Here is a 288,358-nt window from a genome sequence, read left to right as displayed (position 1 = left end):
TATTTGCCTCTGAAAACACTGTCAAAAAAGAAACTCGAACTTGAAAGACCCTATTTGCATCTACAAACAATGTTAAAAAAGAAACTCGAACTTGGAAGACCCTATTTGCATCTACAAAAACTGTCCAAAAAGAAACTCGAACTTGAAAGATCCTATTTGCATATACAAACACTTCCAAAATAGGAACTCGAACTTGAAAGACCCTATTTGCATCTACAAACACTGTCAAAAAAGAAACTCGAACTTGAAAGACCCTATTTGCATCTACAAACAATCTTAAAAAAGAAACTCGAACTTGGAAGACCCTATTTGCATCTATAAACAATGTCAAAATGGAAACTCGAACTTGAAAGACCCTATTTGCATATACAAACACTGTCAAAAAAGAAAATCGAACTTGAAAGACCCTATTTGCATCTACAAACACTGTCAAAAAAGAAAATCGAACTTGAAAGACCCTATTTGCATCTACAAACAATGTTAAAAAAGAAACTCGAACATCAAAGCCCCATTTTACATCTAAAAAAACTGTCCATAAAGAAACTCGAACTTGAAAGACACTATTTGCATCTACAAACACTTCCAACATAGGAACTCGTACTTGAAAGACCCTATTTGCATCTAAAAACACTGTCAAAAAAGAAACTCGAACTTGAAAGACCCTATTTGCATCTACAAACAATGTTAAAAAAGAAACTCGAACTTGAAAGACCCTATTTGCATCTACAAACAATGTTAAAAAAGAAACTCGAACTTGGAAGACCCTATTTGCATCTATAAACAATGTCAAAAAAGAAACTCAAACATGAAAGCCCCATTTTGCATCTACAAAAACTGTCCAAAAAGAAACTCGAACTTGAAAGACCCTATTTGCATCTACACACACTGTCAAAAAAGAAACTCGAACTTGAAAGACCCTATTTGCATCTACAAACAATGTTAAAAAAGAAACTCGAACTTGGAAGACCCTATTTGCATCTATAAACAATGTCAAAATGGAAACTCGAACTTGAAAGACCCTATTTGCATATACAAACACTGTCAAAAAAGAAAATCGAACTTGAAAGACCCTATTTGCATCTACAAACACTGTCAAAAAAGCAAATCGAACTTGAAAGACCCTATTTGTATCCACAAACACTGTCAAAAAAGAAACTCGAACTTGAAAGACCCTATTTGCATCTACAAACAATGTTAAAAAAGAAACTCGAACATGAAAGCCCCATTTTACATCTACAAAAACTGTCCAAAAAGAAACTCGAACTTGAAAGACCCTATTTGCATCTACAAACACTTCCAAAATAGGAACTCGTACTTGAAAGACCCTATTTGCATCTACAAACAATGTTAAAAAAGAAACTCGAACTTGGAAGACCCTATTTGCATCTACAAACATTTGCTTAAAATATTTAAATGCTATTGGCTGTACGATAATTTTGCAATTAAATTAAAAAATAACAATCTTCCAACGTTTTGTGTCGCTTAATCGCCAGCGTTTACGCCTACTTTGTCTGCTTTATTGCATACAAACAAGCGCTCCTTCGCATCCGTCGTTGGCATCGGGTAACAATAAAAGATTAAATGCGGCTTAACTGGGATTATACCTGCCTGAGCAGACAGCAAGCGAAGTGAAGCAAACAGTTGAAATCTTAAAACGGCAACTATGGTTGATGAAAATTTCATTTCTTGAGCATTAAAACGGCGGAATAAAAAATGGTTTAGTGCTTAATGTGATTTTTAGAGCGATTTTTCTGAACCCAAATGCGTATCCCGTATACAGTTAAAACATGGAGTCATTGAATATGGGTTGACTTCAGAATTCTTGGCTCAAGTTAAGGCGTATGAAGACTCAGCTCATCGGAATTCATTTGAAGATATGGCAAATTTGGCAATTCGATTCTTGTTACTGGCGTACCCAAATGCAGAAGTTGAGCGCGTTTCATTAAACATGAAGCACAATTTCATTATCTCAGACCAACTTCTCAGTACGTGTGTTTCGGCACTTAATTTAATCGATTCCATGCCTCAATTTTCAAATCGTCTCTGGCTGGTTGGGGTGAATTTTACATATCTTTAACGGCATTCCATAAAAAATATTCTATAGTCGGATTTACGCTTCTTGGCCGGACAACCTTTTTTACATACAGCAATTTTTTTAAGGCAATTTTTCACAACTCTAGAATTCTATACAAAACGCTTTTGTGCTCGGATTTATGTAGCCTCAAAAACGAAAATGGATCTACCCGTTGAAAACAAAATCCATAGCTAAAATCATGGCTAAGCATGCAAGTAGGTATTTCAGGATTTAGTTCTTTGCGCACAGAGTTGAAGAATTTAAATTTTTGCAAAGGTGTTGTAGATCCAGATAAACCCATTTCCAAAGCCACTCTGCTGCAATTAGTGAATGGTATTGCAGAAAATGCGGTTAGTGTACCCAACCGAGCGGCTCATCCAAATAGCAATCAATTTAAATTAATAGCAGCAAAACGCCCAGAAACAACTGGGGAAGAAGCAGAACAAACTATGTAGTATGAATCGCATATTCATGAGACAAGAGACAACAACTCAGAAAACTACATAATTCAGCTACAGAGATTAGGAGTCGGCACAGCAAAAGGGCTCATTGCATAGGCAGCACGTGCAACATCCCAGCAAAAATAAAAAAAAAAAAACTAAAAAACAAGTAGTACATCGGCCCACGCGCCAAGTGAAAAGGAAAGGAATTAATCTTTCACGCATAGACCCGCCCGTCCGTCCGTCCGTCCATTGACTTAGTAGGGACGTTGAAGATTTTAATTTTTGTGTCAATTGATTTCGAAGAAGGTGTGGTTTAGATCTGCAATCATTAACAGCTAAGGGCGCATTGCAACAGGCCAACAGAAACCCACAGCGTGGATGGGAGAAGAAAATGCAAAGTATTCTTACAGTTGAGTGAACCACAGAAAAACCTAAATGAATGAATGACGACTGACAGGGCGAGTAATTGTGTGCATGCGAGAAGGGCAGGGAAGTAGAGAATGGGTGAAATTAATCGCTGAATAGAAATGAAATAGAAATAGATAAAAAAGAAGAAAAAAAGATATACAAAGTTACTACAAAAATAGGTCACAAAGGGTAAGATGCCTGTAAACTCCACACGCCGCCAACACGCTTGCCACACACAACAACAGCCAGCAACAACGAGCAACAGCATGCAAATGATGCAAGTGATTGGTGTGCAACAACACGAAAAACAGAAAAAACAGAGTGTCCAGGTCATTCAAAAAACATAAATGCATAAAACATAAGCCGCATAAAGTGTTGGTATTAGGATAACAACGCCAGCGCAGGGCAGAGTGCAACGCAATTCGATGCACAACGAAGGAATAATTAAAAGCAAATATGCAATGATAGCAACAACAACAGCCAGAGCGGTGGGATTAAAGAAAAAACAAAGGCAAATGCAACAAACAACGAACGCATTTAAATTCAAATCTCAAATGCAAATTCCAGAAGAATGCAGGACTGGAGGCAAAGGGGCGAAGTATTACTTTGCACGATGCAGTGCTTTGTACGCCAGTATGTATGTATGTGCACTTCCTTAGCTACGTATGTACATATGCACCCTGCTGGAAATGAAATGGGACAATCTGGAGATGTCGGGGATAAAAACGGAGTATAGAAGAGAATGCCAAGGAAAATATAAAAAAGAAGGATTTTAGATTTGCAAATTAAAAACGGAATATAGTGAAGAGAAGGAAAAAATATAAAAACAAACAAAAAATATGAAAAAAACAAAAATTTTATTTTTTCAAAATAAAAACGGAATAGATATGGTAAAGAGTCCCAAGGAAAATATGAAAAATCAAGAACTTTAGTTTTTCAAAATAAAAACGGAATATGGTAAAGGATTCCAAGGAGAGTATAAAAACAATAATTTATAATAATTTTTTTAATAAAAACGCAGTATAGTAAAGGGGCCCAAAGTAAAAACAGAAATATTTTCATATAAATATTTTTAAGAATAAAATGAAAAAAGAATAAAAATATTTTTATTTCTTTTAAAATAAAAAGCGTTCCTATACTCGGATTCCAAGGAAAATATAAAAAAAAACAGAATTTTAGATTTTCAATGGAACATAGTAAAGGAGCCCAAGAAAAATATAAACACCAAAACATTTTCACAAAATAAAAAGGAAGTACAGTAAAGGGTCCCAGAAATTTAAGAAAAAAAAGAATTTAAATTTTTTTTTTTTCAAAATAAGAACGGAATAGGTAAAGGTGCCCAAGAAAAATATAAAGAAGAAAATTTTCGTTTTCAAAATAATAACGGAGTAGGTAAAGAGGCCTAAGAAAAATGTTCAAAAAAAAGAAGGATTTTTGCAAAGTAAAAAACGGAATATGATAAAGGGCCTCAAGAAACAAAAAAACAAAAAAGAATTTTAGTTTTTCAAAAAACTAAAAACAAATGGAGTACAGTAAAAGACAAAAAAAAAATATAAAAAAACAGAATTTTAGTTTTTCAAAATAAGAACGGAATATCATAGAAGGGGAAGAAAATATAAAAACAATTGTATTTGTTCAAAATTGAAACGGAGTACAGCAAAGGGACCTAAGAAAAATAAAAAAAGAATTTAATTTTTTCCTAAATAAAAACGGAATAGGGTAAAGATGCCTAAGGAAAATACAAAAACAAAAAATATTTTTTCAAACTAAAAACCGAATACTGTAAAGGGGGTCCAAAGTAAATGTTAACAAAAAATATGTTTATTGTTTCAAAATTAAAAGAGAGTATAGGAAAGAGTTCCAAGGAAAATATAGAAAACAAGAATTTTAGATTTTCAAAATAAGAACGGAATATGGTAAAGGGGTCCACGGAAAATATAAAAACCAAAATATTTTTTCAAAATAACAGCGGAGTACAATAAAGGATCCCCAAAAAAATATAAACAAAAAAATTTAATTTTTTTCAAAATAAAAAAAGCGGAATATGGAGAAGGGGGAAAGAAAATATAAAAAAACAATAATAATTTTTTCGAAATTGAAACGGAGTAGATACAGCAAGAAGACTAAAGCAAAAAAGAAATTTTATTTTTTTTTTAATACCAACTGAGTAGGTAAAGAGGCCTAAGACAATTATTAAAACAAAAATATTACAAATATTAAAAAACAAAATTTTCAAAATAAAAACGGAACATGGTGAAGGGAGGGAGAAAATATAAAAAGAAAAATGTATTTTTGCAAAATTGGGGAGAAAAAAAAAATATGAAAAGAACAAAAATTTAATTTTTTCAAAATAAAAATAGGATATGTATGGTAAAGGGGCCCAAGGAAAATATAAGAGAAATCAAGAAGTTTAGTTTAAAAAAAAAATTATTTCACAATAAAAACACGGAATATGGTTAAGGGCCCAGAAAAAACAGAACTTAATTTTTTCAAAATAAGAACACAGTAGTAAAGGGTCTCAAAACAAGCAAATATAAAAAACAAGATTTTTTTTTTCGAAATAAAAACGGAGGGTTACTGCCCAAAGAAAATGTTAACAAAAAAAAAGATTTTTATTTTTGCAAAATAAAAAGGGAATACAGTAAAGGGTTCCCAGAAAAATATCAAAAAAAACTTAATTTTTTCAACATTTTTTTTCCTTGTTCACTTCTCTCGGGAAAATAGGGCCTCGACAAGACTTTTCGATCGCACACGCTTCCGAGCTGTTATTTTTGCACCGTCCCATGAGATGTCGGTATCTGCTAGTTCGCGCCACATCAACCTTCTCCAAGTGTTTTTTGGTCGACCGCGACTTCTGCTCCCTTGCGGGTTCCAGTACAGTGCCATTCTTGTGATGCTATCTGGTGGTTTTCTCAAAGTGTGACCTATCCATCGCCACTTTCTGCGTTTGATTTGCCTAAGGGTGGGCTCCTCATTCGTTAATTGAATTGTTAAACGGACGAGTGCGGTTTAATTTTTAATGTCGCTTCCACAGGCAATATTCGTTTTTATTCGCGCTTCCCACTAAGTAAAGTTTTTTTTTTTAATTTATCTTTAGAAATCCCTGAAGATTTTTCAAGTGCGTCGTTACTGATGGTGTTTGGCCAGAATATTCTGCAGATGATGCAGAGGCATTGTTGATGAAGGATTGTAGCCACTGTATGATGGTGTAAGAGACCAGCCATGTTTCGCCTCCATACAGCAATACTGACTTCACCCATTAGCTGAATATTCGCAGTTTAGAACACCTGGAGATGTGCGAACTCCCCCATACTGTATGCATTCACCGGAACGTCGCTCTTTCTTTGTTTAGCCTGCAGTTAACACCCTCATCTGCTCCGTCGTCTGCAGTGATAGTTCAGGCGAGGCAGCAGAAGCTTTCGACAAATTCCATCGGGTATACGTCAACCAATACTCGTATCTACCTTGCGTTATTATGGTTAACTCTCATGGCCTTGCCGATGTTGACCTCCAGTCCGGCAACGTCTGCCAACGCGACTAGTTTGTCCGCCTTCGCTTGCTAGTGAGAGAGTTTGTGAAAGAGGAGGCAGATGTAATCGGCGAGATCCAGGTCCTCAAGATGCCTGGTGAAACTTCATACGATGCCTGGTTTGTGCAAGCTCAGTTGGCTCATGACGTCTCATGGACGATGGCGAAGAGAAAGGGCGACAGGGTACAACCTTGCCTTATGCCTGCATTGGTAGTGAATGGATCGCTGATGTCGCCTTTCAGAAGCCCCGCCAGTTCGGAATTTTCGTAGAGGGCGGATTATCTTGGCGGGAACTCCCCTTCTACACAGTAATTTTTTTCAAAATAAAAACGTAAAAAACAATAAAGGGGCCAAATTAAATATAAAAAAAAGTTTTTTTTTTAAATACAAGGGGAGTTCCAAGGAAAATATAAAAAAGTGAAATTATTGCACCACTGCGTTCATACTCTTGCCTATTCGCAATAGTTCTAATAGGAGGAGGAGCTCGGCCAAACACGTGACAGAAGTACATGCGCCAATTATTTATTTATTTAATCTGAATAGTTTGAAAAAAAAATTAAAAAAGAAAAATTTGGAAAAATATCCGTACTTGGTAATTCTGATATGAACTTGAAAATTTTCAAAAAAATTTGGTGAATTTTTTTGTTTTTTTTTTTTTTCTTTAGTTTATTCGTTTTTTCATTTATAAATCATTTTCTCAATTCTAAAGAAAACTCATAACTTCCTGATTTTTTCCTACAGGGTATTTGTGTGCCCATGCATACTCGTATTTGTATGTTGTATACGAGTGTAGGTGTTGGCTCTACGCGATTTGTTGTTTTTTTATATCGATGCAAAAGGGATTGCACTAAGCAATCTTATTATCCTTTATGCTTAACATTCACAAGAGCTTAAATGGAGTTGATGCATTGCCCGCTGAATGAGAAGGTAAATTGAAAACCAACAAAAAACGATAAACAAACACTGTGCGAGGATTCGCCCTTCCCCTCCACGGTAAGCTGGTGCTCACTATAATTGTTGTCTTACTCGTAGCAGTAAAGCTAAAGCGATTTGAATTTAGTTGCAACTTGGGACCTGCAACACGATGTGGCACTCGGTTAGTAATCAAAAGCGTGTTTGCATAAAATACCCATTTGCTGCTAAGTTGAATCTGCATATTTTATTTGCTGTTGTTTTTGTCTGTTATCATTTTTTGTTATCGTAAATGCTTATTTCTTATAGTTTACTTTCCTTTATGAAACCGACATACATTCATACAAACATTTTTTCTGTGAAGAAAAATACTCTTAAGCTTCTTTTATGTTTCTCTAACCAAGCGCTGGTTTAAAGACATGGCCAACGGCGTAGTTCATCTAACATCGATATCATACAAAGTGCGCAATCCAAGATACTTGGATCAATTTGCGCAACGCCGTTATACGTCAAAAAACGTCAGTATACAAACTTGTTTTTCAAATGTCGATGGTTGATGACGAAATTGAAAATAGCAGAATGATCACCTTTTGCCTTGACTATGGCCTTGAGAGGGTCCAGCAATGAATCGCAAGCTGCCCGAATGTGACTTGCAGGTATTTTTTCAGCGCCTCGAGACTGGTGAATCTTTTAGTTGGATTCGCGTCTGGTGAATTTGAGAGCCATTGTGTGGATGTTGTGAAGTTCGAAACGTTGCTTTTTAGCCATTCTTGCTTCACTCGAGCTTTGTGAGACGGTGCCGAGTCCTGTCTGTCCACGACTTCAAAGCAACCTCCAAAATATATAGGTATATATATAATTGGCGCGTACACCCTTTTTGGGTGTTTGGCCGAGCTCCTCCTCCTATTTGGGGAGTGCGTCTTGATGTTGTTCCACAAATGGAGGGACCTACAGTTTTAAGCCGACTCCGAACGGCAGATATTTTTATGAGAAGCTTTTTCATGGCAGAAATACACTCGGAGGCTTGCCATTGCCTGCCAAGGGGCGACCGCTATTAGAAAAATCTTTTCTAAGAATTTTTGGGTATACTGTTGTATGGCCCATGAAATTTTAGTAAAAGAAGCGTCAGCCACTAAGAAATCGCGTTGATGTTTAATACGTTTTTTTTTTGCTGACGGCGCACAATGGGGACTTTTCGACCAATTTTATACAACATTCTAGAAAAGGCAATTTTAAACCGATTTTACCAATTTGTTATAATGCTCATAAATGATATTATAAACAATTTTCTAGGCCCGAATTTAAATGAATTTTTTTAATATAGGGGTATTTTTATAAAAGTTCAGAAAAACTTTAGAAACAAAAAATTCAAAAAAACTTTAAAAATAAAAAATTTAGAAAAACTTTAAAAACAAAAAATCAGGAAAATTTTAAAAACAAAAACTTCAGAGAAACTTAAAAAACAAAAAATTTAGAAAAAATTTAAGAACAAAAAATTCACAAAAACTTCAGAGAAACTTAAAAAACAAAAAATTTAGAAAAACTTTAAAAACAAAAAATTTAGAAAAACTTTAAAAACAAAGACTTCAGAGAAACTTTAAAAACAAAGAATTCCGAAAAACTTTAAAAACAAGAAACTCAGAAAAACTTTAAAAACAAAAAATTCAGAAAAGATTTAAAAACAAAAAATTCAGAAAAACTTAAAAACAAAAACTTCAGAGAAATTTTAAAAACAAAAAATTCAGAAAAACTTTAAAAACAAAAATTCAGAAAAACTTTAAAAACAAAAAAATCAGAAAAACTTTAAAAACAAAAACTTCAGAGACACTTAAAAAACAAAAAATTTAGAAAAACTTTAAAAACAAAAAAATCAGAAAAACTTTAAAAACTAAAACTTCAGAGACACTTAAAAAACAAAAAATTTAGAAAAACTTTAAAAACAAAACATTCGGAAAAACTTTAAAAACAAAGACTTCAGAGAAACTTTAAAAACAAAAAAATCAGAAAAACTTTAAAAACAAAAAATTTAATTTTGTTTATTCAAATTCGGTTTGGTATTATTTTATTGTAGTTCTAATCAACGGTTATACGAGCACTTCAGAGTAAGTACGCTAATTTCCTACACCACTTAAGTGGTGACTATATAGAAATTTAAAAACTCATTTTTTAAAGGGACAAATATTGGATATTCAGAGAAAAAATTTAAAAAAATTTAAATATACGTTTTTCGGGTTGCTGAATCCGAATTCATCTCCCGTTTGCTCATGCGAGGCCAAATGGAAGATCAATTCACGGTCAAGCATAGAATATTCACCGGAACAATTTTCGAAAATTGATATTTGCCAACGCAAGACTGAGTCTTGTCGAGGCCCTATGCTATCGAGTGGAGTAAACAAGGAAAAAAAAATCTCTTCCAAAATCATTTACGAGCATTTCAAAATAAATATTTTAAAAAGAAATGTTTTAAAAAAATATAAAAAAAAATAAATATTAAAATAAAATAAATATTTTTAAAATCGGTCTACAATCGGGTCTCGTAGTCATTTTTGAACAAAATTGGTCGAAAAATCTGCACTTTGCGGCGTTTTGCATTCTATCCCATATAAAAACGATTTTTGTTAGTGGAAAAAGGCGCAAAATCGTTTGCAAAAACAAAAAAATGTATTTAAAATTTGCTAAAGAACAGTTTTTACACCTTTTTTTTATTTCTTTTGTGATTATTATTTTTTTATTTTTTTGTTTTGTGTTTTTTTTTGCTTTGTTAAAGATTTCACTTTCTTAAGATTAAGCGGCATACTAAATCCGAAAATCCTTACATCAGAAGTTCCTTCACTACATACACCAAACCATTTCCGAAAGAAAACCTTTTGAGTTCAATGTATTTTCCCCTTTCTAGTTTTATCCAATACTCTACAGGTTTAAAGGTATTGTTCCGCATTTGTGTGATACTCACCATTCCAATGCTTTAAACCTGAACGCAGATTGAATGTTGTCACACTTGCGCTTTGTTTGCGGCACTGCCTATGCGTAATCCTACGGGACCAAGCAGCTTACACTTGCAAGATTCTATGGAAAATCAGATAGAGCAATGAAGTCAAGGAAATAGGCAAAAATCTAATTTAAAATAATATGTGCGTAATGCTAAGTGCTCTCACAAACATATAAATACTTATCTGCATACTAGGGTGGCACAAAAAAAAATCTTAATGCTACTCCCAAAATTTTTACTGTGGCTAAAACAAAGAGATCCTTATTTTTGATTTTTTTTCTGTTCAATTAATCTTAGCAATACATTTTTAGGATATTTAAAAAACATTTGGAAAAGATGTTAAATTTAGATTTAGATTTAAAAAATATATTTAATAATTTTAAAAAATATATTTAAGAAAAAAAAGAAATTTGAGACTTATCGAATTTCTAAGGAGGCTGTGATGAGGTTCAATTTTGTGATGGCGGCCAAAAGTCGCCGACCTTTCGAAGTAGAGAGACGCGATGCCAACTGAGTGTGTTTCGCGTTATAGTCGCCTCCAGCTAGTAATCTATTTGTGATAGTCATGATGATCACCGACTTTGAAAACACCATTTTGAGAAAAACGCGCTGCCGCTCCGTCCTTGTACTTTCAAGCACTCTGAAACGCCTTTTCAAATTTGCGTGTAACTTCGAAAATATTCACTGGAACGATATTAAATTTTCTGTGTGTACTGGGTTGCCCATATTCGACGGACGCATGTGTTTTTTTTAAATCAAAGAAAAATACAATTTTTTTCATGTTGACGATAATAATCATTTTATTTGGTTCAAGTAGATTTGTTGACATCACTTTTTGAATATGATATCTCTCAAATGGCCGCCTTGAACCTGTACGGCATATGGTGCCCGTTTTGCAGCATTTTCCATAGTTTTAGCTAACATTTCGGCTGGAATAGCGGCTATTTCCTCACGGATGTTGTTCTTGAGCTCCTCTATGGCCTTTGGCTTATTAATATAAACCTTTGATTTTAAATATCCTCACAAGAAGAAGTCAGGTGGCGTTAAATCGGGCGAACGCGGTGGCCAGTCAAAATCGCCATTTTTCGAGATGAAACGACGAGGAAACAATTTCTTCAAAAAATCGATTGTGGTGCGAGCTGTGTGTGGTGGAGCGCTGTCTTGTTGAAACCATAACTGCCTCATACGCTTTCGACGAATAATTGGCATCACAAAAGTTGTTATCACATCGCCTGATTGACTATCTTCATTTTCGAAGAAAAACGGCACAATAATCATTTTCGCACTCACGCCGCACCAAACAGTGACTTTTTCGTCGTAAAGAGGTACCTCTTGAATTTCGTGAGGATTTTCGGTGGCGGCAATACGGCAATTTTGCTTGTTTACCGTCCCATTCAATAAGAAATGAGCCTCATCGGACATGATGATTTTGTTCCAAAATTGCTCGACATCTTCAGCCATTTCGATGACTCTTTGGGCCCATTCCAATCGACAAGGCTTGTCCGCAGGCAACAATCTTTGCGTCAATTGAATGTTATACGGAAATAAATGCAAATCAATGCGGATAATTCGTTGTAAAGTGTCCGAGCAATGCCCAACTGCTGAGAACGGCGATTTTGGGATGTGCTTGACGACGTCTCAACACTGGCCCATACAAGAGCAATATTCTCATCCGATCGCCTTGGTCGGTTTTGATTTGGCCACTTTGGATTAGAAAGAGCATCACCAGTCGAAAACCTTTCGTACAATCGTTTAATGGTGCTCTTAGAAGGCGCACTTTTCACATTATCTAATTTTTTGTACGCACGTGCAGTTTTCACAGTTGACTTCTTTTGTTGAATGTAAATTTCAACAATTTGAGAGCGCTCGCGTGGCATGTACTGTTCCATGGTAAAAATCTGCTTGGAGTGACGCTTCCAACGCGGTATGTCATTAAGCGATCTGATGTCTCTGTCAAAAGATACAGGGTTGCCAGATGGGTCCGTCGAATATGAGCAACCCTGTATTCTTAAATATATGGACATAAAGAAAATAAAATAAAAAAACTCGATTTTTTGAAAATTCTAACTGTATATCCTCCTCGTTCCTCACGTGCAGCCTACTGGACAAATTTTAAATGCTCGTAGAAACGTTTTTAACACAGTTATTGAACTAGTGACCATTTGTACAATATAGCCAGCTGCACATATTGTTTGTTCTAAAATGTAAACAGTTTCTCTCAAAGCTGGTAATACTGTAAAATAAAGCACATTGAGTCTCATCACCTGAACGAAAAACAGTTTTAGTAAAGTAGTAAGCCAAAATATTTCAAATTTTCAAAATTGTGAAGCAGAAAAAATCGAAATAATATTTAATATTATTAATATTATTGTTTAAACTACAGTTAACAAGGTAATGTATAAATTCTTTTAATTACTTTCTTCTAATACCGTTATTTTTGGCAATTTTTCTCATGACCAGCCAGCTGCACATTTGTAACGTATTAGTATAAATATAGCAAGTAAACTTTCAGAGCAGCAAATTTTCGATATACTCTTGGAAAGTGATGTTGAGGGAATGCCAGATGATGAAGACGATATGGAGGAGCAAATTGGGCTAGATTTGGAGGAGGAAACAACCTCGGAATTATTCGATGAAGAAGAACCTTCCATACCCGAAGTTCTGCAGCAAACACAAAACAGAAAATTTAAATGGTTTTCAAAAAACTTTATCAATTCTTCTGATTGTCCTGACGAACTTGAATGGGATGTTGAAAATAGACAGATGTGGATATTGTTGGGCATTGTGAATATTTCAACGACGATTTCTGGGGTTTGATTTCAGAAAAAAGTAATATGTACGCTCATCAAAACCACAACCGTTTAAACGCAACTCCTTCTGAGTACAAAAAGCTTGTAGGCGCTCATATTTTTTTTTTCCTTGGGCTCTACGCGCTTACTGCGTTTCGAGTAATTTATTATTTCAATTAGTTTGTTTTCTAGAGCAAATATTTTCATACATATGTGCAGTATAAATAAATACATAAATATTTTATAGTTTAACAAAACTAGCTGAAATAAAATGCCTGCGATTGGATACAAGCAGTTAGATGGTTATTCTACTATATTACTATTATGATTAAGACATTAGGTAGGAATGTTTGAAGCATTGAAGTTTTTTAAATTATCAATTATTTTTTTGACAAATTCATTAAATGATGTTATCAAACTAGGATATTTTGAAATTTGTTTTATGTTGAATGCTGGAATATCATATTGTGCACAGAATGTTTCGTGTCTCTGTCGTGCACTGTGAAAGCATGGGCAGTCGTGCAAAAGATGATGCATACTCTGCACAGTGAGTTGGTCACACGGGCACCAGTCTTCGTCAATGATTTTGAATCGCTTTAAGTATGCCTTGTTGAAACCATGGCCAGTAAAGAGCTGTGTCAATTCAAATGATATCCCAAAGAGTTGTCGGTATAGTTGCGCATCTTCAAGAATTGGAAAGAAAATCTTTGTAATGGAGCCAGTGGTATCGTCGGCATACTCCTGCTGCCATGACTCGAATATTTGAGAACGTATTTGCCGTATAGCATAGCTTAAGGGAAATGCAGTATATACTGGATCGACTCCTTGATTTGCTGCTTCTTTTGCCTGTTCATCTGCACGCTCGTTTCCTTCAATACCGATGTGCGATTTGACCCAGTAAAAGTCAATTCTGTGTCGCTGGCGAAGAAGGTACAGGTGCTGATGAATTGATGCAATTAAAGGATTGGGGTTGCTCCGATTTTGGATAGCTTCCAACGAGCGAAGAAGACGGCGAATATAATTAAACTGTATAGCTTTGCCCCATATACTTGCAGCGTATGTTATAGTTGGCTCCACAACATGCTTATAGATTGTGATAACGTTGTCTGCGTGTACACCCCATGTGGGTCTAACATATCGGCATAAGTTTTTATATACTCGCTGAGCTTTATCGACAACGTACTTAGCGTGGTTGGTGAATCTCAGTTGATCATCTATTACTACACCCAGGTACTTAATTTCTCATATTATAGCGGGGTGCATGAAACTTCCAAGGATACGTCTGTATTATCGACCTCAAATAAAAGTTCCAGATATCATCCAAATCCCTAGAGATCGATTTTTCAAGTTGAGAAATGCCATGCATTTTGTTGACAATATGTTAGTTACCGAAGAGGATAAAAAAGATAAACTTTGGAGAATTCGACCAGTACTAGACGTTTTGTTGGGGAAGTGTAGATCGATACCTAAGCCCAATAAATGTAGCATCGATGAGCAAATGATTCCATTTTCAGGAAAAAGGAGTCTTAAATAATACGTAAAAGGTAAAACAAATCCAGTGGGATTGAAAAACTTTGTTTTAGCATCGACTGATGGTTTGATACTGGACTTTTTTATATACCAAGGGGCAAATACATGTCCCGACGGAAAGCCTGATAAATATTTGGGAATTGGTGGTACGGTGGTAAAAAAGCTTTCTACGCGCCTCAATAAAGCTTGTGAGATATACATTGATCGCTATTTTACCTCTATAGATATTCTCGAGTATTTGTAGTATTTGTTGGATAAAGGTATATTTGCAACAGGTACTATTCAACTTAACAGAGTGCCTAAGGAACTTCGGGCAAAGTTATCGAACGACAAAGCGTTGTTAAAAAAGGGTAGAGAGGTAGCTTCGAAGAATTCATAAGAGAAGATGATAAAATGTGCATTGTTAAGTGGATGGATATTCGCTCTGTATTAATAGCTTCAACATCGAGTGGATCACATCCTCTTCAATCCGCTCGACGATGGGATAAAGTAGGCAGAAAATACATCAACATCGATTGTCCAAATGCGATTTTACGTTATAACCAATGCATGGGAGGAGTAGATTTAGCGGATAGGTACGTCTCCAATTACAGGATTCCTATTCGCACCAAAAAGTGGCCTTTAAAGGTATTTTGGCACTTTGTCGATATCGCTGCATGCAACTCTTGGATTTTGTATAAAAGGGATAAATATGCATGTGGTGAAAACAAAAAAAATATCATGGATCTGCTTAACTTCAAGTTCTATATCGCAGAATGTTTAATTGCTGATGCTACCATAGATAAGGAGGGAGAGTGAGTCTTCATCAGATATAGAGTATGAACCTCCGACAAAAAAAGTTAAAAGAAAAAGTAAAACCGTTGTCGCCGAAAGATGTACGCACAACGCAGAATAAACATTTACCAATTTGTGCCGTCTCTGACAAAAACAAGTTTAATTAAATAAAATGAATGCTTTACGTTTTTGATATTATAACGTTTTTTCTCAACTTAGTTACAAATGTCCAGCGAGCTGCACCTGCAATATGTCATAATCCTTTCGTCCTTCATATACTTGAAACAAATTTTTCTCTTAATTTTGACGCTGTAGTTATATTAAAAAACACATTTTTAAAGAAAGTGAATGTTTTTTTTTCTCGGGACCGAGGAGGATATAACCCCTTAAGAGAAAATTTTTTTTTGTGCTACCCTAATGCATGCATACATACCATACATATGTATGTATACCTTTGTAGAGTTTTTTTCACAGCACACGCACAATAAAACTAAGTCTTATATAGTGCACAGATATATAATTTTTTATTATATAGATACATACATTTGTAAAAGTATTTTTACTAGCTCAAATACACACACACAGGCACCTCGACTCAGCTCCATTCAACCGAAGTGAAACCCGAAAAAACTTTTCAAATATGGATTTGCATTTTTCGCCCATTTATACACAATTTGCATATGTCACACACATACACGCGCATGAATATGCAATTTTCTGAGCGGCACACATACACACTTACTGATTGTAAATTGCCAAACGAGTAAAATGATCTAGTTTTCATGCATCTCATATGAATTTGTTGTTATTTGTCTTTTCCTTTGCTTTCACTTTATTCCTTTCATTGCTCACCTTCTGCAATCTCATGCAACACACACTTTATGCCTCATAAAACGCTCGCTGCATGCCACACTTGTGCGCCAGGATGTCTTTATTCAGCGCACTTGTATTCTAATGCTGCAGCTTAGGATGTACGTTGTATGTATGTAAGTAAGTATGTATACATGTTTGCATATGTGTGTGTGTGTATGAATATGTCTATCTACTTGTTCATACACACCAAATGTTTGCCTATGCAAGGCACGCGTGTGCTGCCGTTTTTAATCCTTTTGCATATAAACAAACCAAGCAGCTCCTTTCCGCAGCTGCAGTTCAACTCCAACGTAGGCGTGTAAGTAAATTAAAACGAAGCTGAACCATCTGGGAAATTTGCAATTTCTCATTTTCTTACTCCTCCCTACCACACTCAATTGTTGTGTTGTTGCTATTGATTCATTGTTTTAGGTGTTGCTGCTGCCATATTTTGCTTAACTATCGCATTGTTCACCAATGCACCCTGCATGCAAATGCACACACACACATACTTATACATGCACACACATACATATATGTATACTTTGGAAAATCCGCAAACTACATACACACCTCATTCCCTCATTCTCTCATTCATATGCAAAAATGCCGAGATCCCTTTAAGCACTCTTGTGTCGCATACTTCCTGCTCAGCCACCGGCTGGCTGCATGAATGAATAGCAAATCAATGGCATTTTTATAGTTTACTCATGCGGTTATGTTGTGTGCGTGTTGTTGTCTTTGTAAACGGCTTAGCCACAGCTTTAGTAGTAGTTTTTAGTGTTGGTGAGATTTTCATTGCATCAGCATCAGTATCAAAGGAATGAAAGTGAAACCTCGGCGGCTTGGAGTTGTGTGTTGAGCTGAGTTGATTTCGAGTCGAGCTCCATTGAGCTGTTGGATATGCAAAATTGTTTATGTTAACTACAGCAAGCATCCATCGACATATACATACGTTTAGGTAAATGTGGGTGGGCTGTGGCTTAGATGAAAACTGTTTTGCTATTTTGAAAGAATAACTGCAGCGGCATAATTTCTTTAAGGACATTTCGCTATAAAAATTCAGCGGAAGTTGTATAATTTTTTTCTGCAGTGCATACACAAAAAGCCACATTGTGAGTTTTTAAAACCTATAAACATAAGACTGTGCGACACCATTTAAGTTCTCTGGCCACTAGAGTAACCTCTTTGATTTACAACCAAGCATCAGTTTTAGCATCAACTAAAACATCCTGGAATGCGCTGTTGTGATAGGCTTTTGAATTTCGCAGTTTGAAACGAAATAAAATTAGCCATACTGTCGAAGAAATAAATGAAACAATAACAGATTTGACAAGGCTCTTAGTATGGCCGTCCTAACGTTTGGCGCAGAAGCTTGGACGATGACAACATCCGATGAAGCGACTCTTGGAGTGTTTGAGAAAAAGATTCTGCGTAAGATTTTTGGACCTTTGCACGTTGGCAACGGCGAATATCACTGGCGATGGAACGAGGAGCTGTATGAGCTTTACGACGACATAGACATAGCGTAGCGAATAAAGATCCAGCGGCTACGTTGGCTGGGTCATGTCGTCCGAATGTATACAAACGCTCCGGCTCTGAAAGTATTCGATGCGGTACCAGCTGGTGGTAGTAGAGGAAGAGGAAGGCCTCCTCTGCGTTGGAAAGATCAGGTGGAGAAGTACTTGGCTTCACTTGGTGTGTCCAATTGGCGTCAGATAGCAAGAGAAAGAAACGACTGGCGCTCTTTGTTAAACTCGGCCCAAATCGCGTAAGCGGTTATCGCGCCAATTAAGAAGAAGAAGAACAGATTTGACACAGAAAAGGAAACTTGCTCAATGTATAGGTGCGCAACTAAGTTCTCGCTGTTTTTTTGATGAAAATACAACTTTATTCTGAAAAAATGGTTACAAGTGAATCATTGAAAGTATTGCCCATCGCTGGCTACTACTTTTTCCCATCTTTCTGGTAGATCTCGTAACCGGCGCGGTAAAACTGTTCATCTTTTGAGGCTATCCACGGATCAAGCCATTTTTTGATGTCTTCATATGAATGGAACTGGTCAGCTAGATCATGCGATGGGAACAGGTGATAATCCGGCGGTGCAATATCTAGAGAATATGGCGGGTGGGGTAGAATTTCCCATTTCAATGTTTGCAGGTAGGTTCTAACAGGTTTGGCAACGTGAGGCCGAGCGTTGTCATGCTGCAGAATCACTTTTTCATGCCTCTCCTCGTATTGCGGTCGCCTATCGCGCAGTTCTCGGCTCAATTGCATCAATTGAAGTCGATACCGATCCCCAGTGATGGTCTTGCTTGGTTTTAATAATAAATAACACCAACTTGGTCCCAACAAACACATAGCATAACATTCGCAGTGTGAATATTCGACCGAGGCGACGACGTAGAAGCATGACCGGGCAGTCCCCATGCCTTTCTTTTCTTCGACGTTAAATATCCCTTGGTTTTAACTCATAAGGAACCCAAATCCCCTGATTCTGAATCATTCCCATTGGCGGGTAACTCCTAATACTCCTTATTGAGTAGTGCCTCCAATTCAGCGTCTTCGAAGGGTTTTGGCCTTCCCTCATACGGTCGGTCGTCAACATAAAAGTCACCGTCTTTGAAGCGACGGAACGAATCTCGGCACGTTGTTTCACTTAAAGTAGCATCTCCATAAACTTTTTGTAGCTGTCGATGCACTTCAGCCGCGTTTTTTTTCGAATGAAAGAGGAAAATCAACACCAACCATCTGGACGGTAGATAAAGACATTCATTCGCATGGCGATCATCTGGCTATTATGATACAAACGTCCAGCATAGAACGTAGATATAAAACGGATGTCCGCAAATGGAAATAACACTGTCACTTTTCAAAATGATTGGGAAAGCGTGCATATTGACGGAGCGAATGCAGAAACCCTAGCGGAACAAGTTGCCTCTCAAATGGAAGCTTGCAGTGGCGCAACCACGCCCAGATGCGAGGTCGGTAGGCACAAACAACCAGTTTACTGGTGTACCGATGGAATTGCATCAATCCGGAGGAAATGTCTAATGGCAAGGAGAAAGGCTCAAAGAGCACGCCGCCGTTCGTCGTATGAAGAACTTTATGCATCCTATAAGGTTCGTAAACGCGATCTGAAGCTAGCAATCCAGCAAAGCGAAATTTGAAGCTTTAGAAAATTGGTAGACGGGGCAAATGTAGATGCATAAGGCCTAGCGTATAAAACTGTCATGCGGAAATTGAAGGGACCGCAATCACCTCAACCCACGTGACCATTATTAACGCTCTTCCCGTCCCAGAAAGACAATGATTACTCAGCGGACAAATACGACTTAGAGCCGAGTATACCTTCGGTAACAGCAGATCAAGTGCTAGGTGCACTGAATTATTAAAGACAGAAAGGCCCCAGGGCCAGATGGTATATCTAACGCTACCTTTAATACAGCTGTCCATACAAAACCACAACTTTTTGTGAATCTGTACGAAACTTGACTTAGAGAGGTAACTTTCCCAAATAGATGGAAGATACAACGACTCGTGCTGCTCCTCAAACCAGGAAAGCAACCTGATGAACTATCAGCATACAGACCGCTTTGTATGATCGATACGGTGGGAAAGGTATTCGAACGTATCATATGCGACCGGCTACAAGTCTATGCCCATCTGCTCTATCGGACAATCAGTATGGTTTTCGAAAGGCGAGGTCAACAGTAGATGCAATCAGGACTGTGACAGACATTGCGCACGAAGCAATCAGTGGACACTTGCATATGAAGTACTGCGCAATCATTACACCGGACATCAAAAATGCATTCAACTATGCAAAGTGGGGCAACATTTTAATATCTCTCAAGGAACAAAGTGTACGGGGTTACCTGCGCATAATTCGTAGTCTTCTCACCAACAGAGTTCTGCAATACGATACAGACTGTGGCCAAAAAACATGCTAAATCACTGGCGCGGTTCCCCAAGGATCTGTCCTTGGTCCAATACTTTGGAATGCCATGTACGATGAGGTCCTCAAACTAAAACTACCAGACGGTGCTACTATTGTAGGCTATGCAGATGATATTGTGCTTGTAGTTACGGATAGACACATAGACCAGCTGGGAGCAAAAAGCAATGACGCAGCAGCAAGGGTGAGGTCATGGTTGGCAAAATCCGGATTGAAATTGGCGGTACTCATCAGTGGGCGGAGGAAAAAGGAGGAAATAAAACTACGTATAGGCACCCATGAAATACTCTCTAAGGAGTCGGTTAAGTATCTTGGCGTGATAATAGACAGGAGACTTAGCTACAAGCAGCACCTATCTGCAGCAAGCGCAAAAGCTGATGTTATCAATGGAGCGCTAACACGAATGTTGCCTAATATTGGCGGCCCGCAAGGCAGCAGAAGACGTGTCTTATCGACGCTTGTAGACTCCGTACTCTTTTACGCTGCCCGGGCCTGAGCTAAAACGCCCAGCATACAATACACAGCACAGGTACTTCGCCGAAGTGCAATAAGGGCTTGTGGCTACAGAACGGTCTCGAGAGACGCAACAGGCGTTATTGCGGGCAAACTACCAGCCGACATCCAGGCAAAGGAATTAAGCCGTCTCTATGGCAGGCGACGGGCTAAGCCGTCATTAGAAGAAAAAGCTGAAGAGAGACTGCATTCGATAGAAGAATGACAAAGCAGATTGGATTCTTCAACTAATCGACGTTGGACTCATAGGCTTATTTCAAATATTAGCCAATGGGTGAGCAGGAAACACGGAGACGTTGACTACTATCACACTCAAATACTGTGTGGCCGCGGTTGTTTTTTGGAGTACCTCCATCGATTTAGTCTGGAGGACACCCCGTTCTGCCCAAACTGCAACAACACGATAGAAAGTGCGGAACACGTATTCTTCCACTACGATCGTTTCCAAGAGGAGCGCCTAACGCTTAAAGCACTTCTGGGTGATCAGCTGTGCACGGAAAATCTAATCGCCAAGATGATCGCATCAAATACTTGCTGGAATGCAGCAACACATTTTGCAGACTACGACATGTCGGTAATACTTACGAGACCTTTTCCGAGACCGAAGCAATGTATACTGTCGATAGCGTATAACCTCTATACGCCCAGTTAAGAGAAACTAGGTACCTGTTGTGTCAATAGACATAAACGCGACTCCACCTTGACGAAATGTTACCACGGTCCCAGGGTGGAACTTAGCCGATAAGGAGCGACGGAACCTTTGATGATGTTTCGACATTTTGATTTTAACCAAAAAAAAAAACACTGCTGGCGGCATCTATTGACAAACAGCGGCAACTTAGTTGCGCACCCCATACATACTTGTGTCGGGTGTTTTCTTAGCTGCATTCCTGTTCAGTAAGGTTAGTCAAGTCCTCATGAATCGTTTAACGCCAGAACAAAGCTTCCAAATCGTGGAAATTTATTTGAAAAAGAGTCATGGAGCAGCATTTGCGGCTCTAGCGATCTTACTTTCTTTCGAAGTAGGAAAGTCGCTGCGGTTAGGCGGAATGGCGAGTAATATTTAGCCATGCTGACTAAATTTTTGCTTCCAAACATTAATCAGCTGAACATCGTAGACATTTGGTTCCAACAAAACGGTGTAACTTGCCAGAGAGCGCGCATAACAATCGATGTATTGCTATATTCAGTCACCAAAAATTGACGGCATAAATATAGTATCAGCAGCGACACCTCTTTTCCGAGGGCGGAAACTTATTTCCATACCCAATAGTTTGACAGTAGTCACGCTTGATCTGTCAAAAAACTCCTATTGGAAAATGTACATCCGATCTGATCACACTTTAGGTATCCCATTTTGTATCCATCATCAATAGAAAATTTGATTTCAGATTTATTGCGAAAAGAGGTAAAAAATTGGATAGGCCAAATGGACCATGCAACTCGCAGTTATCTAATGTAGTTGCCACGTAATAATCTAAATTAACTAAATTCATTATAAGAAGATGGAATCGGGAGTCGGAGCAGGGGCTTTTTCTAAATCAGCCAATTTATCTATTTCCTTTAGACTGCCAAATACTGCTAGTGTTTTTCAGGCGGACGACTTTGCGATACTGCTGGCAAGCAAAATGCTTAGGGAACGTTTGTGTTATCAAGCTCTTAAGGGGTTATATGCAGTTAGAAGGCTGAACAAAACGCGAATTTTCCAGATTTTTTTCTGAGAAAACTTTTAAATTTATTTATCTAAAAATTTTTGCGTATATTATGTTATCTTTTAACCGTATTTCAAGACTTAGTATTAGTAAAAAATATATTTAAGAAAAAAAAGAAATTTGAGACTAATCGGTTTACTAAGGAAGCTGTGATGAGATTCAATTTTGTGATGGCGGCCAAGAGTTGCCGACCTTTTAGGGTACAGGGACGGGATCCCCACTGAGTGTGTTTCGCGTTATAGTCGCCTCCAGCTAGAAATCTATTTGTGATAGTAATGTTGGTCGCCGACTTTGAAAACACCATTTTGAGAAAAACGCGCTGCCGCTCCGGCCTTGTACTTTCAAGCACTCTGAAACGCCTTTTTAAATTTGCGTGTAACTTCGAAAATATTCCCCGGAACGATATAAAATTTTCTGTGTGTATTCTTAAATAATGTAGAAATATAAAAATTCTAACTATAAGACACCCTTTACATCTTGTACTTTTAGTCGTTTGAATGCTTGGTCTACATCAGCCAGCATATTTTCCCTTGTATCGAAAAATAGTCTCCTAATTTTCTGCTCTGCACTCTTAAAAACGATCTTAAAACTTTTCACTTCGTGCTCTTCTAAATTTCAAAAACATATCGCGCTTGGGAGGCAACTTAATTTCACTACAATCCATATTTTAACCCACAATTCACGCTCCCAATCGCTTCCCTTATCTTCCTCGAAAAGGGCTAAAAGCACACTTTGAAATATGTAAGTGAATTAAACGCGGTGTTGCCACGTGTTTTGCGGTAAAAACGAGCCAAAATGCCTTGGCATATGCAACAAGCATTGCATTCTATGCAAAACAACAAAACAAAGGTGTTGCTGCATATTGCGAAGCGGGGCTATCTAATGGCTAGCGGCAATACGTGTAATGGGAAAGAAAGAGGAAAGTCAAAAGCAAAAATACAAAAAAAACGCACACAATAAACAATAAACAAGCAACGAGAAATAACAAAAAGTCAGCTAAATCAACAAACACAAAGCTCAGGGCACTAGCAAAAAAATATCTATGTAGGTGCGGCTCAACAACACTGACAACGCTCGAGGCTAACAGCTGTGTCCGAGTATCAAGTAAAGCCCAGTGCAACAGTATCACCCGACAAATCAAGCAACAAAAAAAAAATAAAATAAAAATAACAAAAACACAGAATGTAGCGCGTAGCGCGTAGCTCGTATCCGGCGCGCTCTACATAGATTCTACAACAACACAATCTGCTATGAAAGCGTCTATTGCAAGGCTGGTTAGTGCCGTTGGATGTAAACGAATGAATGGGATTTTAAGTGAACCGAAAATGGAAATGTTCGTTTTTTGGTTTTTTTGGGAGTCAAAGCAATAAGCGGCCAGCTATAGATGAGTGGCCGAGGCAGCTGGCCCTCCAACTTCCATTGAGTGGGTGACAAATGCAACGCGAAACGGTTAAGGTTTGGTGAGAATTTAGTGCAGCCAACAATAATAAAAATGATAGAGCTTTGCAACGTTCAATTCAATGGAATATGTTGTTCTACAAAAGCGCAGTACGCGCAACAAAAAGAAAACCAAAAATAAAACGACAAAAAAACAAAAACAGATACTAAAATAGTCAGTCTAACGCAACGCCCTGACATGTTGGGCCGCTTAGTGAGCCACAACTGTACAATTGGCACAGTCGAGTTGAGCCTAAAACCGGCGTAAAACATTGAAAACTTTCTACATATGTAGGCAACACCAACAAAGCACAATTTCGATAATGTGCGTGAAATGTCATGCAAACGCACACACACACGCACAGGTGCGCGCCCATATATGTACACAGCAGGCGATTATCTAGCGCGAATGTGCACATTGCTTTGGGGCCTAACTGCAAGCGTGCGCGCGTGAGCCAACTGCAGTGGCCGCATCATCGTCATCACGTTATTGCTACACCGCTAGTCTGTAGGAAAAACTCGAATTACTGAGACTAGTGCACAACTAGTGCTGTTTCGGCAGTCATGGAACAGTTTGGTAGTGAATAAATTCTGACTTTACATAGTTTACTTAATACAGGGAGGCGCACGAATCGTGCTACAAAAACAAAACGTAATAACTTTTTTTCTGTGTGAGTAATCGGCTTTTTTTTTATTTTGCAGATTAGTATTTAGATTTACAAAACATGGAGGCTTGGGATACCGAAAAGAGGATTTGGATAGTGCAGCGGTACCATGCTTTGCAGTCCATCATTTCCGTCCAAAGGGAATTTAGGCGGGAGTTTGGCGGCACTCCCCCGAGCAGATGGACCATTATGAGACTGGTGAACATGTTTGCTGAATCTGGAAGCATCGCACGCAGACCGTACCATCGAGATCCCCATGTTCGGGTCGAAGCCACAATCGTGGCTGTAGCATCGTCAATTCAGGCAAATCCAAGAGTTTCGACTCGTAACTCGTCGGCGCAAATTGGAGTTAGCAGACGGTCATTGCAGCGGATAGTTCATGATGACTTAAACTTGTTTCCGTACAAAGTTCAAATCACAAGCAAATTAAACCCTCTGGATTTGCCTATTCGCCTGGAATTTTGCCAAAAAATTATTGAAATGGCCGAAGAAGACAACAACTTCATAAATTGCTTGTTTATGTCTGATGAGGCCCATTTTGATCTAAACGGCAATGTAAGCAAGCAAAATTGCGTATATGGAGTCAATCAAATCCGCAAATACTCCATGAGATGGAACTGCACCCAGAACGAGTCACAGTGGGGTGCGCAGTTTCATCAAGGTGCATTGTCGGGCCATACTTCTTCGAAGAAAACGGTGTAACAGCGACTATAAATGGGGACCGTTATTTAAACATGTTGAAGGAGTTTTTTTATCCAGAACTGCGGCGAAGACGTATCCCTTTTAACAGCATTTGGTTCCAGCAAGATGGAGCAACTGCACATATAGCCAGACCGGTTATGGAGGAGCTCCAACGAAAATTTAGAAATAAATTGATATCCAGAAATTCCACTTTCCGCTGGCCCCCAAGGTCACCTGACCTCACTGCACCAGATTTTTTTTTATGGGGTTATCTCAAACAAGAGGTGTATAAAGCAAAACCAAGTAATTTGACTGAATTGAAGCAGTTCATCACAACAATAATTGAGGCGATCCCGACTTCAACCCTTCAGTGCGCAATGAACAATTTTTTCATCAGGTGTCGCATATGCGTGAATGAGCATGGAGGTCATTTACGTTCTATTATTTTCAAAACTAATTAGTTACATAAAATAAAATTGAATTATCTATACAATAAAAAAACAAAAAGTTAAATACATTGATTAGAAAAAAAGTTATTACGTTTTGTTTTTGTAGCACGATTCGTGCGCCACCCTGTATTTGAAGTTGAGTTTAAAGCGCATATTTTAGATTCGGATTTAGAAAATGGCAACTGGTTATATACTGTCTAGAATTTTTTTTATCATAGAAAATCACGATTTCAGTTCAGATGTCTCACCACATCCTGATTATATATATTATATTTATATTATTGGCCCTTACACCTTTTTTATTGGAAATTTGCCGAGCTCCTCCTCTTATTTGTAGTGTGTGTCTTGTTGTTGTTCCACAAATGCAGAGGCTTTTTTCTTTCATGTTTTTCATGTCTTAAATACACTTGGAGATTTGCCATTACTTGCCGAGGGCCGACCGCTATCAGAAAAACTTCTTCTATCATTTGGTATTTGATGGCCGTGGCTTCAAACCCGGATACTAGCGCATAATGCTCACGCACCAGCCCACTAAAGAGTATATTAACATTTCTTTCGTGCAAAAATGTCAAGTTTTGTGCAAAATATAAGTCTTCTGTGAGAACTGTTGGTTTACTTCTTTAATAAGCACTTTCTTGTCTATCGCAAATAATTGGTGAGGCTAAACCGAGCAGTGCAAAACGGACACGCTCACTACTACTCCAAACACAGAACAATTATTCTTTACATGACTACGCTCGCCTACAAATGCGGCACCCACATACTGAATTGAGAAGTTCCATCTAAACCGTCGTATTCACCAGATATTACCACTTCCAATTATCGCCTGTTCCGGTCATTAGCGTATAACCTGTCGGAGCAGCACTTTGCATCAATCGCTCTTTATTCTGCAACATAACATATATACATAACAGATATAATGAATAACTGTACTAAATTAAAATAATGTTGAGCTTGAAGTCCAACATTCTCGTCATCTCTTTGGAGGTCGACCAGGATGCCTTGAAGTGGTTGGCTTTTCGATCATTGATATTATATTTTTGCCAGTTTTTGGTCAGCCATTCCCTGTACATCCTTATACCATTCCTTCCATCTTGTAAGTCACATATTTATCGTATTTCTTCATTGCGCAACAAGTCCTGGCGATTGATGCGTGCTATAGAGCGGACTGTGTGCATTTCGGTTCTTGATGCTGTCTGCTTGTTTTGCTGTCTGCTGGGCATGCCGTTAGATAAGCTAGACGAAGACGACCGGAGATCCACATAACACTGACAAGTATACTGCTACAGCAACAACAACCTTGCAAATCGTCTTCATTGCCGGATATTAGTACTGCATGAGCCACTTAGAAGATTATTTGTTTTAAATTTGTATCCCCTAGCTGCATTTTTGACCTTTGCTATTATCTAACTCATAACCAAGTAAAAGAAAAATATATTTTCACCCAATACGTGTGTGGTATACGAATGTTACCACAAGGACGGACAAAGTAATAGCTAATAATGGATAATAATTTGAATAAAAGTCATCACATGATTTATACACCTAATATTTTTTATACCCAATTCTGAAACACTTTATTTTTACAGGCCCTTTTTGGTATCCATATAAGACACATATTTTGAACGGGAGTTCATTACCTATTTATTGACTTATGTAGTGAAGCGGTTACAATTTATAAGTGATAAATTATGGTTTTTTTCTATCAACCAGCATTTCAAGCTCTTCGGTCTCCATCACACTTCCTTTCATAACCTATTTCAGATCGATCACATACGTCATCTTTGCATTCTGCGATAACATGGCTCTCATCCTCGTACCCGTTACTTTTGTCGTAGTTTTGTGTGGGCTCTCTGAAGGCTAATTTTTTTGTCGGCGCTAAATGCAGGGACCGATTAATGTGATCCCATTTATCATGCGGATCGGTTTGGTGCTTAGTACTATCTCAAAGCGGCTTCGGTTACCATTGCATCAGTGCCGCCAGCAAGAGAAAGCGGGCGATCGCGGTAGTAGCGCAGACACACGGAATTTAGCGAAGTCCTCAAGCATCTGCACGATCTTTCTGCCAGAAAAATGTGAAACACAGACGGCGCTCCAAGCAGTAAAGAAGGCGTTGTTCCTAAGCAACAATAGGTGAGAATTTCCATCACTTAGGACTGGTAGCGGAAGGCTAATCACCTACCCTGTCAGAAATCAAAATAGATTAACGAAACCAGTGCAAGACTGAGTCTTGTCGACGCCCTATGCTCCCCAAAGGAGTGAACAATGAAAAAAAAAAAACAAAAACCAAAAAACAATACCTCAAAGCAGAAGCAGGAGTTGAGAGGTGAAGAATCGAATAGACAAAAATAGATCCTAATAGATCTTTCATTTCATAAAACACTATAACCCTGCCAGCCGTTCATTCTAATCACGAGACAGCCACGTAACTTAATGACTCTTTTTGTGTAGGAATCTGCTTCCACAGACCACTCACGCTACGACTAGCGTGCACGTGAACTCGAGCAAGCTGAATTTTCCAACTGAGAGCCGAAATATCTCTTCCTTACATAGAAACCATCGCATGGAAGTAGCACAGGTGTATTCTAAGCGCTAAAAAAAAACGATTTACAACTAAAGGGTTTTCTAATACCAGGTGTTAGGTGTTAAACAGGAGAGATGATTAACGAGTTTTTATAGCCGGATTTGGATGGTATTGATTTGGTAAACGTTCATTTTCAATAAGACGGCGCTATGTGCCACAAGCAACGAATCCATTGATTTTTTACGGGAAAAGTTTCCGGATCGTGTTATCTCTCGAAGAGGTGATCACAATTGGCCACCGAGATCTTGTGATTTAACACCTTGTGACTCATTTCTTTGGGGCCACGTGAAAGCGAAAGTCTACGCCAACAACCCAAGGTCGATTCAAGACCTCATTCCATTGATCTTTTACGGGAAAAGTTTCCGGATCGTGTTATCTCTCGAAGAGGTGATAACAATTGGGCACCGAGATCTTGTAATTTAACACCTTGTGACTCATTTCTTTGAGGCCACGTGAAAGAGAAAGTCTACGCCAACAGCCCAAGGTCGATTCAAGACCTCAAAGATGGAATTTGTGAGACTATCGGGGATTCAAGGTCGATTCAAGACTTCGAAGATGGAATTCGTGAGGCTATCGAGGACATTGGGCAGCCACTTTGCTATTCGGTTATGGAAAATTTCATGAAAAGGATATTGTCCTGTAAGCGCGGTCGTGGTGGTCATTTGCCTGATGTTATTTTCCACTATTAACGGCATAACTTCCACTTTATAATGAAATAAACATCCGATCATTGACATTAAAAAATAGCATTTTTCTTTGAATATACAAAATAACACCTCTTATTGGAAATTCCTTTATTTTGATAATTATTGAAAATTTACTAGAAGGACATCATCTCGGATACCAAAGCATTTTCCATTTGGGCAGCTCTGCACGACCGCGGCCGTTACGCCAACAACACATAGCGCGCGCACTGACTAACTGTGCAGCGTCTGATGGTCTCGCTGTTACTCCACATACGAGTACATATTTCTATTATGTTTGCAGTATTTGTCGCGTGGCAATGTTAGTTTGGTGGTTGTGTCACTGCTGACTCTGAGGCAAGCCATGCTGTGTGCCACCTGCGCCCAAAGTCGTGGTCGCGTCAGTGCACACCATTCGCGTTTTACCATTTCTCAGAGTCAAGTTGTGTCATGGTCCGCTGCAAATTGTTTTTGTTATTAGTGTTAGTGCACCTAATGTGTGGCACGTTTCGTACGCGTGGCCATGCGGGCTCACTTGATGGCGCGGTGACACAGTGGCTTGGTGAAAATTCCAAACACGTTAGGAAAATGTGCGGGAAACGGAAGAACGAAAAACGAAAAACGTTTTGTAAATGCACTTTTTAATTAATTTGTTGAGAATATTTTTATGCAGGCTGTGCATTTTAGTGGTAACTCATAAAACTAACGGTGCACAAGCGAATGAAGTTGTCAAGCAATGAAATTTTATTTTCTACAAGCATGAAATATTTAAATAGTTTTTAGTAAATATTTGTGAAACTTTAACAAAATTCAGTTGCAATTCGTTCACCTGAATTCCATATCAATTTTCTTATTAAATTTCCTTAACTCAAATTGTGTGTATACCCTTGTAATTGTATCATTGTTGCAACTTATGAATAAAGGGGAGCACATACAATCGTACAAATAAATATTCTCCTGACACCAACAAACACAACTTCACTCGTAATCAATAAAATATGCAGTGCTATGGGGAGAATGCCAAAGGATGACAATTTTATATTTTTTTGTTGCCTTTTGTTCATTTTTTTTCTGCTTACCTTTGGTCTATTCTATCAGTTTCGCTTTTTTGATATTATTTATATATGTGTAAGTAAATTTCAAACCAAATATTTGTGCAGCCTTTTGACTTCAAATATCATTTGTCACCCCCGCATTTGCTCAGTGACAACTGAAAAGAGGAAGATTTATTTCAGATTTCGCTTTAACTTCTCTCAGTGGGAAAAATTGATTTGATATTCAAATACTAAATAAGCTTCCATGCACATCGGAAATTCGTATGAGCAAATAGTCTATTACATAATCCGAAGGCAATAGTTGCGTTGTATATGAAAATCAAAATGGTTCTGGAAATTTAAACATAAAAGAAACCGGTTAAATTATTTATTGACATTTCTTTTATTCCCTTCAGTGTAAACTTTATTGCAGGATTCAATAGAGAAAAGGTTTGCTCAATAAGCAGTTTTCTCATTCCCTCTTCCTTAGCAAGACACTGGATTAGGTTAGGTCAGGTTAACCAGGTTGCTTGTTAAAGACACGACACTCGGTGGTGGTACCTGCATTTGATTTTCATCCTCTAATAAAGTTGCTTAAACCACTTAGATCGTTTTAAGAAGCTCCAGGGGCAAACAACAAGACATCCCGCAGATAAAGCACAACTGAACAAGATGACAAAGGGCAAGAAAGAAATGCTTACGGGCTTCGAGGACAAAAAAATGCAGAACTTTTTGTCGAACCTAGATCCAACAAAAAGCAGCAACTACAACATCTAAAATCAAGAAAACAACACCTCACCAATATGTAATTTTAAACGAAAACAACACATGGGCCAAAACGCCACTAGAAAAGGCTGAAATTTGAAATTGAAATTTGAAAAGGTCGAGCCAAGGAGCACCAGCAGATTTAGTGGCACCTAAAACACTCAGGCTGAAAAGCCCATTGTATTTAAAGCTCTGGAAGGAGGGTAGATAGTCAAGGAGGGAAGGAGAAAAGTAATAGAGAAAGAGATAGGAAAGAATAGAGACAGAGATAGAGATAGTTAGTCCAATTTTCCAGATTCTTTGGCAAAACTGTAAATATCCTCCAGTTTTAGAGAACGAATATTATTCATACTCACACCATCGGAACCCAAAATTCATAATCTTGCTCTAGCAAAGGCAGAACACTCACAGAGAAAGTGCTCAGAGCTATCCGCCTCCTCCAAGCAAGACAGGCAGATTGGGTCCTCGATGATTCCAATGGAGTCATTTGCTGACCCCATGGGTTGTGTCCTGTAATGATACCGATCATCAACCGAACGTCTTTCCTTCTTAGTTTTAGTAGAAAGACCTGGTGGTAATAGGCAGATGCAGCTTGTGACATTTTGCATCAGAACAGTAGCTGACGTTGAGTGCAATGCTCAAACCGTCTCCCGACGAAATACCTGACGGTTGCACCGGGGGGATCGGTAGTTTGACGGTAGGAGGTTTAGTTCGGGTTAAAGTCCCTTACTGACGGGGTAAGGCTTTCGATGCTTCCTCCTCATAAAAAAAAAAATATACATGTAACTTTAATTAAAATGACGGCTGAAGGCCTCATAGCCAGTGCTGCGTTTTGATATTTATGTATATTAATAAAATAGTTTTGTTACATAAATTTAATTAAAAAATAAATAAAAAAATAAAAATAAAGAAAATTGAGTATTCGCAGAACTGTATTTTTTCCGCCGAAATCCCACTGTGAGGCATTAGAGTTGTGCTCCAACTTCAAATCCCGTTCGTAATAAAATGAGCCCCAAAATGTAACCTTGCAGCAAATTTATTATTTTATTTAAATTATAAAGTTTCCAAATACTTACAAATGCGAGATCACTATTTAACCAAAGCTATTTTCACAGTTTAGAAAACTTTGCTGCATTCCTTGCATTTCTAATGAACTTAACTGCAAGTCGATTGTCATATTTTCATTTTTATAAATGGCTGCTACTGATTTTGGCAACCAAATTTCAGACTCATAAAACTGCAGCTTTATGAGTTTGTTTGTGTACTTTTGGCAGTAGAAGCAGCAAATAAGTTAGTGGGTGATGCCTTACAGAAAATTAAAAAAAAAAAATAAAAATAAAAGATTACAACGAGAATTTCGCAAGAATGGCAAACAGAATAAAATAATAAAAAAAAAAAATTAAAAAAAAAAATTTTTTAAAGCATTTTTGTACAACCAACTCAAACAGTGATTCAAAATATCTGATATCTGAAACGAAACATCCCTGTAAATATGTACAGCAGCTTTCGAGTCAAAAATTAATGCATTGGAAAAATATGCTTGGCCCCCAATTTGATAAATTGTAGCAAAGTAATTAATTTTATTATACAAAAATATATGTACATATGTAAATACACACACATACCCGTAACTATTCATGTGAATCCATGCACTTCTGCATCGATGAAGTCAATTTATTGTCCAATAAATGTCTATAAAGCATCCTTCAAAAATTTTTCTGCTGTGAAATTGAATTTTCATATTTATTTACATGATTTTCTCTTCCACTTGCATAAACTAAATTGAACGCATAACAAATATGCACACATTCAAACAAGCACACACACACGCATACGTCACTAAGGTAGGCATGTGGAGGTATGTAAAAATGCTGAACTGTAATGTTTCTAGTGAATTTGCAACCAGGACTAGTTACATTTCTTTTTCTTTGCATGCAAGCAGCTGGTAAATTTTACAAGACATTTCTCAAGGAAGTGGCAATTGTCATCCGCAGTTTTCTTTTTTAATACTTTAGAACTAATGTGAAATGGGATAAATGCAATCTAGTAACTTCGGCACACCTTCTGCGTTCGTTCCTAATTTTCCCTCTCAAATTAAACATTTTGCTTTTCGATTAAATTTCAAGGGCCGCTATTAAATGTAAACCACCCCATTAGGAGTCACGTTTTTTCTGCATTTTATTTGACACTTTTCAATTTCAGACTAACTCAGTTTTAACCATGGAAAGATACACAATCGAGCAATGCGATAAAGTTATTCAGGCTTATTTGAAAGAAAAGGTGCACTTCGATAAGCCAGCAACAATTCAAGAGCTAAAGGATGAGATAATTCGGCACTTTAACAGCATAGAAGCTCAATTATGCCTCAGCGCCATCGAAAATTTTGACCATCGGATGGAGGTGTGCCGTCGAGGCCGTGGCGGCCATTTGGCCAATACTTTATTCCATGCGTAATTGAGCTATACCAGTATTATCATAATAAAGAGAAGTGATAATAATTTCCTAAAAAAATTGTATTTTATTCAAAATCAACACCAGCCCTTGAAACTTAATCACCCTTTAATACCTCTTATTACTTTTATTGGGGCAAACATTGGCACACAGAGTTGCCTCAGTCTACCGCAGTGTCTCAAGCGGAGCAATTTTCGCGATCAGCGGGCAGATACCCGTCGACCTTATGCTCCGGGAACGAATGGATGCGTGGGACTCCAGGAAGAAACACATCATCACTAGCATCTCAGAACGGAGAACACTGAACCGAGTGGCAGATGGACGGCGAAAAACATTCCATTAATAGGCAAACGGGTCCAAATGAACTTCGGATAAGTTAACTACTTCTTAACTCAGTTCCTCTCGAGCCACGGATACTTCCAGAGATAGCTATACCGCAAGGGCAAGGTCAAATACTCTAAGTGCATATACTGCGAAGCGCTGAGCAATGACGCTGAATTCAAGTTTTTTAGTTGTAACAGATTGCTCGCGGAATGAGATGCTCTGAGGGAGCAGATTGGCGACATCGCACCGAGCAACATAATCAGCAAAATGCTTGAAGGCGAGGACAGCTGGAACGCAGTAAAGAAATACATCGAGAACGTACTACGAAAAAAAATATTGACCTCGACACAGCGCAACAAAGCGAAGCCGCACAGATAGAGACACAAAAAGACGAGCATATAGCATGAAAGCTTGCTACAAATATGGTGGACGCAGACGTGGGTGAATAGAATTTGTCCTTTATGGATGCCGTTCTGGGCCCTCCTGAAGTTATATAGAAAGCAGTTCCGGGGACGGTGTCTCCCCAGAAGGAGAGGAGGGATCGTTTTAGTGGCCACACCACACGACGTAGTAGACGACGGTCGCTGTAAGTGCGAAGGCATTTTGAACCCTAGCTCATCCACCAAAAAAAAATTCTGGTTAGACATTTGAAGTAGACACTCACGAGTATTTTCGGGGGAATGGGAAAAAATTAATTCCTTCTAGATTGGAACTATTTACACACATACCAGAAGTGTGAACGATGATCTAATTAAGGTATCTTCTCTTTACTAGAAATGGCCCATAAAATCCACGAAATGATATTGAACGAAGCGCGAGTGAAGTAGCATGAACTTGAAGAGGCAAGTCGCTTATCACGTAGATCTATTCTTTCAGTAAATTTAGATTTACATAAACGTTTGGTTATAAGAAAGTTAACTGCGTCTCGCTTGCCTGGTTCCCTAACGATGAATAACAAATGTAATCCTTCGTCATTCAGTAATGCGCAATCGCTGACCGAAGGAGTTTTTGTCGCATTTCCTAACCGTAGACGAAACTTGGAGCTTTTATAACACATCAGACACCAAGAAACGTGAGAAGGCGAAATATCCCAACATAGCTGGTTGTGCGTGGGTTTGGGACCCGCCACGTAAAAATCCCCCCCAATGGAAACAGCAACAAAGCCTCGAAAGCGAACTACCTGTACTGATGACGACCGCTGCAAACGAACTAAGAATAACGATTTGAGGGCATGCGCCGGGAATTTCCGGTCCATTAATCGAGAATGTATCTCTGCCCGGCTGGTTGATGTTCTAGTAAGAGTAAAGGCTGACATGCGATGTACGCGGCAAGGCAAGAAAACCATAGGACCTTGCGACTTCTACTACAGCTGCGATGTTATGGAGCGCAAATTCGGTGTTGGATTTGTTCTTGGAGAGAGACTTCGTCGTCAAGTACTATCGTTAACATCTCGCTAATTTGCGCCCACGCCCCGATGGAAGAGAAGGACGATACGACCAAAGATTTTTTTCGATGAGCACCTGGACCGTTTCTATAAGCGCTTCCTCCGCCACGACATAAAAATCGTGATTGGGGACTTCCACGCCAGGGTGGGCAAGGAAGGAACTTTTGGTCCCACAGTCCGGGTAATGGACAGAGGCTGATCTCCTTCACGAGATTCCAGCATAAGAAAATACACCAAGCTACCTGGCTGTCTCCTAATCGAAAAACGCGAAGCCAGAGCGCTCATGTTGTGATAGATGGAAGACACGCTTCTAGTGTTTTGGGTGTGAGTACGATCCGAGAACCCAACATCGACTCGGATCATTACCTTTTTGCAGCCACACTGGGCACACTCCTCTGTGCAGCAAAAAACGTGCATCTGCCTAAGCAAAGAATGTTCGACATCGAAAAGCTGCAATCACAACAGACAGCCAGAAGATTCGCCACTCGACTCTCACTCCTGCTCTCAGAGAGCACTGCCCAACAAACCGGCATGCACGTGCAATGAATCAACATTTCTCACTCTCTCTCTGTTTCTTTGGATGTCTGTCAGACTTAAAAACTGCTGCAAGCAATCGCAATATTTCATCTTTTTTTAGAGAGATGAAGTGGCTCCACTACATAGAAAGTTAGTGGGGAAACTTAAGTACAAACAAGTAGTGTCACAATGCGACTCTAGGCCTAAGTGCGCGCCTCTAAATCCTCATCGAGAGCAGTCGCACAACAATCACCTAATCTAACCAAATGCAGTCACACTCCGAAGGTGAATTAACGAAGTGGTGACGATGTGTAACTAGTTTTGGATCGCTTACTTATTTCACTAGCTGAAGTTCTCTTTACGGGGTTGAGTAGTTTGCTAGTGAGTTATTGAATATATGAGATATACAACAACAAAAAATTTGAATTTTCTGCATATCATCTTCAGTTGTATGATGTAATAACTTATTGGGCTCAATACAAAACAACCTCTCACCCGTGCGTCCTACTGCGCTGCACAACTTAGTACGAGTAATAAGAAAATGTTGCAGCAACTCATATCAACGCACTTCGCTTTGTATCCACTCGCAACTATTAGAAAACTGATGACGGAAATTGAATTCGGAACCTACGATGGACCTACTCAACCACTACTCACTTGCATCGTAAATACATGCACGCACACACACAAACATATGCACCAGCAAACTTATTCACTTTCGCAAGTGGTTGAGCCGTTGGCATCTCCGCTGTTAGTCTCCTCTTCAGTTGCGGCTGCGAAACTGACTTCTGCACTGGACCAAGCGTAGCGTAGCGAAGTGTAAAAAGCCGTAAAAGAAACTTTCTTTTCCGTCGCAATTCCACTTCCTTAGCTGCATATGTGCCGCCTCTGCCGAGCCGGTAGTGCGGCGTTTTTTGTTGTTTTTTTTTTTACCACCCATATGCTAAGGATTAAAATTACTTTTTCCACTTTCCAACTTTCCTCTACCCCTTGATTGCTTCTATTTGACTTTATGCTCTCTTCATTTCCAACAGCTTTTGCCATACTCGGTAACTGAGAAATAAACTTTTGCTTGGCACGAGCGGCAAAAAAAAACAACAAATTTACGGCAAAAAAACTCAACTCAAGGAACAAATTTCTGACAGCAGTGACAGAGTTGCGAATACATTCGATGAAAATTGTGTCGGCCGATTGCATTAAAAACTAAATAGTGACATGTGTGTATGTATGTATTGTATATATGTATATACCTATATATATATGAGGTTTTCTTCAGGTATACCAGCCATATATGGGCACACATACACATCTGTAACACTGGCAACCTAAAACATTCTTGAGAAGGGAAAATTTGTAAAGAAGAACGCCAAATCTGACTATTTTTCTCGATCGCCTGCTTCAATGTGGTTAGTTGTTGGCAGTAGAGGTTCGAATTGAGTGTTTGTACCGAAAGTAAGTTTTTTAATTTAAAAGTGCAAGTAAGCGAAATTTTTCGTCCTTTTTTTTAAAGCTAACCAAATGGCCCCTTCTAAAATCATAAAACTAAATTTTAAGAGAAAACCGTATTCAACTTAATTTATTTTTTAAAACAAAACCAGGTTTTCAGCAACAATAAAAATCAATTACTAGTTTAAAATGCATAAATTTCTCTCAACCTCATAAAGGATAGTTAAGTTTCAAGGGCCGGTGTTGATTTTGAATAAAATACAATTTTTTTAGAAAATTATTGTCATTTCTCTTTATTATGATAATATTGGTATAGTTCAATGGTCCAAATTTTCAATGACGCTGAGGCATAATTGAGGTTGTATGCCGTTAATGTGCCGAATTATCTCATCCTTTAGCTCTTGAATTGTTGCTGACCTATCGACGTACACCTTTTTTTTTTCAAATAACCCGAAAGAAAAAAGTCCAACGGTGTCAAATCACATGATCTTGGCGGCCAATTGACATCGCCGCGACGTGAGATTATTCGGGCATCAAATTTTTCGCGCAAAAGAGCCATTGTTTCGTTAGCTGTGTGACAAGTGGCACCGTCCTGTTAAAACCACATATCGTCCACATCCATATCTTCCAATCTCGTAGCTATGTTTACCTGTCACTGGACAAAAAGCTAGGGTTAACATTTAACCCCCATTGCAGAAGCTGGGGGGGTGGACCTTTCAGAGAAGGAGACTGTTGAGCACTTTCTCTGTAAATGTCCGGGTTTGGCAGCTAGACGATTAAGGTCACTGGAAGCTGCTTTCTTCGAGGGCCTGGGGCAGTGCGTCAACCTAAATCCCATTAATCTTCCCCATTATATCAACTGCTCTGGCTGGCTGTAGATATCTTGGAGCTCTCATAATGGTATCAAAACAGCGCTTTAGCTACTTAAGGATGGCGAAACTGGCACTCCAACCATTTCACTTACATACCTACCTAAGATTTTTACTTTATTCTGACTTTGAAAGTAGTGTAAGTCCTTTAAAAGTATACTCGTACATTCTTGTTAATTGAAATTAAAAAAATTACAATCTTTATATATAAAAATGAATGTTTGTCTGTATGTCATCAATGAACTCAAAAACTACTAGATCGATTATTATAAAAATTGGTATATATATGTATTTTTCCATGGAGAAGGTTCTTAGAATATGCTCATTTTTGCTACTCGCCTCCAAGTGGCGCTGCAGAGTAGCAACTTCTGCCCCGTTTAACCGATTGTCATAAAAATTAGTTTGTTTTTACACAGAGGAAACGAATTTACCATGTTCATAGATCCAACTGAATTCTTGATCTCGCTTGATTTGCCAGGCATCCCGCACGTTCTTCTTCGAAACATAAATCCACCACGACTTTGCAACGGAACTAGACTCTCAGTCAAGAAAATGATGAACAGTGTTATCGAGGCAACAATTTTGACTGGAAAATTCAAAGGTGAAGATGTACTGTTGCCACGTATCCCAATGACCCCGGCAGATATGCCATTCGAATTTACGTACGTTTACAGTTCCCGGTGCGACTCGCTTTCGCAATGACTATTAACAAAGCACAAGGACAATCGTTACAAGTGCGTGGATTAAATTTGGAGAATCCATGTTTCTCATGCTTGCTCACGTGTCGGAAAACCTTCTGATTTATTCGTCCACGCACCAGATGGAAAAACAAGAAATATTGTGGATCCCACAGCACTTCAATAAACATCGAATTGAAACTAAACTTTGTAATGTCACAACTTTTTCGAAATAAACAAAATCACTAAAATGGCTTAGAATGAATTGAATATTTGTTTACTGATTTTTCTTTAAGGGAGGAGCCTGCTTTAGAGTCTTCAAAAATCGATTTTTTCATGAATTTTTTTGAGAAGGAAGGAAATATGCGATTGAAACGAAACTTTCAGATTTTATTGCTATATATTTCAGCAGTCTTCTCAAATTTTTTCATCTAAATATGTGACATATTATGCCTGGTACAAGCATTTTGCCGAGGCGCCTCGAGTGTGCAAGTGTTGTGCAGCGGGAAAGATGCAGGTTGCAATTTTCATCTCAAACCAAAAACCCAAAAGGTTTTTATTTTGGTATAGTATAGCTTCTAGTTAAATCAAGAAAATTAAACAAAAAGAGAGAAATTCAATAATTTTCGTTAATTAAAAAAAAAATTAATCTTTTTGGAAAAACGAATTCACTTTAGATTGTTTAAAAAGTGAGCTAATCATAGCTTTCTTAAGGTTTTTCGGGTTCAACAATTTTATTCCGAATACAATCAATGTTATCTCATTTCGATAGGACATTTAACTTTTTCCCTATCTTTCCCGCCAATTAGGAAAAATCGCAAAAATAAAAAACCGAGAAATCACACTTCGAGCGATCCGGCCGCTCGTATATCTGCTCGACGCTTGCTCACAATTTCTTCTGTAACTCCGAAAATATTTTGAATTTGCTTCTGAAATTTTGAGGACATATTCTTTGAATAGTTTAGGAAGACATTTAAGTAAAAAAAAAAAACAAATCGATTTGTTGAAGCCTCTCAAGCTGGCTCCCTCCTTAAAGTTATTTTTCTTAAATTTATTATAGTTGTTGACGTAGCAACGCGCGCCGGGTACAGCTTGTACATTATAAATTTAAATCAATTTAATATTTAAAAAATACAAAACTAATGTAAAAACATATATCCATAGTTCTCAAATTAAACAAATGCAAAATTTTAAATATAATATTTCATCCATATAAAATAAAATACACTTACACCTCTTTCACAGAAAATGGCTCATATATTGGAAATAATTAATTCGAGATCTTTAATTTTCTTGCCTACAGACACTCCACAGTGCACAAAGAGCATTTCCACACTTAACCATATAATTATTTTTTATTTAAATACATTTTCTGAATTCACATTTTCTCTTGCCAGGAAACTGGAGATGCTCATATGTACGTAAATATAATATATTTCATGCGTTGCTTTCATATATTTTTTCCATTTCCGTCGGTGAAAATTTTTAATTTTCTTTATTTATCAACCAATCAATCGAGTCATTCAATCTCAGTGCCATTCAACGTCAGCAAATTCAACCTTTCATAGCCATATTTTACACGCTCATACTCTCTCTCTCTTACATAACTATGCAAATATCTATGTAGTATTGATGTGTGAGGGTGTCCAGTGTTTTTTGAGCGAATCTCCATACATCCTTACTCGCATGTTAACACGCACTTGTACATGTGCGTATGTAATTTGCATGGCACACACATTCACACATACATAAGTGCCATGTCCTTCAGTGTCAACATATTACCCTCTCCAATTTCAACAGGGCCAATTTTGCTCCTTCATTGTTGACTTTTACTAAAAAATAACTAAAAAAATATCAAATGCGACAAATTGAAAGGGACAGACTAAGTTTGTCTCATTGAAAATCTCAGATCTTTTGGAGAAATTCAACTATTAAAAGTACAAAGAGGCAATTTCTCGAAATTCTACTTTCACCTTCAGATGCTCTAAACTAAATTTAATTTTTTTTTGAACCAATAGCTGACAGCTTGCGACTGACGATGTACTAAATGCCTGTGCATATATTTGTGCATGTAAGTGCATACCCTGCAGGGAGATCTACTAGTTGTGATCTAGAATACTACCAGTTCACTCTTCAGCTCTACCAGTGTCCTATCCTTTTTCCATGTTAGCGAGTGGAAGCAAGCAATATGAGACAACTGTAACGCTTACTTGGCCGGTTAATCAACCAGCAGAGTAATAGTAGTCTCCTTTCCTCCTTGACTATCTACCCTCTTTCCAAAGCTCTAAATTCAATGGGCTTTTTTAGCCTGAGTGTTTTAGGAGCCTCCAGCCTTTTGGGCTCCTTGGCTTGCCCTATTTAAATTTCAATTTCAATACAGGGTTGCCCATATTCGACGGACCCATCTGGCAACCCTGTATCTTTTGACAGAGACGTCAGTTCGCTTTATGACATACCGCGTTGGAAGCGCCAGTCCAAGCAGATTTTTACCATGGAACAGCACATACTACGCGAGCGCTTCCAAATTGTTGAAATTTACATTCAACAAAAGAAGTCAACTGTGAAAACTCAACGTGCGTATAAAAAATTAAATAATGTGAAAAGTGCGCCTTCTAAGAACACCATTAAACATTTGTACGAAAGGTTTGCGACTGGTTTCTAATTCAAAGAGGCCAAATCAAAATCGACCAAGGCGATCGGGTGAGAATATTGCTCTTGTGCGGGCCAGTGTTGAGACGTCGCCAAGGACATCCCAAAATCGGCGTTCTCAGCAGTTGGGCATTGCTCGGACCACTTTACAACGAATTATCCGCATTGATTTGCATTTATTCCCGTATAAGATTCAATTGACGCAAAGATTGCTGCCTGCGGACAAGCCTCATCGATTGAAATAGGCCCAAAGAGTCATCGAAATCCGTCGGGTCCGTCGAATATGGACAACCCAGTAGTAACCAGCCGATCAAAGATCTGAATGGTGCCTTGCTGACTTCCAATGATGATCAGATCCGTAAATGGAAAGAACACTTTGAACCAATTAGCTTTGAAACGGGAGGCACAACAACCAGCAGCAAAATAACAAAATTTTTTCCTTGTCTAGCGGATGTCAAGGATGCTATGAAGAAGCTGAAGCTCAAAGAAGCAGCTGGCGAAAATGGCATACAGCCAGAACTATTGATCGCCAACCTGAAAATTTTAGCGAAAAAGATAATGGAAAGATACCTACGTCCTGGACAAAAGGCTTCATAGCGAAGCAGCTCAAGAAAGGCGATTTGGGTCAACAAAATTCTAGCTACGATCATATAAAGCAAACTCCTATGCTTCAAACGCTTCTTAAGAGACAAGCAAGCTGGATCACGTCCTCACCGCAGCTGCGTTGACAAAGCCAACACTCTTCGCATCGTAGTAGAACAATCAGTTGAGTGGCGCCTCCCAGTTTACATGCTGTGCGTTGACTGTAACAAAGCATTCGACACAATCAGACAAGACTCAATATGACTGGCGTTGAGTAGAAAGGGAGTTCTCGATTAGATAATCCGCTTCATCAGAGCCCTTTACGAGAACACGGAACTGGCAGTGCTTCACCTCGGCAACATTAGCGGCCTTTTCACTACCAACGCAGGCGTAAGGCAAGGTTGCCGCTATTGCCCCTTCTCTTCGCCATCGTTCGAGATGATGTCATGAGCTAATTGACCTTGCACAAAAGAAGCACTGTATGAAGTTTCACCAGACATCTTGAGGACCTGGACTTCGCCGATGACATCTGCCTCCTCTCTCAAACTCACTGATATGCAAGCGAAGGTGGACAGACTATTTACGCTGGCACGCACTGTCGAACTGGGAGTCAACATAGTCAAAGTGAAGAGCAAAACATATAATGGTTTATAATGGGTGCTCTGTGGAATTTGTCGAAAGCTTCTGCTACCTCGCCTGCATTATCACGAAGCAGATGAAGATATCAACTGCAGGCTAAACAAAGCCAGTGCGGCGTTCGGGTGAGTGCATACAGTATGGGTGAGTTCGCAAATCTCCAGGCGTTCTAAACTGCGAATATTCAGCTCATGTGTGAAGTCAGTATTGTTATACGGAAGTGAAACATAGCTGGTCTCTAACATCATCACACAGAGGTTATAATCTTTAGTCAGCAAATGCCTCCGCATCATCTGTAGAATATTCTGGCTGAACACCATCAGCAACGACGATCTGTGGAGATCAACGAATGAGAAACCTACACAAATCAAACGCAGAAAGTGGCGATGGATAGGTCACACGCTTATAAAACCACCCAATAGCATCACAAGAATGGCCCTGGACTGGAGCCCGTAAGAGAGCGGGGGTCGCAGTTGGCTAAAGAATACTTGGTCAAGGTCGATGTTGCGCGAACTAACAGTTGCCGACATCTCATGGGACGGTGCAAAAGCAACAGCACAGAACCATGTAGGATGGAAGAGTCTTGTCGAGGTCATATGCTCCTTAGCGGAGTGAATAAGAAAAAAATATATAAAAATACGATTTTAAGATGTTTGCTGATAGAATGCTGAATCAGCCTCAAATTGCTCAAATTTATCAGATCATACTTTACACTACGCATTTTTTTTGCGATCGAAGGTAGAACACAACATCATCGTGTGGTTTTTGTCACCAAGTTTTCATTTACCTCTACTAACCTGCTGTAGAGTTCAGAGGAAAACAAATATTAATCGACCCTGACGAAGTAATTGTTCTGTAATAATTTTCTTGTACTGCCAGCGCCGACATTACCGAAATGCAATAATAATTTCTTTTAACGAATAAATTCCATATAAATATAAATTAGATTAGGTTAGCCTGGTTGACCTTAAGCCACACATAGACCTTTTGGTCCTTAGCGATACCAGAGAGAGGCCGACCTCTATGAATGCTGAAAGTAGACATCATGTAGGATGTCAGCGCTTTTGGCGAATCTAAGTAAAGCTGGGAGCTCCGCTTTTGAGACCTCCTCCTTTGAGACGCTCAAACCTTGGGGCTCCAGGACATTTTAAACGCGTTTTTAATAATGCCGGACAAACGCACAGAAGGTGTTCTAAAGTCTCCTCAACATACTCTCTGCATTTCCTGCATTTGTCCGTGTTAGCAATCCCAATCTTGTACGCATGTGCAGCCAGTAGACTATGACCTGTTAGCATACCTATGATAGTTCTGCAGTCATTTCGCGAGAGCGTAAGTACAAATTGAGTTAGTTTTTTGTCGTTAGTTCTACACGTAACTTTTGCTGTTTTGCATGTGGTCAGATTAGTCCACCTAGCTTCCACTCGCCTTTTCATGTAGTCGTCCATTTCATTGCATATTGTATTTAGCGGTTTTGGTATGTCGTTCTCTTGTTCAAGAGGTAGTCTTTTTTGCTATCTCATCTACTATTTCGTTTCCCATAATGGCTTTGTGACCAGGTACCCAATCGATATGCAACCTTCTGTTTGCGGCTAGCCTTTCTATGGCCTCCCTGCTCCGTTCAACATTTTTGGACTTAATACAATATGAGTTTATTGCTTTTAATGCTGCTTGACTGTCCACGTATACATTTAATTGTTTCTTGTTCTTGTGTAGACTAGCTCCGCGGCTTTCCCCACAGCAAAAACTTCGGCTTGGAAAATACTGCTGTGGTCTGGCAGCTTAATAGGCTGCCCAATCCCTAGTTTTGAGCAGTAAAACCCCGCTCCTACTCCGTCTAAAGTTTTAGAGCCGTCTGTATAGATGTGAAAAGTTCTATGGCCAGGCTTCATGCCTTTGTGCCATCGCTCCTCTTAAATTATAGTACGAAACCTTCTCTCCCTACTAAAGTATGGAGTCATGTAGTCTGTGCAACCTGAGCTCCACTTCCCTATTGAGCTGTGTAAGAAGGTTCTACAGGTGAATACTCCAGCAGCCATTAACCACCTGCGGCTTTCGCTGCCAGATTTTCCGCCATAAGGTCAATAGGTGGCATGCTGAGTATCATTTCCAGCGCCACCGTTGGAGTGGTTTTCATCGCTGCTGTTATTCACAGCGCAGCGAATCGCTGAATCCTTTCCAGGGGCATTAAGTATGTGAGTTTTCTTGTCGCAGTCCACCATACTAAGACCCCATACAGCAATATCGGCCTAACGAATGCCGTGTAGCACCAATGCATCAGAGAGGGTGATAGACCCCAAGCTTTCTTTTACATGCGTACAGCGCATTACTGGCCTTTTTCACCCTTTCCTCAACATTGTGCTTTCACAGCAATTTACTGTCTAGTATTACTCCGAGGTACCTTGCATGATCATTGAGAAGTAGTTCGTTGTTGCCAGCTTGAAGGTTCCACGCCGGGACCTTGTATTTTCTGGTAAAAACGCGCCCATAGATGAATTTTAAACTTTCTTATAAAAAGAAACATCTTATTTCCAGGCAATTTGATCAAATTGATCATTTCCATCCTAGTAGTACTTTTTTAGTCAAAGACGCACTGGTATAGTTTCTTTTATTTTGTGTCCTCAAAATTTCAGAAGCAAATTCAAAATATTTTCGGAGTTACGAGCGGCCGGATCGCTCGATTTGTGATTTCTCGGTTTTTTATTTTTGCGATTTTTCCTAATTGGCGGAATTAAATTCTCTTCTAGTTGAACCTAAAAAACCTTAAGAAAGCTATGATTAACCTACTTTTTAAACAATCTAAAGTGAATTTGTTTTTCCAAAAAAATTAATTTTTTTTTTAATTAGCGAAAATTGTTGAATTTCTCACTTTTTGTTTAATTTTCTTGGTTTAACTAGAAGCTATACTATACCAAAATAAAAAATTTTTGGGATTTTTGGTTTCAGATGAAAATTGCGACCTGCATCTTTCCCGCCACACGACACATGCGCACTCGAGGCGCCTCGGCAAAATGCTTGTACCAGGCATAATATGTCACATATTTAAATGAAAAAATTTGAGAAGACTGTTGAAATATATAACAATAAAACCTGAAAGTTTCGTTTCAATCGAAGATTTCTTTCCTTTCCAAAAAAAATCCACGAAAAAATCGATTTTTTGAAGCCTCTAAAGCAGGCTCCCCCCTTAAATGAATGTGAATGTAGTACATAGTTTAGCTTTTCCGGCAGGGCATCTACGTATGTATGTACGTATTTGCGTTTGAATATTTTCAACTTTGCGTAATTTCATATCCGCACTGACCATTCCATACAAAATATACTGCATAGCTGCCAGGTTTGACAGTTTGCTTTGTGACATTCGACTTTTGGATTAGAATCTTGGTTCATTGCAACAACAAACTATTGTATATGCGAGTGTGTTTAAACAAGTATTTGGAATGGTGTGCGTGTATGTGAAAACACAAATATTTTGTCAGAAATCCGGTGGTGAGGTGAAGTGAAACTAAAGCAAATAAAGTGAAATTTTAAAAGTAAAATAAATTCCCTCGCTTCCCTCTGCATAATTTTCGGTTTCTTAAGTAAAGGAGGGGGTGGCCTATCTAGACTATTAAAGTAATCGAGATGGCTTGAAGGCATTGGGGAATGTGAGAAAGAAAGTCAGAGAGAGACAGAGAGAGAGAGAGAGAACGAGCGTTTGGGCAAGCTGCTGCGTGTTTTTGTGTGACTGTTTATTCTGATGAAAATGCATTCGAACGGTTTCCATCACTGCACCTCAAAGGATATTAAACTTTGACGCGTAGGTTTTGCTGCCTTTGTTGTTGTTATTTTAGTTGAAATTCTTTCACCAACTGTTTTTTTTTTTTTTGTGCCTTCTCTTTTACTTTATGGAATTGCATTAGCTTATTCGTAGTTGGTGTGGACAGCTGGTTGCGGTGGCGGTTGCGGTTGCGGTTAGAGTTACCAGCTGTATGCAAATCGATTAACTACGAAAAGTAAACAGTTTTTAAAGTGAAATTAGTATGTGGTGATAGTTTTAAACAATATCAATTTGTAATGGAAGTTTGTACGTATTTGTATATATTTTGCTATGCGATTTGGTATCAAATTCTGAGAAAGAATTTAGGAGAGATAAGAATTTTATTTAGGAGTAGTAATTCATCATATTCATGCATACATACATATATATAGTTGGCGCGTATACCGTTTGTTGAACGTTTGGTCAAGCTTCTTCTGCCATTTGTGGTATGCGTCTTGATATTTTTCATAAATGGAGGGATCTACCGAACGGCAGACGGTGTTATACGAGGAGTTTTTTCGTGGCACGAATACATGCGGAGGTTCGCCATTGTTTACCGAGTGGCGATCACCATTAAAAAAACACGTTTCCTATCAAATGGATATTTCGTATTTGGGTTTCAAATCCAGACACCACCGAATGCTAGTCACGCACTAAGCCATTCGGTTACGGCGGCCGCAGAAAGCCATTAAAGAGTAGACAATTTTTGTTGAGAGTTGCCAAAAACAACGGTCGTCTACAATAAAATACAAGGATAGTAACTTAAACCTATTTGGGGTCAGCCTAACACATACAAACAAACAAGTTAAGAGGTCAATAAGGCATAGAGGAACAGTTCACTAGACTTAAAGGAGCAAAAAAGTGTTCGGCAAAGCTGTCATGCGTTTCAGTACTCTATCTCTCTCTCTCTCTTTGTCTTGTCATATTTGGGGTCGGCCCTCCTTGCCCTCATGCGCGAGGCTCTTCTGTTCTGCATCGTCAGGTCGTACTCTAACTCGTGTTTGCTCGTGTTTGCTCAGTTATGTTCATGGGGAGATGTGTTCTCCGTCTCTACGCATTACACCTTTCCCTCAATCGTTAATGGAATTTTCTTGCCACATAAGACGCCAGACAGGCTGTGCCACTTTCGCCGCATTAACTCTGTGTGTCACATCTTCGTCTATGTTTTGTCATTGTCGCTCAAGATCGATCCTAGGCACTTGAAACTTGTTGTTACTGTTATTGAAAGCGGTCGCCCCTGGCAGGCAATGGCGCCCCTCCGAATTATATTTATTTTTTTTTATATTTTTGAAGTGAAAACTTCTTTAGAATCGTTGGGAGTGATTTGAGGAAAAGTGAAACGAAAAAAGCGACCAACTTGGCTACGAAGCGTTATATTATATGTTGATATAAAAGTAGCGACGAAATAAATAAAAATAACTTTTATTTTTTCTTGTGATTTGAACCAAGGATTTTGGATCGGAAGCTCACATTGCTAGTCGCTCGGCTACCGCGCCATGCTGTCGTCGCTGGCCTAAAAGTTATTTAGTTACGAAGCGTTATATTATATGTTGATATAAATAATTTTTGTGAGCGTGGAATTCTCAAAAGTTTTATTAGGTTTATTATTTAAAATGTATTGACTAGGTAGTGTGGTTATCAGCTTAACATCTGATAGATCCTCCATCGGAGGACAACAAATGTTAAACTGATTTTTGGAAATGGGCGGAGTGTTTTAGGGGCTTGCTCCTTCTCTGCCACGGGTTGACCCGGTATTGCAGTACCGCCGGGATTTCGGCTTTGAATAAATACAAGAAAAAATATACTAATACATTTAGCTTTGGTGGGAAGAGCCATAAATTTTTATATGAATACATGTAGACGAAAATGAAATTTTTTTTTTTTGAAATTTGCATTGTAAGACATTTCTGATTATTTATTGAAAACAGTTTTTTGGCTTTTCTATTTTTGGTTTAGATACTGAAAGTCAGTTTAAGTGAATCGGTATAAATATTTCGTACATTAATTTTTGAAGTGAAAACTTCTTTAGAATCGTTGGGAGTGATTTGGGAAAAAGTGAAACGAATTACATATAAACGTAGCGACGAACTAAATAACTTTTAGGCCAACACCGACAGTATGGCGCGATTGCCGAGCGGCTAGCAATGTGAGCTTCCGATCCAAAATTCTTGGTTCGAATCGCAAGAAATAAAATTTTTTTTTTTTTTGAAATTTGCATTGTAGGACATTTCTGATTATTTATTGAAAACAGTTTTTTGGATTTCAGCCTTGAATAAATACAAGAAAAAATATACTAATACATTTAGCTTTGGTGGGAAGAGACATAAATTTTTATATGAATACAAGTAGACGAAAATGGAAGAAATTTGTAAGTCTGTTTCTTCGGTCCGTTTGGGTATTTTTTTTGACAACATCGAAACCAAAGCATTTGTATCATATTTTATCTATCATAAGCCACTCGTATCATTTGTTGAAATTGAAAACATTGAGGATGAATAATGATAAAATGAAGAAAATAAAATATGAACTTTAGAGCAATATTATAATGAACCTATAATTATCCCGCTCCTAATGCTGCTTTCGTCTTATTCTCTCTCAGTTTGTTTTACGGAAGGTTTCACTTCTATCAAGTCTAACCGTTAGACTGGTATTTTTTTTTTTTAATTGGATTCCAGCGAGGTTAGTCAAAATAACTGAAAAGTATGGAAATCACGTTGGAAAATTAAAAGGAGACAAAAACTAAAACCGAAACAAAATAGAGGAGCCGAACTGCGGTTTAAAAATGAGATTGAGATGCTAACAGGAAAGAAAAAATCTACAGGTTTGAGAAGAATCAAGTTCCGGGGTAGGCAGGTACGTGAAATGGTTGAAGTGCCAGTCTGGCACTCCTTACGTAGCACTAAAACGTCGTTTTGATACCACTATGAGACCTCCAACAGGCTTATATCTACAGCCAGCCAGAGCTGTTGATATAATGAAGAAGACTGATGGGATGTAGGTTGACGCACTGCCCGCAGGCTGTCGAGGAAAGGAGCACTTAGTGATCTCAATCGCCTAGCTGCCAAGCCCGGACATTAACAGAGAAATTGCTCAACAGTTTTCTTCCCTGAAAGGTCCCCACAGCTTCTGCAACGGGGGTTAAATGGTAACCCTAGCTTTTCCGCGAGTGTGTCGATTGAATGTCGAGGAATCCAAAGGACTTTCTGAGTCGTTCGTATATTGTACTGGAGACAAGGGGTTTTCGAAATACCATATGAAGAAATGGAGCTCGATCTTTTTTGACCTTTCCTAAGATATAATTTGTTCCCCTATAACAACTGTCAGGGGGATGCCGATGGCCGGGTAGGTGGTCTCTGAGACCAATTCAGTCCCCTCCATAGCAAGCTCATCAGCAATTTCATTGCACCATAGCGTCGTCAGACCTTGATTGCGGCTTGACTATCGGAGAAAATGTTATTATCTCCCTCGCTCCCGCATTTCCAAGCACCGAAGTAATCTTGTGAAAAATGCATATGTGCAGAGTTCTATGGATCGCATTGCGTAAAAAGGCGGAAATGAACCGGCGATTAGAATCATTAGAATCAATCTCTTGTTGAATATTGTAACTTGGTTATTTTGGCTTGTAGGTTCACACCTCTTTCTTCTTCAAAATTATATCATTACCTTATGGCGTCAGACAAAAGAAAAAGGTGTATGTTGAGTTGGTTTTATGAGACAAGTGAGGAAATGCTTTGGGTCAAAAACACCCAAAAAAGTTGTAAGCGCGAATTAGCCATTCAGCACCTGTTGATTATAGAGAACTTTAGTTCGTAGATAGAAAGTCAACAAGGCCGGTATGAACTTGAGCGACAGCATAGGTCCAAAATAAACAACACTGAACTAAAATAGAAGCGACAGGAACTTTGTTCTGAGTTCATTTGTTCAAAATAGTCCCCTTTGGTCTCGATTCACTCTTTTGCGTGATCTAACTGCTTTTCGAAAAAGTGTTTCAGGTCATTGACCGGAATCTCCTTCAGGATGTCGGTACAAGCCTTTTGGATGGCCTCTACGGACGCAAAGCGTTTTCCTTTCATGGCCAAATCCAATTTTCCGAATAGGTAGAAGTTACAGGAAGCCATATCAGGTGAATACGGTAAGTGATTGATGATTAAAATGCGATTTCTAGTCAAAAAAACAGTCTCAAAAGTGGATCGATGAGATGGTGCATTATCATACTCTAAGCGCCAGCTTTCTACTTCGCGGTATTCAGGGCGAATTCGACGAATGCGATGTAACAACCGCTTCAAAACGCCAAGATAGAAAATTGCATTGACGGTTTGGCCCGTTAGCACGAACATCTTGTGGGCAATTCCCATGGAACCGTAAAAACAAATGAGCATTGACTTGATTTTTGACTTCTCCAAACGCGATTTTTTGGTGGTGGCTCGTCTGGGGCCTTCCATTCGGCAATTTGACGCTTAGTTTCAGATTCATGTTGAAAACTTCACGTTTCATCACCAGTTACAATGTTGTAAAGAAAGTTCTCGTCTTTTCTCGCCTCTTTAATGAGGTCTTTAAACGCATTTTTAATAATGCCGGACAGACGCACAGAAGGTGTTCTAAAGTTTCCTCAACATCCTCTCTGCATTTCCTGCATTGTCTTGGGTATAAACGCTACGCACTTATTCCCCAACCTAATAAAAAAAAGAAAATTGTTCATCTTAAGCGGCTTTCACCTTACAATGCACTCGCGAGTAACACTTAAACGTTGATTAATATTTGACCTTGAATGCAGCATACGAAATCACACTTAAATTAAAATACTTTATTTTTAAGCATTGTTTACTGTCCTTCTGGGTTGCCAGGCGCTCATCTGCAGTATGGCTTCATAAACTCGTACTCACTCGTGACCGCGCACTTAGAATGAGTTCGATAAAAGAATAAGTTTCATTTGCGTTTTAAAATTGGATTTCATACTTTTTTTATGTATTTCTGCATGCATGGGCACACACACACATACATACGTAGTCCTCTGATAAATCTGCGCTTGGAAATAATTATATTTACACGAACTCGCTCATTTTTCGCTTGTCACAAAAATTAAACGAATTTCCAGCGTTGTTACTCCCAAAATGATTCCTATAATCACTACTGCGCTCCCGCTCCCGCTCCCTCTCTCTCTCTCCCTCCGTACACTACAACTAAAATGCAATTTGCATTTTGAAACTGAAATGTTGGACGTGATTTTTGATGACAAACGAATAACAATTTCCACTTATAGTTGTAACGACTTTGCGCGCGCAACATTTATTGAAAATTTTGGAAAATTCGTAATCTCATAATTGAATTAGCAACATGCGATGGATGGGGTTTGGTAGAGAATGCGCACGAAAATGACATTTCCAAGCTGACAACAACAGAAAATCACGAGTAAGTGCGAGGGCGGGGGCGGGGGCGGTCAGCAACACGTAAGACTTGCAGTGTGCAGTGAGGCCACAATAACAAATATAATGTGTATTTATGTATGTATGTGTATGTAGTAGTTCACAACGTAGTTCCCCACCGTAAAGTGTGTGAAATCCATTCGACGCTCACGTCGTTTATGCTTCGCTGGCGGATAAGGGGCCGTCGGGCGGCTGGCCCAAAGAGGCGAATGCCGAATGGCGTCACAAAAATGACTATAAATTGCTTGTTTGTCCAGAATTATGCAAATTTATTATTTGTGCTATTACAGTTTCACTACTGTTTTTCCAACTGCGCTTGTTGTTTGTGTTAGTGGTTAGGTTGAATTGAAGTACGTACATTTGCGGCTGTGCGGCTGAGGAGGGGCAACAACTGAGTTATACCACATACAAACATGCATAGCTGTAAGTGTGTGTGTGCGTTTGTGTGCCAGTGCATTATGCTCGGTGTCCGATTGCAACATTTGGTCGTCGGTGTTGTTGTAAGCAGCAAGTAACACGCCAAGTTGCTGCACTCAAAGCTCAAAACTTTGCTTGTTTGCTCCCTGAGGGCGCTGCGAAGCTGCGAGTAAATGTTGAATTGGAAATTTATGCTTTCAGCTATTTACTTTGAGGAAATTGAAAAGAAATTATTTTTGATATTTGCATAATACCACTACTGCCACAACCCCGCCTCTCTCGTTGCTGTGCACTGACCCACTTACTCGCAACCGCCAGCTAAAGGACAAGTAAGGGAAGAAAAAAAGAAAACCAAGTTGCTGAACAGTTGTAGAAAACACCGAAAACAGTGGCACGACGGTGACATTTGTCAACGACTCAATGATGGAAAAGTTAGTTGCTTTGCTTGATAACTTGATGGTTGGGCGACTCCTTCATAGATTGCGAACTTGGCTGGTTAAATGCGAAAAAGTTTGTAATTTTGGTAAATGCATTTCGTGGATGTGTTTTAGAGCTGAATGGCTTGGAAGAAACTTAGATTAAAATTCCACAGTTTCGGTTACTTCAAGTAGCTCGGCCGTGGCAACTTTGCGCTGAACAGTGAAAGTTTTTTTCGTTTCCGTTTTGGGACTGTTTTTTTTTTATTTATTTTTGCTGCTTACGCTTGTTTATGTTGTAAAGGGGATAGGCAAGAAATTGAGAAATTGTAGAAAGTTAAATTCTTGGGGTTACCGTTAATTCAGAGTAAGATTAAAATATTTATAAAGTGAAATCAAGCCTGTGGGTAAGTCGGTGTAATAAATTGAGCAATTTTTGGAAGTCAAATAGTAAACTGGAATTACTAGAAGCTGACATGTACATATATAAAGGGTGGGCCATGCAAAATTTGCTTTTTAAATCGGCTAAAAAAAACAAAATCAATATTTTTTTAATTTTTTTTTTTTTATTTCGAAGATTGAACATTGTCATTTATGAATGAAAAATAATATCGTTCAAATGACTGCCACGACTGGCTTTGCAGTAGGTCATTCGATCAACCCAATTTTTAAGCACATTTTCGATTGTTTGGGCTCCAATTTCATGAATGGCAACTTCGATTTCGTATTTTAAAGCATCAATCGTCTCTGGATGGTTCGCATGGTATTTGTCCTTAACGGCTCCCCACAAAAAATAGTCCAACGGGCTTAAATCACAGCTCCGAGGCGGCCAATTGATATCGGAATCTCGGCTGATTATTCGGTTTTCAAAAACGGTAGCCAAAAGTTCGAGTGTAACTTTGGCAGTGTGACAAGTTGCACCGTAGTGTTGAAAACAAATATCGTCCATGTCATCCTCTTCAATTTTTGGAAACGAAAACTCGTTGAGCATATCACGGTAACGTTCGCCATTTACTGTAACCGCCCCTTCTCGCTCATTTTCGAAAAAAAAATGGCCCGATGATGCCGCCAGACCAAAAACCGCACCAAAATGTGACTCGTTGGGGATGCATTTGCTTCTCTACAGTAACGTGTAGATTTTCTGAGCCCCAAATCCGACAATTTTGCTTATTGACGTAGCCACCGATGTGAAAATGAGCTTCATCAGAAAAGATGATTTTTCGGTAAAAATACTCATCTTCGGTCAAACGATTTTCTGCCCATTGAGCGAACCGAAAACGCATAGGTTTTCAATATTTCCCAATTTTGTTCAAGCATATAGCGTCCCATTTCGTAAATGTCGAACCTTTAAGTAAATTATGAACGCATTTGACATGTCATTTGTATTACCGTTCTCAAAAAAATAGGTGGTTCAAAAAGCAAACGCTATATGGCCCACCCTATACATATCCTATGATCAGAATGTACCGGGAATGTTTAAATAAAACAAATCAAAATATGACCCATCTGAAGCAACACAAATGTGCCAGCGTTTAACCCAGTCCTCCATGCACCCCTGGTAGGCCGACGAAGGGATAGCCTTCAGCTCTTTCGTCGCATTCTCTTTGATTTCCTCTATCGACAGAAATCTCCTTCCACAAAGTGGTAACTTCAACTTGGGAAACAAAAAGAAGTCGCACGGGGCCATGTCAGGTGAATACGGTGCTTGCACGATGGTGTTTACTTGGTGTTTGCTCAAATAATCCGGAGCAATATGGGCTCGGTGCGATGGCGCGTTATCATCATACAAAATCCAAGAATTGTTTGCCCACGTTTCCGACCGTTTGCGACGTACAGCATCTCTTAAACGCTTCAAAACGGATAAATAATATTCTTTTTTCCCTGTACCTTTTGATCGTAGGGTATAGTTTGACAGGGACAGATGGTAAGGGAGATGGCGGAAAAGATGGTAATCAGTTGGTGCAAGGTCCGGAGAACACGGCCGATGCTGAAAGACTTTCCATTCGAGCTTTTGGAGTGCGTCTTTGACGACTTGTGCATGGGGTCTGGCGTTGTCGTGAAGGACTATGGTTTGATCGTGTCGATCAGGTCTTTTCAGTCGATCAGCCTCATTCACGCGGTGTAGCTGGGCAATGCAGAGCTCCTTGTTGATCGTGGCATTCTTTTCGCGCATTTCCCAGTGCACAATGACCTCCCAGTCCCACCAAACACATATCATGATCTTCTTTGGTTGAAGACGCGGCTTGACTCTCGGCTTTAGCGTATCTTCTGAAACCACCCACTCCTTCTTTTGTTCCGTATTGATGTGTAGGCACCATTTCTCATCTCCCGTGACGATACAAAAAGCGCTATTTATGACCGCGTATTGCTCGATGGCGGGCGAGATGCTGAGAAGCAATTTGAAAGCGACTTTCTTTGTTTTTTTTTCGTTGAGCTCGTGAGACACCCAGACTCCTAATATTTCGGTATACTTCATTGAATGAAGGTGATTGAGAGACATTTTATGATCGCAGTTTATTTTTTCCGTCAAATCACGACAGGTTTGCGACCGTTCTTCTTCAAAAGTGATTTGAGAGGTTCTTTATCGAACTCAGAAGATCTTCCACTGCGGAACGTGTCATCGACCTCAAAGTCGCCTTTGCAAACCAAATATGTGCTGTAGACCCGCCGACTCGCGTATGCCACCTTCTCCATATACGTCGCAAATGCCCCTTGCTACTTCGGCAGCTTTTTGAGCTCGATGAAAAGCAAAGAAGAGCTGGGTTCGGAAATGTCGTTTTGTGCTTCTTGAGTATTCCATGTTTAACCCTTAAAACTAATATAATAAAAAATTAAACAACTCAAAAATAAATTTAGTATAGTTTTGTAGGGCAGAAAGAGTTCTATCGAATGAATATTTACCCTTTGACAAACAGCAAACAAATCGTTGTAAAATAAAAGAAAATATAAAAATGCTATGAACTTTCTTTTTTCCTTGTTCACTCCTCTCGGGAGCATAGGGCCTCGATAAGAATCAGTCTTGCGTTGGTATCGTTAATCTATTTTGATTTCTGACAGTCGTGATTTGACTGCGTTAATGATCAGAAGTGTTTCTCTGCACCTGTGCAAATAAGCAACAACAGCACCGTTAACTCGTATATTTTCACTTTGCTTGCATTCACACAGTGTTTGCATGCATTTTTCTTTGTTATATTTTGTTTTTCTCTCTAAAAACAATTGCTGCCGAAGTAACCAACAACAAAGGCACCGTTGGTGCTAAAACAAAAAAAAGAAAAATAAGAATGCTTGACGATAATAACGATTATCCAGACATACAATGGCAAAGCGTACCGATGGTAAAAAAACGACCGCATGGAGGTTCACCTCTAATGAGGAAAAGGCCAGCTCTGGCCGATACAACTGGACCATCCAGTAGTGCTAACCGGTTTGACCTGCTAAGAGATGACAACAATATTGACAATGAAAATCATAAAAATGCACCTGCAATGGAAATTAATGATGGTGAAAACAACAATACTGAAGGGGAAATCTCTGTTAAGCCGCCGCCAATATTTTTGTCAGATGTCAATGATATAAGTGGCATGATGTCACATATTTGTAAGTGTATTCAGAAAGACAGTTTCAGCTATAAAACTCAAAGAGATGGACACGTAAGGGTTATTGTTAAGTCCGTGAATACCTATAGACAATTAGTAGACTACTTAAGAAAAGATAAAATTAAGTTTCACACTTACCAATTAAAGCAAGACAGGGCCTTTAGGGTAGTTATTAAAAACTTGCATTACTCTACACCAACTGACTTCATTAAGAATGAAATTGAAGAGCTAGGTCACCAAGTAAGAAACGTTAGTGCAATTAAGAGTCGTATAACCAAGGAGCCCCTAAATATGTTCTTTATTGATCTGGAGCCAAACAACAAAAATTCTGATATATATCAAATTAAGTATATTGGTAATGCTGTTGTCAAAGTGGAACAGCCAAGAAAAGTGAATGATATAGTTCAATGCTTTCGATGCCAGGAATTCGGGCACACCAAGTCCTATTGTACAAAAAGCTACAAATGCGTGAAATGCTCTCTAGATCATCCTACTAATGACTGCCCCAAAAGCAAAGAGTTACCCGCGAAATGTGCTAATTGTTTTGAAGCTCATGCTGCTAGTTACAAAGGCTGCAGAGTGTATCAAGAACTGGTAGCACGTAATGATAGACCGATATGTAATAATGCACAGCATGTAAGTACAAACTTTATTCAACCAACTAAGCCTAGCAACATAAACCAACATGAGAGCCAGCCCACATACGCTCAAGCGCTTCAAGGCAACCATGGGACAAGGCACGACAATCCACTTGAAAGAATTGAGGCCTTGCTTGCCAAACAATTCGAATTAACCAACAATCTTCTAAATATGATAACTCTTTTAATTAACCAACTATGCAAATAGATTTACGTATTGCAATATGGAATGCCAATGGTCTTTCCAACCATAAAGATGAAATACAAGTATTTTTGAAATCAAACAATATTGATATTATATTAATATCGGAAACACATTTCACTAACAGATCTTTTTTTAAAATTCACGGTTATGATCTGATTAGCGCAAATCACCCAGATAACAAAGCTCATGGAGGATCAGCAATAATAATAAAAAGCAGTATTAGGTACAGGGTTATGGACAGTGTTGACAGCAACGCTATACAAGCCGCTTGCATCCAGGTGAAGTGTTTGCACTTTGATTTAAGTTTATCAGCCGTGTATTTTCCACCAAGATTTTCTATAAATCCCAGGGAATACTGGGACTTTTTCCAGAAACTTGGGACAAGATTTATTGCTGGTGGTGATTACAATGCCAAACATCCCTGGTGGGGGTCAAGACTAATTAACCCAAAAGGCAGGCAACTTTATAAGTGCATAACTGATAATAATCTCTCCACGCTGTCTACAGGTAAACCAACTTACTGGCCTTCCGATCCTAGGAAGATTCCTGACCTACTAGACTTCATTGTATACTCAGGTATACCCCAACACCAAATAAGTATAGCTGAAAGCTTTGACCTGAGTTCGGATCACTCGCCACTCATTGTAACATACAGCTCCGTGTCAGTAAAATGTAATTTTCCTTACAAGGTTATTACGTCGAAGACAGATATTACTGCGTTCAAAAACTGGCTTGAAAATAAAATTGATATAAATATGCCCCTAAAAACTGGTACAGAGATAGACTTAGCTGTCGAAAAGTTGACCAACAACATACACGAAGCTGGATTTTTGTTTGCGCCACCTCCAAAAGAAAGGGCAAGAAGTAGCGAATTTATATCTTTAGAAATCAGACGACTAATCAAACATAAGCGAGCTCTGAGGAAAAAATGGCAAACAAGTCAAAATCCTTTGGACAAAACAATGTTCAATAAGGCAAGAAACGATCTTAAGAAACGAATGGCTGAATTAAGAAATGAATCAACAGCTGATTTTCTAAAAAATCTTGATCCCTTTACAAATGACTATGAATACACCCTATGGAGAGCTACGCGATACCTAAAGCGTCCCACTAGAAGAAATGTCGCTATTAAAGACAGCAATGGAGTTTGGTGCAGGTCAAATGAAGAAAAAGTGGAGGCATTTGCGCAACACCTTTCCACAGTGTTCCAACCTAATCCTGTTGGTGATGGAATACAAGACGAAGAAATTTTTAATTTCTTAGATGTGCCATGCCAAATGAGTTTTCCAATAAGCCATATTAGCACGACAGAAGTAGAGATAGCGATTAAAAACATCAATAACAAAAAATCACCAGGATATGACAAAATAGATGGAAAAACTCTAAAAAATCTGCCCCAGATGTGTCTTCAACTATTAACGAATATATACAACGCTATGCTGAGACTTGACCATTACCCAACGCAGTGGAAATGTGCGGAAGTTATTATGATAAATAAGCCCAATAAACCTGAAAACATTATGTCTTCATACAGACCGATAAGTTTGCTGGTAATATTCTCTAAAGTATTTGAAAGAATACTTCTAAGAAGAATGCTGCCAGTGCTGGACAAGCATAATATAATACCGGAACACCAGTTTGGGTTTAGAAGAGGTCATGGAACAGTAGAGCAATGCCACCGAGTCATCAATCACATTACAGAGGCACTGGAAAGTAAAAAATATTGTACAACAGTTTTTCTTGACATACAACAGGCATTTGACCGAGTTTGGCATCCGGGAATTTTATATAAAATTAAGAAATTACTTCCCGCTCCATACTACTTATTACTGAAATCATATTTAACTAACCGAAAGTATTATGTTGTAAATCAAGGCGTAACATCTAATATATACTCCATAAATGCTGGTGTGCCGCAAGGCAGTGTGCTAGGTCCGGTTCTGTATACAATATTCACTGCCGATTTGCCAGTGTTGGCAGATGTAAGCATTGCAACATATGCTGATGATACAGCTATAATTGCAACATCTCTGACCCCAGAAGGAGCGTCGCTGAATGTACAGAAAGAGCTTTATGAAGTAGAGAAATGGATGCACAAATGGAGGATTAGGGTCAACCCCCAAAAATCTACACAGGTAACTTTCACTCTTAGAAAAGGAGACTATCCTCCTGTTAATCTTTGTGGTACTCAAATACCACCAAATACGACTGTGAAGTATCTTGGTGTACATCTTGACAGAAGGTTGACCTGGAGATCACATATAAACTCTAAAGTGAAGCAACTTAACCAAAAAACAAAAAAGATGTATTGGCTTCTTAGTAAAAAATCGCAGCTAAGCCTGGAAAATAAAGTAAGAATCTATAAAGCAATCTTAAAACCGATTTGGACTTACGCTTTACAACTCTGGGGAACAGCAAGTCACTCCAATGTGGAAATAGTCCAACGTTACCAGTCAAAAACTCTAAGACTAATAACAGGTGCTCCTTGGTTTGTGAAAAATGAGGAGATACATAAAGACCTCAATATTCCTTATGTTAAAGAAGAGATAAAAAAATACAGCAAAAAGTATATTAATCGACTCGAAAATCATTGTAATACCCTAGCTATAAATCTGTTAGATAATAGTCAAAGTATACGACGACTAAAACGATTCCATATACTAGATTTATCAAATAAATAATATAAAATATCCTAACATAAAATGGCATATAATGGTTAGTCTCAGTGGAGACTAAACCATTTCTGTTAAGTACCTAGGTTAAGATTACACAAATTATAACATTTGCTTATTGTCGTCAAGATAGATTGCAAATAAAAGTATACATACAAAAAAAAAAAAAAATAATTAACCTACCGCTACCAGTCCTAAGTAGTGGGAATGCCCAGCTGCCCTTGCTTAGGCACAACGCCTTCTTTCTGCTTGGAGCGCCATCTGTGTTTCACATTTTTCTGCCAGAAGGATCTCACAGATGGTTGCGGACTTCGCTTAATTTGGTGTGTCTGTGCCATTACCGCGGTTCCACTTCCTGGCTCCACTGATGCAATGTGTAACTGTGTGATTTTCTTAGCTTTTGCTTGTTTTAGGAGCCACAATGCAAATAATACGCTGTCTATTGTGCGGGACGGGCTGATTATTGGCGCTATTAACTTATTCCCCCCAAAAATTATAAAAAGAGAAATTACGAAAATGTCAAAAAGCACTGAAGAAATTTTATTTTAATTTAATTTAAAAAATTCTTTACCAAAATTTTCAATCTTCACAATTTTAAGCCGACTCCGAACACTCAGAAATACACTCGGCGGTTTGCCATTGCCTGTCAGTCACACACCAACCCATTCGGCTACGGCGGCCACATGCATTTGGTATGTAAAACCTCAGCGATCAATAGCTCCTTTGAATGTAGTAACTCTCGCTGCTGTAAACAAATCAGTATAGCCGAGCTCGCATTCGCACCAGAATTGCCTTCTTATTCCGCCCAGAAAAAGTGTAGCTACGGAGCTAAGTTTAAAAATAAAGAAACGAATTGTTGTTGCATTGCACGGCAAAAACTGTCACTAAAACTGGGTGCCCGACTAATAGTCAACATTGCTGCCTTCAAGTCCTTGCTCAATTTCTTTAGTTAATAAGAGTAAATAAAATCAATCACCAACTTCAACAGACTTTATCACAGTGCCAATTCGAATTTCCTCCAACCTGCAAAATTATTTTCATACTTATTGTTTTTTGTCGCCTCGAAGTTATTTCAGTTGTTGTAATTCCTTTGTGACGTAGTGGAGAATAATTTAAATACGAAAGTTATCCTAATCCTATATTTGGAAAATATTATGGCAGGGCATAAAATTATGCGATTTAATTAAACGAATACAAAATATTAATTTTAATTTCCCTTTCGTTAAATATTTTGCTTTTGCTGAATTCATAAATATTCATGCCATATACTTGTATGATAATATACACTCGTATAAAAGCCTAAACTTGAATTCCCAAAATACTTACATACCGAAATAATTAGTTTATATTTAACCAGAGTGCCTACCCAGCGGGAATCTCGTTCAAGTGGACTACTCCGGTGGCGGCTATATACTGTATACTGTGTACTAAAATGAAAAATCTTTATTTATTCTTGTAAATCAATTTCATCCCCTTCAAAATAATCCCATCTCGATGAAATACACTTATGCCAATGATTTTTCCAATCCCCGAAACATGCCAAATAGTCCATTTCCCGTATAGCCATCAGCACCTTCTTCGATTCAGCTTTTATCTCCTCAATCGACTCGAAACGCGTTCCCCGGAGTGGTCTCTTGAGTTTTGGGAATAGCCAGAAGTCACACGGAGCCAAATCAGGCGAATACGGTGGTTGCGGAACGATATGCGTGGAATTTTTGGCGAAATGGTCACGAAGAACGAGTGCAGTGTGAGACGGTGCATTATCGTGATGCAAAAACCAAGAGTTGTTGGCCCATAATTCTGGTCTTTTTAGACGAATTCCTTCACGTAAACGACGCATAACGCTCAAATAATATTCCTTATTAACAGTTTGGCCAGGTGGAAGGAATTCATAGTGCACCACACCACGAAAATCGAAAAAAACTGTCATCATGACCTTTATTTTTGAACGACTTTGACGTGCTCTTTTCGGTCTGGCCTCGCCTTTAGCACGATATTCGCTTGATTGCTCGGTTGTTTCAGGGTCATAAGCATAAATCCAAGTCTCATTTCCCGTAATGATGCATTTGAGCTTGTCCTGATAGTCTGAAAGCATTGTTTCACACACATCAACGCGTCGACTTTTTTCCAAGAAATTAAGAGTTTTCGGTACCAAACGAGATTTGACTTTTCGTAGGCCCAAATGGTCTTTCAAAATGGTTTTCACAGATCCTTCTGATACTCCGATCATATCAGTAAGGTCTTTAACAGTCAACCGACGATTTTTGAGCACTAACTCCTTCACTTTATTGACGTGTTGGTCATCTGTTGACGTCGATGGTCGTCCGGAGCGCTCCAAGTCATCAACACGTTCTCGACCCTCTTTGAAGTCTTTGTACCGCTTATAAAAATTTTTCTGCGACATGGTCAAATCACCAAATGTCTTCTGCAACATGCTAAACGTTTCCGCAGCCGAAATTTCATTCCGCAAACAAAATTTGGTGGCACTTCTCTGCTCAATCAAATCAGACATTGTAAAAATCGAAAAATGCACTCTTGGTCGTTTGGTAAACACAAGCGTAAATATATTACTGATAACGACATTCACATGAAAGTTGGCCCAGATGTTATTAACAGTGCGCCAACTCATGAAAAAATAACTAGAGCGAAATTTTAATCCCGCGAAGTTTGACAAATAAATTCACCTTACATTTTGCCCACAGGTATAAGTTAACTTTTTGCAAGTTTTATTTACATAAAAAATAAAGTTTGCGTTTTTTCGGCTTAAGCCATTGTGTTCACTTTACTGACTAAAGAGTAACTAACCTAAAACTTTTTAAAAAACTTAAGAGGTTACATACGTCCAGCAGCGCCAAAAATGCGCTTAACGAAAAATGGTTTTTAGAAGGGATCAAAATAGAAAGGAATATATATTAAAAAAATTTATACATTGTTTATTAGTACCTAAACTTCATAAAAAAATGTATTTGAATTTCTCTTTACAAAAATTGGTATATAAAAAATCACATGTCCCAAAGTACAATGAAAAAAAGTTGCTCTACGGTCTGCATCATTTCTCCTTCAAATGTTGCTGGATCTGTAAAAAGTAAAAAAATTCTTGTAAAATGAAATTGTAGTTATAGTCTGTGGAGCTGGATTTTTGAATATCGAAAAATTTTGCAATTTACGGTATTTAAAAAAAGTATGCGTTGTAAGTCATAAATCACGCACTTTAATTATGTTTATAAAATTTTGTAATAAAAATATCAAAAATCAAATCTATAGAGAAAACCCATTCGAATATTTAAAAAAAAAACCTCATCAAAAAATGTTAAAAAACTGTATGAGTCGTCATGCAGACCGTGCCGGAAAAAGTAGTTTCGAGAAAAACGAATTTAAACTTTCAAGTGCACTTCGTAACGACCAGCTGCCTCAAACGAAGGACAGCTACGCATCAAACTCTCGTCGGTCAGTTACATTTTCTACCATAACTTTGTATCTATGGGGAATTTTTACAATCGACTTCCACAGGAATACAACCTTAATCAAAAAGTTCCCGGAATATATTCAGAGAATTCAAAATGCAAATTTATTCCTCAAAAGTTCTATTCTTGCCCTCAAAGTACTCACCCTTAACTGCATGGCACTTATGCGTTCATGCGTTTGATTCAGCTATCGACACATTTCTGGAACTCTATTTGGGGTATAGCCAACAGAGCCGTTTTCGATTTTTTCATTATTTCTTTTCGGCTGTTTAAACGCGTTTCTCATAATGGTTTTTGATTAGAGCAAACAGAAAAAAATAGCAGCGAGCCATTTCAGATGAATTCGCTGTCGGGTGGTATTCGTTTCGTTTTTGATCAAAAAATCGGGGTGGCACTGTTAGACGGTGCATTATCTTGGTGCAAAACCTACGAGTTGTTTTCCCACAAATCCTTTCTTTTTTGGCGAATTGCTTCATGTAAACTAGTCTCATAACGCCCCAGTAATGTCTCACCTTCTAGCAGCAAAAATTCGTGGTGGACAACACCGTTGCAATCTATAAAAATCACGAGCATCGTTTCCTTTTTTGACTCAAAACGACGTGGCTTCTTTGGTCTTAGTTCATCCGTAGCTCTCCACTCACTCACCTGATATCTGGACACGTCTCGTCTCCAGTAAGGATTCTTTTGATGAATTTTGGGTCGGATTTAGCCTTCGAAATCATGTCTTTGGCTATATCAAAGAGGTATGTTTTTTTTGCATGAAATTCAGTACCAACTTTGCAGCACTACAATGTCGTGGACTATATGGATCCATAAGGAATGTTCAAGTCCTCTGCCAATGAATAATTGATCAATTTTTCTTTCACTTTATTCATGTTTTTCGCTATCGACGGCCTGCCACTACGTTCGTCGTCCTTGGTGGACTCACTCGTCTAAAGCATTCATGCCACTCGTATTCGACTGTACTTTAGAGCATCATCACCGAAATAGTTTCCCAACATTTTTAAGGTTTTTGCACCATTGAATCAATTTTAACGCAAGATTTAATACAAATTCCTTGTTGCAAATTCAAATCCATTTTAAAAATTGTAATAAATCGAAATCACTTGATGAGGTAGATTGACTCAAGACGACGTCACTTTTACAAATGTCAAGCAATAGCGATAGATTTTGGTACAAAAGTTTACCACAGATGTGGCAACTTAACGAAGTAAAACAAACAAAAAAAAAACAGAAGTCAAATTAGTTGACTTAGAGTATCACCTGACGGTCATTCCGGGAACTTTTTGATCAAGATGGCACGCCTAAAGCTATAAAGAATAATCTATATATATAAAAATGAAATGATGTTCGTTCGTCCGCATTTTTTTCAGCCGATACGAGGCCAATTTTATTCGTTCTTTTTTCATATTATAGGGATCCACTAGGGGAAGGTTTTTAGCAAAAAAAATTTCTTTTAAATATTTTCTTCATATAAAAAAAAGAAAAAATCAAAATATTGTCCAAAACAAAACTTGCTCGATTGTTAGATTAAAGTAAGTTTCGAATCGACATTCATTTTATGTGTACAACTTTTTTTGAATTTTTTGTATTTGTATTGTGATACAGAAATGTATTGTATACAGAAATTTCAAATGATTCGAATGAAAATTTTTTTTTTTTTTTTTTATTTCTTCCATAAAATATTACACCTGTCGTTAGACAATAAGTAATTTGATTTACAAAAAGATGGAATGAGAGTGATATTGAAGGGCCAATGCCCCCAAGCTCATTTAGAAGAAATATATACATATTATTTAAAAACAAGTGGTTAACAAACAATGATATATACGATTAGTTGACAATTGATTACAAGGATTTTGCAAGATCTGTTGGTGTTTGACGGTTAAGCCGACTTTGGGTAGATTTTTCTTTATTTGGTAGTCTTCTCATCATAGGATTTGTATGCCTTAATAGTCTATTTATGTGTCTTCTGCTAGCGCTTTGTATTGTTTCATCAATAGTATCGATGTCAAGGTCGCGATGAATATCTGCGTTAGGTATGTACCAAGGTGCATTAGTTAAGGTCCTAAGTATTTATGAAAATAATGTTTCAATTCAATTGAGCAATGCTTTCTTTGACCAATTCTATATGGAAATGAATGCGTTTGCAAACGATGTTTTCGGCTATGAAGAAATGTTGGAATCGAATGAAAAAGGAAAGAAACGCGAAATGATAAAAAAAATTCTTGGAAAATGTAAAATGAATGGTGCTTCATTGGAAAAATTCAAAGGTAATAAGAACATACACAAGATAAAGTTAGAATTCGAATTTTTAGATTTATTTTGTTTATTTCTCATTTTTTTCAGAAGTACACCACACAACAACTCATTCCAACTCTGATTTTGAAATCCTGTTGGAATTGGTGATCGATAATTTTGTCACTATAATGGTCAATGGAAATTTGCGTGTATCAGACCCTGCATATTATTTACCATATCAACTTTTTATGGAACATATGGACCAAATGAACACAAAAAAATAATTTAGTTTTGTTTTGATTTTTTGCAACATTTTGGTTTTCAGTTAATACAATAAAAACAATACTGTTTTTTCGTGAACACAAAATTCTAAATTTATTACGTTGTTTGTTTAGAATTTTTTTAGAAAAAAAGTAAATTTTTTGGTTTTGAGGAAATTTGTTTATTGTTGCTATTTGTGAAAGCGTAGATATTTGTAAGTATTTGACTATAATCCTAAAAGTTAATGGAATACCACTATGACACATAGAAAACATTTTTTCAAAGGGGTGTTTTTCGAAAATTATAAAAAAAATTGTTTTCAAAAATTTTGAAGAAATAAAGTAAAATAAAAAAATTTCGAAAGCATGAAATTTTTTCAAAACCAAATTTTCCTCAAAAAGATAAAAGAAATTTCTTCGAAGAGGTGTTTTTCTAAAATTACAAAAAAAAAAAATTTTAAACAAATAAAATAAAATAAAACTTTTTCAAGGGTATGAAATTTTTTCAAAACAAAATTTTCTGAAAACCAAACAAAATTAAAAAAAAAATGGTGTTTTCAAAGCATTTCATATTCCACTATTAATAGAGAATACATTTTTTCGAGGGGGTGTTTTTCAAAGCGGAAAAAAATTTTTTTAACAAATCAATTTAAACTTTTACAAAAGTATGAAATTTTTTCAAGAACAAAATTTTCTCAAAAACGTTAAATTAAAAAAAAATAGTTTTTTCAAAATATTTAATTTTCAGCAATTAACTGAGAAGAAATTTGTTAGAGCGAAGTGTTTTTCAAAACTTCAAAAAACACTTTTTAACCAAAAAAAATAAACCTTTTTTCAAAAACAACAGGAATGATAACATTGCCTAACAATTTCTGCACTTTTGCACAGTCTAAAGAGGCATTGATACAGAGTGTATTTCCAAACATAGTTCAACATTACAAAAACCATGATTGACTCTGCGAAAGAGCAATTTTAGCTGGGAAAAATAAGGACGTCAATGATATAAATTCAGCTATTTTAGATCAAATACCTATTGACATAGTTGCGTATAAGTCAATAGACACTATTACTGATCAAGATGAGGTCGTAAATTATCCAACTGAATTCTTAAACTCACTCGATTTGCCAGGCTTACCACCTCATAATTTACGATTAAAAATTGGAGCACCGATTATTATGCTGCGCAATAGTAATGTGCCCCGACTTTGCAACGGTACCAGACTCGCTGTGAAGAAGCTAATGGGTAACGTTATCGAAGCAACAATTTTGAAAGGGAAGTACAAAGGAGAAGACATTTTGATACCCTGAATTCCACTGATTCCGGCGGATTTACAATTCGATTTCAAACGTTTGCAGTTCCCTATTCGCCTTGCCTTCGCTATGAGAATTAATAAGGCGCAAGGACAGTATCTACAAATGTGCGGTATTAATTTAGAATACCCAATTTTTTCTCATGGACAATTGTATGTAGCTTGCTCACGAGTTGGCAAACCATCGTCATTATTCACGCGAAAGATGAAAAAACCAAAAACGTTGTCTACCAAAAAGTGTTACAATAAAGTTCGAATGAAATTGTATCAAAGAATTTGCTTTGTTTCGTATTAATTTTATTCTCTTTCAGCAAATCATTGAATTTATCGTCTAGCGAAGCGGGCGAGGGTACGCTAGTATTCTATAAAAAAATCGATTTTTTGAAAATTTTGGACGTATGTAATCCTTAAAGCTAAAATACGCGACGTCCTCTGTCACATTGCAACTGCAGGTGAATGCGTCAAACGGCATTCCCACAGGAAGTGCAGATGCGATGTAAGCAGAACTTAGCTTGCGCGTGTTTGCTGGCCTTCAGGTGAGGGCTCAGGTTTCTTGGTGTTATATGGGATCTTGACTTGACTCAGCAGCTTTAGTCCATACAATGCATGACTCACTGATGAGAGAGAGAATCTCCTGTACTTTAAGTTAGAATAAATCAATCACGGCGGCCACCGTAGCCGAATGGGTTGGTGCGCCATTATCATTCGGTATTCAGAGAGAACGTGAAACATCAAAATGAAGAAAAAGTTTTTTCTAATAGCGGTTTTTCAAGTCGTTCTGCCATGTATGTAGAATATGCTAGGGCCGACTACTTTTTTGATAAAAATAACAGCTGAGTCTTATCTGAAAGTTTCCAAAGATTTGTTAGTTGACAAGCAATTGCTTCATGTACATCGCTCTTTTACGGAGTTAATTTCGTGATGGGTATTCATTTCATTCCCGTGTATAGATATTAGAGAGGGGCATTCAAAAAATACCACATTTAGGTGAGATTGTACTGGTTGACTTGTAGTCACGCATAAACCAGTTCGATCAATAGCGCGACCAGATGGAGTTCATGTAGTTATGTGTTTTAAGTAGCTGAGATACCTTACCAATCCTTCAACTGTGGTGCTCCCAAATACTTTAAGCCTGTTTGGAATAACGCAGGACATCTGCAAAAAAGATGCTGAATAGTTTCCTTTGAGCCCTGCGCCCAACATTGCCTGCATTTCTCGCTGTCCGGGATTTCTATCTTATAAGCATACGCAGCTACTGGGCTATGTCTCGTCAGCAAGCCTATCATACTTGTACGAGTTCTTCCTGTTACACCCTTTGGCGTTTATTCCATTTTAGGGTGTTTGGCCGATCTCCTCCTCCTATTTGTGGTGTGCGTCTTGATGTTGCCCCACAAATGGAGGGACTTACAGTTTTAATCCGACTCCGAATGGCAGATATTTCTTATGAGGAGCTTTCATTGCAGTGGTCTGGAAGCTTACGCGACTTCCTTAGACCTAACTCTGGACAGAATAACCCAGCGCCTACTCCACTAGACATTTTATAATCTTCCGTTTAAAAGTTAAGTGTATTGCGTTTAGAGCTAAAGCCCTTACATCATCCTACTTTTTCGATAATAATCTTAAGCCTTGGTTCCTCCTTTAAAAACAGGATCCATATAGTCCATGTGGACTATACTGTTCCGGTCCATTGAGCTATATCCATAAGTCCTATATGAGAGTTCGTTTAAGACTTTTAATCTTCCTGCAGATTTCGCACTTTTTTGAATGTAAGTTGAGGCTAAACTCTATTGTAAGGCGGGATGAGCTTGAACTTATGTGGGTGCCAGCACTGTGCTACTCAAGGCAAAACAATGGCTGTTAAATTGGCAAACTGCGGTTCCTTGGAGTGTCCAATTGGACCAGAGTCAATTTTAAAGCCAAGTATAGCGGGAAGAGTCGGCTGGTGCAATACTGACAGCTGCAAAACAATCAAGTCTTTCCTGAAAAGACCTGAGAGGGTAGAAAGAAAACGCCTTCTCAGACCGAGGAGAAGTGCGCTATGAGCTCTGATAGGACTAATTATCCAATTCATGGAGTTGATATATGGTCGTCATAAGAATACCATCGATGATCCACAGTGCACATCTTATTTGGAGGATGAAGATGGTACCGAGCATTTCCTTTGCCGCTGTCCGACTTTTGCCAAATTTAGATGGTGCATTTCGAGGTCGGATGTTTTGCATGTTGGCGAGGAGAATAGAATAAAAAGTCTTCTTCCTTTGACAAATTTCTATGATTCATAAAAAAATCCTGAAAGTTTGCTGAGGAGCAATGCATTCCGACTCCACCTGTCTCTCTCTGTTCTTTAAAATAATATCTCTTGGCCTTAAATACAACGGGTCACTGAGTCCGGACCAATGTAGTGTTTTCCAAGCAGAGGTAGTCGCATTTAAGAAAGCAGTGGACTGGTTGCTTGCTTCGATAATTACTGTAAAGGATGTAAATATTTAGTCCGACAGCCAAGCGGTAATTAGGGCTTTGGGCTCGTTGTTTGTACTTTCGGAATTAGTCGGGGAATGTCTGGCTTCCCTCCCGATTGCATCCGAATACTTCGATATTAGGCTCATTTGGGTTCCCGGTCACAGCGGCATAGAGGGGAACTGCTGGGCCGATGAGCTGGCTAAACAGGGAACCCTATAGATGGTTTCTTCGCAAAATGACAGGATTGCGGTTCCCTTGATAATCTGTGATCCGCTACGGGAAAGATGGGCCCTGCATCAACTCTGCGAACGCTCGATTAATATGCAAACCTGCAAAGTCGCGAGATGCTTTTGACCACGGGTAGATCGGGGACGCTCGAGGGAACTTTGAAGTCTAACAAAGCTGCAGCTCTCGAATTTGGTGGGTATCCTTACTGAACATTGCCCGTTAGGTGTCCATGCGATGAGACTTGACATTGCCTCAAGTCCGTTCTGCAGTGGAATCATCTCAATGCCTTCTTCTCAGCAGCCCTGCTCTCGTCGGGCAAAGATTTAGACATCTGGGCTCTTACTTTTTCGCTACGCTGGCGCATATTGCGGGTTTAAATATCAGAAATCTGGTGAAGTTCATCAGCAGTTTGAAGCGGATAATGACGAACCAAAATTAGCCAGCGTCGGGTCGTCCTCGTAAGTGCATGGTCATCAGCCTCTAATCCCAAGGCTCCCTTTTCCCTCCCTTTTTCTTTCCCCTGTATGGTATCACAACGGACGTATTTAGAATATTTGTACAAGTGAGCCCCTCACAAAGGCAGCCATTTATCCTAACCTACTGGGCTAATTCTCTTGCATTCCTTGTCAGTAGAGCAGAGTTAGAAGTCGAAAAACTTCTTGAGAAAAAGTATCTGCTAACAAAGATGGGTCACTCTAATGTAATGAAAATGCGTATGTAGCCGCGCTTGAGCGCTCTCAATAAAATCTGTTCATCACTAAATATTAAAAACGTTTTAACCAACTTTGCACATTCAAGTGGGCGGCTCAAATGCTGTTGACATACCAGAATAATGGCGAAAATATTGTGGAAAAGTGGTAAAGGTTTTTATGGTTTCGCACTACACATTTATGAAAAAAGAACGTAGACTAACTACACTAAAACAAAAACAAAAATAAGAGCAAAATCACATTCAAGCCACTTTTTGAATGCCACACATTGAAGGCATATACACGCACACACACACGCCCATATAAGTATTCGCACTTATACATGCATGAAGATCCGACCAAAAGCAAAATTAAACACCGGCACACCACCACCCATCGTAGAATCACCAAAGTTGTGGCCATCAAAACCAAATAAAACATCCCAAAGGCATCCGCACTTCCGAAAGCCACAAACTCTGGCTAAAGTGCCATAGCGCTTCCCGGCACCCTTTGTTGGCTGCCAGTCTTCGTTAGCTGTTAGCTGTTAGTTGCTGCTTATTAAAATAGTAATAATGCATATTTATAAATTATGAAGTGCCTCTTCCTGCTTCTATACTTCAACGCCTGTCGGCTAACTGCATATTAGTTGAATATTCATATTACTTAGATAGTGAATGCAAGTGTATGTGTGAGTGTGCGATCATATATGTTATAGTGTGCATTTGCGTGCATGTGTGTGTGTTTAATTTGTCTATGAAAATGAGAATATTAGAGATTTCTATTTATAGAACCACATGGATAGGTGTGTATGTGTGTGCGAAAAAATATTTTGGTAAGGACTAAAATGTAAACGAAATTCATATGTAATTACGAAACGAGCACAAGCTGGGGCTTTAAATTTATTAGAGACCATTAAAAGTTTTGGCAAACAGTCAACGAGTCACATCCAAGCTGCAACGCTGCTGCAAATACCACATTTTTCCTATTTTTGTCATGAGCCACAATGAGCCGGTTGTCTGCTAAAAACTAGTCTGGGCACGAAGGCTTGAGTAAGCGAGCAAGAGAGTCAATGTTTAATTAACCCATTAGAAGTCTCCGTAGTCAATTGAGTACAGGCAAATCTGAAAGTGGGAATCTTAGATTTCAAATAATAGATCGTAGTGCTCTTTTTTTATACTACAGGGTCCGGCACTCGAAGTGTAACCAATTATAACTTGAATAAATTTAGTTTGGAAACTTACTTTCGTTCAATTCAAAGTAATAGTCCAGGAGCCAGGGGTCGATTTTGGACTGCGTTTTTATACCGTAAAATTCTTGACTCTACTTGTGATTTAGCTTTCATGAATAACGAAAGTGAACGTCAGCTGGCGCACCCGCGATGGGTGTGATTGTGGGAAGGTACCAAACGTATCGGCCTTCTACGGCGCAGCTGACTATTTTTTTTTATTCTACTAAATGTCAACAATACACAAAAAAAATTTCAGCCGGTATTAAATGAGTTGTTAAACATTTTTTTTCCACACGTTTCGCCGCATCCCACGCACGTACCCACCGCTACTGGACCAGCTGACGGTTGGTTTCGTCATCCATTGGATGGCGTCTGCCTTCAGTATTAAAATCAGTCGGCATGAAATGATGAGATCAAAATGACTCCTTGGTCCCGGACTATAAAAAATGGGTGAAAATAATACAAAATTAAGAATCAATTTACTTTTGCTCAATATGACCTCTCTTTACCTTGACTATGGCCTTGAGATGGTCCAGAAATGAATCGCAAGCTGCCCAAATGAGACTTGCAGGTATTTTGGTCCACTCGCGGACAATGGCTTTTTTCAGCGCCTCGAGACTGGTGAATCTTTTAGTTCGGACTTTGTTCTCCAAAATGGCCCAAAGAGAATAATCCATCAGATTCGCGTCTGGTGAATTGGAGAGCCATTGTGTGGACATTATGAAGTTCGCAACGTTGTTTTTTAGCCATTCTTGGTTCGCCCGAGCTTTGTGAGACATTACCGAGTGTTGAAACGTCCATGGTCTGCCACCGAAATGTTTGTCTACCTACGGTTTCAAAGCAACCTCCAGAATACTTTCCCGATAATATTTCGCATTTACTTTGATGCCAGGCTCAATGAAAACCACGCCCATCTGTGGCTACAGCAACCCAAACCATTACCTGTGGTGGGTGCTGCTTACTGGTGGCCAATCGATGACTCAAATTCTCGTATGAACGGTCGGTCAAATAAACTCTATCATTTTAGCAGTTTACGTATTGCTCAATTTGAAAAACTTTCTCGTCAGAAAACACAATGTTCGGAAATTGACCGCATTCGGCCAAGCGATCTTTCGCGATCTCAAGTCTGACTTGATGCTGCTTTGGTGTGAGATGCACCTTTTGGATCTTATAAGGCTTAACTGTAAGATGGGCAAGTCAGCTATTGCAGCACGCACGATTTCCATAGATATTGACGTCGCTACTCGAACCAATGATTGATTGAGACTCTCCAAATTTCTGTGGGGTCTTCTACAGGCTGAATTCTCCAATTCTGAGCACAAACTGTAGACCTCTCAATTGAAGAGAGTACTAAGCAAATGATTCACCACGCCGTTTACGATATTTTCCTGGTACACTTTTGCCGCGGTTTTAACACCTTTTTCGCAAAAATGAAGAAAAGTAAGGCCTGTACAAGACACTCCCCAACAAAACATTACGGAGGGTAGATGGTGGCCACGCTGAACCCTTGCGTCCTTAAAAGTTTTTGCATAGATTTTGTTGTTTTGTTTATTAAAAACTTCTTGCGTAGTGAACATTTTCTCATCTGTGAAAAGAATATTTTCATGACCATTGATCGCGCGCCACCGTAGCAGCTTGCACTTTTACCACATTTATGAAATGCAATCACTGCAATGCGATTTTCCTTAGCTCCTCACTCCATGCTTAACAAGCGAAATTTACCACAAAACTAAGTATAATTAATGAGTAGACCCTGCATACTAAAAAAAGCCAAAATAAGCGAAAATTTTCTGCGACTTTGTTCTCGCCGTATGCCTTGTAAAATTTGCCACAGAATTGATAGCAAGACAATGTATGGTACAGTAGCTCAATAAAGTCTTGGAAACCCAAGTGATATGGTTTTACAACAAAAAATTTAAGGTTTTCCAATAACAGGTGTTGTTTTGAATAGCACGCTATTACGGTAGATGTCACTTTTGAAGCTGTCATTTTTTGATATTTGACAAGTAGAAACCACGCCATTAAACGTAGTACAAATGGAACGATACAGGCTTAAACAACGCATTGAAATTATTAAAATTCACTATAAAGATAAAGAAAATTTGGCAGAGACGGTTCGTAAAACTCGAACATTTTTGGGTCATCGTGAAGCACCTTGTCGGAACGCAATACAGAAATTGGTGAAAAACCTCGAGCTGTTGGGACAATCTTCTTTAGTGATGTGAAGAATAAAAGCCGTGCACGTCGCTCAAGAATAGCCGAAAATATTGCTGTTGTAACCGAAAGAAACCCCAGGCATTCCAGAAACGTCATTACACCGCATTTTGTATAAAGATTTGGGTCTTAAAGCTTATAAAGTCCAATTAACACAAAAACTCAATCCCGCCGATCATCAACAACGTCGTGTCTTTGCTGATTGGGTCGTTGAAATCCATGAAAATGATCCGGAATTCCATCGAAAAAACATCTTGAGTGATGAGGCCCATTTCCACCTCGGTGGCTTCGTCAACAAGCAAAATTGCCGGATCTGGGGCTTAGAAAATCCAAGAATTATTGTCGAAAAGTCTCTTTATCCTCAACGGGTGACTGTTTGGTGCTCATTCGTACATAGGAAATACAAAAAAGAGTCATTAAAAATTAGCTGGCAACGCCATTAAAGCTTATACATAAGATCCTCCTTAGTTACTTTCGACTTGTTTCTTAATATTTAACCAATTTTTATGATTGATTTCCATACTTCCAATAAAAATTAGATGGCAACACCATTCAAAATATTCTTGGTGCAACTATTTTAAAGAGCCTTTTGACTGATACCTTTATCTTAGTACATATTTAACTCAGTTTAATAATTGATTTCCACACTTAAATTAAAAATTAAGTGGCAACACCAATAAAACATATTTTATGTTGACTTTTTTTATATGTTTCAACTGATATCTCTTTTCTTAAAATTTAATTTGGTTTTCAAATTGATCGATATAGTTTCTTTAAAAATTAGGTCGCAACACCATTCAAAAAGAGTCGGTATCATAACACCCTGTATATATATATACATAAACATATATGCAAATGCAGAGATACATTTGTGATATATTTCTATTTTATCATTATTATCTATTATCTCGCATCTATTATTTCGCTTCCGACAAAAATTAGCTGGCAACCCATTAAAAAATATTTTTGTGTTAACTATTGATTCTAAGTGCTTTTTGACTGATACCTGTCTCCTCATATTGAACTCACTTTTATAATAGATTTCCAGTAAAAATTGGTTGACAAGGCCATTCAAAAATAGTTGCATTCTTCAACTTTTCAAAATGCCTTTCAAGCCTTCCATTAAAACTAAGGAAAACAACGTCATTAAAAAAAGCTTACATATACATAAGATCTTCCGTAGTTACTTTCGACTTGTTTCTTAATATTTAACTAAATTTTATAATTGATTTCCATACTTCCAGTAAAAAGTAGGTGGCAACGCTATTCAAAAATATTTTTGGCTATTTTTAAATGTTTTCTGACTAATACGATTGTCCTCATATTTAACTAAATTTTATGATTGATTTCTATAGTTCCAATAAAAAGTAGGTGGCAACGCCATTCAGAAATATTTATGGTGGAACTATTTTTAAGTGCATTTCAACTGATACCTTTACCTTAATATATATATACATATATATTATATACATTGATTTATATACTTCCATTAAAAATTAGGTGGCAACACCATTGGTAAATATATTATGTTGAATTTTTTTTTAATATTAAAAAAAATACATTTGTAATGTATTTCTGTTTCATCACTATTTTCTGTTAGTTTGCTTCTGACAAAAATTAGGTGGCAACACCATTAAACAATATTTATGTGTCAGCCAAGTGCCTTTAGACTGATACCTTGACTTTAATATTTAACTCAGTTTGATAATTCATTTCCACCCTTACATTAAAAATTATGTGGCAACACCAGTAAAAAAATTTTACGTTAAATTTTTTTAATATTTTTCAACTGATATCTATATCTTAACATTTGTTTTTATAATTGATCAATATAATTTCATTCAAAATTAGGTGGCAACGCCATTCCAAGAGGAATATTAAGTCTTTTAAGTTGGTATTAAAACACCCTGTATATATATGTAGATTTACATACATGCATATGCAGAGATACATTTTTAATCTGCTTCTATTTCATCATTACTTTCTATTATTTCGCTTAACCAACTAACCCAACCACTCACCCACACTTTTGATTTTTTTTACACTTGTTACACTTATCTTCACCTTTGATTTAAGTCCTATGTTCTTGCGTGTAATCACATTAACAAACACTAGTTGCATACATAGCCACCGATTGCCGGCATTGCTAATAGTAAATAATTATAACCATAATAAAGGGAAAATAAATGCTCGCGAATAAAAAAGTATTTCAAAATACTCGAAAGCAGTTATTCTTTCAAGCAACGCCAGTTTCATTTAATAATCATAATGAAACAATTGCGCCTGCTGCAAGCACATACCTCTTAATTTCCTACCGCCAGACGCCATTCATAGCGGGCAGGCTGCTTCAAACCAGTCTTTTCCCCGGATTTCCAGTATGCGAGCTGCCTTTTTCAACGAGTTTTTCTCTCTTTTTCTGGCCGGCGGTTACCCAACTAAAGGCGCCATGTAGACGTTCGCCATGATTCTCGAAGTGGTGGCGGGTGAATGTGGAGCACATATGCTTAAATACACATGTGCGTGTATGTAGAACGTGCATATGTATGTATACTTTCTTTAGCGCTACATTAAAAGTGTTTCAGGAGCATCGACTTGGCTCTTATACTTGGCTACTTATGCAACAACATTTATGTACGTAGTACTGGCATGTTTTCACTCGCGCCAAACACACGCGCCATGAAAACACCAATACAAAACAGCCGTTGTAACAACAACAACAAACACCTTTGGTAACCATAAATTTTGGTATTCACTCACTCAGCTACTACCGGCAATACGAGTAGTTGGCCATGCAACAAGGAACCCCGATGATGTTGGCGCTCGCCTAGTTGTATGAGGCAATACGAGCGCAGAATGGGAAATTAAAGGCTGTTGTATTTGTCAGTGGAGCACAGTAACAGGTGGTTGTGTTGGTATTAACCCACTGCGAACATTACCATTATAACCAGAAGCGTCCGCAGCGCCACAACCAACAACACCAATACCAGCGTGGACGTGCACCGCCACAACACAACATTAAACCAACTAGAAATTAAATTAAAACTACCCGAAAATAAAAAGGTTCAGGAAAATATGAGCTGTCAAAAGTTAATTTATAGTAACAAGCTGCCACTGTGCCGCACCGTTGCTCAAGTAGCAGGGGCGTTGAAGTGTTTGTGGGTGTGTGCGCGAAAATTTTATGTGGGTTGGATGCACCAACCCCTTTCGTTGATGACTTGTACGTTGAGCTAACCAGCAGCTCGATGCAGCAGGCAAGAGGGTGAAAGCGCAGAAGATTGTCGAAAATTAAATCGCTGAGTTGTAAATCGAATGGCAAAAGAGGCTGCTTGGTGGAGGGGGATGACTGTAAACCTTGTGGGTGACCAAATGCATGCAGACTTGTTTTGTACTGCGGACGCGAGGATCACTGTAGCATTAATGGGGCTTCTTCTTTTGAAAAGAGGTACCACAAATAGTGACTCCATGCACTTTTATCAGGTAACGCACGCTATTGTCGTCTGGGAAGATCCTGATTGAAATTTTCCGGGACGTTTTTTTGGGTAACTAAATATTTAACCCTACATCGGGCGCACAAACGAAATATTTTTGAAATTTTTTAAATAGAAATATTGAATTAAAATATTTCACAAAAGTATGCGCCATTGAGATTAATTATAGGCACTTGAATGGAATATTAATGGTAAATGAAATTTTCTAGGACATTTTCAAATTTGGAGATCAAAAAAGGAAACCTTCAATAAATCGTAAAAAAAATATTGTCGCTTAGCGACAAAAGGGCAGGTGGTCCGATGTTATAAAGCTCTTCTTCTTTTATGACTGCTATACTGCATTGCTACCATTCGCCAGTGTGTAGGTTCGAATACCCGTGCATGAACATCAAATAATAGAAGAAGTGGTTCCCAATAGTGGTTGCCCCTCGGCAGGCAGCGGCAAACCTCCGAGTGTATTTCTGCCATGAAAAAGCTCCTTATCAAAACCAAGTCGGCTTAAAACTGGACCCCCATTTGTGAAACAACAACAAGACGCACACAACAAATCGGAGGAGAGGCCTCGGAACTAATTCTGCCAGCTTTCAAAGATCTCTATAAAGGGTGGTTAAATTTCTAGGGCCGATGTTGAATGTGAACCACACCTAAACGTAAAAATTTTTTCTGCATTTCATTTGACATTTTTCAATTTCAGACTAATTCTATTTGAACCATGGAAATAAGCATAATCGAGCAACGCGTTAAAGTTATTCAGGCTTATTATAAAAACAGGCGTTCAAATCAAAATGCATATCGCGTACTTCGTGAAGAAAATCATCTTCAGTGATGAGGCATATTTTCATCTCAGTGGATTCGTCAATAAGCAGAATTGCCGCATTTGGGCGAATGATAATCCAAGAGTGATTGCCGAAACACCAATGCACCCACAAAGAGTGACGAGTGACTGTTTGGTGCGGTTTAAGGGCCGGTGGCATCATTGGGCCGTATTTTTTCAAAATGAGGCCGGTCAGGCAGTTACTGGGAATAGTGTTCGCTATCGTGAGATGATAACGAACTTTTTATGGCCAGAATTGGAAGATATGGATGTAGACGATATGTGGTTTCAACAAAACGGTGCCACTTGTCACACAGTTAACGAAACAATGGCTTTTTTGCGCGAACAATTTGATGACCGAATAATCTCACGTCGCGGCGATGTCAATTGGCCACCAAAATCATGTGATTTGACACCGTTGGACTTCTTTCTTTGGGGTTATTTGAAAGAAAAGGTGTACGTCGATAAGCCAGCAACAATTCAAAAGCTAAAGGAGGAGATAATCCGGCACATTAACGGCATAGAACCTCAATAATGCCTCAGCGTCTTCGAAAATTTGGACCATAGGATGGAGGTGTGCCGCCGAGGCCATTTGGCCAATAGTTTGTTTCATACCTAATTGAGTTATACCAGTATTATCATAATGGGGAGAAATGATAATAATTTCCTAAAAGAATTGTATATTCTTCAAAATCAACATCGGCCCTTGAAACTTAACCACCCCTTATTTTAAAGGATATGTCACAAGAAGCAACTTTTTTATGTTTTGCTTCACTTCAAGTAAGAATCTGAAGCTATAGGATTAGATCCATAAAATGTATTTGGACTTGAATTTACTGCCGATCCCATGCCAGATCCAGTAATTATTGTCAGCGGGGAAATTTATATGTAGTCACGTATTATTGTGATGGCACACAACCATCCTTTGATTAACGAGCTTTGCATATTTTTCAATGAGGAACTCGTTTCTTATCAGAAGCACAAACTACTTGGACCTTTAAAAATGCCCTTTAACATTACATTACACTGAAACAATGTTCGTCGCCACTCATTTTTCTCGTGCTAAGCTGCGCCAATTAGTCACACCATGTGAAACTAAGCCCTTCTCCACCTAACCTTTCCAACGCAGTGGAGACCATCCTCTTCCTCCGCTACTACCAACTGGTCATCACCATCATTATTAATAGTATTACAGTCTCGTGCAGACCTTTGCTTCCACAACTACTGTTCACCACTCCAAGCGATCTTCTGCTACGCCTTTCCAGTTTGCCATCAACATTTTCCGCAAGTCGGCTGTTACCCCATCAATACAGCATTTGTTTGGTCTCTCCGCCCAACCACTTGGCTATGGAACGCTATACTCACAGCTGTCCATTTGGGCATTCTGTAAATGTGCCCAGCCATCTGATTCGTTGACTTTTTATAGAGCGAATTGTGTTTCCATTTTGAAGCAATTCATCGAGTTTCTGATTGTATCTTATCCAATATGTTTCGTCATCTCGGCGGAAGGAGCCGTATATTTTTTGCAATATCTTTCTTTCAAACCTCAGTATTTGGTCGATGTCTGCTGTCTTAACTGCCCATACCTCGCTGCGCATCTTCTGAGATTTTGATAGCATTCGACACGTGAATAATTTTATGTGTACTACCAGCTGGTTCCGCATTTTTTTTTTTTTTGGGTGGGTGAGGTAGGGTTCCAAATGTCTTCGCACTTACAGCGACTGTCGTCTACTGCGTCGTGTGGTCTGACCACTAAAACGATCCCTCCTCTCCTTCTAGGGAGACACTCTCCCGGAACTGCTTTCTATATTACTTCAGGAGGGCCCAGAACGGCATCCATAAAGGACCAATTCTATTCACCCACGTCTGGGTCCACCCTATTTGTAGCCAGCTTTCATACAATAGGCTCGCCTTCTTGTGTCTCTATCTGTGCGGCTTCACTTTGTTGCACTGTGTAGAGGTCGATCTTTTTTTCCGTAGTACGTTCTCGATGTATCTCTTAACCGCGCTCCAGCTATCCTTGCGTTCGAGCATTTTGCTGATTATATTGCTCGGTGCGATGTCGTCAATCTGCTCCCTCAGAACATTTCTTTCCACGAGCCATCTGTTAGAACTAAAAAACTTGAGTTCAGAGTCATCGCTCTGCGCTTCGCAGTTTATGCACTTGGAATCAGTTACCTTGCCCTTGCGGTATAGGTATCTCTGGAAATATCCGTAGCCCGAGAGGAACTGAGTTAAGAAGTAGTTCACTTCCCCGAAGTTCCTTTGAACCCATTTGTCAATTGATGGAATAAGTTTTGCCGTCCATCTGCCACTCGGTTCAGTGTCCCATCGGCTTTGCCACTGCAGCATGGTTCGGCGTCTCCGTTCTGGTACCGCATCGAATATTTTCAGAACTTGAACGTTTGTCTTCATTCGGACGACAACGAAGTCGCAGGATCTTTATTCGCTGCGCTATGTCTGCATCGCTCATACAGCTCATTGTTCCATTGGGTACGTTACTCGCCTTCACCAACGTGCAAAGGTCCAAAAATCTTCCACAGAAGTTTTCTCTCCAACACTCCAAGGAATGCCTCATCGGATATTTTATTTTATTTTATTAAAACAAACGCCAATCGGCAATACTCGTATACAAAGAAATAAAAAAGAGAGTACAGAATCAGAATTTATAGAGGGCTGGTAAGAAATACAATGATAAAGATTATGGGACAGAAGGTTTTTGAGAAAAATCAGAGTATTACTATAGGATGATATTTTTGGCATTTCGCAGAAAAGTATCGTAGGTTCTACCATAGAAATCGAGAACACCATGAAGTGAGTTGACACTGATGGCTATTCTATTGCACGGGCCGTGATAGACGTAGCTTTTGTAGGTAGCGACTGTTTTCAGTAGAAGACTATTCCTAAGATTGAAACCAGCCGGGGCAAGCTCGAAGGAGCTGTGTACTTCCGGGGCATCAATAATACCATTTACCACTTTATAGAAGAGCGCCAGATCAGTTATGTGACGGCGAGCCCGCAGACTGTTGATGTTGTACCGAATGTAGATATCTTCTGTAGCTGAAACGGTTGATGATGAATGCCGGAAGGCAGAGCTTACGCTACACTCTTTCAATTCTAGTAATGCCTACTTCAGTGCATGGAGACCAGATTATGGATATAGTCATCATCTAAGCTTCTGCGCTATACGCTAGGACAGGCATGATGAGAGCCTTGTATGGTAGAGTGAAGTTTTGTGGAGGATGGTTCCATATGTTGAAGTCCACACAAGTGGGGAAAGTACCTGAGCGCCATTCACTTGGGAGTGGCCAGAACGATTATTCACAGCAGCTCACAACTACCGGGCTTCGCTCAAGCATTCTCTGGGTAGCTTCCGAGCATCCGTTCGAGTTTAATATTAGTTTTTTGGTTGTGCGCTGGGTTTGGAACCCGCCACCCAAAAATTTCCCCAATGAAAACGAAACTAAGATTTGCTCTTTCCAGATGTATATGAGGGGTGCCTTTTATATTTCGGGCTTTGTGTTGCAATCTGGCAACTGACAGCTGTATCGCAAAGTTTGACATTTTTTGGCTTTTACGTACTCAGAACGTTTTGAAATACCAGCGCTATTTGTGTTGTTTACAGTAACTTAAAAGATTCATCTCGGTCGAAAAATGGAATTAAATCGTGAACATTTTCGTGCGATTATTTTTTACAACTTTCGACGTGGATTAACTCAGCAACATTGCATGGATGAACTTAATTCATTTTTTGGCGATGAAGCTCCATCAAGGACCAGTGTTTCTCGATGGTATGGTAAATTCAATCGTGGTCGTAGTTCAATCCAAGACGAATTTCGTGAAGGTCGTCCAAAATCAGTTGTTATTCCAAAAACCATTGATGCTGTGCGCGAACTGATATTGCAAGATCGTCATGTGACCTCTCGTGAGATTGAGACAATCTTGGGCATTAGTGGGACCAGCATACATTCAATATTGCATAAACATTTGACTGTCAAAAAAATTTGTTCGCGTTGGATCCCACACACATTGTCAATCGCTCAAAAAAAGGCGCTTCGATTGGTCGAAGGAAATGCTCAAAAAATACGATCGAGGGGCTTCGAAACACGTCTATGATATCGTGACAGGTGATGAATCATGGATTTACGCGTATGAGCCCGAAAGTAAACAGCAGTCGACTGTATGGGTGTTTCAAGATGAGCCAAATCCAACAAAAGTTGTTCGCGCACGAAGCACTTCCAAGCAAATGGTGGCCTGTTTTTTCGGAAAAACTGGACATTTCGCAACCGTACCACCAGAACAACGCAGAATAGTAAATTCTGAGTGGTATACAACAATTTGTTTGCCAGTTGTCTTCCAAGAAATTAGGAAAACCAATCGCCAAAGACGGATCACTCTTCGCCAGGACAATGCGAGCTCTCACACATCGGCTCAAACAACTGCATTTTTGAGCACCGAAAACATCGAATTAATGGGTCATCCGCCGTATAGTCCTGACTTGGCACCGAATGACTTCTTTTTATTCCCGTACGTAAAAAACAAAGTGAGAGGTCAACGTTTTTCGACACCTGAAGAAGCGGTTGCGGCATTCAGAATGCATGTTTTGGAGGTACCTCATTCAGAGTGGCAAAAGTGCTTCGACAATTGGTTCAAACGCATGCAAAAGTGTATAGATCTTCATGGAGAATATTTTGAAAACCAATAAAGTAATTTTCGATGATTAAAATTTGTTTTTGTTCTCTAATCCCGAACTATAAAAGGCACCCTTCGTATTCACGAACGACGAAATATTATAATTTAATTCCCGAAACTTAATTGCCACATCTCTTAAGTAGTACTGCACCTTGTCTGTAGAGGTTGATATGGCCCTTATTACAAATTTAGATTTAGATTAACCTGAATTGCAATCATAGCTAATAGCGTTAGACACCTTTTCAATAGAATCTACTAAATTTATTATTAAAATATCCCGTTTACTAATGCAAGTATGTATGTGTATGATTGCTGGCGTCTAAGCGAACAAAGGCACACTGAGCGCCATCTTTACACTTAACGCACACAATTAAGCAATTAACAAATTAACACCAAACACCTTTGTAAATTATTCATTACAGTTACCTGGTTGCATTTAAACACACACTTACACACACCCACAGATTCACAGGCCTCTAAAGATATTGACCGTCCGGCTTTACGTGTCGGGTCGGAGCAGTAACTTGACGCTTGTGTCGCACTTTGTAATTCCCCATGGTAGAACACAAAGTCAGCATATACACATACATACACACATACATGGCACGTACACACACACACACTCACACACACACACACATAAAACAGTGCCTGCATAAATGCCCAGTGAACGGCTGTTAGAAAATGCAACTGCTTGCAACGGAAATGGGATATTGAGAATTTCATCACGTATTCAGTGTTGACTAACACACCCCCGCACACACAGTGACATTACTTGGACGAATAAGTAGAAAAGTAGAAATAAGTAGAGTGTGTGAGTAAAAGGAAAGTGCACACAGCCTTACCAAGTGCAACAACTAAATTATGTGCCGCTCGTGTTGCACATTAGAAAGTCATTAAAGTGTTAGGATTGCCACTTTGTAGTGACACATGCCAAACACACCCACACCCACACTCGCACATCGCAAAGCAAGCGAAAGGCAACTGTTAAGGCATGTAAAAGGACGCCACTGGGCTAGGCTGGGCTGAGCTAGTCTATGGACAGCCTGTTTGCCTCAACTTGACTTGTCTTTCACTCAATCAATCGCCTTCCTGTTGTCGACCGCACAGAAATATTTTCCCTTGATTGTGTTGCTTTGTGGACATTGACGGCATTGACGTTAAAAATCTGCTGTTTGTTGTTTTTCCTGTCCTTCAAATGCTGATGTTTCTGAAGATTGTAATGTTGATATTTCCTTGACGGTAAAATATTTACAGTGCAAAATTGCTGGGTTGGATTTTTGATTACTCTTTCAAGTGGCATTCCATTTATGGTGCCGATGTTTGAATGTGAAGTGGTAGCGGCATTTTAACCTTGAACTGGCGTTGCAAAAAGTTAAAGAGGAATTCTGCGCTGCCGTTTTATTGATAAATAAATTTTCCATGCTTATGCTCAAAAAACTATGAGCCATGCCAAAATAAATGTGACGCGGAGCACAAGTGAAGAAATCGTTGAATAAAATCTTGCCTCTACTGCGCTTGCTTTATGGCATGATGGAAAGAATAATGAGATGGCGCCTATCGTGGTCCCGGTCACGAGTTACGTGATATTAGCTCCAGTATAGCCAGATTACCATTTTCTTACTTGATTTAGCATTCTTTTTTTTGTTATTTAGTCTCGGAGTTTTAGTTCTTTCTTCATGACATTTTTTTAGCCTGGTCTTATTAAAATGTAATATTTATAATTTTGTAAAATATACATTTTTCAATAATTAGTTAAATAATTCACGCAGTTTTATTTAGCTTTACTTTTCTTTAACATCTGGTGGCATTGTCCGCGATTGCAGGTGTTGTTGGTGTTCTTCTGCTTCGGCAGTCAAATCTCTCTCTCGCTACTGCAGTGTTGCCTAGCTTTGGATATAAAAACGCACTAAAATGCCCATTTAAAGAAAATAAAATACCGCATTTTTATTGAATCACTTCAAAAACTTTGTATGCGTGACAAATTCTCTTTAGAATGTGCGTTTTTTTTTTTAAATAAATGTGTTATGCTTATGTACAATTTAATTTATGAGTTTTTTTTTGTTAAGCGATACTCTTTTGTTAAGGGAACGACTTATTTGCTATATTTGAGGTTATGTAACTAGATAAGGAACTCTTTTTGTAAAAATGTCCGTATGATTTTTATAGTATTTTCTGGTATTTTGTGGCTATGTCCCACTATGGATTGATGGTCGGAAGAAACGATTGAACCTCTATGGTTTTAATCCGCATTCAGTAAATTCAAACGCCTTTTAAAATGTGCAAAAAGGTTTCAATCTTAAGAAAAGTTGAGAGTGGGACATTTAATATTCTTGCATAACCTTAAAAGCAGCAAAAAATTAAATTCACACTTTCAAAATATCAAATTTTATAAGAACCACCTAATTTTTATTATCACTAAAATCTTCTCAGTCTTTTTTTAACTTAAAGTTTCGGTAGCTTTAAATTAAAAGAAAAGAAACAAACACGAAACTTCAAAAATTTTCGCATTTTCGGTATAAAAAAGCATTAAATTTATTGCGAAGAGCAAATGGTTGGCAATACTGTACAACTCGGAAAAACGTGACGTCACGCACTCTTTGATGGACGCAATCTTCTTTCTATCATTCTTGGCTTTATGGTAGTAGTCTGGTCAAATAGTCATTTTTTATAGATAGTTTTTAGGAACTTTTTTTGTTTAAGAAAATAAAATGCGATCGTTTTGATTTTGTAGTATGTTATTATTGGCATCAAGTAGTACACAAAAACAATTTTTTTTTTTTAATTTTTTGGTAGTAGTGTGGCACCCAAGTAAGCGTCTTATAAAAAAGATAGGTGGCTTGTCAACAGGATTTTGGCTCTTCAGGACATCTGACACGAAAAAGGGGTACTGATTATTATTCTCTAGGCTTGTCATTCTGGCAGATGCTACTTTCGTTTCTTTTCAGCCCTAACTTCGACCCGAAAAACATACCTTTTTTCAAAAGTCCGCCATTTTGTTATTTTTAGAAAAAAATTTCCCACACATATTTCTCTAAAAAACTCCTATGGACAAAACTTTTTTTTGGTTTTTACAAGGTTCCACGCAGCGCCAAAAATGCGCTAAAAGAAAACCAGTTTTTAAATGGGATAAAAATAGAAATAAATATAAAAAATTTGTGTACATTGTTTACCACTACTTAAACTTTATAAAAAAATTTATTTTAATTTTTTTACAAAACTTAGTATATAAAAAATCACGTGACCCTAAGTATTATAAAGGGTGGTTAAATTTTAAGGGCCGATATTGAATGTGAAACACACGTAAACATCAAGTTCCTTCTGCATTTCAATTAACATTTTTTGAATTACAGACTAACTCAATTTGAACCATAGAGAGATACACAATCGAGCAACGCGTTAAAGTTACGGGCGTTCAAATCAAAATGCATATCGAAAAAAATCATCTTCAGTGATGAGGCACATTTTCACCTCAGTGGATTCGTCAATAAGCAGAATTACCCCATTTGGGTGAATGATAATCCAAGAGTGATTGTCGAAAAACCAACTGTTTGGTGCGGTTTATGGGCCGGCGGCATCATTGGGCCGTATTTTTTCCAAAATGAGGCCGGTCAGACAGTTACTGTGAATAGTGTTCGCTATCGTGCGATGATAACGAACTTTTTATGACCCGAATTGGAAGATATGGATGTGGACGATATGTAGTTTCAAGAGGGCGGTGCCACTTGTCACACAGCTAACGAAACAATGGCTCTTTTGCGCGAAAAATTTGATGGCGGAATAATCTCACGTCGCGGCGATGTCAATTGGCCGCCAAGATCATGTGATTTGACACAGTTGGATTTCTTTCTTTGGGGTTATTTGAAAGAAAAGGTGTACGTCGATAAGCCAGCAACAATCAGCATCATCGAAAATTTGGACCAACCGCCGAGGCCGCCATACCAATATTATCATAATAAAGAGAAATGAGAATAATTTCCTAAAAAACTTGTATTTTATGCAAAATCAACACCGGCCCTTGAAACTTAACCACCCTCTATTAATCTTCCTCAAACTCTGTATTGTTTGGACTTTTTTTTTATATTTTAATTGAATCCATGAATATTTTGTGAATGGGAAGTGTATCTGCAAGTATTCTATAAATAATACAATAACCCAAATCTACTCCCAAGCGGTGGTAAAGCTGGTAAGCTGGTTACGCAAAGGGAGCTCAACTTTCAATTACCGGCATAATTCAATTATCGGGCCGCTCCCAATTGCGTTGACTTCGGAAGCACAGACCTCACCAAGAGATCTTTTAACGTCATCCTACCGCTCTTTTTTAACTTATTTCCCCCCTTTTCCCAAAACAGCCTGAGACTACCTACGACAGTGAATGGATTAAAGATTGGATTAAAGATAAATCAAGAGCAGATAAATTAAATATAATATTTAATTTAGGTCTTCAAAGCGGTTGAATGAGGTTAAGACACTACCACAAAAAATATCAACCTTGATACCAACTCAGTTAGAAGAATAGAAAGATTTGTTTAAAAACAGAAAATATCAAAAAGATGTGTGAGAACACCTTTGAGGTAGAACTGTAGAACCCAAGAACCCTAAAACAAATTAGCAAATTATGAGCAAAAATAAATATCGAAGTCAAAGTAAAACAAAGTGAAATCAAGATTTTAGCCAAAATCATTTCTAATGCCAATGATGTGCGAATTGCAAGCGCAAGAAGTAGCAAAGTGGAACCCATCTGCACTTTTGCGTCACACAAAGCGAAATAAGATTGTGGCAGGAACTTCAATAAACACACGCGTACACAATAACACAAAGAAAAAAGAAACAAATAAATGCAAATAATTTCCACTCAATTAACCACACAAAAAAAAAAAACAGCAAGTGAGCAGATCCAAAGAAAAAATGAAATACTCGTAGTTCAAAGTAGATAGCAATACAACAACACTCAAGCAAAACTTGGAATGCACTTCAACTGTATCTGAAATGATGCGACTGACACACTCCACTGAAGCACTGAAGAATGCAAGGCAGCAATGGACGTAGAAAGCGAAATGCAAAGCAAAACCTTGCTACGCGAGGGGTACTCAAACTCTACCTGCATGCGAGCAAAATGTCTCAGCACAGCAAAACGTCTTTGACACCAGCAAAGACGGACTCTCGCACCCTACCCACAACGTGCGCAAAGTCTCCGCACACTACTTGATTTGTATTACTACTTAGTTACGCTGCATTCGCATGTGCATCCTGTCTGGCGAGCACCATCTCTCCCATATCTGAGTGCTGAGTGAGCCGTGAATGCTTGTGACTGTATTGTGTTTACATTTCATGCTTCGTTTCGCACCGCAAATACACAGATTTTCAAGCATACTCACAGGCGCACAGCTTATTGCTTCTTATGTGAGTGCGGCAGAGAAAAAAAATCTCTAATGGTGTGAATGTATATGTGTGTATATGTGTGTGTTTGTGTGAGTATCAGTGCACGTATTGAACACGTAGCAATTTAAATGCGACGTTAAATTTGAAATTGAAATGAAATCGCCCACATTCGTCTTGAGTGCAGCGAGTGCAATGTCACAGAAGGTTTTAGATGTTTTCTGCATTGAGTCTCAATGTTTTGTTGAATACTTCTTAGTGCGTCTGCAGCCAAGAAATCGACAGTGACAAAGAACTTTCAATTACTTCTGATTGCCTGCACTCAATATAATACTTGCATTGCTGTAGTAGTCTGAAGAACCAGGAAGAGAGGAGACAAAAAAATGGCTACCGACTTTATCAGGCAAAATATGTAGATTTGAGAAGGTGTCAGGAAGGTTGCTGAACGCAAAGACGAAGGTGAAGTGTTAAAATATATTATAACGGTAGAGCAGGTGTCGTTGAGTGGAGTGCTCGATGCCCGATTGAGAAGGTTAAGCGAAAGTTGAAGGTGAAGGATGTCGAAACACGTCGAGAGCAAATAAGATAAGATAAAGATAAAGATTTGACGCCATTTAAACTACTTTGGTGAAAGTGACACATCTTGCAACGAGTAGACAAGCCAGGGGCGCACTAGTGGGGCGTTCGTGATGAACTATGCGGCCAAGATAATAAAATCTGAGCCGTCGGTTGATTGCTTTTAAAAAATTATTGGTACAAAAATAGCGACGTAAGCCACCGCAGCCAAGTGGATTTGTGGATGACCAGTAGTGGGATTCACTAACTTTTAACGATTCGACAATTATTTTTTTATGTTCAATATTTGCCGTTTGCATTAACGATTGTGCTATTTATTAGGCTAACTAACACTGCTGTATTTTTCTTTTTATTCAAACTGGCAGAGAGCGGCGTTTTTGTCAAATTAAATATGAAAATGAGCGAATAACGCGAAGAAGAATAAAAAAGAGACAAACTACCCTACCCATGATTTTAAATTAACTTGTGAGTGTTTTTTCGATTATATTTGCACAAAGTAAGTAAAATAAAATAATTTTTAATTGAAATTAATATTTACTTCATACTTTTTATATGCAAGGACTTTTTATATGTACACTCGAAGTGTAACCAATTAAAAAGGCCATAAATTTGGTTTGGAAAATTACTTTTCATTCAATTCTAAGTAAAAAATGTCTGAAAATAATACAAAATTAAGAATCAATTTAATTTTGCTCGGTATAACCAACTTTTGCTTTTTTGCCTATGGCCTTGAGACGGCTCAGAAACGAATCGCAAGCTGCCCGAATGTGACTTGCAGGTATTTTGACACACTCGCAGACAATGGCTTTTTTCAGCGCCTCGAGACTGGTGAATCTTTAAGTTCGGACTTTGCGCTCCAAAATGGCCCAAAGAGAATAATCCATCGGATTCGCGTCTAGTAAAGTTGAGAGCCATTGTGTGGACGTTCCCTCTTGCTTGGTTCACTCGAGCTTTGTGAGACGTAGCCGAGTCCTGTTGAAACGTCCATCGTCGGCCACCGAAATGTTTGTCTGCCCACGGCTTCAAAGCAGTCTTCAGAATACTTTCCCGATAATATTTCGCATTTACCTTAACACTAGGCTCGATAAAAACGATTGGAGAGTGCCCATCTGCGGTTAGAGTGGCCCAAATCATTACCTGTGGTGGGTGCTGCCTCCTGGTGGCCAATCGATGAAGCAAATTCTCGCCAGTCGTTTCTTCCTCGTCCTAACCGGCACCAGTTGGACACACCAAGTGAAGCTAAGTCCTTCTGCACTAGATATTTCCATCACAGAGGAGGTCTTCCTTTTCATCTGCTACCACAAGCTGGTACTGCATCGAATACTTTCAGAGCCGGAACGTTTCCATTCGGACGACATGACTTTACTACTCAATTGCCCACTTAGTCCCAAGTAGCAAACTGAAAAACTTAAATCATTCTCTTTACAAAGAAACATAGACAGCCTATGTTAATCATGGGTACTAACACGTCGTGTTATACATTGGCTCTATACTTCTGTAGTTAGGCCAATCTTAATATATGGAATACTTGTACGGTGGCCATCTGCTCAAAAGGCGAGTTACGCTAAAATCATGAGTAAGGTCCAAGGAACAGCTTTTTTATACATCTCTGGTGTTTACCCAAAACAAAGCGCTGGAAGTGGTAATCGATTTGCCTGCACTAAATTTGGCCTCCACCTCGTCACTCAGACTCAAAAGTATGGTGCTATGGAAAAACCGGTGGTTTGGCCACGATTCTATTTTGCCCTCTCTGAATAGTCACAAACAAGAAATAGACTACTCTATCCCTAGAATCACCTTTGAAAGGCTCTTCAAGACGAGTATTTCCCGCGACAAGGGGGGAATTAAATTTTTATACGGAATTATAACTGGAACTATCCTAATTCCTATGAAGATACATGTGTAACAGCTAGGCTATTATGGCCGCAAATAAACAAAAAAGGAACTTTCACCCATAAATATTGTAGAAGTTGTGAGAGATAGGGAAGAGGAAGAAACAGTTGAGCACTTCCTTTGCAACCAGCCCTAACTAAAATCAGAGCAGGTTGTCTATGTAAATATGATTCTTTTCCAATTCTCTTACGCAACTGTCCGGCGTGGTGATTGGATCACTCCTGCGCTTCATAAGAGCCACAAAAATATCACGATTTCAAAATAAATGCGGTTCACGTGTCGCACATTGATATCATAACGACTCTGTAAGGTCTAAACGAGTTGGTCGTACAGACCGACTACCATCATAACCTAACCCAACCTAACCCAAGTAGCACTTGTTGGCAAGAGAGATTCTACGTTGGATCTACAGGCTGACATTCGTCAGGTGTTAATGTTGGTTCCTCGATAAACGAAGTCTCTTACAACCTTAAAATCATAACTGTCATCAGTGACGTGGACGCCATTACGCGAGTTCGCCAACTGTTTGTTCGACGACTTGAGGTAATTCGTTCTGTCCTCGTTCAATTCAATGATAACCATGATTTTATCACCATTTTCGGCAATTGACCTACAAAAGCGTATCACATTTTTTGCGTCCATATCGCTCCTATAAAATCATTGAAATCAACAATATCCCAATACATTCACTGCTGTATTGGATCTATAAATACAAGTAGAGCAAATTTATTTGGCCACCTGTTGCGACTTTAATTTGCTTGGAATTTTCCATTTTTGCTCTATTTCGGAATGCTTTAACAAAATGCTCAGACAAAAAATTTTCAAAGAATTTTTTTCAAACGAAATATCGTAAGCGTCTAAATCGGGGTAGAGCTCACTAGAGGCGTTTAACGGAAAACATTCAGAACTCTTTACTCCGCTTAAGATTACACAATGCAGCAAATTATAATTGATAAAACATGTATTTATATAAACATAAGTACCGCTTTTTTTCTGTACTCCTGCTATTTTTAACCTCAACTTCACCACCCCAACGCACTTCAAACGAAATTATTAATTATCCCTCAATAGTGTAAATGGCCTGTAACCCTATTAAGAAAATCCAAACATTAATTTACCTTCAGCAGTAAAATGAATATCTCAATTAAACGTTTGCCTTTAAAACATGAATGCGAGCGGTAATCTTAAGGCGACGTTTTTAAGGCAGGAAAATAAACAAATATGTGGAAAAACTTGTTGAAAATTGCATACCAAAAGCACGGCAACAAAAAACAAAACAAAAAAGAAAAAGAAAAACATAAATTGAAAATTGAAATTCGCGCGTAAAGCGCAAACATTTCTTACGTTGTTGGCCTTTGATTTCCCAGCTGCTTTGATAAGCACTTCAAAGGATTAAACAATAGGCTGGCTAGCTTGAGCGTGCAAAAGAAGAAGAAGCAGACGAAGTTATGGTCCACAGCCAAAGTAAAACACTTGCCCCACAGCCACAAAATAAATTCCTGTCATGGCGTCTGTACAGCTACAGCAAAGCCAAGAATAGATCCAGCTGGCTAAGTGGCCAATGTCTTACAACCAAGCAACTCGTACTCCTTGAAAGCAACATTGCCACCACTTTCAATTCAAACAGACAACAACGGAAACGGTGCAGACACATTTTGAACAGGAATTTCTGGCAAAGCTCAAAAGACTCCGACCGCCACCGCCACAGCCACATTTAGCAACCTCTCGCCACCACCTTGCCAAGGATGAGGTGGAGCGAACGAGGTTTTTCGCCGTAACTTGGCCGTATTATTTTCGGTCTGGCATTAGCTTAAAGTTTATGCGAGTACAAATTGCGAGTGCATAACCATAGCAACCAGCGCATAGCAGAGATGATACAGAGTGTAGGCTGTTATTACTTATATAAAGGGTTATACGTTTGGAGGTATCAGATTTTAAATTAAAAAAGAACAACGAAAATAAAAATTGTGAGGGTAGCCTTTATTATTTTTGTGTAGAAGCATTTATGGCATTAATTTTTTAAAGATAATCCCTTGCAGATGTTGGCGTCGTAATTCGCTCATCCGTAAGCACCAATTTTGAATGACTCAGAACTCGCTGGAGGACTTCAATCGGTATCTCGTGAATAATTTTAGTAATGTTGACTTCCAATGCCTCAATCGAAGCTGGTTTATCCACAAAGGATTTAGATTTTATATATATATAAATATATATTAGGGCAGGTCGATTTAAAAATCGTATTCTAGGGATCAAAATAAGAAATACCTCTAAAACGAATTCTGATGTCCCCCAATTCGGGTCGAGCGAAAAATCCCACTTTGACCCGTTTAGAGTGCTCCAATCGAGTCCAAATGTATAACCGACCCCCACTAACTTTGGACGGCCGTTCCACCCATGCCAGTATCACAGCCCCTGGAACTCCCCTGGGGGTTCCCCATACAATCATTTATCAAATATCACCATTTTTTGCCTTTACATGAGAAAAGAAACTAAAAAGTTCGACCCAAATTGGGAGACATCAGAATTCGTTTTTGAGGTATGGTTTCTTCGGCAAAGTTTCTTATTTTGATCCCTAGAATATGATTTTCACAGAGCAATGGGCGATTTTTTTGTCTCCCCACAAATCGACCCGCCCTAATATATATATATATATAACTGGCGCGTAAACTCTTTTTGGGTGTTTGGCCGAGCTCCTTCTCCTATTTGTGGCGTGCGTCTTGTTGTTGTTCCACAAATGGAGGGACCTACAGTTTCAAGCCGACTCCGAACGGCAGATATTTTTATGAGGAGCTTTTTCATGGCAGAAATACACTCGGAGGTTTTCCGTTGCCTGCCGAGGGGCAATCGCTATTAGAAAAATGTTTTTCCTAGTTTCGTTCTCTCTGTGAATTCCGAATGGTAGTCACGCATCAACCCATTCTGCTACGTCGGCCACTATTTTTCATACCCCACCAATAAAAGTTCAAAGGTGTGATATCATACGATCTTGGGGGACAATCCACTGGTACGAGATAACAGAAAAATGCTCACCGAAACGACGACGCAATAAATCCATTATTTGACGGGCTGTATGGAAAGAAGCGCCGTCCGCCTTCATATTGGAACCACGGAGATGTTGTGGAGATTACGGCCTTCAATTTGTGGCAACAAAAAATCGTTTATCATTTCGCGATAGCATTCGCCATTCACTGTTACATTGGTTTCAGCCTCGTTCTTGAAGAAATATGGAGCGATGATTCCTCCAGCCCATAAGCCGCACCATTCGGTTGCTTTCAATGGATGTAAAGACTGTTCTTGAATGGTTTTGGGTTGCTCTTCAGTCCAAATACGGCAATTTTGCTTATTGCCATAGCCATTAATGAGCGTAATCGCTGAACACCTAGGCTGAGCGCGCGAGGAACACTTTACAAAGCGTCAATTTTCGTCATACAATTTTAGGATTTGTGAACTTTGTTGAGGCGTAAGTCTTTCCATAATGAAATGTCAATATATACTGAAAAAAATTAGTATTAATATAAATAAATTTAGTTTGACGCATGAGCTGTCAAGAAGACCCTACTGGAAAAAGTACCTCCAATATGATCACCCTTTTTTATAAATATACCATATACCAACGTACATTCTGTCAAAAAAGTGATGGGAATTGGTCAATAAAACGCGAAATAATTCTTTAATCATCAAAATTTACGTTGTCGCCTTCAAAATAGGCTCCATTCGAGGAAATACACATATGCCAACTATTCGGCCAGGCATCAAAGAACATTTAAAACGCGTTTGAAGAGATCTTCTTCAGCTCCTTCAGCGAATTCTCCTTAATGCCTCTATCGACTCAAAGCGGCGTCCACGAAGTGTCAATTTAAGTTTTGAGAAAATGTGAAAAGGAAAAAGTCACAGGGGGCTAAATCCGGTGGTTGTTCGATGATATTTGTCGAGTTTTTGGTCAAAAATGTGTTTACAATATGAGCCTTGTGAGACGGTGCGTTATCATGGTGCAAGATCCATGAGTTTCTCTCCACAAATTGTACCGTTTCCTGCGCACATTCGCTCTCAAACGTCGCATACCTTCTAAATAATATTCTTTATTTGCCGTAGAACCTTTTGGAATGAACTCCGAGTGCACAACACCATGATAATCAAAGAAAACGAGTAGCATGACTTTCACTTTTGACCGACTTTGACGTTGCTCTTGGGTTTCGGCTCATGTGGGCTTTCACTTCATTCAGCCGCCTGTTGACTGGTTTGCATGTCAAACTCATATACCCACGTCTCATGATGCGCTGGAATTGGGTTATGGTTGGATCCGAATTCACTTGCTCAAGCATGTCTTCAGCCACCTTCTTCCGATGAATTTTTTGATAGAAATTCAACTCTCTTGGAACGAGTCGAGAGTTCGAATTGATTTGTGAGACACGGACACGCTAAGGTCACGAGCTACCTCCCTCAAACTTAGCTGATGGTTTTGCTGCCCTATTTCTTTGACTTTGTCGACGACTTGGTTTTCACCCGTTGAAGACGTTGATGGGCGACCAGATTGGGCCAAATCTTCCATGACTTCTCGACCCTCTGCAAAAGTTGTATACCACTCCTAGACCCGTGTTTTTCGTGTTTTTGATAAAGTACATTCGCCATAGGCTTTCTACAAAATTTTCAACAATTCGGCACTCGAAATCCCGTTCAAACACAAAATTTAAGACAAATTCTTTGTTCGATATTTTTATCCATAGTGAAAATCACAGAGCACACCTGCAGCGGTTGACTGATATAATTAAATGGCAAAAATAAGCTAATTGACAGGTCACGCTCAAACTCTGCGACACTACAGAAGACAGTTGTACCAACATTCCCGCAAAAAAAATTTAGACGAATGTGTAACGTGCGCTTTTTAAATGACAACTCCTGATATTTTTTTGCCAGAATGTTTTTGGGAGCAATTGAAATTGTGCGCGGTCTTCTGCATTTTACACATATAATGAGAGCTTTTTGTGGAAGAAAACAATAGACATCGACAAATTTTTTCTAATCAATGCGATTTTTTAGCCACTTGCACACTGCACACACGAAATTTAAAAAAAAAATCTGATTGGTTTTTTAAGGTTATTTAAATTAGAAACGAATAAAGTGCCGAAACTTAACAACATCTCACCTATGCTATCGTTTTTAACGCAGTATATAAAAGCTTCATATAACAATTTTAGAATTTTTATCCTCGTTCTGTCTATGATTCTGCGGCATTAACTCCAATTTGAAGCAATGCGCCCCTGTGCCGACTCGCTTGCAACTTTCTAATAACAGTTTGCCTAAAGCGGCGTATAAAAGGAGAATTCCTCCAATGCATTCCGAAGTTGAAGTTCGAGGAGTGTAAAGGAATTGAATGAGAATATAACCATTTGCTATGAAAGTGGAGTGGTATGGTGGTTAATGGGGAGGAAATATGGGGAGCCCATACACCCATAACCATTGTTTGGCGGTCAATATTGTCTGCTTGGCTGGCTGAATGGTCAAAAGAACGACTTATTCAGCGTTTGGATATGTAATGAAATAGTTTAGCTGCTGTTTTGCCAATGATAAACTTCATAGCTTGCGATTATGAAATCGAGTGGTAATTTTGTGAGGATAAGCTTTTGTTTTCAATTTACTACGCTTTAATGAATGTTGGCTAAACTTTACAAACTTTTTGTAGATAGCGCTGTAAGCAACAAAAAAAAAAACAAATTGGCAGAGTTCAACAAAGCGCCTGACGCTAGCAGTTTCTTCTCACTCATGACGCCAACTGTGACGCCAACTGCAAACTGCAAGCAGGCATACCTGAGAATTATAAGGTTTTACACATACCAAATTTTTTTGTAATTAAAGTCCAGCAAAATATGCAAAATTGTAGTCGAAATGTCACAATCTGCGAAAGTTATCCAATCACACTTAAATACTTGGCTGCGTCGTATATCCCCCTCCATCCTATTTGAAGTCTTCAGCACTTTTGTCACTTATTTTTCGGTAGTACTCCTCTCAGGGAAAATAAATTTTAAAATATCGCTAACAGCATATCTCCAAATTCGAAAGTTTCTTGTTAAGATACACAAATATATAAATAAAAAGGTTTACGCAACAAAATACCAACCCATGACCTTCACGAACTTGCCACCACTTTGTTTGTTTAGGATTACGAAAATAAAGTTAGCTATTCTAATCAACGGAATGAAGTACCTTCTTGTTATCACTTTTTCCCAGAAAAAAAGTAGTAATTAGTAGTAACAATAATAAACCGGAAATGGCTAAATAGGATTAGAAGGATTCTATTAAGAATACCGCAATTTTTTTTTGCCCTTGGTCATTCCGCCTGGACAACACTATCCCATCGTACACGGTTCTGGGCTGTTGTTTTTGCACCATCCCATGAGATGTAGGCATGTGCTATCTGCTAGCTCGTGCAGCACCGACCTTCTCCAAGTGTTTTTTGGTCGACCACGACCTCTGCTCCCTTGCGGGTTCCAGTCCAGTGCTATTTCCGTGATGCTATCGGGGGGTTTTCTCAGCGTGTGACCTATCCGACCCTAAGGATGGGTTCCTCATTCGTTGATCTCCACAGCGGTATTCATCCCGAATATTCTACAGATTATGCGAAGACATTTTATTATATTATATCAGGCAAGTCCAATTCGAATAGGGAAATGGCTGTATCATATAGCCATCGAGTAGATTAAGAACAGACTACATGATCATTCGCCCTCCTCCGAATATTTCATAATAAATCACGTTAATCAAGTTAATCCTAGTCAGCGAATTCTCCGATAGACCGAAATCATATTTTGTTTCCACAATAGAATATCGGCGGCGAAATGCTGCTTGAATATGTTCAGGCCCATAACCGAGAAGACCCTTTAACATATGAAAACATTCTTTGACAGTAGGTGTGAATATTCTAGACGATCTTCACGCTGCAAACAAGCAGTAGTTATATCATGTGAAAATGTTTATCCCAGAGGTGTTTGAAAGATTGATCACATTGAATCCAAATTATCTCCAATTCAGCACGCTAACTTGAAGGGGAAATCCAGGGAAACAGCCTTATACGAGGTGGTAGGGATAGAGAAAAAATCTCTGAAGGCCAAACAACTCGCTTTGGCGGCCTTCATAGATACACATAGAGTCAATTGTCCATCCGATAGATAGACTACAGGTGGAAAGAAAAACTGTCTCTGAATCTCGTCCCTGATTGGCTGTGGGTGCCCTTTCAAAGTTTTGACATTGTTAAATAAGGGTGGGGTTAAGGCAGTAGCATATGCCGATGACTTGGTCCTGATGGTATCGGGACCGTTTCCCTCAGTAATGGATGAGATTTTGGAAAGGTTACTGGCCTGTCAGTTGCAGCATCAGAGTCAACTCTGATATTTAAAACGTTGGTCGTGTTATTTACCAGAAAATATAAACCTAAACAAACACGTTCTCCCGTTTTCATCGAAAGTTAGGCATCTTAGGGACTTCAAACTCCATTGGAAGCTACACATTGAAAATCGGGTAAAAAATTTAGCGGTTCTGCCCATTTCAAAGTATACCTGGATTGGTGGGAAGCTCTTCGGAAGGGCTATAATATCACGGAACTGGGCTGGATACAAAGGACTGTATGCATTGGCATCACCGGATCATGTAAAACTTGCCCCAGTGCTGCCCTGAATGTCCTTTTATACTAACTTCCCATCGCCTTTTACGGTATTTTCATGATTTTTTTTTACATTAACAAAAATGAGAAACGATATTTAAGTTTTTTAGGCTTTTTATTTAATTTCTTTTACTTACAAAAATGAAAAATTTTTTTTTTACATTCAATAATTTTTCTTCAAAAAAATACGAAATAATTAAAATAATAATATGATTCTAGTACGAGCGATAGCCATTGATGTTGTGACCAACATATTAATATTAGTAATAAATTAAAAGTTTTTTTTGACAACACCAGGCCGGAAAAAGACGTTTCGAGATAATTGAGTTTAAAATTTGAGGTAGAGGATCGCACGGACCGCTCTCTACCTAGTTAATGAGATGTAGAAGCTGTAATATTGGGAATTTCCGCATGAAAATTTCACAGTATATTCTTAAGATACTAAACTTTCGAAATATCGAATAAACAAAAAATCGATTTTTTGAAATTTCTAGACCCCTTAATAAGACATCCTTTTAAGAATTATGTTTTGTTTAGAAAAAACATTTTTTTTTAATGCGTGCCAGAACTAAACTTGCGTGTGATATAATTTATTTGTGAAAGGTGTTATTTCAAAATCGTTTAAAAAAGCCCGTGTGAAATGACAGTTGGGTGTATTAAGGGGTTAGGGGTAGTCAGAATTTTCAAAAAATTGGTTTTTTTTTTGCATTTTCTTAAAGAATAATGTCTTAAAAATATTGTGTGAAAATTTGAAGTGAATCCGACAAATAGGTTTGAGATTATTCAACAATTAACAAAGGGCGCTTGGGCGCTTCGGAGAGGTCAGGAGCAAGTAGCTAGCAGCAACTGCAAGCAGCCGATAACAAAACTTTAAATGCGTTTTTCTCAAAACTATGTTTTTTGAACTGGTGATCACTGTAATTTAAAAACCGCTTGGTAGATTTCAATAAAATTTATACTGCTTTTGGAAAACACAAAAAAACTCGTGCCGGATCGAAGGATTTTTTCCAAAAAATTCAATTTTTTTAACAATTCAAAAATCTGAAAAATATTTCCTGAGGCCGCCATATTGTTGATTTTGTAAAACAAAGCTTCGATCAGGCACAAGATTGTCTATTAATAAAACTAATTTCTTTTGTCCGATTGATTTTAGATGAATCTCCAAGAAACGGGCTCCACACAAGCAGCGATAACTTTTACATACCGTTCCCCCGACAGTCGGTTATACGTAACCGGAACGACCCGGAATTATATCCGGCCAAGGACTGTCACTGCAGCAGCATTCCTCGTATATGCACGAGGAATGTTTATGCTGCTACAACAACAAAAACAACAACAACAATTATTATAATTTTGTTTTGTTTGAAATTTTGCTAAAGTCAAGTCGAAACATGATGTATGTTTTTATTTTTTTTAAATAAAGCAAGTGACTGGCAAAAAAAAAATTATTGAAAATCATTATTTTTTCGGGCCTCTGACTACCCCTAACCCCTTTTGTGCTTATTAAGTAAACTGACATTCATAGAAAATGAACTGATAAGCAAATATCTGTCAAAGGCAAGGGAAATATCATGACCTCTAACAGAAAAACATTTATCACCAATATATTAAAAAATACTAAAAAATAGTAATATGTTAATTAAAAATAGTAAAGCAATATATTATCATAGGCGATACAATACTTACAACTTCAACGATGAAAATTTAGTTTATAACATTGATCAATTTATAGCCAAATAAATAAAAGAAGTTTAATATACGTTATCTCCTTTTTAAGCCATTTTTGGGAGAATATAAATAAGTTTTAAAATTATGCCAAAGACATACAAAATAATAATCATAACCTATTGTATATACCAAAAGAAAAATAAGTTTTAAATTCCTAGATAAATATAAATGTATGTTAGGATAATGCTAAACAATCTAATTTTATCATAACTTTGAAAACTCCCATGTTAAAATGATTTTGGGCAATAAATGAAATGAAATGAATAAGCAGCAATAACTTTTAGAATTATTATTTTTTTTTTTTTGTTGATATTTTGCTAAAGTCAAGTCGAAACATGATGTATTAATGCTATGATTTTATTTTTGTAAAATAAAGCAATTGAGTAGGAAAACAAAAACTATTCAAAATCATCACCTAACCTCTACTTAGCAATTTAAAAATTTACCTTGTTATAATTGTACTTGCGCCACATAATTTTGTTATGGTCACAATCATCGTGTTTCTTTTTCATCATATATTCTACTGCAAAAATATTAAATAATAAATAATTAATAATAAATAAAAAGAAAATACGCAAATGCAATATCAACCGCTTTTAGTTCAATTAAATATTTTTGCGCAAAGCATGCAACACTGACTAAAATTCACCACTCGTTGAATTCACCACAACACAAGGCGCTCTAATGCCGGGAATCAGCTGACAAAACGTAAACAAAGGCAAGCAGCTGCACGTAAAAAATCAATTGCCGCGGAATTGTGAAATAATAATAATAATTTTATTGCTTAAAACGTTGATTACTTGCATTAAGCAACAGTTTGGTATTTCTTATCAAAAGTGCACATATTTGAATTGTTTGTGCCTATGTGGAATAAATACAAGGAACGTTGGTGCATGAGTGTGGGTGAAAGAATAATCAATATGTACAAAAACAAATCAACACTTGTTGCGGTAGCGAATAAATTTTTGCAAGAATTCTTAAATTAAACGTAACACGAAAAGTGCTACCAAAAGCGTGAATTGTTTAACTTAAATCACGAGATTATAGATTATATCTTGAACTGGAACAAGATAAAATATTTGCCATGTATTTGATGCACCAAAAATAAATTTCCTCTTACTTTTTTGTTTGTGTGTACTGCAAATTACAGCATTTCGTAATAGTTAACCATTTAACCTTCGCCCCTCCATTCGCTTGTGGACTTCTGCGTTCATTGCCCTAATAGTTGAAGTACCTACCATTTTTAAATAGTCGAGTCAACTAAAAAGTAACCACCCCGCAATTCGTAAACCACATTAACCAATACAACGGGCACACCAGGCGTCAATGCCACAGCCAATGTGGAGCAGTTGCGCCAACAAAAGCGCTTCAAAGTTTACAATTTTGCTGCAACAACAAACTCCGGCTTTCCTTTCTTCATTTGAAATAAAAACTTTGAAAATATCGCTATGAAAAATCAGCAAACGAGTGCATGGTAAGTGAAACGACAGCAGCAGCAATGCTACAACAACAATTACGAACACACGTATCGCTATAAAATGCGGGTAAAAAGTGCATTTTGCACAGCAACTAAAAACTTTTGTTTTGAATTAAACAAAGTGGAGTTCACAAACATAAGCCGTATAGTACAATCTGATAAGTAGATTCCACAAGTGAGCAGCAGTGAGTTAACCAGACGAAAATTGACAAGGCATATGCAACAGCCAGCAGCAAACTATTTACTTGCATAATTTAAACTTTTTATTTGCTGAATTAAATTACTTTTGTGAGATAGAGATGCTGTGAGTATTTCGCTGCTCGCCATTTGCAAGTATTAAAGCAAGTTAAAACCTTCAGAAGTAGTTTTGAAGCTATAAATTTTTAATGTCAACTTAATAAGCACACAAGGGGTTAGGGGTAGTCAGAGGTCTGAAAAAGTTATGATTTTCCAAACTTTACCTAAATTTCAAAAAAAAAAAAAAATTATAATAATTGTAAAAGTTATCGCTTCTTGTGTGGAGCCCGTTTCTCCAGAAGTTCCTTGCGGTGATCATCACAAGTCCTTGGAGATTCATCTAAAATCAATCGGGTAATAGAAATTAGTTTTATTAATAGATAATTTTCGAGAATAAAACAAACAATTAATTGTAAAAAAAAAAATCGAAAATTTTGAAAAAAACTCTAAATTTTTGAAAAAAAAATTCTTTGATCCGGCACGAGTTTTTATGGTTTTCAAAATCAGTATACATTTTATTGAAATTTACCAAACAGTTTTTAAGTTACGGTGATCACCAGTTCAAAAAACGAAGTTTTGAGAAAAACGTGTTTAAAGTTCTGGTATCGGTTACCGGAGGGCCCGAGCGCCCTTTGTTATTTGTGTGAAATAACTCGAAAAAGTATTTATCGGATTCACTTCAAATTTTCACACAATATTTCTAAGATAATATACTTCAAGATTTTATGCTTTGTTCCATTTGCGGAACAACATCAAGACGCCTACCGCAAATAGGAGGAGGAGCTCGGCCAAACACCCAAAAAAGGGAGTACGCGCCAATTATATACATACAAATTCAGAAAAATGCATGCTATTTTTATTTAATTAAATGTTTGAAGATTATTTCATGCAAATATTGACCGCGACTGCGCTTCAAATCCGCTTAGTTTAATTTTGGCATACTCTTTCCAATGTTTCGGCCGGTATCTCACATATAAATGCTTTAATGTTGTCTTCCAATGCGTTAATTGAAGCAGGCTTGTCTGAATAGACGTGAGCTTTAACATAGCCCCACAAAAAATAATCTAAAGGCGTTATATCGCACGATCTGGGTGGCGAATGGACATGTCGCGAACGTGAAATAAAATGTTCACCGAACTCGCCTCTCAACAAGTCCATTGTTACGCGTGCTGTGTGGCATGTGGGACCGTCTTGCTGAAACCACATGTCATGCAAGTCAAGCTCTTGCATATTGGGCAAAAAAAGTTGGATATCGTTACGATTCGCAGCAGAAGTACAGTCCAATGATACCTCCAGCCCATAAATCGCACCAAACTGCGACCTATTCTGGATACATTGGTAGCTCTTGCAATTCTTCAGGTTGATCTTCACTCCAAAATCGACAATTCTGCTTATTTACGTACCCATTGATACAAAATTGGGCTTCGTCGCTGAACACAATTTTTCGGTAAAAAAGGATAAAGGATCTTCGGCTTACTTTCCAAGAGCCCATTCACCAAAAATTCTGCGTTGCGGTAGGTCGTTCGGCTTCAATTCTTGCACCAGCTGTATTTTCAAAGGCTTCACACCTAAATCCTTTCGAAAAATTTTCCACGTTGTTGAGTAACAGAGGCCCAACTGCAGCGAACGGCTACGAATCGACAGTTGTCATCATTGACACTGGCCGATACAGTTGCGATATTTTCTTCAGTTCGCACTCTACGTAAGCGTGTTGGTGGTTTGATGTCCAATAATGTAAATTTGGTTCTAAATTTAGTCACAATAGCTCGAATAGCCGCTTCAGTGGGTCGATTAAACTGACCATAAAATGGAAGAACCGCGCGATAAACTTTCTTAACAGAACACGCATTTTTATAATAAAATTCAATGATTTGCAAGCGTTGTTCGTTTGTAAGACCATTTATGGTTAAATTATAAACCCAACTGAAGATGTTTGACCGTGAAACAAAACACGAAACGTGCGTGAGATGTTTAAACTAACTGTTTCAAAAGATAATAGCTAAAAAATCACCCGTTATATACTTTAAGAAAATGCAAAAAAAAATTCCATTTTTTTTTTAATTTTGACTACCCCTAACCCCATAAGTGTATGCCACTAACAAATCTTGCTGGCAACACCAATAAGCGAAAATAATAATTCAATACTATTCCATTACTTTTTTTATATCACTTTTTTATATCATATTTTTATGGATATTATTATATCAACTACTGCTGGACACTCACTTCCCTTGATCACTCGTGCTAGACGGGATCTCTGTGCCGACAGAAACTACTACATCTGCGAGTGCTGAGCACTTAAAACTAGCAAACAAGCTATTCCATGAAAAGCGAGTACAATGGGCGATATCAACATTCAGCCCATACAAATCTCCTGGACCTGATGGGATATTCTCCCGTCTTGTACAGCAGGGTGCAAACCACATTATCCCTAATTTGACCAGTTTATACAAAGCAAGTTTACGGCTAGGATATTTACCTACAAAATGAGCTAAGGTTAGGGTTGTATTTATTCCAAAAGTAGGGAAAAAACCCGAACAATTGCCCAAATCATACAGACCAATTGGTCTCAGCTTATGTTTCCTTCGAAAAGTTAGTAGATCAGTACATAAGGGAAAACCACTTAGCCAACTTCCCACTGCATCGACTTCAATTTGCCTATCAAAAGGGAAAATTTACTGAGACTGCAATACTCAGCCTGGTAACAGTTATTGAAAAGGCTATCGAGTCCAACAGATAGCTCTATGTGCATTTATTGACATATCAGGAGCTTTTGATAACACTTCCTATGAGGCAATCTATAATGCCCTATATCTAAAGGAGGTTCCTGAACCCATCACTAGATAGATAATATGCATGTTGAAATCTAGGACAATCATCACCGAACTAAGAAAACAATCAAATCTATCAAAGCCACAAGGAATTGCCCCCAAGGAGGCGTACTCTCTCCTCTTTTGTGGACTCTTGTTACAGATGAACTTCTCTAGAAATTGAACAACCTAGAGTTAAACTGATGACCTAGTAGTTTATATATTAGGCTGGCACGAGGCAACCATTTCTAGTCGCATGTAGTAAGCCCTTATAATAACACCGGCACACAAAAACAAAAAATGTCTGTACACCGGGCGCCACCTATCTACGGGCATGTTTTTCGACCCGCTGAATACGAATTTCAAGTCAGTTTGGGCCGTCCAGCCTTCAATTTCGAGTACAGACAACTTTTTTTTTTGTGTGCCAGTGTAATCAACAAAGGGTGCACGGAAAAAGGTTTTTCCATTGGCCCATCCAAAGAACACTTGTATCATTTACTAAAAGAAGGAGTATAAATCTCAAATGTCCGATCCTTAACGGAACAGCACTTCAACTCTCGACAGAAGCCAACTACCTTGGCCGCAGTCTTGACAAAACGCTTATTTGGAATTCCCATATTGAGAGAGTTACTTCAAAAGCCACAAGGGCATTCTTTGCCTGCACAAGGCTTTTTGGTAATACATGGGGACTGAACACTAGAATGACTTTTTGGACATTCACCACAGTTGGGCAACCCATAGTCACTTATGCATCCTTAGCATGGTGGCCCAAGGTCAAGCAAAAAAAAGCAGTAAACGAATTAAACAAACTGCACCGCCTGGTATGTGTCGGTATTACAGGGGCTATGAGAACATGTCCAACTGATGCATTGGGTGTGCTCCTGAACATTACCACCGCTTTCAATCTTGATTGAAAGGGAAGCTCGCTCGGGTGCCTTAAGATTAAAAGGTATATCTGAACTGAAAAGTGGGGATATGAAAGGACATTTAAAGATCCTAGAAGACTTCCTACATCATCACATTCTTCATATGGCTGACATACTATCACCCAAACCAATACTCTTCACGAACTTCCAAGTTATTATTAACGAACGTACTGCCTGGATAACTAATTCTATCAATTTTAAACCTGGATCTCAGATATGGTTCACTGAAGGGTCCAAATTAGAAAATGGTAGAGCAGGGGCAGGAATCAATGGCCCTGAATTCAAAAAATCGATTCCCATGGAACTCTAGCCAACTATATTCCAGTACATGCCATGGAAATGTGTGGGAGAGAATGATTTCCCACATATTTTCAGATAGGCAAGCGGCTCTAAAAGCTCCTCTATCAACAACTATCACCTCTAATCTCTACATAGTAATACTACGCTGGATTCCGGTACATGAAGGGCATGAGTGAAGTGAAATGGCTGATAGTCTTGCAAAACCAGGAGCAAATATGTAACTTACTGGTACTGTGAACTCACAAAAAGCCACATTAATGAATATGTTAGGAAATGGGAGGAAGGGAAATTTGCTGCACACTGGCTAAACTGTGCCGGTCAGCGTCAAGCCAAACTATTCCTAACTCCCAACAAAGGAATATCTGACAAGCTTCTCTCACTAAGCAGAGTAGATCTGCGTCTTTTAGCAGGATATCTTACAGGTCACTGCAGCCTGAGGTATCATCTAAATAATATTGGTCTATCTGAGACCAATGTCTGCCGCTTTTGCAAAATGGACAAAGAAAACTCAGAACATGTTATTTGTGGATGTCCTGCATTACGCTGACAAAGACCACCTTTGTGGTACCGTGGTATCTCCAAGTAATATTTGGAACAACAAACGAATTCTCCGTTTTAATTTAAATTTTGAACTTTGACTCAAATCACAAATCTTAATTTATGTTTATTTTTACTTTGCGATCAGCTGTTTTTCATTGTCATTTTGCTCTCTCAATTTCCCCTACTTTGAAAGTTTGTTTGGATATACCTATTAACACCAAAACTTGATAATTATTACAAATTATTTGCTTTATGAACATACCCAATGTAGTCAAATCTCTTTCAAACTGTGTTTCTATAAAAGATGTTTATTTAAATCCGACATTGCTATACAAAATACTAATATTCCTTTCGAGAGAGAAAACTCCCAGGTAAATCTTGCCACTCAAGTCTAACAGATTGCGCGATTTAATTTTGATGAGACCAGAAAAGGCCAGGGAGCTGATGTTGTCTATTTAGTTCAAGATTCTCATAACCATTAAGGGCTTCATTCTGAGAAAGGCAAAAGCCACAATCGACGGCCCCACAAAACAACTTACAAGTCCCTAGCTTTTCTGCTCAATACGTAACATTTGTCCAAGATTTGAAGTATACCAGCCACTCAGTCGTAACAGGAAGTGATAAAATGCAAAGGACTGACCTTCGGAAGAAGAAGAAATCGAATTTAAACCGAAACATTTTTTTTTGTATACTCAATAAGATAATCTGACACTAATTTTGCAACAAAATCCAGACTACACTTTTCCAGAAAAGTGAATTTTTAAGTCTTAGGGGATTTACAAAACTTAAAATTCGTAAGCCAACTTATTTAGTAAAATTTTAATAAAAATAATAATAAAATTTCGGATTTCCTGAATGTGTGTGAATATTTGTATTATAATCGAAGTTTTTTATGATGAGTTTATGATAAGAGAAATGAGTAGTTTTGGGCATTTGAGCTGATGAGTTTATGATAAGAGAATTGAGTAGTTTTGGATATTTGAGCTGATGAGTTTATGATAAGACAAATGAGTAGTTTTGGCCACCTGTGCTGATGGGTTTATGATAAGAGAAATAAGTAATTTTGGCCATTTGAGCTGATGAGTTTATGAAAAGAGAAATTAGTAGTTTTGGCCATTTGAGCTGATGAGTTTATGAAAAGAGAAATGAGTAGTTTTGGCCATTAGTGCTAATGAGTTTATGATAAGAGAAATTAGTAATTTTGGCCATTTGAGCTGATGAGTTTATGAAAAGAGAAGTGAGTAATTTTGGCTATTTGAGCTGATGAGTTTATGACAAGAGAAATGAGTAGTTTTGGCCATTAGTGCTGATGAGTTTATAATAAGAAAATTAGTAGTTTTGCCCATTTGTGCTGATGTGTTTATGATAAGAGAAATGAGTAGTTTTGGTCATCGGTGCTGATGAGTTTATGAAGGAGAAATAAGTAGTTTTGGACATCAGTGCTGATTATTTTTTGATAAAAAAAAATGAGAAGTATGATTATTAGTGCTGAGAAATTATTATGACAACAATAAGGACTTTAGTTGTCAGCAGTTATTACATTGTAAGAATAAGAATGATTAGTTGCCTTGCCTTTAGAGTATAATAGATATATTTCTCAGTTATAAGAAATTGCTATTGGTAAAAGAGAGATAGAATATCACACCGACAAGAGGAAACTATCAGAACCTTCCCATGGCCAGAACGAAAATGTGTTAATGAGGTTAGTGATGATGATAATATGAGTGCTTATATGATAGTCAGCTGTCTTGTAGGGTTCCTGTCGCCCTAATCGAATATATTTTATAATTTATGTCATATAATATAGTGATTAATTTCGATAAAAGCTAGAAATTTTTAAAGCCGTGGCCAGATTTTCTCTTGACGGTATTGGGGCGCACGAATACGTTTGCAGTGTAAACAAACTGATTTGAGTAGAATTTCAAAAATCTTTTAATTTGTAGCTTCGTAGTAAATGGTTGCCAGTTTATAATATATTAGTTTTTTCTTTTTTGTGCTTTTGCATTTCACACACAGAACACTGCTGCCTTTCCTGCATATGCCCTCGTACTGCACTCAACGTGCTCTTGTACCACAGAGGAATGCAGTTAGTGGGCCATTTTACATAATTTGTCGACGTATATACGACGCGCAATGCACACCATGTCCAACTAATCTGTTTATCTACAAGATAAGCTCTGGCTATGAATCTGACGCTTAACACAACAGAAAATAACAAGCCATAGGAAAACTATTGTTGTAAAAACGAAGCTAAAGAAAGAAAAACAAAATTGAAACTTTCCTATTTGCACACAGACAAGTTGTTTTTTGACAAGTGATGCAACTCTGGTCGCAAAGTCGCTAGATCCTGCACCAGCACCTCTCTACTACCATTCCTGCCATTCGTTTATCAACGGACATTCAGCCGGACACCTCAAACCGAGAGGAAAGTGAAGAGCATTCAAAAAGATGGCAGAAAACGACAACAATACCACAACGGACGTCAGCCAGGAAGAAGAGCGGCAACAACAGGACAACTCCCGCATGGCATTTGCCCGCTCGCCAGTGCCCGCACCAGCTCCAGTCAGAGCGCCACAACAAATTCACCAACAAGAACAATGTGGTGCGAAAATATTGCAAATGCTACTGGGTATTGCGGTGCAACCGAAAATGCAAATAGAAACGATGAAGCCGGAATCAGGAGTAGAACAACAACAGCAGTCGCATATGGAATTGAGCCAAATCGAGTTAATCTATCGCGCGGAGGGTAATGCAAATTTGGTGCTCGCATTGCCGCAATTTAAAAAAGTTTTGCGTCTGCCAAAAACTTCACTGCCACTTCCGCTGCCGGCTACTAGTCACAGCAACAGCAACAGCAGCAGCAGCAGTTCTAAGTACAACAAAATACAAATTGGTAATACTCAACGGCAACGAGATGTGGAAGTGGTCGACATAGAGTGGCAGCAACATCAAGAATCTCAGCAGCAGCAACAACAATCACAACAAACTCAAGAACGGCAATTGCAACGTCAACAGAAGCAGCTAAAACGGCAGGAGGTAGTCCAAAGTGCTTCCGACCCGGCTGTAAATCAAAATGCAAAAGGTTAGTTTTTGTGGTAGGATATTATGCGGTGCGCTGTTGTGTCCTAGCGGTAACAATATCGACCCGCAGCCAGCCAGCCAGCGCAACCAGCCAGCACAACGTCATTTTTCCAATGCAATATCGTGTGGGTTGAGCCGCACTCAGCATAGCAACATGCTGGCATATTGTTTATTTTTCTCGAAATGCTTGTTGGCAAAACTTGGCACGAATCTATACCGAAATGTGTTTATTTCATTTATTTGATATAAAATTCTATGCCTTCGCCGGTTGAAAACTGATTGGTGCAGCAGCTACATTCCGTGCCAGATTCTGCTGCACATCAACTTATCTACATAAATACTTTGACTACTGCGCATAGTTTCATTGCTGGTCATTTTATTGTTGGCTAATTTATTTCAAATTGTAACCACAATTGCAGACTTGACAATGGAGGATTTTGTGGCTTACATCGAGGTAATACGAAATCTGCTTGGAAGCGAATATGTCTGCGAGACGGAGATTGTGCGGATAGCCAAGGAGGAGGACATAAGGTGGATAAATGAGCAGATTCGAGCAGAACGACCAGGTATGTAAAGAGGCAGATATCACAATTGAGATCTGACATATAGAGAAGGTAATAAATTTTGCTTAAAAATCCAGCGTACGTATTTATGTAGTTAGTATGTAGCATGTAGCATATACAGTGATGAACAAAAGTATTGGCACAGCGAGGTACATCCGTGTTAACATTACTTTTTTTTTGTTGTGCCCACCGGAGAACGTAGGTTCGAATCTCCATGAAACACCAAATGAAAAAAAGTTTTTTTCTAATAGCGGTCGCCTCTCGGCAGGCAATGGCAAACCTGCGAGTGCATTTCTGTCATGAAAAATCTCCTCATAAAAAAATATCTGCCGTTCAGAGTCGGCTTGAAACTCTAGGTCCCTCCAGTTGTGGAAAAAACATTAAGACGCACGTCACAAAGAGGAGGAGGAGCTCGGCCAAACACCCAAATCCGTTTATTTTTAATTGACATTAATTATAAAAAGAAAAAAGTACTTCTTATTACGAAATAAAAGTATTGGCACAGTTAAGGGGTTGTATACAGTTAGAATTTTCAAAAAATCGATTTTTTTTTTATTTTTTAATGTACATATAATTAAAAATACACACAGAAAATTTAATATCGTACCGATGAATATTTTCGAAGTTGCACGCAAATTTGAAAAGGCGTTTCAGAGTGCTTGAAAGTACAAGGCCGGAGCGGCAGCGCGTTTTTCTCAAAATGGTGTGTTCAACATCGGTGACCAACATTATTCGAAAACGGCTAAACTGAATAGTCTCAAATTTTAACACGAGCTTCCTTCCTAAATGTATTTTTTATTTATTAGTCGTATAAAGCTTTTAAGGTAGTAGCCCGGTGTGACGGGTTCAAAAGATCGAATTTTTTTTTACATTTTTCGGAAGAAAAACATCTTAAAAATATACTATAAAAATGTCAGACAGAAATTTTAATTATTTTTAAAGTTATAGCTAAAATAAGAGAGCGCGCCGTAGTGTGTATGAAAGCGTGTGACACGCCAGCAGCAGCTGTTGTCGAAACTTTGAACGCGTTTTTCTCAAAACCATGTTTTCGAAATTTCAGGGAATCACTGACTCAAAACTATTCAACCGATTTGGTTAAAAATTTAACCCGTTACTCTAGACACACATATCTAGATCCCGGACCTTTAAAACATTTAATTTTTAAATAATAAACTATTTAATTTAAACAATTTATGAAGAACAAAATTAGATTTTGAGAACTTCTGAAAAATACCGCAACAGAGAATGTCATTAAAATATATAACTTTATTAAAGCAATCGGTCTAATTGAAAGCTTGTAAAATTGTCATTTATCCTATACTTTAAAACTGAAACATAATCTCATAATTACCAAGCACCGAAGACCCAAGCAGCTAGTGTGCTCTTTTTTTTTAAGTTAGTGTAATATTTTATATTATTCTAATAAATAATAATAATAATAATAATATTTACTAATCGAAGATTTTTTCTCGCCGAAATTTTGGTCAAAAATCGATTTTTGTTTTTTGAGAAGCCGCCATTTTGATAAAAAAAGTGCGTGTAGCCTGAAACTTTCAAGGCAGACAAAGAAAGAGGGAGAGACCCAAGAGAGAAAGAGAAAGAGAGAGAAAAAGAATATATATCTAAATAGAAGAGAATACAAATAGACAAAATTTACAGAAAACGGAGAAGGGCCGCCGGACACAAACCGTTGCAACAACGCACCCGCACAAACGCAGCGATTGCAGCACCGCAGCAACGGCACAAATTACCGCAAGGCAATACCAATAAATCCGACGCCGAAATGGATAACACTTTATAGTACGCACAACCACTAGCCAGGAAACGGAAATAAGTGTCAAAAGTTGTTGCCAAAATGCAAGAACTTGACTTGCATGACATGTGGTTTCAGCAAGACGGTGCCACATGTCACACAGCACGCGTAACAATGGACTCGTTGAGAGGCGAGTTCGGTGAAAGTTTTATTTCACGTTCGGGACCTATCAAATGGCCACCCAGATCATGCGATATAACGCCTTTAGATTATTTTTTGTGAGGCTATGTTAAAGCTCACGTCTATTCAGACAAGCCTGCTTCAATTAACGCATTGGAAGACAACATTAAAGCATTTATATGTGAGATACCGGCCGAAACATTGGAAAGAGTATGCCAAAATTGAACTAAGCGGATGGACCATTTGAAGCGCATTCGCGGTCAACATTTGCATGAAATAATCTTCAAACATTAAAGTATACGGACTGTACTAACGATTTAAATAAAAATTTCATGCATTTTTCTGAATTTTACGTGTGGTTTTTTGAAAAACTTCCCTATAGCTCTTAAAAAATCACCCTTTATATAAGATATAGCTCTCTCTTTCTCTCCTTTTCCTCTACGTTACATCTTTTTTCTCTTTCGCGGAACGAAAATGTCCAAAACGTTGCATGGCCTTGAAATTTTACTCTCCATTCTCGCTCGTCCATCGATGCCTAAGAAGTTTCACTTCAAAAATAACAAAATAAATAAATAGAAGAGAGGAGAAGATAAATAAAAAACTAGTTTGTAAACAAAAAAATATAACAAAAATCTACAAAATACGCTAGAACAGCAGCTGATGCTGTCAAACTCGGCGCCGAGGATATACTTTTTTTTGCGGAAAAAATCTGTTCACCATGGGCCCGCTGAATGCACAAGCTTCTGCATTCACGATGGATCCCATCGCAAATATCTGGCTACTAAGAGTGTCCTTCCAATCCTTTTTCACACTCCAAAGCACTCGCACCCCACCATTTCACTTAATACTTGCCATTTATTTGCTATTTGTAGAATTTTATGCAGCATCATTCCGAAGCAATACTCTTTTCAATTTCCTCAAAATTGTTATGTACCATCAAGCTGTAATAGGACCATACCGCCACCACTCAGTGGCATCAATTTTGCAGCATTTGCACTTTTTATTATGTTCCATTGCTTGCCAGACCCCGCTTGTTACCTTTCGACATTTATTCGATTTTGGGCTACTGCTGGCAAAGAAATACAATCGATCATAAAAGTCTTCTATGCACTTCGGTACACCAACGGGCGGGCGTCTGGATCATAAGCTGGCTGGCTGAAAGCATTCAAAGTCAGCGTGGCTGGCATTATTCTTGCTGCACAATGTATGTTTGTAACTACTTGTCGGCACTCCTCCTTCTCCGCCTCCTCTTTTATTCATAGGACCATCTTTACGGTGAAGTGGAGATAGAAGGTGTCGGTCGTTGGTGTAGCAACAAAATTCCCAGCTGGCTTATTAAACATTTTAGTACTCGCCAACCGAACAATGACAAGCAGCAGATGACTCAAAAGTGTTACACACTGCCGGCTTGGCTGGCACATCAGATAGATGGCTAGATGGCCATAGCAAATAAGATGGCCATGTGCCTTGTGCTTGAATGGGGCAGCGTCTATTGACACACATGGTTGTCGAGCAATATTTCATTCATGTTAACATTGTTGTGCATGTTTCTAATACTCCTACAGCTCTGGGTAAATATTCCGCCAATTTAGCTGTGACCATAAAGCACAAATGCATCCACATTGTGCAATATTTAAGTAAAATGCCCATTTCTTTAGCCTTACAGCTCTTACAGCGCTCACCTCTTGGTCACTAAAAAATTTTTGCATTTTCATCAATTGCATTTTTTAACTGTACTCTCGTTTTCTTCTTTTTTCTCATTTCAATTTTCATGCTTCTTTTATCGGCGCATTCGGCTTGTGACGACTTCCCCTACGGATTGCCGCCCCCATTGCAACGACGGCTGATGTTAAACTATACATTTTGGTTGGCTATGGATATGGCCTGCTGCTGCTGCTGCTGCTACTCCTGCTTATGCAGCTCATCGCCGGGATAAAGAATTTTGTGGGGAATTTGGTTTGCTGCTGCCAGATGCTACACGCTTGCCAATAGCATTCGATATTTTACTTTCCAATTTGCAGGTGAGTTTGGCAGCGCTACCATTAGATGAATTATGATGGTGTTCAGGTGTATTGCTACACGAAACTGATCCCAAACACACACACACGCACATACCATACTAGAACCTATGCATAGGTGTTGCTGGGTCTAGGTACTAAATCCATTCACTGTGGGTATTGGTTATAAATACTTCTTTTTGATGTATTTTTGTGTGTTGGTTTTTTTTCATTTTTGGTGCTGCTGTGCATTGAACAACACCAATTTCGGCTTCTTTATTGCGCCATTGGTGCAACGTGGTCATGCAACAACGGCAATAAATCATCCGACTTGTGTTTTTTTTGTTTTTGTTTTCAACTAAAATGCAGCGAAAATGGTGAATTGCAATAAAGAAAAAATAAAAAAAAAAACCGAGGCGTAGAAAGAAAGATTTTTTCACAAATATGATCGTTAACCTGGTTTAGAAGCATTTTTCGGTGCTAAGAGCATTTCATTAAAAAAAAACAATTTAAATCTAAGTTGGCATTTTATTATGATGCAGTTTAAAAAAACAAAAACCTTATGCAATTTCCTGTACACGAAGCTGCTTTATCGTGCGTTTATGTGTTGGCGTACGTGAAGTATTTTCAAGGAGTTTGTGGAGTTTTCCACCAATGCAACAATAAAAATTAATTAAATCAGTGAAAATCACAAGCAGTGGGAGGGGCGGGAGGTCAACAAGTACGCGCAGAAAAGCGGAATGGGTGTAAACTTAAAAGTAGTATTTTTCTGGTCTTCGAAATATTACCTTTTAAGTCTTAGACATGGACACTTATGAGGAGATTCCCATTCCCCAGCTTAAAAAAATTGATTTTGTTTTTGATCGATTCTTGTTTATTAGACTTTCAAAGAACTCTGTGCAAAATTTCATGCCGAAATTCGTTAAATTGACGAAGTTATGCTTGATCAATGAACTCGGCGCGCTCCATAATACTAAGAAAGCGCGCGAGCAATAGCCGAGCCTTAATGCAACGAAAGAAGCTCGAATTTTATGTCGGGGTCAGCAAATGGTACAAAATCAATTTTTTTAAGAGGAAGAGGGAGTACTATATGGTCCTGGAATAGCTGATTAACACGAAAATGCTGTGAGTCTTAAATATATACCTTTTTTCACATAAATATTTGAATGCTTTTTTCTCAAAACAGCATTTTTTTATACGGCCGCCATGATATCTCGAGAACTATTCGGTCGATTGCTGTCAAATTTGACACAAATCTCGAAATATCTGTCTCTATCATAAACTATGGAAAATAAGATACATGCATGACTTTTTTTTATAAGTAAAAATCCGAGGAAAAAATGTGCGAAAAAACAAACTTTGTCTTTCCACCATCGCAGTTATATTAATTTTCGAGCAAAATTTTTTCCAATAACTCATACTGAAACTTTATTCATAAGGAGTAAAATGCCATTTGAATTTCTCCTTTCAAACAACCTGGAGCTGAGTTGTCGTGCCGGCCAGCGACCAGGAATTTTCATATAATAGAAATTTCACCTCGAGCGTTGTCAAGGCCACAATTTTCCAGAAAATCGACCAAAAATTGAAGTTGATTTTATATAATGCATAATAAATATGGCTGTAAATTTTCCAAAAGATTCAACTGATAGTTTTCCCAATAAACATTCGTAAAAACCCCGTTTTTTTTGGCGTTTGTAATGGGAATCCCCCTTTATGAGATCTTTCATAAATTTTATTAGGTGCGCAACTAAGTTCCCGCTGTTTGTCATTATATGCCGCCAGCAGTGTGTGCTAGTCGATTCTAAAATAACCTAAACTTCATAAACCAAGCTTAGACATAAGGTAAACAAACTGCTTCGACACATTAGTGATTTCGTTTTGGTATCATAAACTTTTGGTTTTGTGAAAATGTCCTCATTTGCGGGAAGTGTTGATTTTCCTCTTTCATTGGAAAAAACGGCGCATCGACAGCTACAAGAAGTTTATGGAGATGCTGCTTTAAGTGAAACAAAGTGCCGAGATTGGCTCCGTCACCTCAAAGACGGTGATTTTAATGTTGACGACCGTCCGCGTGAAGGAAGGCCAAAAACCTTCGAAGACGCTGAATTGGAGACATTACTCAATGAGGATCCGTGTCAAACGCAAGAAGAGCTTGGCTCAGTATTAGAAGTTACCCACCAATCCATTTTCAAGAGATTGTATGCTTTGGGAATGATTCAGAAACAGGGGACTTGGGTTCCTTATGAGTTAAAACCAAGAGGTGTTGAACGTCGTTTTTCCGGCTATAAACAACTGCTCCAGCGGCAAAAAAGGAAGGGTTTTCTTCATCGCATCGTGACGGGTGATGAAAAATGGATTCATTACAGCAATCCAAAGAAAAGAAAGTCATGGGGACTGCTGCCCAATCATGCTTCTACGTCGTCGCCTCGGCCGGATATTTACGCTGCGAAGGTTATGCTATTTATTTGAGGGGACCAAGTAGGTGTTATTTATTATGAACTATTGAAACCAAGCGAAACCATCACTGGGGATCGGTATCGACTTCAATTGATGCGATTGAGCCGAGCACTGCGCGAGAAGCGGCCGCAATGCGCGGAGGGGCATGAAAAAGTGATTCTACAGCATGACAACGCTCGGCCTCAAGTTGCCAAACTCGTTAAAACCTACCTGGAAACACTGAAATGGGAAATTCTACCCCAACCGCCATATTCTCCAGATATTGCGCTCTCCGATGATCCGATCGATGGCACATGGTCTAACTGACCAGCAGTTCCATTCATATGAAGACATCAAAAAATGACTTGATCCGTGGATAGCCGCAAAAGATGAACAGTTTTATCGCGACGGTATACGAGATCTACCAGAAAGATGGGAAAAAGTATTAGCCAGTGATGGGCAATACATACATACTTTCAGAATAAAGTTGTATTTTCATCAAAAAACAGCGAGAACTTTGTTACGCACCTAATATTTATAACACAAAAAAAGAACTCGAAATGCTTTGCTTGGACCAAGACAAAGTTATAGAAGAAGAATTCGCTAGCGCCATAAGAAAATTTTCATGCATTTTGTTTTTGCAATTTATAAGTTAGATTGTCAAAATGTCAGTTATAATGTAAACAAACAAAGAAGTAGGCACTTTGACATTCCAATTACCAACTCGCAAGCCAAAACAAATCAGCTGCAATTTTATCGAACTCGCCTTCAGTTTTATCGAACTCGCCTCCAACTTCATTTCAGCATCTGCAATCCATTTTTCCCCTCGAAGCTCTTTTTATCATTTTTGGAAATAAATGTTTATCTGAAGTAATTAAATAAGGATTATTTATTAATCTAACTATTGAAGAAAATTAAGACCTCAAGCCTGATTCGATCGAAGACCGGCAGACGCACAGAAAGCGGTGCGCCGTCCCATCCTCCTCTCCACATGCTGGACAGAGTGCACTGTCTGAGATGCCTACCTTTTCCATGTGCTTCGCCTATAGAGAATAGCCCATCATCAGTCCAACCAGCTGCCTACAGTCCCTACTCCCTTCTGTGATAGTCGATCGGACATGGCAGGTAACATCAGTTTTACCCATCTGAAGCCTCTTTCAGCCTGCCAAGCTCGCTTGTAGGTTAAAGTAACCCGTTTGCTAACCGTGGCTTTGATTACTGCAGAAAGCAGTGGCAGAACGGGATCCGGGCCAAGAAAGCCATAGAACACAGATGGATTCCATGTACAATCCAGAGCCGGAGTCGTGTTCGATCCTGGAGCCATCCGCGAAAATGCTAAAGCAGTGTTTGCCGGGCTCATTTTCAGAATTTGACCACAATTGAGCCTCTGGCAGCACCACACTGTATCTCTTGTCAAGCACGACTCTGGATGGCATGGAGTCAAGGGGCAATAAGTTAATCAATTACATATTCGTCGTTACTGCTTGCAACCTCTTCTTAGCTCTCGACCAATTTGTTGATGCCGTTCCACTAAAAATCGCCTGGTCTGGTATCAAAGAAGTTGTTGAGCCAGTTTTTAAGGACCTCTGTGTTATCGAAGGTAATGCCCTTCATATGGTTTGACAGGGAGCGGAAAAGATGCTAATCGATCGGTGCAAGGTCCGGAGAATACGGCGGATGCTGAAGGGCCTCCCGTTCGAGCTCTTGGAGTGCGGCTTTGTCGACTTGTGCAACATGGAGCCTGGCGTTGTCGTGAAGGAGTGTGGTCTTTTCAGTCGAATAGGCTACAAAAAGGTATCGTTCAGGAATGGCGCTTTCTGATAGCGGTAAGCACTTGAACCTGATTTTGGCCCGCGAGTTCTTCAGTTGCTTGTTATTCCTGTAAGCACCTGTCAATCGATCAATCACACGAACAATTTATATGAATGGAAAACCATTTATTTTTTTATATTTTTTTCCACTCTTAATTTTTATTCAGTATCTGCAATAAAGTGAGACATCAATTTCTTCAACCTCGCCATTATGCGCCTGCAATCGAATACGATATTTATTTTCAATTTAACCTCTGGTGAACTGTATTGACGGCAAATCGCATTTTCATATTTATATGAATTATGTAAATTATGCCCTTCATAACGGGTTTCTTCATGCATTTTATTGTTCATACTTTCCAGCTGCAATTGCGCATTTCGCTGGAGACTTACAAGTACAACACCGAACATCGAACAATTAACAATATTTTGTTTCTTCTTTTCTTTTCACGAATACAATAAAACAACAATAAAATATATATCATCAACAAAAAACGGAAAACATTAAACACAACAATTACACTAACAAAAATGGCGAAATGTAAAATAATGCAATCGAAGGCGAAATTTATTGGCAACACATTCGCCATCGAAATAAAACCGAAGCAGGGTTGGCTGCTGCCGCCTGATGTCGTCAACAAATTGTACTTTGACCTGAAGAGTCCAATGCGCACCAAGGCAATGGTGGAAGCGACAACAACAGACGTCCAGCGGCCGGAAGTGGAAGGAGACAAGAGCCACGCTGCACGGTGTCGTTTCTGTGCCATGCAATACCTGAAGGTGAGTGGAAGAGTGTGAAGAGTGGAAAAACAAAAAGAAACATAAAAAGCGAAAACATAAAAGGCAGCGCGCAGAGAAATGATAATACTTCGTTAGACAACCGGCTTGCCGCAGCATTGCCGGCAAATAATTCCGTTATTCCGTTTTTATTTCGTGCAATTGCCCAACAGCATTGGCTGCCACGTGGTATAAGCAACATCGGAGCTGCTGTCAGCCATATCCATTCTTCCGTCGCCGCCGGTGCAGCACGTTGGCGTAGTGAAAATTGTCATTGAATGCGCTGTGCTGCTTTATTGTCTTGCCACGGGTATTTTGCTTTTGCTCTTCTGGTCGACTGCCGGAGAGCATTTCTTATGCAAATTCAGTCGTTGAACCGCAAACAGATTCCTTGTTTTCAGTTGCTCTGCGCCCTTCCTGCTCTTTCGTTTTATACTTTTTATGCTCAGCTTGTACGAGTATTTGCATCTTTTTATGTACGCGCATTTACGTGTTGCGCTTTTTATACTGATTTCATTTTCCCGCTGCGTCTCTTTTTTATTTCTGATTTTTTAAAATTATTATTGTTTTTTTCTTTTTGTTTTTTTTGTGATTTTTACATGCAGCTGCGCACGGGTAAAATCAACAAGCGAACTTCTTATTGCCCGATGGCGTTATTTTCCGGGTAAGTTTTGCGGCATCTGTTGGAATTTTAAAAGATTTCTGATATGCGTATTACGGAAGTTATGATGAAGTAGTATGACGGGGAGCCGCCCTCTCTAAGCCGCTTTTGATTGTTGAATTATGCCAAAAAAAGTTTTTGTTTCGAAAACTTCAAACTTTTTATGCATAATTTATTCCCCTAGTTATTTTTTACAATTTATTTTTTATTTTTGTTTTCTTATAACTGCATATTTGCCACTGATATTATTTACTTTTGATCGCTTTGCCCTTTTTTAATTTTCTCACAGTGTACCTGCCAAAATGCTTGCGGCCATCGATGCACTTCTGCAATGCCCACAAAATAATTTAAGAATATTTCGTAATGGAATTTTAATATATGACGGCGAAAAGCATTTATATGACCATTTAATTGAGCACTTCTTTCCTGGGTAAGTACGTAAGCATGAATGTGGAGACATGAAAATTAGTTGGCTTCGCGCAATGCATTGATTTGTGTGGCAACTGTGCGGTAAAGTGTTGCTGCGAATGTAAGAATTCGTTCATTAACTTGTTTTTGGAAAAGACGTCGCTCCAACTCTAGGCGAATCTATTAAAGGTGGTATCGGCAAATCAGCTGATATGCTTTTTTCTTTCGCCGTGTCCATGTGGTTGTCAGCACAGAATGAAACAGAATCTTTAGAAAATTTCGAGGTATGCAGTTTTGTAGGCCATTGAAAGTGAAATTTGAAAAAAGCGAGTCAAGGAGCACCGAGAAATTGGAAACTCCTAAAAGGATCAGGCTAAAAAGCCTATAGTTTCGAAACAGAAAGTAAATAAAAGGGTAGACAGTCAAGGGGGAAAGGAGTAAAGGGGCAGAAAGTAACAGAAAGAAAGGGAAAGTATAGAATCAAGGCGAATTTATTAGAGGTGGCGCTGGTAAATCAGCTGATATGTTGTTTTTTTCTTTCGCCGTGTTCATGTGGCTGTCAGCTCAGAATAAAACAAAGCGAATTCATTATTTGTTTTCTACTTTTCCAGTACTTCGCTCTGACAATCAAACGTACAACACATTGTTGTTGGTCTAGTGCCACCACCTTTAATGAATGCGCCTTACCCCACCTCAAGTTCCGCAACTGCCGCAGCTAACTCCAGTACTACCAGTAATAAATTACTAAAAGTGTATCTTCAAAATATATCTGGACTTCAGACTAAATGCTCGATTGCTTATATGAACAGTTCTTTGCTAGGCTTTTATATCTTTGTATGCCTTGAATCGTGGCTGAATGAAAACTTTTTCGACTGTGAAATTTTTGACCCCAATCATTAGTGATGTTTTCCGAAAAGACCGTGATACTGTCAAATTTGGATGTGCCAGAGGTGGTGGACTTCTCATTGCTGTTCGGAGAAAACTTCGGCCATCATTTGTAAAACTTTAGGCCAGTCAGTTTGGCATCGTTCTGTTTGAAAAGGCTAGAACGAGTGGTACAGAAACACATTCGAGTGAGGGTATTGCTGAGCAATCTACTTAGTAGAAATCAACATCAAGTCTTACACGAACTGGCCGTACAGCTCTTCTAGCAAAATTGAAGCCGGGCTAGAAACTGACGAGTATACAATGGGCGTGTTCGTGGACATTGAGGAGGTTTTTGGTAATGCCACTTTTGACTCAATATGTTCCTCTGTCAAATCATTGTAAAATGGATATATTCCATACTCTCTGAGAGGCTACTAACCGTTGGTGAGAACAGCGACGAACTAATTATCGTCAGGGCCAAGCACGCATGCCTCCTCCAGGGGCCAACAAACTCAGTTACTCGATACACCCAAGGACCAGTGAAGACTTACTCCAAATGTTAACAGCGTACTCTAAGTGAGAGCAGTTTATAGGTATACGGATCAGACAATTCGGATAAAACCTAGAACCGAGTACGATTTTGAAAGAATAAAATTAATGGGATCACGAAAGGAAATCGAATAAAACCCCAAGATCCTTAAACTCTGTTACACTTCGTAGTGCATTATTAGGATGGTGTAGGATGAATTGAAAATGTACTGACGCCTCGAAAATGTTAAACGAATAAACTATAAAGAAAATAAATGAATAAATGAAAACATATTTTAATATTCGAAGACAGACGCGTCCTCATGCACCATCGATGCAAATTCTTCACGCCGGGTTGAAGCTTCTGAGACTCCAATCAGTTCATAGCAGATTTTTTTTTTTTTTTTTTATTTTTTATTAACGCATCTTAAAGTATAAGCAGAATAACGTTTAGAAATTACAACTAGTACAACGAAATAAAGATACTAACGAGCAATTTTTATTGAACATATATATTAAAAAGGAAAAAACTAAGATGCCCCAATATTCATAAATTCATTATAAATGTATAAATATATAAGGTACAGCTGCTACTGTGTGCCCATCTGGTCTGAAACTGTTTTACGCTTGAGCCGCCGACGATGAGTATTTGGCTGAAGCAAAGCCAATGCTTCAGCGTTGACATGTGTACTTAAACGTTGTCTGTGAGCCATGGCGTACTTTTTCGCCACGTCAGTGATGGGTAAGATACCAAGATCGCGATGGAGGTCGAGATTTCTCACATAGTATGGAGCATTGACGATGTTGCGCAACACTTTATTTTGGAATCGTTGGATAATTGTCATGCAAGATTCGCTTGAGCATCCCCATAGCTGAATGCCATACGTCCAGACCGGTTTGAGTATTTGATTATATAGCAGTAGTTTGTTGTTCGTTGACAGAATAGAGTGTCTGCCAATAAGATAAAGAAGGTTTTTTGTTTTTAATTCCAGCTCTTCACGCTTTTTCTTGACATGCGCCTTCCAACGCAGTTTAGCATCAAGGGTTATACCAAGATATTTTGCCTCGTTGACGTACGGTATATTTACGCTGTTTATGTAGACTGGCTTGTAAATTGTTTTTTTCAGGCCGAATACAATGTGAACTGATTTGGAATTATTTAATTTGATACGCCATTTTTTTGCCCATGTTGCAATAGAACTCACCGCTGATTGCAATTTCGTCGTTGTAGTCTCTATCACTTCTCCAACTGCTAGGATAGCCGTGTCATCTGCAAAGGTTGCGGTAACGTATTGCTCGTGAACCGGTAAGTCATACGTATACAAGAGGTACAAGAGAGGGCCTAGGATGCTTCCTTGAGGTACCCCCGCGCGTGCTTTTTGCAATGATGAATAGGCGTTGTCAAGTCTGACACGAAAGTATCTGCCATCAAGGTAGGAAGAAAGGATTTCGCAATAATTCCTGGGCAAAATCAATTTTAGTTTGTGGAGTAAGCCCGTATGCCAAACTTTGTCAAACGCCTGCGAGACGTCAAGGAACACCGCTGCGCAAACTTTGTTTTCCTCTATCGCACACTCTATGGTTCTAACAACCCTGTGAACTTGGTCGATAGTGGAGTGATTTTTCCGAAAGCCAAATTGGTGCGTTGGAATAACTCTCTTGTTTTCTATAATTGGCAACATTCGAGTCAGTAACAGTCGTTCAAAAAGTTTGGACAGCATTGGTAGCAGAGAAATAGGTCGGTATGAAGACACATCATTTGGCGATTTTCCGGCTTTCAGAATCATAATTACTTCTGCTGTCTTCCAGTACATAGGAACATACATATTTTAACAAAAAACACAAATTAATCAATTGAGACAGACAAGTAACACAATTAATGGGCAATCTCTGAAGAATTTCTGCAGTTATGAGGTCGAAACCAGGCGTTTTTTTCGTTTTCATTCTGAAAATTTCGCTCATTACTTCTTCGTTACTAACTGGCTCAATGCTGACATCGCTTTCAATCCAATTTGACGAGATGTCAATATCTTCAGATCCATCATTGGCACAGAAGGTTTTACAAAGATTCTCTGCAAATAAATTTGCTTTTTGCTCATTGGATTTTGCCCATTGGGTGTCGTTTATCTTGATGGGTGCTATGTGTTTCATCGGTCGGTTAAATGACTTTGCTGCCTTCCATAAAGAGTAGTCTGTGGATTTATCAGATGTGAGGCTCTTAAGAAATCGATTGAAATTATCATTTTTAAATGACTGAATTTGAACGTGTAGTTGTTTTGTTGTTTGGTTGAGTTTCAATTTGTCCTCAGGATATCTGGTTTGCTGCCAACGACGTCTAAGTTTTCGTTTTTTATTTATTAGCAACTTGATATATGATGGGTATTTTTTCTTGTTTGATGTGACTTCTTGCTGGGGCGTACTGTTCCAAGCTGCGTTTTGAATTATTTGCGTGAACTGAAGCACGGCATCATCAAGGTCATCAACAGTCACGATACGGCCGGTGTCTACCACTACAGCTTGTAGTTGCAGTTGGAAGTAATGCCAGTCGGTGAAGTTATTAAATAGACGAGGAGATGTTTTATTTAGTACCGCATTCCCTGATACTTCTAAAAGGATCGGTGAGTGGTCAGAGTTCAGATCGAAGCCTTCGGAAATAGAAAGATGGTTTGCGGGAATATTTTTGAAGACAAAAAAGTCAATCAAATCAGGTACTTTGCTGGTGTCTGTAGGCCAATATGTTGGCTTGCCAGTTGAAATTATTTCGCAACCTCTTTGTCTTATGGCCTTAAACATTTCGCGCCCTTTCGTTGTTGTAAGCCTAGACCCCCAATGTACGTGCTTAGCGTTGAAATCGCCTCCTATAATAAAACGCCCTTTGTATCTTTCGATGAGAGATACGTAATCTTCAGATTTTAGTTGATGTCTGGGTGGGCTGTATAAAGCTGTTAGTAGTATTTGTTGCTCGAAGGCCTCGACAGAAACGGAAGTTGTTTGAAATTCCTCGGCGCTGAGTTGGTCTTCCAAGTGGTGGGAAATATTATTTTTTATGAGAACGGCGCTGCCACCTCTTGCACAATTGTTGGGGTGAATAGTATGGTATAGGGAATAATGTTTAAAATTCAAATATGAATGTCTTGTGAAGTGTGTTTCAGCTATTAGGCATACGTCAATTTCGTCGTTGTTTAGCAGAACTTCTAGCTCTGTTTGGTGTTTAGCTAGACCGTTGGCATTCCATAATATTATTTTTAGTGTTTTATTCATAGTCAAAAAATTGCATGTTTTGTTCAAGGGCACACAAACGTTTTTCAATTGATTTGAAGATTTGGCTTTGTTCATTTAATTTGCTTAATATAGCTGAAAGGGGATTTTGCACAATAGGTTCGTTCGGTAATAAATTTTTGGTAATTTGTGCATATGTAGCCGGTTTATTTATTATAGGGATTTTTGTCGGATTATTTGTAAGACTTTTAGTAGTTGTAGCACGTTTTGGGATTGTGTGCTCTTTGTTTGTACTATTTGCTGGTTTTGAATTTTGGGATCGCTTTTTCGTTCTAATCTTTTGGAGTTCTTTCGCCACTATACAGCCTCTGTAATTTGCAGGGTGGGACTCTCCGCAGTTACAACACTTTGGGCTTTCTAGCTCAGTTTTTTTGCAATCAATGGTGGCATGCTTACCTGCACATTTGACGCATCGTGAGGGTTTCCCGCAAAAGTTTTTGGTATGGCCAAAAGATTGGCATTTTTTACACTGCGGTATCAGATTTGTAGATTTGACAGGTTCAACTTTGACTATGGTGTTCAATATATTTTGAATTCCGTAAATTTTTTTCACATCTTCAGACGGATCGAAGGTGATGAGAAACATTTCAAGTGGTTCCTTTGTTTTCCACTTGAGTTTGTTTACGGCGCTTAAAGCATTTAGCCCTTGTGATTTTAAGTCATTCACTATTAAATCGCTGTCGCAGGAATGGTGAAGATTTTTAATTATTACCTTGATAGGTCTATTTTGCTTATTCTCATAGCTGTGCCAAGGAATATTTTCATTTGACAACAATTTTGTTACAGACCGATAGTCATACGAATCGAACGTTATTACTTTGTATGCATCGTTGTTTAAAAGTTTAATGAAAAATTTATTTTTTATTGTGCCAATAAGTTGACTATGAAGTTTTTTAAAATCATTATTACCATTGATAATTATTGGAGGAGGACGAGGTATTTTACTAACTTGTTCCGTTTTTGTTGGTTTTGTTGAATCATTAGCACTACTTATAGACTTTGATGGTGTTACAGCTTCAGGAGAAGATTCAGCTTTACGTTTTTTGGATGGCCTTTTTTTCTTTAGGATCCAGTCGGTTTCTCTAGCAAGTTCTTCTTCATCAGTTTCATAAACTTCAGCACATGTTTTTTTTGTGATGTTTAAATCAGTTTTATTATCATCAGCGCATTTAGCAGATTTAAGTTTGCTGTTTTCTATTTTAAGATGGGATATCTCATTTTGTAGAGCAGAGCATAATTTTTCTAAGTCAACAATTTTTTGCATTAGGTCTTTATTACGCACTTCACTGTTTGTGTTGGAATGATTGGGCCCACCACCCTGTGGTGGAGAACCCATTTCACCTCGGTATAGGCCGTATGGTAACACTCTTTTCGTAGGGTCGATAATGCAGTGAACGGTGACAGCTGGTTGTCAGCCACACGAGATTTGTTTACCTACACTCGCGATAGCGGAGTTTTGTTTAGTTGTTTTTGTTTTGTTTGTTTTGTTTTTGTTTTAGTTTGCTTTTGTTTACTTTATTAAGGTTAATTTTCCACTAAAAATAAATGTCGTGATTTTAAATGCTTGTTATGTGCTGGTATTCGTTTGCAGTATCACACTCCTACAAATGCAGTCCTTGCTATTGTAGTTTTTATTATTCTTTTAAGGGATTTCGATCCCTCTTCTCACCCTTTTTTCAATTCTCTTTAACACAAATTGTATTTGTAACACTTTCACCCCATCGTATGGCAATTGCCATGATTTATGGGTTTATCAAGTATCTTATTGTGGGTTTTTAAGGTATCTTAGAATTTTTTAGACGATTTTGCACCCGTCTGTTATTTTAACGATTTGCTTATATTATTGCGATATTTTTTCACATATTACAACATTAATTTGGCAAAATTCACGCAGTCGAAAACACAACGACTACTTCGCACGACCGTTGTTTTGTTTATCCACACGACCGTTGTTTTGTTTATGAGAAGCAGATGAGAAAATTTTTAAATTGTGCGCTAAGAGCAAGAAATTCGATATGATATGGTAGCAGTTGATGCCAAAAAACCATCGTAAACAATGTTTCTGGTATTGTCCTCTTTACCAGAAGGAGGAAGCTTGATGGACTCGTTCTGCCTAAGCTAAAAGGAGTCACAATCCAGCTATCCAAAGAAATCAAATATCTTGAAGTAATCCTCGGTAGTAAACTCCTTTGGAAGTCATACATGGAAACAAAGACGTCGAAAGCACTAACTGGTAGTGCAAAGGTTTCTTTGGGAAAACGTGGGGTCGTTCTCCTAACAAGATCCTATGGATCTAAACGGCTATGATAAGATCTATTATCACCTATGCATCAGTGGTCTGCATGAGTATACTCTCTCTCGTGGAAGTCAGGAGTACCTTGTAGAGACTACAACGCACTGTGGCCATCTGTTGTACCGGAGCTCTTCAGGCCCGGCATTAGATGCTCTGCTTAGTCTACCACCAGTTAATTTTTTTCTCCAAGGAGAGACCTCGAAGACCATCTGCAGGCTGAAACGCAATGGGAATTGGTACGGCCCCTGTCCGGCATTTTACGCCGAGAGTAGGCATTGACTTCGATCCAACCATTCTCGACATGCTCTCGTGACTCCATGCTATCCAGAATCGTACTTGGAAAGAGATACAGTGTGGTGCTGCCAGAGGCTCAATTGTGATCAAACTCTGAAAATGAGCTCAGCAAACACTGTTTTCGCATTTTCACGGACGGCTCCAGGACCGAGCACGGTTTCGCGGGACAAAACTGCACTTTGCTCTTCGAATGCTTGTATCTGTGTTTCAAGCGGAGGTTTATGCTGTTCAAGAAGCGATAAACGTTGTTGTGGAAAACAGGTGAAGAGGCAGATCTGTATGTGTCTGCAGCGACGGCAAAGCTGCGTTCATGGCCTTAGACAGCCCTCCAACCATCTCAAGGGTAGATGAGTACTGCAAATCCAGGTTGAACTATGTCGGTAGACATAATATTCTGGTGGTAACATGGGTCCCAGGGCACGTGGGTATCGCGGGTAACGAGATCTCTGACTCTTTAGCTAGGATGGGCTCTGAGGCTAACTTCTTTGGCGCGGAGCCCGTTCTGGCACTCCCTTCTGCAGCCATCAAAGCCATAGTTAGCAAACGGGTTACTTTACCTCACAAGCGAGCCTGGCATACTGAGAGAGGCTGCAGATGGGCAAAACTGATTTTACCTGTCATGTCCGATCGACTCTCGCAGAAGGCAGAAGGCACTGTAGGCAGCTAGTTGGACTGATGACGGGCTACTTTCTATGGGCGAAGCACTTGGAAAAGGTAGACACCTCAGATAGTGCACTCTGTTCAGCATGCGGAGAGGCGGATGAGACGGCGGACCACTTTCTATGCGTCTGCCCGGCATTCGATCGAATCAGGCTTGAGCTCTTTGGCACTGATGTGTTAAGAAGTGACCACTTCGGCTCCTCGTCACCACAAGATCTACTCAGAATTCTTCGGAGGTCGAGTAGATTTAAAGAAAATTAAAAAGGGAACCCGAGTGCGGTGCAATGGACTTGATTATTGTGTCTGAGCGCGGTACTTACTGTCCCGACAACAAAAAAAAACAAAAAAAGTGTTTGAATAACAAAAAGTATGACAAGCTATTGGGATTAGCGTACCGTGGAGTCACAGGAGCCCCACATATATACTTTGAGACCCGGAAGATTTCTTTGTATCACTATTTTACTTAACTAACCCCTTAAAAACGGTAACATCGATTAAAATTTAACACCCATTTATTAATTTAAATGCCTTTTTTTCTTAATTGCTTTTGAAAAACTAACTGCAGAAGTTGGTTTTATTAAATAATTTGAAAAAAAAAAACAAAATTTGAAATGCTTTTTGTTAACGTAATTTTAAAAATACTGTACCTCCTGTGCCCGCCATTTCCCGCACATTTCGTATTTAAACTGCAAATAAATGGAACAGCCACAGTTGCGCAATTACATTTGCAGTTGAGTGCGGTCACAATGGACCTACTGCTGCACATTTCGTTGCACACTTTTGGGACTTTCATTTTTCCATTTTTACTCTCCTCTGCCCCAGAAAAAAATTCAATAAATAACGCAAACTAAACAATTCATTTATTTATTCAACCATTTTTCGTTTCCACTGTAAATATATATTTTGAAAACATTTTCCGCTTTTGTAAACTTCTACTTTTGCCAACTCCCCACCATCCATTCACTTTGCCTCGTACGGCATTTCCCTCGATGGAATGCCAACACCTACCTTGGCACGGGACCGACACTCGTCGTCAACGCGCCACATCCATAACATAACATGACATTGCAATGAAAACTGCAATTCTATTTACAACAAAAACAACAACAACACCAACAAAATTGACAATAAAATGTGAAAAATGGCGAAAATTGTGCAACAGCGGCCAAATACAGCTTTTAAAGGATTTGATGGTGGCATGTCTGCTGAGGGACTACACGACTAACAATAGCAAAAAGACCAGTAATAGCAGCAAAAGCAACAGCAGAATAAACGATGACAACGCTGCTGACTGTGGTGGAACGGCCAAAACTGTCGCTGGTCAGCCACACTTAAGCGCCACTTCGGAGCGACGCAAACAAATGGAGAAGGAGGAGGGCGTGGAGGTAGCGGGGGAAGTAGAGCAGAAGGTGAAAGAAAGTAAGATAATGCCAATATATCGTGCAGAAGACACCCACACAGCCGCAGCCGCAACAGCACGTCCGGCTACGAGAGGTCTGACGACGATGACAAGGGCAGTGGCGCCGGAGACATATTCGCAAGCACAAATCACTGAAGTGGAAATGCTGTGCTTACCGAAAAATTGTGTCCTGCAAAAAATTTTGCATCTCCAATTGTTGTCCAAGGTGAGGTAATGTACAGTTTAAGTGTTGCAATGAATATGTATGTGTGTGTGTGTGTGTGTGTGTGGGTGTGCAAATGTGCGCGTGTGTGCTTCGCTTGTGTGTTTGCTCGGATTGCGCTCGAAATAAGAAGGGACAACATGGCACACCAATGTGGGATTTACACTCAACGAGTTGATGACTTTTCAGCAAACCAAGGAACAAAGCAGCGCAAAGTGTAAAATAAAAATAAGATTTATAAAAAAAATAATAATAAAACCAAATAAGATTAAAAACGACAAGAAAATGAAGAACAATAATAAAAGTGGCAAATGCTGCAGAAGAAGAGTTGAAAATGTGCATATGTAAATAACGGTAAAAATGCAACATTGTAAGCACAACAACATTTAAGAGCATTTACTTAACCACACACACAAGCGTGCATACTCACACACATAAGGGGTATGACTTTCGCACTTCTTTGTGAAAACGAACGAACAGATAAAATAATGAAAATTTCGTAGTTTTTGAGTAAATTTTAGAAATGTTTTTGGTTAAGCAGTTAGAGGTAGTCGGAGGCATGAAAAATTAGTATTATGAATTTATAAAATTAATAATACCGCTTTACTCGCACTTCTTCTTCTTCTTCTTGATTGGCGCAATAACCGCTTTTGCGATTTTGGCCGAGTTTAACAAAGCGCGCCAGTCATTTCCTTCTCGTGCTAACCGGCGCTAGTTGGACACACCAACGTTAAATTCGTCGATTGAGCTTTCAGACGTTCGCCAGCCAGTTCGAGTGCGGTTGGTTGTGATTCTGAGCCAAGTCCTTCTCCACCTGATCTTTCCAACGCAGTGGAGGCATTCCTCTTCCTCTGCCACAACCAGTTGGTAACGCATGGAATATTTTCAGAGCCGGAGCGTTTGATTTCATTCAGACCGCATGACCCAGCTAACGTAGCCGTTGGATCTTTATTAGCTGCGCTATGTCTATGTCGTCGTAAAGCTCATACAGCTCATTGGTCCATCGTCTACATACTCGGCGTCACCAACGTTCAAAAATTCAAAAATCTTCCGAAAATCTTTCTCTCAAACACTCCAAGGGACGCCTCATCGGATGTTGTCATCGTCCAAGCTTTTGCGTCTTATGATAGGATGGACACATTGAGAGCCTTTTTAAGTATTTGTTTTGTTCGTCGTGAGAGGACTTTACTGCTCTATTGCCTACTTAGTTCAAAGTAGTACTTGTTGGCAAAAGAGACTCTACGTTGGATTTCAAGCCTCACATTGTTGCGGGTGTTAATGCTGGTTCCTAGATAAACGAAGTCTCTTACAACCTCGAAATCATAACACTCAACAGTGACGTGGGTGCCGATACGCGAGTGTGCCGGCTAATTGTTTGATGACAGGAAGAACTTCGTTTTATTCTCATTCATCATCAGAAACATTCGCGATGCCTCTTTATCCTGTTTGAAGAAGGCAGTACGAACAACGTCGTTGTTAAGGCCGATGATGTCAATATCCTCGGCATGCGCCAACAATTGTACGCTCTTATAAAATATTTTGTTTGAGCGATTAAGTTCTGCGGCTCGTATGATCCTCTCTAACATCAGGTTAAAGAAGTCACACGACAGCGAGTCACTCTGTCTAAAACCTCGTTTGGTAAAAAACGGCTCGAAGAGGTTCTTCTAAATTCTGACTTAGCTGCTGGTATTGACCAACGTCATCTTGCATAGCCGTATTAGGTTTGCGGGGATACCAAATTCAGACATCGCGGCATATAGGCAACTCCTCTTCGTACTGTCGAATGCAGCTTTGAAGTCGACGAAAAGATGGTGTGTGTCGATTCTCCTTTCATGGGTTTTTTCCAAGATTTGGCGTACGAGTATTGTGAATACCTAGTCGATTGTGAACTCTCCAGGGCTAAAGCCACACTCATTAGGTCCAATCAATTGGTTAATGGTATGCTTCAGCTTTTCACACAATACGCTCGCTAGAACCTTATAGGCGACGTATGGATTGGGCAGAGCACACTTAAATACCAATCGGCAGACATCCTTTCATTCGACCATATTTTGCATAGAGGCTGATGCAGGCACCTTACCAGCTCGGCGCCATGTTTGAATAGCTCAGACGGCAGTCCGTCGGCACCCGCAGCTTTATTATTCTATAGCCGCGTTATCGCTATTCTCATCTTGTCATGATCGGGTAGCGGAACGACAGTTCCAAGGTCAACGATTGGGGTATCGCGATCTTCACATTCTCTGTGACATGAGCAGCTGTCACTATTTCACAAGTTCCTGAAGTGTTCCCTCCATAATTTAAGTATGCTCTGGATGCCAGTCACCGGATCGCCGTCTTTGTTCTTACAGGAAAACTCCCCGGTCTTAAAACCTTCTGTAAGCAGCCGAACTTTCTGGTAGAATTTGCGGGCTTTGTTCCTATTGGCCAGCATCTCAAGCTCCTCGCACTTACGTATTTCGCCCTCTCGTTTTTTCTGTCTGATATCACATCTCTCTTTTAGCTCCCGGTAGCGATCCCACATAGCTCGCGTTGCGCCCGATCGCATCGTTACTCTATGGGCGGCATATTTTCTTTCTGCGCAGCATGACATTCCTCGTCGTACCACCCGTTTTTTCGGGCTCGCCGGAATCCGATTTCTTCTTCGGTGACGGTACGTAAAGTGCGAGAAAATCTAAACCCTGGAAGCGTGTCTTCCATCTATCACAGTATGAGTGCTCTGCTTTTGTGTTTTTCGATCAGGAGACAGCCAGGTAGCTTGGTGTATCTTCTTATGCTGGAATCTGGTGCTGTAGACTTCCACGTTTCGGGCCCCGGCGAAGTCGATCAGCCTCTGTCCGTTACCGGATGTTCCGTTGTGCAGGTTGAATTTTCCGACTGTGGGGACTAAAAATTCCCTCCTTGCCCACCCTGGCGTTGAAGTCGCCAAACACTAATTTTATGTCGTGGCGGGGGCAGAGCTCATAGGAGCGTTCCAGGCGCTCATAGAAGGAATTTGTGGTCGCATCCTCCTTCTCTGCCGTCGAGGCGTGGTCGCAAATGAGCGAGATGTTGAAGAATTGCGCTTTGATGCGGATTATTGCAAGACGCTCGTCCACCGGAGTGAACGACAGTACTTGGCGACGAAGTCTCTCTCCCACAACAAATACAACACCGAATTTGCGCTCCTTTACATGGCAGCTGTGGTAGACGTCGCAAGGTCCAAGGTTTTTCCTGCCTTGCTCCGTCTATCTCATCTCCTGAATGGCAGTGATGTCAGCCTTTACCCTCACGAGGACATCACCCAGCCGGGCAGAGGCACCTTCCCCATTAAGGGACCGGACATTCCAGGTGCATGCCCTCAAATCGTGATCCTTAGTTCGTTTGCAGGGGTCTTCATCAGTGTAGGAAGTCTCATCCGAGGCTTTGTTGGTGCATTCATGAAAGCCAGGCAGCTGAAATTTTGAATGGTGTTTATGGTGCCGATATTGTAACTGTTAATTACGTGCAATTTTCGTTTCGTCGATTTCGTTCAAGCATTTTTGGGGTTAAAGAAAATGCCGATAAAAACACAGAAATAATCGGAGTTGTTTGCATCGCCAGGAGCTAAAGATCGATCATAAAACCGTTTTAAACCATTTATGCAAAGAAATAAAAAAAACCCCAACCTGATACCATTTCAAGTTTATCAATTGAGTGAACTTCTAACCAATCCAGTTTTTTGTTTTTTTTTCACCATTTCTCAGTATGAAGAAATTATAAATTTATCAAAACGCAAGTCATACCCCTAATTTTAATAAAAATGTAGATAAAATAAAATGAAAAGCTGCCACTCAAGTGGTTGGTCGAAAAGTATGTAGCAAGTAATTTCCACTTGGATGCCGGCCAAGGTAATGGGAAATGAAAAGTTGCCACGACTTCGAGGCCATCACAAACACACAATCGAATTAACAAGCGCTCTCACATACGCACACATCTGCATTTGCTGGTAAACTGTACAAGCGCATATCTGTACATGCACGCCCAGCTTATTTTGTGCTTTTGGTCGGCATTTGTTTGGACAGCTTGTCAGCTTCGGCTTTTGGTTGCCGGTTGCCGGTTGGCGGCTGGCGGCTGTCGCCTTTTGTTTAATTTACATTTCACTGTATCGTCAATACTTCTTTTTACATTCAAGTGACATTTTTATCACATTTCTCACTCAATTCGTCTTCCGTTCTCTTCATTTCTGCTGTGCTTTCGTCTCGCAGCGTAACATGCCCATCCTGCAGGCTGCCGGCCATGCACACAAATCGGAAAAATCATACAATGCCTTAAAAGGCTTACTGCAGCGATCACAACAACAACTCACTACAGATGAGTTGGAGCCATCGGAAGCGTATCTCCTGGGCGCCACAGCGCTGGACTGTTCGATTATGCTAGCGTTTCAGGAAATTTCCATGTGCAATCCAGAGCCACATTCACAGCAACAGTGAGTGGAATTATAAACGCATACAGCTGGCGCATGGCGCGTAATTAATGGCATATTTCAAATTTATCTTTCTTTTCAGACACTTAACGAAGTCGCCACTGTCCAAATATTGTGTAGTAATGCCGCGTTATGGCAAAACCTTCCTCACCAAAGCGACACTGGTCGACTTGGATCCGAAGCCTGATAGTCACTTGTGCAAATATATTAAACAGACGTGCCAGGCGCTTGACTTATTTATGGATGGTGGTGGTTCTTGATGAACAGGATGTGTGTGTGTACGGTCAAAAGATGCGCTCATCACTTGGGTGGAAATTTGTTAACGATCGAAAAACGGAAATAGCAAGGCAATTTTACTGCACGAAAATGTAAATACCAATTCATTAACGATTTATTCATTTATGCATGCACAGCGGCATATATGTATACAAGTATAAGGTGTCCCTCTTTCGAAATTAAAGAAAAAACACTGCCTTTATGTAAAAAGTTCTGAGGTCTTTTTTCTTAAAAAAAAAATATGTTTGAATATTCGTAGAACGCATAAGTAGATTTGAATCGCCGTGCATGAAACACCAAAACTGTAGAAAAAGTCTTTTCTAATAGCGGTCGTCCCTCGGCAGGCCATGGCAAACCTCCGAGTGTATTTCTGCCATGAAAAACCTGCTCATAAAACACATTTGCTGTTCGGAGCCAACATAACACTGTAGGCTCCACCATTTGTCGAACAACATCAAGACGCTCGCCACAAATTGTATAAGGAGCTCGACCAAACAGAAGTGTACGTCAATTATTGATTTATCTTTTAATTGAATAAAATAATTGATGAGCAACCAGCCTATTTGGACTTGGTGTCGATTGCAGTACCGCATCAATTTTATCAACGCCGGGTTGGGTCTCGTCTTTTTGTTAAGGAATTGTTTTTGAGTTATGGCGCATGCCTTTCCCTTAACACCTTGCCGTGATTTAACGAGTCTGACTCGTTATGAATATTTTGGCCCAAACATGAATATGACGAGCCAGGCTCGTGAATAGATCGTCGGATCAAACATAAACATCACTAGCCTGGGTCGTGATTGAATATTAGTTTCTATTTGTGCGCTACCAGAGTTAGTCACGAGTCTCATAATTGATGTTACTTCATTTCGCGCACCAGTCTGATCTGTTTACGACGCGTTGACGCGTAACACTTGGACCCGAGTTTCATCGAGCTAAATGGCACGGCAAGGGGTTTAAATCTCGAAGAAACAAATTGAAAGGCATCAATCGGTTAGTCTTTATTCGCGTTTGGCATAGCCGCTACCCGAAATAAACCATTGAATCGCCTTCGTCTCACCATTTCCGTAATGTATTTGATAACAAAAGAAAGGGTCTTAAAAAGGCAATAGAAATGGGACCAATAGAATTGCTATGTAGAAACAGGGAAATTAAAGATACGCTAACAAAAATGCGGCTCCACTCATCAGAGTTGTATTTCGACTTGAATTTTGCAACCCCTAAACCGATGTGCCTGCTGCCGTAGCAGCAGATTTTATGGATGGTATTCGAATATCTCCGAGCGGTTTGATACTAAACGACGTTTCAGACAGGGTGACTCGCTGTCGTGTGACTTCTTTAACCTGATGCTGGAAAATATCGTGCGAACCCCAGAACTTAATCGCTTATAAAGAATAGCTCGCAATGGATAAAAAAAGAAAGCGAATAGATCTGATGATGATAAGGATAAAACGAAGTACCTCCTGTCTTCAAACAAACAGTCGAAGCATTCGCGTATCTTCGCCCACGTCACTAATGACAGCTATGATTTCGAGGTTTTAAAAGACTTCGTTTATCCCGGTGGTCTAGAATTATAAAAAAATCGAGCTCTAGACCACCGGGGCCCCTTAAGAACCAGCGGACCTTAATGTCAGCCTGGAAATCCAACATAGAATCTCTCTTGCCAGTAAGTGCTACTTTGGACTAAGTAGGCAAATGAATAGTAAAGTCTCCTTTCGACGAGCAAACCTCACACTCTACAAGGCTCTCATCGTGCCCACCCTATCTTATGTCGCAGAAACATGGATTATAACAATATCCGATGAGGCGTCACTTGGAGTGCTGGAGAGAAAGATTCTACGGAAGCTATTCTGACCTTTCACGTTGGCTATGGCGAATATCGCAGGTGATGGAACGATGAGCTGTATGAGCTTTGCGATGACATAAAAATAGCGCAGTGAATAAAGATCCAACGGCTACGTTGGCTGGGTCAAGTCATCCGAATGGAAACAAACGCTCCGGCTCTGAAAGTATTCGATGCGGTACCAGCTGGTAGTAGCAGAGGAAGAGGAAGGCCTCCTCTGCTTTGGAAAGATCAGGTGGAGAAGGACTTGGCTTCACTTGGTGTGCCCAACTGGCGCCAGTTAGCACGAGAAAAAAATGACTGGCGCACTTTGTTCAGCTCGTCCAAAATCGCATAAGCGGTTTTTGTGCCAATCAAGAACAAGAAGAAGAATCGAGTACCTCCTGGAGTATTTAATACATTTACTTTTGAATCCACTTATACAGGTAAATTTTTGAAAGTATATCTCGATGATGAGCTAAAGGATTGCCCATCTCAATACGTCGCTTCTAGCGTGAAGAACAGACGCAAGTTGGAGGCGCTCCTATACATAGAAACACATTCAAATGCAACTTTCTTAGAACGTTTCCGAAAGTATAAAGTGGAGCCAGAGTTCGTGCACCAGCTGAAAAGCACTGTGCAGGACACGGCTTCCATCGCGGAGTTAAAGCCGAGCGCCACGATTGCGATTCGGGATCTCGACTCCTTGGCGGCCAACACGGAGGTAGATATAGCAGTCCGGAAACTGCTCACCAACCAAGAAGAACAGATACAGACAAGGATAACGGCGCCGAACAACACAGGAACAAGTACGTGCTCTCCTCAGAAGAGGCCGTGAAGCTCATCGAGATCGGCGATATAAAAATCGGCTGAATCCGAGCAAAGATGCGACCATGCGAACAAATTAAGAAATGTTATCGCTGCCTTGGGATAAGGCACACACAAGCAAACTGCAGTGGCCCTGATAGAAGGGATATGTGCATCAGATGCGGGAAACCAGGGCACAAAATAAAATACTACGAAACAGCCCCCAATTACATTCACTGCGTAGACGCGAAAGGCGACCGCATCTAGCTAAGAGGTGATGAGGGTACTCCAGACAAATATGTATGGGTAAAAGTCGCACAAACAAATAGCGACAAATAGTCGAACAAATAGCTATCGAGAGGGAGCTAGATGCGGTCATCATCAGCGAGCAGTAAGGACGGATTGCCAAGGGAACCTGGTTCGAGGACGAAACAGGAATGGCCGCACTTCTGCACCTTATATAATTAAATATAAATAATTAATATAATAATAAGTACAGAAATAATGGACATTGCTTAATAATTATAATTATTTTGTTAATAATTGACTTTATACAACGTACTGATAACCGTAACTCATGCTTGACTCTGCATTAGCTCATAGGTACTTATATGACTGTACGCTGCGCACTCTTCGCGCTCTACCTCAAAAACGGGTGATCGTATAAAAAAAAGTTTAGACAAAAGTTATAGAGAATTTTATACTCTACAACTTTCATGATAGGTGAAAATATCATTTAAGCAGTAGGAACCGAGATATTCGCGAAAAATCGTTTTTTGTGACCTTTGACCTTCAATTTCTTAAGACGCGGACACAATAGCATTTGTCACTTTTGAGACAATATTTAGGGCGACAAAACCAAGGCTTTTACCAATTTCCAGCTTATTATCTTTCATTCCGAGGTGAAACCGCTAATATGACTGGGCTCTGACTAAAAGCCATGAATTAAAGTTCGTATGGTTGGAGCATTCACCAGATATGGCGACTTCCATCTCTTTTCAGAGCTGCAAAACATTGTTCATCCAATTATGAGGTCATAACAGCTGCAGCAGCTTTAGTGATGGAATGCATGAATTGGAAATTCATTAGAAAAAGTGAATTGATACTCAGGGAGGCTATACTGGGTAATAAAAAGTATTTCAAACCATAAAATTGTGTTTTTCTTAAAAAACCGCAAAACTTATTGCACAACCTAGTATGTATGTCAAGCAAAATATTGCTATGTCTGGCTGAAATGGTTTTGTTTCGGTATTTTTGTATTTGTTTTGTTTTTTTTTTTTTTGTTAAAAGAAAAATATGTGTATGCTTGCCTCCGTAGATATACCAAATGTAGGGCGCATATCACAAATGCGAAGGTCTAAAAAAAGCGAATGGCTGTTGGTGGGACACTCCTTAATTAATTTCCATGCGCCTGCTGAGCACAAACAGCATAAATAAAAATAAAACAGCGGAGCCATGCAAAGTGTGAAAGTGGCTGCCGTGCCCTGGCAAGACAGCTCTTAAAATGGCAACAACAAACATTGAGCATAGTTAGGACGAGTCAGCGCATGTGGAAAAATGCTGACTCTAGAAAAATGTTTAAGAACTTTTGACATTCAGTAAGGCAGTAGAAGTCAGCGTCGAAAGTTTAGTTGCTAGACTGGAAGCAAATTGTGTGATATTTATTTGTTAAGAGCAGTTAAAGTAAAAACAACAAACAATAACACTTTGGTATGGGTAATAAGGTTGCCACATTCACAGAACAACAACTGGACGACTATCAGGTGTGGATTTGTAAAATAACGTTTTCATAATGATTTTTTATAAAGAAGTTGCATATTTCAATAATTTCCATCAATTACTACAATTTGATGCCTTTGCACTTTGAAGGATTGCACATTTTTCACGCGCAAGGAAATTTTGCGGTGAGTTGATTTGGAATTGAATAGCAAATGACTGTACTGATTAACTTAATTTTTTGGCTATTTATACATTTATTTATTTATTTAATTTTTATTTGCAGAAAACTCACTGACAATAGGTCAAGGTCATATGTAGCTCACTAAATTTTAAGTATTCGAAGAAAGTGAATTTTTAATTTCCTATATTTATGTACATATCCACTCCTTCCTTTTCTCACACGAATTTAATGTGTGTGTATCAGTGCTAAAGTAGGCGTATGCAAGAAAGTACATAGGAGCCACACTTCTACCGCCCTAGCCGAATGAGTTGGTGTGTGACTACCATTCGGAAGTGTGCAGCTTCGAATCTCCGTACATGAAACTCCTAAATGACAAAAAAAAAGTGTTTTCTGTTTGCGGTCGACAGGGCCCAACAGGCCATGGCAAACCTCCGCATGTATTTCTGCCATGAAAAACCTCCTCATAAAAACCATTTATCGTTCGGAATCCACATAAAACTGTAGGCCACACCATTTATGGCAAAACATCAAGACGCACGTCTTAAATTAGTGAAAGAAATTCGTCAATCAACTAACAAAAGGTGACGTGCCAATTATACCTCATATAGGTGTGGCCAAACCATAAGGTGAATTTTCATTTTTTTCTCAAAAAATATTTATTTATTCATTAATTTCTATTTTATATCCTTCAAAGCAGTCCGCCTCAGATATAATAGACTTGTACCAGCATTTTTTCTAATCCCCGAAACAGTTCTGATATGCTTTTTTTGGTATGTCCTTGAGCTCCTTCAGCGATTCGGTTTTTATCTCCTCAATCGTCGCAAAAGGCCGTCCTTTCATGGCTCTCTTCAAACTTGGGAACAGAACAAAGTCGCAGGGGGCCAAATCTGATGAATGCGGTGGCTGAGGCATAATAACGGTGTTGTTTTTGGCAAACTAATCTCTCACAAGCAAAGATGAGTGAGCAGGTGGATTATCCAGATGCAAAAGCCATGCATTCTTTTTTCACAATTCCAATTGTTTTTTTCGTATTGCTTGACGCAAACGGCGCATAACTTCAAGATAATACTCCTTATTTACCGCACGAATAACTGCAACTTAAGGTAAAAGCCGATGACACACCAATTCCGACTGCTAACAATCCCAAAATTTTGGATATAACCTACGACAGTTTGCTCTCCTTCTCTGCGCACACAACCGCATTTGCCACTAAAGTCCAAAATCGCACAAAGTCATCAAATCGCTTGCCGGCAGCACTTGGGGCAAGGACAAAGAATTGTTGCTATCGAAAATTAAAGCAATTGGCCGGCCGATTCTAAACTATGCTGCGTCTGTCTTGTCGTCTCGAACTAGTGACATGCAGTGGATAAAGCTTCAGGCTTGTCAAAACACTGCTATTCGGACAGCGACATGTTGCCTCCTGTTGTCTCCTCTTCAACACCTTCACAACGAGGCACAGATGCTTCCGTGTAATGGAGCACAATAAACTGCTCAGCAAACAGTTCCTGTTAGAGTGCTACTGCAGGTTTCACCCTTGCAGACCACTGCTTGAGCCAGAGCCGTCTCCCTCGCACGTAAGGAGACACCTCCTGAATTACGCCGACGAGATCCAAGACAAAACTAATAGATATTTACTGAACCAGACAGTGTTTAGACAGACAATAAACGACATTCATCTTCTTAAGCTCCCGACCACCGAATGTCGTAATCGGAGTCCAACCACCACCTACAGCAGTTGAAGAGCTCCAGCTTCACCGTGAGATCCGCGTAACACTGGCACAATTACGTTCTGGATATTGCGGTGGGCTAAGCTCCTACTTATCCAGAATTCACCCCAACATAATAATCATATGTTCTGCATATTAAGGCACCCCGCACGATACTAGCCACCTTTTGATATGCCCCTTAAAAGCAACTCATCTAGCACCCCTCTCCTTCTGGACCCAACCTGTCGAAGCAGCAAGTTTCCTGGGCCTACCGTTATATGAGCTAGACGAAGACGACCGGTGATATACACTACACTGACAGGGCTTGTATTACTGCTACAGTAACAACATTTACCGTACGACCTTGTGGTAAGAACTTCTGATACACTACGCCATGGTCATCGAAGAAAACAGTGAGTAAAACCTTGACATTTGATCGAAATTGTCGTGTTTTTTTTGGTCTTGGCTCTCCTGGACTCTTTCATTGGGCCGATTTGGGCTTTGGTTTCGACACACACGCTTCATGCCCAACATTTTCAACTTTCTCAACATTTTCATCAGTTGTTGATGTGCTGGGGGCAGAGTAGCCAAGTGCTTTGTGAAATAATCAAACAGGAAAATAGCGACCTTTCTCCTAAAGCTCCGCAGAAAGGTCCTGAGAGTACTGGTGGGTTTAATCATAGGGCACAACGCCTGTGGTCATTGACGACCCAATATGCCTCTCCTGTCTTGAGGATGACGACACTGCAGAGCAAAATCTCTGTAGCTGTCCGGCGTTTTCCAGAATCAGAATTAGGATATTGGGTTGCGATCTACTGAGTATGGACAAAGTTCATACTCTTCCTCTTCCGGTTCTCTTAAGATTCATCAATGAATCTAAGAGATTTGTGGAAGAGTGACCTTAAGCTAATTTATCCGTCTTACCATCCACATTTTATCTTTCCTATCTCTATTATTTCTACAGAAATCTATCCGGGTGTAGTACAATGGCCTCCTGACTGAGTGCTTGGACTTGTCTATAACCCGCCACAAATCTAATCTCATCTAATCTAGACTAATATTGCCCTGTTCAAACCCATTTTCAATCTCCCACTAATCCTCTACCCTTTTTTAAGTGCTTTTTCAAGCGTCGCCTTTTCCGATACACTTTTTGTTTTTAATTCAATAAACTTCAGCAATTCACAAATCACAAAATTTAAGTCACTAAACAGTAAACTATGAAATTTAATCGCATCGCAAAGTGTTCAGGCTCCGCCTCCTATTGTCCTTAGAAAATAATTTGCACTGACCTCAACATTGACAGCGAGCTGCGCTCATAATTTTCACATTCACCATTGTTCGCATTGCATTTCATTGTGTGCTTTGCAACCTTTGAGATACCTCTTTGTTGTCCACAATATCCGCCTTCGCTTTGTTCGAAATTCCTTCCTTCTTTGCGGCCACATTTTGCATGCATTTACGTTTCCGTGCCAGGAGTAGCGCTTACATTCCAGAAAACAACGTTGTTGCCATTCTAGCGGCCAACTTTCTAATCGATTGTCCGGGGGAGGCAAAGCAACAACACATTAATGTCCAAAACACTAAAACCATTCGCGTGAAGTTTAATGCTTCGGTATATCGGAAAAGTGCCAAAAATGCTTATGCTACAGGGAAGACACACACACACACACACACAGATACACTTGTACACAGTGCCGCTTCCTGCTGCTTTCAGCCACCAAACTTTATTGCTCTATTACGTACTATATATCTTTTAGCTAATCCATGCGGTTGCTTTGTTTCATTCGCTTAGCGTTCACAAACGTTTTCGTGAGTTACGTCCGGATTTGGTGCCACGCCAAATGACCGAGGGCCAGGCGTCCAGTGTCAAGGTGCCATGCGAATGCATCGAGAAGATGCCCGAATTGCGCGAAAATCCCTTTCGTCGGCGCATCTGTGAAGCCTTCTCACGCGATGGTCAAGGCAATTTATCCTTCGAAGATTTTCTGGACGCATTGTCTGTATTCAGCGAGCAGGCGCCAAGAGACATTAAAGTTTTTTATGCCTTCAAAATTTACGGTGAGTTCGTGCAATTGCGCGCGCGCCCCTTTTGTTTGTTGTCTTTTGTTGTTTTGTTGTTATGTATTATGGCTTTGCGGCTTTGTTAGTATAATTGTTTTGTTTTGTGTGCCAGGAAATTATTTATTGTCGACAACAAATTGATGTGCATGTATGTGTAGTTGTTGTATGTACATTGTTGCTATTCTGAATGCCATTTTGGCGTATTTACGTCTATTATCTTTGCGCTTGAGTGTGTTTTTGAGTCTATTGTTTAACGTTTTCACACACACACACACACAAACATGCATGCATGTATATGTGAATACCTTTATTTGGGTTTGTGTGTGTGTGTGTGTGTATTGTTGAGCATCATCGCTTGTTGCTTTTTAGCTGTTTTGTTATTTTTTTAAATTTATCTATTTTTTTGTGTTGGCCAGCACCACTTACTTTCGCCGCGCTTAATTGCCAAGTAGAGGTGACACATCAGTTTGTTGAGCACACAATTTTAAGCTTACTCACACACACAAATACGAGTACATACAAAAAGTTTTCATTTATTTCTTGGTAGAAATGTGTGTTTTTGACATTTGAATGCGCTTTGTTTAAAATTCACTGCTACTATTTTGGCTTGTTGTGTGTGTGCCTGTTAGGACATTCAGACGACAATTTCTGCACAATCACGACCATCTCTAATATTTACTCTTTTTATTTTTCCCTTTTTGTGCGCACATCTACACATCCGCTTATATAAGCAATAGAAGCACAAATATCTGATTAAAAATTGTGAAATGGTTGACGTGAACTGGATTGGATTGTTTTTTCTCTTTGTCAGAGTTCAAGGATACTCTGCCTTAGCTTGATGCGAAATAATTCAAAACAACACAAATTTGTACGTTGTGCATACTTTTAAAGCACCTGCTTATCCGTTCGAAACTGGAAAACATCGCTTCCGTAAACTTACATACTGTACATAGAACCACCACTGCGTATGATGAACATCATGAAGCTGGGGGTATTGTAAATATTTATTTTTGGTCCGATTTGGCGAATATTAAAAACGCATATAAATTATGTAATACTCAAATACTCGGCAAGCTGTGAAAAAACTCTTGTTCAATATCATTCCAACGACAATTCTCAATAGTAAATCGAAAGTAGTAAATGTTTATAATTACAAGAACTCCTATAATCCCCACTCACTCACAGTGGGTCGAAATAGCAGATCTAGCGTGATGTAGTTAAAAGTTCTATTTAAAGTTGAAAAATTATGAATTATTTCTCCTTTCCTAACCAATAATCCATTCACGGGGATATACACTGCTGGTCTTAGGTTAGACGCACGTTTAGTTGCATACAACTTTGCTTCATATTTATTTATTAAAGGACGATAGAAAAGAAGTTGATATGCAAAAACATTTCTTATTTAATGATACTTTAAATATTATATTCAAATGATTATGCATATTTAACAAAATTGTGTTTTTCAAACATTTTCTTAAAGCTACTCAAAATAAGACGAATTTTTCTTGGTCATTAGAATAGACGCACTTTGGGTTTTTAATTTTTATAAGAAAAGTATTTGGATTTTAACTTAAATTACTATTTGATTCATTTGAAATAAAAAAAATAATAATTTCAGTAATGAGTATTGCCTCCTTTGTTAGTAATAACTTCATAAATCCGGTCCTTCATAGAATGATACAAGGAATCTATGTAGTTCAAGGAAATCTCGCTCCAAGCACGTTTAATATCTGCAGTTAATGTTTCCTTATCTTCGTATTGCTTTCCTCCTTCGTATACCTTCCGTGTTAGCCAGCCCCAAACATTTTCAATTACGTTAAGATCTGGAGAATATGGTGGACAGGTCATGATATTAACGTGTTGACTCGAAATAAAAGATTTTACTACTCGAGAGTTATGAATAGGAGCAATGTCTTGTTGAAAAATCCAAGGAATTGGTCCAAAGAGATCTTTTAATTTTGGAAATACGGACTCCAACAATGTTTTGAAGCGATCGCCGTTCATCTTTTGATCGATAAAAATCAAGTCAATTGTTCCATAAAACGTAATAGCACCCCACACCATTACTCCCCCTTCTCGGCTATGGTGGCGACTTAAATATAGCTCATCTTTCCGCAAATTGTGATAATAATATTGAAATCCATCAGGGCCATCTAAATTAAAACGTTTTTCATCAGTAAATACAACTGAACGCCAATAATTTAGTCGAGTGTCAGATTGGACAGTCCATGTCATGTATTCTTTCGCGAATTCAAATGTAGCTCGAAAACACTTTATTTGTTTATTTTTGATATTTTTTCAATACAAAAGTTTACACTTGTCCACGCAATACGGAGAAATTTAAGCTGCGTCTAATTCAATGACCAACCGAAAACACGTGTGATTGCCATAGAAATTTCTATAATCTCCGAATGTACAGTTATTTTTTTGGCAAATCAACCAGCTGTCAACTGTTTTTTTCGAACAAGATTCGCACTTTGATAAGAAAAGCATTTTGGACAATTAGAACAAGCATGCTAATAAATAATTGATTTTGTTTAAAAAAACGATGATGCGTCTAACCTAAGACCAGCAGTGTATACCCTGTGAGCCCGAAAAAATGGACGATTGTCATAATTTTTTTAAAATATGTTTTAGAATTTTTATTTAGATGAGGCATATATCATACTGAAGGGTAACTCCCGAAGAATACATTTTGGTGTTTTTATTAAAAAAAATGTTATTATTTATTGCTGATATCGCCCCTTCCCCGAAACGCCGTTTTTTAGAAGAGGCTTGCGGTGATCACGGTAGCGCATGAGCAACTCAACTGAAAAAAAATATTAAATGATTATTGTCCAAAAATGTAAACGGTTTATTTACCCCAAAAAAAAATTTCTCGATATGAAAACCGCTGTGAACCAAAAAAACGATTTTTGAGGGGTTGAAAAATTAAAAAAAAATTTAATCCAGCGAACTATGCAAATATTTGTAAAAAGTGAACCGTTCAGATTCACGAGGTTGTAACTTCGAATAACTAAAAAAAGAGTTTATGCAAATCGGTCAAATAGTTTTTAATAAATAATGATCACCGCGACGGTAATTTTCAAAAACCACGACTGCGAGATAATCGCGTCTAAAGTTTTGCGTGCACTTCTCGTTGCAAGAGAGGTTGCGCGCTTCCACGGTCTGTAACTTTCGTTCTAGTGCTCCGATTTTTATGATTTTTTGAATTTATATTTTTAAGATGATGTACTTTTAGAATATACCATAAAAAAAGTTCGATTTTTTAGTGCAACACAAGGTATATAACCCCTTAAGAGATCAGTATTTTCTGTACAAGGTGAAGCCCAAAATAAACAAGACTGGCATCATGTTTGATGATGACGCCATCTTTTTAATGAGTTAGAGCTGACTTCCAGTGGGACCTAGGAGACATTCGGTTCTGCGGAAGCAAAGTTATTGTGTCTAAAGTGTCAGTGTGTTTTTGTCATCTTCCAAAAATTAGTTTCGAACACAGAACTAATATCAAATTTTGCTTTAAAATCGGTAAAATGTTTAACGAAACATTTGATTTGATGAAAAAAGTTTATTGCGATGATTATCTATCTCGTCATCTCGTACTAGAGTTCATGAGTGGTTTACACGTTTAAGAGATGGTTGTGAGGACATAAATGACAATGAACATACGGGCCATCGAAATTCTTTGTAAATTTATCAAAAATCAAGCGAAATCATAGTTCAAATTCATAAAATCAGAGTTGAATATCTCCAAAACATCGATTTTTCGCATTTTAACAAATCATTTGGGCTTACGAACGGTTTGCGCACGTTTCATTCCGCACGAGTTAAGTGAGGACCAAAAATTGCTCAAAATTCAACATTTGGAAGACCTCATTAAAGAGGCGAGAAAAGACAAGAACTTCCTTTACGTGGTGTTTCCAACGTGAACCTGAAACTAAGCGTCAAAGTGCCGAATGAAAGACCCCAGACGAGCCCCCAACCAAAAAATCGCCTTTGTAGAATTCAAAAATCAAGTCGATGCTCATTTGTTTTTACGATTTCAAGGGAATTGTCCACGAGGAGTTCATGCCAACGGGCCATAGCGACAAAGCAATTTTCTATCTTGGCGTTTTGAAGCGTTTGTTGCATTGCATTCCTCGAATCTGCCCTGAATACCGCGAGGAGGAAGTTGGCGCTTATAAAAAAATCTTTTTTCGTTTCTGTTTCAAGAAACACCCAAAAATACCATTTGAAATGAGACAAGGGCCTTAACAATCTAAAACATTTTGCAAGTTTTCATAGAGCGTATCTTTGTGCAAAACATCTCTTATACGTTTGTGAAAAGATAATAGGATGTGTTCCACACTTACTTATTTTGAAAAAGCTTCACTTGAATTGAAACAATGTTTTATCAAGTGCGGTTGTGTGCATTACATTTTTCTATTTCTATACATTTCTATTTACATACATACAAGTACACCCAGTTACGACCATTCGGCCGGACATTTCGAAGGCTATCCAAAAATAAGAATATTTCTTGTAGCAAGTAAGAAGTAACAAGAAAATTTATCTTTTATTTCTTGTGCAAGTGTAGCTGTAGTGAAGTGAATTTGAATAAAAAATATACTGGTACAATTCCAAGTTCATAAGACAATCTGTGCTGCTGGAATAAATATTTCATGACATACAAATGGAAAGTGAATTTAGAAAACAAAAGTTGTACGAACACTTGCAGACTCGCATAAATATTCTAACGTATGGATATTTACATATATATTTGTGAGTATTTATCTATGTTTTGTGTGGTGTAGGGAGAAATCCTATTTGAATACTTGATATTTTTTAAGTTGAAATGTGGATATGTTTTACGTACAGTGGCAAGCATAGCTGAGTGCATGATACTTTTTTTTCTAATATTTACAAAGTATTTCCTCTGAAATTTTTTTTTTAATTTTTTTCCATTATTTTTGCGTAATTACATATAGGTCGTACGTAACTTGACAAACTTAAGAGCAACCCACAAAATAGGAAATATGTATAAATGACTACTCCGGCCTGAAGAAACGTAGAGAGCTGTTAATTTTGTGCTCTTAAGTTACGTAAATTGAAAGCGATGAGAAAATCATATTGATTTTTTTGTAATTCCATAAGCCTTCAAAATTTTTTATTAGGTTGGGGAATAAGTTTGTAACGTTATTACCGAAGACTTTTAACAGAAAACAATAAATATGAATAAGTTAATCAGAGATCCGGGAATACGCCGAATGCTGAAGGACCTCCCATTCGAACACTTGGAGTGCGGCTTTGACGACTTGTGCAACACGCGGTCATAAACAGCGCCATTTGTACCGAATCGTCACGGGAGATGAGAAATGGTGCTTACATATCAATATGAAGCAGAGAAAAGAGTGGGGGGGCGGGCGAGATGCTGAGAAGCAATTTGAAGGCGACTTTCATGGTTATTTTCATTGAGCTCGGGATCTTCGAATTTTTCAACAGCTTTTTGATCTCGATGAAAAGCAAAGAAAATGAGGTGTCGAAAATATTATATTAATTTTTGCCGATTCCAATTTATGAATCCCATCCCTGAAGTGAGGCTGTTATGACCTCATCATTTGATGAAAAACGCTTTCCACGCATGAATTGTTTTAGGTCTGGAAGCATATGGAAGTCGCTACGGGCCAAATCTGGTGAATACGGTGGATGCTACAACATTTCGAACTTCAATTCATGGATTTTAGCCGTAGTCAAAATGCTTTTGTGACTCTTTCTTTGCAAACTGGGTCTTTTTCTACGAATTTTTTCCTTCAGCTGATCTAAAAGTTTACAATAATATTCAAAATGTATTGTTTTACAAGTTTTGAAGTCCAATCCACAAACAAAATTCCTTTAGCATCCCAATGAACTGATGCTAACACCTTCTTGGCCGATTGCCGGTTTCTGGACACGGACTCGTTTCGGAGCAGAAGAGTCAGGTTCACACCACTATTTATTCTTCTGTTTTAATTTAGAATCATTGTGATAGATCCAAGTCCCATCCATAGTTATGAATCGATGCACTAAATCCACTTTATCGGAAACGCTCTGAATTTGGCTGAGAAAGTCGCATTCGTATGTGTTTTTGTTCCATTGCTAGCGAATGCGGCACCCATCTTGCACATAGCCTTCTGAAACCCCATACTGCAGTCAAAATATTGCCTACATTTCTCAATGAGATGCCTAGGGCTTCTACTAAATCTCTTTCAGTCACTCGACGATTTCCTGTACTTTTCTACGATTTCTGGTGTTGTTGCTGTTTTTGGGCGTCCTTGACGTGGATCGTTTTCAAGGATTTGCGAACACCTTTGAATTCTTTCTACTGTACTAATTGATGGTGAAAAAACTTTTGCTTTTAAACTTTTCAAAAATAAAAATTCAACCGCTGAATGATACTTGATTTTTTTCATTGAAGAAAATACTGTGACACTTTGATTCAAAGGCTTGTAAGCAAAAAAATTAATTGACACATTGAAATGAAACTTCACATGCCTTCATATGAAGAATGTACCAACATAAAAAATAAAAAATGTAGACTACTGTCAAACGTTTCTTATCGAGCCGCCAAACAACTTCAATAACCTAGTACGTATGCTGATTTGACAGCCAAACATCTTTAAGTTCTTACGTAACTTAATTTAAGTTTACGTCTAGAGTAGTTATTGCACATTTTTAACCAAAACCATATAAATTACAGATTCAAGCTTAACAAAAATTAAAAAAAAGAAAATGCACAACTTTCTATCTAAATTTTGAACTTTCCATTCTGAATATGTGCAAATATTCAGGTTTATATAAATTTCGGTATGATAAAGTGCAAGTTTTAAGCGGCTAAAGAATCGCACTTATTTTGAAAAAAAAAATTTTTTTTGGAGACGGCTTTTACGGTTAATTCATGCAACATATAAAAACTGGTGTCGATTAGTTCTTTGTTTTGGCTTTTTTGGGTTTTTTTTTGTTTTTGTTTTGTTTTGCAAATGACAAGGCTTCCACCAGAAGTTCATTTTTTATGGAGTAAAGCGCTAAAAGCTGCCAGAAAAAAAACAGCAGAAAACCAAGCGATTTTTAGCGGCATCAAATTCCACTTGCTTTACTGAAATTTCAAAGATGGGTTACAACAAAATTATTTAAATGGATTTAAATTTGAAATTTTTTTTGAAAGTGGATTTGATAGTAGAAATTTAAAGATTAAAAATTTGATTTTAGCTCTAAAATATGGGCGATGTGTACACGGGGCTCTTACTATTAAGATAAGTCGTACTATAGTAGATGTACCAGAAGGTGCCTCTATAATTGCAATTTAAAGCTTATTAAGTAAAGGATTTCATTTATCTACATTGAAAAGATTTTTGTGCAAATCAAAAATCCAAAAATTGTCTAAAAATTCAGCTTCTTCTTCTTCTTCTTGATAATTGTTTCTACGATTTTCACCGAGTTTAACAAAGCGCACCAGACGTTTCCTTCTCGTGCTAACCGGCGCCTGTTCGGCACACAAAGTAAAGCCAATTCCTTGTCCACCTGATCTTTCCAACGCAGAGGAGGCCTTCGTCTTCCTCTGCTACCACCAGCTGGTACCGCATCATATACTTTAATACCCGGAGGGTAGGTATCTAGTCGGACGACATGACTCTGGCAACGTAGCCGCTGGATCTTTATTCGCTGCACTATGCCCATGTCGTCGTAAAGCTCATACAGCTCATTGTTCCCTCGCCTACTATACTTGCCGTCAACAACGTGCAAAGGTACAAAAAACTTTCCGCAGAATTTTTCTCTCAACCACTCCAAGTGACGCCTCATAGGAAATTGTCATCGTCCTGGGCCTTACGTAGCCAAAAAACCAAAAACCGATAAAAATTCTACAATAAATTTCAAGTCCTAAAAATCTTACTTTTCAATTACCTTTCCACTTAGCAGCAAACAAAAAAAAGATGCGCAAATAAAAATTCATTGTCTGTTGTTCCGTTGCTGCGCTAATCATCAATTGATTGGCCATTTAAATAATAAATCTTTTTACACTTACTTTACTTTAGACCCATTTAAGCATTTAATAAATAGGAAATACGAAATTATTAATGCAGTTGGTTAAACGAAATCAGTTTTCCAATAGTTTTTGTTGCGCTCTAATCTGCTTACGTAGGAATATTGGAATTTTCAATTTCCTCTTGTGATAAACAAACGAATGCCGACAAAAACCTATGAATTTTTAATATCCAACGCCTGAAACAAAACAATTTTATAGACTTATCGCACAAAGCTACAATTAAATTGAAATCAAAGTCGACCAACACATAAATAAATGTGGCAAAAACCTAAGCGGGGTGCAAATGGAATCAAACTAATAAATAAAGCTGAAAGCATATTACTTTTTGTGAGTTTTCCATCTGTATATATGGTGCATATGTATGAAGGTGCTTATGCATATTAGGGGGCGTCAAACTTTTGTCAAGTATCGGATTATGATCGAAAAGTTGTGTTGTTCAGCCTGTGGGCAAAATTTCGGCCCAAATAAAGATATCTGCTGCCGCCAGTAATGGCCTTCGTTATTGAAATTTCAATTCGAGTTAGAAAATTTTTGACATTTTTGAAGCCACCATCACAAATAAAACTTGCTCAAGAGACGGTCTGTGTTGAAAATGCAATTATATTAAAGTAGTTTAGATCACTGCACTCCACGCTGAAACTTGAATGGCTCGAGCCAAGGAGCGTCAAGACATTTGGTGTCTCCTAAAACACTCAGGCTAAAAGCCCATTGTATTTAGTACTCTGAAAAGAGGGTATATAGTCAAGGAGTGAAGGAGAAAAGTATCAGGGAAAGAGATAGGAAGGCACTCCACGCTGTTTGTTGAATGATAAATCTGTTCAGTCGTGCAATATGCTTACCGAGCTCTCAGTCGTACTTCCTGACCATCCAAGTTGCTTTCTCTTCCAGTTAGAGCGACCTCAAGTGCTTCGTTGGCTATTAGCCTACTGGATAGGGCTTTTTATTAAAAGGTATGGGGGGAAAAAAAATTAATAAAACAAATATTAAAAAAAACGTTTTAATAAAAAAACTAGTTTAATAAGTGGCTACATATCGCTTTTCTGAGGTGTGTTAAAAAAGTTAAATTTTGTAGCATTAAGTCAAATTACATTGGGGGACAACAAATATGTTTTAATAAAAAAAATATTTTAATAAAAAAATGTTTAATAAAAAAGTATTATAAGAAAAAGAACTTTTAATCAAAAACTTATTTAATAAAAAGAAAATTTTAATAAAAAACAATGCATTACTAAAAAAAAATATTTTAAGAAAAAAAAAATTTATTAAAAAAATATTTCTATAAAAAAAATATATACAAAAAAAAATATTATAATAAAAAAAATATTTTTAAGAAAAAAAACTTTTACTAAAAAAAATATTTCAATAAAATTAAAAAAAAACTAGTTAGTAAATCGTTTTCTGAGGCGTGTTAAAAAAAGTTAAATTTTGTAGCATTAAGTCATATTACACTGGGTGACAAAAAAAAATGTTTTAATAAAAAAATATTTTAATAAAAAAAAAAGTTTAATAAAAAAGTATTTTAAGAAAAAGAACTTAAAAGTATTTTAAGAAAAAGAACTTAATAAGAAAACTATTTTAATACAAAAAAAATTTATAAAAAAAATATATTAATAAAAGAAATATTTTAAGAAAAAAAAACTTTTAATAAAAAAACATTTATATTAAGAAAAAAAGGCTTTTAATAAAAAAAAATAGTTTTATAAATAAAAATAAAAATTAATAAAAACAATATTAAAAAGGAAATTTTAATGAAACAACTAGTTTAATAAATGGTTTTCTGAGGTGTGCTAAAAAAAGTTAAATTTAGCATTAAGTCAAATTACACTGGGAGACAAAAAAAAATGTTTTAATAAAAAAATATTTTAATAAAAAAAATATTTTAATAAAAAAATTTGTTTAACATTTTAAGAAAAAACACTTTTTCTCAGAACTCTTATTTTGCCTTTCCTGCGTACAACCATAATGACTAATGAGATACGAGAAATTCTGATTTACGCCATCGTCAAACTTATACAAGCTCAAATTTGTTACAAAACTATTCGAAAAAAGTTACTAATTTTCGGGACTCGAATTGAAATTTCAATGAGTGATACCATTGCTAGCGACAGAAGGCATGGCAATAAAGGCAACTTTTCTGCAATAGTAGAATCTCTTACTTGAAAAAAAAAAAAAAAAAAAATTAGAACCACCCTAATATTGGTTATATATATTCTTACATACAAAGTTATTTGCGTGTTTATGTTTGCTTCAATGTGTATTATATTTATTGCGCATATTTGCATAGATTTTCAAAGTATTTTTAATACATTTTTCACTTAAATTTTCTCAAAGTCACCGACGAAATCAATAAACACTTTGTCAATGCCAAACCAAGCTTCTTTGCAGCATTTTAGGTATGTACTCGTTTGTTAAGTGGACACGTATGTGTGTGGGTTAGTGCTTGTACGAGCTGCCGATAGGAAAATCTACAATTACATTCTAAGTTAAGAACTTGTGCCCCTTTAGGACTGAAAAATGTGAGTGTCCATATGTCTGCATTTTAGCCGTGCAACAGCAGAATAGTTGAAGCAGATGCTGAAATTACTGCGCGTAATGATCCTCCTGACAATTGCCGCGCACAGGTATTGAGGTTAGATTTAGTCTCATAACATAATTTTATCTATAAAGAATCCCATTAGGTAGCTGACCACACATTTTGCCGAAGACTTCTCATGTGCTCCTTCCGAGACTATAAAAAAAGTTGAACTTTTTTGAAAAAAAAAAACAATGATTTTTGACTTCTCCAAACGCGATTTTTCGGGTGGTGGCTCGTCTGGGGCCTTCCACTCGGCACTTTGACGCTAAGTTTCAGGTTCATGTTGGAAAAATCACGTAAAGAAAGTTCTCGTTTTTTCTCGCCTCTTTAATGAGGTCTTTCGAATGTTGAATTCTGAGCAATTTTTGGTCCTCAGTTAATTTGTGCGGAATGAAACCTGCGCAGACCTTTCGTAAGCCCAAATTATCAGTTAAAATGTGATAAATCGATGTTTTGGAGATATTCGACTCCAATTCCATGAATTTTAACGATGATTTCGGTTCATTTTTGATAACTTCACAACAATTTCGATGGAGTTTTCGGTGATTACTGATTTTGGGCGGCCCGTATGTTCATTGTCATTTATATCCCCACAACCATTTCGGAACCGTGTAAACCACTCATGAACTCTGGCACGAGATTACGAGATAGACACTCATCGCCATGAACTTTTTTCATCAATTCGAATGTTTCCGTAAACGTTTTACCGATTTAAAAAAAAAAATTGATATTAGCTCTTCGTTCGGAACTCATTTTTGTAGCATAAGTTTTCACTTTCGAGTTTTATTTGTTCTTTTTCAGTGAGTTGAGAAACTGCTCTCGCCCAGGAAGGAATTAATTCGTGAAAATTTTCAAGCAATGATTTACTACGATTTTGGACGAGGATAATGGATAGAGGAGTGCATTGATCAACTTACTTCGATTTTTGTTTGGAAGCACCACACTTAGCCGCAGTGAAACGCTGATACAACGAGTTCCAATGTATCTGTAGATTCTTAAAAGATGAATTTCGTGAAGATTGTTGTGCCACGGCCGCCGCAGCCGAGTGGACTGAACTGTTGCATGACTACGATTCGGGAGTGCGGAAATTTGAATATCCGTGCATGAAACAACAAAATAGTAGAAAGAGTTTTTCTCATAGTGTCCCTCGGCAGACAATAGCAAACCTCAGAGTGTATTTTTGCCATAAAAAGCTCCTCAAAAAAAGACATTTACCGTTCGGAGTCCGCTTAAAACTGTAGGCAGAAAACACGTTTTCAATAATTTAGTGTTTCATACACGCAGACTCTAACCTCTGCATTTCTGAATGGTAATCACGTACAATAGTAGTAAAGTCTTCTCCCGGCGAACAAAACTAGCACTTGGCTTTACTTGGTGTGCCTAACAGGTGCCGATTGGCAAGAGAGAAAAAATTACTTGTTCGCTTTGTTAAACTCGGCCAAAATGGGGTTAGCGGTTATCGAAATTTATGAAAAGTATGAATCGAAATTCCAAATTTTGTACGAAATTCTAAAAAATTCATCAAAAGTTATAAACTTTTTAATCAGAATTTTAAGAAAATCTTTCAATATACAGTTTAAGGACCCATTCAGTTTTAGTGTAAAAAAGTTAAAGTTTGAAGTGGCTCAAACATAGCGTTGATTTTGGACAATTGCTTAGGGTGTTCAATTATTCCTCCGCATAGAAAATGTGTTTCACTTCAAACCACTCTTTTTTATCCTAGAAATGAATGAGTTACTAAACTACGCAATCAAAAATTTCCTAAAATTTCTAATTAAAAGGTTGGAAACTTTTTTCAAATTTGATGAATTTTTCTGAGCTCCCTACAGAGTTTGGAATTCTGATTCATATTATTTGTAATGAATCATTGAATTTGATGGATTTGGTTTAAAGAATGAAGTATGAAAACAAATAAATAATTGGCATGTTCTTTTTTGTCTGGATAGACGAGCAAGCACAGCACTCAGACACAATAATTAAGTCCATAATTTTCTTTAAATCTACTCGATCTCCGAAGAAATCTGAGTAGATTTTGTGGTGCCAAAGAGCTAAGATGGTCGCTTCTTAAGCCAAAGACCTCAAACCTGATTCGAGCGAAGGCCGGGCAGACGCACAGAAAGTGGTCCGCCGCCTCATCTTCCTCTTCACAAGGTGCCGCAGTGTGGGTACCTTTTCCATGTTCTTCGCCCGTAGAAAGTGGCCCGTCATCAGTCCAACCAGCCTCCGACAGTCCCCTTTTCTTAGTGACAGGAGGAACTGTGACAGTCGGTCGGACGTGACAGGTAACATTAGTTTTGTCCATCTGCAGCCTCTTTAAGTCTGCCAAGCTCGTTTGTGGATTAGAGTAGCATAGCTTTGATGGCTGCAGAAGGGGGTGGCAGAACAGTCTCCGGGCCGTACTCTTCTATTAGGTGTTTGGCTGAGTTCCTCCTCCTATTTGTGCCGTGCGTCTTGATGTTGCTCCACAAATGGAGAGACCTACAGTTTTAAGCCGACTCCGAACGGCAAATGGTTTTTATGAGACGCGTTTCCATAACGGAAATATACTCGTGGGGTTGCCATTGCCTGTCGATGAGTGAATTATATTGTAATTGAAAAGTAGTTAAATTAAAATAAAATAATGAAATGCCAAATTTTATAGTCATAAGTGGTGCGTGTGCTTTTTTTCGCCGCGTACCCGAATATATTTGCTCATTACTCCTTCTCAATTACTGATTTTTGTGGACAGTTCTTTTACATGTTTCTTATTTTTGGTCTTTTACAAGCATTTTTTGCATCTTTTCGTTAAACATTATCTTATCATCTCCACACTGAAATTTTTATTTAATTAATGCGGCCTCCTTTTATACTGGCACAGTTCAAGCTCATATTGCACGGGCTTGCGCAGAAATGCCACCAAAGTTGCATTCGACATTTTTTCTAACTAATTTTTTCCTGTTTGGTACACATCTCTATTTATATGTATGTAAATATGCACAATTCTATGTTGATGTAAAATTTATTGTGAATATAATCCGATTTCCTCAATGTGTGTCTGTGTTGTTTTTCGTTTGGTTTATATGCCTCCTATTTTGTATTTGTTCATAAGATATAAGAATCTAGTAAAATATGCATAGTAAGCGGTAATGCAATTAAGTAAAATTGAATAAACCTATGGCACATACTCGAACGATTCGTGCATGCCTTGGCATGCGCCTATATGTAGACTAACATGCACGCATGCGAAAGCTTGACTGTAGCGCTGCTCGGTAAAATTGCATTGCTGCAGGTAATCACTACAAATTGTAATGCATTATATGGGTAAGAAATGGAGCAAATTTTAATGAATATGACGCTCCAGCTACATCAGGGTTCCCGCTTTGCTTCTATGTACAACAAATGGTCTTATCAGAAAAGCAAATTGCTTTGGGTACAAACTCTGTAGGTCAACGTGCCGTGCTGCTATACACGAAGACGAACGCGCACACCCACAAAATTGCCAGCACCTTTCCTTGGCAGCTTCCTCTCCGCATCCTTTACATTTCACTATCCCTGTTCTGCACAAAACCATTCCTTCGCTTAAATGCTTATATTTATGTAATATATAAAGGGTGATCAATTTAGAGGTAACGGATTTTAAATTGCAATAGAACAACGAAAATTAAAATTAATTCGACAATCTTTATTATTTTTGTGCAGAACCATTCAATGATATTTATTTTTTAAAGATAATCCCAGCGCCGTAATACGGAAATCTGTAAACACCAATTTGGAATGACTCGCTGGAGGACTTCGGGTGGTATCTCGTGCATAACTTTAGTGATGTTGGCTTCCAATGCCTATTTTGTTTTTCGGGACAGACTAGCAAGTACAGTACTCAAACACAATTAAGTCTATTGTACTGCACTCGGGTTTCTTTTTTAATTTTCTTTAAATCTACCCGACATCTGAGTAGATCTTGTGGTGCCAAGGAGCCAAGGTGGTGGCTTTTTAACACATCAGTGCCAAAGATATCAAGCCCGATTCGAGCAAAGGCCGGGCAGATGCACAGAAAGTGGTCCGCCGTCTCATCTTCCTCTTCACAAGCTGGGCAGAGTGAACTGCCTGAGCTACCTACCTTTTTCAAGTGCTTCGCCCATAGAAAGAGGCCCGTCATCAGTTGTTGTAGTAGCATAAACATTCCCCATACTTACATGCGGGGAATACTGCTGGAGTGACAATTTTTGGCCGTATAGAAATCCGGGTCGTTTCGGTAACGTAGAACCGACTGTCGTGGAAACGTCCCGTCATCAGTCCAACAAGTTGCCTACAGTCCCTTCTGCTTAATGACAGGAGGAACTGCGACAGTCAGTCGGACAGGACAGGTAACATCAGTTTTGCCCATCTGCCGCCTCTCTCAGCCTGCCAGGATCGGGTGTGATTACAGTAACCTATTTACTAACCACCGATTTGATGGCTGCAGAAGGGAGTGGCAGAACGAGCTCCGGGGCAAGGAAGTTGGCCTCAGAGTCCATCCTAGCTAAGGAGTTAGAGATCTCGTTACCCGCGATACCCACGTGTCCCGGGACCCATGCTAGCATCAGGATATTATGTCTACCAACATACATATGTAGTTCAACCTGGATTTATAGTATTCAACCACCCTTGAAGTGGTTGGAGGGCTGTCGCTTCTTGAGTAGCATACAGCTCCGCTTGAAACACAGATACGTGCATTCCAAGAGAAAAGTGTAGTTTTTTTCCGCTGGATTTCACGTAGACACCAGAGCCGGAACCGTGCTTGGTCCTGGAGGAATCCGTGAAAGTGCGAGAACAGTGTTTGCCGGGCTCATTTTCAGAGTTTGACTACAATTGAGCCTCTAGCTGCACCACACTGTGTCTCTTTTCCAGTACGACTCTTGATGGCATGGAGCCACGGGGGCATGGCGGGGATCGTTGGATCGAAGTTCATGCTAACTCTGTTGTCCAATGCCGAATCAATTCCCATTGTGTTTTAGCCTTCAGATAGCCTTCAAAGGCCTCTCCTTGGATGAAAATATCAAGTGGTGGTAGACTAACCAGAGCGTCTAGTGCCGGGCCTGAAGTAGTCGAGAAAAGCTCCGGTGTAACAGATGGCCAAAGTGCGTTGTCTCAATCGAAGCTAGTTTATCCACACAGTGGTTAAATTTTACACACCTCCACAAATAGAAGCCTAAAGATGTGATATCACACGATCTAGGTGGCCAATCCACTGGTGCGTGGCGAGAGTTAAATTGTTCAATGAAACGAAGACGATGTAGATCCATTGTTTCACGGGTTTTATGGCAAGTAAGGCTGTCCGTCGTATTGTTGGAGCCACGCAGATGTTGTGGAGATCACGGGCTTCATTTTCGGCATCAAAACGTGGTTTATCCTGGCGCGATAGCGTTCGCCATTCACTGTTACATTGGCGTCAGCCTCGTCTTTGAAGAAATATGGGGCTATGATTCCTACAGCTTACAAGCCGCAGCAAACTATTGTTTCCAATGGTTATCATGGCTGGTTTTGAATGACTTCGGGCTGCTCTTCAGCCCAAATAGGGCAATTTTGCTTATTAACTGAGCCATTAAACCAAAAATGGGCCTCATCCCTGAACACCTGGCCTGAGTGCGCGATGAACACTTTTCACTGAGCGTCGATTCTCGTAAGCCAACTGCACGATTTGCAAACGTTGTTGAGGCGTAAGTTTTTCCATGATGAAATGTCAATGAATAATGAAAAAAATTAGTATGAAATAAATTTAATTTGACGCAAGGTCTGTCAAAAAACTCTTATTGCAAAAAGTACCTCCAATCTGATCACCCTTTATATGCAAGATGTAGGTCTATATGCATATGTGCGTGTGGTATGCGTTGTCACACATCGGCATTTGCTTGCATATCCTGTACAGGATACCTGTTAAACACACTCACTGGTTAATTTCACTTCAAACACATGCACGCAGAACACCGCACCGCACAGACGACATCCCTCTTACTCATCACATTTAGCTTTGTGCACAATTTGAACCTGTTTGTGTTCGTTCAATTCCATTTTCAACTTCCTTCAACAGATTTTGATCAGGATGGCTTCATTGGCCATGGCGACCTTATGTCTTGTCTCACAACCATGACGAAAAATGAATTGAGTCCGGAGGAGCATCAACAGATTGCCGATAAGGTTATGGAAGAAGCGGATGTGGATGGTGATGGTAAATTGTCATTTCTAGAATTCGAGCATGTCATTCTGCGTGCCCCGGACTTTCTCTCCACTTTTCGCATACGCATTTAATATGCAAATATAAGACCATATGGCTATGGTGTATATGTACACCCATACAGGAGCATACCTACATATACAGTTACATTTACATTTGCATAGTTATTTATATTGTAATTTTCTACATACTGGTTACTACAGAGAAATAAAGCTCTTTGTGTCAATAATTTCAATTGAATCTTAGAAAGGAATGATTGACTTCAATACTCGTATAATGCAATTGTTTGGGTGACATTTATGAGGAATCACACATTTGTATATGTATTTAGAACGAATATTGTGACAGACAGAGCACGACAATGCAGTCATAAGATCGACTAATATGGACTAAAGCCCCGCTAATAGAGAAAAGGTATTTTATTTTAGCAATTGCCCAATATTTTCAATGGGTCGAAATTGTGCACAGTTTTGTGAGTTGTGTTCCTTTTAAACAATATTTACGTCGTGATTTTCATACCAGTTCATAGCTACGCGGCTATAATAACACGACGCTAAATGGGGCCAGAACAGAACTGAGCCTTTCTGTTGTTTTATGAATGGCAGCAAACGTTTTTGCAAACACTTCTTGAAATGAATTTCCTGATTTTTACGAGGGGTGCCTTTTATATGTCGGGATTAGAGAACAAAAACAAATTTTAATCATCGAAAATCACTTTATTGTTTTTCAAAATATTCTCCATGAAGATCTATACACTTTTGCATGCGTTTGAACCAATTGTCGAAGCAATTTTGCCACTCTGAATGAGGTACCTCCAAAACATGCATTCTGAATGCCACAACCGCTTCTTCAGGTGTCGAAAAACGTTGACCTCTCAGTTTGTTTTTTACGTACGTAGTCAGGACTATACGGCGGATGACCCATTAATTCGATGTTTTGGGTGCTCAAAAGTGCAGTTGTTTGAGCCGATGTGTGAGAGCTCGCATTGTCCTGGTGAAGAGTGATCCGTCTTTGGCGATTAGTTTTCCTAATTTCTGGAAGACAATTGGCAAACAAATGGTTGTGTACTACTCAGAATTTACTGTTCTGCGTTGTTCTAGTGGTACGGTTGCGACATGTCCAGTTTTTCCGAAAAAACAGGCGACCATTTGCTTGGAAGTGCTTCGTGCGCGAACAACTTTTGTTGGATTTGGCTCATCTTGAAACACCCATACAGTCGACTGCTGTTTACTTTCGGGCTCATACGCGTAAATCCATGATTCATCACCTGTCACGATGTCATAGACGTGTTTCGAAGCGATCGTAGGATCGTATTTTTTGAGCATTTCCTTCGACCAATCGACACGAGCCTTTTTTTGAGCGATTGACAAATTGTGTGGGATCCAACGCGAACAAATTTTTTTTGACAGTCAAATTTTTGTGCAATATTGAATGTATGCTGGTCCCACTAATGCCTAAGATTGTCTCAATCTCACGATAGGTCACATGACGACCTTGCAATATCAGTTCGCGCACAGCATCAATGGTTTTCGGAACAACAACTGATTTTGGACGACCTTCACGAAATTCGTCTTGGAGTGAACTACGACCACGATTGAATTTACCATACCATCGAGAAACACTGGTCCTTGATGGAGCTTCATCGCCAAAAAATGAATTAAGTTTATCCATGCAATGTTGCTGAATTAATCCACGTCCAAAGTTGTAAAAAATAATCGTACGAAAATGTTCACGATTTAATTCCATTTTTGGATGGTTTGCCGATCCAAATATTTTTTAGGGAACTTATACCGATACTTCTTTTGGATTCGCTCTGTTAATATACTGGTAATTTGAAGGTGTATATGTGAGGTCTCTATCGCAGTAGTTCACATTCGTTGGAAGCGAAAAGATCCTTTTTTATCTGACGTACAAAATGTCTACGTTCGTCTCGAAAAAAACAGCATTTCCGGGAAGTCATGAATCATTATTACCTTTTAAAGTTACCTAAAAAGCGCAGCTGAAACGTGTCGTACATTGACCAATATTTACGGTAATCTCGCTCCATCAAATACGACTGGTAAATAGTGGTTTCGACGCCTTCAAAGTAGCAATTTCGACGTGACTGATAAAGATCGCGAAGGGGCACCGAAAATATTCGAAGATACTCAACTACAACAATTATTGGATGAAGACGCACGTCGAACCCTTGATTATATGTCTAAAGAGTTGGATGTTGACAAATCAACCGGCGGTAAACGTTTGCACGCGATGGGAATGGTCCAGAAAGCAGGTAACTGTGTGCCATATCAATTGAAGGAGAGGGATATCGGGATATCGAAAGACGTTCGGTGACGAATGAGATGCTTCTTGAACGACAGAAAAGAAAAGGTTTCCTGCATGGCATCGTCACTGGGGAAAGGGATCTATTATGATAATCCTAAGCCTCGAAAATGTTCGAGCCTGCCAAGTAAACCAGATCCATCCACAGCGAAACAAATGTTCATGCTTCAAAGGTTATGTTGTGCATCTGGTGGGATCACTAAGGTGTCATCTATTACGAACTCATTAAACCATCTGAAACCATCCCTGGCGATCGTTACCGACTGCAGCTAATGCGTTTGAATCGAGCTCTCAAAGAAAAGCGGCTGGAATGGGACGGTAGACACGATAAACTGATTTTGCTGCATGACAATGCCAGGCCACATGTTGTTAAGAAATATTTAGAGCGACTGAATTGGGAAATCTTGCCCTACCCGCCGTCTTCCAAATGCATTGCATCTTTGGATTACCATCTGTTCCGATCAATGCAGTCGGCGCTTATTGGAGAGCGGTTCACTTCTTACGAGAGCATCACGAACTACCTCAATGAGTGAATCAAGTCAAGAGAACTTGAAGTTTTCGTCAGAAGAATACGTATGCTGCCTGAAAGATGGAGTAAAGCAGTAGCTTCCAAAGAGAAATACTGCACGTCAAATCATGCAATACAGTAGATAATGTTTTTATGCGGCTTTTTTGTATGCGGTTTTGATATAGTGCGGTTTTTTTTTAAATTAAAAAATGCATGTCGACCTATCGGGAATTGTACCTATAAACAAGATTCTAAACCAGCTAAGCAAAAACTTATCACAGATTACATCAGAAATGCTAACCCTACAAGTATGGAACCACCTGCATCACCATCCAGATCAGACGTGTACATTTCATCAAGTGACGGAAGTGATTTTACGCTAAATCCTAAACGAATGCACAACATGCGGGTATTGTCTGATTCTATTTCTGACGATGTAAATTTATTTTTCGATTCTGACATTTCTTAAATAAAGATATAATTTTCAAAAATACAATTTTTTGTTTATGCGATTTTATTTAATTATTTCAGGTTCATGCGGTCTATGGAACGTATCTATAGTTATAATATGGGACTAGTTGGGACCTTTTTTATACGATTTTATTACATTAATTCAGATTTATGTGGTTCTTAGCACTTTTGAAACGTATCTATAGTTTTACTATAGAACTAGTAGCTTTTTTTATGCTGTTTCTTGCGGAACGTATGCAACAGAATCTACTGTATTTAATAGTTTAAATAATTTGTAACTTTGGCGAAGAACTTTCGGAAACTTATTCCCATACCTGGCTGATCTGAATTGATTTCACAGAAGAAACAAGGGTCCGTAGTGTTACCAATGTTGTTGGAGTTGTGTGGAACCTAGTTCGTAATACATGGCTTGATGTGTTTGAAAAAATAGTTTAAACTTTTGCCAGCAATATCCTTGAGAGATAAAAGCACACCGATCCCAGGCATTTGTAACGAGTTCTGCTTAGCACAGGACTGTGGCAAAGGCGGTGTTCTAATGTAGCCCTTACTTCTTCACATAAATTACACGCGTCGTTCGAGACCAATGCCATTTTTGCGGCGTGATATGAAGTGAGACAATGACTCGTCAGTACTCCAACCAATATATTAATTCCTTTTTTGTTAGTGATAGAATAAAAATGGGTGTTTTCGTAGCATTATTTTGGAAATCCTGTAGGAGGTCGAGGCTTGCCATATATGTAGACTGTGCTTTCAGAGTTAGTTCCTCGCCTAATTCCGTCTTTAAAACTGTGAGTGAGGAATACATGTTTGACGTACTCATCCCAGGCAAGCGGATGCCTGCCTTAGCAAGCAGGTTATGGATGTATTGACTGTATCAATTTCGCGCACGTGTTTTTATTTCACTCTTCTTCTGTTTAACATTTCGATTGGTGCTAAAATCTTTTTATATGATCGTAAACCTTCACTTTTGCGCATTTTTGGACGTCACCTTTCGACATATGGACCTCTTTTACAGCGTCTCGGAGTGAAAGGCAAGATTTTTGCGAAGTAGTTACATCACTTCTTTGGCTTTTGACTGTCACACAAATCCTTTCTTCCACTGCTAGACCCTCGTTCCAGCGTCAAGGTATAATTAGACTTCTTTAACGCATAAATTACCACACTTTTCGGAAAATATAAAGTTTTTGCTATGCCAAACAACAACAAATGCGACAAATTACCATTTTTTTGACAGAATTTTCTCCTTCTTCTTCTTCACATTTTCAAGAATACGTAGAAGTTAAAAGTGAGTACGCCAAATTAATAATGACAACAAACACTGTGAATATCTATACTTATTTTTTATTTACAGTTAATTTTACGTAAGTGATGAGTGAACACAATCGACTAGCTTTTTTTGGGTCCATTCTTTACGTAATGCAAAAAAAGTTTGGTTATATAAAACTTGTCAATTTATTTATAACCACTAACTGAAAGTGATATATACAAGGCGGTGCAAAAATAATCACCTTATTGGAAAATTTATAATTTTTGCAAATCATATTTGACGCTTGTCAAGTAGAGAGCCGCAGTACACGAACAGACAAGGAAAGGAGAACGTAGAGTTCAAAATAAAGACAGAAAGGAAAAAACATTTAAACGGTGCGCTGTGTGCAACAGAGGTCAATGGCAAGGATACATATTTCGCATAGAAAAATGTAACTTATAATAAAATTCCTTTAATCTCGCAAATAAAACCAGAAACAAATGTTAAATCATACTTTTATAAGAGTCGAAAAAATTTAGTACAAAAAATTTACATATAAAAATAAACTCCCGAAAGCATGAAGCATGAAAAATTTAATACCATAAATAGCCAACAAACAAATGTGTTTTATTTTCTTAAGAAAATATATGTTTTTCGGGTAAGTAATGTAAGTAAAACAAAACTATAATCAAAATAAAACTCTAAGGTATCAGCACTAAGTGCATCTTCTTCTTCTTCTTGATTGGTGCGATAACCGCTTAAGCGATTGTGGCCGAGTTTAACAAAGCCCGTCAGTCGTTTCTTTCTCGTGCTAACGGGCGCCAGTTGGACACACAAAGAGAAGTCATCTGATTCTCTATCTGATCTTTTCAACGCAGCGAACTTGTCCATCATTTTTAGCTTAAAGGCAACTTCGTTTCCTGGTCTCTTTGTTGCAGTACAAAACTCAACGCTCTGAATCTGCTTAAAATGTACTTGGACATATGTTTCATCATCCATAACAACACAGCCGTATTTATGGATGTATTAGGTTAAGTATATCTGGCTGATCTGAATTGATTTCACAGAAAAAACAAGGGTCCGTAGTGTTAGCAGTGTTTTTAGAGTCGTGTTGAACCTAATTCGTGATACATGGCTTGGCGAGTTTGAATAAACAGTTTAAACTTTTGTCAGCAATATCCTTCAGAGATGAAGTGGAAGAGGTCTTCCTTTTCGTCTGCTAGCACCAGCTAGTACCGCATCAAATACTTTCAGAGCCGGAGCGTTTGTATCCATTCGGGCAAAATAACGCAGCCAACGTAGCTGCTGGATCTTTATTCGCTGAACTATGCCCATGTCAACGTAAACCTCATACAGATCATTGTTCCATCGCCTATGATACTCACCGTCGCAAAGTTATAAAATCTTCATTAGAATCTTTCTCTCAAACACTTCAAGTGACGTCTCATCGGATGTTGCCATCGTCCAACCTTCTGCGCCATACGTTAAGACGGGCATGATTAATAGCTGTTACAACAGCAACCACAACGGGCATGATGAGATCCTTTTAAACTGTTAGTTTTGTTCGTCGAGAGAGGACTTTACTACTCAATTGCAAACTTAGTCTAAAGTAGCACTTGTTGGCAAAAGAGATTATCCGTTATATTTCAAGGCTGGCATTGACATTCGTGTAAATGCTGGTTTTTAAGGAGTTCCGGTGGTCTAGAGCTCTAGTTTTTCAAAATTCTAGACCACCGGGACCCATTAAATAAACGAAGTCTTTTGCAACCTCAAAATCATAACTGTCATCCGTGACGTGGGTGCCGATACGCGAGTTTGTTTGATGACAGGAGGTACTTCGTTTTAGTCCTCGTTCACCACCAGACCCATTCGCTTTGCCTCTTTACCCAGTTTGGAAAATGCAGTACGAACAATGCGGTTGTCATCGGCATACGCCATCAGTTGGACGCTCTTATAAAATATTGTGCCTGAAGTTCAATGCTGCATTGGCCCCCCTTACAGTATTTACTAGTTTGTTTTTTATTCTATAAGTACGCATTTATTTACATTCACATATTACTGTCATAAATTTAGTTCTTACTCATCCATAAGTATTATATTTTGCTTTTGTAATTTAATTAGCAGCAATGCAATATTCAGTTATTGTATAGAGTTTACATTTAATCGTAGCTATCGTAAATTTAAAAGTATCCAAGAAGATTATTACAATTTTATCTCTTTCCGATAAATATCGTCGTAATCTCGTTTATATTCACATTAAAATTAAATCGGTTTTCTTCACTTATCTAACAACATAGCGCGACAGTCATCTCACTATCATTGAAAAATTCCACATGTCCTTTAAAGTTGTAAAGTAAATGAATATTTTTAAACTTCCTAACAACTGGTACGCTGCTGTAGTCGTCATTGCAAACGCTGAAAAGGAAAGGCTTCGGTATTAAGTACCAGCTATTTCAGGTTAATCCTGATGTTACTAATCGGGTGCCATTGAAAAAAGGCAATCTGAAATGTGCTTAAAAATATTCAACTTAATTTTTTTCTTTATTCCAGATTTTCCAGATTTATACCAGATTTATTTAATTTTCATAATATCAAATGTGGCCTAGTGGGCGTAAGAACTGAAAATATCTGACCAATCAAGCCTTACAAGATCCAAAATGCCCATGACCTCACATCAAACCAGCAACAAGTCGGACTTGAGAGAGCGAAGGAGTTGCTTCGCTTGTCAGAAAGTGGTCAATTTCCGAACATTGCGTTTTCTGACGAGAAAACATTTCAAATTGAGCAGTTCGTAAATTTCCAAAACGATAGCGTTTATTTGACCACCAGGAGGCAGCACCGGCTACAGGTAATGGCTTGGGCCACTGTATCCACAGATGGGCGCTATCCAATCGTTTTCGTCGAGCGTGGCGTGCTCTGAAGCCGGGGGCAGACAAACATTTCTAAAAACAAGTTATTCAAAACAAAATTGGATGATTAATTTTGCGCCAGGTGTTAAAGATTTCCATCACTCAAAATAATTTTTCGCTTTATTTAGTAAAAAAGTGATTCAAAACAAAATTGGATGATTAATTTTGCGCCAGCTGTTAAAGACTTCCAACTCTCAAAATAATTTTTGGTTTTATTTTGTAAAAAAAAGTTACTGAAAACAAAATTGGGTGATTAATTTTGCGCCAGCTGTTAAAGATTTCCATCACTCAAAATTTTAATTTGCTTTAATTAGTAAAAAAAAAATTATTTAAAAACAAAATTGGATGATTAATTTTGCGCCAGCTGCTAAAGATTTCCATCACTCAAAATAATTTTTTGATTTATTTAGTAAAAACAAGTTATTCAAAACAAAATTGGATGATTAATTTTGCGCCAGGTGTTAAAGATTTCCATCACTCAAAATAATTTTTCGCTTTATTTAGTAAAAAAGTGATTCAAAACAAAATTGGATGATTAATTTTGCGCCAGCTGTTAAAGACTTCCAACTCTCAAAATAATTTTTTGTTTTATTTTGTAAAAAAAAGTTACTGAAAACAAAATTGAGTGATTAATTTTGCGCCAGCTGTTAAAGATTTCCATCACTCAAAATTTTAATTTGCTTTAATTAGTAAAAACAAGTTATTCAAAACTAAATTGGATGATTAATTTTGCGCCAGCTGTTAAAGATTTCCATCACTCCAAATAATTTTTCGTTTTATTTGGTAAAAAAAGGGATTTAAAACAAAATTGGATGATTAATTTTGCGCCAGCTGTTAAAGACTTCCAACTCTCAAAATAATTTTTTGTTTTATTTTGTAAAAAAAAGTTACTGAAAACAAAATTGAGTGATTAATTTTGCGCCAGCTGTTAAAGATTTCCATCACTCAAAATTTTAATTTGCTTTAATTAGTAAAAAAAAAATTATTTAAAAACAAAATTGGATGATTAATTTTGCGCCAGCTGCTAAAGATTTCCATCACTCAAAATAATTTTTTGATTTATTTAGTAAAAACAAGTTATTCAAAACTAAATTGGATGATTAATTTTGCGCCAGCTGTTAAAGATTTCCATCACTCCAAATAATTTTTCGTTTTATTTGGTAAAAAAAGGGATTTAAAACAAAATTGGATGATTAATTTTGTGCCAGCTACTACTTGTATACATAAATATGTTAGCGTTAAGGTAAGTAAAAATGTGAATATATATTTTTTGTTACAATTTTTAGATTATTGTATGAATTTCGCAGACATGTGGAGTTTTTCCAGTGCTGATAGTAACCAGTCACTTCTGCCGCTCTATGCAGTAATTTTTTACGACTAATTAAAAGCACTTATGCTTTCAACTACACTAATTGGAAATATTCACAAGCAAAAAAAAAATTGTTTTTTCGCTATGGAAATATCGAATATCGGAATATTTTTTTACATCAATATTTTTTTTTTTGTGTATAATTTTTTTACTTTTCAAGTTTTCAGTGTACATCAAATGCGCAGTAGACAGACAATGTTCATTATTTAATAAATTTAAAATATTATTGCACAAAGACAACAAAATGATCTTAATGAAAAAACGAAGGCATTGTTTTGCATCAGAGGATAAAATAAGAGCATTTCCGGGTTGCATTTACATTGTCGAACAGCTCATTTTCGTGAATCAAGAATTAAAAAAAAATTAACTTTTCCAGTAAAGGGGCAAAGCACTTGAAATTAAATATATTAAAATCAGATTGACTTCAATTTTTTTATTGTATTGGCGGACAAGTTTTTCTACTTGCATAACCAGCCATATGTGGAAGCTCATCAGCTGCGGGGCATACCAAATGCAGGCATCGATTTAAACACTGCACAGGCATTTTTATATGGACAACATGGCCGTTTTCTTAACTGCTTACTGGTAGTGTTTAAAAAAAGTAAAATATAATAAAAATATAAATAAAAAATAATAAAAAAATACATAAAAAAATAAACAAAAACAACTACTATTAAAAAATCCCAGGCCAATGTTTTTCAAAAATAGAAAAAAAAATATTCCCATAAATGTTTACCAAAATAATAAATTTTTCTCGAGTAATTTTTTGTTTTGAGTAAACTTTATACTGTCATCGGGCAAAGGTTTAGACATCTGTGCTCTCACTTTTTCGAACCAGCTTCTTAAGGGGGAGCAATTGTAGATCTTCCTCCTCTAGTAGTTACGAGCCCAGGACTCTGTGTCTGCTGTTGCCTAATGCCTCACAGTTTGTGACAAAGTGTTCTATAGACTACTCTTCATCACAGCAGAACCTGCATGATCTTCTACTAGATAACCCTATTGCGTTAAAGTGTTTATTACAGGCAAAGTGACCTGTAAGCACCCCACAGAGTAATCTGAGGCCCTTTTTATCTTGAGTTAGAGCAGATTTTGCTCTGTTGGCATTGAAGTTCAAAAACTTGTTGGAGTGATTAAGGACGTTCCAGTGTTCCCTGATGTTTGTTTAGGTTCATTTTTTGGTTTCCTGTTTTTTAACGCAATTTTATATTCGCATGTCGCAGTGATTCAACTTCTGCAATTAGGGATCGCATCAACACCGCCCATAAACGTATCTTGTCTCAAAGTAAAAAGCTAACTATGTACAAGACCCTTATACGATCAATCCTAAAGGTAGGAATGTGAGGTATGGACTCCTAAAGTTGGTGACTGCGCGCTGATTGCGAGTATAAAAGAAAAGGAAGGGATTTTAAGAAAGATGTTTGGCCTAATAAAAATGTATGATGGTACCTATAGAATCTGGAACACCTCCGAACTAAACGATTTCACTCAGAACAAGACAGTTGTTGTACGTTTTGTTAAAGTTCACCGCATAAGACAGCTAGGTCGTGTTACCCGTATGCCTGCTGAGTGTGCCGTGAAGAAAGCCATGCCAGGAGAGCTAATAAGCGAAACCCCAGACCGAGAAACCGATGAATAGACGCAGTGGAAAATGATCTCAAAGATTTGGGAATACGTAACTACGAAACAAAAGCTCAAGATCGACCGCTTTGGAGGAGCTTTGTGAAAGAAGCTTCGACGCATCCCGCGTAGTAGCGCTGTGAGAGAAGAAGAAGAAGAAGTTAAGAATTGATGAATTCAAGTGCTTAATTTCTGTGATGGGTCTCAAATCACTCTCCGATTTCGAAATACGCACAAAAATGCTCAGATGCAACTTAAATAGAAATAACTTTCATTAATGAAAAAATAAGTGTAATAAAAAAATTTAAATATTGCAAATCAAGTAAGATTCTTATTTTATCCTCTGTTGCATATTTTCACTAAAATATGTTACAAAATGTTTGAATTCGAATTACTTCGCATTTATACAAATTTCAGATTTCCATTGTTTTTTCATACTGCGCTATTAGAGAACCACTTATTGCCATATTTTAATAATTTTTTTTTAGTTTTATCTACATAAATGTATTATAATATTTATGGCTATGTGTGTCATAATTTTTAGTGCTCGTATTTCTGTTTTTGAATTATAATTAATATTATTTTTTAACATTTTCAGTAACATTAACTTATTGCGTATAATTACATGAGTACTTACAAACACACACACATAGTTCATGTATATATGTATATATATATATATATATATATGTATGTATAATATATGCATTAAGTTTAACTTGTATTTCATAATTTATAATTATTGGTTTTACTGCACGTTTCATTTCGTATACATTTGTTCTTACATATTTTATAGTCTTTACTTGCATTTATTAATTCGTTAAGTATTTAATTACAATATTTTTTTTTGTTTTCTTTTTTGTTTCGTATTTATGTGTAGTCTCAAAATTGTTATACAGGATGGGTCGAATACAAGTTGTTTTTTGAATCGCATTTTATTTTTCCACTGACAGCTTTTTGCCGCTCGAATTATGATGGTGAGTCAGGGACCTAGCGCCGTGGAAGGAAATAAGTTGCTTTCTTCCAAAATAAATTGCCTTCCTTCGCTTGCAGAAATTTCGAGCAAATCCTTACTGTAATGCTCAAGCTGTGCGCTTTATGAAAGAAGTTTTGAAAGATTACATTTTCATCTGGGAGCCAATGTTAGCAACAATTTGCCATATTTGTGGATGAAAAATTCCGCACGTAATTATGAAGAAGTCAAAAAATCAATACATCCACAAAGAGTAAGGTTTGGGGTGAATTTTAAAGTGTGAGCTTAATAGGACCAACTTTTCGCAAATGCTTAAAAAAATGCCGTCTGAGTTACAGAACAATAAAATAAAATAAATAATTATCGGGCTTGTTTTAGCTGTTTGGCCGAGCTCCTCCTCCTATGTGTGGTGTGCGAAATTATAATTGAGCGATACAGTGAAATCTTTGTTTTTCTGTCTAGGAGGCGACTCTTTAGGTGTTCACACAACGAAAAATAGCAGCGGTTGGCCGTAAGGATTCTGTGGCCGATTTCTGCAGAAATTTTGTTGTCATGATTAATGATTATATATATATAATTGGCGCGTACACACTTTTTGGGTGTTTGGCCGAGCTCATCCTCCTATTTGTGGTGTGCGTCTTGATGTTGTTTCACAAATGGAGGGACCTGCAGTTTCAAACCGACTCCGAACGGCAGATAGTTTTATGAGGAGCTTTTTCATGGCAGAAATACACTCAGAGGTTTGCCATTGCCTGCCGAGGGGCGACCGTTTTTCTTAATATTGGTATTTCACAGAGCTTCGAACCAACGTCCTCTCTGTGAATTCCGAATGGTAATCACGCACCAACCCATTCGGCTACGGCTGTCGCCAATGATTACTCCAAGGTATTAATGATTACTCGAAACCATACCCATAGCATCACCGATTTTTAGTATTTGACGCACATTGTGTCTGACAGAGTCCGATGTAGTTGAAACTAGCGCTTTAGTTTCGGCATCGTTTATTTCTAAAACCCATACATTTTGCTTTGTGGCTCTCTCAATACTTGCGAAGGCTTCTTTCAAACTCAGCAGCGAGGATGCGATTATGTCTATGTCGTCCGCGTAAGCCAGCAATTGAACCGATTTAAACAAAATAGTTCCCTTTGTGTTTACGATAACCTTTTCAATGGCAATATTAAAGAGGAGACATGAGAGTCCATCCCCTTGCCGAAGTCCGTTCAAGGTGGCGAACTCTCGCAACGGATTATTCTGAACTCTTACTACGTTCCTTACATTCTGCATGGTCGAGCGTGCTTAACACATTAACTTTTCGGGAGTACCGAATTCTGCCACCGCACTGTGGTCGAAAATTCCAAAAAACGCACCAAAACCTCGAAATATTTTTGTCACCGATCGGGATACAATTGACTTCACCGTGTTTAAAGTGCATTACTGTCGAGATGTTTTAGAGGATAGATGTTCCCGTGCATTTGTTTTGAGCAGGCAGCCGCTCGACCTTGAACGTTCCGACGAATGGGCGTGACGCTGCAGTATTGCCTCGCGTGTGCATCCGAAAGTTTTTGTTTATAAAAAGAGTACAACTATTCTGAAAATATCCGGGACTGATGGATTTTCATCGCGATGGTAAGTGGAGTATTTATATACTCACTTGGAATGATAATTTTGATATTGGTGCCTGTCAGAGACGTTCAACGAAAGGGTTTTATTTCTCTTTTGTTTAATCAAAATTTCAATATTGAGTGAAAAATTAGTTCAGGAGTTGAACTGAATTGAGCTTAGAGTCCTAGAGTTTCGGAAGCCTTAGAGTGTCTACAATAAAATAGCGATTCAATCAACTGCGGATTCTTGCGGAATTGCCTTTATGAACGATTTTCGTGTGACCACATAGGCTGCAAAAAAGAAATTCAGAAATGGCATTCTCGTGGTGCGGACGTAAAGGAAGCTTTAAAAAAGCGTAAATCTGAAATTCAAGAAGCATTCAAGGTTGAATTCAATCTGTTAGTTGACCGTCCGAAAACTGGTATGGGGAATTCCAATGATGGGAATACCGCGAGACGTTTCTTTGAAGACTCCGAAGTATGCTATAGAATTCTTGGCTTGAAGAAAGAATTATTCGACCGACTTTACGTTATTTTACAAGTTGTATCCAGCGGTTTTAATGTAAATGTACCGTTACTTTAGAGCTATTGCACAGAAACTGGCAATTTATATGCAACTGAATATTCGTGGTATTATATGCTGACCACTGTCCATAAAGTTCTTATCCATGGCGCAAAAATTATCCAGTCCGCTATTTTACCTATCGGACAGTTATCAGAAGAGGCACAAGAAGCCCGAAATAAAGACATTAGGAATTACAGGGAGCAGAAAAAGTACAATGGAAGACATACTCCATTTGCTTCTGGTATCTTCTGATCCCCATATTTCTAGTTTGAAGAAGTTAAAGCCGAAAAAAGGAAAGGCCTTATCTTCGAAAGCGCTTGCATTGTTGAGTTATGAGAGAAGCGAGAACCAAGATACTGATAGCGATAACGAGACCCAAAGCGATAACGATGATTAGAGTGTGATGTAGCATTTTGTGAAGAAAACATGTTTATCAATAAAACAGTTCTCATTTTCTTTACGTGTAATTTCCATTATTTTAGGACTTCACCTTAAACTTATAGTATATAGGTACAAAATTAATTAGCTATTCTGTAGCTGCCATTTTGAATTTTGAAAAATCAACATCATTTTCGAATTCAGCGACCCCGAAACATTGAGGTAAGTATATTTCATTAATTTTTATACACGTTTAGTGGTTTTGGTGCGTTTTTTGGAATTATCGTCCACTGTGCACCACTAAGAAGCGCTGGTTGCTAATTATGCTGTCGTAAGCTGGTTTGAAATCTATGAAAAGATGATACGTCGTCATATCGTATTCGCGAGACTTTTCTAAAATCTGTCTTAGTACGAAAATTGTGTCATTCGTTGATCTTTTCTCTTGACAACCAGCCTGGTAGCTACCAATGATGCGTTTAGCATGCGGTTTATATATTATATATTATATTCATACATATGTATTATTTTAAATTCAAAAGTTATCATGCGGAATCCTGAGGCGGCTGTTTTAACTTGTACTATGATTTCATCCACAACAACATTGAACAGTGCTGGCCTTAAGTTAACCCCTTGTCGAATTCCTGATGTAACCGGAATCAACTCTGTTAGCTTCCCTTTAACTTTAATCGCTGTTTTATTTTTGCTGTTTAATTCGCAGAATTTTTTTCAAGTTTTTTTCTTATTCAGCAGTCGTATCACATCATTCAATCGCACTGTGTCAAATGCTTTTGTGAGATCGATGAAACTTAAGTAAGCGGCCTAAGTAAGCATTTTTCTGTAATTTGTCCCAACATGAATATGGCATCTACCGTCGGCCTGTTTTTTCTAAATCTTTGTTGTTCTTCTGCTCTATCTAATATCGAAATTTCATTTGCAATGATTTTTGTGAATTGTTTTGAGTAGGCATGCAATGAGGAGATTCCTCTATAGTTGTTTGGCTCTTTTTTATCTACTTTTTTGAATACTAGGATAATTTATTAACATTGTTTCTTTATACACCTGACTTCCAAAATGATTATTGTAAAGAAAAAACGTTTTTAAAAATTTCCTTCATACTCTCCTTGTATTTGATACCCATATGGCCATATCACACACTTTTCTTGATATATAACAATTTTTAGAACCATCAGTACGAAGTGCACCTCTGCAGTTTTTGAAAGCAAAAAAACTCGAAATCGCTGATGAAAATCCAAAAACGCAGATTTAATGAAATTAAGCGAAATCGTGCGCGCCGAAAAAAAATTTAATTTGTCGGAGGCTGCAATGTATCAAAAAATTTAGTTCACTTAATTTTTACTTTTGAGAAAAACTCCTCGATGAAGTTGTACTTGAAGGATTAAAGTGATGATATATTAATTTGCTTCTGCAAATAACTCTTGTATTCAAACCAACCTGTACTCGAAACTATTTAGTACATCAAGAATTTACCTACATTGTTCTTATTATTTTTGAACTTAAATTTGGGAAATTGCGGAATAAAATAAAATAGAAAACATATTTCATGAAATCGGTGTTGGAAAATTTATTATATTTTAGGACTTTCGCCAAAATATTTCGGAAAAATATTAAGATCTACGTGAGCTGCACCGATTGGAGGTGTGCCCGCCGTTGGGAAATCGGGTGTGGTAAGATCCTTTTGGACTTTGGACGTGACTTTAACATATTTCTATTATAGCTAATGACTTTTTTATCAATTCATGGGTACAACCTTTTAACGGAGCGAAAAAAAAACTATTTAAAAATTTACAACTTCTGTTGGGCACCTCGGGTCCGGCTGTATGCCTATACAATAGTGTGGAAATATTATGCATTTTGACTATTCCACCTGCTTTTTCTACTTTTTTCTTGTAAATCCATATTTAGACAGATCATATAGCTTACTTGCACAAATATAAACTGGTTTCTGTGGTGTTTCTTTGTCCTTTTTTTTTGTACTGGCGCTAAATATATTCTGCATTGTTTCTATTTCTCAGACAGCCAACCGAAGGTTTCCAAAAAGGTGTCCAACGGCGGCTTAAAATATTTTTTCCAAAAAATCCTCTCAGACGATAGAAAAGTTGAAGCTTAAAAATCAGCATAAAAGTTAAAAAAAAATTAATTTTTTTTTTATTAGGTGCGCAACAAAGTTTGTCATTAGATGCCGCCAGCAGTGTGTGCTAGTCGATTCTAACATAACCTAAAGGTCATAAACCAAGCTTAGACACATGATTAACAATTTGCTTCGACACATTAGGGATTTTGTTTTGGTATCCTAAACCTTTGGTTTTGTGAAAATGTCTGATTTTGTGCCGAATAATCGTCATTTGCGAGAAGTGTTGATTTTCCTCTTTCATTTGGAAAAAACGGCGGCTGAAGCGCATCGCGAGCTACAAAAAGCTTATGGAGATGCTGCTTTAAGTGAAACAACGGGCCGAGATTGGTTCCGTCGCTTCAAAGACGTTAATTTTAATGTGGACGACTGTCCGCGTGAAGGAAGGCCAAAAACCTTCGAAAACGCTGAATTGGAGGCATTGATCAATGAGGATCCGTGTCAAACGCAAGAAGAGCTTGCTTCGGTATTACGAGTTACCCGCCAATCCATTTCCAAGCGATTGCATGCTTTGGGAATGATTCAGAAACAGGGGATTTGGGTTTCTTATAAGTTAAAAACAAGGGATGTTGCACATCGTTTTTTCGCCTGTGAACAACTGCTCCAGCGGCAAAAAAGGAAGGGTTTTCTTCATCGCATCGTGACGGGTGATGAAAAATAAATTCATTGCAGCAATCCAAAGAAAAAAAGTCATGGGGACTGCCCGGTCATGCTTCTACGTCGTCGCCTCGGTCGAATATTCACGCTGCGAAGGCTATGCTATGTATTTGGTGGCACCAAGTTGGTGTTATTTATTATGAACTGTTAAAACCAAGCGAAACCATTACTGGCGATCGGTATCGACTTCAATTAATGCGATTGAGCCGACACTGCGGCCGCTATACGCGGAGAGGCATGAAAAAATGATTCTACAGCATGGCAACGCTCGGTCTCATGTTGCCAAACCCGTGAAAACCTACCAGGAAACACTGAAATGGGAAATCCTACCCCACCAGCCATATTCTCCAGATATTGCGCCGTCCGATTATCACCTGTTCGGATCGATGGCACATGGTCTAGCTGACCAGCAGTTCCATTCGTATGAAGACACCAAAAAATGGCTTGATCCGTGGATAGCCTCAAAAGATGAACAGTTTCACCGCGACGGTAAACGAGATCTACCAGAAAGGTGGAGAAAAGTAGTAGGCAGCAATGGGCAATACTTTCAGTGCTTCACTCGTAACCAGTTTTTCAGAATAAAGTGGTATTTTCATCAAAAAAACAGCGAGAACTTAGTTGCGCGCCTAAATTTTTCGAATTTCAAATAAAAATTTTTAAATAAAAAGAAAATTAAAAGTTAACCCTTTTTTTAATTTATCAACAGAATGAAAGTAGTGATACGAGCAGTAGTGAAGAAAAATCGGTACGTTAATGGGTCCATTTTCCAAAGAAAAGGGTAAAAAAATGCATATTCCATTAAGGCCTTAGAGGTCTTAATCGCTTAAGATTTGGTTGAACTGTTCAAGTTTGCCTTAAGGGGAGAGCCTGCGTTAGAGGCTTCGAAAAATCGATTTTTTTTATGTGTATTTTTAAACTATCCAAGAATATATCCTCAACATTTCAGAAGCAAATTCAAAATATTTTCGCAGTTACAGAAGAAATTGTGAGTAAGCGTCGAGCAGGTATACAAGCGGCCGGATCGCTCGAAGTTACGATTTTACCTCATTGGCAGGAATGATAGGGAAAAAGTTAAACGTCCTATCGAAACGAGATAACATTGATTGTATTCGAAATTAAATTCTCTTCTAGTTGAACCCAAAAAACCTTAAGAAAGTTATGATTAACCCACTTTTTAAACAATCTAAATTGAATTTGTTTTTCAAAAAAAATGAATTTTTTTTTTAATTAGCGAAAATTGTTGAATTTCTCTCTTTTTGTTTAATTTTCTTGGTTTAATTAGAAGCTATACTACACAAAAATAAAAATTTTTTGAAGTTTTTGGTTTCAGATGAAAGTTGTGACCTGCATCTTTCCCGCCGCAAGACACATGCACACTCGAGGCGCCTCGGCAAAGTGCTTGTATCAGGCATAATATGACATCTATTTTAATGAAAAAATTTGAGAAGACTGCTGAAATATATAACAATAAAACCTGAAAGTTTCGTTTCAATCGAATATTTCTTTCCTTCCCAAAAGAATCCACGAAAAAATCGATTTTTTGAAGCTTCTAAAGCAGGCTCCCCCCTTAAGCTTTCCTTCGAAAAAAGTCAAAAATAGCACCAAAAATCGCATAACAACATTTTGATTCCATTGATAAACTTTTTGAACACTTTCATGCAGACCTTTTGAGCTGAGTTTATTATTATTACTAGTTTTTTTTGGAAGAATTGTTTGAACGAAACTAATTTTATTTATATAATATTTGTAGCTGTAAGTCTAAATCTTTGTCCGAAATATTATGGCTGAAATCTTAAAATGTAATAAACGTTATACAGTGAAACCTCCCTTGGGCGGACACTGGGCCGACACTCACCGTCGGTCAGCTTTTGTCCACTCAAAAGAGGGAAACTTCTTCCGATGCACAAGATTTGGTATAGAAAAAAATGTGCGCTCAAGCGAGGTGGCCGGCTAATAGAGGTGTCCATTAGGAGAGGTTACACTGAAATTCCGGTGGACACCCTGCAATTTTTTTTGGAGATACACCCTAAGGTGTGTACATAAGCACGTGTATGCTTCCCACAGAAATTTGCAGGCATTTAAAAAAATTACTACGACAGTCCCAAAAAATTCGGGCATTGGTTGCAATCCTTTTTATACTTTAAAATCAAAAAAGAAAATTTGCTTATGACTTCATCTGCTGCCGCCGAAAGCCAGTATGTGTCGGATTCTAGCGTCAAGTTAAATAATTTTCAATTATTTAAAAAAAAATAATAATTTTTGTTTTGCTTTTCATAGTTACATTTATACGCCTAGCCCACTGTTCAATGCTCACTTTTTACATTTTCTATACATACATACGCGTATATGCATGATGTATGTACGTGTGTACGTATGACTCAATTACATATTTTTTAATAATTATGCAGTATTTGTATATCTTAATTTTTAGGTTTGCATTTTGTCTGCAGTTCACTTTTTACGTATACGTCGTTGGATTCATTGCTAGTCTCTTAGTAAACTTCTCAACGAAAGCTCATCAAATCCACCACAGCCCTTACCAACCATGTCGCCATGCAGTGTGCTCAAAACTGTTTTACATCCCGCACGCCATCGCGCCATGCAGTGACTGCTAAAATGTTGTGGCATTTTTCGTCCTTCCACAAACAGCCACTCACCACCTTTGCTCCACTCCACCTGCAACACCACCCCCACCACCACCACTACCACTACCACTACCTCCATCATCCATTTCCAGCTTAGGCCAATTCTAGAATTCATGATTGCCACAACTTGGAAAACCGTAATCCGAAAAGCTTTCAAAGCTTTTCAACAAATTTCAGTAGACCGAATTGTGGTGTTCGTAGTTGTTGTGTGCGGCGGCAGCGTGATGCAAGTATGATGGAATCGCCGAAGTTGCATTCAATTCGGAAGCGCGTCGTCGCAAGGCAGCTATACTGTGTCCTCGCCAAACATCCTCTTCGCCAACGCCATTGCCGCCATCTGACGGCGATTGCATGGATTGGTGACAGTGTGGCACCATGTGTGTGCCACCATTATTTGCCGCATGCTCCTGATGTTGTGGCTGTGTCTGTTGCTGTTGTTGCTGCTGCTGTTGCTGCTGCTGCTGTTGCTGTGACGGTGGCTGTTGATGATGGTGATTTTGTTGGTGGGCTTGCTGTTGTTGTTGTTGCTGCTGCTGCTGTTGCTGTTGCGGCGTTGGTGGTTGTTGCTGATGATGTGGTGGACCGTTCTGCAAAAAAAAGTAGGATTTCTCTTTTAGTAAGCACAGCAACTAGTGGCAAGTAAGAAGAGGTGGTGAATTTTATAAAGTTAGCCAATACCCAAACCGAGCGCAAATGCCCTATGGCTGTATTTGCACGCCTCGCTAAAGGACATTTTACAAGATGTGGTTGTTTCAACAAAACTCACCACTAATTCGCCCGAGTGAAAGGTATATATCCCAGATTCAAGTATTTGATATTTGGGGAATAAAAATAACGGCCCATTTCACTTATACTCACCATTTGGTCACCGTTCATCTCATTTGGGCCGGCATTCGGCTGATTCGACAGTGGCGGTGTAACCGACGAACACGAATTGATGTTCGGGGGCGTGGTCGTGGTGGGTGAGCCGCTGGCGCCGCAGCTTACGCCACCAACCGTATGCTGATACATCATCGAGTCACCTGAAAAGCGTACAAAAGAGCCAGGCGAAAATGACTTTAGTAAACATGGAAATTTTCACGCTCAACTACACTTCCCAGCACAAACAACAAAATAAAATATAAAAAATTTAAATTAAAGTGAAAACGCTTCAAGGCATAGGAAAATCATGAATTCGTCTCCCAAATTTCAATTAGCGCTGGATTGCGAAAGTAAATAGCAGCTGCACTGAACTGTCGCCAAACTAACAAATGTAGATAAATACATACAAATACATACAAAAATTACTAGATGATATATATATACATATGTGTATGTATGTTTGTGGAGCACTGCCATCTAAGGCTATCACACCCGACACAATGTCAGCAGGCCTTGCATTTTTAATGCTCTTTCTTGCTCCGGTTTCTGCTCGATTTTGTCAACAGCAAACTGCTGTTAATTATAACAACAAACAATAAAATTCCATGCGACGTTAAAATATTTATTTTATGCATGTATTGTATTTTTTTTTTTCGCATACGATTTTTGGAGCAAATCAAAAGTCGCAAAAGTCGTGTCTAATAAATTGTCAAGAAAACTCGTTTGCTTATGAAAGAGTTGTCACATTTGCTGAATTGTGAAAAAGTGGAAATGTGGAAAGGTGAAAAAAAAACGGTAAGTTGTGGAGTGGGTACATAAAAGCTGGATACTCGTTGCGCTCCAATAATAGCAACAATGTTGTATTTTTTTTTCTTTTATTGCTTTTTTTTCCTTTTTGCATTAATTGTAAGTAAACTGCATGACGAGTGGAAAACTTTTAACACTGAAAACCGTGGATGATTACACATTCGTAGGTACTAAAAAATATTTACGAGTGAACTTTATTAACTTTGTACTATTCAAAATGCGATATATGAATTAATAATTATCAATCGAAGGTTGAATTGGTGGAAACTAATTTTAAGAAAGGTCGGCAATTTTTATTTTTATATCTTCTTTAGTTGTTGATTTGTAAAATTTTGTGTTTATTATAAAAAAAATCTCTTTTGCTTTTAAACATTTTTGTTATTAATAATCAATAAAAAATGTATAATTGTTATTAAACGACTTTTTTTTTATTGAAGAAATTTTTTTTTGTTATAAAACACATTTTTTTTCTATTATAAAACAAATTTTTGTCTTTGTTAATAAACAAATTGTTTTTATTATTGGAATTTTAGTTATTAGTGAAACATTTTTTTGTTTGTTGTTAAAAAGGCTTTTTTTTAATTTTTTTTTTATTATTTTTTTGTAATTTTTTGTATATGTATATGCAAAATTTTATTAACAAAAAATATCTTTTTTATTTTTTATTGGTTTATAAAATTTTATATTTAAAATATTCATAATACAATTTGAAAATTTTTACTAATTTTTTATTTTCACTTTTATTAGTTGTAGATTAATAAAACTTGGCTTTTTGTAGTAAAATGTTTATTATTGGAATTTTAGTTGATTATGAAATATCTCTTTGTTTGCTGTTAGAAAGATTTTCTTTGTAATAATTTTATTTTTATTATTTTTTTTGTAATTTTTTGTGCATCTGCAAAATTTTATTAACAAAAAATATCTTTTTTATAAAATCTTTTTTATAAAATTTTATATTCAAAATATTTATAATACCAATTGAAAATTTTTGCGAATTTTTTTTTTGATTTTTTTTATATTAAAAATTTTTTTTGTGCTATTAATTTTATTTTTCTTTTTATTGTTTTTAGTTGAAGATTAATAAAACTTGTTTTTTGTAGCAAATATTTTTTTGTGCTACCATATTACTTATTTTTTTTATTATTCCGAAAAGCAAAAAAAAATTATTCAAAACATTTATTAAAAAATCGTTATTAAAATAACTCTTTTTTGTTGCTGTATATTCACAGTAATTATTATGTTATATTATATTATATGCATATCAGAAAGCAAACAAAAAATCGATTATTAAAAAAAATTTTTTTTTGTTTTTTTTTTATATCAAATAATTTTTTTATTACTAAAATTTTTTATTATTAAAACAAAAAAAAATGTTATATTTCTTATACTTTTTCTTGCTTGTTATTAAACATCTTTTTTTAATTGTTTTTTAATAACTTTAATTTTTATTATGTTTTGGTAATTTTTTGTATTTCTGCAAATTTTTACTAAAATTATTTTTTTTATTTTTTATTTATTTAAAAAAAAAATATAATTTTTATTCAAAATTTTTTTTTTCTATTAAACAAATTTTTTTTATTACTGAAATTGTATTTATTATTAAAAAAAAATTTAATTTCTTACCCTTGTTTGTGCTTGTTATTAAACTTTTTTTTCTTGTTTTTTAATACATTTATTTGTATTACTTTTTGGTAATTTTTTGTATTTCTGCACATTTTTACTAAAATTTTTTTTTTATTTTTTATTTATTTAAACAATTTTTTATAATTGTTATTAAAATTTTTTTTTTATTAAATTTTTTTTGTTGATAAAACTTTTTTTCTTATTAAACAAATTTTTTTTACTGAGGTTTTATTTATTATTAAAAAAAAATTTTTAATTTCTTATACTTTTCTTTGCTTGTTTTTTAATAATTCTTTTTCCATATTTTTTGGTAATTTTTTGTATTTCCTAAAATTTTGACTAAAGGTATTTTTTTTAATTTTTTATTTGTTTAAAAAACTTGCTAATGAAAATTTTTATAATAGAATAAGAAAACTTTTAATAATATTTATTTCTATATGTTATAAATTCTCTTTATTTGTATAACTATTTTTAGTTGTTAATTTATAAAATTTGTTTTTTATTAAAAATTTGTGTTTTGTTAATAATTAGTTTTTGTTTGTTATTAACATTTTTTTGTAATAATTTTATTTTTATTATTATACTATATGGCATTTTTTGAATTTCTCTTTAAATTTTATTATTTGGTTTTTGTTAATTTTGTTTCATTAGTTTTGATTGAATTGAACAATTAATTTAGTATCAATTTTAAGTGGTACTTTGTTGAAGAAAAATCGAGGCCAATATAATTTAAAAGCGATTTACTCGTAAATTCTCCTACAGTTCTTAAAATCCGAGTATTGGAAGCATGTCTTGTTCTTACTATCTCTAACCAGAAAATATTATAATTTCACAGGCTTTGCTGAGGAAGTTAATTTTCTGAAGTAGCAATGGGGAGTCAATCATCTCACTTATCAAATCGAAAAGGAAAGTGATACAGAGAATAGTTCTTCTAAAATCTAATATCTCTTTTTAAATTAATGAGCCAGCACCGACTTTTATAGGATGGAATTGGATCAGTGAAATTCAAAGTACGCAAAGCATACAATTAAACTATTACTAATAGGGTTTCGGAATAAGTTTCCGCCCTCGTAAAAAAGGTGTCGCTGCTGATACTATTTTTGTGTTCGCTCTAGACAAGACTGAACTAAAATAGAAACGACAGGAACTTTGTTCTGATAACTTCGAGTTTATTTATTCAAGAAGGGACTAGGCCTCGATACACTGTTTTGCGTGATCTAAAAGCTTTTCGAAAGGGTGTTTCGGGTCATTGACCGGAATGTCTTTCAGAATGTCGGCACAAGTCTTTTGGATGGTCGCCTCTACGGGCGCAAAACGTTTTCCTTTCATGGCCAAGTGCAATTTTCCGAATAGGCCGAAGTCACAGGGAGCCATATCAGGCGAATACGGTGAGTAATTGATAGTTTAAATGCGATTTCTAGTCAAAAATTCAGTCAAAAGAGTGGATCGATGAGATGGTGCATTATCATGCAATAAGCCCAGCTTTCTCCTTCGCGGTATTCAGGGGGAATTCGATGCCAACATAAAAAATTGACGGTTTAGCCCGTTGGCACGAACTCCTTCTGGACAATTCCTTTGGAATCGTAAAAACAAATGAGCATCGACTTGATTTTTGACTTCGCCAAATGCAATTTTTTTGGGTGGTGGCTCGTCTGCGGCCTTCCATTCGGCACTTTGACGCTTAATTTCAGGTTCATGTTGGAAACACCACGTTTCATTACCAGTTACAATGTTGATAAAGAAGTTCTCGCCTCTTCAATGAGGTCTTTGGAATGTTGAATTCTGAGCAATTTTTGGTCCTCAGTTAATTTGGGCGAAATGAAACGTCCACAGACCTTTCGTAAGCCCAAATGATCAGTTAAAATGCGATAAATCGATGTTTTGGAGATATTCAACTTCGATTCCATGAATTTTAACCATGATTTCAGTTCATGTTTAATAAATTTTTCGAACGATTTCGATGCAGTTTTCGGTGATTACTGATTTTGGGCGGTCATTTATGTCCTCACAACCATCTCTGAAATATGTAAACCACTCATGAACTCTGACACGAGATAGACAATTATCGCCATAAACTTTTTTCATCAATTGAACTTCAGCTTGTATCCATAAGTCGGTAGAAATTAAATTAATTTTGCACAATTAAAACTTAGGAAGCTACCTGGAGGATGCTCAAGTCGTTAGTTATAATAGAAATACATTAAATTCACGTCCAAAGTCGAAAAAGGTCGGTCCAGGCTTAGATGCCCAAGGGCTGATAATTTTTAGTTAAATAAAGTGCAAGTTTGAAATTGCAATTTTGTTTTTGTGTTTTGTTTTTACTTTATTTTTTTTTTTTGGTTTTGTGGACGGTGTCTTATTTTTTCTGCTACCTAAAGATATGCCGAGTATTCATTAAATGGAGAAAATGATTTTATGTTCGACAGGGAAAAAAATATTTTCAAAAATCAAGGCGATTTTTGAGCCATTCGAGACCTGCACAAAAATTGAATGAGCTATAAAACTGCACACACGTAATTTTTTGAATATTTTTTTAATTTGCAGAAGGTCTAAAACTTCTATCTATTTATATGGTTTTTGTAGGAGAATGAATAAAATAAAATAAATGATTAGGATTTAATTACAATTAATAGTGAAAACTTTTGAATAAGTCCCAGTGGTATATCTCTCAAAGAAAAAAAGGCACATTTTATCTATAGGCTAGACAGACGACGTTGTTAATCGGCATCACCGCCACAGTTAAGCCTAATAAAAATTGTAGACGATTGTTACGCGGTTCAGTGAACAGCGATTTGCTTATTGGAGAGTTTTGTCAATAAAAGATGGATCACAAACAACAAATACGGGTATGCCGTAGATGCTCTGATACCAAAAAATAATTATTATTTATCTTAAAGTTTCTATTTCTCAAACTACACCGAAATAGCAAAACAATTAATGTAATTTCGAACGTGCCTCGTAAAAAAATAGTATTGCATCCAGTCTTTCTTTTTCTTCTCTTTAAAAGTTTCACTATTTTTCATTCACAATAGATATTAGCTGCCATATTTCGGCAATGTTGCCATCGGGAATTCCCCTAATCCGCTTAAATTATGTGAATTAAATCTAGCCCGATTAACGTCACCGTCTGTCTAGGCTATAAAATAACTGAGTTTCTCATTACATGCACAATTTGAGTTATTAAATTCCACATACCTAAAGCGTTTAGTCCATAATGCTGATAGCTGCCAGCACCCATTGCGGAACCAATGTTAATACCCGAATTAAGACCACTATTTATTGTAGATGAAAGCGGCGAAGATTGATTTAATTGACCAAAACCTTTCGAGCGTTTAGTAATTGCGACATTAGTGTTAGAAAGATGAGTGTTGTTGTTAAGGTGCCAAAAAAGATTGGAAGAAAAAGAAGAAGAACAAAAAGAGAAGGCGAAAAAAGGAGGTTAGTCATCTATTGTTGTTAGGTTCATTAATAAAAAAAATGTATTTTGTACTAATAATTAACGGGTTATATCCAGTTAGAATTTTCACAAAATCGATTGTTTCATTTTTTTCTTTATGTATATATAGATAAGAATACACACACAAAATTTAATATCGTTCCAGTGAATATTTTCGAAGTTACACGCAAAATTTGAAAAGGCGTTTCAGAGTGCTTGAAAGTACAAGGCCGGAGCGGCAGCGTTTAATTGGAACGCTGCCAGTTGTATCTACCTGATGCGTTTTTTGTTTTTTTTTTATACCTAAAAGATTGATTTTTATTTTCCTCCACCCAAACTGGAAAATAAAGGGTGGTTAAATTTCAAGGACCGATGTTGAATGTGAACCACACCTAAACGTCAAGTTTTTTTCTACATTTCATTTGACATTTTTCAATTTCAGACTAATTCAATTTGAACCATGGAAAGATACACAATCGAGCAACGCGTTAAAGTAATTAAGGCTTATTATGAAAACGGGCGTTCGAATTTCGAATAAAATCATCTTCAGTGATGAGGCACATTTTCTCCTCAGTGGATTCGTCAATAAGCAGAATTGCCGCGTTTGGACGAATGATAATCCAAGAGTGATTGCCGAAAAACCAATGCACCCACAAAGAGGGACGAGTGACTATTTGGTGCGGTTTATGGGCCGGCGGCATCATTGGGCCGTATTTTTTCCAAAATGAGGCCGGTCAGGCAATTACTGTGAATAGTGTTTGCTATCGTGAGATGATAACGAACTTTTTATGGCCCGAATTGGAATATATGGATGTGGACGATATGTGGTTTGAACAGATCGCTGCCACTTGTCACACAGCTAACGAAACAATGGCTCTTTTGTGCGAAAAATTTGATGGCCGAATAATCTCACGTCGTGGCGATGTCAATTGGCCGTCAAGATCCTGTGATTTGACACCTTTGGACTTCTTTCTTTGGAGTTATTTGAAAGAAAAGGTGTATGTCGATAAGCCAACAACAGTTCAAGAGCTAAAGGATGAGATAATTCGGCATATTCACGGCATAGAACTTCAATTATGCCTCAGCGTCATCGAAAATTTGGACCATCGGATGGAGGTGTGCCGCCGAGGCCGCGGCGGCCATTTGGCCGATATTTTGTTCCATGCGTAATTGAACCATACCAATATTATCATAATAAAGAGAAATAATCATAATTTCCTAAAGAAATTGTATTTTATTCCAAATCAACACCGGCCCTTTAAACTTAACCATCCTTTATTTAAGAGTGGTAGTCAGTATAAATCAACTTGTGACTTTGTTCATATTTTTTTCTGTACTTTTTTCGTGAAATCTTCTAGGGAAGGAAAAAATCTCTTAACATACGTAAGTAGAGAACGAAAAAGCGCAAAAATCTTTTTAATACAAAAACAGCTGACACGAATGAAAGTAGTTTCAGTGCCTCGGCGGAAAAATTTAAAGAACAAGAAGAAATCTCAGTTCCGCGTGATCCGTCTGTGGAGTATCGCATTTTAAATTTTATAACAGTGTTTGCAGCAAATTCTGAATATTGGAATTGTAAAATTTGCGAGGGAAATGTTAAGCGGGAACACCGCTGTGATTTAAAAAAAATCGATTTTTTTGCATTATCTTAAAGTAGATATATTCAAAAATATGTAAAAAAAATTTTAACTTAAAATCTTGAAAATTGACGAAGTTATACTTTACATATGATTTCAATTATCGCTACTTAATACTGAGCGCTCTCACTGAGCGCTGCCAATGAAAACTTTGGACGCGTTTTTCTCAAAACGACTTTTCTGAATACGGTGGCCACGATTTCTCGAAGACTTATGAACCGATTTTAATTTTTGTACGTGATTTGGCTACAGTCGTACATAGCCGTTTTTAAAAATTCCAAAAATTAATATTTTTTCAAGCCTTTTCGAAAAAAAGGATAAAAACACAAGCTCATTTTTCAAACCTGCACCATTTTCTCAAAAAAAAAATATAAAGAAAAAACCGCCACATACGAAGATAGCCATTGATGTATGGATTAAGAATTGCTTTGGTTTTTTGCATTCAGATAATTTTTTACCGCTGTATCGTGGCCACTAGTGTGCATCAGTTTTTATAACGTCATTGCATTAATACAGGGTTGCCCATATTCGACGGACCCATGTGTTTATTGGGCCCATTCCAATCGACGAGGCTTGTCCGCAGGCAACAATCTTTGCGTCAATTGAATCTTATACGGGAATAAATGCAAATCAATGCGGATAATTCGTTGTAAAGTGGTCCGAGCAATGCCCAACTCCTGAGAACGGCGATTTTGGGATGTCCTTGGCGACGTCTCAACACTGGCCCGTACAAGTGCAATATTCTCATCCGATCGCGTTAGTCGGTTTTGATTTGGCCTCTTTGGATTAGAAAGAGCATCACCAGTCGAAAACCTTTCGTACAAATGTTTAGTGGTGTTCTTAGAAGGCGCACTTTTCACATTATTTAATTTTTTATACGCACGTTGAGTTTTCACAATTGACTTCTTTTGTTGAATGTAAATTTCAACAATTTGGGAGCGCTCGTGTGGCGTGTGCTGTTCCATGGTAAAAATCTGCTTGGACTGACGCTTGCAACACGGTATGTCTTTAAGCGATCTGACGTCTCTGTCAAAAGATACAGGGTTGCCAGATGGGTCCGTCGAATATTGGCTACCCTGTATTAATAACAATTGTAATTTTTAATATTTTTTAATAAAAATTTGTGTCAGTATACACTGCGCGTCATCAGGTTAGTGCCCCCGTTTACACTTATTTTCTTTTGGTTTTTTCTAATTGCCTATTGCACGCAACTTCTGAGTTTTTGTTTTGATTTTGTTACCATCATATGAGATCTCTCTCATAATGAAATAAAGCGCGAGAGAAGAACCGTTATATTTTTTTTTATTCTGCTTTATTTTTGGAAAGAATGCGTGCACTTATTTTTTCCGCCAAATGCAATTTTAGTTATCTTGCTTATTTTGGCAATTACAGTTACCAAATTTTTTGTGAAGCTCAACGTATTCAATATCTTTAAATAAACGTACACTATAAGTAAAGAAACAGTTTTATCTTTGGTTGAAAGGTGTCAGGTTATGGTGGGGGGAGCAATATCGTACTACGGCACTTGCGAGCTTCAATTTTTTTGCGCATGAACGCACAGGACTACAACTCCGTGTTAAAAACGGCTTTTCCGCATTTCCAAAACCTTTTTCAAATCCTGCAGTGGACTTTCCAGCATGATAATGCTCTAATTCACACCGCCCGATCCGTGAAGCCATGGATTCAGGGTCAAAAAGTTGATCTCCATACTCACCCGACCGTAACATCATTGAAAACGTCTGGGGATGGTTGGTCAGGAAAGTGTATGATTCCGAAAAGCAGTATAGTACAAAGACAGGGTTAATCGAAGGTATCAAACACGCTTGATCAACCATATCATTGAATTATATTGAACAACTTTATAATTCAATCCCTAAACGAATTTTTGTAGTAATTTCAAACAAAGGCGGGACTACGCACTACTAATATTACTTAAAAATGATAGAAATTTAATGTACAGGTGTTATAAACTACCATTATTGATCATCAGCTTGATTAAATTGAATTTAACGCAGAGGCCGGTAACCTGATGACCAAATTTTTGTTACTTTTTTTTTCTCAAAAACATTCATTAAAAAATATTTCTTATTGCTAAGTAGCCGTTGTTGTTTTATTTAAAGAGAAATGGATGTAGCACAATATAAAAAAATTTTAAAGCTGGAGCTCTGATGGTTTAGATTTTATTGATCATTGGCGGTGAGTGTAAAGGGGGGCGTTATAATTTGTCCGAGCCTGAAATAATCATCCCTACTTATAAAAACAAAATCATGAAAATCACTTATTTTTCACGCGTTCACAGTGGTGTTGCCCCTTAAGTTTCAAACTGCTTCTGAACGAGCACTTGGTTTTAAAATTGTTTTTTTCCAGTGTGATAATTGTGAAGAACGTGACATAAATTCTAGCCTAGTCTAGCGTGAGAGCACCCGAGATGGAAGAATGGCCAGCAGACAACAACAGTTCGAGTTATTAGAAGCTGCCGAAGTTGCGGTGGGTTTATTATTATATATGGTCTTGGAATAGACAACTCCTCGCAAGTTAAAAAAAAAATGTATTCAATGTAAAGTGCTTTTCAAACTTCAAACGCGTTTTTCTCAAAATGGTGTTTTCAAAGTCGGTGACCAACATTACTTGAAAACGGCTAGACCGATTAGTCTCAAATTTCAATACGTGCTTCTTAAATATGTTTTTTAGTAATTAATTGAAGATTTTTTCTCACCGATAAATATTTTTTTTATAAACAATTTATTTTTTTTGGTCCAAAATCGATGTTTTTTTTTTGAAAAATCGACATTTTGTCTAAAAAATTTATTTTTCTTATTCCTTCGATTAATTACTAGATTTCACATTACTTAAACGAAATCTGTTTGGTTTTTTTAATTTCATATGATCCAGATCAGAGATATAGTGGTCACCACAAAACGGCATTTTTGAGAGGAGCTCCCGGAGATCCGCTGTGGCTCCCTTCCAAATAATTTTCTTTTACTAATACTAAATCTTAAAATATAGTTAAAAGATAACATAATATGTATAAAAAATTGTAGATCAATAAATTTAAAAGTCTTCTCAGAAAAAAATCTGGAAAATTCGCTTTTTTCGGCCTTCTAACTGTATATAACCCCTCAGAGCAAATATGACTAGTTATAAAATTAGAGTTCTCTAAATACGGTTTCTATTTGTTAATTAATTCTTCTTCTTCATGTTGTTAATTATAAATTCTTCAAATTATTCTACTTCTAGATATTCTTCTTCTACAGCCACCAGCTGCTAGTCACTCACCTGCAGTCATCGGATTTACGCCCACGCCCCAACGATCACCACCAAACATGCCGGTCCCGCAAAGGCCCTCGCCCATGGCAATGTTGGTGATGTTGGCGCCGAATGGCGGCAGCCCATGCGAAGGCAACAAAGCGCCCGGTGTACGAAAGACATTTGTAGTCTTCTTGCGCTTCTTCCACTTGGCGCGACGGTTTTGAAACCAGACCTGGAATGATGAAATGTGAACACAAAGTATAAGACTACATAAATTTAACAAAGTTTATTTGGTGAAAGGTTGGTCTGTTGAGTTAGTCAGATGTGAAATTTGCATAAAATGAATGCCTGAATAATAATAACTTCTATATATATACATACATACATGTATATAAATGAGTGTGTGCGTGTTCGTGCGCCTACATACATACACAAGCATGTGCAGGTATGAGTCACATACGCACATGAACACCTGACGGCGCCATTGTTCAACAAGCTGAGAAAACATAACTTTAATCAAGATCAATTACCGGCCTCAACATGACCAGCAACAACAACAACAACTACCAACAACTATAGCAATATGTTTTACAATAAATAATCACCATACTTGTAGCAACATAGTTTGCGCACACACACATCTGCACCTGCAAACATACGTGCATGTATGTGTGCACTCATGCATATTCTTGTAACCTCAAACAATTCATAACCCATCCACTTGGAGTCGTCGCTCAATCAGCATACAAATAAACGCCGTTAGCCAAAAACACGCATGTACACACACATATTTACATGTACATATATGTGCATACATGTATAATATTTACATGGAGATTGGGCAGTGATTTGTAAGCCTTCGAAATGGACACACAAACTTGGCATCTAGCAATTACACGGATATGTACTCATATATAGTATGTGTGTGTTTGTGAATGAAAATGTTCAATATACGATTATGTGTGCATGCACATACACATAATTTCCTTGAAGGAGAAACTTACATTGCGAGGAAAAGAGTCAACTCAACAAGCATTCACTTTCCGGCAACGCAATTTCGATGTGCTACTCTACAACTTGCATATCTCCAGCAACGGGTGAGTGGCATTTCACTTCAAAAAGCCCTCAAATTGTTATGAATATCTGCTATCACTGACCCCTAACGCTTTGGAGTGAGGGAATATTAGGAAAATATGTATTTGTATTAGGAGTGTATACCCAACAAGGAATCCGAAACGATTCAAAAATCTAGTTTTGCATTGGAGCTTTTTCTAAGAAAAATTTTCAAACAAATAAGTGCATTCAAAGAATCTTTTACAAGTATGTATATGCGGACGACTTAAAAATTTATCCCACCATCCGAATAAACGCCAAACTGATATTTCAGGGTCCGGCACTCGAAGTGTAACCAACTTCAGATTGCTGGCGCAGCTGATATACAGGCATCAGCTGTCTGTTAGTTGACTAACTGACAGTCCAGGGTATTGTTTACAAGCACGTGCAAGCATTTTGCCGAGACAAATCGGCACGAAGAAAGAAAATCAGTAAAGGATTTCAAACGTATTAGGGTGATTACATGCGAAGTTTTAGTTTATCGCACCATTACTCGTTACAATGAGACTGGTAGCATCACGAAACGTCGTGGAGGAGGTCATCAAAAGACTGCAACGTCAGGTGAATTGGTTCAAAAAGTGAAGAAGCAATTTGAGCGAATTTCCACACAAAAAAGCACGAATTTTGCGATATGTAATCTTAAAGATCTATCATTTTCATAATAAGTTTCAGTAATTTTAACGCGCTGGTCTATTGTGTAGAATTGCACAGCTGTGGAATGTCTAAGATTACATAAAAAAATACCGTCTATGAATTATTTATTACGGACATCTATGCGTCACTTTTGAAAGACCCTTTGTATGCTAGCATCAAATGTTTGTCAACCCCTGCCCAAAATCAGTTACATTACATACAGAACTTTTGATGACAAGTTGAGAAAGTTTCTTTTTCGTCGCACCACAAACAGACCGAAAAATGCCGAGTAGTAAAATCTAAATGCAAACATTTCAGAGTGTGCGTTTTTTGCCACTCACTAAACCTTTGTTCGATTTATACTCTTTAACGACAAACCAGAATCCCTAACAGCACTGGTACAAACACAAACTATGCCAACTTATAATAACAACAACATTGGCAAAGCGTTGAAGTGAAAAAACACATAAAAATTTAAGATTTGCTAGAGCAAAGTGACTTTGCTTGTAACGTTGATGGTTGGCCTCTAGAGAATTTTCTCTCGTTACGGCGACGGCATGTCGCTCCATCTGTCTTTATATGGGAGGTTTGTCTGTGGCCAAAGCAAATAGTCTGATTGGAACTTTAGAAGTACGCATGCATACATATTTAACTGTGCTGTGATTTGAAGGTATGCATGCAGGCGTATGAAAATGTATGTACATAGACGCATACATACATACATACATATACGAGTATGTATATAAATATATGTAGTTAATGCGTGGATATAAATATTAAGTGACAATACCCAACTTAATGCGCTAAGGATCAGCTGTTGAACGATTTGTGCCTCACATAGGGAGTGCATGAGTTTTACGTGGGTTTTGGGTTGTAAGAGTTTTTGGTTGTAAGAATGTGAATTAAATTTGTTTACCCAGTTGCCTTAAGGAGATGTTTTAAACAAATGAACAGTAAACAGAAAGTGTGCTAGAAAATAATGAAAATTTTATAACCCGCAATACGAGGGGAGTTCAATAAGTACCCGTGTTAGAAATGAAGACACCATTTTTTCAAAAAAAAAAAAAAAATTCTACTCATCAACATAGTCCCCCTTTAGAAAGATAGACTTCCCCCAATGCGCCGGCCATTTTTGTAACCCTTCCAAAAAATAGTATTTGTCGAACTCTCCAAAATACGCCTCTGTCTCGGCGATAACTTCCTCGTTTGAACTACAGTGTACTCTCTCTTAACACTTTATCGACCGGTTGTGTTTGAGGCTGCCACTCAGTAAGTACCGGCTGAATTTTCACTATGCATTGTGTTGTGCTTATTCCTTTTGTTTTAAAGTAATGGAATTTTATTGATATTTATACTTTATTTTGTATTTGATTTTACAATTTATTGCAAAGTACAAAGCTGCAAATAATTAACGACGTTGGCGCTGCGTAGTTATAAAAAGAGCAACCCACTGACAAAAACCGTCGATAACCAAAAGCCGATTAATAGGCTACCGGTCGATAAAGTGTTAAGCGGACACCTAAGGCACTGAAAAATTTGTCCTCGTACGAGAGGCGCCCGCTTATGAGAAAAGCGTAAAAAAGTTCAAATAATTTGTGACTGCTCTTTAATATCACAGGCCTGCAAAATCTCGCTTTTTACAGTTTCTAAAACCGCTATGGGTGTTTCCTGAAAACGAATATGACCTTGAAAATGCTCCAGCACGTCAGGATTTTTGGCAATGAGGTTAAATAGTCAAAAAATGTAGATTTTGGCCATTTAAAAATTTTTTTTTGAGCAAGGTAAAGTTTTTTTTTTAATTTTCCACAACGGCATCGCAAAGTACTACTCTTCAGCTTTAAAATCAATTTTAAAAAATATTTTTGCGATTAATATAAAAAAAGTTATACTATTTTGAATTCGCCCTTTACAGTGGCGTTAGAGAGTTAGAAAGGTTGAATTTGCATATATAAAAGTCTCCAATTCAAATAGGATATCAGTCGATTGACTTTGACTAAATTCGAAACTAGACTGTGAAACATCATCAATATCCTCAGGTGACACAGGGACAGGAAAGCTCGGCTGATCAACTGATGTAACATTAGGATAGATAATAGCTTTTTTATTTTTGGAGTTATAACCACTAACATCTATACAGCAAAAATAACAAGCGTCTAAATGGTTTTTTTGCTCTCTCCATATCATGGGTACTGCAAATTTAAAAGCTTTCTTTGTTTTTTTAAGCCATTTCCTTAGATCCTCGACACAAACATAACATACTTTATGCGGAACCCAACACTTGTCTTGATTACTGATTTCTACACCAAAATATGCAAAGTAAACCTTTTTTACAAAGTCAGTAATTTCCCTTTGATGTTTTTTAATGACAAAATTACCACATAGGTATGTAGCAAAAAGCGTTACATCCGTTACATTTTGGTACGTAAACTTTATTTTTACTTAATTGTAAAATGTGAAAAATTGATGGGTGATATAACTTTTTAATATTTTTTTTCGTAATCAGGACACCAAATTACAAAGTAATTAGCTAAAATTATCGAAAAAGTTTTTTGGTTGTTGGCCTGTGTATTCAATCAGTTTTATTTCCAAAACCAAAACAGATATACATACAGATAAATATTTGAAAAAAAATGAACAGAATTTTCATTACGGTGAAGAAACACAAGTAATGTAAAAAACAAATTTTGTTATGCAAGATATTGAAATTCATTTAAAAAGTTCAGAAATTTTAGCTTCGCGTGCTTTCTCTGTAATTTCAATATCTTGGAGGTGTAATAGAATATCAGTAAACAATTCAAAGCCTTTGGGGTCAGTGCGAAATGTGGGATATAAAGAAATAGTGTTTAGTTGCCTCGTAGCTAAATAAGACTTTTTATAAGCAGTGAATTAATCGTCAATCTCATTTTCTAGTTCATATTTAGAAGAGTTGGCCAGCGAGAGTTGCCCCTTCAGTACTGATTTCTTTTTTGCTTCTTCATCGTTTATGAAAACTTGATAACCTAAATTAAGACAGTTTCGTTATCAACTTGCATTTGTTTCGGAGCTATATTACTAATGTTGGTGAACTGTGTACCTGCCAATAGTAAATAGAAGCTCATCCTCTGCCGTATAACCGCCCAATCGAGATTAGGGAAGATTTTTTTCTCAACATCAGCTTTGCCTAAAAAAATGTTAACTGTTTCTGGACTCACTTACATACTAGCAAAAAGTCGCAGAGAGCCAAATCGTTTGAATACGTTTAGTGAGGCAGCAATTCAAAACGCAATTCATGGAGCAGCAAATTCTTTTTCGCCAAATCCGGCCGTGTGTCCTTCAATTTTTTGAGAAAGCGGTCCAATAACTCACTGTAGTATTGTCCAGCGATCGTTCTCCCTTTTCCTAAAAAAATCCATGAGAGTGACGCCGTTCGCATCCCGTAAGATTTTCGTCATGACCTTATCGACCGATGGGGCTGTCTCCGCCTTCATTGGAGCAGATTTACCGGGAAAAATCCATTGTTTTGTTTAATGCTTATTTTCTGGTGTGTAATGACGAATCCAGGTTTCATCTGCCTATTTCTGCCTACCCGACACAAAAATTCCTTGGGGTCTCACTTAAATTGCCTCAAACCCTACTTCGAAGTTAACAGCCGCATCCGCTTGTTGTCCGCCGCGAGAAATCGCCGCACCCATCGGGCCGACAATTTTTCATCGCCAACTTATCATGTAAAATATTAATTGCCATTCCGGTCGACACACCTATTACCTCTGTTACTTCGCGCACTTTTGTTCGTCGATCAACGAAGTTTCCTCGGTAACCACGTCGGCCGACCGTCCTGGTCGCTCTTCATCGAAATTGGATGTTCGCTCACGTTTAAATTCGTTGAACTGTGATCATAGATGGCGAAGCATCCCCATAGACAGCATCCAAATTTACTTTTATCCTCCTCGCTTGTTTTCCCATCCAAAAACAAAAAGCGAATTACCGAGCGATGCTGCTCTTTTTCCATCTTAGCGAAAATCACGAAACACGTCTTACTCGAATAGCTGCCACTTCCAAACTGATCTATCAATCAGTCAGAAATTTGTTTTGCTGTCGTTTGATAGATGGCAGAACACGATGCTAGTGCCAACCTCCCTCAGGAACGCCCTCTGTCATCAAGGACGGGTACTTATGAACCGCCCTCGTACTTCTACAAAACAATTGGGAGGAGTGTAAAAGCTAGTAGAGGCATCACCTTCAAAATAGTAAATATGTTTAAAGAAAATGTCAGTGCTAGTCAGAGCCAGGGAAGTGGGAGAAAAACAGGTTTTCGTGATCATTAAAGGTAGCTAAAAAAACTCCTAAGCTACATGGGAGAAAAATTACCCTAAAAGAGAGTTATTTCGAGAGACTTGGAATAACAATTGGATATGAGAGGTACCACTATTGTCTCAGAGAAAATTCAAACCGGGTAAACATGCACGAATCAAAGCTATGAAAGCAACAAAAGAGGCCAGAACATCTCGTCGACTGGAAAAATGGCTTGCTGATCAGGAAGGCAAGCAATATGAAGCTGGAATGGGAGATTAGACGTAGGTTAACAAAATAAATTTACAAATTCATTTTAAGTTCTTGATTTAAATACGCGCGACCTCGAGCGAAATTTCAAGGAGAAATAATACAGACCGTGGAGCAAATTTTTTTCATTGTACTTTGGGTCACGTGATTTTTTATATACTAATTTTGTAAAGAAAAATTAAATAAATTTTTATACAATTTAAGTACTAATAAACAATGTATACATTTTTTTATATTTATTTCTATTGTTATCTCTTCTAAAAACAATTTTTCTTTTAGCGCATTTTTGGCGCTATTGGACGTATGTAACCCCTTAAGACAAAGATGCCCGCGCTATAGAACAAGTGAAATCACCAGCTTTTTAGAACACAAACCAAAACTCCAGTTCGGCTAAGACGTGGTTCCGAATTGCAGGAGGCTTTGATTCTTTTAAATTTTCGCTAGCTCACCTTTTGAAATTCTTGCAGAATGTAATCAGATGAACAAATTTTTAAAATGATGAATTGTTCTGCCCCGCAACACCTTAAATCTCATACCACTCAACATTCTTTACACTTTAACTTTAAGTACAATAATTTAAATTTAAATTTTATACATCCTCCAAGCTCCCATCTTGTTTCGTTCGCTTTCACCTCATTTAAAGGTGCCAGAAAAAAAAAAACAAAATACAACTTTATATTTTTCAAAATGACCCACATGGGTTAAAAATATTGGGTTAGAATGCTCCAAAAAAAACTGGCTACATTAAAAAATATTATAGACTATTAGAGAAATTATTTAAGGCAAATATAAAGTCATAGGAGCCAGCCGTGCTGGAAAATACGGAAAAAAATGAGCGCGCACTTCGCATGCCTTTACTTTCGCAGACTCTAGTGGCAGTTAACATACGTCTCTAAATCTTACAAAATGCAATCCCAAAATCTCTATCTATACGGGTGTGTGCATAAGCCAAAATGTGTCAAAAAACTATAAAATTAATTTTTCAGCTGTCCAACAGTCCAAATCAAAAAATACTCAACCGATTGGAGTGGCGCTAGTTTGCTATGCAACTTTGAAATTCGTTGATAAACTTTATCAACTATCTGCAATTACTACAAAAATTTTTAGAACAAAACGAGTATTTTTTTAAAAAATGTTTGTATGTATGTTCGCTGGCGCTGAAGGCGTTGTATCTAAGCAACGACAAGTGGGCATTCGCACTATTTAGGACTGGTAGCGGCAGGCTAATCACCTACTCTGTCAGAAATCAAAAACAGGTTAACGAAACCAACGCATGACTGAGTCTTGTGAAGGCCCTATGCTCCCGAGAGGAGTCAACAAGGGGAAAAAAATGTTCGCTGTGTGCCAAATAATGCTGAAAAATGTATGTTCTCTGATTTTTATATCTGCTGATTTGCTACTGAGTTGCTCACCACTCTTTATATATATACCACCACTCGTATATATTTTGCCTTAACGGTGATACAGGGCCCGCCATCTATCGTTACGGATTTGAACTAGGTATTATTTGAAGAATGGTAACACTTAGCTGTCATATGATTTGACAGAAAATTAGTTTTATTCTTCCGCTGAACGAAAATGGTTGTGTATACGCTCAAAGAACGCTGGGAAATATTGCAACATTACTTTGAAAATCATGGTAATGTTGCAGAATGTGTACGAAACTTACGTACGGCAATGGGAAAAAGAAAAGCACCGAATGAAGCAGTTTGGAAAAATATTGAGTCGTTTCTTTTTTATAGCATTTTTAATTCCGTAAAGTTATATGGCGGATCCTTTAAATCCGTACAAGTACATTTAGTAAAACTTGCATGCGTCAAACAAAACAATTCTGTTAAAGATAAATCTGAAATTTCACTGAATCCTCTATGTGGTATAATACATTTGACCTGATTTGCTAGAAAACAATTCGTTGCAGCCTTTCGGGTCGTTATGCCTTTTTAATGTGTTTTGCATGCTCATCATTTCATAATTTATTCATGAGGCGAAGTGATGGAAGGGCGGAATTCAGCGTCAAAACACCATTTATAATGGGCAACCTAAAGAAGAAAGTCGACAACAGCAACACAAGCAAAGCAAAATGAATCACAAAAAAAAAGAAAAACAAAAACACAAAAAGTCTAACAGTACTCTTTTGAATAAAGGAAAAATCCATATGCTTGCGCATCAAAGCTTAAGCGCACCCTAAACAAAACTCGACAGAGCTTGCCGCACAAATATTGTTCACGTGCTAGCATTGGAGGCAAGCACGAAAAAAGTAGAGGAAAAACTCACAAGGCAGCGAGCATGAAAATTTAAGTGACTGATTTTTAACGCCTCTTTAGCTTTCAACGCCTGACAGCTGGTTGGTTGCTTGGTGGTTGAGCCCACACGACGTACGCTTGGCAATTGGCAATTTTTACCTTGACTATATGCCATAAAGTAGGCAATGATTTGCGCAATCTAGCAGGCGTGCACACACACACACGCATACACATGCAAGCAGGTTATTTGTCAGATGACAGCCCGACGGAAGAGAATATAAAAAATTATAAAGTGTGGCAGGAAGTGTGAAAATAGTAGTAGCCACAACCGAGCAGAAACGTCAATACGCCTAAAGGCACACTATACGAACACTTGTACAAAGCAAAGGTATGGCAAAAGTTTATGAGTATGGGTGAATTGTTTCAGATTGTCTTTTTGATTTCGGCAACTTTTCTTTAGTGGGTTTTTACAAGGAAAAAGGCAGATTCTCTGTGTATGCCGGGGGTGTGCAAATGTGTGTCGGCTTGTTTGCTTGCAAGTGTGAGCTTAATTTATTAAATTAAAAGTAAATGAATAGACCATCAACACGCACAGCCACAATTACGTATGCAAACAAATAAAATGGCACAAAAACAAAACAATGGCGCTGGCGCTTATGGAGATTGAGAGACTGGGAGACCGGCAAGTAGACACAGACATCCATTCTATTTTTCGCCATTCGACATGCACGTCGTAAAAATGTAGGTACATAAACAAGTCAAGGTCGCAAAACAGTTATGAGCATTAATTTTTGTTTGTTTTTGTGTGGCACCGTTAAATGATGTGAAAGCGAACGAAACGAGATGGGAGGGAGTTTGGGGGTGGTATAAAATTTAAATTTAAATTATTGTACTTAAAATTAAAGTGTAAATTTTACAAAAAGCAAAATGATGTAGAGTAATATGAGATTTGCGGTGTTGCGGGGCACGACAAATCACTATTTTCAAAATTTTAGATCTGATTTAAATTCTGCAAGAACTTCAAAAGGTGAGCTAGCGAAAATTTGAAAGTATCCCTGCACACAGGGACTGCAATTTCGGAACCACGTCTTGCGTGAGCTGGAGTTTTTGTTTTTGTTTAAAAAAGCTGGTCAGTTCACTTGTTCTATAGCGCGGGTATCTTTGTCTTAAGCAGCAATCTCTTGTGCATTACGATCTTGTTAGTTTAGGTTAGGTTGAACTTGGCTGATTCAGTAGATCGCACAAAGGGCAAAGAGTAAGGTGAATTTGGTTGTAAAATGAAAAATCTTTATTTATTCTTGTAAATCAATTTCATCCCCTTCAAAATAATCCCCTCTCGATGAAATACATTTATGCCAACGATTTTTCCAATCCCCGAAACATGCCAAATAGTCCATTTCCGGTATAGCCAACAGCACCTTCTTCGCTTCAGCTTTTATCTCCTCAATCGACTCGAAACGCGTCCCCCGGAGTGGTCTCTTGAGTTTTGGGAATAGCCAGAAGTCACACGGAGCCAAATCAGGCGAATACGGTGGTTGCGGAACGATATGCGTGGAATTTTTGGCGAAATGGTCACGAAGAACGAGTGCAGTGTGAGACGGTGCATTATTGTGATGCAAAAACCAAGAGTTGTTGTCCCATAATTCTGGTCTTTTTAGACGAATTGCTTCACGTAAATGACGCATAACGCTCAAATAATATTCCTTATTAACAGTTTGGCCAGGTGGAATGAATTCATAGTGCACCACACCACGAAAATCGAAAAACACTGTCATCATGACCTTTAGTTTTGAACGACTTTGACGTGCTCTTTTCGGTCTGGCCTCGCCTTTAGCACGACATTCGCTTGATTGGTCGGTTGTTTCAGGGTCGTAAGCATAAATCCAAGTCTCATCTCCCGTAATGATGCATTTGAGTTTGTCCTGATAATCTGAAAGCATTGTTTCACACACATCAACGCAACGACTTTTTTCCAAGAAATTGAGAGTTTTCGGTACCAAACGAGATTTGATTTTTCGTAGGCCCAAATGGTCTTTCAAAATGGTTTTCACAGATCCTTCTCAGATTCCGATCATATCAGTAAGGTCTTTAACAGTCAACCGACGATTTTTGAGCACTAACTCCTTCACTTTATTGACGTGTTGGTCATCTGTTGACGTCGATGGTCGTCCGGAGCGCTCCAAGTCATCAACAAGTTCTCGACCCTCTTTGAAGTCTTTGTACCACGTTTCCGCAGCCGAAATTTCATCCCGCAAACAAAATTTGATGGCACTTCTCTGCTCAATCAAATCAGACATTGTAAAAATCGAAAAATGCACTCTTGGTCGTTTGGTAAACACAAGCGTAAATATATTACTGATAATGACATTCACATGAAAGTTGGCCCAGATGTTATTAACAGTGCTGCCAACTCATAAAAAAAATAACTAGAGCGAAATTTTAATCCCGCGAAGTTTGACAAATAAATTCACCTCACTTTTTGCCCACAGGCGACGTCCAAAATAAACAAGACTGGCGTCATAAACATGTTTTTGATGGCGCATCTTTTCCAAAAGTTAATGCGTTACATCTCTAGCTGACTTCCAGTGAAAACTTCGTGACATTCGGTTCAGCGGAAGCGAAGTTATTGCGCCTAAAGTGTCAGTATGTTTGTGTCAACGGTACAAAAATGAGTTTCGCACAAAGAGCTAATATCAAATTTTGTTTTAAAATCGGTAAAACGTTTATCGAAACATTTGAATTGATGAAAAAAGTTGATGGCGATGATTGTCCACCTCAGGTCAGAGTTCATGAGTGGCTTACACGTCTCAGAGATGGTTGTGAGGACTTAAAGGACAATGAACATACGGGCCGCCCAAAATCAGTAATCACCGAAAACTCCATCGAAATTGTTCGTAAATTTATCAAAAATGAACCGAAATCATTGTTGAAATTCATGGAATCGGAGTTGAACATCTGCAAAACATCGATTTATCGCATTTTACCTGATCATTTGGGCTTACGAAAGGTCTGTGCACGTTTCACGCCACACGAGCTAACTGAGGACGAAAAATTGCGCAGAAATCAACATTCGAAAGACCTCTTTAAAGAGGCGAGAAAAGACGAGAACTACCTCTACAATATTGTAACTAGTGAGGAAACGTGGTGTTTCGAACATGAATCTGAAACTAAACGCCAAAGTGTCGAATGGAAGACCCCAGATGAGCTGCCACCCAAAAACTCGCGTTTAGAAGTCAAAAATCAAGTCGACGCTCATTTGCAATTTTCTATTTTTCGTTTTGAATCGCATTCCGCGAATTCGCCCTGAATACCGCGAAGGAGGGAGCTGGCGCTTTTTGCATGATAATGCACCATCTCACCGATCCATTCTTGTGACCTTAAGTAATTCAATAGGAATTAGGTATTTTATTTTCTTTAAATGGCCATTTTAGTGCGTTTTTATATCCAACACTGGGCAACACTGCAGTAGCGAGAGAGAGATTTGACTCCTGAAAGGAGAAGAACATCACCAACAACAATCGCACTCGCGGGCAATGCGACCAGATGTTAAAAACAAGTAAAGCTAAATAAAACTGAGTGAATTATTGAACTAATTTTTAAAAAAATTTTATTTTACAAAATTATAAACATTACATTTTAATTAGAACGGGCTAGAAAAATATCTTGAAGAAAGAACTAAAACTCCGAGACTAAATAACACAAAAAAAAAATGCCAAATCAAGTTACGACAATGGTACTCTGGCCATACTGGTGCTAAAACCACATAACTCATTGCCCAATTCGCTGAGAGCGAAGTAACTGCACCACGATAGGCGCCTCTCATTATTCTTTCCATCATGGCTCCTTGTGACTTCTGTCTATTCGAAAAGTTGCATTTGGCCATGAAAGGAAAACGTTTTACGTCCGTAGAGGCCATCCAAAAGGCATTTACCGACATCTGGAAGGTCAATCCGGATTCTGGTCAATGACCTGGAACACTCTTTCGAAAAGATTTTAGATCGCGAAAAACAATGTACCGAGGCAAGAAAAGACTATTTTGAATAAATGAGCTCGAAGTTATCAGAACAAAGCTCATGTCGCTTCTATTGTAGCTCAGTCTTGTCTAGGTTGGACTTCACCTTGTACACCGAATTCTAGCCGTTTGTGCACAGAATTATTAGAAAAACATTTTTCTAATAGCGGTCGCCCCTCGGCAGGCAATGGCAAACCTCCATTTATTACTAGAAATATTTGTTTCACCTTTGCATTTTTTACGTTATAAAAAAAAAAAGTTATAATAAAAGGTTTCTGGCGACGGCTTGTAGAAAAGTTGTTCCAGGAAAAATATCTGCGAATGGGTACTTTCGACTCTTTTTAAAAAAACTTTTTGAAAAAAAGTTGTAAAAAGTTTCTTAAAACGAACAGTTGGAGTGTTAAAATATTCTATAAAAATTGTAAGCAGAAAATTTTACCAGGGGTCACTGAAGATGAAAAGCGTCTGCCGATGAGAGGGGAAGCGTAAATCGTGGTAATGTGTATTTGTGTATTACAACCCGAAGGATGTATGCTGGTCTCTGTACTGACAAAAGTTACCAATATTTCGCTCCTTCTTTGCTTGTGTGCCAACAAATACAATCACAATAAATAAATTATGCCCTATAATAATAACAGGTGTTTAATAACACATTTTCATAATGCACAATTAATGTTGCAACTGAAAGGAACAAAAACAAAAACAAAAAAAAAACCGAACAACACCAAGGCAAACATTTATTGCTATGCATTTTTTTTCTTTTTTTTGGGTCTATGCGCACATTTACTTTAGTTGCTGTCTGATGCAAAAGCATATTTTGCCAGCAGACATCCCTGGTGTAAAACGACGAAACAATAACCACTGCTGCTGGTGTAGCAGCGCGTCTGAATAACCTTGACGTTTCGCATTGCCTCAAATGCTTCTCGATTTATTGTTATTGTGTTGTTTTTGTTGTTGTTGTTGTTTATGGCACAATCTGCTGGCTCATTTGATGAGCAGCCCAACAGGTTCGTAATATTCCCTTAACCGCCATTAAACCGCATCATAAGCAACAACAACAACACAAACAACAGCAACTAAACAAAAAAAAAAACATCAAATCACACTACTTTTCTGTTGTTGTGCTTTTTTTTCGTTTTTGATGCGCATTTGTTCGTTTGTTTGTTTTATTATTTGCCTCCCCTTCTATTCATCTGCTCTTGGACGGATATCATTTTCACCCTCTTCTGGTTATTCGCTCGGTGATCTGCTGCAATTTCGCGCTATTCACTTCCTTTATTTACCCGCGAGTGTTGGCGTGCATATGTTCGCTATGGTACGTGTGTATGTGTGTGTGCTTGTGTGCGTTTGGGTGCGCTTAATGCTTTTGCACCCTCTCAATTTGTGTAGATGTGCGTGTTGCAACCGCAATGCGTCCTGCCACAAGGCATTAGCCGTATTATTGCCTTTTCATGAACTTCAACTTCATTTATTATTCGCTCCAGATTTGCCAATTTGCTGTTTGCTTTGTTGATTTATGTTGTGGCCATCGGCTGGCGTTTATTTGTGATCTAGTTGTTGTTGTTGTTGTGCCTATTGTGAGGTGTTGGCAGTGCAAGCTAACAAAGATAGTATTTACGTCAGATCAAAGCCATTAGTATCGCGCAGTCAAAAAGTCAACATGAAGGATTTTTTTTATTTTTATGTCCGCCGGCAATTTTTTTGGCTTTCGATCATATCTTTTTAAAATAAAATAGCTATCGAATTATATTAAGAGCCTTTGTTCACCGATAATAGCCTTTATCAGATGATATTTGTCATTTTAGGCGTCTTCGATTTGCCACTTCTCTGCTCGCTATCTCTGCACTCTGCTCACTGGACGTGAAATTTGCACGTGAAAGTAACAGCAAAGTAATCGAGTAAGATTCACCGGTAGCGAGTACGGTTATACCTCATAAAACTATTTTCACAAGCAAATGTGATTTTGAGCAACCCTTTTCAAGCGCTACACAGATATAATATAAGGTGTTGGCCCAATGCAGACTGGCTTTGCTTGTTGTACTGTTTTGCTTGCCTAAAATACTTTTATGGCCAAATGGGCACTTTGAATGTCACCATAACAGTCCGATGATTCGTAAAAGGGAAAAGGAAACAGAGATGTTAGCCATACTTAATAACACATTTTTGAATCATGAATTAAGGGGTTAGGGGTAGTCAGAATTGTCAAAAAATTGTGTTTTATTTTGCATTTTCTTAAAGTGTAATATCTTCAATATCAAAAACAGCGGAAGCGGGCGATCGCGGCAATAGCGCAGACACACTAGACTAAGCGAAGTCCTCAACCATCTGCGCGATCCTTCTGCCAGAAAAATGTGAAACACAGATGGCGCTTCAAGCAGTAACAAGGCATTGTTCCTAAGCAACTGCAGGTGGGCATTCCCACTACTTAGGACTGGAAGCGGCAGGCTAATCACCTACCCTGTCAGAAAGCAAATAAGATTAACGAAACCAACACAAGACTGACTTTTGTCGAAGCCCTATGCTTCCGAGAGGAGTGGACAAGGAAAAAAAACCAAGCAGTTCTAGTTCCTCTCCACACTCTTAAACTAGTTTGGATGAAATGGAGTTGGATTCGAAGGCCTTGATTGCTGCTTGACTGTCTGAAAAGATAGCTACTCTTTCTAGTGTTTTATTGATTTGCAAGCTTCCCTGCTTGCTAGAACTTCTGCCTGGAATACGCTGGCATAGTTAGGAAGTCGAATTGATTTGGATAAGTTGAGCGGTTCCGGTTCCAAATAGGCTCCCACACCACAGCTCATTTTGGAACCGTCAATGTAGATTTTGACATCGAATCTACCAATCACTTTTCCTTTCCTCCATTCGGCTTACAATGGAAAAAATACCGTAAAGCCTTTCTTGAAGTTGCGGTCGTGTACTCTGAAGTGTGATTTGTTTTAGAGCAGTGAGCGTTCCTGTAAGGGGATCTTGCCGTGACCGTACAATCTTGTTGCCCAGCTTCCTATATCGCTAAGTCGCGCCACGCTGCATGTGGCGATTGTTTTTATGTGTACATTGAATGGTAACAGACGCGTTAGTAAATTAAGCACTTCAGTAGCTTTGGAGCTAAGCGCTCCTGTGGTTAAGATATTATGATCTTTGCAACATATTTAGCTTAGTTTGGTTGCATTTCTTTTTCATAGCAGGATACTAGACTAATGCCACACACGTTACTATCGGTCTTACAATGGCTGTTTATGACCCCCCTTTGGGGGAAAGCCCTGATACAAAAAAAAAATACGCGAAGTAGGCGGAAATAGTCTTTAGACTAAGTGCCCTTAGAGTTGCCTGTGCTTTCAGGACAGTATCGTATGAAGCAGTGTGTGTCATATCGGGTATCATGCCACCAGATATAATGGCCTCTGAACTGGGTAGAGTCTGCAACAAAGCCAAGAGCCTAAACAGGCGACTAACGGCGGAAGAGCGTAAGGAAGAAAGACAGGGGAGCATAAATGAGTGGCAAAATCGCTGGGACCTAGCGACAAAAGGGAGGTGGACGCATAAACTCATCAAAAGCATGCAGGCATGGGGTGAGAGATGACATGGGAACAAGGATTACTACCTGACACAGTTCCTGACGGGACATGGATGCTAAAGAGAGTATCTTCAAAGACTCGGCTACGAGGACGCAGCAGACTGCTCGTTCTGTGGCAACGGTATTGAGAACGCGGAACATATCTTCTTCTGCTGCCCGAGAAACGCATCTGAAAGAACGTCGATTGAAGAAATGATAAAAAAAGAATAGCCCCAGGCAAATCACATGCTGCAATCGAAGTTGGTGCGGGCCAAGATGAGAATGAATGGTCCGCAAATACATTACAGGAATTGCGGAAAAAGAATGGGAACGTAGTAAATAAAGAAGACAAACAAGTAATGAAGGGTAGACATATATGAAGAGCCATACTGGCCAGCTCTGGGCTGCAATGCTTAAACGCCGTTACCGGAGGGCAAACTAAAGCTACAGAGGTCGGAGTTGGAGTTTAGTACGTAGATGTACTGTTTCGAAAGTCCAGTTTAGTAGTAATACTGACTGTGCGTGGTCCCGAATGAGGTGCACCTTTAATGATCAATATGAATCGTGCATGCCGTCTAAGTTGATGCCTCCTTCGAATAAAAAAAAACAACCCCCTTTTGTTGCAGACCCCATTTTTTACACAATATTCTCTCTGTTTCAACTCTGAATCAATCAGACGCTTGCTCTGTAAAAGCACTTTGGAATAGGTGTGAGCGAGGGTTCGACTTAGGTTAGGTTAGAATGTTTGTCCAAGAAGTGGGCACACTTGGACGAAGAAAACAAATTCGTCCCCTGTGATACTATTGTGAAGGAACTAAGGTGGAGGATCACGCTTGGTCCGAGCGGACCTTCTTCCACTCATATTCCCTCAAGGGATGAGTGGGCGGGGTGTACCATTTGGCAACAAGTTCATGGCAAACATGTTCACAGATAGCTCGAAGTTGGACGGAAGGGTTGGTGGGGGAGTATTCTGTAAGGAGCTCCCCATCAAGCTCCAATTCAGGCTCCCGGACCACTGTAGTGTCTTCCAAGCGGAGGTAGCCGAAATTAAAGAAGCAGTGGACTGGTTCCTCACTTCGGTAATTACTGTAAAGTATGTAAATATTCAAAATTGGTCGGGGAATGTCTGGCTTCTTTCTCAATTGCATCCAAATACTCGATAGAGGGAAACTGCTGGGTTGATAAGCTGGCTAGACAGGGAACTTTGGAGACGGTTTCGTCGGATTGGGGTTCCCTTAAGAACCTGTGGTGCAAGATCCAGAGATGCTTCTGGCCACAAGATCCTAAGGCTAATAAAGCCGCAGCTCTGGAGTTTGGTGGGTGATGGATGTGATGAGACTTGGGATTGCCTCAAGTCCGTTCTGCAGAAACTGTCTGGAGAACGAGCTGGAATCATCTCAACACCTTCTTCTCAACTTCCCTGCTCTCGTCTGACAAAGATTTCGACATTTGGGCTCTCATTTTTTCGCTTCGCCTGCGGGTATAGCAGGTTTAAACCTGCGGGTATAGCAAACATCTGGTGAAGTTCATCAGTAGCTTGTTGCTGCTAATTACGAACGTAAATCAGCCCCGGTCGGCGTTGTCGAAAGCGAATGGTCATCATCCTCTAATCCCAAGGCTCCTCCTTCCTTCCCTTCTCCTTTCTCCTTTCCCCTGTATGGCATCACAACGGACGAATTATGAATGTTTGTCCAAGTGGGCCCCAAGCTAGAGCAGCCATTTAATCTAACCTAACTTAAGGTGGAGGAAGACCGATGGGATGAAAGGAGAGGGTGGCGAGAGGTGGATTTGGAAGATGGATTTAGAGTGTGTGGATTATGAACGACGACTGTGCTGCTTTTGCGTCAACCGCTTTATGCTGCTTATGAAGAGGGTAAGACTTACTAGCGACGCCAATTTTTTGAACGCTTTCAGAAAATTTATTAAGTGGGCAAGCAGGTGATTTCTATACTCCCGAAACTTTTCAAGCAAACTACAAAGCGTCGATGGGTCATCAACCTGCCACTTCTAAAACCGGAATGCAAATTATATGTAACTGTAAATAACAGCAAATGCTTCAATCATTCCACCTTCTCTCTAAAACATGTATTTATATGATATTGATGACTGCAATTGCAACAAAAACATACGTTCAACTGGACAAAAAATTTCATACACGGCGCACAAAACATCAAAAGCCCATCCAAATTCAAATTTAATTAACAACTTTTAATAAAATCGCGTGAAAACCAGCCAAAGCCACATGACAAAATTTTATTTTGAAGTATATATGACAAATGCGATGACAGTTGCGCGATGACAACAACAACAACAAAGTGTCGCAAGCACCGTCAAACGTACGAAGCGAATGTAAATCAAGTGGCTGACAGCGCAAAACCATAGCCAATGTGTAAGTATGCGAGTGTGTTAGTAAGTGATCGACCATCGAGTGCACGCTTTGAAAAAGAGGAGTGAGAGAGAAAGAGAGGTGTACAAATGAAATTTTGATTAGTTTCAATGCAAATATGAAATATTCCACTAGCGGCGCTAGCAGCGCGCAGAATTTCATCGTTACACCGAACTATGGATAAAAAAAATTTTTCCTACATAACTGAGCAGAACCACTCTTTGCTAGCTCAAGTGCACTTTTTCTGCTTTATATTGCCACACAGTTGAGTTATTGGAAACGGTGCCGTAATCAAAATTCAATTTCGATTTTAAGCAACACACCAACCCAGCTTCCAATACAAAGAACTTAACGAGTAATTCCTTTTTCCATTTTTAAATTATGAAGTGCTTGTTTGGGTTTATTGTTGTTTTCATGCGATACTTCCTCGGAAAACCGCAATCGATTGCGAGATTTTTCCTCTAGCACTCAGAAAAGCAACATTGAAAGTACTCAACCGTCGCAATCAAACTGCCATCAGCTTTATGTAACTGTTATCAACTGCATTATTATCCGCAAAGTATTGACGCTGGCCAAATGAAGTGCGAGTATCGCACAACATCTACATCCACACGTCCATGTCACAGACATTTGCGGCCACTGCGTGTCACGTATCTACCCACATTTATATGTACGTACAAAAGTATTTTTCCACTTGCTTATGCAATCGAGTTTATGAGTTCAGCGAGCACATTTCCATTGTCCTCGATGGCCAGCTTATCCTTTCGTTTACTTTAAATGCGCTTTGAGTGGTTTATGAAAATCGCTTTTCGGCCAATATCTTTTCATTTAGCAAACATTTTCACATGAAATCTTCTTATTATGTGTGCCTTGCCGTTTGCTGTTATTATTGGACGCAATGAAATTGCAAATAAATTCCAGCAGTAGCACACAAACACGAATACAAATACTTGTGTATGGCTGCTTATTTACTTGGTTGGCTTCACTTGGCTGGCTGGCGGCAGCGGTGGCGACGACTACGACAACGACGACGGCGATTCGTTCAATAAGCTCGACAGCGCAACAAAAGCAAATGCCAGAAAGCACTTTCATGCAAACATTCACATTCACTTACCCGAGTTCCTTTGTGCGTATGCGATTACATGTATAGGTGTGTGTGTGTGCATGATAACCCCAAATAAGTTACAAATGGAGTCGATTTATTTTATGGTATCCTTTAAATCCTGCTTTACGATCAAGCCAAGCGACACTTGCTGCTCTACTCTTTCCTTCAGCTCTTGCCAACTTTTTCCCCACCTTTTCCCATTTTCCCATTTTACTTTTTTTATGTGGGATTTGTATTGTGTTTTCTCTTTGAATTTAGTTGCTCACCGCCCACACATTCGTACATTGGCATTCTGCTGGTAGTTGTTTGTCTCTTTCCTTTGAGATTTGGGACTAATTTTTGTGTCATTTTAGTTTCGGGACTTCTTTTTGCTACTTTTGTTCACAACTTTTGCAGTTTCTTCTGCGGTTTTTTACTAGTAAGTTAAAGGGTATTTTTTTATAAAGAAACCAAAGCTATTGTATGAAAATATTTTCTTTTTCAGTTTTTAGGCACCAAAAATTAAAAAAAAAATGTTTTTTGTTTTATAATTGGCGCTTACACCCTTTTTGGGGGTAGCATGCGTATTGTTGCTGTTCCACAAATGGGGGGACCTACAGTTCTAAGCCGACTCCGCAGGGCAGATATTTTTTATGTGAAGCTTTTGCATGACAGAAATACACTCGGAGGTTTGCCATTGCCTGCCGAGTGGCGACCGCTATTAGAAAAAACTTTTTAGTCATTTTGGTCTTTCATCGAGATTCGAATCTACGTTCTCTCTGTGAATTCCGAATGGTAGTCACGCACCATCCATTTGGCTACGGTGGCCGCGACCGCTATTAGAGAACTAAAATTAAGTAACTTAAAATCTACCCAAAACCTAGTTCGCTTTCCTGTTCAATCACTTATAAGTTTTGTTCAGAGAAAAATATGGCAAATCCTTTACTCTGTGACATCAAGATTAACGACTTGCTGAAGCAACTGGTTAAAAGAGGGTACAGGGTGATTGCATTGCTAGTGACGTGGCATTTTTTACTAGAGGAAAGTTTCTGTTTACCCGGTACGAATTGAGAGTACGCAGTTTTCAAATGGGCCACAGACGGTGCCCTATCATTGAATGCTCTCAAGTCGAGGCTCGTCCTATTTACTAGGAGATATAAGCTACCCAGAACTCAATCAACTCCCGCACAAGGGGGGCTTCGTGATTGCTATGAGACAGCAGGAAGTTACTGACTAATCCTTAAGAGAAAGTTAAAATGGAAGACCGATATTGAGGACGCGATTAAGACGGCATGAATTGCCTTGTACGGTGGCCATTTGCAAAAGAAGCGTACTGTCACTCAATTCCATTGTATTTAGTCCTTGCTTGGTGAAACCCGCTGGAGTCGACAACATTAGTTAATAAACTGAGAAGAGTCCAAAGATCTGTGCTCATTAGAATCAGTATTGCAATTCGGCCCACTCCTACTCTAGCGCTTAACGCTACGTTTAATGTGGTATTCGTAAATATTTCAGTCAAAACTACCGTTGCGAGTGCTACCCTGTAACTTAGAGAATCGAACTACCAATGATACTTAGAAACTTTGAATTGACTGGAAAGGTTGGTAAAGGAGTATTCTGCGAGTAGCTCCCCTTTAAGCTCAAATTCAGACTACCGGTCCACTACTGTGTACTCGAAGCGGAGGTAGCCACAGTCAAAGAAGCAGTTGATTTGCTGCTCATTTGTGTAACAACTGTCAATAAAATAAATATTTATTCCTACAGCCAAGCGGCAGTTCAGAGCCCTAACTCGATAGAGGTGCGTTCAAACCACATCCGAATATTTAGAAATTAAGCTTATATGGGTACTGGATCGTAGAACCATTGCCACTATGCAAATAAACCAGCTAGACAGGAAAGTCGTGAGTTGATTTCCTTACGAGGTGAGAGGACTGAATTACGTTTTACTACCTGTAGTCTGCTCCTGAAAATGTGAGCTTCGCTTCAGCTCAGCAAGCGATGGGCAGAGTACAGCAACTTTTGCAATAAAGTGAGTAACAGAGATGCGATGGACGAGTTGGAAGTAAAACGTAATCAGCTTCAACTTTATAATTACATACCCAGTATTTACTCCCAAGACATCAAGATAAAAATTGCTGTTTATCCCAACTTATTCATAAACTCCAACTAAATATAAACGCCAAAAGAATAAATAATTCTAAATTTTTAAGAAAAAAACTAAGGTTAAATGATTTCCAATCACTTCTTCAAAGAGTTTATGAGGAGCAGAGATTGTTAAAGAAAACACAACTCAGAGTCTTGGAGTGATTTGTTTTTTGTCAGAATATTAAGTTGAGAACATCTACATAAAATCGTGGAATACTATAAAATCGTGGTCTACGGCGAGGGAATTTTTCAATTGATCTTAGGTCTCATAAATTACTGCAGTAGCACCCTTCACCCAAATATGATTCCAAAATGCATCTTAACAGGCAGGGAATTAAGTATGTAGACTTTGCAAGCGAGACCTTGTTTAGTCTCTGATTGTGTGCATGCAGCTACGAGCTCTCCTTCGGATTGAACGGCAAAGACATGCTAAAGCTATTGAATAGTAAGAAGAATAAATATACGGTAGTCAAGGAGAAGCGTAGTCAAGTCTGGTAGCGGCAGGCTAATCACCTACACTGCCAGAAAGCAAAATAGATTAAAAAAAAAAAGTCAAGAAGGAGTATATGGTCCAAGTAGCTACAACCTCCGGGCCTCACACAAGTATCCTTTTTAGTGGCTATCACGCTAATTAAGAGGAAGAAGTCAAGAAGGTAGACTGTCTTGAAAGGGTCCCTTTAATTTATCTTGAAATGTTCAGGAATGTCGCTCCCTTACTACAGCTTCAGGATTGAGAGATTCAGCCGAAATACTATCAGAATGGAAATACAGAAATCGCACCAGATCGTCCTCTCTCTCAGTAGAAGACAAATATTCATGTCCCTGAGTCCACTTGCAGACCATACTCTTGCCAAAAGACACACAAGGATACAAGCAATGTCACATTACTGAGCCCGCTATGAGATGAACAGCAGCTGCTATCTGCACTATGAAATAAATGATAAAGAGGTGAGGTTGTAGTTTTTTATGTGTGAACTGAATGTAGCGGCAGAGTTGAAGATATGATGACTGCAGGGGGTCGTTAACGAAGTGGGCGCCTTTACAAACCAGAGATTTGAAGATATTTACGAAGTTAAAAACAAAAAAAATAATAAAAACAAAAATAATAATAATTATTTTATGTCAAATTTTAAAATAAATTAAAATTTTTTTTTGTGATAAAAATTTTTTTATATCAATTTTAATTTTAAATTAAAATTTAATTAAAAAATCATAATAAAAATAATTTATGTTTTCCAAAAATAATAAAAATAAATTAAAATTAAAAAATAAGAATAAAAATAATATTTTTTTACAAAAACACTAAAAATAATAATAAAAATAATAAAAATAATTAAAAATATAAATTAAAATTAAAAAAATAATATTTTTTTCAAAAACTGTAAAAATAAATAATAATAAAGATAAATAAAACTTACAAATAAAAATCTAAAAAATAATTTTTTTTTAAATAATAAAAATAAAATTTTTTGTCAAAAAATAATAAAAGTAAGAATAAAAATAATAAAAACTATAAATTAAAATTAAAAAATAAAAACTAATTTTTTTTCCAAAAACAATAAAAATAATAATAAAAATAATGAAAATAAAAAAAATTGCAAATTAAAATCGAAAAAATAAAAATTTATTTTTTCCGAAAATAATAAAAATACCAGTCTTTTTTTTCAAAAAATAATAAAAATAAGAATAAAAATAATAAAAATTAGAAATTAAAATTTAAAAAATTAAAATATTTTTGTTTTTTTTTTCAAAAAACAATAAAAATAATAATTAAAATAATAAAAAAATAAAAATTACAAATTAAAATCTTACAAATATTTTTTTTTTTTTTAAATAATAAAAATTATATTTTCTTTCAAAAATAATAAAAATTAAATTTTTTTGTTTGCAAAATTATGGAAAACTTTCAAGAACGCTGAAAATGATTTTCTAAACCTTTTGATTTTTATTCATTTCTGAATCTGAAATAAATTTATTAGTTATAAAAGTTGAAAAGTCATCTCGCCCAGAAAATTTCGTGCGATGATTTATTGCGAGACAGTCTACTTTGGCTTTTGGCCTTAAAACACCAAACTTAGCCATTGTGAAACGCTCGTACGAGTTTCAACGTGGCCGTTGATCTTTGCAGGACGAATTTCGTGTGGGCCGTCCGAACACGGTTGTTGTGCCAGAAACAATGGATGCTGTGCGTCAGTGATAACGCAAGATCGTTGTGGGCATTTCGAAGCTTTCTTTGGCGTTTGTGGGACCAGCGTACATTCAATATTGTTCGGAGTTCAGAGAGAAAGTTCGAATCTCGGTGAAACACTAAAATTAAGAAAAAGGTTTTTCTAATAGCGGTCGTGCCTCGGCTGGCAATGGCAAACCTCCGAGTGTATTTCTGCTATGAAAAAGCTCCTCATACAATAAAAAAATATCTGCCGTTCGGAGTCGGCTTGAAGCTGTAGATCCCTCCATTTTGTCGAACAACTCTAGTCCACTTATCGTCCAGTTCAATTTTGAATTTCTTTGCGAATTTGATAATTTTGATATACAATTGGCACTTACACCCTTTTTGCGTATTTGGCCGAGCTCCTCCTCCGATTTGTGGCTTGTGTCTTTTTGTTTTACCCTCAAATGAAGGGACCTGCAGTTTTGAGCCCACTCCAAACGGCAAACAAAGGGTTATCTAAAAATGATCGGATGTTTAGTTCATTATAAAGGGGAAGGTATACCGTTAATAGTGGAAAATAACATCAGGCAAATGACCACCACGACCACGCTTGCAGAACAATATCCTTCTCATTAAATTTTCCATAACCGAATTGCAAAGTGGCTGCGCTATGTCCTCGATAGCCTCACGAATTCCATCTTTGAGGTCTTGAATCGACCCTGGGCTATTGGCGTAGACCTTCTCTTTCACATGGCTCCAAAGAAAAAAGTCACTAGGTATTAAATCACAAGATCTCTTTGGCCAATTGCGATCACCTCTTCGAGAGATAACACGGTCCGGAAACTTTTCCCTTAAAAGATCAATGGTTTCGTTGCTTGTGTGGCACGTAGCGCCGTCTTGTTGAAAATAAACGTTGTCCAGATCAATACCATCCAATTCCGGTCATAAAAAATCGTTAATAACCTCTCCTGTTTAACACCTAACAGCTGTTATTGGAAAACGCTTTATTTGTTATAAGGAGCTTTTTCTTAGCAGAATTACACTCAGAGGGTAAAACTTGGGAAAAACTTTTTCTATCATCTTGGTAGAAGTAAGAATCTCTTGAAAAATTGGATATCTCGGTTTTTGGGTATTTCTCGTAAACTTTGTTATCGTGCCATTTACTGCACCTTTACACATCTCGACGATCTTTGAAGTGAGTTTAATATATCACAAAGTGCTCTGGTCGGCAGATGACGAATATTTTATATTTTGGATAGGCACTTCCCTATTAAGTTAAACATCAATCACAAATTCAAAAAATAAGGGAAACTTATGCACAAAATATTTAGCAAAACATAAAGTGAAAGCCATGACAATTAAAGTTAGAAGCAAATAAATATTTTAGCTTCAAAGTGGTTGGAAGAATGAGTACGAATCGCCAGGTAATCGCTATGGTGATGGCAAAACAGCAACTTCAAAAGCATCCATCAAAAAATGCTTGTCAAAGCGGCATTCGTTCCTTGTTTTAATATCTTACTTTTTTTTGCTTCATACTTTTATTATTTTCCATTGAATTTGTTAGTCGCTAAAAGCAAAGCAGAGTGAAGTAAAGCATAACTTGGTCGGAATGTAAGTGTGTGCACACCAATACATACACACATACGGGCGTGTGCATATAGTCAACAACTTGCCGCTGTTACATGCATACCGTGCAGCTATCAACCTTGTTGTTGTTGTTGTTTTTATGTACGAGTATAGCCGTTGTTTGTATTATAGCCGTCAATTGTTTCAGGAATTTCAAATCAAAATCCCAAAGCAGTGATTGTCAGTAGCAACCGGAAGTGCGTTGATGTCTTCTATTTTTTGAGTGGAGAAATCGCCAACGGTTGAGGGTAAGTGTGTGTGTGTGCGTATAATACGAACAGCAGACATATTTTCACCTGCAAACGAAGTCAAACGACTCATTCACAATAGTGAATAGCGCAAACAGAGCGAATGCACAGCAATAAACGAACAAAAGCAAACACAGCGCACGCAGAGAACAACCCTTAAAAGCAGGTGTGTCAGGGTGGCTGATTGCACAACAGCAAATCCAATCCAGAAGCAGAGAGTAACGAAAGCCTCCAACAATCGTTGCATACAGGCGAGACATGCGCACTGCCAATGGCTCTTGTTTGGTGGATGTGTGGTTGGCGGGCCTATTTCGAGCCTTCTGTTCGGCTGAATGTGAAACGAAAATTGCACAATACAAGTGCAGCTTTCCAATGGCGTGAACTTTGTGCGAACTGCGGGAAAATGCATTCGCCATGGAAGCAACTCTGGCAAGGAATGGTAAATCTCAATGTGGAAAATGAAAAACAAAATTTAAGTGACAGTTATCGCAGATTTTTAAGGCGAGTTACTGCTAAAATCATTTGGTTTTTTTCTCTTCATATTCTCTGGATTGTGTCAGTGATGTAGATATTTTCTTGTATTTTCTTTCCCTTTATTTTTAAACTTTTTTCATTTTTGTCTTCTTATTTTTATGCTCTTTTTTATCATACTTGAATATTGTTGGTACTCCTTCCTGTAAGCATATGAGCCATACGCCCGCACAATCATTTCGCTCTACAGCATCATCGTCTATGAACGATTCAATGAAATTTACCGTATCAGTGAAATGGCTTTGGAAATTGCTTCATTTGCCATAAAAAGAATGCGTGCGAGATTTTCTTTATGTCCTTTAATATCCTTAAATGGCATTCGTCTGTGCGATGTCGTGACGTGTGTTTTCACTGTTATTGGTTAGAATGCTTTGAATGCGCTTTAAAGTTTAGTTTGGTGTCATTTAATAATTTTCAAATATTTTTCGATCACATAAGGTTGGGCTTATGGGGATTTCTTCACCGGCATATAAGTAAAGGCAAATATTTTATGTTTCATTTAGGCATATAAAGCCAATTTTCTATACGAGTAACTTCCGTTAGGCAACTTTTGGATTATGGGAGAAATGTGAAGAATCTTAGGGTCATACAAAAATATTTTCAACTAACTTATGGGAGCAAATTAGGGATTTAAAAACAGCAATATTAAAATATTAAAAAAAAATTTTTAAATATCACAAAAACAGAAAAATTGTATATATTAAAATATTAAAAAAAAAATATGGAATTATAAAAAAAAAGCAAAAATATTAAAATATTAAAAAAAGACAAAAATATTAAAATATCAAACAAAAAATTTTTAAATATTAAAAAAAAAATTAAAATATCAAAAAAAAATTGTAAATATTAAATCAATAAATATGAAAGTATTGAAAAACAAAAATTATTAAAATATTAAAACAAGACAAAAATATTAAAATGTTAAGAAACAAAAATATTAAAAAAAATAAATATAAAAATATTAAAATATAATAAAAAAAAACTGTTTCAAATATTAAAAAAAAAAAAATTAAAGCATCAAAAGAATAAAAAAAAATTTTAAATATTAAAACAAAAAATATGAAAGTATTCAAAAATAACAAAATATGTATTATTAAAAAACAAAAATATTAAAATATTGAAATAAGACAAAAATATTAAAATATTAAAAACAAAAAATATTAAAATATCAAAAACAAATTTTAAGTATTAAAACAAAAATATTAAAGAAATAAAAAACAAAAAAATTAAAACATCAAAAAACAATTTTTAATATTAAATCAATAAATAAAAAAGTATTCAAACTCAAAAAATATTAAAATAATAAGAAACGAAAAATATTAAAAAAAAATGTAAAAATATTAAAATATAATAAAAAAAAATTTTAAATATTAAAAAACAATTAAAAAAAATTAACATATCAAATGAAGAAAAAAAATTGTAAATATGAAAAGAAAAAGTAAGTATTGAAAGTATTCACAAACAAAAAATATTAAAATATTAAGAGACAAAAATATTAAAATATTAAAAAAAAAAAATAAAAAGAAACAAAAAATATTAAAATATCAAAAAAAAAAAACACAAAAAAATTTAAAACAAAAAATATGAAAGAAATAAACAACAAAAAATATTAAAATATTAAAAGACAAAAATATTAAAATATTAAAACCCAATAAAATATTAAAATATAAAAAAAAAACAAAAAAAAATTTTTAATATAATATTCAAATATTTAAAAAAAAATTAAAATATCCAAAACAAATATTTAAATATTAAATTAATAAAAATGAAAGTATTGAAAAATCAAAAATATTAAAATATTATATATTATTAAAACAAGACAAAAATATTAAAATATTAAGAAACAAAGGTGGCGAGTGGAAACTACTTGCGTTACGACCAGACAAATCTGGTCATCCTACAATCGGAAACAGACAAAAAGGCATATAATATCTCTTATCACCGGCCACTGCCTTTTGGGCACTCACGCACGTCGGCTCGGGGTTCCTCAAAACGACCTGTGCAGATAATGCGAGGACGAAGATGAGGAAGTATCGAGCAGGCATTTGCTGTGCAGGTGTCCCGGCGTAGCCAGAAGTCGAATCGCTCTTCTAGGCTCTCCAACAATTGACAATCTTTCAGCACTCTCGGACCTGAAAATCGAATCTCTCATCAAATTCTCGCAACGAATTAATATCTTTGACCAAAATCTACAATAAAAATCTCGGTTAGGTGGGGAAATCATATAAAATAATGAGCTCTAGGGCAATACAACGGACCCAACTTGCGGTCTATGTGGCACTACGATGCGGGGTCACCCTTAAACCAACCAACCAACCAAGAAACAAAAATATAAAAAAAATATATATAAAAATATTAAAATATAATAAAAAAAAAAAAAATTGTTTAAATATTAAAAAAAAAATTTAAGTATCAAAAGAACAAAAAAAGTTTTAAATATTAAGACAAAAAATATGAAAGTATTCAAAAACAAAAAAAATATTAAAAAACAAAAATATTAAAATATTAAAATATTAAAATAAGACAAAAATATTAAAATATTAAAAAACAAACAACAAACAAAACAAATATTTAAACAAAAAATAGAAAAAGAAATAAAAAAACAAAAAATATAAAAATATTAAAACAAAAAATATAAAAATATTACAAAAAAAATTAAAATATCAAAAAAATTACAAAATATAATAACAAAAAATATTAAAATATCAGAAAAAAATGTTAAATATTAAAATAAAAGAAACGAAAGTATTAAAAACAAAAAATATTAAAAAAAAATGTTTGTTTTTGTTTGCTTAAAAGATGAAGTAGTACCTTAGAAATTACATAATCAATGGATTAGCATGGAAAAAAATTCTAGATACGAGTATTGCTGTTATGAATTATTACTCGTACATAGTCACTCTCAGTCCGATGTGTACCGCACTGAAAAATGCTTCAAGTTGGCTGGACTGATAACGCGAACAAATCTTAACCGATTGACTTGGAACTTTAACTGTACATTTACAAGTAAAGATAGATTTTTTCGATAATTACCTAGTATTTCTTTATAACAAATATTCCAGTAAATTTTTTCCACATTTAGAATTTGTATTTCATATATTTTTCAAGAATTAATAAAATAAAAAAATATACTAAAAAATTAAAACAACCCCTTAGTTACCTTAGCGTTCACCTCTTTTTCAGTTAGTACTAACTTTAAAGAGACAGCTGCTAAAATTTCAGGATATTCTCTTCTCTAGTTCGTGAGTTATTGTGCTAAGAGTGACGCTACTTTTATTATTTTCAAAACAATGCATCGAAAACAATTTCGTGTTTTGGGGTGCCCCATCAGAAACAACAATGAAACAATGGTTCGATGACTTCAAACTGGTCGTAGAGACAAAGAACTGTCGGCTTTATATTGCATGAGTATTTGACTATGGTAAAGCTCAGTTCAAAGTGGATGACGCGCTTGCCCACCGTTGCCCAAAAACGAGAACGTGTTGATGACTTTGAGGAGTGTTTGGCCATGTTTAAACGTAATAATGTGACATGAATGCAACATGGATCCATCACTTCACTCCGAAATCAAGATGATCACCATCTGGGTTGACAGCAACTGGTGAAGCTCGTCCATGGCACAACAATTGCCCGAAAGAACAACAATCGGCTGGAAAGTTCATGGCCTCGGTGTTTTGGGATGTGCGTGGTATAATATTCATCGACTATGTTGAGAAGGGAAATACCATCCACGGAGCGTTTGAAGGCCGAAGTTGCAAAAAAACGTCCGCAAATAGAAAATAAATAAATTTTGTTTCATCAAGACAATCAAAACAATGGCAAAACTACAAGCATTGAACTTCGAATTGGTTCCACATCTACCGTATTTCGCCAGATTTGACTCCCGGCGGCTACTGCTTGTTCGCAGAACTAAAAAAATGCTCGCTGGTAAGAAATTTCGCTCGAATGAAGTGGCTATCGCTGAAAATGAGGCTATTTAGAGGCAAAAGATAACAATTTCTACAAAAGTGGTATTGAAATGTTAGAGCGGCGCTGGAATGATTACGTTGGTCTTGATGGAAATTATGTTGATGAAAAAAGCTAATTTTGAACAAAACAAAGAAAAGGTTTTTTCTTTGTCAGGCCCGGCACATTTCAGCCATGTGTTAAGTTCTCTAATATTTCAAATTTCCAACCGACATAGCTAAAAGTCGTATTCACTACATTTTGAGCCCGTAGAAGTGAAGGGGCAGCTTAAACGGACTAACATTTATTGCTTTCTTAAAATGTGGAAATTATTCTCATACTCCCAGTTTGTTTCTATTTTACTCATTTCAAAGTGAAAGATAAAAAAGTAATCAAAAGACAAAATCATACGAAACAATCAAAATTAGTACAACTACTTAAATACTAAACAAAAAGACTAAAAATTAACAAACTATAGAGAATCACTCCAACACCAATTCCAACACTCCAGCAGTGAATGACGGTCATTTGCGCTGCCATAAACGATATGCCCGGGTTAATAATGGTCGATAAATGTAAATGGCAGACAAAAACCTCCAACTACACACACAAAGTTCGCAAAACAAGCAACACCAACAACACAAAAAACAAAAAAAACGAGAATCAGAATGAGAAGGCAGCAAAAACGAGAATAAATGAAGTATGAAAGCTAAAAGTTTTTGGCCTTTAACAATCAATTCCCAGCTGTAGTCCAGCAAAAAGGGATGTGCGTAGTTGCTGCGTGGCCATTCATGCCGAGTGCGAAGTCATAAATCTGTCATTGATGCTCGTATTCTTGTGGCTAAAACTATTAATGCGGTATTAGGATGCTGAGAAAAGAAATAACATACAACATCGTACCCGCATGGCAGCAAAAAACAATTCATCACTATGGGATGCCACTTCCAAAAGCTTTGCCACAGCAAACACGTGCAAGTAAGGTGGCGCAAACTTTATTGTGCAAATTTTTTTTAACAATTTTTTTACTAAATAAAAACAAAACAAATGATTTTGAGTTATGGAACCTTTGCGCGCTCTACTGCTTGTCTGTTTGCATACTGCAACGTTCTAATTTCTTTACATTGGCATTACAATCCCGGGTGGTCCATTGTCTCCTCTAGAAATACGCCTCCATTCTTCTCGGCAGCCCGCTTTCGCTCTATGTTGTGAGATTTTCATCTTTCGTATATCGTCTTCTACGTCTTGCAACCATCGTCGCCTTGGCCAGCCTCTCTTTCTTGCTTCTTCAGGATTTGCTTCAAAAACGTTTTTGCTAATACCGTATACGATATCGATAAGTCGCATATTTTTTTCAGAATTTTTCATTCAAACCGCATCAGTAAATTCACGTCAGTATCTTTAAGGACCCATCTTTAAGGACCCAAAGCCGTAGGGGAGAACGGGTTTTTTTATAGTTTTGTCATCTCAAGCTATTGCTCCTTTAATACCAGTGAAAACTTCTTAAGTTTTATTTGACTAAAGTATGCTTTGTTAGGTGCCTGAATACGGCTTTTATTACTAAGGAGGAGTCCATATTTAAGCTGAGTACAACGCCTAAGTATTTGAACTCTTGCATGATAAGCTACGATGACATCCTTCGAATAGAGATGCTTGAGGATGCGCATTTAGTGGGATACGCAGATGACATTGCAGCTGTAATAATCGCACGAAACGCTGGCGCAGCCAAAAGAAATTAAATCAGGTGATGATCCGAGTGCAGACATAGCGAAAGGACCACAGATTAAAGCTGGCCACAGAGAAAACAGAGTCGTATCCCGTTAGAAGTAGATTCAAGTACTCGATGCCGCTTTATCGGCAAAACAAGTGGAACTAGACTCAAGATTAACTTACTGGGCACACATAAATCATGCTGCCACAAGAGCTGCCAAAGTAAGCCCATGGCAAATCTTGGAGGTCCACCGCAAAGCAAGCGAAAACTTTTAATGGACACGACGAACTCGATTCTTCTATACGGATGCGAAATATGGGCAGATTCGCTAAGGGTGAAATGCCGACGAAAAACTCTACAAACCTGCGCTCTACACATGGCTTCTTCATACCTAAATCTATCGGAGGCTGATGTTTTAGTTATTAGCAGAATCTTCTAGGACAAGAGCACAACCGGAGATGGAAAGCAAAAATCTCAGGAATTCCAGGACCATATTGCTCCGACATTAGAATTCAAACGCTCACACTTTGGCAAGCAAGATGGAACTCTGAGCAGTACGAGATTAATACCCGACTCAAAAAGGTGATTAGAAAGAAAGCACGGTGAAGTTAACTATTACCTCACACAGTTTTTGTCCGGACATGGGTCCTTACGCAAGTATGTATTTTTGTCGAATGGGAAAAGTGAGCCTACCAAACTGCATATATGGAGATACCGAGTATGATGATGCGGAGCACGCCTTCTTTAAATGCTTGAGGTGGAACATAGAGAGAACAGCTCTGCAACGAGCTATTGGTGTATTTACACCTGAAGAAATAATCGAGAAAATGATGATAGACGAAGAAAAATGGAATGCCGTCGGAAATTTCGTGGAGGATATTATCCGAAGAATGAGGCGTGAAATGGAAACTTATGCTGGAAACAGGCGACCCTGGACATAAGGTAAGTAAGTAAGTGTCCTTCATCTTGGCCCTCTACCTTGAAGCAATGCGCAAGCAGTGCCGTGGTGGAGAGAAAAATCCAAGAGCAGAGGAGGGATTTTAGTGGAATCACCACACACGTGACGTTGACTATATGGTGCTAAGGCATTTTTAACCCAACATCACTGCCAAAAATAAAAAAAAAAAAACAAAAAAAAAATCTTTCATGAGCTCAGTCAAGTTCAAAAGTATCAAAATTGCAAAATTATAAGTCTGCCGATAGTGTGATTAATTTTGCGCCACCTTGTACATTTGTAGATATGTAAACACATATTGTGTAATTATTGCTTGTGCGTAGGTGGCAATCCTCCTAACACTATTCACACACGAGTTGGTTCTTTTTTGCTTTCACTAATACTTCCAAGAATTCATATTACGGAAGTTTATTATTAGTTGCTGTTGAGCTCTTAGGCAATTTTTTCCACTTACATATATATACACACATACATTATTACTAGATTTGGGGGTGGGTGTGCTGTACAGTGGGAAACTTTTACCAGACACTTTTCAGACAGTTTCGCCATATTCACTTCGCATTTCCTAATATATGTGTTTTAGAGTGTGTGTGTGCTTTGGTAATTAATAAATGATAAACTCATGAAATTTTCAACAATTTAAAAATGAGTACAGTTACATGAAATGGTAATTCATATATGTAATATAATAGAAGCTTGCCGATGTACTAAAAATGTCAGTGCCAAAGTCATCTGACAAAAATATTAAAATCGCTTTTAAAAATGCATTGTTGAATTTCAAATGTTTCAATGCTAGGGAGCTATCCTACGAATATCTGAATGATTTCAGAAAATTTAACATTGCAGGAGATAAGTAAAAATATCTACATGCAAATAAACTTATAGAAAAGCGTATGAAAAAGCAAAGAAAGAATATTACATATGAAAAAATCGAAAAAAAAATCAACAAAACTGCAAACTGCAAAGGAATGGTAGAGTTTAGCGAAGGATATAAGAGAAACGTCATTTCAAGTTTGCGCGGATGCTACTACGATGGATTTTAGAACCTATTTACAAACTCTACTGAACCTACCGCAATTAACAAAAAAGATGGGATGTCATCAAAAATTTAACTTTTATGGAAGTCGAAAAAACCATTCCAAATTTTTAAACAAATAAGGTAGTAGCATGGTGTGACGGGTTCAAAAAATCCAATTTTTTTTTTTTAATTTTTCGGAAGAAAAACTTCTTAAAAATATACTATAAAAATTTCATACAGATATTTTAATTATTTTTAAAGTTATAGCTAAAATAAGAGAGCGCGCCGTAGTGTGAGACGTCAGCAGCAATTGTTGTGGAACTTTACATGCGTTTTTCTCAAAATCATGTTTTCGAAATTTCGGGGAATCACGGACTCAAAACTATTCAACCGATTCGGCTAAGAATTTAACCCATTATTCTAGACACACATATCTAGATCTTGGACCTTTAAAACATTTAATTTTTTAATAACAAACTATTTAATTTAAACAATTTATGAAGAAAAAAAATTAGATTTTGATAACTTTTTTCACAAGTCCGCCATTTTTTTTTGTTTTTTTATTTTTATGTATATTTTAGGTTCGGGACCTAAACTAAAGTCGACAGAATAATAATCTCTTTGAATTTTTTATTTCAGATGACTTCGGAAGGCTGTGTGTTTCCCTGAACCAACTCATCTTTTTTTTTAAGGACTCCACTTTGACGTCAAATATTTTAAACAAATTAATATAAAATTAACTTTAAAAGAATTCAAGACACCAATAAAAACATGTAAAAACTTTAAAACGATCGCATTTTATTTTATTTTTAAAACAGATTTATGAAAAAACGTCGAAATTTCGGCCGTTACACCGGACTACTACCATAAGCGCCAGGAGAAGATAAAATACCTAATGAACTGCTAAAGTGGGCTTAGCCAGAATTTCTGTTCGAGTTAACTAAGATATACAACATAATTCTTGAGAACGAAAGAATCGATGAAACTTTTGAGATATTTTTCGAATGATTTTTTTTCTTTTTTTTTGTATTATAATCTGGTAGATAACTGCAATTCAAAACTAGCTAACAGAAAGGAAATGTAATTTCACAGATCCATTACTTTCCTAGCGGTTTTTAATCATTTTTAGACGGCTCTTGAACGAAAACGCACTTCCTTAGTAAATTATAGATCTCGAACATATAGAAGCTGGTATTTTGTTATTGTTAAGCGGCGGCCTGGGCCGAATGTGTTGGTGCATAAATCCCATTCGGAAGTGCGCAGATTCGAATGGCCATACATGAAACACCAAATGATAGAATTTGTAACCTCCTATAACTCATACCTATTGAGCTATGTCCGAATATTTTACAGGTAAATTCACCCGTTGCGTTAAGTCTTGCAGCAGATCTAGCTGCTAGACCTTCTGCCGGAATGTCAATCGGTGGTAGATTGAGTATTCTTTCAAGTGCTGCCGTAGGACTGGTTTTAATTGCTCCTGTCATGCAAAGTGCACCAAGACGTTGAATACTTCCCATAGGTGGTTTGTGTGTCGTTTTTCTCAATGCAGTCCACCACACTAGAGCACCATAGAGTAATATTGCCTTTACGACAGCTGAGTAGCACCAATACATTATTGAAGGAGATAGATCCCATATAACTCCCAGCATTCTTTTACACGCATATGATTTCAAAGACAAAATTGTTCAAAAATGATTACAATTTTAACATATATTCACTATACCTAGATATGATCACCTTTTGCCTTGACTATAGCCTTCAAATGGTCAAAAAATAAGTTGCATGCTGCACGAATGTGATCTCCAGGTATTTTGGCCCATTCTCGTATAATCGCTTTTTTCAGCACGTCAGCGCATCCATACTGGCATATTTTTTAGTCCTCACCTTGCTCTCCAAAATGGACCAGATGGAATAGTCCATCGGATTTGCGTCTGTCGAATTCGAAAGCCGTTGTGTGAACGAAATGAAGTGTGGAACATGATTTTGTAACCATTCTTGGTTCACACGAGCTTTATGAGACGGTGCCGAGTCCTGTTGGAACGTCCATGGTCTACGACCGAAATGTTTGTGTGTCCACGGCTCTAAAGCAGCTTCTAAAACATTTTCCCGATAATAAGTCGCATTCACTTTGACACCAGGCTCGATAAAAAGGATTGGAGAGCGTCCATCAGCGGTCACTGCGGTCCAAGCCATTACTTGCGATGAGAAATTGCTTCGAGTGGCCATACGTAGGCTTAAATTCTCGTATGAGCGTTCGGTCAAGTAAACACAATCGGTTTGAGTGTTTATGAACTGCTCAATTGGGACATTTTTTTCATCAGAAAACACAATGTTACGAAATTTGCCACGTTCGTGCAAGCGCAACAACTCCTTCGTTCTTTCGCACCGAACTTTTTTTTGCTGGAGTGAAAGATCGTGTGCTTTTTGGAACTTGTAAGCCCTGACCTTGAGCTCATTTTTCAATATGCGTCGAATGCTATCTTGCGATATTTTCAGTCATGGCCATTTTTCTTTCACTTCGACGTGGATTTCGTTCAAGTCGAGCCTTCACTTTCCAAACCATTTCTGGCGTTGTTGCGTTTTTTTTTTTTGCCCACCTCCATAGCGTTTTGCAATGCTACCAGTATCCTTGGAAAGTTTCATAGTGCGATACACAAACATTTTATTCACTTTGAGGTGACTGAGCTCACGAACAATGGCTGGTTGTGATTTTCCAGCCAAATATAACGCAATCACACTATTACGTTTGAATTCCATCACAGAAAAGAAAAATCAACAAAACTGAGACGTAAATGCTTGTGATGGCTTATAAACAATATATGGAACTGTCATTAGAACAATTTTGACGTTGATGTCATGAGCTGTTTTACAGATACAAGCAGTGTGAAGTGCTTGCACTTTACTATCAAAAATTTAATGAGTTATAAAGTTGCATACTTGAAATTTTTTCCAAAACTCTGATGAAAAAGTTTGAAATTTTGATGAATTTTTACAAGTTTTATACAAAGTTCGAATTTTTATTTTATATGGTTTTTGTAGTAGTGTGAACTACACATAAAATAATAATTGATATTAAAAAAAAAATAGTCAAAACTTGTTCACTATGGTGAACACTTTCGTTTGACGTTGGCTGTATATACGCTATCCACAAAATAATAGGAGTGCCGACATGAAAAATGTTCAAAGTTCATTTTTTTAGAATAAAATGGTTTTATTTCAAAACTTTTAGTATAACATTAATCACATGAGTTATTTACATCTATTCGTAGTTAAAACAATTCAATTAAGCGTATACATAAACTTAAAATTTAATGCAGGTAAAGATATATAAAAAATTGCTTCCACATAAAAATAGGAGTGATTTGTATAATACTTAGTTTCTCTAAACTTTTAAAACTAAATGGTCTTAAAGCTCTTCAAAACTATTTAAAGGCATTAATACTTCGTGTAATATCCTCGATTTCTTAACACTGCTTCGCACCTTCGTGGCATTGAGTCGATGAGATCCTGACAACGCTTAATTGGGATTCCTTCCCATGCCTCTTTTACCACCTTCCATAAATCTTTCGAATTGGTGGGTTTTTGTTGATCAACACATTTTTTTTATCGGCCCATAGATTTTCTATTGGGTTGAGGTCAGAAGACTGAGCAGGCCAGCGCATAAGCTCAATCCCATTGACTCTGAACCATTCTTTCGCTGACTTACTCGTGTGCTTAGGATCATTATCCTGTTGAAATATCCATTTTAGTGGCATATGCCATGTGTCATATAGTAGCATAACTTTTTCTAATTTCCCCACATAAACCTTTTGATCCATAATGCCTTCGATTAAATATATTGGACCTACGGCGCCATACGAAAAGCTACCCCATACCATGACCTTAGCGCCACCATGCTTCACTGTTTTTGTTGTTGTTGTGAATCGAGGATTATATTCCATATTGGGTGGGCGTCGAACATACTTTCTGGAGCCTGAACTGCCAAACAACTCGATTTTACTTTCATGTGACCACAAAATATTTCGGCATTTACTAGCCGGCCAAGATTTATGCTCCTATGCAAACTTTATACGGGCTTGCACATGCTTCTTTTTTAGAAGGGGCACTTTCCGGGGACTTCTTGCGTATAAATTATGATTGACCAAATGTCTGCGTACAGTTTCAGCACTAACTGGTAAATCAAGATCGTCGCGTATTTTCCTGGCGGAAACAAATGGGTTACCTTTCCAGGTGCGTATGATGTTGCGATCGTCCTTAGAGGAAAGTTTTTGTTTTCGCCCGCGTTTTTCAGCTTTTGTTTTATAATACAAGGCGTTTGCTATTATTTGTGCAGAACATCCAAGTATATTTCGAATTTCCTTGTACGTTTTTCCGCTGTTCTTGAGACTTTTGATTAAAACTCCCTTCTCTTCCGTACAATGCTTTCCTCTACCCACTAAGACAAAATAAATCAACCCAAATATTAACAATAATTCTTCGAAATTACTAGTAACCTTCTTACTTTTCGATTTTTGTAAATAAATATGTTTGCTAGTTTATCGATATTTTAAGAAACAAAGTTCGCACTCCTATTATTTTGTGTAGCGCAATAACAACCTTCTACAGCAAAATGTATTACAGTTTTAAAATAGGGAAAGCAATAATAAATTTCGATTCACATTTCAATACTAGTGACCTGTTAGGTGTACCGTTATGAATCGGCGTCACTTGCGTTAGCGATAAAAAAAATTGTGCACTCACTTATATTTTTCATATCGGCACTCCTATTTTTTTGTGGACAGCTGTATACCAGCCTTCTTGCCCCTCCCCCAACACTTTTGTGCAAGTCAAAGACAATCACAAAGCTTTATTTATTGTCATATAAAAACATGCAAGTAAACTTATTTGAATACATTTTTGAACAGATCACTGTTTTTTTATTTAACAGCAAACGAACTTCTCAGAAACTTAATCTGCTCCATAAAAACGCAGACCGCGGCGTCACTTGTGCAGCAAACCATTAAAACGCATTTCTATTTTATAATGGCACGAGCATCTTTGGCGCGTGTGGCCTCTTACTCAATTTATTAACATCTTCTATTCGCTTTCCCACCTCTTACCTGACAAACTTAGCTAAACCAAATTGAGCGGCTCATATAAAATTTAATCAAAATGTCGTTTTCGAAAAAATGGCGCAAAGTGGTTGTATTCGTGTGTATCGAGTGGGTAATCCATGGGCATATGTATGTGAGTGACTATGCTTTGTTTTTGAAAGTACATGCATACATACATACACACGCACACACACACACACTACAAGAGTGCGTACTGAAACATGAAAATGAAATATGTGCATATGTATGTGTGTTATCTTTTCTTTTTAACTTTCCAATCTATGTATGTTGGTGGGGCCGTTCACTTAACATAGTACCACTACAAATACACAGATTCCATACAGTTGCCATGGGCGCTCCATTTACAGCAAAGCTCCACCATTTTCCATATTTGCTTCTCACTTGTTTCCAATATGCGCACCAGGCTACGTTTTCACTTCTCAGTGTTTCGCTTTATCACTTTTCCATTTTCACATTTTTGGAATATTCATTCATTAGATTTTGATTTTGTTTGGTTCCAATTTGCTTTGAATTTTCAACTTCAAGTGTTACCAATAAGGCGCAAGTATGACTTCAGCGGTGCATAGCAAAATACACACAATACGAGTAGACTCCACCACATCCTCTTCAACCTCGAGCCAGGTCGAGTCGAGTGGTTGTTTAGTTGGTTGGAATGAGGGTTTGTTTTCCTTGTTGTTATTGCTTTTTAAGAATGCTTTGTGCTTTTGGCATTCATCGTTGATAGTGGGAGTGGAGTGCATATCCATGACATCGTATTTTAATTTAATTTTAAATGAAAAGTCATAGGAAAAAATGCCAACATAAAAGATAATGTTTTCTTCTCTACCATTTTTATGAATATTTTTTGTGTGAGTGGGTGGAATATTATTGTTTTTTGGTTGCTAGAACAAACTTTAAGAAATTGATTACATTTATGTCGTTTTTCTATTCCATGAAAGGTTATTTGAAACGAGACCTTTGGTGCGCAGTTGGTTAGTAGAGATTAAGATTGATCATTTGATGCAAGGGCAGTCAGAACTTAAAAAAAAAATGGATTTTTTTTAGCATTTTCTTAAGTATAACAACTTAAAAATATTGTGTGAAAATTTGAAGTGAATCCCACGAATATCTTTCGAGTTATTTAACAATGAACAAAGGGCGCTTCGCAAAAGCAACTGACTAGCAAAAAAAAAATTATTCAAAATCATCATTTTTTCGCGCTTCTGACTACCTCTTCTTCTTCTTCTTAATTGGCGCGATAACCGCTTACTCGATTTTTGCCGAGTTTAACAAAACGCGCCAGTCCTTTCTTTTTCGAGCTAACCGGCGCCAAGTCCTTCTCCACCTGATCTTTCCAACACAGTGGGGCCTTTCTCTTCCTCTGCTACCACCAGCTGGCATCAAATACTTTAACAGCTGGAGGGCTTTTATCCAGTCGGACGATAGGACTAAGCCAACGAAGCCGCTGAATCTTTATTCGCTGCGCTATGTTTATGTCGTCGTAAAGCTATACAGTTCATCGTTCCATCGTCTGCGATATTTGCCGCTGCCAACGTGCAAAGGTCCAAAAATCTTGCGCAGAATCTTTCACTCGAACACTCCAAGCGTCGCTTCATCTGATGTTGTCATCGTCCAAGCTGCTGCGCCATACGTTAGGGCGGGCATGATTAGAGTCTTGTAGAGTGTTAATCAAAATTTTTCACTGAAGTATGGGGTTTCAGAAAGCTGTGTGGAACAAAAACACATTCGAATGCGACTTTCTCAGCAACATTTGGAGCGTTTTCGAAAGGATAAAGTGGATTTTGTGCATCGATTCATCACTATGGATAGGGCTTGGGTCTATTGCCATAATCCTAAATCAAAACAAGAGACTAGAGGTGTGAACCTGGTTGATTCGGCAGCGAAACGAGTTCGTATCCAAAAATTGGCCTAGAAGATTTTAGCATCAGTTTTTTGGGATACGAAAGGAATTTTGTTTGTGGATTACTTGGAAACGAGTAAAACAATAAATTTTGAATATTATTGTAAGATGAAGGGAAAAATTCGTCAAAAAATACCCAATTTGCGAAATAAAAAAATTAGTTTTCATCAGGACAGTGCAACGTATCAGAAGAGCATTTTGAATTTTTAGAATTATTGGAGCATCCACTTTATTCACTGTATTTGATCCCTAACTACTTCCATCTGTTTCCAGACTTAAAAAAATGCATGTGTGGAAAGCGTTTTTCATCAAATGATGAGGTCATAACAGCTGTGAAAGGGTATTTTGCAGCCCTCCAGATCTTCAAGGATTGCAATTCATAAATTGGAATCTCGTTGGGTCAAGTGTATTGATGTTCAAAGAGACTATACTGCAAGCGCCTTTCTGGTCTGGAATTTCGAAAAACATGATTTTTTTTTCATGTTATGATAGTTTAGACTTTCAAAAATATACTTGCAAATTTTTATATTGGAATTCGTTGTAGTTTAGACGTTACACTTCTTTAAAACGATACCGGTTTGGAGTACGACACCCAGGTATAAGCGCGTTAACCGTGTTTTTCTCGAAACTATTTTTTTCGAGTTGGTGTTGGTAATTTCTCCAAAAGTACTCCACCGATTGATTTGAATTTTTAATATGTTATTGAGTAGACTTGTGGCTCTCGCGGGTAGTAGAATTATAATTTTAGAATCAATTTTCCTTTTTTTGTTTTTAAGAGCGAGAACGTGAAAAAATACTTTTTTTTTTTGTTTTTCCAATAAACAAATAAAATGTCTAGAATGTTTTTTTTTTTGTAAATCTGCTACCCATCATAGCGACATATCTCCTGATGAATAATCGACGGAATTTTTTTTTCAGACGTACCTGAGCAGCCCAATCAGTTACGCCAGTGGTATGTGTTACGTCAGGGGAAGCACTGTTTTTTTATTACTGTTATTGAAAAAAATATTCTTGTTTTGTTTTGTTTTCTAAATAAAGCATTGATTTAATGAATGAAAACGATTTTCAATTGATACCGATTGTTTTTCTTCAATATTTAACGCCTTCAATTTCCACGTCTCTAGACCAGAAAGGTGCCTGAATAGTGAATTCGTATTTCAGTCCATAAAATTGTGTTTTTCTTATCGAACCACAAAACTTATTGAACAACCAGCAGATATACCGACTTAATTGGGTTTTTGAGCAAGCACTCGAATATTCCTTTGAATATTGACTAAGGAAATCGAAGCTTACAGATTACACTAGTTTACGAAAAATGGTCCTCGACCAAAAGGCATTTTTAGACTAATTTGAGGTCGCTGAAATCAAAAATGAATTTTTTTTTTTTTTTTTTTTCAAAGAACGGTTTCCGAGATATTCCCAAAAAACCTGTTTTTTGGGCAATAGTGCAGTTATTACCTGCAATCTCGAAAACAGTGCGCGCCATTTCTTTGAAGTGCGTAAATTTCGAAAGGCACATATAGTATATAACTTATATGGCAATATATAATTCGTGTCAATGGAAGTCGTAGTTTTCGCAAAACAGCTGTTGAAAGTTAAAAAAAAAGCATTTTTGACGTTTTTTACTGAATTATCCAAGTTTATTAACTTTTTTCTGGAACAAAAAAATTTTTTATATAGACATAAGATAGATTTTCTGAAACACAATTTTGTCACCTACATTTTAAGCCTAAGTTTGTCTGAATCGACGAAAAATTGTAGAAGTTATGACCCATAAAGTCAACCCGTGTGATTTTGCAGCTTTTGACTTGGCTATGTTTGAGGTCAAAAATACGCATCCAGCAGTGCAATTGCATACCTGATAAAATACTATATGATAAAGGCTAATAAGTTTCTTTCACAAAATGGCGCAAAATTAATCATCCGATTTTGTTTTGGAATAATTTTTTACTAAATAAAAGAATAAAAAAAAGATGAAAAGCTTAATTTTGATTTTTAAGTGCACCATTGCTTGTCTGTTTATGAACTACAGCTGTCTAGTCCATAAGTAATTACTGTGTTACTCTCTCTAAAGCGAACACCTGGACTGAAAAATTTGAGAAAATTGTAAAAAAAACTTAATAATGCGTTATGGGAGGGTTACAGTGGGGCATCAGAGGGTTTGGTCGTTCAAAACAAAATTTTTTAAATTCTTCAGGGTTTGTGAAATATACTGAAAAAAGTGTCCGCTTAAGAGAAGTGTGCGTCATAGCGTTTCGGCGCGTCTTCGTAATCAGGCTGAAATTCTAGACATTAATGAGGTAGAGCTGTCTGGTTAAGCAAAAATGTGACTACCTTCAGAGAAATCTATATTTACTCCAACAGCCAAGCAGCGATTAAATCTCTTTGAGCTTGGTGCTAATTCAATCATTGCTCGCCTAATGCCAGGCACCTCTTAACGAGATGGCGGAATATTTGCGCATCCATTTAATATGGGTGCCAGGGTATAGTGACATACCCAGAAATTGTATAAGGCAGACAAATTAGCGAGAGAGGGCACTACCACTCGCCTCCCTCTTGATATGAAGATTGTAAGTGTATCGCTCTCAACCTATAAACTGCGTGGCTGCCACTTAAGCCAACCCGAGATGGGTTGATAGTCTGACATGTAATGCTACACAAAGGATTTGGCCAAAATGGAACGCAAGTCGCTTAAAGACGCTACTTAATTGCTCAAGAAAATACTTGTCTACGGTAGTTACATCAAACACAGGCCACTGTCTCCTTGGTCGACATGCTCAAAGATTGAACGTACCTCGTTTCAACTATTGCAGATGCTGCAAGAATGAGGAGGCGGAAGAGTCCGTTACACACCTTTTCTGTTACTATCCGCGTGGCATGCCACTAGGTTTAGATACTTTGGCGTATCGTTTCTAAATGATACTGATAAGCTTGGGGGTATAAGTTTCCACTAGATCAATGGGTTTGCACTTAAAACAAAATGGTTTAGGGAGGAGTAGCAAACAAACTGCTACTGTGTAAAGGTGTAAGTATCATAAGTTGGTCTGGAGACCGACTGCCAATTCTACCTTCTCACCTAGGAGAGAGTACACTGTATATCACTTTCATCATCCAAGGCATTCCAAGGCAGTTTCTATCAATGGTGCCCTGAGGCGACTCTTCCCTAATATACTATAGGAGGGACCCAGGGAAATCACAGACGACTATTGTCATTGGTTGCTGACTGTATAATTCTTTACGCAGCACCTATCTGGACGAGGACCAAAAAGTCTAATCTACGGGAAGTCCCCCAGACATGCAGGCAAGGCGCCCTGCTTGTAGCTTGCGCATATAAAACAGTGTCTGATGATGCAATCTGCATAGTAGCTAGAAAGATACCTCTGAACCTCTTCACAGATGAAATGTTTCGGCTCTATAAAGGGCAAGGAGCGTGGCCCGTATCAGTAGAAAAAGCAGTTGAACGACTGCTGACAATAAACCGGTCATCAACCATCCCCCAGCCCCCTCATAGGAGATATGTGCGCAACCAGCGGTAAAAGGGAGGCAGCGGAAACGTTCGCAGATAAGATCATGACGCGACTTCGCCATATTGAGTGGGAACGCAAAGCGTTTCAGCAACAGAGAAGGCGGACAATTTCTGACGAACCGACAACAAGCACAGACGTTTGAGTGAAACACTCAGTACAGTATCGTGCAGAAGACAAGATGGTAGTGAGTTAAGATAACACTACTGCAAGTTTTTCGATGTCTCCTTAACTTTGGAACCACCCATAAGCCCAGTGGGAATAATTGGGACTATCGACGGTGTATAGCCTTCATATCTCTGAAGGAGAGGAATCTTGACGAAGGAACCTGGACGCAGGTACCTGTTGTGTCTTCGGACATAAACGCGGCTGTACCCAGAAATTATACTTTTGTGGTTCCGAGGTAGAATTAGCCGAGGTAGAGGATTGTTATAGTATTAGTGGGACCGTGCCCCACATACCATTGGTGTGACGGTACCTCTGGGATGTTTCTGACATTTTGATTTCAACCTCCTTGCAAACAAGAACAAAATATATTATTGGCGTACGATGCCTTCTAACAAAAATTAGAAATCTTCCGATAAGGCGATTAATTTTGCGCCACCTTGTACTCCTCATTTTTTGCAGCACTGTAGCTGAGGAAGTCGGTAGAGCGTAAAAAGCAGATATTAGCATTAACATATTCACATTCACAGTTCGATGCTGCCCCAAAGAACCGTCACACTGCGAGCAGAGGAAGATGCTCACCAAGACTGGTATTGTCCTCTTTACCAGAAGAAGGAAGCTTGATGGACTCGTTCGGCCTAAGTTAAAAGGAGGCACAATCCAGCTATCCATAGAAATCAAATCCTCGAAGTAATCCTCGATAGTAAACTCCTTTGGAAGTCACACGTTGAAACAAATACAACCAAAGCACTGAAAGAGTTTTTTTGGGAAAACGTGGGGTCTTTCTCCTAGCAAGGTCCAAAGGATCTACACGACTATGATAAGACCTATAATCACCTATGCATTAGTGGTATGGATGAGTAGACTCTCTCTTTCTGGGAGTCAGGAGGACATTATCGCGACTACAACTCACTGTAGCCATCTGTTGCACCGGAGCTTTTGCGACTATAATACTTCAAGCCCGGCATTAGATGCTCTGGTTAGTCTACCATCACTTGATGGTTTCATCCAAGGAAAGAGCTTGAATTGGTACGGCCTCTGTCCGGCATTGGACGGCAAGAGTAGGCATGGACTTCGATCCAACGATCCTCGCCATGTCCCTTGACTCTATGCTATCCAGAGTCGTACTTAACAAGAGATACAGTGAGGTGCTGCCAGAGGCTCAGTTGTGGTGAAACTCTAAAAATGCGCGCCCGGCAAACACTGTTCTCGCATTTTTAAAGACCGAGCATGGTGTCCACGTGGAATCAAGCGGGATAAAACTACACTTCGCTCTTGGAATGCATGCATCTGTGTTTCAAGCGGAGGTGTATTCTGTTCAAGAAGCGATGTACTTTGTTGTGGAAAACAAATGGAGAGGCAGATCTGTGTGTGTCTGCAGTGACAGCAAACCTGCTCTCATGGCCTTAGACATCCCTCCAACCACTTTAAGGGTAGTCGAGTACTGCAAATCCAGGTTGAACTATGTATGTCGGAAGACATAATATTCTGATTGTAACAAGGGTTCCGGGTCACGTGGGTATCACGGGTAACGAGATGTCTGACTCTTTAGTTAGGATGAACTCTGAGGCCAACTTCCTTGGCCCAGAGCCCGTTCTGGCACTCCCTTCTGCAGCCATCAACGCCAAGGATAGCAAACAGGTTACTTTAACCCATAAGCGAGCCTGTCAGGCTGAGAGAGGATGCAGATGGACAAAACTGATGTTACCTGGCATCCATCGCAGAAGCTAAGGGGACTGTAGGCAGCTGGTTGGATCGATGACGAGCCACTTTCTATGGGCGAATCACATGCAAAAAGTAGGCATCTCAGACAGTGTACTCTGCCCAGTATGTAGAGAAGTGGATGAGACGGCACACCACTTCCTGGGCTTCTGTCTGACCTTCGCTGGAATCAAGATTGAGATCTTTGGCACTGATATATTAGGGAGCCCGAGCTTAGTAGAATGGACTTAATTGTGTCTGAGAGCTGTACTTGCTAGTCTGTCCCGACAAAAAAAAAGGTTAACCTATAAGTGCATGTGCATACTCACATACATGCAGTTCCATACATTTAAAAGCAGCGTCATTCACATTAGCAAAAACTGACATGCAATATATGTACGTATGTATGTGTGTATAAATTTGTATGCATTTGGCAGTACACGCCACTGATTCACTGCCTCCAAGCGATTTAATTTCGTAAATTTCACACCTCCTTTCACAACTCCAAACAGACAAGTTGCAACACACCCAAAAAACAATTATTCACATGCAATCCGCACAACAGGCACGCACACGCTCGCTCAATTGCTTCGAACAACGTTTATAATTTTATTCTTAGAGCAACAACAAAAATGCAGCAAAGACCGAAAGGCCAAAAGGCTAAGCAGAAAAGACGCGCCCATTGATTGTTGCCGACGGATTAATCATGAAAAATTCATTGCGAGCTCGCTCGGCTCTTTATAGACACGTGCTATTCTACAACAACAAAGCGAACAAAAACACAATAAATATGTATTTGACTTTGATAAACAAGCCAATAAATGTAAAACAACCACATAATGGAACAACACGACGGTTGTCCTGTCGTGCAGCCTTAGTCGGTCAGTTAGTCAGTGAGACGATGAGTCAATGAGTAATCTCGCAGCGTGTTGAAACGTCAGCGAGATGCTTTTGTGCAAATGATAATAAGTCAATTTGGCAACTGTGTGGGAGGCCTGTACAGGGTTTCGCTTCCAGCTGTGTCGTCAGACGCCAGAACGACGTTTGAGCTGCAAGAGAGCAGCAGCAGCAAATCAATAAGACTCGCGTGGCATCACCACAAAATGTGTGTGCTTGTACTTTGGTGGGGCAGCGAACGAATGATGATTTAAATGAGTGATTTTGTAGTTAGTTAATTAAATTAGCTGGTAGTGGTTGCAAATTAAATTTTAGTGAACTGTGCCGGCAAATATTTCTAGTGTGGTGACTCCACTAAAAGCGGTCCTCCTCTTCGCCTGAAGGAACGGCTTCCCTCAACACCAGTACCACTTCAGCATTGCTTCGAAGACTTCGTCCTAAGTAGGACATATTCACTTATTCACCCTGCGTCCAGGGTCGCCTGTTTTGAAAAATAAATGCTTAATGCTCTTCAGCATAAGTTTCCATTTCACACCTCTTTTTTCAGATAATATCCTCAACGAAATTTGTGCCGGCATTCCATTCAGGTGTACATACATCAAAAGCTCGTTGCTCTTCGTTAAATAAAAAGCGTAAAAAATTTTAATATTATTTTGAATTTTTTTTATTGTAAAAAAATAGCCTAACTTTTCGGGCTCTAGACTACCGGGACCTCTTAAGAAAAAAATATGATAAAGGGTGGCTAAATTGCAAGGGCCGATTTTGAATGTGAACCACACCTAAACGTCAAGCTTTTTTCTGCATTTCATTTGACGTTTTTCAATTTCACACTAACTCAATTTGACCATGGAAAGATTCATAATCGAGCAACGCGTTAAAATTATTCAGTCTTATTATGAAAACGGGCGTTCAAATCAAAATGCATATTGCACACTTCATCTTCAGTGATGAGGCACATTTTCACCTCAGCGGATTCGTTAATAAGCAGAATTGCCGCATTTGGGCGAAAAACCAATGCACCCACAAAGAGTGGCTGTTTGGCGCGGTTTATGGGCCGGCGGAATCATTGGGCCGTATTTTTTCCAAAATGAGGCCGGTCAGGCAGTTACTGTGAATAGTGTTCGCTATCGTGAGATGATAACGAACTTTTTATGGCCCGAATTGGAAGATATGGATGTGGACGATATGTGGTTTCAACAGGACGGTGCCTTTTGTCACACAGCTAACGAAACAATGGCTCTTTTGCGTGAAAAAATTAATGGTCGAAAAATCTCACGTCTCGGCGATGTCAATTGGCCGCCAAGATCATGTGATTTGACACCATTGGACTTCTTTCTGTGGGGTTCTTTGAAAAAAAAGATGTACGTCGATAAGAAAGCAACAATTCAAGAGCTAATGGATGAGATAATTCGGCATATTAACGGCATAGAACCTCAATTATGCCTCAGCGTCATCGAAAATTTGGACCATCGGATGGAGGTGTGCCGCCGAGGCCGCGGCGGCGATTTGGGCAATATTTTGTTCTACACGTAATTGAGCCATATCAGTATTATCATAATAAAGAGAAATGATAAGAATTTTCTTAAAAAAATTGTATTTTATTCAAAATCAACACCCGCCCTTGAAACTTAACCACCCTTTATAAAAATGAATGTTTGTATGTATGTCATCGATGAACTAAAAAACTACTGGACCGATTATTATAAAAATTGGTATATGTATGTATTTTTCCACGAAGAAGGTGTATAGAATATGCTCATTGATGCCACTTGCCACCAGGTGGCGCTGCAGAGTAGCAACTTCTGCTCCGTTCAACCGATTGTCATAAAAATTAGTATGACCAAGTATTTTTACACAGAGGAAACGAACGATTCGCTGCAAATCGAAATCAGTAGCAACGCGCGCCGGGTACAGCTAGTAGTAAATATTTCAAATCGGTTTTAAACTTTTTCTTTATTTTTTTTATTTTTTTATTTTATATTATTTTATGCTTTCCATATCACATTTTCCCATAAGCCTTATCCACATTTAGGCGCACACGCCTTTAATGCTCACATGTGGCCAACATAAAATTATTATTCATCGTATGTAGCGCACGAACTTGATTTTCGGGTAAGATGTTGCCTGTGAAACTTTACCTTAATATCTTGTCTTTATCCCATCATTAAGTACAAATCCTCGCAGATTGATTTAGCACCGCACATGTTTATGCATATTAAGTAGACGCACACATACACAACTACACAAAACACATGTGGCTCCTGAAATAGAATGAACATGCGAATATCTATCGGGTGTTTTTTTTAGCTGAGAAATATAGATATTTGTGGTTTCACAGCTGAGAGTGGCAAGCTATTATATATTGGCATTTCTGTTCAGTGAGATTTGGTAAGTCAACTTGAATCGATCAACGCCAGAACAGTGCCTTCAAATTGAGCAAATTTAATTTGAAAAAAAAAAAACAATTGCATAAATAAATCTGTTTGCAAAGTTTATACAGCACTTCGTTCATTTTGCAAGCCGTTTACATATCGGCGGAAATCATCAATCCATATTTCTTTCGAAATGAGGAAGCAGCTGACGTTATGGTGAATGACGTGTGCAATCGAGCCTTGCTGACTGAATTTTTGTGTCCAAAAATTAATCAGCTAAACATAGAGGACATTTGGTTCCAATAAGGCGGCGTGACGTGCCATACGCTTAATAATAGATTTATTGCTATATTCAAGCCACCATCGACGCGGTCAGATTTATTGGAAAAAGTAGTAGAAAATTGAATTGATACAATGGACCATGCAACTCGAAGCCACGGCGGGTATATTCAGGATACATGGCCACTAAGTAATTGCGGATTTCACTCATAGATGACTTCAGTTGAATTTTTAGGTTTGCAGACGTAGTACAAATGTAAAACGCATTTTTTTATTTGATAGTTGGCAATTCAGCTGTTGTTTTATGTTTTTTGATCGGTTGCGTAGTTTTCGTTTGGGGTTCGGTGAAAAATGGAAAATCAAAAGGAACATTTTCGTCATATTTTGCTTTTTTATTTCCTTAAAAGAACGGCAGTGTCAAAATTGGTTTGCCAAATTTCGTTCTGGTGATTTTTCACTCAAAGATGAAAAACGCCAGTTCAGGTTGATGACGCCCTAAGCAAAGCAATAATTGATTCGGATCGTCACAGTTCAACTCGTGAGATTGCAGAGAAGCTTCATGCATTGAAAATCACTTAAAACAACTTGGCTATGTTCAAAAACTCGATACATGGGTTCCTCACGAACTGAAAGAAACGCATTTAACGCAATGCATTAAGAGCTGCGATTTGCTAAAGAAACGCAATGAAAATGATCCAGTTTTAAAACGACTGATAACTGGCGATGGAAAATGGGTTGTTACAACAATATCAAGCGGAAAAGATCGTGGAGCAGGCCAGGTGAACCATCTCAAACAACATCAAAAGCTGAAATTCACTAAAAGAAGGTTTAATTATCAGTGTGGTGGGATTACAAAGAAATTGTCTACTTTGAATTCTTACCACCCAACCGAACAATCAATTCTGATGTCTACATTGAACAACTAACGAAATTAAACAATGCAGTTGAAGAAAAGCGGCCCGAATTGACAAATCGAAAAAGTGTTGTATTCCATCAGGACAATGCAAGGCCACACACATCTTTGGCCACTCGGCATAAATTATTGGAGCTTGATTGGGATATTTTGCCACATCCACCATGGAGTCCTGATTTTGCATAAAAAAATTGTCTTTGATTTTCTAAAAAAATCTGCAATTACTTAGTTGCCAACCCAATATTTATATACAGGGTTTGATTGAAAAGTAATGAGCCTTCTCGCGCGGAGCGTCTGCCAAGCGATCAACCGAATCAGCTGGTGAGGGAAAATGATCGTTGGACCCACCCCTTCCACTAAAACCCTTTTTGGGTGTTTGGCCGAGTTCCTCCTTCTATTTGTGACGAGAGGTGACCGCTATTAGAATTTTATTGTTTTCAATTTTTTCCTTTCACCGAGATTCAAACCCTCATTCTTCCTGTATTCCAACCCATTCGGGTACGGCGGCCACCGGGATATCATAGTCAAAAAATAAATGCCATGAAATTATCAACCAGATTATAGTAGATGAAAAATATTCATTTCCACATTTCTGTTTTTTTATTATCACTCTCAGTTCTCAGGCCCTTAAAAAACACCCTACACAAACATTGTCTACGGCTTTTCCGCACTTTTTCCAGTTTAAAGGTAAATAGAAAATAAAGCAAAAATCAAAATATCTAAACACCGAAAGGGCTTAGCGCGTCAAATGTGTTAATCATAGCCACCGATAATATCCTGCCAAATGGCACATCAACATGAACAACACCAATAACCAATAACCAAAGGCGTACAGCATGAAAAATTGCCTGCAATGGCAATAAAATTACAACAAATACAGCAATAGTATTGTAATAGCAACAACAATTAAGCGCAAATGATAGTCTGCATGCTGGCAAAGTTAATTTATATGCTAATTTTATTAACAACGCAACATAAGCCTACTAACGCTCTGCCACACACACACACACCCACCCTTGCGGGCAGCATGCGAGTGGAAAGCAAAATAAATCCGACAATCTGACATTGTAAGCCTAAAATCAAACACATTTTGTTATGTGATGACAATAGAGTTAGAGCAATGACAATGCATCTCATCCCCGCCCCCACGTGGGCCACAAAGTCCGACAAATACATTACTTGTACGAGTATATTAGCCAGCCACACGCACTACCGAAGCCGAAGGGGCTAGCTAGACAAGGGTGTGGCCATTAGCACCACCAACCCGAGCAATTCGGCGAAGTGTCGTTCACCGCCACTGATTTACAATTATTAAAACAATTTATCAAACGAAAGCCAAAGACGAAAGCGGTATTGAGTTCGTAAAACACGAAATGAGCTTAAGCTGGAAAGTGATACATAGTTGCATGCTGAACGCCTAAAAGTAGACAGTAAATGTGTGGGTGGACACTTGAGCTATTTTAAGTAATTTGAATGCGAAAAACAACTGAGTTACAATAAAGTCAACCAAAGAAAAATGAAAGTGGCCACAAGTGAAACTTACATTTTACGCTCAAATAATCTATTTTGGAGGCATGTGTCCGTCTGCGCCGTCGGTGGTCCTCTTTAATTGTTTTATGTGTTGCTTAGTTTAGCATAGTTTTAGCAGAGATAAGGCACAATTAGCCACCTGTTTGCAGGCAATGTCCCACTTTTATGAGTAAGTGATACTAAAGCAGCAGGCGCAACAACAAAACTAATGAAAATAGCTGCTTAACACAGTTTGAGAGCAAAGTTTTGTCTTTGGTTTTAGCCACAAAGTGACAAATGCTTCGAAAAAATTACTCCTCACACACACAGACATATGCATACATATGTGTGTGTGCTGTACATGTACGATTAGGGATGTAAACATTTTCGATTTCTATGATATCGGGTTGTTCGAAATCCCGTTACAATCTTGGGACCCCGGAATTAGTTCCGAGGCTTAGATATTCATTATTTTGCAGGAACTTAACTCGTTTGGGTTTTAGATGTAAATACTATAGTAATAATAATAATAATAGGCGGGTGCTTAGCCGGGCTGCTCCTCTTATTTGCGGTGGGCGGTTTGATGCTGTTTTAAATATACTTTTTCATTTAAAGTGGAAATTATTTTATTAGTAACAAGGAAACAAGTAAAGGACCTTAGTTTAGAGGTGGTGTTGGTAAATCAGCTGAATTGTTTTTTTTTTATTCGCTGTGTCCATGTGGAAGGCAGCACAGAATAAAACCAGGCGAATTAATTTTTTGTTTTCTACTTTTCTAATACTTTGCTTTGACAATTAGTCGTACAAAACATTGTTGTTGGTCTAGTGCCACCAACTTTAATGAATGCGCTTTGGTATAGAATACCAAAGAGACAGAGAAAGCTAGTCCTGTGAGAATTTTTCAGATTCTTTGGCAAATATGAAAATATCCTCCAGTTCGAGGGAGAGAATTTTACTCATTCTCATGACATCGGAATCCAATATTCGTATAATTTCTGTAGCAAAGGCAGAACACTCACAGAGAGATGCTCAGCGCTATCGGCCTCCTCTAAGCAAGGCAGGCACATCGGGTCCGCAATGATTCCTATGGTGGTCATATGCTGGCCTCATGAATTGCGTCCTATAAAAATACCGACCATCAATCGAAAGTCTTTCCTTCCAAGTTTTACTAGAAATTTCGACAGTTTTCTGTTCGGGCTTGTCACAAAACACTTTGCAGCTCTGTAGCGTTCTAGACTGGATCATCGCTCTTTATTCCATTCAATTTTAGCATAACGAAGTGTAAATTTCAAATGGCTCAAAAGCTCAGAATTTTCTTCAATATAAAGCAAATATTCGCAAGCTTTTTATATGCAAGAAAATGTTGTACAACTCAACGAAAAAAAAATTAAATCAACGAAAATTTTGAGCCACTTGAAACTTGCACTTTGTTATACAAAGCGGCGCAAAATTAATCATCCTACAGGAAGATATATAGCATATTTTACACTTGTGAAGAAGACAGCTGCAGTTTATAAGCAGGCAGCCAATAGAGCGCGTAAAGGTCAAAATGAAGATTTCCATTACTCAAAATAATTGTTTATATTTAGGAAAAAAATTATTCAAAAACATAATTGGTTGACTAAGATTGCTAATATTGAATGGGCCATGAATTGAATATTTTCTGAGAATTTTGAAATACAAATTGGGAATTTTGATACATGCATACACTATTGGAAAATATAATAGAAACAAATATCTTCATTTAATTAAAAATAAATTTTTTTTGATTTTTGAAAACTCAGTATATTTTGTGCCTTACAAATTCAAACAATTAATGACAATTAAGAAAATCAAACTCCTCTTTTCCAACAACAACATTCCAAAAAATATTTCTCGTGCTTAAGAAACTCTCCTTGAAAAAAATAATAGAAACGAAAAGGTTTGCCACAAAAAATAAGTGTTTTTAAAAATGCTTACATGTGGAGCCGCCGTAGCCGAATGGGTTGGTGCGTGACTACAATTCGGAATTCAGAGAGAATCCTGAATCTCGGTGAAAGACCAAAATGAAGAAAAAAGGCTTTTCTATTAGCGGTCGCCCCTCGGCAGGCATTGGCAAACCTCCGAGTGTGTTTCTGTCATGAAAAAAGCTCGTCATAGAAATATCTGCCGTTCGGAGTCGGCTTAAAACAGCAGGTCCCTCCATTTGTGGAACAACATCAAGACGCGCGCCATAAATAGGAGCAGGAGCGCAGCCAAACACCCAAAAACCCAGTTATATATATATATATATATCGAAAATTAATTTAGTATTGTGTAGCACCTTCTGCTTATTTCATGACTTCTTCGCATCTTCGATTCATCGAATTCACTAAATTTTCATATTTTTCCGGAGAAATAGAGTACTTTTGAATCTTCCACATTTCTTTCTTATTTGTAATCTTTGACAGGTCCGATTATTTTTTTCAGCTCAATTGAATTTGAGTCAAGAAACTGCGACGGCCATTACGAAACGTTCATTTTTCCTGTTTAATTGTGATGAATGCATCGGATCGTTATGTTGTATGGGATCAAATGCTGTGCTTGTGGGTCGTCGAACATATTGTTTTCCGTGAGATTCAATTATATTTATTTATGTTTAGCACAAATTTTGTCATCGCCAAATCGTCTTCTACACTTCTACACATTGTTTTGCGAAAATCAGCAATAGAAAAAAATGCACCGGTGGCGCTATAGTTTTGGCTACAAATTTAGTAAGTCAATGTAACTTTTTATTAATAGAAAAAAGTTGGACTAGCAACTTAGTGCAAGGTACTATAAGGGACAAAAATTTGCCAAACGAATTAGGTTGGGTTGAGCTGACTGGCATTAAGCCACGCTTAGACCTGTCTGCATACCTGTAACAGTTTTGCAGTGTTTTCGTGAGAAAGTAAGTACGAATTGTGTCCGTTTTTGTCATTAAACCAAAGAATTAAAATTGGTAAATGTTTTTTTTTTTCAATTTGACATTATGGTATAATTCTTATGAGGATACATGCCAATTTTCACCACACTTTGTTAAGTAATATACAATCTGAGAGAGTTATGTATGACTTTTTATATTAAAGCAAAAAACGAAGGTCCATATCCAATGCTGCTTTTTTTGCTATAGAAGGAGATAATTCTCTCTCCATTTCATAAGCTTCGACTGAAGAAATTACAAATCCCGAAGATCACGATATTAAGAGTACCAATAATCCCTGGATCTTCGGGACTTAAACAATGCTGGGATCCCGGTCCTGCATCCCTAGTGTGGATGCATGTGTGTTTGTGTGTGGCAAACTTCTTTTCTCGACCCATTAATATCCTTTGTCAGATTAAAATGTTGGCACACGTACGCCTCACACACACACCCACCCACCCACACTTATGCACACTCACTGCGTAGGCAGGAAGCACAAAATTTAATGAAGCAGTAAATTCGATTGTCGCACAACAGAAACAAAATGCAAAAACTCACCCTTGGCTTCTTAGCACACCCGCTGCCCATCTGGCCAAGGATAATGCTTTTGCACTGGCTTGGTTTGGGTCTGGCTCATGCGAAGTTAGCTGTGCTGTGTACCACCAACTATGCTGGCATACCAAAAGTGACTGTCAGACCCATTGTAACTTCTGATATGTGCGGCCAACGCATGAGAGAGAAAAAGCAGTGTGTAGCAGTTTGTGTAGCTACATTTTTATACGTACATACAATATAAAAGCTAGGAAATATATGCGGCAGCCAACTGCTTTTCAGCTTTTAAGTCAGGCCAGCAGCACAAATGTAACTTTATGCATTGCCATAAACTATACTTCCAGCCCGAAAAACAAAACATCTTCACATTTTTAGGAGAAGTGCTACGCCAAACTTAAATTTTAAAGCAAAAATGAGTCAAGCCGGCATGTAAGCACTTATTTCATTGCATTCTGGGAGCTGTGAATTCACCAGACAAATGTTTGAAACCATTTGCAGGGAGCTGGTCTCAGAAATAGATATGACTAATTAAAGACATCTGCGGATACAAAACTTTTAGCTCAACTTTAGCTAAAAATGGCAAACAGAAAATCAATTGAATGCCGAAAAGATGTGGCAGCCGCATTAGTAGAGAGAATGCTAAGCAAGCGTTAAAAAATTGCTTCTCCAAGTTTCGGGAAATTTAAAATTCGCATGTGCCCAATGTGAACAAAGCACTTCTCGCGTTCATAAAACGAATGCTAATCGAGCGGACGATACGCGCAGATTTGCGTGAAACATCCATTAAGAAATTTCTGATCAGGGATACACCACAGTGTGTGGTAATCTCTCCACTTCTGTGGAACCTGACCGTCAATAATCTTCTTCAGGAACTTCAAAAAATGGATAGAATAATTTCATATGCCGATGATATTATCATAGCAACACTTTCCAACACTGTCTGATCTTGAACAAAGAGCTCTAAACAGACTTTTACAATAAGACTGTTTAGACTGTTAAGAGTTTGAAACCTAGAATGATACACTGGTTGTACACAGCAGTAATTTTCTACTACGATATTGCAATTATGGTGGACTGACCTTGAGAAGGGCGTGAACATTAATAGAGTTGACAATGTCCAAAGACTTTTATCTGTTCTTATAACCGGTGAATGTCAACCACACCATCGGAAACACTGTATGCGATAGTAAACTTCCTTGCGGTAGACCCTTAGGCAAGATAAATTGCGAAGTGGAGCAATAAGTAAGTGGTCAAACACAGACCATGGTTACGGTAAAGTCCTGAATGGCTCGTTAAGGCTTATACAATCCTATACTTACCATTACAACGTTCATGACCCTCCTACCCTCGATGGAAGAGTGGGAACGGGACGTGGTAAGACAGGGCGAGTCCATCCATGTATACACAGATGGCTCAAAGCTCGAGAGCTGGGTGGGCGGAGGTGTATATTCCGACCATCTGGGGATCTCCTTCAGTTTTCGGCTCCCCGACTACTGTAGTGCCTTTCAGGCTGAAGTGATGACAATAATGAAGGCCGTGACACTGGTAGAGTGTGATGCGGTATCCGGATTAATATCTACATTTTCACTGATTGCCAAGCAGCAATAAAATCCCTCACAAAACAGTTGACAACCTCCAAAGTAGCCATGAAATGCCGCGAACCTCTTAACGAGAATCTCTTGAATCATTTCAATCATTGGGGGGAAATGCGAAGCTGATGAACTAGCGAAAATTGGTACCAAATTGACTGTTGAGTACATAGCAAGTGATATAGGTATACCCTTGCAAACATGTTGACTACGTATCCGCGAGTAAATTGTAAGACGAGCGAATGAAAGATGGCGTAATGAAGCCACTTGCAAAATCGTACGACAGCTGTGGACGATTCTCAATGCTAAACGCACGGAACTTCTACTAAGAATAGATAAGCACAGTCTTAACACACTGATTTCAGTTATGACGGGACACTGCCTAATCAGTAGGCACGCCGGATAATGGGTGTGCAAACACATGACTTCTGCAAAAGTTGTCTAGATGAGGAAGAGGAAGAGACGATGCTGCACCTTCTGTGTCACTGTCCTGTTCTATCCAGACGTAGACTTGCTATTTAGGGTAGACAATTCTTTAATGAACTAGAAGATCTAGGCTCTGTCAGTATCACAATGGGCCATGAGCCTGCCACAGTGGACAACCGCTTCAACCTAACCTAACCTGTACCCAATGATTTTCCAGAAAGAGTACTGCGGGACATACTACTGTGGGCAAAAAGTAAGGTGAATTTGGTTGTAAAATGAAAAATCTTTATTTATTCTTGTAAATCAATTTCATCCCCTTCAAAATAATCCCCTCTCGATGAAATACACTTATGCCAATGATTTTTCCAATCACCGAAACATGCCAAATAGTCCATTTCCGGTATAGCCATCAGCACCTTCTTCGATTCAGCTTTTATCTCCTCAATCGATTCGAAACGCGTTCCCCGGAGTGGTCTCTTAAGTTTCGAGAATAGCCAGAAGTCACACGGAGCCAAATCAGGCGAATACGGTGGTTGCGGAACGATATGCGTGGGATTTTTGGCGAAATGGTCACGAAAAACGAGTGCAGTGTGAGACGGTGCATTATCGTGATGCAAAAACCAAGAGTTGTTGGCCCATAATTCTGGTCTTTTTAGACGAATTGCTTCACGTAAACGACGCATAACGCTCAAATAATATTCCTTATTAACAGTTTGGCCAAGTGGAAGGAATTCATAGTGCACCACACCACGAAAATCGAAAAAAAACTGTCATCATGACCTTTATTTTTGAACGACTTTGACGTGCTCTTTTCGGTCTGGCCTCGCCTTTAGCACGATATTCGCTTGATTGGTCGGTTGTTTCAGGGTCGTAAGCATAAATACAAGTCTCATCTCCCGTAATGATGCATTTGAGCTTGTCCCGATAGTCTGAAAGCATTGTTTCACACACATCAACGCGACGACTTTTTTCCAAGAAATTGAGAGTTTTCGGTACCAAACGAGGTTTGACTTTTCGTAGGCCCAAATGGTATTTCGATATTCCGATCATATCAGTAAGGTCTTTAACAGTCATCCGACGATTTTTGAGCACTAACTCCTTCACTGTATTGACGTGTTGGTCATCTGTTGACGTCGATGGTCGTCCGGAGCGCTCCAAGTCATCAACACGTTCTCGACCTTCTTTGAAGTCTTTGTACCACTTATAAACATTTTTCTGCGTCATGGTCGAATCACCAAAGGCCTTCTGCAATATGCTAAACGTTTCCGCAGCCGAAATTTCATTCCGCAAACAAAATTTGATGGCACTTTTCTGCTCAATCAAATCAGACATTGTAAAAATCGAAAAATGCACTCTTGGTCGTTTGGTAAACACAAGCGTAAATATATTACTGATAATGACATTCACATGAAAGTTGGTCCAGATGTTATTAACAGTGCTGCCAACTCATGAAAAAAGTAACTCGAGCGAAATTTTAATCCCGCGAAGTTTGACAAATAAATTCACCTTAATTTTTGACCACAGTTTCTCCATTTTTCCAACATTTTTTCAATGTATGTATGTATAATTTGTGCTAATGTCAGTACAGGCAAATTGTAAGTGTATTCTAGAAAATGATGTGTATTTTGACTTATGGCTGAAGGTGACGAAATTGATGAGCCTCGTTCCCTTTATACACAGGCAGTCTGCGATTAGGTCGATATCTAGCGACACGATATCTGTTCAAGAAAGACAAAGTTTTCTATCATCTCTTCGACAGCACAGACCCCATCTGTACTGTGTTGCATGATGGATAAGCAGACGAATACGCGAGGAAAGTTAAATGAGAAGGTAGAAAAATGCACGAGGCCGAGGAAATGTCTCAGACAGTATTTAAGAGAGCGAGTCCAAGCATGAAACTACCGCAGTCTTTCGTTTTTTTCCCCAAGTAGAGGAAAGCGATGGTGCCCTACATCAATACGAGTATTTATTAGACGAAAATGTCCCACTGTCTGCCAATCTATAATAGTCAGATCGCATATGGAAATACTTGAACTGATTGGTAATCAATGCAGAAGAAGTAAGAAAAATTAGAATCCAATATCCTCCGCTTTTCACTAAGTATTAGGAAATTGATAAAATATGCGGGAGTACCGAATTCCAGTACATTATACTTTAGAAGTAAAGAATTTTATGTATGAAAAGTACCACGCACCATTTGCAAATATAGTAGCTACCCTTCCGATATATTAGAACTAATATTTATGCATTAACGAAGAAAATTAATTTCAAACCGACATAGGTTTCATGGAAATTGTGTAATATAAGCTACCCACATTTTATATATACCTGTATAAACAGTGCACTGGAACTGCGCCTAAGCATTGGAACTTATTGACATGTTTTCACCAATTGTTTGGTTCCCTTTTTAATTTTAATAATTTTTGTATTAAATTTTTATTCATTCTTCTACAAAAGTCATATAAATTATGGCTTCAACCTTTGTGGAAAATTCAAAAAAAAAAAAAACTTAAACAAAACAGAAACTTTGCACAAAAATTTCATACTTTTCAATCAAAATTTTTAGAAAAATGTCCGGTAAGCAGTTTTATAACGCAATAAATTTTAGTTCCACAAAGTGCAGGTTTGAGGTTGTTAAAAAGTCCTGTTGGTTTTTATAATTTTTTTTACTGACGGTGTTAGGTATTTTCTGCGATACAAAAAAAAAGTTCGAGCATTCGTTATGTGAAGAAAATGCTCAAGACCACAATAAAAAAAAATGTTTAAAAGTCAAGGCAAATTTTGAGTGACTGCCAATTTGCACAAAATTCAATGGTCTATAAAATTATATTTGACACTTTAGTAAAGATTCCAATTAAAAAGTTTGAAATTTTGATCAATTTTTTTTTAATTTGGGCAGAGTTTGAAACTTGGATTTATATAATGAACTAAGTTTTAAAAAAAAAAAATATTACAATTAAATGAGCAAACGGATAAAGTGTGAAAATTTTTGATGAAATGCCTGTACTATAGTAATTTAACGCACTTTATAAGAGGATCGTTTGAAAAGTGCGTGTAAGAGTAAGAGAGATGGCGCTACTGACGCGTATCGAGGTTATTTTAAGTTATTAGCAACTCTTGGAAAAACAAACACCAAGTTTCAGCCAGATCGGGATATTTCTTTGTGTCTGGCATTCGTTTGAATCGACAAAGTCGATTAATTTTCTTTTCCATCACGACAAAGCAACAACTCACAGCTCAGCAGTTGTGGTCACAAAATTAATGAAAACAGAGTTTCAACATCCCCTCTATTGGCCGGACTTCGCTTCGTCAGATCACTCGGACTACTGTTTGTTCTCCGATCCAAAGAAACGGCTGGCGGGAAAAACAATTTATTCCAACGAGGAGGTGACTGCAAAAATGAGTGGCTATTTTGCATACTTGGGCGAATCCTATTATGCGGAAGGGATTATTAGACCAAAACAGCGTTGAACGAAGTCTATACGTCTAAAGGGAGACTATGCGAAAAAAATAAAAAAAGCTTTACCCCAAACAATTTAGTAGTTTTTATTTGTGCACGAACTTTTCAAACGAGCCTCGTACATGCGTATATAAATTTCCACGTAGAATTATTTCTATTGAATTTTGTAGTTATTTCGTTTGTCATACTAAAATATGCAAAAACATACAAAAATTCGAAATCATACCTAAATGGAATCTGTACAAATATCTGCACATGACCAAACGTGTAGAACAAATGTGCGGTCTAATGCAACAAGCCCCACAACTACATATTGAACATCTACGCAATGTCATGTCCAACACGCCCGGCAATGTCACCAACAGAGCCACAAAATCATTGACAAATTATTGCCTTGAAATCTACATACAAATACATGAAATACGCGTCAGTTCAATGCTGATGACCAAAAGATTTAAAAACAAAAACTACCCAAATAATAGCACAGCAAAGAAGCTAACAACACTGCCAATAGCATCAATTCAATTTAGACAACAATAATAACAATAACAACTATTATTCTAAACCATTACAGCTGCTATCGAGTGCAACCGCAATCAACTACGACATTTGTTCGCTCAAAACCGCAACATTTGGAAAATGCAACGCTGTCAACGCTGATTTCAAATGGTGACAAATAAAGTTGTGCGCGTTTCTCTCGTCCATCGGTATATGCATATACAGTCCGGTTCACTGGATTAGAGGGGATAATTTTTCTGGAATAAAATGGTTATTAAAGCAACCATATTTGATTTGGTAATCCAAGGTTTTCTGACAATTTAAGTGAAGACTGTACTTTGCTCGACAATAAACATACATCAAAATAATATACCATCTATCGGTATTTCGCAGCAGTAAAACTTCAGAAAATTTATTAGTTCACTTGATTAGAGGCACTCAATTTGTCGGCATTATTTGCCCATTAAGGCTGTGAAAAGAGATCGTTTTTTTAAGCATTCATTGTGTTCGGTCGAAAACTTCTCAATTCTAATAAAATGGGAAATCAGAAAGGTTTAACAGATCGCGAAAAAGAACAAAACGGTATCTTGACTTCAGAGGGACTTTGAAATCACCAATCTGTCCAAAATATTGGCCGCAGTCCAAATGTTGTGAATCTTTAAGTGATCCATAATATGCCTGCTATGGTAAGAACTACAAAGGCAAAGCTGCGATGGTTTTAACACCGAAGGAAACCTGAAAAATGCTTAGGATTACATCAAATTCCGCCCTTTCAACAGAAAATTAAAAAAAATGGCAAATGTTGCAGCCAGAAAATCCAACGTTCGATGGGCCATTCCAAAAGCGTCGTTTCTGAAGCATAAATTATACTAAAAAATTTAAATAATAAAAAAATTCCCAAAAAACGATTCAAAAAAAAAATTAAAAAAAAAACAAAAAATTATTAAAAAACAAATATTCAAAAAAACACCTTTGAATAAATTTCGCTAAGCACGCCGCCATAAGGTAGAGCTAAAATCCTGAAGAGCCAAAATTCTGTTACAGGCCACCTATTTTTTTTCCAAAGACCACCACGTTGTTATTTTTCAAAAAAAAAGATTCCCATTGTCACACCTGCCAGAAAGACAAGCCTACAGAATAATAATCAGTTTAACTTTTTCGTTTCAGATGTCCTGAAGAGCCAAAATCCAGTTGGCAAGCCACCTATCTTTTTTTTAACCCGCTTATTTTGGTGCCACACTACTACAAAAAAATAAGTACAATATAATAAAAAAAATTGTTTTTGTATACTATTTGATGCCAATAATAACATACTATCAAATCAAAACGATCGCATTTTATTTTCTTAAAAAAAAAACAATTCCTAAAAAATTACTATTATATAAAAAATGAATATTTGTCCAGACTACTAGGATAAGGCCAGGGGCCACATAGATTGGAGTTCTGTTACAAATAATGATCCCGATGAATGAGAAAAAGTAGTATTCAGTGACGACAAGAGATGGATGCAATTACTATTTCCATGATTTAAGAAAGGAGGAAAACTACTTGACTCAACATCACAGCCGTGAAGGAGGTGTTAAGATATGGGCACCCATATCGTTTTATGGCGCGTAAGAATTGAAAATTGTAGACTACAAAATGACAGGAAACAGCTGTAAAGCTCTGCTGGAATCTTCTTTTCCCGGTATCCTTGAAACACTTGAGCCTATTAATTGGATACTCTAACAGAATAATGCACCTGTGCACACTTGAAGTGTAGTCAAACATGGATTGCGTCCTAAAACGTTGAAATTTTAGCAAGACCGCTGTATTCCCCAGATCCAAACCTTATTGAAAATCTAAGGGGATGGCTTGCTCGTACGAGAATGGACAACAATTTGAAGACAAAAATGCTTTGATTCGTATCATTAAAAAGGCCTGGTCTGAAATTTCTTTAGGTTATCTGGAGAATTTGTGCAAATCCCTTCATCAACGTATTTACGAAGTACTCGCATGTAATGCTTAAACAAACCGGCAGTACCAACTATTAACACTTTGGGGACGGAGCCGCTCGAAGGGCGAGCGTCGCTGAGGACGAGAGGTATTGGAGTGCGCAGTAAAGAAAATAAATACGTTACACGTTAAGAAAACGAAGGCTTTATTTAACACAAGCAACATTTTTCATAAAATCATAAACGGATTTTACTTCTATATACTTGACGAAGAAATGCCGTCATCTTCCGTCTTATGAGATTCAAAGTAATATTCTTCAGAACTGTCACTATCTATCGTATCACCTCTAGATCGCTTAGCCATCGTGCATAGGTTTATAAAAGAATTATAAAAGATATAAAAAGCCTGTTGGATCCTCTGGCATTGAAATTCGTTCGACTTTACCGTCGTCTCATATCGTAAGTTTACATTAGAAGGAAGATAAAACTCCATCGCTAATGGCCCCTAATGTCTTTGAATGAAAACGTGACTCTTTTACTATACTTATGCGTATCTTACAACTCAAAACGACAGACGGCGCGAGCCTTACAACTACGAACTAATTTGGGCGGCTATATTCCGGCACTCGTCCCCAAAGGGTTAGGCTTTAAATAATAAATGAAAAAAATTAAAAACAAATTTCTATATTTATTTCTAATCCATTCTATTTGATTAGTGCCTCTATTCAAGTGAACCACTAAATCAAGCATACAGCTGCAGAAGTGTTACCGCTGCCAAATACCGTTAGATAGAATAATATTTTAATGTACGTTTATTTTCAGTAGTAGAATAGTTAGTACAGTCTTCACTGGAATTAACAGAAAACCTTGAACAACCAGATCAAATACCTACCTGCCTGCTCTACTAACAATTTTCTTCCATAAAAACTATTGCCTCTAATCAAGTGAACCGGACTGTCTGTATAAGCATATGAATGTGTAGATATGTATGCATGCTTATCATGGTTTTGCCAACTCACCTGCACTCTCGATTCGGTCAATCCGATGCGCATCGCAATCTCCTCACGCATAAAAATGTCTGGATAGTGCGTTTTCGAGAAACAGCGCTCCAGCTCATTGAGTTGGGCGGGCGTGAAGCGCGTCCGATGTCGCTTCTGCTTGTTGTTTTTATCCGAATTCTGCAAGAGATAGAAACGCTGTTGAACGTAAGCCATTTTCCATATAATCAGTGGGGCAATAACATTCAATGAGCTAAGTAAATAATTTTCTTTTACTCTAAACTATTGATAAAATTAGTAAAATTATTCAATAAATATTATCATAAAAATTATAAGAATTTTAGGTGCAGACATGCTTATATGGGGAGACGGAATTTCGATTAGAGAAATAAGTGGATTGAAAAAATTAAGTATTTTGTTGAACGGCAAATGGGAGAATATTTGTTTTACCTAGAAAATTTAGGAATATTTGAATATTTCTAAATATTCCTTCAAAAACCATATACATTAATTCACGCTTCAAACTTTTTGTAAATTTAAAGAAAAATTAAAAATTTTTTTTTTTTAATTTTCAAACTTTTACGCTAATGTCAGGCTACCGGACCATTGCAGTGTCTTCCAAAGCGAGGTAACCGCAATTAAAATAGCTGTTGATTTTTAGAAAGAAGGTGATTTTAAGGAAGTAAGTAAACATTTACTCCGACATCCAAGCAGCAATTATGGCTCTAAGATCGTTGTTGGTGCACTCATTGAAACTCTGACTTCTCCCGACGGCATCCGACTACTTGAAACTAGTCTCATTTGGGTTCCTGGTCACAGGGGCATTGTAGGAAAGTGCTAAGCGGATGAGTTCACTAGGCGAGGGACCCGCGAGGTGGCCTCGCCGCGTAGTGGGAGAATTTGGGTTTTTTTTAGAAAAACTGTCAGCAGCTCCTGGAAAAATGCGTTTCGCATCCACTTAGAGAGTGAAGAACAAGAACACCAATTTGCATTAGCACATTTCCGGCAGGGGAAGGTGCTGCGCACAACACCAAGCACCTATTCACTTGCCCCTTAAGCGCAGACACCTAAAACCTTCCTCCCTTTAGAACCAAAAAAATATAATTTTTAAAAAGTGTATTTTATCTGTAAAAAATTAAAAAAAACAATTGTTTAAATTTTCAAACAAATAGAAGATATTTCACTTTAAAAATATTACACCATAGTTTTCGACTTTGAATAAATTTCAAAATTATAAAATTTTATTAAAAAAAAAAAATTATTTTTATTTCAAAAAACAAATTATTATTTTTTTTTTTAATTTTATTTTACTAACAAAATTGTTTGAAAATTCTAACGAACAGAAGATATTTCACTTTAAAAAATACTTAAGCAAACTTTTCGACATCCAATAAATCCCAAAATTATCAAATTTTATTTAAAAAAATTTATGTTTTCTTTATTTTTATTTTTTATTCAAAAAAATTGATTTTTTATTAAAAAATTAGAAAAAATTTCTTTCTTAAAATAAATTGCTTCAAACTTCAAACGGTTTATTTCCCTTTAAAAATACCTTACCAAATTTTTCGACATTCAATAAATCTCAAAATTATAAAATTTTACAATTTAAAAAAAAAATGTTTTTTCACTAAAAAAAATGTATTTTCTTAAAATAAAAACTGCTTGAAACTTCCTTTAAAAAACACCATATCAAAATTTTCGAGGTTAAATAACTCTCAAAATTATAAAATATTATTAAAAAAAAAATTATTTTTATTTGAAAAAAAAATTTAATAAATTCTATTTTATATTATTATAAAAATTTTTCGAAAATTCTAACAGAAGATATTTGGCTTTAAAACATAGCAAAATTTTCGACATTCGGAAAATCTCCATATTTTTAAATTTTTATAAAAAAAACATATTTTTATATAAAAAAAAGTTATTATTACTGTATCAAAATGTTCGAGGCTAAATAAATCTCAAAATTTCTTGTTTAAAAAATTTTTATTTTTATTTAAAAAAAAGCATTTTATTAAAACAAATTCAAACGATTGGAAGATATTTCCCTTTAAAAAAAACACTTTACCAAAAGTTTCGACATTCAATACGTCTCAAAATCATAAAATTTTATTAAAAAAATATATTTTTGTTTAAAAAATCTCTTGAGTTGTTTGAATATTTCCTATCCAGAGAGGTCGCTACCGCTTTATGCAGCCTCCGAAGGACGGAAGAATTTTTCTGCTAACTCTGGGAAATAATTTGCTATAAAGCCAAATTATAGTAGAACTCATTTAAACGAAATTTATTATGAATTATAAAGAAGTTCATTTGAAATCAATCAAACTAAAAAGAAAAATCTATAATATCTTCATAATCATTTTCGGCGATAGAATCTTCAACATCCAAATTCTCTACACAAATAAATCAATAAAATACATATATTTATTAAGCATATTTCATATACAAATCTACTATACTATATGTAGCATACATACATAGAACAATACATAGAAGAGAAATACACTTACTTTTCAATTTTTATTTGATTTTCATTTGTTTGAATGAAGGAAGTCAAATTTTCATTTTTGCGCGCATTTTGCATTCATTTACCAATTAACATTCGCAATATTTTCATAAATACATATGTATGTATGTATGTACATGGAAATGTTTGGCAAACGGATAAGGAAATTTTATGTTTTCGAAATTAATACAGAAATGTCCGATTTGGTTATTCAACGGCAAGAAAATGCAAAGAAAAGAAAAGAAAAAACATTGAGGTTATGAATTAACAAACATTCAGTTTTTAGGAAAAAAATATGCACGAAATTGATAAAATGCAAAAGGGATGAGTGTTGCTTGATTGGTGTCGCAGTATTGATTCAATCGTAAGATTTTCTGTTTTTTTATTTTTCTTTGGGTTTTTTTTGATGATTCGTGCGCGCGTTTTTGCTTGCTTGTCTATGACTTTGACTTTCATTTCATTGCTTGTTGCATGCTCACCTGATCCTGCTGTTGCATGTTATTGTTATTCGTGTTATTGTTGTTATTATTGTGATGCGGATTAGTATCGCAAAGGCCCCCAGTGACATGCAACCGGGCCGCACCGCCACCACTGCCGTTCAACACCGCGTCTGCCGGATTTTGCGCGTTTGGTGGCAATTGGCCAAAACTATTGACGCCAGCGTGCAGAGCCGTGATTGCGGCTTTTGGTAGGTCACAATCTTTGGGACCTGAAAAACAAGGTAAAAGAAGTAACTACATTAAATACTTTTATCGCAAGCCATACATATAAGCAATAATCCACTATTTTGGGAGTTAACCTTGAGCACTAAAAAAAATATTTCAAATTTGAAATCATAAAAACTTTGCATTTTTTTGCTTAAAGACAAAAATACCAAAAATTAGTTTGCCCATTTGTCAACTAAGTTATTAAATTGAACCTCCTCGTTCTGGAGTCGCCCCTTCAAAAAACAGGAAAAAACTGCGATTGCGCCTAATAGGTATACCCTAGTGGAGCGACCTCCGTTGTGTGTTTTGTGCATGACCTCCCTTCGATTGATCAACAAAAGCACCCAATTGTAGGTTAATGTAGTGAATGTGACACAATATTTCGGAATAAGAAGCACAAAAATAAAAAATAAATGATATCAATTATGACAATAATTAATGAGATTGTAAGCCATACAAACAGCAAAACATGTACCCCTTGTATTTAACACTATCAGATATATAGGGTTATTCAATAGGTGCTTTTTTCCGATAGGGAGGGCGAACGACGCAATATTTTTTATTTTTCGCTTGTCATTTGTAAACTTCATTAGTATACAATTCATCATGGAACGCTACACACTTGAGCAACGATTGCAAATCATGCAAATTTTTTATGAAAATAATCGTTCTGTTGCTGCTACTTTAAGAGCATTACGGCCATTTTACGATCCATTTAACAAGCCGTCCCATTTTGGGGTTATGTGAAGTCATTGGTCTACAGTAACAAGCCGGCGACGATTTGTGAGCTCAGAGCCAATATTGAACGCGAAATTGCTGGAATTTCGGCCGATTTATGCAAAAGAGTGGTCGAAAATTGGGTTCAACGATTGGACTTCGTAAAACGTGCACGCGGTGGTCATGCAAAAAAATCGAATTTCATACTTAAATGTATGTACTATATATGTTCAAACTCGATAATGAAAAAAAAATTAGTTAAAAAAGTCATACCGTTTGTGTTTTATTCAAAAAAGTTCAAAAGTTGAAGCGCTCTTACTGAAAAACTCTATATTTGAAAAACGCGTCCTCCTAAGAGGGTTATCACTTTCGCTAAATCTAAAATTTGTTCACCAAAATAAAGTGCACGGATATTTGGTAAATCGGGCAAGCGTCAAAAAAGTGATTTACGAGGGGGTTCAATAAGTAACCGTGTTAGAAATGGAGACTCCATTTTTTTCAAAAAAAATTTGTTTTTTCTATTTTTCAACATAGTCCCCTTTTAGAAAGATACACTTCTCACAGACCCACTTCTCCGGCCATTTTTTAACCCCTACAAAAATAGGATTTGTCTGTCTCGACAATGACTTCCTCGTTTGAACTACAGCTTTTTCACGCAAACCATTAAGTCACAGCGAGCCAGATCAGGTGAATACGAGGTGTGCGGCAGCAATTCATGCAGTTTGGCAGCGACAACTCCGGATGAAAGTACTGGTGCGTTATCGTAGTGAACCTTATTTTTCGCCAAATGCGGCCATGTTTCTTTCAAGTTTTTGAAAAAAACGGTCCAATAACTCGCTGTAGTATTGCCTAGTGATCGTTTTTCCTTTTTCTAAAAAACCCATAAGAGTGACGCCGTTCGCATCCCAAAAAATCATCGCCATGACCTTTCCGGCCAATGGGACTGTCTTTCCCTTCTTTGGAGCAGATTAACCGAGAGGAATCCATTGTTTCGATTGTTGCTTAGTTTCTGGGGTGTAATGATGAATGGAGGTTTCATCAACTCTGCCTACTCAACGCAAAAATTACTTGGGGCCAGTATTAAATTACTTCAAACACTGCTTCGAAGTAAACAGCCGCATCCGTTTGTTGTTGTTTGTGAGCAACAACTTATCATGTAAAATATTTATTGCCGTTCCGGTCGACACATCTATAGCCTCTGTTACTTCGCGCATTTTCGTGCGTCGATCAGCGAAAATAATTTCGTGGACTTTTTGATTGATTTCCTCGCTACCCAAGTCGACCGGGCATCCTGGTCGCTCCTCATCAAAAACAGATGTTCGTCCACGTTTAAATTCGTTGAACCAATATTTAACTATGGTCATAAATGGTGAAGTGTCCCCATAGACAGCGTCAAACTTTGCTTTTATCCTCCTCGCTTGTTTTTCCATCCAAAAACAAAAAGCGAATTACCGAACGATGCTGCTCTTTTTCCATCTTAGCGAAGATCTCCAAACACGTCTTCCTCAAATAGCTGTCAAATCCAAACTAACCTATCACTCAGTCTAAAAATTGTTTTGCCGTCGTTTGATAGATGGCAGCATACGATGCCAACACCAACTTCCTTTAGAATGTCCTATGTTACCACACGGGTGTCTATTGAACCGCCCTCGAATGCTTTCGTCATTGCCAAAAAGGTAGTATTTTTTAAAGTTCTTTCGTTAAGGTTGGAGAGGCCACTTCTTGCTCGAAAAATTAGACTTATGGCATAAGCAGGGAAATCATCATTAAAATAAGGCAAATTTAAAAGTCTAAGGAGCGGATCAAGTTTGTGTGAGTTTGTAACAGAAGCTCTTTGTTTATTTAGTAGTGTAGGCATGGGCGCCATTATATGAGCCGATGAAAATTCTGATAATGGTGACATGTCAACACTATATGCTAGCTCCTTCCACTCTTTTATCCATTAAGCACCTAATTTGATCGTTTCTTCAGCAGGGATACGAGGAAGCCTTGGTGTTGGTGGGCTTAAGCACCGCGCAATAAAACACAGTTTGGGGTATTGGACTACAAAAATATTACATTCTTAATAAAAAGCGTAGAAGCTTCTCAACTTGCTCAAACCTTTCAACTCCTAAAACTTGCGCTCCATAAAACATGATAAAACTAGCGGCTGCCTCAAAGAGACGTATACCTGTAAACTCTTCCTTCAGGAGTTGTGAAGATTATGAAAATGTGGCATCGGTTCACATCTTCATTTATCGACGTCCGGAACTGCAGCCACAGTAATTAGAATATGGGAGACAAGTTTCTTTGTGTTTGTTTTTTAGTGGATGAGGTAGGATTCAAAGTGCCTTTGCACTTACAGCGACCGTCGTCTATGGCGTTGAGTGGTGTAGCCACTAAAACAATCCCTCCTCTACTTCTAGGAAGAGGTGTGCTAAAAAAGTCACCGGAATTCATGAATCGCCTTAGGAACTAGCAACTCTGTAACGTTCTGAAAGCAACGAACGTACTTTTAGTTCTAGTCGAAGTCTGTAGTAGATTAGTAGTTGGGAAAATGAGTGACATGAACAGCAATACAACAAGAGCAATGCATGCGAAAATCGATCTAAGAGGATTTTTCGTTACATATTCAGAGCGACGGCAGTAATTAGATGAGTCCAAAGTTATTGGATATGGGATCTGCACATTTGAGTATGGCACCGAGGCCTTTAAATAATGTTAGCAATGGCTGAAAAAGGGTGAAAAGCGACCAACGAATTCGAGACTTTCCAATGCACAGTTGAAGACAATGTTGGCTTTGTTTTTGACATCCGCGACGTCGTTCATTGAGAATATTTATGTTTTTGGAGTTGGCATCAGGTTCATTAATTTTCATTCAAAACTGCGAGCAATAATTTTCCGTGCTGTCCATACTCACAGAGAATAGTTGGATCTTGGAGCAAGAGAACGCGCCAGCTCATACTTCGCTTATTGTGCAAGTGTTTTTGGCAAAAATGTATTTATTTTTTCCTTGTTCACTCCTCTCGGGAGCATAGAACCTCGACAAGACTCTTCCATCTTACACGGTTCTGTGCTGTTGTTTTTGCACCGTCCCATGAGATGTCGGCATCTGCTAGTTCGCGCAACATCGACCTTCTCCAAGTGTTTTTGGTCGACCGCGACCTCTGCTCCCTTGCGGGTTCCAGTCCAATGCCATTCTTGTGATGCTATCTGGTGGTTTTCTCAGTGTGTGACCTATCCATCGCCACTTTCTGCGTTTGATTTGCCTAAGAATGAGTTCCTCGTTCGTTAATCTCCACAGAGCGTCGTTACTGATGGTGTTTGGCCAGAATATTCTGCAGATGATGCGGAGGCATTTGTTGATGAAGGATTGTGGCTTCTGTGTGATGGCAAAAATAGGCATTCCAATAGTACCACAACCATTTTTAGCACCGATTTCATCCCCCAACGCCTTTTTCTTATTAACCATGTTGAAGTTGCATCCCAAAAAAACTTATCACGAGAACTCTTGAATGCAAACGCCAAGAAAGCTGTAGACGCAGCGGTGAAGGGGCTCACTGTGGAGGATTATTAACAGTGCTTTCTGTCATAGGAGCAACGTCGGAATTATTGGATAGAATTAGAAGGTAGCTATTGCGAAGATTGATATTAAATGTTTGCTCGTAAAATATTTTTTTTGTCTCGCACACGACTGCCCAAACTTACCTAATCTAATAGAGAGGAGTTATTAAATTATTTCACTCCTTTTTTATTTTCTTCAATTTTTTATGTCATATTTAATATCTTTAGAAGTATTCACAGGAATTAATCTTTGAGTTTAGTGTCATTTTGTAAGCAAATTTTTAATTGCAAGTTGTTGCTTTAATTTTCGAAACACCCTTTTTTATGTAAAATTTTCATATTAAACTCATTTTTTTTTCTCAATTATTATTTTTGTGAAAGATGCTAATGTATTTGTTCCCCAAAATTATTAAAAAAGCACAATATATTGAATAGTTTTGACTATTTACATTTTTTTTTATTTAAATTATTTTGCTATGAAAATATTATACATTATTTTTTTATAAAAATATTGTCCATTCTATAATTATCCAAGCTCCAAACTTTGTCCAAGATGTAGAAAACTCGACGATCCCACTTTTAATCAAAATATCAAATTTTTTAAACGAAATTTTTGAAAATAATTCGGATATGCAGTTTTATAGCCCGTTAAATTCCAGTATAACAAAATGAAACTTTTAAGTAGCTCAAAATTTTCGCTGATTTTTGATAATTTTGGTATTGTAAATCTAAAGTTATTGCGGATTTACTCCATAGACCAACTGCACGACCTGTTTTTATGATACAGAGAAAATGCGAAAAGTCGTCAGGAAAAACTTACCAAAAACCCACGCAAAATGTGAATCAATTGAAACTTGCATTTTATTACAAATTAAAAAAAATTTAAATTTTTAAAGATTTTTAAAAAATTTTTTTTTTAATTCTTAGAAAAATTTAAAGTTTTTTACTTCTTAAAAAAATTTTTTTTTTCCTTTTTTAAAAATATTTAATTTTTTTAATTTTTAAAACAAAAGTATTTATTTTATTGCAAAGTAAAAACATTTAATTTTTTTAAACATTTATAAATTTTTTTTAATTTTTGGAAAAATTTTAAATTTTTTACTTCTTTAAAAAAAATTAAGTTTTTTTACTCAAAAAAAAAGTACGCATTTTTTAAACATTTTGTAATTTTTTTACTTATTTTCTAAATTTTAATTTTTTTAACTTTTTTGATAATATTTTTTTAATTTTATTTTTTTTATTTATTTTTAGTTATGTAAAATGGTTAGAGTACCAGTCCTGCACTCCCCAAGTAGCACTAAAGCACTGATTTGATACCATTATGAGACCTCCAACACGCAGATATCTATAGCCAGCCAGAGCTATTGATATAATGAAGAAAGTTAATGGGATTTAGGTTGGCGCACTGCAAGAAAGGAACTCTCAGTGACCTTAACCGTCTAGCTGCCAAACCCGGACATTTACAGAGAAAGTGCTCAACAGACTCCTTCTCTGCAAGTTCCCTACAGCCTCTGCAATGGGGGTTAAATGGTAAACCCAACTTTTCCTCGTGTGTGCCGATCGTCCACAGACCGGAGGGCACAGCTATGAGTTTTGAATTTGAATGACGTGGAGTCCGCAGGACTTTCCTTGTCCTCCGTCCATTGTACTGAGGCCAAAGGGTTTTGGAAATAGCACATGAACAAAATGAGATCCATCTTTCCTGTGGAATTTCTCAGTGAAAATCTTTTCTATGTAGACTGGAATGGCTTGAAGAAGATCCTTCACCCAACACACCCGTTAAGATCTACACGGACGGATCTAAAATGGACACCGGTGTAGGATCAGAGCAAAGAGCTTTGAAACCTTTAAACTACCCGGTCACTGTAGTGTTTTTTAAGCGGAAATAAACGCTATTCATGAAGCCTTAAAATGGTTAGAGATAAACAGAATATCATCAACAACTATCTGCATTCTATCAGACAGCCAAGCTGCCCTACGAGCCCTGGATGCATTTCAAATAACATCCAGGAGTGTCTTACACTCCCTCCAATTTCTTAATGAGATGGCCAAACAATATCGTATTATCTTATGCTGGGTTCCTGGCCACAGAGTTATACCAGGAAACTGTAGGGCTGACCAATTTGCAAGAGAAGGTACCTGTATGCCAAACATAAGTAATTTTATCGGGGTAACTGTCGCAACTTGTAAGCTTCTTCTTAAGGACGCACTAATCAGTTCTATAAATCAAAGATGGATTAGTGTCAATACCTGTGAAATTGTCAGGTAAACATGGCCAAGGCTAAAGCTACGTCTCTCCAAGAATATTATAAACTTGAGTAGACTTCAAATTAGGACCTTAGTAGGGGCCCCTCATAGGACATTGTCTCATAGGAAATCATGCAAGGAGATTAGGTGTTTATATTCATGATTTTTGTCGTAGCTGCAGGAATGAGGAGGAGTTGGAAAAAATTCAACACCTTTTTTGTACATGCCCGGCTCCAGCCAGTAGCAAGAACCGATATTTAAGATCCTACTTCTTAATGAATATAGATAACCTATACACTTTAGGTATCAACAACCTTTTACGCTTTGTCAAAAGCTCAGGATGGTTCAATATGGAGAGGGAAATGTAGCCCAGCACCTGCAGCTCACAACGGACCCATTTCGTGGTCTAAGCGGCATCGCTGTCTCTATGTGCGATGCGGCTACCAAACCTAACCTAAACTTCCTGCGCTTTCCTGAGAAACAAGTTATGCAATTCCCCTTTAACAACAGTCAGGTGAATGCCGATGACCGGACAGGAGATCTCTGAGGCCAATTCAGTTCCCTTCCTGGCAAGCTCAATTCAGCAATTTCATTTCTCTCTATGCTCCTATGTTCTGGAACCCAAATCAGAGCAGTGTTACCTGCACACCCAAGTGATTTGATCTCCTCCTTATAGGAGTTGACCAGTAGAGAGCTGCAGCATGGCGACGACAGGGGCTTGATCGCAGTTTGACTATCCTATTAACTTTCTCCATTATATCTCTTTCCCAACAGCGATATCTAAGCATTTTGCATGCCTGCAGGATCGCGAAGAACTACGCTTGAAAAACACTACTAGTTTTCGGCAGTTTAAGGGGGAGCCTGGTTTATAAGGTAAAAAAAAAAAACATTTGAAATGAATCATAGCTTGTTCCCTTCAGTATTAAGTTCTCTTCTATTTGAACTAACAAAATAGATAAAAAAAAATTTTTCAAGATTTTTATACCAAGTTGAAGTGAATTTTTTTTTTTATAGAAAGGCATTTTTTCTTTAAAACCTCCAAAAAGTTGAAATTTTGGAATTTATCTCAGTTTTCTTAGTTCATCTAGAATAAAAAATGATGATAATTAGAAATCCATTGGAATTTTTTGCTTTAGATAATAATTACGAGCTGTATCTTGTACGCCAGTTGGAAACTCCAGTGTTGCAGCGCTCTACTAATTTCTATGTTAAACATTTTTTTCAACTTATTTTAACCAGTACAAAAATTTTTTATACTCTTTAAATGTTGATTAAAAGATAGAAACAACTTTGCAGTGCTAAATTAATTTTTTCCTTAAAAAAAATATCGCAAAGAGATGCAATTTTTAGACCTCATAAACCAGGCTCCCCCCTTAAAGGATACTAAAATATTGGCTGATATAGAGAAAACCCCTACTTCGACTCCCGATTCCATCTTGGAGCCATCAGTAAAGACATAGGTACAAGCTTCGGCGCAGATTTTCCCCTCTGTCCAATCTTGCCTATTTGGAAAAAAGATGATTGCCTTAGCACGACCCTCAAACTCCAGTGTGCGCATAGAAAGATCTGTACGAAGTTCAGAAAAATACGGTTTTAACTGCCCAAAAGTGCTACCACGTTTCTTGAGAGAGTGGCTCCAGAGCACAACCTGCTTGTACCTGATTTGCAGCGACCACTTTGCGCAGCGATGGAAATAACGTAATGGTTGATGGAAAGTAAGTGCAAAACGACGTTCAGGGCAGCACCAGGATAAGTCTTACATTATCCAGTGATGCCAATGCATGCAGTCCTTTGCACCCTCGCCAGTTTAGTGATATTATAGCCTTTCCGAAGAGGATTTTTCTGTTTTAAGTTTTTACAATAATTTTTTTTTTTTAATTCTGGTAAATAATTTTGAACAGAATTTTTCGAATTTTTATAAATATCGTACAGAGTTTGAAGCTTGGATTATCATGATCTTTGTTATAGAATGAAATATTTTGATAAAAAAAAATATTGAAATTGAAACGTAATTATGGAAATAGTCAAAACTTTCCAATATGCAGTGCCTTTATAACAACTTTGGAGGTGTAGTTCACTTGTCATTAATTATAAATTAATTAATTGATTAAGGCTGATTTTGCATTCACTTATTTACATTAAGAAGATGATTCAAATATTACTTTGCTCCAGCATATAAATGCGTATGTGTGTGTGTATGTAGGTATTTAAGTTAGTACTGCCACTCAACGTTGAATGATCACTAAATCCTTTTACTTCATTTGCTATGCGCGAAAAAATTACCAACGAATACGAACAAATATTCAAAGCACTGTATTCAGCACACACACACGTACACGTCGTTGTATATAAAATACATGTCAAGGCACGTACACACAAACAAGCGCACACAGGTGAAACAACAAATTTGACTTGAATGTTTTTTTGTTTGTGTTTTTAATTTTTGTTTTTTTTTTTTGAATGCGCGGATTCAGGGGCGAAAAAATCCGTTGGAATGGCACCGTCACTATCGCGTATCGCGCAACACTGAGACGATCAAGTAAATTGAATTTTTCAACAACCTGCCATTCAAAAGATGCCAAAAACAGTAACAAACGAAACGAAACGAAATATTAAATGAATTCACATACAAACAACAACTAGCGAAATAACAGACAGACGGCATTAGTAGCAAAAGCAGCAGCAGCAGCAACAGCAGCAGCGCCAACAGAAACAACTCCAACACTTCGTACGCCGATATAAATATGTATATATGCGCATGTATGTATATATGTGTATGGATGTGTATGTATGTATGTGTGTATATGTGCGTGTGTGTGTGTGGAATTGTACAAACCCAGATACGCTGTTATTATACATACATTGACAACACGTGAATGACAGTTGAATGAAGTTGGAAACACCGACAGACAGGTGAAGACTGACTACTACAGATGCACAAACACACACGCCGCTCTATGGAATAAGTAGTTGGTGGAAGGACAGACGCTTGATGCGTAGTCTAGATGGGTAGTTGGACAAGCAGACATTAAGCGCACACACACATACAACAAAGCACACATATACAGGGGCGGAAAAAGGTAAAGTGCGGCAACCGCCTAACCCCAACAACTTGGCTCATTGTTTCTACCGTTGCTGTTGATGTCGCTGCTGGTATTGATGCTGTTGCAGCCTGCTGAGGCAAAGGATAAAAAAGTAACAAGAAAATTTGGTGCAAACAAATCTTTGAGAATAAAAATAAAAATACAAAAAATGAGTAGACAAACAGAGACGAAAAAAGGTAGCAACTCGCACAACAACAACAACAACAGCAGCAATTCACTGTAACGCCATTAAAAACAGCAACAAAAACCAACAACAAAATACAAACATAAACCGAAACAGTAATAATCAATAACAACAACAACAACGTAAAAGCAACGAAACGCCAACACCACCAAGGAGTGTAAAGCAGACGGCTGCGCCACCAACAACGTCAAAGTGGTTGCGTCTTTCGAAGACGCAAAGTTGGAATTTTTTAACACGTACATGCGATGCGATCCAATCCGATCCGATGGATGATATATATTATATACATACATACATACACACACATCAATACAAACACGCGCATACAAATGTATGTAGATACGCCTTTACAAAATTCAACTCCATCCAAAGGCAGCAATGATTTTAAAATAAATTTTCACAATAACAACGAAAACAAAAAAGAAATCACACTCCCAACACCTGAATGGCAAAAGTGGCGCGTACGTCTGTATGTATGTAACCTGCATTGCACTGCCTGCCGCCCGAGTAGTCAATTCGACGGTGACGGTGACAGCGGCAGCAACAGCAGCAGCAACAGTAGCAAATATTGATTTAGTTTGAATTCCATGTTTTCCGACGCTCTATCATCACTTTGCTTTTCATAACGTATCGGTTTCTTAACTTTACCACTATTACGAGTGCACATTCTGCCATCCTCCCGGGTTGTGTAAAATAGTTATATTTTCGGCCTAACCTGCGAGTACTCAATTCAGTCGAACGTGGCCAAATCAAACATTTACAAATCGCTAGTAGATGCGAACTCACGTAAGTGCGAGCGCCTCGGCAGCGTCAAGTCAATGCTGCTTGTGATCGCTAATGCTGCTTGGTCTAAGGCGATTCGGGACATTAACTGATTCGCGCTGTGAGCCAAGTCTTCAGTCATGCCCAACAATGGTGCGCAAGTCAGGCGCGACGAGCAAACAGAACAGTGTTCTTCACTAGAAAGTGAACGCAAGAAACTTACAAATATTGTATTGACATAATGTTGATATCTGAGACTCATCTCACAAATAGATATAATTTTAATATTCCTGGATATATGTTCCATTTTACAAATCACCCCGATGGTAAAGCACATGGCGGTACAGGCATCCTAATAAAGAATAGAATACGACACTACGTTTTAGATGCATTTGCAAAAGACTATCTGCAGGCAATATCCATTCACCTTGAGGTCGGATATGGTGATTTAACAATTAGCTCAGTTTATTGTTCACCAAGATTTGCTGTTACAAAAGAGCAGTTTGAGGAATATTTTAGCAGATTGGGGAAACGTTTTCTAGCTTGTGGAGACTATAATGCAAAACACACGTATTGGGGCTCTCGATTAGTGAATCCCAAAGGTAGGCAGTTATATAAGACCTTAGTTGATAGAAAAAACGAATTGGATGTCATATCTCCTGGACATCCCACCTATTGGCCCTCTGATCCTAAAAAAGTTCCTGACCTCATAGATTTTGTTATATCGAGAAATATAAATCGAAACTCAGTCACTACAGAAACGTCGTATGATTTATCATCAGATCATTCCCCAGTAATATTAACCTATTACGCTAATATACCTGGCTCTGCAATTGACTCTAAATATAAAACAAACTGGTTGAAGTACAAAAAATTTATTAGCAGCCACATTAACACAAATCCTGTAGTTCATAGCGAGGCTGAAATTGAAAAATCTGTTGATGACTTCACGTTTGTGATGACATCAGCTTTAGAGCACTCTAAATACCAATTAAGTCCAAAATTTGCCACAAATGTCTCCAACTCTGAAATTGAAGGACTACTACTGGAAAAAAGAAGGTTAAGAAGAGAATGGCAACAAAACAGAACCCCTGGTGCTAAGCAAAGGCTGTCTGCTGCAAATAGAAAACTGCGAAGTGCACTTCACTTGGACGAAGATCGTAAAAACAAAAACTATATTGAGAGCTTATCCAAAGCACACAAATTTTTCTATATGGAAAGCAGCTAAGACCATTAAGGCGCCAGTAGAAGTACAAAGCCCCCTAAGAAAACCTGACGGTACATGGGCTCGTAGCGCTGAAGATAAAGCGTCGATATTCGCCGATCATCTGAGTAATGTTTTCCAACCAAATTCTTCTGCAAATGAACAAATACTAGAAGAAAGTAGAGGCAACGCATCGTTAAACTCAGAACCAATCAACATAGCTCCTGAAGATATTCAGGCAGTTATTAACAAGAATCTTAAGGTGAAAAAGGCGCCAGGTTATGACGCAATAACACCATTAATGATAAAAAATCTACCGCAAGTCGCTATAATTGTGCTGTCTGTAATATTTAATGCAATCATCGAGGTAGGCATTTTTCCAAAGAGGTGGAAAACGTCTTTAATAATAATGATTCCTAAGCCGGGCAAAGACTTAAATGTGCCATCGTCCTATCAACCAATCAGTTTGTTGCCGTGTTTGTCAAAATTATTTGAAAAAGTTTTGAGAAACAAAATGAACGTAATATAATCCCTCCACATCAGTTTGGTTTCCGAGAACAACATGGGACAATCGAGCAAGTAAATCGGTTAACTGCGGAAATAAGAAAATGTTTTGAACTTAAAAAATACTGTTCAGCAATTTTTATAGATGTGGCACAGGCATTTGACAAAGTTTGGCATGAGGGTCTCATACATAAAATAAAACGCTGTTTGCCACCTATTACACACAAAGTTCTGGAATCGTACTTAACAAACAGACAATTCAGAGTAAAATGCAACGATTATGTGACTCATGAATATGAAATTGAAGCTGGTGTCCCTCAAGGCAGTGTACTAGGCCCAATTTTGTATTTATCTGCCCGAGTGCGATAGTTTGACTATATCTACATTCGGTGACGACACCGCTGTGCTTAGTTCTCAAAATGATCCGTCTCTGTCATCTAGAGAGCTAAATAAATATCTCAGACTTTTAGAAAAGTGGCTGAAAAAATGGAGAATAAAAGTGAACGAAATAAAAAGTAAACATGTCACATTTTCGCTTAGAAGAGGAGACTGTCCCTCGGTTACCCTTAACAACGTATGCATACCACAGTCTGATCACGTCACATACCTTGGCGTTCACCTAGATAGGCGTTTAACATGGAGACGCCACATCGAGGCAAAGCGGCTTAATATGAGAATCAAAGCTTCAAACCTTCACTGGCTAATTAATGAGCAATCAAGATTGAGCCTTGACTGTAAAGTCCTCTTGTACAAGGAAATTTTGAAACCAATTTGGACTTATGGAATCCAATTGTGGGGAACGGCCAGCAGTTCCAGTATCGATCTTATACAGAGAGCACAGTCGAAAATTTTAAGAACCATAACTGGAGCGCCGTGGTATATAAGAAACGACAACATCCATAGGGACCTAGATGTACCGATGATGAAGGAAGTATTCAAAAAAGCTCGTGAAAACTATCAGTTGAAATTGCAAGATCACCCGAACCCGCTCGCACGTCAACTCCTGAGTACGCAACATACGACCAGGCTTCGAAGAAATGACCTACCACCCCGATGAGTAGAGGGCCATTTGATAATTATTTATTGTAGAAAATGAGATAAAATAAAATTTTTCTTTTTAGTTCTAAGATTTGAATACTTATTGTGAGGCCTTTGAAAAGGCAGATTCAATAAACAAATAAAAAGTTAAAAAAAAAAAAAAAAATTTCAAGGGCCGATGTTGAATGTGAACCACACCTAAACGTCAAGTTTCTTTCTTTGCATTTCATTTGACATTTTTCAATTTCAGAGACTAATTCAATTTGAACCATGGAAAGATTCATAATCGAGCAACGCGTTAAAATTAATCAGTCTTATTATGAAAACGGGCGTTCAAATCAAAATACATATCGCGCAATTTTCAAAGAAAATCAGCTTCAGTGATGAGGCACATTTTCACCTCAGTGGATTCGTCAATAAGCAGAATAGCCGCATTTGGGCGAATGATAATCCAAGAGTGATTGCCGAAAAACCAATGCACCCACAAAGAGTGACTGTTCGGTGCGGTTTATGTGCCGGCGGCATCATTGGGCCGTATTTTTTCCAAAATGAGGCCGGTCAGGCACTTACTGTGAATAGTGTTCGCTATCCTGAGATGATAACGAACTTTTTATGGCCCGAATTGGAAGATATGGATGTGGACGTTATGTGGTTTCAACAGAACGCTGCCACTTGTCACACAGCTAACGAAACAATGGCTCTTTTGTGCGAAAAATTTGATGGCCGAATAATCTCACGTCGCGGCGATGTCAATTGGCCGCCAAGATCATGTGATTTGACACCGTTGGGCTCCTTTCTTTGGGGTTATTTGAAAGAAAAGGTGTACGTTGATAAGCCATATTTTGTTCCATACGTAATTGATCCATAGCAGTGTTATCATAATAAGGAGAAATGACAATAATTTCCTAAAAAACTGGTATTTTATTCAAAATCAACACCGGCCCTTGAAACTTAACTATCCTTTATGTAAATAATCCCGAAAGTCGGATATTCACAACATCATTACAGTTACTCTCATTATTATTCTACATTTGTACTTGACTTGCGCTTTTCTTTTGAAGCCTATTGTAAATTTTATATGTATGTGTATGTGTCAGCATAAAAGCAGAATCTGTACTGCAGAGTTAGGTGCATACGAGCATATTGAAGACCTTCAGATTATCCAGACAGCAAAGCTTTAGTAATCACTCATATTTACATTGTCGTGTAGGTGGAAGAATAGTAAATTGTGCGATTTCCGTTGAAGACACGAGTGTAGCGCATTTCGTTTAAGCCAAGCCAAGAAGGGATGCAATGTAAATACGTAGATGTATATAGTCAGAATTTTCAACTGAAAGGGTTTTCAATAGGGACACAAACATTTTACATTTCAACAGAAGACTTAATGTTTGAGATATCGGGCTGGAATGCAGCCCAGTTGTAGTATTCATACATACAAATATAATTGGCGCTTACGCCCTTTATTGGATGTTTGGCCGAGCTCTTCATCCTATATGGGGTATGTGTCCACGTATGGATGGACGCTGCCGCCGAATGGCATATGGTTTTTTTTTTTTTAATACTTCAATCGCATCCAAACCCTTTAATTGCAGAAATAATTCCCAATCCGACCACCTTTAACAGACTGAAGATTTATTTTGTTAATAAGCAAAAATCGAGAAATGGTTGCACCACTGATTGCTATCCATGCATGTCTAGTATAATAACCTAGTACTATTAAAAAACTGATTGCAATAAAGAAATGGTCTTAAAAACCAAAAAAATAAATAAAATAAAAAATTTCAGCAACCGATTCGTTGGAATGAATTTTCTACCACTTGCCCTAACCTATCGGACCAAACCAAGCTTAATACATATCATTTTTGGCAGGGAAATTTACAATTTTGCGTTCGCCATTACTACTAAGCTCTTCTAAAATTATTGGTGTGGCAGTACATACCTACCAATGACTTAAGGTAATCCTACAGAAAGAAATTGAAAGGCGGTAAATCACATGAGCCACCAAATCTACTGCACCATTTCTCGAGATTCCCATGAAGCAATAATTAAAGGGAATTTAAGATCTCAAATTTTCATCCTCTCAACCATCTTGAGCTACTTAATAATAAAGCTACTTTTTACAGGGTGACAAAAAATAACTGTATACAAACTTCTCTGTGCAATTAGATGAATGTAAATTTTTTTTAGCGATTGCTCTTATTTTGTAATTGTTGAGTGTGTTCTGAAGTACAAAAAAAAGTATACGTTTCTGTTCCAGCTCTTTTTAAATACTTTGTGTAACGATGCCAAGTAGTCGCTCAGCTATTATAGCCCTGCATCAGCTAGGAGCACGCAACTGCGTGATAGCGTGGTGAAGCTTGGAATTGCACGTTCATTGGTTTCTCGTGCAATCAAACGACTTAAGGACCTTGGTAATGAAGGTGACCGTCCTGGAAGAGGAAGAAATCGAACTGTTAACACTTTCAACAACCGAAAAATCATCAAAAAAAGAGTTCAACGAAATTCTATGGTCTCGATGAGGAAAACTGCTCGTGAGACAGCATCAATCGTGAATCAGTTTGCCTTATAGCAAAAAAAGAACTTGGACTTAAGCCTTATAAACTAAAAAAAATGCCAACTGCTCACGGATGAAAGCAAAAAAGTAAGACTCGAAAGATGTCACTCGCTCCAACGTCGGGCTGCAGGTACGGGCTGGGAAAAAATCGTCTTTACGGATGAGAAGCTGTTTACCGTTGAATAAGCTCACACTTATCAAAACGACAGATATTGGTCTACAGAAGTCCCTGGACCTTCGTCCATTATTGAACATCGTCAAAATTCGCGATCTGTCATGGTATGGGGTGGAATTTGCGCCAGTGACAAGACTCCTCTGATTTTCATAGACCAAGGCGTTAAAATCAATAAAGAAGTTTACCGTCAAGACATATTAGAAGCACTTGTTCTTTCCTGGTCCCAGCAGCACTTTGGTGACGATGAGTGGACGTTTCAACCCCAGAGCAAAAACAACCCAAGAGTGGTGCAAAGCCAATTTCCCCTCTTTCACTACTTCCCAAGAATGGCCACTCTACTCACCGGATCTGAATCCGCTAGGATACAGCGTATGGTCGATTTTGGGAGCAAGGGCCTGTGCAAAACGCCACAAAACTTCGGAGTCCCTGAAGCAAGCGTTGCGTCGAGAGTGGGATCGCACAACGGTAGAGGAACTATGGCCTATAGCCCAAAATTTTTTGAAACGTTTGAGCTTGTGTATTCCTGCTAAAGGTGGGCACTTCGAAACTGGCTGAATATAATGTTACTAAAACATTGGCTATTAAAATTTCACAATTTGTTTTGAGCTTCTATCCCTGATACATTTTTTTTCATTAAAAAATGTTGCATAAACTTATTTTTTGTCACCCTGTATTTCGGAACAAATTCTGAAGAAAAACTATATTACAAAAGCAGGACTAGTTGGTTGGTTAAAGTGGTAATTCATCCAGAATCCAACTAGCGCTTCCGCTTCTTTTTTTTGCCACATCCTCGTTACCAACTTGTTTAATGGTTATTTACAGCATTACTATATCCAGTCTGTGCGGCTAAGGAACCTTACTAGGTTGTTGACGTCTAAGCCAGACAGTTGCTCGAGACTCTCGAACTTTATACTTTATATTTTTATTTTTTTTTTAAATCCTCTTTTATTAAATAAAAAAAAGGATTAGAAATAAAAAAAGATTATTGAAAAAAAAAAAAATGTGTAAAAAATATTTTATTCAAATTAATTTTTTGCAAAACAAGTTTTTTATTGTATTTAAACATAATACATACATAATACTAATTTTTGAAAAAAAGTGTTTTAAATCAAATATTTTATATAAAATTCAATAACCTTTTTTTATTTAAAATATTTTTTTTTGAAAAAAAACAAGGTATTTTTTTTGAAAAAAGTATTTTAAATAACTTTTTTTTTCATTAAATAAAAAAAAGATTTAAAATAAAAAAATTTTCGAAAATAAAGTGTATATAAAATATTTTATTAAAAGTACTTTTTTCCAAAAAGAATGTTTTATTTAAAATATTTTATTTCAAATATTTGTTTTGCAATAATTATTTTATATTAATATTAATTTTTTGAAAAGAAGTATTTGATATAAAATTTTTTCAAAAAAATTATTTTAAATAAAATATTTTATATACAACTTTTTTATTTTAAATTATTTTTTTTATTTAATGCTTTTTTTGAAAAAAAAAATTTATTTAATTTATTTAAAATCATTTTTTTTTTTATTTAATAAAAAAGTTTTTTAGTAGTGAAAATCTTTAATTTGTGTACTGCAGCTGTCCGGTTCAGCTGTGATTGACGTACGACACAATTTGACTAATTTGCGGCACCGGATGATTCATTTCGCGCCACCTTATTACGTGATGTTGCGGAGCCTGATAGTAATTAAGATAGTTTTAGGTTCTTTAGGAAGTGATATTGATTTTTGAATACTAACTTTGCTACAAGAACACAAATTTCCAACTTCACACTGCATTTACAGTGAAAGTATGAAAGTTACACGTTACTTTTTGAATCGAACTCAGCGTCTTCAAACTCAAGAAGATACAAATTTTAATTTAAAACCGTCCATAATTCTATTTTTTTCCTCCTATAAAGAGCAACACTCCGCAATGGCGTGGATTCATCAGATTCGGTTCATTTTTCAGTGGAGCTCTTACGGCTGCGATATTTCCAGTATTTCGATTGTCTCACTTGCACTGTTACATTCAATAGCGACTATCTGGACTCGAATTTAAGCACTTAATATATAGTACTTAGTGCCTGCTTAGTGGGATGACGATCGAATAACGATCGCAAATTGGGTTAAGCACTCTTCAAGAGGCGACCACCAACTCAGAATTTCGGTCGACATTTTTTCAAGCATTTTCACATCGCCAGAACATAAGAAAACTTAAATATGCATTTGTATAAAAATACGAATTAATTATGTCCCTTTTGAACAACCCGTTACTTCAATGTATGTACCTCTGCGTGTGCATTAATATGCGCTCATACCTGAAAGTCAATATTGACGTTAGCTAAAGGTTACACTTACAAGCATCAAAACATCAACATAATAAAACAAAAAATAACAGTGTATTGTTTAAAATTTCAAAATAATCTAGTAATTTGTGGCCTTATTGTGTTACATGGATTTTAATATTTTTTTTAGTGTATTTTCAATTAATTTCACTTTTTGTTTATTTAAAGCAGGCAGGTAAGTTGAGAGACTCCTTTTCCTTTTTTTCATGTTCCCCATTTCGTGTATACGTCGGCATTTCTGTCCTTACCTTTGATTTTGACTTTCCGTGTGTAATAAAATGAAAATGTGTTAAGCGCTGTGAAGTCTTAAAATCAATGATTTTTATTGTCTTTAAATTGACTTGTTAAAATTTCGGTAGCTTTTGAACTTGGCAGCAGTAGCGGATATTTACGAGTGCCATATGAATCTTTCAGCAGCGTTTTTGTAACATATCCACTTATACATACATACAAATACTTTCAAGTGCATTCTGATTTTTGTTGCATGGGCAAGGTGGCGCACAATTAATCACCGTATTGTAAGATTTATAATTTTTGCAAATGTCATATTTGGCACTTGGGAACTACACAGCTTAAGCCCTTCTATCTAAAAACTAATAACTGCAAGGGGAAAAATGAAGAAATGCTAGGCGACAAACAAAGCATTTTGCAGCGCTGAAAAGAAAATTTTAATGAAACTTTAAACATGCAATGTGAGGAAAACGTGAGTAAGAACAACAAACTGCTGAAATGCAGATAAATGATCCAGAAACAAAAATGGTTCTGATGGTATTGCTCAGGCCCGTGCGCAGAAAATTTCCGAGGGGGGGGGTTTTAACTCAAGTTACGTAATCAATGAAAAAAGAAAAAAAAATTTTTAGACTACAGAAATTTTATTATCAAAAGTAATAATTAGCTACATTTAGGTATGTAATAAATCAACTCTTCGAGGTACTGAAAAAAACTCTTTCAAAATTATTTGCGGATCGATTTTGACATCGCGATGTACATTGAGTGAGGCTAAGCCGTTCTTCAGACATTGTTGATCTCAAATACGTTTTCAGTCGTCGCAAAGTTGAGAAGGATCGTTCATTCGTCGCAGTTGTCACAGGCAAAACTGCCATCACGCGAAGCATCTGGTTAACATTTGGAAACGCATCTTCATTACAAATATCGAGTGCTTCAAGTGAGTTTTTTATTTCCTTTCCGGCAATGAGCTTCCGCCTTCGTTCACCCAGCATTTTGTTGGGAAAAAGGCAAGCGAAATTTGATAAAATATTGCGGTGATTTAAGAATCGAGATTGCAATTGTACCAGTAACGAATCAATATACGGTATGTAGATTGTTATGCGGAAATAATCTTCAGCTGAATCAGTTTGTACGTTGGAACGTTGGGTCTGTTTCGATGCAATCCTTGGCTTTCGCAATTCAGTTTCATATTGTTCGCTAATTTCGCTTCACTTGCTTTGTGAGTTGTCGTCGACAAAATTAGAAATAGATTTAATTCGGCGACAACGTCAATTTGCAGTTTTGCCGCTTGAAGTTGTGCTGTCGTCAAAAAAATCGGTTCCATAAGAACGCGTGTAAATAAAATTTGACAGATGCTGACTGTCACTCGCTGTTGTCTATGTAGACACAACCACACCTCCATCCGATGGTCCAAATTTTCGATGACGCTGGAGCATAATTGAAGTTTTATGCCGTTAATGTGCTGAATTGTCTCAACCTTTAGCTCTTAAATTGTTGTTGGCTTATCGACGTACACCTTTTCTTTCAAATAGCCCCAAAGAAAGAAGTCCAACGGTGTCAAATCACATAATCTTGGCGGCCAATTGACATCGCCGCGACGTGAGATTATTCGGCCATCAAATTTTTCGCACAAAAGAGCCATTGTTTCGTTAGCTGTGTGACAAGTCGCACCGTCCTGTTGAAGCCACATATTGTCCACACCCATATCTTCCAATTCGGGCCATAAAAAGTTCGTTATCAGGATAGCGAACACTATTCACAGTAAGTGCCTGACCGGCCTCATTTTGGAAAATATACGGCCCAATGATGCCGCCGGCACATAAACCGCACCGAACAGTCACTCTTTGTGGATGCATTGGTTTTTCGGCAATCACTCTTGGATTATCATTCGCCCAAATGCGGCAATTCTGCTTATTGACGAATCCACTGAGGTGAAAATGTGCCTCATCATTGAAGAAGATTTTCTTCGAAAATGCAGAAAAAAACTTGACGTTTAGGTGTGGTTCACATTCAACATCGGCCCTTGAAATTTAACCACCCTTGATACCTAAGCTATTTCTTTGCTACAACAGCTCTTTATATGAAGCAGTAGTAGGCGAGCTGCAAAGAAGTAAGACTCCACGTCGCAAATCGACGATGGCACTGTGCATTGATTACGCCCGAGAGATTGGTATCACTTCCGCTTCACTTTGCTAAAATCTACTGTTTCCGCCATGGTTGATGAAAGAATCTAATTTTATATTAAACTTAACGAAATATGGTAAAAATCGCACCAATGCTACTATTTACCAATGTCTTTTTGCAGAAGTCACAACTCCTCACTTCCCGAATGAGGCTTAATTTTCACTGATGGGTCAAAAACTGATACTAACCCCTTGTTTGTAGTTGTTAACTCGAAAGGAGAAACCATCACGACCGGCCTCCTCCCTAGCTATGCCTACGTTTATACAGCCGAAGCTGCAGCGATCCTTCATGGTATTACCTTCGTTGAAAACTCTTTACCGAAAGCAGTAGATTGCACGGATAGCAAATCAGTTAATCACTCGATAATGAACACAGTGAACCAGATGCACATCATCTCCCGCATCCGGAACATATTATTGAAAAATAGCCACCGCATAAAACTAATGTGGGTTCCAGACCATGCAGGCATAAAAGGGAACAATCTAGCGGACGAGCGGGCTAAACTCGCTGGGAAAGAACCACTTATAACTTTCGATTATATTTCGAAAAAAGATGTATGCAAATTTATATAACATAGCCACTATAATGCACAAAAGGTCACTCTGGGATCCTCTTCCCACCATTATATCGTAAATAATCCAAACAGGATAAAACCAAACTATCCATTAAATTGCCGTTGCAACGATATCAAATCATTTGTCTGTCTTCGACTAGAGCACACAAGCGCCGCACATTCATACGTTTTCAATGGTTCCAGCCCTTCATGCTGCCAACACTGTTACTCATCATATTTAACGGTCTGCCATCTACTCGACGACTGCCCACATTTTGAACAACTCACGAAAAGTATCTTCCGAAACCAAATACCTTCTACACTGTTAAGAACTACTTCTTCAGAAAACTAACTGGTCTATAAAAGATCAAAGTTTCACAAACTTTCGGGAAGCTATACGAATATGACATTGACTACTGCTTATTGGTGGTAGCATACGCCGATGACTTGGTTCTGATGGTATCGCGACCGTTTCCATCAGATATGGCCGAGATTTTGGATGTCGCTAAGTCGCTGGGCTGCCAGTTGCGGCTTCCGAGTCAACTCTGGTGCTATTTCCCAGAAAATATAAACCTCCACATTTTAGACTTCCGAAATTAAACAACCACGTTCTCCCGCTTTCATCGGAAGTTAGGTATTTTGGAGTGCGACTTGACTCTAAACTCCGTTGGAAGCTACACATTGAAAATCGGGTAAAGAAGACCAGTATAGCCTTCTATTCCTCCAAATCTATGTTCGGCAAAAAATGAAGACTCAAGCCACAGGTTGTGCTGTGGTTGTACAACATAGTGGTTCCGCCTATTTTAACGTATGTATGCCTGGTGTGGTGGGAAGCTCTTCGGAAAGGCTATAATATCACTAAATTGGGGAGTGTGTAAAGGACTGCATGCATTGGCATCACCGGAGCATGTAAAACTTGCCCCAGTGCTGCCCTGAATGTCGTTTTGCACTTACTTCCCATCGACTTTCACGTTCTTTCCGTCGCAGCTCAAAGTGTCATCAGGTTAAAGGAGGTTGGCCTCTGGAGGCAGTCTCTCAAGGGACATGGTAGCATTTTTGGGCAGTTAACACCGTATTTCTCCGAGCTTCGGACAGATCTCTCTATGCGCAAACTGGAGTTTGAGGGTCGGGCTAAGGCAATCTTTCCAAATAGGCAATATTGGATAAAAGCGAAAATCTGCGCCAAAGCTTGCACCTCTGCCTTTACTGACGGCTCCAAGATGGAATCGGTAGTCGGAGCGGGGATTTTCTCTAAATCAGCCTATTTATCTATCTTCTTTAAACTGCCGAATACTACTAGTGTTTTTCAAGCAGAAGTCTTTGCGATACTGCAGTCATGCATAATGCTTAGGGAACGTGGGAGCGAGGGAGATATTAACATTTTCTCCGATAGTCAAGCCGTGATCAACGCTCTGACGACGAGGAACTCCTGTAACGAGGAGATCAAATCACTTGGATGTGCAGTAGGGCGGGTCGATTTAAAAATCGCTCATTGCTCTGTGAAAATCGTATTCTAGGGATCAAAATAAGAAACTTTGCCGAAGGAACCATACCTCTAAAACGAATTCTGATGTCCCCCTATTTGGGTCGATCGAAAAATCCCACTTTGACCCATTTAGAGTGCTCCAATCGAGTCCAAATGTATGACCGACCCCCACTAACTTTGGACGGACAATCCACCCATACCAGTGGCACAACCCCTGGAACTTCCCTGGGGGGTTCCCCATACAATCATTTCAAAATATCACCTTTTTTGGCCTTTACATGAGAAAAGAAACTAAAAAGTTCGACCCAAATTGGGGGACATCAGAATTCGTTTTAGAGGTATGGTTCCTTCGGCAAAGTTTCTTATTTTGATCCCTAGAATATGATTTTCACAGAGCAATGGGCGATTTTTTTCCCTCCCCACAAATCGACCCGGCCTAATGTGCAGGTAGCATTTCTCTAATCTGGGTTCCTGGACATAGGAACATAAAGAGAAATGAAATTGCTGATCAGCTTGCCAGGAAGGGGACTGAATTGGCCTCAGGGACCTCCTACCCGGTAATCGGCATTCCCTGACAGTTGTTAAAGGGGAATTGCACAAATTATTTCTCAGGAAAGCGCAATAAAGATGGAGCTACCATTCTTCATGCGCTATTTTAAAAACCTTTGACCTCAGTACAGACGCAGGATCCAAAAGCCCGTGGGACTCCACGCCATTCAATTTCCAAACTCGTAGCTGTGTTTTCCGGCCACTGGAGATCGGGACACACGCGGAAAAGTTAGGTTTACCATTTAACCCCCATTGCAGAAGCTGTGGGGACCTTTTAGAAAAGGAGACTATTGAGCACTTTCTCTGTAAATGTCCGGGTTTGGCAGCTAGACGATTAAGGCCACTGGGTGCTCTTTTCTTCGACATCCTGGGGTAGTGCGCCGACCTAAATCCCATTAACTTTCTTCATTATATCAACAGCTATGAATAGCTTATTCCCATGCCCAATAATATACAAAAAAATTGTCATAATCACAGTAAATACTTTTATATACAAGAAAACGTGAATTTGTCACAGCAGCACATCAATTTATACCATACGCTTGCACTTCTACATCTATACCACACACAAATATATATTTGTAATATGAGGAAGCTTTAAATTTAAAATCGGCGACATTTTCACCGCTCCTCCAGCAGCTAATTCACGTACGTTGTAACCCACCAGTTTAGCGTTTCAGCACCACGTTCGCTACTCCACTCGCTGTGCTATATGCAGGCACTGTGCTGCGCTTGAAATCATATAGTGGCATCATAAAATGATGCGTGAATTGGAGTTGCCATTGAAGTGCTAATTTTTACACCAACATCGAGTGCGGCTACTGTTCATTAGCGTCGCCGCTTCGGCACGTCTACAAAAACAACACCACCACTCATTTACTCACTCACAATGACAGTGTCATCTTCAGTTTTGCTGCTGTGCATTCGATATTGAAATCGTACCTGTATATCTGCCACGGTGTAAAGCCACAGAGCAGGCAGCTCTTCAAAGATTCGTCAACAGGAAAAGTTATGACAAAAAATAAAACGTCTACTCATTTAATGTAAAACTGCAAACTGTTCATATTTGAACAGGGGGAAAAAATTAGTAAATGCATTTTATGAATTTTCGAAATGCGTTTAGTGCAAATACTTTACCAAACTGCGAATGTAATTAAAAATTACAGAAGTTAATGTGCGTGCGATTTGTATTTGAATAAGTTCTGAAAATGTATGTGAATTTTAGGTGTCAAAGCACTTATTGAAGTACTGTCAAAACAAATGTTACGCCACATACTGATAAGTTTTGACCATTTATTTATTTATTTTGTAATTTCAATATTTTTTTTTTATAAAAAAATAATTCATACAAGTTCAAGAACCATACAAAGCAAAGATTTGAACTTTTCATAAATTTTTTAAAATTTCGGCAAATTTTCATCAAAACCTCAAACTTTGTACTCAAAATTCTTAGGAAAATTTCAAATAAGCCTTTAAATAGTTCAGTAAATTTTTTATAGAAAAGTGCAAATTTCAAGTGGTTCAAAAATTGCGTTGACTTTTGACAATTTTTTCTGGTGACGGTGTTGCCTTTTTCCTTCCGCATAAAAAATGTGGAGTAGGCGTTAAATGAAACAGATTGGAGTTTTCAGTGACAGTCAGGCTGCACTGAAGGCCCTAGAGAACGCGAAGTGAACCTCAAAGATTGTTCAATAATGTAAGAAGAAGCTTAATTCTGTCACAAGACATGGGTTTCAAGATACTCCGGTGTTCTAGGAAACGAAATTGCTGATGAATTGCCTAACCGTGGATCAGCGGTTCCTCCACAGGGAGGAATCAATTCCGCAGGAATTATGAATTGGATCCGCGATTATGTAGGCAATCTACATAAAGAGCGATGATCTGGTCTAGAACGCTGCAGAACTGCGAAGTGTTTTGTGACAAGTCCGAACAGAAAACTATCAGACTTTCTACTAAAACTTGGAAGGAAAGACGTTCGGTTGATGGTCGGTATCATTACAGGACACAACCCATGGAGTCAGCATATGACCACCATTGAAATCATGGAGGACCGGATGCGCCTGTCTTGCTTGGAGGAGGCGGATAGCACTGAGCACTTTCTCTGTGAGTGTCCTACCTTTGCTAGAACAAGGCTAAGAATTTTGGGTTCCGAAGTCGTGAGATTGAGTAATATTCGTTCTCTAAAACTGGAGGATATTTACAGATTTGCCAAAGAATCTGGAAAATTCTCACAGGACTAACTATCTCTATCTCTGTCTCTATTCTTTCCTATCTCTTTCTCTGATACTTTTCTCCTTCCCTCGTTGACTATCTACCCCCTTTCCAGAGCTTTAAATACAATGGGCTCTTTAGCCTGAGTGTTTTAGGAGTCACCAAATCTATGGGTGCTCCTTGGCCCGACCTATTCAAATTTCAATTTCAGGCGTTAAATGGAGAAAATGTGGAAGAGAGCAACCGAAAAAAATCTCAAATATCACTTACTTACTCGAAACTTGCATTTAAATATACGAAAATGAGTGAGCTACAAAATTGCCAAATTTGAATTGAAATTTTTTCAGAAATTCTGTGTAAAACGTTTGAAATTTTGATGAAAAATTGCCGAATTCGTACAAATTTTAACTTTGCTTTGTGTGGTTTTTGTTGTAGTACGAACTGTGTTTTTTATAAAAAATAATTGAAATTAAAAACTTAATAAATAAATAGTCAAAACTTGTCAATATATGGTGAACATTTTCCTGTGATGTTGACTAGATTTGTTATGGAATTTAATTATAACGGCTTTCGGAAACTTCAGATTAGCAAACAATTTAATTACTACAGGGTGTGCCATCTTAATCTGGCTTATTTAATTATTGGATAAAATATTGGTATTTCGTGAAGCTCACTACTAAAACTTTCTTTTTGCATACCCGATATAATTGAAAGATATTGAAAAGATCTTTCCAACTGAGGTCTGAGCCATCATGGAAGCTGTGGAGCAGTAAAAAGCGTTATCTTCATGCTTAGTAAGATCCAGGCTGGAAATAAAGCCCTGAGAGTGACAGGTGTTCAGTTCCAAACTGGTGCTAGATTTTCACCGATCCTTGCTGAAGATGGTTAAACAGAACGCACTTCATCTCACTTCGGTGATAGACCAAACTATGCTCTTTTATGGGAAAATAACTCCATTTTAGATTAGAATGTGCTTGACACAACACGATCAAGTAAGATCTGAAGGGAAAAATAACTCATTCGTATGCCGTAAAACGTTACTCTAGAGCTACTTGTACTGTAGCCATCTAACCTACCTATCATGCCGTGCGTTACTCACAAACTGCTACTTAGGGATTTTACTGTCTACTAAGCCAATGACAAACTTAAAACGCAGCGCAGAAGGGCACGTCTTGTGTACTTCCAGAAACTAAAGGGTACTTAAAGCTACTAGCATTCACGAGCAGGAAAAAGCACGCCAGAAACTTATACGTGTTTTCTCGGTGTTGCTGAAGCCATATGGACGATCTGCTTGGTAAGAACTGGTGCATAGGCATGGAACTTTTCTGAGCGCACATACCTATTCGAATCTACCGAATAAGATAATAAGCTTGTCGTCGAGATATTTCGATAAATCGTATTTCTGTTACCTTTGAGCTCATATTCAAAAAATATGCATACCATGTAATCCGTTCAAAATATTACGAGCCCGCCAAAGAATTGTCAGATATTTAATGATACTCAACAAAAAAGTCTAGAGACACCGCTGAGGCTTCTGATGGCAAATAATCGAGATCTTTGGATCGCAGACCGAATTTTGGTGTTTAATTGAAATTTAAAATCCTTAAAAGCACTTTCTCGTTTAGTATTATTGAGACTCAACTTCAAGAAAAATTTCACGGTACGTTTTCCATCGAGAGCCAAATGGGGCAAAGGGAAGGTGTTTGGAAGATACGATATTGAAATCTACACTGACGGGCCATCTGCAGAAGCTGTCAAGCGGAAGGTGTGAAGGAAAGTCTTTTCCACTACTTATGTGAATGTTCAAGTTTAGCCAAAACGAGACTTCGCTCTTTCAGTAAGCCTTTCTTCCAGAAAATTAATGAGATCTCAGACATCGAGGAAAAGAATTTGCTGCTATACCAGGATCTCACAAAATGAATCTGACTTAGAAACAAAAAAAAAAAAAACAAGACATCATCACACGACAACAGTGGTAGTAAAACGGTGCTGGTGATCGATATGAAGTGTTACCAGCTTCACACTGCTTGTATCTGTAAAACAGCTCATGACATCAACGTCAAAATTGTTCTAATGACAGTTCAATATATTGTTTATAAGCCATCAAAAGCATTTGCGTCTCAGTTTTGTTGATTTTTTTTTCCGTGATGGAATTCAAACGTAATAGTGTGATTGCGTTATATTTGGCTGGAAAATCACAACCAACAAAGTGAATAAAATGCTTGTGAATCGCACTATAAAACGTTACAATAATACTGGTAGCATTGCAAAACGCTATGGAGGTGGACCAAAAAAAACCGCAACAACGCCCGAAATGGTTCGGAAAGTGAAGGCTCGACTTGAACGAAATCCACGTCGAAGTGGAAGAAAAATGGCCAAAGAACTGAAAATATCGCAAGACAGCATTCGAAGCATATTGAAAAATGAGCTCACGGTCAAGGCTTACAAGTTCCAAAACGCACACGATCTTTCTTCTTCTTAATTGGCGCGATAACCGCTTACGCGATTTTGGCCGAGTTTAACAAAGCGCGCCAGTCGTTTCTTTCTCGTGCTAACCGGCGCCAATTGGACACACCAAGTCCTTCTCCACCTGATCTTTCCAACGCAGAGGAGGCCTTCCTCTTCCTCTACTACCACCAGCTGGTACCGCATCGAATACTTTCAAAGCCGGAGCGTTTGTATCCATTCGGACGACATGACCCAGCCAACGTAGCCGCTGGATCTTTATTCGCTGCGCTATGTCTATGTCGTCGTAAAGCTCATACAGCTCATCGTTCCATCGTCTGCGATATTCGCTGTTGCCAACGTGCAAAGGTCCAAAAATCTTACGCAGAATCTTTCTCTCGAACACTCCAAGCGTCGCTTCATCGGATTTTGTCATCGTCCAAGCTTCTGCGCCATACGTCAGGACGGGCATGATGAGAGTCTTGTAGAGTGTTAGTTTTGTTCGTCGAGAGAGGACTTTACTACTCAATTGCCTACTTAGTCCAAAGTAGCACTTGTTGGCAAGAGAGATTCTACGTTGGATTTCAAGGCTGACATTGTTATCGGTGTTAATGCTGGTTCCTAAATAAACGAAGCCTTTTACAACCTCGAAATTATAACTGTCTCCAGTGACGTGGGAGCCGATACGCGAGTGCGCCGACTGTTTGTTTGAAGACAGGAGGTACTTCGTTTTGTCCTCGTTCACCACCAAACCCATTCGCTTTGCCTCTTTATCCAGTTTGGAGAAGGCAGAACTAACAGCGCGGTTGTTAAGGCCGATGATGTCAATATCATCGGCATACGCCAACAATTGTACGCTCTTATAAAAAATTGTGCCTGAGCGATTAAGTTCTGCGGCTCGTACGATGCTCTCCAACATCAGGTTAAAGAAGTCACACGACAGCGAGACACCCTGTCTGAAACCTCGTTTGGTATCAAACGGCTCGGAGAGGTCCTTCCCAATTCTGACGGCGCTGCTGGTGTTGAGCAACGTCATCCTACATAGCCGTATTAGTTTTGCGGGGATACCAAATTCAGACATCGCGGCATACAGGTAACTCCTTTCCGTACTGTCGAATGCAGCTTTGAAGTCGACGAAAAGATGGTGTGTGTCGATTCTCCTTTCATGGGTCTTTTCCAAGATTTGGCGTATTGAGAATATTTGGTCGATGGTAGACTTTCCAGGTCTGAAGCCACACTGATAAGGTCCAATCAGTTGGTTGACGGTGGGCTTCAGCCTTTCACACAATACGCTCGCTAGAACCTTATAGGCGATATTTAGGAGACTTATCCCGCGGTAATTGGCACAAATTGCAGGATCGCCCTTCTTATGGATTGGGCAGAGCACACTTAAATTCCAATCGGCAGGCATGCTTTGCGTAGAAGCTGATGCATGTACCTTACCAGCTCCTCGCCGCCATGTTTGAATAGCTCAGCCGGCAGTCCGTCGGCTCCGCGGCTTTGTTGTTCTTTAGGTGCGCTATCGCTATTCTCACCTCGTCATGGTCGGGTAACGGAACTACAATTCCGTCGTCATCGATTGGGGTATCGGGATCTTCACATTCTCTACGACATGCGCAGCTGTCACTGTTTAACAGGTTCGAGAAGTGTTCCCTCCATAATTTAAGATTGCTCTGTACGTCAGTCACCAGATCGCCGTCTTTGTTCTTACAGGAAAACGCCCCGGTCTTAAAACCTTCTGTAAGCCGCCGAACTTTCTGGTAGAATTTTCGGGCGTTGTTCCTGTTGGCCAGCATCTCAAGCTCTTCGCACTCACGTATTTCGGCCTCTCGTTTCTTCTGTCGGATAATACGTCTCTCTTCCTTTTTCAGCTCTCTGTAGCGATCCCACATGGCTCGCGTTGCGCCCGATCGCAGCGTAGCTCTATAGGCGGCATCCTTTCTTTCTGCGGCAGCATGACATTCCTCGTCGTACCAATTGTTTTTTCGGGCTCGCCGGAATCCGATTTCTTCTTCGGCGGCGGTACGTAGGGAACGAGAAATGTTGCTCCATTGCTCGTGCATGCCGGTTTGTTGGGAAGTGCTCTCTGAGAGCAGGAGTGAGAGTCGAGTGGCGAATCTTCTGGCTGTCTGTTGTGATTGCAGCTTTTCGATGTCGAACATTCTTTGCGTAGGTAGATGTACGTTTTTTGCTGCACAGAGGCGTGTGCGCAGTTTGGCTGCAACAAGGTAATGATCCGAGTCAATGTTGGGTCCTCGGATCGTACGTACATCTAA

At 37.9% G+C, this 288,358-nt stretch overlaps 2 protein-coding genes and 1 pseudogene across 14 annotated transcripts; 2 read left to right on the top strand and 1 right to left on the bottom strand.

Annotated features, from left to right (window-relative positions):
* The first annotated feature begins 47,771 nt into the window (after positions 1 to 47,771).
* On the top strand, positions 47,772 to 47,955 carry LOC129246530 (U2 spliceosomal RNA; annotated as a pseudogene).
* A 52,661-nt stretch (positions 47,956 to 100,616) lies between these two features.
* Positions 100,617 to 159,364, top strand: LOC129245411 (calcium and integrin-binding family member 2). 13 transcript variants are annotated; one of them, XM_054883542.1, is made up of 11 exons: positions 100,617 to 100,752; positions 101,004 to 101,327; positions 108,160 to 109,225; positions 109,644 to 109,790; positions 113,641 to 113,741; positions 118,526 to 118,744; positions 119,347 to 119,405; positions 119,692 to 119,832; positions 128,894 to 129,356; positions 133,577 to 133,797; positions 133,877 to 134,233. In XM_054883542.1, exons 3-11 carry the CDS (start codon positions 108,592 to 108,594, stop codon positions 134,052 to 134,054), a joined length of 2,163 nt encoding a protein of 720 aa, XP_054739517.1. In that variant the 5' UTR covers positions 100,617 to 100,752; positions 101,004 to 101,327; positions 108,160 to 108,591; the 3' UTR covers positions 134,055 to 134,233. The 13 variants fall into 13 exon arrangements, 10 of the variants coding, with proteins under 10 accessions (XP_054739517.1, XP_054739518.1, XP_054739516.1 ...); XM_054883543.1 differs by lacking the exon at positions 101,004 to 101,327 and having other exon boundaries at positions 100,617 to 100,841; XM_054883541.1 differs by having other exon boundaries at positions 100,617 to 101,327.
* A 19,406-nt stretch (positions 159,365 to 178,770) lies between these two features.
* LOC129245617 (homeobox protein orthopedia) lies at positions 178,771 to 258,058 on the bottom strand. Its single transcript, XM_054883891.1, has 6 exons — positions 257,834 to 258,058; positions 254,870 to 255,046; positions 190,238 to 190,442; positions 185,084 to 185,209; positions 179,456 to 179,619; positions 178,771 to 179,184 (listed from the first exon to the last, which is right to left on the bottom strand). The coding sequence occupies exons 1-6, from the start codon at positions 257,849 to 257,851 to the stop codon at positions 178,771 to 178,773; spliced, it is 1,104 nt and encodes a 367-aa protein (XP_054739866.1). The 5' UTR covers positions 257,852 to 258,058.
* Positions 258,059 to 288,358: the final 30,300 nt, after the last annotated feature.

This window comes from Anastrepha obliqua, chromosome 4 (assembly GCF_027943255.1).
Source record: "Anastrepha obliqua isolate idAnaObli1 chromosome 4, idAnaObli1_1.0, whole genome shotgun sequence".
In the NCBI taxonomy this organism is placed as follows: domain Eukaryota; kingdom Metazoa; phylum Arthropoda; class Insecta; order Diptera; family Tephritidae; genus Anastrepha; species Anastrepha obliqua.
This window is presented reverse-complemented; position numbering and strand designations above follow the sequence as displayed.

Coding starts and splice junctions, on each gene's coding strand:
- LOC129245411 (XM_054883542.1), top strand. CDS start 108,592: ATGGCAGAAAACGACAACAATACCACAACGGACGTCAGCCAGGAAGAA. Junction 109,226..109,643: donor TGTAAATCAAAATGCAAAAG/GTTAGTTTTTGT, acceptor CCACAATTGCAG/ACTTGACAATGGAGGATTTT. Junction 113,742..118,525: donor TTTTACTTTCCAATTTGCAG/GTGAGTTTGGCA, acceptor ATGCAATCGAAG/GCGAAATTTATTGGCAACAC.
- LOC129245617 (XM_054883891.1), bottom strand. Junction 190,443..254,869: donor TGACCGAATCGAGAGTGCAG/GTGAGTTGGCAA, acceptor TCATCATTCCAG/GTCTGGTTTCAAAACCGTCG. Junction 185,210..190,237: donor CGTAAATCCGATGACTGCAG/GTGAGTGACTAG, acceptor AACGCTCGAAAG/GTTTTGGTCAATTAAATCAA.